This window comes from Petromyzon marinus, chromosome 10 (genome assembly GCF_048934315.1).
Source record: "Petromyzon marinus isolate PM22_M1 ecotype Great Lakes invasive population chromosome 10, UKy_Petmar_22M1.pri1.0, whole genome shotgun sequence".
In the NCBI taxonomy this organism is placed as follows: Eukaryota; Metazoa; Chordata; class Hyperoartia; order Petromyzontiformes; family Petromyzontidae; genus Petromyzon; species Petromyzon marinus.
This window is the reverse complement of record NC_133676.1, coordinates 1,769,732-2,058,089: the sequence shown is the minus strand read 5'-3', so window position 1 is coordinate 2,058,089 and position 288,358 is coordinate 1,769,732. Positions and strand designations below refer to the sequence as shown.

Here is a 288,358-nt window from a genome sequence, read left to right as displayed (position 1 = left end):
CGCATTTTGATGTGACGTCACATTTCTCACCCCCCCCCCCTCGTCACACATCGTCACAAATGTCTTACCCCCCCCCCCTAGGTGCGTGACGTCATTTATGGACGGCCCCATACAGAAGCACAGCGATTAACATATATTATACTCATGATAAATAACACTTGCACATTCACAGTTCGCAAATCACAGTCGCAAATGTGACCGCAGTTGACATCGATAGTGAGTTGCATGTCTCGAGGGTGAGTTCACCAAGCGGGAGGGAGGCACGGCGCGAGCTTCGAGACAGATTCTGGTTAGCAGGACACTCAACAGACAAGCTGATGGCCGTCTTAGACACCTCCTCGAGTTTGCCAGCAGTGTTCAAGTGTGATTCATGATTCAGCACTCGCTAATTCACTCCGAATTAAACTATTTATCTTGTGATGCTGCATTGGCAGTGGCGCACAAGCACTATTAATCCACACTATTTTTTTTTATTTTACCAGGTTAGGCCCACTGAACAATCTGGCCAAATATAATAGCTCAACGAAGTGGCTTATCACGTGGAGATTGTATAGCAGCCAAATACTCTGAAAGCGTGTTTCGAAATGTGGAGGGGAAACCCCCGCAGGAAACTCCACCACGGGGAGAAAATGCAGACTTCAACTATACAGGCGTCAGGGTAGGGATCGAACCCACGACCTCCTGCATATCGGGAGAGATAGTTAACATCTCGCCATCGTGACGCCCTGACAATTAAATTAAAAGCATAATTAAAATAAAATATATAAAATAGGTGACGTTTTGGGAGATGACCCTTCTTCATAGCACATAAACAGAGATGGTAAAGAGGTGAAGTTAATAAGATTTGGACATTTTTACACCATGGAGATTGATTAGAATGACATGTTTTAAATGTTTTCTGATACCCAGTTTAAAATGGAATATGAATCGTGACTTAATAGCTATTGAGTAATAGACAACCCCTTGAATAACCACAAAGTAATACTCCTAAAGAGACTCAACATACAGGACTGGGCTCCAGTTGTCCTGAAAATATCACCCTTCAAAACATGGCTATAAAAAGATAGTCCTTAATGCCCATGTCTTAAGGAGCAACACAAGCAATGGCAAATGTTTTGTAAAAAAAATGTGCCTTCGGTGTGCGTTCCAATAAAACACAAAACGTCAGGGAGCTCGAGTACACCTGTGAGTTCACAGCTCGGTCGACCAGACACGGACTGTATCGTCTCACCCACACTATTCTCACTCACCACACTGCAGGCCCCCACAACACACTCATCCATCCATCCACCCACCCACTCATCCACCCACTCATCCACCCACCCACTCATCCACTCACCCACCACTCAACCACCACACTGCAGGCCCCCACAACACACCGACCCACCCACCCACTCATCCACCTACTCATGCACTCACCCACTCATCAACTCACCCACCACTCAACCACCACACTGCAGGCCCCCACAACAACCGCCATTCGCCACTAAGTGCCGGTGACGTCACCATGACGCTTGTGCCAGGCCATGTGCACCTTGAGGCCACGTGAAGTGTCGAACGCCCGCTGGCAGGAGGTCACGGGGCAAACCCAGGTGCCACAGGTTGACTGACTGAGATGACCGAGATGACTGGCTAATGCACCACCTGTGCCCGCTACTGTGCCAACCTGCTATGCTTTAGCCACCCGGCGCTCCGCTCATTGTTGTGAGCGTCGCTCCTCCGCCCTCCGTTGTTGTTGGAGAGCGACTGCCTGCAACTGCCCAGTGGCGTCCTTCACGAGCCTCCTCCACAGAGGCTGATCTTGACACCGCTGGTACCAGTCATCGGCAAGTCCACTCAGCTCCACGTCCTCCTGTACCACATCACTCCATCTCTTCTCTAGCCCGTGCCGCGCCCGTTTAGCCCCCTCGATCCGGCCGAACAAAAGCTGTTTGGGCATGCGGTGGCTGGGCATGCGGGCTACATGACCCAGCCAACGCAACCTTGCCTGCCGGAGGAGCTCACCGATGGGACCTTGCCCAGATCTTTCAAGGATTTGTGAGATCCTCACACAATCCAGCCTGGTTAAACCCAGGATGGATCGTAGGCAGGCTAGCCTAAATGTTTCTAACCGGCGAAGATGTTCCATTAAGGGGGTCTACGTTTCGCAAGCGTAGAGAAGGGAGGGAATGACCGTGGCCGAGAAGACCTGAAGCTTAGTGCGGAGCGACAGACCAGGTAGCTTCCACACAGCGTTACACAACCGATGAAAAGATATTGCCGCTCGACTGATTCGGAGGGAGACCTCTGCTGTTAAACTGGAGCCGGTCATAAGCACACTGCCCAGGTATGGGAAACTCTCCACTCTCCACAACTGCCCCATCACCGATTGGGAGTTGTGGGGGTGGAGTGTCCGATGGTACAAAATATCCAGACAGGTGCTTAGTTTTGGTGGGGCTGATGGTAAGGCCCCATCTCTTAGTGGCACGCTCCAGTCTCAGCAGCAGCGTCTCCAACTCCTCCTCTGAATGAGCAGCTATTACCAAATCATCGGCATACATAACGTGGTTGAGCAATAGGGAGCCATCTTTTGACCGCACCCGGGCATCGATCAGCCTCCCATTATATCTGTACCAAATGGAGATTCCTCCAGTACAGCTATTGAAGGCTTCACGAACTACGTGGTCAAAATAGATGTTAAATAATGTGGGTCCCAGAGGACATCCCTGTTGCACCCCAAGGTGTACAGGGAATGACTCTGACTCCCGGCCACGTAGTTTTACCCGGGCCCGCTCACCATCATGAAGGTCCTTAATGAGCGTGAGCAGGGGGTCAGGGACTCCAAAAGCACGAAGAACAACCCAGGTCTACTGATGGTATCATAGGCCTTGACCAGGTCAATAAAGCAGAGATGTAGGTCTTGTTGGAATTCCCTACACCTCTGCTGTAGCAGACGGACAGAAAATATGGCATCTGTGTAGGACCGCCCTTTCCTGAAACCGCATTGGGGCTCCGCAAGCCTCTCCTCTGCGTGCCTGGCAAGGCGATGTTGAATAATCCTTGCCAGGACCTGTCCCGGCACACTGAGGAGTGAGATGCCCCTGTAGTTGTTACAGTGTGTGCGGTCCCCCTTCTTAAAGAGGGGGACCACCAGGGCATCCTTCCAATCCTGCGGAACCCGTCCAGTGGTCGAGACTGTTGTTATGATGTCATATAGGGCAGTCTGTGCACAAACGCCACCCTCCCTCAGCATTTCGCTTGGGAGATCATCTCTGCCCGGTGCCTTTCCTGGTCTCAGACTCTGGATCGCCTTCAGTACTTCCTCAACAGATGGCACCTTAGCCAGCCACTCACAGGGGGTGAATTCTCCAATATTTGAGGCACCGCAGCCTCAGCAGGGTCATCCCCACTTTGTGCCACGATGTTTTCCTGGTTGAGGGGTTTCCCCTCCCAGAGGACCTCACAGAAATGCTCAGCAAATCTGCAAACCTGTTCCTGGGGGTCGGAGATTGGAACACCGTTTTTCCCCTAATGATGGTAATAGGTGTGTCGCTGCAGATTACTTTTTTGTTGGAGTTAAATAGAGATTTGTGATCGCGGGCCACTGAGGCAGACTCCATCTCCTCAGCAACCTGCGACCACCACCCACCCTTCCAGCGCCTCACGGCTCTCCGAACCTCTGAGCGAAGGCTGCGGTAAGCCTCCTCATTCTCTGACGTGGGATTCTGTAGCCGATGACAGTGGGCCTGTTGCTTTTTCTCAACTATCCTGAAGACCTCCTCTGTCAGCCAGGGTCTCTGGGGAGGTCTGGACCGCGTACCCAAAGCAGCCATTGCAGCTGCATGGGTCACAGTCCTAAACCTCGCCCATTTACCCTCGACATTAGGAGGAGTGGGGGACGATGCCAACCCCAGCCGCAAGCGATGATGTAATTCTCGCTTGCAACTTTAATCAGCTAATTGAGACCAGGCCACTTTAGGTTGGAATGGGGTCCTGGGTGTGCAGGCGCATCTTACAGATGACTAGTCGATGGTCAGAGGGCAGATCAGCTCCACGGTAGGTCCTGGTGTCAAGGACATGGGCTCGCATCCGCTGGTCCGTCACTATGTAGTCCAGCAGGTGTTCTTGCTTGAACCCAGCATGCATCCATGATGTTGTGTGGATGCGTCGATGCCGGAACAGCATGTTGGTAATTACAAGCCCATGGGCTGCACAAAAATCTAGCAGCCTCCTACTGTTGTTATTGAGCTGATCTGGCCCATGCCCTCCAATCACTCCAGATCAGGTGCCAGCATCATGACCAATTCGGGCATTGAAGTCACCCAACAAGATGACTCTATCCCGAGGGGCCACTTTAGCCATCACCTGTGACAGGAGTTCATAGAAGGCATCTGACTCATTGGCTTTGCCTGCATCCCTTCACGGATGTTCGTCTTCGGTGGGGGCATAAGTAACCACGACCACCACTCCTCGCCTCCGGTTGATGGGGAGGCGAGCCCAAAGTAGCCTGGGGCTCACAGCTTCCCACACCTCACCACCACGCTCCCACGCACCCTTCATTCTTTTGTTCAAAAGAAGAGCCACACCCTGTTGTTTGGCAGTCTGCTGCCCCGAGTAGAAGACTGTCCACCCCTCATGGTGGCAGGAGCAAGAACCGGTCCACCGGACCTCCTGAATGCCACAGAGATCCAGGCGGTACCGGTCCAGCTCCCGACAGAGGAGTGGCAGCCTCTCCTCCGCAGTGAGCGTTCGAACATTCCACATGGCCATCCGTAGTGGCTTTTCGTTGTTTCTGGAGGAGCCCAAGGGTAGCCAGGAGATTCAATCTCCTGGCTCCGCCAATTGGGGTTTGGCCAGGAGACGTTATAGACGCCTGTCCTCTCGGGGCCTCCGGCACAAGCTTATTAGTTATATATTTAAGTCGTGGTTTCGTGGTCACACACTTATCCACCCACCCACTCACCCACCCACCCACTCATCTACTCACCCACCACACTCCAGGCCCCAACAACACACTCATTCTCCCACTCATCCACTCACCCACTCATCCACTAACCCACCACTCAACCACGACACTGCAGGCCCCCACAACACACTCATCCACCCACCCACTCACCCACTCATCCACTCACCCTCTCATCCACTCACCTACCCACCACTCAACCACGACACTGCAGATCGCTAATAATGAGTTTGCTTCATTCAAAAAACAAGTTAACTAGGTGTATTACAACTTTGATGGTGTTGTTTATTGCTGGCCGCTCGACGTTGTTTGGCCGTTAGACCCTGTGCTCAGCAGCTACGTTTAAATCAAAGTACCTTTCTCTAAATAAATAATCAATGCCTCGAGTTTCCTGGCTGACTGCTTGCTGGGCTCCTCTCCACGCGAACAGTAACTATTGTTAGAGGCTGCGGGCCGTTGCTGGATAACTGACACGGGACAATCCGTGTAACAAATAGACGCTGATTTGCATTTAAACGACGAAAGAAGTTCGGAAGACATAACAGATAGCGACACCGAAGAGGTGGGATTCACAAGTCATTTAAAATTGCCCTACGATTTCAGATTGTGCTCCTATTCATGTCATTCTTTCTCCAGATAATATTTTCAATTTATTTTAGGGAACATTAAACAAACTTCACAATATTGTACATATTATCTTAGTAGATTATTATGACATTAAAAGGCAGACTATTTTTTGTGCTCCGAGTACAGGAGGAGTGTTTTCGCTGCAGTCACGGGGTTGCCCCTTGGCCCCGAGGCGCTCGCTCGCTCTCGTTGCTCGGGTTGCTCACCTGCACGTGGTAGCCGCCAGGGGGCGCCTGGACATCGGCTCTGGAGGATCGAGCAGGCGACAGCCAAGACGGTCCACGGCACGTACACACCCAGGAAAGCCTCACCGAGTCTCAAGACTCTTTTTTAGGAGGGTCATGCTGCATTCGGATCTTGGGACAATTCTAATAATAGGTGATGGCTTTCGTGTGAGTTTATGGTTCTGTGTGAGTCTAGGGGTCTCAACGTGAATTTGTGCGAGCCAATGTGAGTCTATGGGTCTCTGTGTGAGTATATGGGTCTCTATGTGAGTCTGTGGGTAACTTTGTGAGTCTCTGAGTCTCTATATGAGTCTGTGTTTCTCTGTGTGAGTATATATGTATATGTGAGTCTTGGGTCTCGATGTAAGTCTGTAGGTTTCTATGTAAGTATTTGGGGTCTCTACATGAGAGAGATATCTATAGACTGTGTGAGTCTATAGATGTCTCTGTAAGCCTATGGGTTTCTGTGTGAGTCTAGGGTCTTTGAGATTACTGTATATGGGTCTCGATGGGAGTCAATGGGTCTCTATCTGAGTCTGTGTGTCTTTATACGAGTCCATGGATCTCTATGTGAGTCCATGTGTCTCTTGTGAGTCCATCGGTCTGTGAGTCCATGGGTCTCTGAGTATGTGGGTCTTTACGTGTTATCAATCATATCGGGTTTGAACCCCTTCAATGACTGAAGCGCAACGTTCAAAATATTTGCTCAAAATATTTTGGAGGCCACAACATGTAATTAGTTTAAATAGGTGTAGAGTTAAAAGAACGGACTTCACTTTATGTATCAAATGTCAACTCCTCTACCCTTTCTGGGACATAATTATAATTACTTCAGATGATAATTTGCATCGTTGTGGAGCATGTAACAAGACGCAGAGGTTTCGCCTCCTTCCCAAATCTGCACCTCCACAATAACAGCTCCATACCCGCACTGCACCAGCTGGTTACGAACAACCAGCGGCTGTCATGAATATAAATGAATCTCTCGTGCATCCGGGGTAAAGTGATCACTTTATTAATAGTAACGACACCTATAATATTATAAAGTATGTTATCACAAATGGCTCTCAGGGTTTAAGCACGCGCCGCGTCACTACTGCGCCCCATCTGCCTCTGTTCCACTGACCATGAGCAGCCCCATTGCCACTCCTCTACACGCTACAGGCACCAGGCATTAGCCAACTTGTGAGCGTACAGGCCGGAGGCAGCTGGCTTCGAGCCCAGATGCCAGTCCGCTTTGCAATCAGAATAGCCAGCCAAGTGTACCTCCTGTATGAGGTCACACACAGTGCCCGACTGGCTCTGTTGGTCACACTTGGATACAAATATTAAAAGCAGTTGATTCTAAGTGGTCGACTATCTCGACTCGTCTAAGCTCTTCCCGTGCTGCCGTCATACAATTATCATGATCTATACCACCGATCATTAGCGTCCTTGTTGAGAATATAACTGAACATAAAATTCGCCTCCACACACAGTACATGTCTCTCCAGTCACACGGTCTTCAAGCAAGCCTCACTGCCGATGAGACAGGCTTGCCTCCACGTATACTTCTGTGTTGAACGAGGACTCCTATCCAACGCAGTCGGATGACCTCTATAAACATCTGGCAGGTCACCCATATTGATCCAAGTAAGCCTAAATGCTTATTAAACACTGAATGTCAAAACTCGTCCGGAGTGTTGCTTGTGTCGAATCAAATTCGCAGGAATTATGCATTACCGAAATCTTGAATACATGTGTGAAACATACCTTTAGCTATAGGAATAGGTTTTACCCTTTTAACTGGCACAAAAAACTGACACCTTTATTCAAGGCATCATGTTTGCAATAACCACAACACAAGCAGTCAAAATGCTTGTGTTGTGGTTATTGCAAACATGATGCCTTGAATAAAGGTGTCAGTTTTTGTGCCAGTTAAAAGGGTAAAACCTATTCCTATATCTTGTTTCTGGCAAAAGAGGTATCATAATATAAAATAAAATACCTTTAGCTCTCTGGCCCTTCTAATGTGGAGGAGGGACAGATGTATGGAGGCATATTTTTGATTTTTTTTTATATATATAAGATCGTTCGGTTTCTTTACACATCATATCTCTACATATCATATCACGTGTGCATCACCATGTACACAATTCACGAGGTCACAGCAATTGCAGACAGATGTCAAGCAATTAAGCATCGTAACAACGGTTCTGCAGAAATGGCAACACGTGATTTGTTTCCTCTCATGAACGTTATGTTCAACCACCACGCTGTAAGTCACAATCCTTCTCTTCCTGCATCTTCCCTCGCACCACTCCACGTTGGAATTCCCTCCCATTGTCTGTTGTCCCACGCTCCTATGATAACCTTGCCCTAATCAAGACACGTGTTAACTCTTATCTATTACAATTCTGACGGTGATGTTTGTTGCATGGCCGCTTGGTGTATTGGGCCTTTTGCGCCTTGTGCTCGGCAACTGGTCTCAGAGTGGCTGGGTACTGGAGCAGCCACCAGGTATGTAGTGACTAGAGCCCTCATATCGGATAGCATCACCTGTCTGGCTTCATCATCGTCAGCCATAATCAATCCACTGCTAGATCAAGGCCTCCCCAAGCTGCAAGTCTGGCCTAACAGGTTGAACTAACATATGAGCATGCTTTAAGGAAATATTACAATACCAGAACCAAAAAGCACAACATTTGCACAACCTCCACCACCAAACATAGCCAAAGAAATCCAATTGTCACGTGTATAAGCGCTTAACACACACCAAATATTCCGTGAGCTCGCCAGTCAGTTAAAGAAGAAGTCTTGCAACCACGGTGAAATTGCGCCAATCATCTATAGAACACTCCATAAAGCAGAAATGTTGCCTTGATTTTATTCCTGGATTTTCTTGATTATGTTGGTTGCGAGAATTCTTAAACTCACCAGTGAGCTGAAACGCTTCTAATTGGAGCGTTGTTAAACGCTTGTACACGCAACAGTTTCATTTGTTTGGCCGTGTCGGATGATGGGAGGGTCTTAACTACACAAATTTGGTCAGATATTTACGTGGCCACACCCAAACAATCATTTACGAATCATCATAATATTGGCTGTAAAAAACCTGGTACGTGTTAAATTTGCACAGACATTACTAAAATAACGCGTGAGAACTGTTGCGCATGACAATGGTGTGGATGGAGGTTTAATAGTGGCTACGAGGTGTGGGGATGGGAGAATGCTCGCTGGCTGGAATTTCACTTCTTTAGATGTGCTCCTTCTTGGTGGATTCGGTGATCACCTGCACAGTCGATCACACACACGCACATTTTTGTAAAAAAAAATACATAGCAACACGAGTAATCTGCTTGGCACAGCATTCTCATCTGTGCTGTTATGGAACAGCTGTGTTACTCATCTGGCTAAAGAAGCTTGGTTTTCTTTTTAGTGACAAAGCCTCTTTAACTCCAGTTATTACTGCTGCTAAACAAAGCAAATATTGGGCCGAATCTGGAGCTCAGCTGCTGTCACGCCATGGGTGGAGCACCCAGTTCCTGCCCCGCTACACTCGGACAGAGTTCAGAGTGAAGCAGCAGTCAGGTTGATTGACGATCCAGCACTCGCCGATTCATTCCAGTCACTCGGTCACCAGCGATCAGTCACCTCCTTATCACTCTTCTATTACCACCGCCATGGTTACTGTTCCCGTGAACTTCACCGGTGTGGGTTTCTACCACCACACTGGAGGTCTGTCCACTTATCTCTCTGCTTCTTCCCCGCACTGCTGCACTAAGGAATTCCCTCCCATCATCGTCTCTTTTCCCAAAGCTATTCTAATAACCGTGCTCAATTCAAGATGCGTGTTAACTCTGTATCTATTATGCTGTTTGTTGCTGGTCACTTGACGTTTAGGGCATTTGGGCCTGTGCTCAGAAATAATGTTTTAAAAAACACATGGCTTATATGCATCGGCGAAACGTCCATAATTAAGTCCAGGGGTGTAACGGCGGGGTATGCGGCAGCGTTATGCGACGCATAGGGGCCCAGTCCACCACAAGGGGGCCCCGAATCAACAGATCAACAAGTAAAACATGTTAAGGCAAATAATTAAAAAAAATCATGAAAAATTACCAGCGGTCTACCGTGGACCAAGCCAGATTAACGCATCTGGCTTTCGTATCAATAGAGCAGCATCAAGTTGCACGATCCACCCCTTTGACGAAATCCTAGTCCAGCATGAAATCAAGACGCACAATAACTTAATTGTGAGTATTGCACCTTTACATATTTTATTATTAATAATACTGTCATTGTGAGACTGTCTTCCTCCACACCCAATACACGGTGCAACTTAAATAATATATAGTTATAGCCTGACATGTAACTATATATAGTATACGGGTTAAAAACATCCGTAGCTATTTCAGTAAAAGTGAGTCGGGAGAAAGTAGGGGGGCCCACAGTCGTAGCTTGCATAGCCCCCCTAATGAAATTGGTAGCTGCATACATAAGTCCCACACCACGTATATCTATACACACGGCCTGCACAGGACAGCGCTTTGTTATCAGCGTCTGTGGCCAACATTACGTTATTAAAACAAAAAAAAAACCTCAAACACGTTCGGTAATAACGCTGCAGGTTTCAAAGGAAACAAAACATAGGCTAATTTTGGGCAATGGCCCGAACATGTATACCTCTGTGATCCTAATCAAAGAATGTAACAAATAAACATCTGACAGTTCATCAGCATTGGTTCAAATCAGCCCAACTCTAATGATGAGACACTGAATGTCAAAATCGGTCCAGAGTTTGCTTGAATTGAACCAATGTTGCCTCCATTATGCACTCTCATAAGGCGATTTGGTTGATCGGATGTATAAAAATATCTTATTTTTCATGCTGAGGGACCAATATGTGTGCTTTGTCTGCTTTAGTACAGAGCTACTCACCTCGCCATCGCGCGTCTCAATCGTCTTGATGAGCACAGTCTTCTTGCTGTACACGTCATGGGATGGGTTGGACTCTGAGAAAGTAGATCGCAAGTCAGTCTCGTCAACAACACCACAGGCAGCCGATTCCACCCTCCAGCAGCTCGCAATCAGAAGGTTGCGAGTTCAAATCCTGGATGGGGGTCGACTCAGTCCATCGTTATCCCCCCTCTGGGGTCCATAACATGAGTACCACGTGGCGGGGAAGTCAGTAGTGAGCCTACCGATGGGTAGGCTAACTACTGTCACAGGAATGTGGAATTTCCAGCACTGGCTCATTAGTGCTGTAAACGGGACATGTGCAGGCGATCACTCTCGCTGCCACATGTAAGTAGCCTGGTGTGACTCTTCACCAGTGCAGAAGCCTGGCTCACCAGACCTCCCCTATCCACACATCGTCACACATCGTCAGACGTGGTATCCTGCTCGGATGAGTTCATATTGAGGTGGTGCTTATCTCCTATTTATAGACATGATGAGCTGTTGGTGGAAATTCCACATTCCTATAATAGGGTATATACTTATAGGTCAACCACTGTTGACTTTCCCACAGAGTGGAAATAATTTGATCACCCCCAGAGGGAAGAAGGGCCGAGCCAACCCACAATAAAGGTAAACATTTACCCCCCACCCCCTCCTCAACTCAACATCTCTCATATTCTTGGTTCTTTCGGTAAAGTCACGTAGAAGGGAAACAATAAAATAATAAAAATATAAAACAATTACATTCTCACGACGTTTCGACTGCAACATAAGCAATCATCATCAGGTGTGAAAACAACAGCAAGAAAAGTTGAAAAAAAGTGGCGGTTATTTTTAACGTTAGCACCACGGAGAGCGATTTGACAGTTTGTTCAGATGAACGAGTCCATCTATGTTCAGAAAAGAGGAGGGGGGAGACGAAAATAATGGATGCGGTCTGAAAGCCACCGTAAGCGTGAACAATCAATTAAGACCCGAAATGGTTTATCAAATCCTTCCAATGATTGCTAAGCCAGAATCCATATTCTCGGTTGAAATTGTCTCTGTGTTTGTATATGTGGATATAGCCTCATGAACGAATCTCTCATGGTAGCCAAATGGCTTGCAAAGAACCTCTGTCTTGGAGAAGTCAATGTCATGTGAGCCTACTGAATTATAACAGTGATCTGCCATGGCCGAGGTGTTGGTCCTACCGTGTTTTAGGTTTGTTTTGTGTTCACGAATGCGGTCCGAGACATGTCGTTTGGTTTCTCAAATGTAACTACTACCACAGAGGCAACTTAGTTTGTAGACGCCAAGGTACTGTATGTCCGGAATCACATCTTTTACAGACGGAACCAGATCACGGATTTTATGTAATGTGTTGAATCGGACCTGGATCTTGTGTTTATTCAAGATTTTGGAGATCTTTTTTGTGATCCCCGCAATGTAGGGTAAATTGATGGTTTTGAAAGGCTACTCAAGAGGGTCCTTCTTCATGGTTGGAGTGATAGCTTTGCGGATTGTGTAGTCGGAGTAACCATTAGCCTTAAAAGCTTGGTGTACATGCTTGAGTTCACTGGCTATGTGTTCCTGGTCTGATATGCATTACCCTCTTGAGGAGCCTTTCAAAACCATCACTTTACCCTACATTGCGGGGATCACAAAAAAAATCTCCAAATCTTGAATAAACACAAGATCCAGGTCCGATTCAACACATTACACAAAATCCGTGATCTGGTTCTGTCTGTAAAAGATGTGATTCCGGACATACAGTACCATGGCGTCTACAAACTAAGTTGCCTCTGTGGTAGTAGTTACATTGGAGAAACCAAACGACATGTCTCGGACCGCATTTGTGAACACAAAGCAGAGCAGACCTAAAACACGGTAGGATCAACACCTCGGCCGTGGCAGATCACTGTTATAATTCAGTAGGCTCACATGACATTGACTTCTCCAAGACAGAGGTTCTTTGCAAGCCATCTGGCTACCATGAGAGATTCGTTCATGAGGCTATATCCACATATACAAACACAGAGACAATTTCAACTGAGAAGATAGATTCTGGCTTGGCAATCATTGGAAGGATTTGATAAACCATTTCGGGTCTTAATTTAGTGTTCACGCTTACGGTGGCTTTCAGACTGCATCCATTATTTTCGTCTCCCCCCTCCTCTTTTCCGAACATAGATGGACTCGTCCATCTGAACAAACTGTCAAATCGCTCTCCGTGGTGCTAACGTAAAAAATAACCGCCACTTTTTTTCAAATGTTCTTGCTGTGGTTTTCACACCTGATGATGGTTGCTTGTGTTGCAGTCGAAACGTCGTGAGAATTTTGTTTTATATTATTTTATTGTTTCCCTTCTATGTGACTTTACCGAAAGAACCAAGAATATGAATCCCTGCAGTCACGAAAGCTTTAATTCAAAATTCAACATCTCTTGTTTCACTCCAACAATAATCCTGCTCCACGGTGCGACAGGCACAACATTTTAACCGTCCCTAGAGATCAACCCCGCACAGGCACACTCAGACACAGAGCTGTTTCAGCATGGAACCATCTCCCAGACCCACTAACTCGTGCCGACAGTCCCAGCTGATTTAAATCGGTTATTAAAACTCACTCACCCAACGTCTGAACTGCGAGTAAATTCTAGATGAACCGGCCGTGTGCGCCATTTACTTATTTCTGTAGTTAACGTGTGTGTGTTTGACTAGGTGAGATATACGTTGCATTAAAGCACACTGTGTAAGTTATAGATGTAGAATGTTAGTTTGCGTATCGTTACGTAGTTGTTATGCGCGTGTGCATTGACACCCAGGACACCCTTCCTTACACGTGAGATGTTCCATCTCAAGGGATTTTCCACGTGCACTAGTTACCAAAAGTAGTTGAATCAAGACAACCCCTGGAAAACTATTTAAAGAAAAAATATTTAATACACAAACTCTATTTTTGTTGTAGTCAGAACATAAAAACTAAAATTAAGGAGACCCCACCTCTTATGTTGAAAGATCCGAGCTGCTGAATTGGTAGAGCAATCCTATGAACAGAAGAAAATACTTATACAATTAAAATACTTATGGAAAATATACTTTTATTCTTCATTTCAAGGGGCAGATAAGCGAGTGAGGCGCATTTCTTATTTATTCTGTTACTTACATTCTCCACGACGACCCTCGTGGTTATTTTGTATTGTGTATTAAATAGTTTTGCATCAAGGATGCATATCTAATTGAGGAAGGCCTTGCCTATAAACAGTTGTCAGCTCACCAGTATTGGTTCAAGCGAGCCTGACTGCTCATGAGACACTTAAGTGTTGAAACCTGTCGAGAGTTTGCTTGCGTTGAACCAATGTTGCTGAAATTATGCACTCCTATATAGAAGGCCGTGTGGCTGATGGGATTCGTATTTTATTTTATGTAGAGGAACAGATCTGGAAAAGAGGTGAATTATCTCCTTTCTAGTTACTAATTCTCCTTAATGACGTGAATAGTTATTTTGCGATACCTCCCCCGTTAGCTCCGTGTCCCTCAAGAACCCGTTGGGCCTCTCACGTGATTTCTCATTTCCATTAATGACTCTGTATGGATGAGTGCAAAAAGTCTCTCAAACGGAAAATCGGCACGGACACCACTCCCGTGTCACATGGCATAACTCAAAACGTGGCCACTCACCTGGTTTCCTCTCCCTCCAACAGCTTGCGGTAGGTGGCGATCTCGATGTCCAGAGCCATCTTGACGTGCAGCAGCTCCTGGTAGTCGCGCAGATGGCGCGCCATCTCGTCCTTGAGGTTCCCGATGTCGTCCTCTAGGCGCGTGATCGTGTCCTGGTAATTGGCCGACTCCACGCTGAAACGCTCCTCCATCTCTCGGATCTGGCGCTCCAGCGACTCATTCTGCATCGACGTGAGATCGAGATCATGAGGTCATCCTGGCCAAAGCCGCTGAAGCCACTGCACCTCCTCCAACGCTTTCTCTCCTCTGCCAGATTCCACATACGACATCTAATATCCGCCCTGCCAGTGTCCCACCATTTGGCCTCAGGCCTTCTCTGGTCGCCTGTCTTGGCAATCGGCCCTCCCCCCGTCTTGCCTGATCATATCCCACCATGTTCTCTTCCCAACCCCAAAGTTGCTTGGCTAGCCTTTCCCATACTGCACACATTCCCCACCCAGCGTAGCCGTTCATGCCGAATAACATCTACAACATTCCCCTGCCACCTTCTCTTCCGGACTTCTCCCTGGGCACCTGTGCTCAAATGCGAGTTACCATTCACTCAACAACAACAACAACAACCGCCATTCGCCACTAAGTGGCGGTGACGTCACCACGACGCTTGTGCCAGGCTATGTGCACCTTGAGGCCACGTGAAGTGTCGAACGCCCGCTGGCAGGAGGTCACGGGGCAGACCCAGGTGCCACGGGTCGACTGACTGAGATGACCGAGATGAGTGGCTGATGCACCACCTGTGCCCCCTACTGTGCCAACTTTCTGTGCTTTAGCCAAATGCGCTCCGCTCGTTGTTGTGAGTTTCGCTCCTCTGCCCTCTGTTGTTGTTGGAGGGCGACTGCCTCCAACTGCCCAGTAGCGTCCTTCACGAGCCTCCTCCACAGAGGCCGATCTTGACACCGCTGGTACCAGTCATTGGCAAGTCCATTCAGCTCCACATCCTCCTGTACCACATCACTTCATCTCTTCTCTAGCCCGTGCCGCGCCCATTTAGCTCCCTCGATCCGGCCGAACAAAAGCTGTTTGGGCATGCGGTGATTGGGCATGCGGGCTACTTTGCCGAGCCAACGCAGCCTTGCCTGCCGTAGGAGCTCACCGATGGAACTTTGTCCAGATCTTTCGAGGATTTGTGAGCTCCTCACACAATCCAGCCTGGTTAAACCCAGAATTGATCGGAGGCAGGCCAGCCTAAATGTTTATAACCGGTGGAGATGTTCCATTAGGGGGGTCCATTCACTCAACCAACCAGTCACCTCCTCACTCAGTCACTCACCCACGCACCCACCTACCCATTCACTCACTCATCCACCATGTTGCAGGTTAAAACGTTTATTTTTCTGCTTTTACCTCGCAGTGATCCACCTCGAAACTCCCAACGCTTAGAATAACCCTGCTCAATTCAAGAAAAGTTTTAACTCTTATTATCTTTAACAACTCTGATGGTGATGTTTGTTTCCGGTTGCTTGACATTTTGGGGCCTTGGGCCTGTGCTCAATGACTGTGTAAAAAAACCCAAGGTATGCGTACGGCGCCCTTGAGGGAGTCGATGTCGCACTGCTGCGCCTGGACTTGGCGGCGGTAGTCCATCAGCTCCTGCTTGGCGGCGCGCAGAGCCTCGTTGTTGCGCACGGCTGCCTCGCTCAGATCCAGAAACTGTCGCAGAAATGAGTTCAGATTATTACGTGGTCGAACCTGAAGCTGGATGAAGAATCCTCGTGTTTACGCGATTTCAAGGTGAATACACGGGGACTGATCGGCCAAAGCAGTGTGCAACACCGAAGCCAATGCCAGAGAGAGACTACAGCTGCGTCTTACATCGTGAGACACACTCATGGCTGAGGGTTTTGCAGTGAAACGTCACCAGTGAAATTATCCCTTCAACACTCCAACAACACAACATAATCATTGGCGTCATTGTAGAGAATTTAAGCAACAAAATACACGAACAAATATGCCTGTATGTATCTGTTCCTCCACATACAACACACAAGTATCTTTTAAACATCCCTCAGCCACACGGCCTTCGGGGAGTACATGAGTCAACTTTTAAAAAAATGTTTATTTACATGGCTTTCCACACGAATGTTAATCAACAGCTTTGATTTAAGCATGCAAAATCTGATTGGGCTTCAACATTAGAACTACTGCTTCTGATTTAACAGCCAGGTGGCTCAGAAGTAGAGTAAGTGGCTCATAATCAGAAGGTTGCGAGTTCAAATCCCAGTTGGAGGAGGGTTGACTAAACTCATCAACCCTCCCTTTGGGGTCGATCAAATAAAGTACCGTTTTGTGGGGAGGCAAACAGTGATTGCCTTATGGTTAGACTCGTCCCTGCCATAAGAATGTAACATTTCCACCACTGGCTCCGCAGGGTTGCAAAGAGGAGCCGAGCACTGGCTGACTCAATGCTCATAGGAGCAGCAGGACGCCTTTTGGGCCCAGTCGGTGAAGACAGCGAGGGCACCTTGGACTTGTACCACTCCTCTGCCTCCGCCACGTTCTTGGCCGCGATGCCCTCGTACTCGGCGCGGATGTCGCGCAGGGCGGCGGTGAGGTCGGGTTTGGTTCCCACGTCGTACTCCACGTGCACCGTCTGCTCCTGCACCTGCACCTGCACCTCCCGCAGCTCCTGGATGCGGGACGCCGCAGGCAAATCGGGGGTTTTGTATACAAGAAACGGTAACAAATATCAACGGGGACAAAATTAAGATAGGTCGGTAGTTATTTGGATCATCTTTAGGGCCCCCTTTGTGAAGTGGACGGACATAGGAATGTTTCCATTCTAGAGGAACTGATGCTTCTTTGATTGACAGGTTGAAAATATGGGCTATAGGTTTGTATATTAGGTGACCAACAGTTAGTAGAGCAAAGACGGGAATACTATCTGCTCCGGTAGAGGAGGACCCTTTGAGGTAGGACAGTTGTTTTAGAACATTACTTTCGTGGACTGGCTGGAAACTAAATTCGTTTAATGTTTGGACAGGGGTGTAGGAATTTGCATGAGCGGGGGTGACTTCCAATACATTATCAAAAAGATTACCAGCTTCAGAAAAATTAAGGATAAAATTGTCAACTATTTTTTTGGGATCTGAAAAATATTCCCCATTTTGGTTAAGCTCAGCGGGCAGATTGTCTGTTTTGGATGCCTTTTCGATACATTTGATTGTTTTCCAGAAAATTCTGGCATTTCCATGTGATTCCAGGAGAGTGGAGGAAAAGTATGCATTTTTTGCATGCCGTATTTTTTTGACGCATCTATTCCTTAAAATCCTGTATTCTAGCCAGTCATTGACCAAATTACTTTTCTGAGCACGTGCCCAAGCCTTGTCCCTAGTTTTCATGAACTTTGAACTCAAAGGATCAAACCATAGTGGGCGGTTGCCTTCAGTTTTAAATCTAACCAACGGAGCATGTTTGTTAAGAATTTGGAGAAACGTGTACCTGAAGGTCTTCCAAGCCATACTCAGGTTTGTGATATCACAGACCTTGTCAATATTCGAGTGAAGCACATCATTAGTAAATGCCTGAGTAATGAAGTGTCTCATAGAGTCCTTGTCAATCAAATTAGGGGGTGCTTTGGGTCTGGCTGATGATCTCACCCCAAAAATGAAGGAGTGATCACTAAGGCTATTACCCAGAACACCAGTCAGTGTGAAATTGTGAGGGGCATTTGTCAATAGGACGTCAAGCAGAGATGACTGTCCCGGGTTTTTTAGGTTGGGTCTTGTGGGGACATTTATTAATTGAAACAGATTAAATTCATCTGCAAAATTTGTGGTCACGGCCGACGGATTTAGCCAATTCCAATTTAGATCACCCATTAAAACTATTTCACCTTTAGGGAGGCCCCCAAAAAGCTCTCTCAGTGCAGATGCAGCTTCAATATCCTTCCCACTAGGTGGTCGATAGCAGCACACTACCAATATCTGTTGATTATTTGGGAGAGTTATTTTGAGAGCCAGACCTTCAAAGCAACATTTTTTAAACAAGGAGTGAGCTAGTGAACATGCAATAGTATTACGAACATAGATGGCAATTCTACCTCCTTTAGATCCTTGGTCAAGCCGAAAACGGTTGTAGTTGTCAATCGCAATCTGCAAGTCATTGACGGCAGGAGTGAGAAATGTTTCTTTTAGGCAAAAAATGTCCGGGTCAAGATTTGCCACTTCTAGTTTTAGTTGACTTAATTTAATCACAAGCCCTCTGATGTTGACATGTAGAACACCAACACCTTTCCTGCCAGAAAAAATCTACAGAATTATACGAGTTCTTTTCATTTGGGCCAGGATGAAGCTCAATACCACCCAGAAATAAGAAAAATAGAATTAATAGTTTGCACAAGTATTTTCTGTGAAAGGATGAAGAGCGGCAAACCTTGGACGAATAACAGTAGCTCGTAGATGGTGTTATTTTTAAGAGCAGAATGAAGTTTGGAAGGAGTGCTGGTGAAGTAATGGGACAAAGATAGGGTTTAAAAGAATACAATGATGGAGTATAGAAGTGTCTATGAGCTGTTTCATTAGCAGGTGTAGTGGCAAATCGAGCAACAAGTATGGACGCAAAGTAACGAGGGTAGCTGTTTGTAGAGTTGAGCGTGGCACTAGATATGGCCGGGAGGGACAGCAGTAGGATACACAGCAGGAGAATTGCCATCTCTAAAATATCCGGGGTAAACACAGATTAACACACAAGTGGAAAAGAAAAAATATATATACTTGTAGGCCGAGGGCAAGAAAATGTCTTGCCGCATTCACCTTCAGCGAGCGCGATGCCAATCACACATGGTTCGAATTCGACTCTCGATCGATGGCTGCGCCATCGCCACACACGCGTCAAATAAAAAGCAAGGGACAAGTCCTTACTTGCTAACAACTCCGTTCATTTTTCATTACTGGATCGGTTGCCCCCCCCTACCTGAAAATCCTGGCTCCGCCATTGACGGTATTGCTTTTGCCCTTTTATTGACCGAGGTCGTTCTCTACCGCGGCGTCTTGAGCTCACACCTGGCCAAACAAGACCAACGTGACAACTCAAATGAGGCGCATTGTGCTCCGAGAGTGAGCCGCCAGGTGAATGCACATCACCTCATCGTGAATCTTTTTCAGGAACGCGATCTCCTCCTGCAGAGACTCGACCTTCCGCTCCAGGTCCACGCGTGCCAGCGTGGCATCGTCCACGTCCTGCGGTACGCGGGAACGTGGACATCATCGGCGGCAAATGCGCAAGGGTGCGCACGAGTGAATAACGACCTTCCCTCCTGTGAGTGCATTTTCTCAGCAGCGCTGGCTCAACGACGTCAACACTCTGGACCAGTCTCACATTCAGTGTCTCATTAGCAGATTCAGGCTTGCTTGAACCAATACTGGTGAACTTCCAGATGTCTATTGGCAAGAACTCTCTTATGTTAGATACGGGGCCGTGACTGCGTTGAATCAATGCTGCTGAAGTTATGCACACCCAACAGGCCGTGCGGCTGATGGGATGTGAAAAATACACTGTGCTGGAATTTATCGCGTGGAGGAACAGATATGTGCAGGAGGCAGATAGTCTGTTCAGCTGTTGTGTTGTAGATACTTGAGTTTGTTACACAAGACACCATACGTCTTTACTGCCCATTGCACAACGACATATTCGTCGTTATAGAGCAGGTTAATACTTTTATGGATTTTGAGTAATACTTCATAGCACTTTTACAGCACATGAAAATCTATCATCTGGTGCACGGCGGTCCACTGATTATTGCGAGCGTTGGTGGTGCCGTTATTTTGCAGGTTCAGAAATTCTGGGAACACTAATGTAAGCCGTGCACGTTACTCACTTGGCGGAAGGCCTGCAGGTTCTTCTCAGCTTCTTCGCGAGCAGCGGTCTCCTCCTGAAGCCTGACAGATGATGAATATGAGGTTGGTGATGCATTCAATAACCAACAATTATGATATTTCGAATCCCCGACATTCAGCGTCAGGCAACACAGCAATGCTATTTTGGTGCAGACTACCACCGCGTTCATACGTGTAGTAGTTATACTGAATGGTTAGTGTTTGTTAATCATTGGTTGAGGTACATTATGCATTCGTATTAATTTTCAAGGTTAATGTATATCTTAATTGTGATTGGTAGTTACTGTGAGGTTATGACCCTATTTAACGAGTCTGGTCAGCTGACACAGTTATTTTGGATTTCTGGCTTTTCCTGAAGTTGCCTGACGCAGAACGAAGCGGAACGTCGCGCATCCAACTACTGGATTTGGTTGTGAGATTTACTCTGCAGCTTCCCGATGAGCTCGGCGCATTGTTAAACATTGGCACACGTGACCCTTTCATCATTACTGTGGCTGTGTCAGGCGCGGGAGGCTCCTGGGACAGAAATATGGTCCCATCATTTCGCGGCCAAACCAGAAACTCAATGAAGAGTCCTCGTGTTTACGCGATTTCGAGGTGAATGCACGGACTGCTCGGCAAGAGCAGCGTACACACCGTAGTCAATGCCAGAGAGAGACTACAGCTGCGTCTAGCATCTTGAGACACGCTCATGGCTGAGGGTTCTGTACTGAAACGTCGGCACTGAAATGATCCCCCCAACACTCCAACATTGTGGAGAAAATAAGCAACAAAATAGACAAACAAACAATATGCCTGTATGTTCCTCCACATCCAACACACACGTATTTCTTACACATCCATTCAGCCACACAGCCTTCCTTATGGCAGTACGTACATTTTAGCAGCATTGGTTCAACACAAACACATTCTGGATCGGTTTTGACAGTCTCATCAGCAGAGTCAGGCTTGCTTGCACACACTGGGAAAATACCAGATGTTTATGAGCTAGGGCCCTCTCTGTGGGTTCTACGTTGAACCAATGCTGCTGAAATAATGCACTCCCCCAAGGCCGTGTGGCCGAGGAGATGTGTCCATAAATCCTTGTGTTTGTTACGTGGACGGATGGTCTGCTTGGTCATCGTGTGACTCGTAGTATTCTCCAGCAGCTCTGGTGTCACTCACCTCTGCTGCAGTCGCTGCAACTCGTCCAGAAGGTTGGCCCTCTCCACGTCTCCGCGAGCCTTCTCGCCCGTGAGCCGCTCCACCTGCGCTCGCAGCTCCCGCAGCTCTTGTTCGTAGAGGGGCCCGACCCGGGTTGGCTCTCGGCCCTTGAGCAGCGCCAGCTCGGCCAGCAGCGCCTTGTTCTGCTGCTCCAGGTAGCGCACCTTATCGATGTAGTTGGCAAAGCGGTCGTTGAGCTCCTGCAGCTCCACCTTCTCGTTGGTGCGCGTCGTGCGGTAGTCGGCGTTGAGCGCCTCGGCCAGCGAGAAGTCCACGCTCTGGCCGGGCATGGCCTTAACGTAGGAGCGGCCGTACAGGGAGGAGGCCACGCTGCCACTGCTGCCCAGGGCCATGGATCGCGAGGAGCGCACGACGCTGCTGCTGCTGCCCGCGTAGGAGCGCGACGACAGCGAGCGGGGGCTGTAGGCGCTGCCTGTGCCGAACGTGCGGCGGTACGACGATACGCGCTGCGAGCCCATGGCTGCGGAGGAGATGGACGAGGTGGACGAGGCGGATGAGACGAGCGAGGTGGAGCCGAGCGTCCAGAGAGCCCCCTCGGTTTGTCTGAGCTCCTCTTATAGGCACCCACAGCCCCTCCCACACCACCTCTTCGATCCGTGCAGCTCCGCCTCCTCCTCCCACCACCTCCTCCACCTCTCACCACCAGCAGCAGCTCCATGCGCCTCACAAACAGCATCGGCATTCGAGCTCCCCTCCTTGGGATGGACGCATTCCAATCCTTGGCTGCTACTACCTTATTATCATTGACCATCGTTCATCATCCCTCCTGGCCGAGGCGGGTTCCTGGCCAAGCCTCACTCCCTTCCCGTCATACCAGCTCATCCCATCATCACCAGTGACGTCGTGGACAATATAAGTGATGCACGTGTGTCCCTCCGCTTACGTTTCTTTTTTTCCACGTCATTTTCTAGTGTTGAACAGAGGCTGCTGAAATTATTTACTCCCGGGCCGTGTGGCTAATGGGATGTGTGGAAAAAATATATATTTACGTGGAGGATTGGATCTGTGAAGCAGGCATTGTCTGCTTACTTATTGTGTTTGTTACTCATGTGGAAGGCTACTTTGTTGCTGCTAAACATCTGAAGAGGCGTCTGCTACAGCAGTATCTGGACAACTTGTAACTGAGGTTGGGCCACGCAATGCAAGCTTTGAATTCAGGAGCCAACGCACAAATCAACGCATTGACGCCCTTCCCATCTCTTATGTAAACGCTTGGTGCCTCTGCCAAGCGTGCACTTCCAACACTTAAGCAACTGATGAAACGTTGTGTATAGCGTGGATTTAAGAGGAAAATGCGCATCCCTGCATCATATTGTTCACACTTCTGCTGATGAAATTGCCTCCAGTAGGCGCAGCTCCAGAGAGCCTCCCAGGGGGATATTTGGTCTTCTCGTCCATGCTCGCCAGACATCTGGGAAGAGGCGTGCGGGCATACCCACACTTGACCCCACCGTACGCGACCTGCCGATCATCGACTCTGCTGTACCCACTTACACTGCAGGGTGGACAGAGGTGGGAGGTGAGAAATTGAAGAAACGTTGCACCGTTGTTTCAACTGGCGTGCTGGAAGATGGAATTAAACCTGCGACCTCTGGATTGCAAGTTCAGTGTGTTCATCGTGACAACATTGTGGCAGCTCCCGCCGTGTCTCTTCCAAGAGCTAAACGCGTTGTGTTTGCTGCCAGACATTTCTATATGTGCGGCAAACTGGTTTTTACCGAATTTTATGTTTATGCTGATAGCAGTGACGCAAACAATCTGGATGTAAACTGCCCAACTGAAACAAATCCTGAAAGGTCCGACTCGCGGTGGCGAGATGTTAACTGCAGGAAGTCGTGGGTTTGATCCCAACCCTGATGCCTGCTATATATATGGAGTGTGCATGTTCTCCCCGTGGGCGTGCGGATTTTCTCCGGGTCTTCCGGTTTTTCCCACCATATTTAGAATCAACATCACGCGTTTAGAGCATTTGGCTGCTATACATTTCCACGTGATAAGCCACTTCGTTGCGCTATCATTTGTGGCCAGGTCACTTCTCAAAAAAAGAGATACATAGCTCAGTGGGCCTTACCTGGTAAAATAGAAAATCGTTTTTTTTTATAAACTCAGGCTTGGGTAACAGTAACGTGGACAGTGGTGGCCACCACGGTGCAAAATAAAATGCCAAACTCGGATTAAACAACGTGAAAATGGACACAAGTGGCTCGGTGTGACAGGAATGCGCGCAAAGCTGAAAGAGCAAAACAAAATACAAGCGTGGCTTTCATCCAGCGTGGAGGCATCTGAGGAAGAGGGAGGATGGGATTGTGAATGGCTGGTGATTGTAGGCAGGTCGTGGGAACCTTCCCTGATCGTGATGAAACGTTTTCTCCATTGATAGGAAAGCCACAATGAAGCGAGGTGCTGATTTATATTACTGTCTGCAGTAAAACAAATCTCCACCTTTCTCCTCCCGTCTCGCCCTGTCCCGGCACCACGCGAGTTAGCGCCGGGATGCTGGCGCTCTTCTGCAGCGATGCGCCAGTGACTCGCAATAAACACCTCACCCGGTATCCCGGGCCCAATAGCGGCGCTGACGCGATGCAGTCATGCAGCAAGGCATGAAGACAATCAAGCCTTGTTTAGCGGTAGAATGGAAGTGGAGGGCATCATGGGGCCGGTGTGGGGGTGAGGAGCCGATTAATTTATTAGAGGCGGCTTCAAGCACCATACAAGAAAAGCTGCCCAGAGATGTGAGCCTCACCCACAATAAATAAGTAGACAATTCACCTCCTGTCCCTCCACGTAATTTATTTTTTACACATCCTATCAGCCACACGGCCTTAATTTCAGTAACAATAGTAAGAACACAATCTTGATTTGAAGCTTTCGTGACTGCAGGAATCCACACTCTTTGGTTCTTCCGGTAAAGTCACGTAGGTATAAAATAAAATAAATCTACCTACGTGACTTTACCGCAAGAACCCAATAGTATGAACATCGTCTGGATGAGGCGAAGCAGGCAGTCTGCTAGACCGAGTCCTCAAAATGGGTGAAGGAATCAGCGAGTCACAGGAACCGTAACGATAGAAGAGTGATAAGGAGGCAAATTATGCCCAGTGAGTGAGTGAGTAGAGTGAATAAGTGAGTCCTGGTTCATCAGTTACTCCGACTGCTCGATGTTGAATTCTATCGAGTGCAGTGGAGTTGGAACTGGGTGCTCCACCCCGGAAACGGCAACATTATAGCTGCTGCCGATGTTGCTGATGACATGCATACGATGTGTCTGCTGCCAGAGTTCCTTCTGCAGTGGTCACAATAACACGCTTATTAAGTGAGGCTATTTGAGGGAAACGTGAGTTCGCTTCACTGACCCCAACAGCACAGTGGTAGTCATGGCAATGAGCATTCCACCAAACCCCGCTGCCCAGGCATGAGGGCAAGAGTGCCGATGCAGAGATGTAGCAATGCCCATGCAGATGGTCAATTTCGATTAGCTCACACGGTGCGTTGGCATGGAGCACGATTGCTAACAAAGTAAACGTGGTGTACAAACTGAAAATAATTGCTAAACTGGCCAGATAGCCCAGCGGTAGAGTGAGCGGCTCGCAGTTGGATGGTTGATAGTTCAAATCTTATTGCCTATGCAATTGGAATGTGGAATTTCCACCACTAGCTTATGGCTGTAAACAGGAGATGAGTACCACGTCAATACTTATTTTAGCAACAAATTGCCTTTTAATTTAACAAGTCACATAAGAAAATATCGGGCGAGAAATCCCATTGGCTGATAAGACCAGAAATAAAAAAAAATCAAATTTGGGAAGACAAAGAGGTCTGTTAATTTTATAACTCATAACTATATTCTAAACACGCAAGACTTTTTTTATATACTATTTTTATTTTACCAGGTAAGCCCGAAGTGAGCTATATAGCTCTTTTCCGGAAGCCACCTGGCCACAAATAATAGCTCAACGAAGTGACTTATCACATGTATTGAAGCCAAAAACTCAAAACGCATCTTTATAAATGTGGAGGGCAAAACCGTAGGACCCAGAGAAAAATCCATGCGACCATGGGGAGAACATGTAAACTTCAAATAAACAAGCCTCAGGGTCGGGATCGAACCCACAACCTCCTGTATATTAAGTGAGGTATTTAACATCTCGCAATCGTGGCAAGATGACATTCCACACATGCTTGTAGCGTCCGCGAACCAGCGGCTCCCTCTCCACACGTGGCTCTCACACGTGTCACTCCACCTCCCCTCTCTGCCCTTGTTTTCACGTTTCAAGGTTGTTTTGTTTAAACAGATGAGGATTTGCATATCTGTTTGGTATAATGTGGATACACCCACCTCTTCCAATACGTCTTGTCAATGTGGAATTGTAGACCAAATACCTTCTTAGAGTTTTCTTTAGCGGGGTCCTTCCCTGAGCAGTGGCGGCGCTGCACCTTTACCTTTTATCACAGAAAGAAATGTGCTCAAATATGGCGGATGAGACCTTACACCTGCACCTGATGGGAAGTTGACCACTGGTGAAACTCAGTCTGATGCAGGGAGTGATCCCAGTGTAAAAGCAAAGTCAAAGTTACGTCTTGCTGATCACATTTTAATTGAAGCAGTCGGTGCTCATCTCCCGTTTACAGCCCTGAGCCTTGAGTGACCATTCCACATTCCTATAGTGGGGGCACGTCTATCCATCGGATAACTACTGTTAACTCCCCGTCGCACAAAGTGGTGCTTATTTAATTAACCCCAGAGGGATCATGGACCGAGTCAACACCCCAACTAGGATGTGAACTCAGAACCGTCCAATTGCGAGCCACCTGGTTGGTTACAAAATAACACCAATACTTTTACCAACTGCAATTTACAAACGAGAACAGACATCAAAGCCGATATACTAACCCCAAACTCATCTGGCTCATGATGTTATCGACATGGGTTTTATACAAATGACCTGCCATATCCGTGCGCATCACCACCCCCCATATCCCATGCCATCAGCACGCATGCAGTCGCACACAATTTCACCGGCCCTCTGCGGCCTGCCTCCGATCCATCTAGGCCACCCACGCGCCATCGCGATCGCCCCCGCAGGCCTATCCGCCAGACTAACTAGGTCAGACATAAAATATGGATTGAAATCAACCAACATTTGAGCCGTGACATTGCAAGTCGTGCCCAGCCAATGGCGTACAAGGTCCTTTGCAACTACACTCGTGCACGCCACATTTAAAAATATCTGTTTATGTGTTAGTACATATTTGCCATGTATGTTTGTCTGGGTGAGTGCACACATGTGCAATCGGTTCACTTGAGAGGCACACTAATTCAGGAGGCAACACGTTTATTCTACGATCACAACGGGGTAACTACACAACCAGTAACCACCACGGGGTAACTATATAAACGGGTCAGATCAGTCGGCACACTGCCTGACTCACGATGCCGAGCTCGAAGACTGGAGACTGAGGAGAAGACGTAGCACAGCAGGTTCCATTCCAGGAGACAGCCCCGATGCGGCCCCGGGACCTCCGCCCTCGGCCACGCCCCCTTCTGGAACTCACCAGAAGGTTCTGGGCCCTGCACCCAGGGCTGGATTAAAATTTTGTAGGCCTCTGGGCTACAGGTGTAGTGAAATTGAATGAGTCACTGTAGTGCGTGGCGCTGGGAGATTGGTAGACAATGGAATTAGGAGTAGCAGCCCATTCTACCAGTTGGACCCATTGACCAAGCCCGGACCCTTCCGAGGGCAGAGCCTGGCCATGCTGGGGAGAATAAAAGGCGAGCTCCGACTCCCAGTCGAGGCCGGCTGCTATTGGGAATGGAACTCGTCATGCTGCTGTCGCCGTGGTCTTCAACTCTTCAAGCTGTGGGTCTGGAAGAATGTTGGCTGTCCCAACCCAGTATGGAGTTATCCCCTATGGTTGTGAGAGCCGGAATAAATAAGAGAGATAATACGTCCTACTAGTGTCTCTGAATTAGTACACTACATTTGGTGTCAGAAGTGTTAACGAAAAAAAATTCCATTCGAAATCCTTGTGGGGGGAATAGGCTATGTCGAAATCCGCGAAGAGGAGGGCCCGCATCAGCATATCCTCGAGCAATGAGGGTACCCGGGCAGCCCCACCAGCTGGGACCCCGGTGGGGCGTTGCGAAGAGGCGGTCCCGGTGGGGCAGCGGGTAAAGGACGACGATGCCGCGCCGTCGCCGACTGGAGAAGGGCTGCGGGCACTCAGCGCACGCGTCGTGGAGCTGCTCCCTGTGGTGACGGTGCTGGTGGGGCAGCTGGGTAAGGAAGAGCCAGTGGAGGGGGCTATGACTCGGGGGCAGCAAATGGGCGACTCTGCCGTCACTGCCGACCAAGGGCGGGAATCGAGTCCCGCCGAATTTAACTTGCCGCCGACAGCTCATCCGGGGGTGCCTTCCTTCGCGCAGCGGCTGCAGTTTATTAAGGAATTTTCGGCTGCGGGGGATGATTGGGTGGCCTTCCGGCGGCGTTTTACCACCACTTGCAAGCTCACAGGGTGGTCCGACACGGAGGCGCTACGTGTTCTTCCCATCGCGCTAATGATGATGCCTTGGCAGCGTTTTTTGCTATTCCCCAGGTGGATAGGTCGACGCTGCGGCAAGCATACGTACAGTTGGTAACGATTTTTGACCTGCCGTCCAACCCGCGGCGGAAATTCGTGATGCGGAGTCGGGGGGAGACCGAGACACCCTCGCCTTCCGCAGCGCACTATTATCACTGGCCAAGGTTGCGTACCCAAAGATGGAACAGGCGGGACTAGATTCTCTGGTGCTGGAGAAATTGTTGGTGCTGGCTCAAGAAATTAGCATTTTTGTTGCCTGCCACGGAGGAAGACGACTTGTCCTCGATTCAGGTAGCCCGATGCATCCAGGCCCATTGTAACCTGCAACAGCGTGCCAGGGTGGCGGCCTGGGCTGGATTCCCGAGAAAAGAGGGTGACCAGGAGCACCGAGAGTCTTCTCGGGTCTGCGCATCGGGGAATTGGAGCCTGCGTGGGAGAGTCGGCGCGGGACGACGACGGGACCAGCGGAGGGTGACCTTCCCTCCGCCATGGCGGGGCCCCGTTACCTGTTTCAGATGTGGCCTACCGGGGCACATCTCCAGGGGCTGCCGTGCTGCTTTGGGGCAGTTTTTCCCGGCTTTGCCGTCCTCCACCCTGCCTCTGGACCCAAAGGTAGGTCGCGATACATCACTCACTCGACGACACAGCCATCTCATGCATCTCTATTGCAGTCGGTGTCGGGTGCACACGCCATCGCCCCCATAGGGATACGGGGTGCGAAGATGGTACTTCGGTGCGTGATTGTTGGCCACGGGAGTCCGAGCAATGGACCACATTGGCACACCATGTTATGGCCGCGGGAGCAGAATCATCCACAGTCAGTGGATTTGTGCAGGGTGCTGAGGTGCGGGTATTCATAGATACGAGAGCATCCGCCACCATTGTTTTGGAGTTTGTTTACAGGACGTTGCCATCAACAGTGGGTTGCCTTGGTCCTGTTGGTAGTCGCTGTGTTGCCACTAATTGCGAGAGCTTAGGTATTGTGGGCTAAATTGTGGCGTCGATACGGATTGGAGATATTGAATGCACAGGCCCGGTGTTAGTTCAAGTTCATTGGCGGTGCCATGTTTATTGGGGACCGATTTTTTTTAAGAAAATGCCCCTCCGGATTTTTATTGACCAGAGTAGTGTTGAGTAACCATCGGGACTTCGGTTGAGATATTTGGAGTCCCCTATTTGGTTGTGTATGGCTAATGTTGTGGTTCGGGCCCTGGTGCGTGAAACTGTTAGGGTTCCTGCAGGTGCACAGATGCTCATACCCTTGGGGTTGCGGAAGCGGCTCAGCCAGGAAATCACTGGGGGTGGGGTTCTTTTAACCCCTTCGAATAGAGCAGTTCATGATCCCTTCCTGCAAGTATTAAATGCTGGGCTGGGTACCGCGGTCATACAGGTGGGTACGGTGTTGGCCCACGCGACGGCGGCATGTTGTGGAGAAACGGATGATGTAACCACTTGGGTCGTGGCCACGGTTGAACGGGAAGCGGTGTCGGATGACTCATGGATGGATCCGTTGTGTGAGGGTAATCCAGATTTGTCATGGGAGCAGAGGGGCGAGTTATGAGCATTACTTCTGGAATTTTATGATGTATTTAGTAAGGGTAAATTCGATGTGGGCCGCACGTCCCTGATGCGTCACCATTGTCCTGGTTAAAAATAAGGACGGGAGTTTGTGTTTTTGTGTGGATTTTTGGAAATTAAATAGTCTCCGTGGCGGACGCGTATCCACTCCCACGGATGGACCAATCGTTGGATGCCCTGTCGGGGGCGCCGTTTTTCTCCACCCTGGATCTATTGTCAGGGTTTTGGCAGTTGCCCCTGGATGAAAGTTCAAAACCTAAAACCGCGTTCCGGACACCGTAAGGGCTGTTTCAACTTAACGTGTTTCCGATGGGGCTTCACTCAGCTCCGGCCAGCTTCCAGCGACTTATAGAGTTGGTACTGTCGAGGCTCCAATGGGAGTCATGTCTGATCTATTTGGATGACGTGATTGTTTTCGGTCACACATTCTGGGAACATCTGTAGCGGTTGCGTGCGGTACTTGTTAAAATGCGGGTGGCTAATTTTTTATTCAAGCTGCAGGAATGTTACCTCTTGCAAAAGTCGGTTGGGTACCTGGGTCACGTTGTTAGCGAGTCCGGGATTGCCATGGACCGTGCAAAGACTGCGTACATGCGTGAGTGGCCAACCCAACGTCGGTGGGTGAGGTCCGCAATTTTGTGGGGTTCATGTTGTATTACCGCCACTTCATGCCCGGGTTTGCAACGATCGCAAAGCCGCTCTACCCTCTCACAGCAAAAAGGCCAGAGGTTTCAGTGGTGGAAGGAGGAGGCCACATTTGTTACGCTGCGCAATGGCCTCGTGAACGCACCCCCACTTCATTACCCCGATTTCACCTTACAGTTTGTGTTGGATACGGACGCCAACTATACCGGGATCGGCGCCGTATTGTCGCAAGTGGAGAACGGGGTGGAGAGTGTGGTCGCTTATGGTAGCCGAGTGCTATCCACCGCAAAGCAGCGCTATTGTGTCATGCGCCACGAGTTGTTGGCAATCGTGCACTTTGTACAGCAGTACCACCCGTATCTCTACAGCAGGCAGTTCGTGGTACGCACATGTAGTGTGTCCAATCACGGCGCACACTCAGACTTGGAGGCAACACGGTTTATTACCCAACATCACATAACCTTTAACGGAGCAACAACATAAGGTGGTAACCCACCATTCCAACACTTAGCTATGTACACTTGGAGTAGATGGCTATGTACATTCTGGATGGGCAACTACAAATCGGACCAGGTTAGCCAACACGCTGCCTGGTCCATGTGTGCGACGCCCGGAGACCTCAAGACCCGCTGACCCCCGATGGTTTCAACTTCGCCATGACCAACCCCGGTCCCCCACCCCGGGGCTCGGCTTTTATCCTTATGGCGTGGCCAGGCCCCGCCCTTGGCAACGCCTCTGTTTCTAATCCTTCGCGAGGGTTCAGGACCCACATCACGTGTTCCTCAACCCTAGTCCCCCACCGTCCGCCCCACATCCGGTCACGTGCCCCTTCCTGTTTATCCAGCCTCCCTGGTATGCGCATCCAGTGTCAAAGGCTCCACCCCTACAGTACCACCCACACGGTACTGTCTCTACACAACGGTACTCATACCAACGACACTACACACGGACCACACGGCTTTGCAATCCACGTTACGCATTGACCAGCCGTCCGCGCAACTCTCGCGATGGTTAGAAATTTTGCAAAATTATTTGTTCAAAGTTATCTATTGGAAAGGGTTGTGCCACTGCAATGCGGACGCTCTGTCACGGTTATCGCCGAAGAGCCAGTGCGCGTATTTTATGGGCACCGGCCATTCTAAGCAGGTGGATGCGGAGGAGCCGGGTGCCGTTGTAGCGTCGGTGGATGCTCCGCCACCCGTAGCGGAGGTGGCACGTGATAACACCATTGGTCTTGCACACGAAGAATGGGGGCACCTCCAGGTGGAGGACGTCTCCTTACTGAAAATACGGTGCCGCGTTGGTACGCCAAGCGTAAGAAGGGTCCAGGGGGTATGTCCCCCATGGTCCTCCGAGATGGGCTACTAATGCACTGGGATATGGAGGTACAGCGGAACTGTATCCTGCCAACTGTTCTGCGGGGTAGGGTAACAAGAGCTGCCCATGTGCGGCTGATGCACCTAGGGGCGTAGAAAACATTATCGACGTTGAAACGTGACTTCTTTTGGCCCGGGATGTCGGAAGACGTCCACAACGTGCTTAAATGTTGCGTGCAATATGCTCGCCGGAAGCCCCTGCCGAGGCTGGCCCGACCACCGTTGCAGTCTATCAGGGTGTCCAGTGAAAATGAGCTCATTGCCCTCGACACCCTCGGGCCATTTCCCACCACTTCGAGGGGAAATACATTTTTGCTGGTATGGGTCGAGTGCCTGTCACGGTGGCCGGTGGCATGGCCCCTGCTGGATCAGTCAGCGGCATCCATTACGGCCGGATTCCTGTATGGTTAAATGTTGGATAAAGGGGCCACGGAATGTCTCCTTATGGACCAAGGTCGAAATTTTCTTCGAAGAGGTACAAAGAAAATTCGAACTTCGTCCTACCATCCCCAGACTAATGGAATGGTAGAGTGTTTACATATAACTGTTATGTCCATGTTGTGCCAAGGCAATGAGACACAGTCCGATTGGGACCTACACATTCCGGGAGTTCTTGCGGCCTATAGGATGGCCCCTCATGGCTCTACCGGGTTTTCACCATATATTTTTTTTATGTACGGGAGAGAATGTGACCCCCCCCCCCCGCCCATGGAAGCCCAGTTAAATATTGAGCCAAGCAAGAAGAGAGCCACTGTGCTGGGACTTATGAGCCTCACCCTTAAGCGGTTGACGGAAGTGCGGGAGGCGTCCCGTGTCAATTCGGCCAAGCGGCAGGCTGCGAATGAAAAACTGGCTGGGCTTAAGGAGTCCGGAAACCTGTGGAAGCCTGGGGAGAGGGCATGGCTGCATTGCCCCCAGGTGCCTCTAGGCACGTCTCCTAAATGACATAGGCCAAGGCAAGGCTCGGTGGAGGTAATTGAGGTGAGGTGGCCGCAGTGTGTGCAGATCCATGTTGGTCGTATGCATTGGTATGTGCACCCATCACGACTGAAGCCCTATTTTCCACCTTATGAGGGTGTTTCATCTCTACCATCTGATGGCCGGGTGTTTGATGTGTCTGACGGAGCCAGACGCACGGTTATGGATGACGCGCCTCAGCGAGGCTCTGTTCCTCCATCTGCAGGATCCCAGGGCCTGATGCCCGTGGAACCGCCGGCGGCGCCACCCACAGGCGGATCGGGGTGGACGGAACGATCACCACCCGCTTCTTCTTTTCCTCCATCTTCATCCCAGAAGAGACCGCGCCCGTTGGGCCATCCTCGGATTAACCCCGGGGTCCCTGGAGGACCCGTGCCAGGCCCATACGAGGGGCTGGCGACAAGTACCCGTTCCAAGACGGTTCGATTCAGATGACCGCCCTACTCATCGTTTGGTTGCTGTTATTTTGGGGGCTGGATTGTTGCCATGCATTGCAAATGTTGCATGGATATTGTTGTGTTCGCCCTGCTACGCAACCTATAAAGGTCAGCCGGGACGGCTGTTTTTTTCATGGGGGGGGGGGGGGGAGGGTGATGTAGTGACATTGAGTCACTGTAGCGCGTGGTGCTGGGAGATTGATAGACAGTGGAATTAGGGGTAGCAGCCTGTTCTACCAGTTGGACCCATGGACCAAGCCCGGACCCTTCTGGGGGATCCAGAAGGGTGTGTGGCCGAGGGCGGAGCCTGGCCTTACTGGCAAGAATAAAAGGTGAGCTCCGACTCTCAGTCGTCATGCTGCTGTCGTCGTGGACTTCACCTTCAAGCTGTGGGTCGGGAAGCATGTTGGCTGTCCCGAACCAGAATGGAGTTATCCCCGATGGCTGTGAGAGCCGGAATAAACAAGAGGGATAATGCCTCCTAATAGTGTCTCTGAATTATTACACTATACAGGTACTGTGAGGCCCCCAGTAATATTTAAAAAAAGAAAACAAATTAAAGAAAAATAAAATATTTCTACAAGGCTAACAACAAATAAAATTCAGCATTCACTTTTCACTTAATCTCTGGAGGCCCTCCAGCTGGCGGAGGCCCCTGGGCTGCGGCCCCTAAAGCCCATGCCTTAATCCAGCCCTGCCTGCACAACGTGTCCTTTCTGTCACCTTTGACCCACATCCTTACCCTGTCCTGTTACTTGCCCTTGCCAGCCAACTGGGCTGCTACGTCCTTAGATGCCCCCTCTCTGCCAGCCACCAGAACCATGCTCCCCTAGGGACCCTTTCCATGACATAGCGTACCCTGCTGGCAGAGAGGGCTACTACACTCCCAGTTCCCCTCTATAAGTAACTGGCGCTAGGCGCCGTAGTGACCCATTATACGTCACTACACATGTATTGTAGTGTTAGTGCACTGAGCTACAAGCCCAACAACTAGAATTGAATTCCCACAAGGAAGACAAAGGGGGCAGGCACGGTGCTGGCCATCCACCTGCTCGTGCACCGTGTTGGTTTTCATAGGTGCCCGATAACAGCACTTGCCCCAGTGGTCTGTTAAAAGCTTATTGGGGGATCTTTGTCTTCGTAAGTGAGTCGTACCTGAGAGTCAGTGTGGTTTTCGTGCAGGAATATCAACAAATGACATGATTTTCACCCTTAGACTAATATAAAAAAGCGGCTGAGCAGCACCAAGATATGTTTGTGGTATTTTTCTATTTCTCAAAGGCCTTCGATACGGTGGACAGAAACACACTAAGAGCCTATAGGATGTCCAGAGCACTTTGTAAACATCATCAGACAATTTTATGACAACATGAAAGGTTGAATGCAGAAAATGTGATGGACCCTTTTCACATTTGCCATGGGGTGAAACAGGGATGTGTGCTCACAACCATGAGTGTAAATCTTAGCGCTGGTATATATATATACAAACCCGCAACCACGGCAAGCTGTGTAATCTGGCAAGGTTACTCTGTAGAACCAATGACGCTACATGGACGACACCTGAAGGCACAATGGACGAGTCTACAACTAAGATATTCGAGACAAATCATGAGGATCAAGTACGCAAGACAGAATTCCAAGTACTGAGGTGCTGGCGAGAGCTGTAATTTCCAGTGCAGAGGCAATAGTTACCTCCTTCCAGTTGAGATGGTTAAGGCATGTAACTTGCATGCCAGAACATCGGTTTCCTAATATTCTTCTTTATGGTGAACTCAAAGAGGGCTAAGCGTGTTCCCAGTAGCCAAAAACTGCGCTACGAAGACATCCTTAAAAGATACCTCAAGGCAGCCAATATCAATGTGGACACATAGTTAAGAAATGTCAGCCAACCGTAAGCAGTTGAGAAGTGGCTGTAGGCGATTCGGTCAGGAAAGTTGAAAACGGGGGGGGGGGGGGGGGTAATCTATCAGCATCATCAGCTCAAGGGCTGGGCTGTCATCCCACCAGCGCGCGGGAAAATGCTACTCGCTGTTTTCCACAATCATCATCGTTCGCAATGGACAGCCAAAACAAATGTATATGTGTATATATGTGTGTGAGTGAATATCGATATCCTCATGAGTGTATGTACAGTTTATCATTGATTATCCGGCTGCTTCCAACATTATGTGGCGGTCCGTTCCAAAGGAAACCGTTCCGAAGGCTGTTACCAGTCTGGCGATCGTTACCACGTGCGTGACAAAAAAAGAAGCTATGTTTGATTTCAGTGTCAAATATTACATACAGAACATTATACACTGCATACAGCAACTAAAATAATACAAATATTGCATGTATATACATTTTTCATAACTACAGGAATAAAAACAGAAAACATACAGTACGATCCGGCAAAAAGTGCATGTAATTCGGCGTTCACCCGAGCACCGACTAAAGGATGCATAAGTCCGGCAATCGTCAAACACAATTTTTTTTAAACATGAGCGTAGTAGTAGTGTAGTGGCATAGAGTAGTAGAATAGCGCTGGCTGCTGGCAGGAAAGGGGATCTGCAGCGTATGGCAGTCCTGACATCAGGAGGCCAGGATATACGGCATGCGAGCAACGGGCTTCGGTGTCGAATGGGTGACCTCGGGGTGCGGGGTAGTGGAACGTGTTGGCACATTGTGTCATCCGCAGTAGTTGGGTTTGTTCAGGGGATAGAGGTGAGGGTTCTGATCGACACAGGAGCGTCGGCTACCATGATTTCGAAGCTTATTTTTCAGTTATTGCCGCCGAGGTCCTGTTGTCTTAGCCCGGTCGCTAGTGCTTGTGTCGCCGCGAATAGTGGGAGTTTGGGCATTATTGGCCAAATATTGGCAAAAGTCCACGTTTGGGACATTTGAGTTGACAGGGCCGGTGTTGGTTTCTAGGACATTGGCTGTGCCCTGTCTTTTGGGCACCGATTTTCCCGGGATGATGCCCCTTAAGATCCTTGTTGATCAAGGTTGTATTGAATTGCTGTCGGGATGGCGGTTGGCTTTCCTGAGGTCTCCGATCCGTTTAGAAATAACCAACGCCACGGTTCAGGCCTTGGCAAAGGAAACTGTTGTGGTTCCTCCAGGCGCTCAGATGTTGGTGCCCTTGCGGTTGCGGAAGCAACTTAATTTGCCGCTGTTACAATCCATCATGGTGCCTCGTATTAACAAGCTGGTTGCTCTGGGAAATCCTCGGGCCGTTTCCCGCCACTCAAAGGGGAAACAAATTCCTCCTCGTCGGTGTGGAATACCTGTCTCAGTGGCTGATGGCATGGCCTCTGCCAGATCAGTCAGCCACATCCATTGTGGATGCATTTTTACACGGGTGCGTTTTGGACAAAGGGGCCCTGGAACAACTTCTTATGGACCAGGGGCGAAATTTTTCTTCGAAATTGTTAAAGGTGTGTGATTCCCTGGGAATGAAAAAAATCCGGACATCGCCCTACCATCCCCAGATGGACGGGATAGTGGAGCGCTTGCACAGGACACTTACACCCATGTTGTGCCAACAGGTTAATGAGACTCAGTCAGACTGGGACTTACACATTCCCGGTGTCCTGACCGTGTATAGGATGCCCCCTCACGCCTCAACAAGATTCTTCCTGTTTTACCTCATGTATGGGAGGGAAAGTGACCCTCCCATGGAGGCTCAGTTAGGCATGGACCTGGGCAAAAATAAGGCCGTTATACCCATGTCCATGCAGGTCATGATTAGGCGGCTGACGGAGGCACAGGAGGCGTCTCGAGGGAATTCAGCTAAACGACAGGCCGCGAATGAAAAACTCGTAGGGCAACGGCAGTCCGGGACCCCATGGACCGCTCGGGACAAGGCATGGTTGCTTTGTCCCCAGGTGCCCCTGGGTACGTCCCCTAAATTGCACCGGCCATGGCAGGGCCCTGTTGAGGTGGTAGAAGTCAAGCGGCTGCAGTGCATGCGTATACAGGTCAGTCGCTGGTTTATGCACCTGTCACAGTTGAAACCCTATATTCCACCCTATGTTGACTGTTCATCTCCACCTCCTGAGTGCTGGGTGTCTGACGTGTCCGACGAGCCGGGGCGGGCGAGCCCGGAGGTTACGCCTCAGAAAGATTCCATTGTATCGCCCACAGGATTCTAGCGCCTGACACCCGCAGACCCACCGGCAGCACCTCCAAAAGACGTGAGGAACCGGGTGTGAGGAACCGGTTGCCATCTTCTTCCCGGGAGTGCCGTGCCCATTAGGCCATTTTCGTAGTGTCGCAGGGGTCCCCAGCATGCCAATTCCCGTCCCAGCTGTGGGTCCAGCGGCGAGGACCCATTCAAAGAGTGCTTCATTTCGATGACCCGCTCCCTTTTCCGTTGTCAAATTGAGTTCCGATGCTGTCTGGCGGGTGGCCACAGACGCGAGATGGGCTGTGACTACCGGTTGACCTGGGGTCCTCCTGATGCTCGCACGCAGCGGCACGCCGGCGGCCATTGAACATTGTTCACTTCCTTGTGGTTCGGGTTCATTGTTAAGAATTCTCGCCTAAAACTCGTTATCCCTCCATGTTAGCTTAATTGCGTCAGCGCATTTTTGTGAGTTCCCCCGCTACATATGTGATTGGTGTCAGCCGGGACGGCTGGTTTTTTTTCACGGGGTGGGGGGGGTGATATAGTGGCATAAAGTAGTAGCATAGTGCTGGCTCCTGGCAGGAAAGGGGATCTGTGGCGTACAGCAGCCTTGACATCAGCAGGCCAGGATATACACCAGAGGGGGATCTAGGGGAAAGGTCACAGGAGGGGCACACCAAAGAACCTGCTAGTAGCTTCCATAAAGGGGGCGTGGCCGGGGGCGGAGCAAGGCAATGCTGACAGCATAAGAGGGGCCCCCTGTAGGGGACCTCTGGGCTGTTGTTGGAGTAGTTTCCCCGTCGTGCTGCTGAAGTCTTCGTCACCATTCTTCTCGTTGTCTTCACCATTCTTCTCGCCGTCTTCACCATCCTTCTTGTCGTCGTCTGCGTCTCCACCATCTCGGGGCGCCACCAGTCAGGCAGCCTACCAACTGTCCTGACTGAGTAGCGTCGCCGGCAATAGATGGACTAATTATTAAGCGTGTTAACCCCGATGGTGCTTGCTAATAGTTAGTCACTACAGTTGTGCTAGGGACATTACCCCATGGTGCAGATTCTTCGAAATTGGAGTGGTAAGTACGAAACAGTAAATATAATAACTTTTTGGAGTAGGATATTTATTGTTGTCTATTTGAATGCTTATTTATTCCAATTTCATTTAGTAAACAAATTAAAAACGCTTAAAAAACATGTTAGATAAGAATGTGCAAAAATAAGCAATTTTAAATAATTACTTAGTGATTATCCGTCGTTTTTGTAAATCCGATGCACCCTTCACCCCCAAGCCGCTGGATAATTATCGATGATCGACTGTATGTCTATGTGAGTGTAATGTGTATCTGAGTGTATACTGGATGTGCGTATGTTAGCATAGAGGTTAACGTGCTGCGCTACGAACTCGGCGACCCGAGTTCGATTCCCGCTCACGGCCAACACCGGTGACGATTATCTGAACCGATCTTGGGTCTCCCCTGGTCGACTCAGCCTCAAATGAGTACCTGGTGCGGTGTGTAAACCGCCACTATGGAGACAAAGGTGGCCGGGCGTGGTACTGGAAACCCATCCTCTCGTGTGCCGTGCCGGACTTCATTGGATGCTTGCTAATAGCAGTTGCTGTTAAGGCTATACGGGGGATTTTGTGTATACAGTATAAGGCTGATGATAATCAGCTGTTTATCCTCATGGTGTGCTCACAGCCATCACGGTGGCTAACGGGGTTGGGCACACTGGACAGAAACGAGGAACTCGTAATCTCTCCAAGCTGTAGACCAATTTCCGAACACCAAATTAAACTTGTGCCAGAAGCCCTTGGGGGGACAGGTGTTTATGCCATCTCCCAGAAAACCACTGCTGTTGGCCATGTGGAATGTCTGATCATTCGCCGGGGAAGAGGATTGCCATTCCTCTTTTCAGGAGGTGGAACATAACCACCTGGACTTTTGTGGAATTCAGGAGGTGCGGTGGACTGGTTCTGTCTCCATTTACCACAATGGGTGTAAAGTCCTCTAATCAGGACGACAACCTGTCTAGCAACAAAGTGTCCCTTTTCATAAATAAAATTAAGGGTGTGTGGGAGCATTGCAATGTGTGGCAGGACGCGAGTCCCAGGCTATTGTGGGATCGCCTCCCCATCACCAACTGTTCCTTCCAGTATCCGGCGCATCTACATATCATGAATGCACGACGACAGGTCAAGCAAGACTGTCTGCTGGACTATAGAGTGATTGAAGAGCAAATGCAGGTTCACGTCCTTGAAACCTATACTTACCGTGTAGATGATCTGCCAACTGATCATCGGCTTGTCATTGGTTATATGAATCATTTGCAAAAATCAGGTCAATAATGATGATTATTTTTCAGTCCGCCCACTCGTGATCCCGACAGCAATGCGCCGCCCGCCCAGACTCGCGCCAACAAGCGCCAGCAGCAGCAGGCGGCGATCAACACGACGGGCGCCACCCCACCGGCCAAACGCAAGCCCAGGGGGTGTCCGCCGCAGTCGCGCGCGACGACGATGCCCTCCGGTCAGCCGTCGATCCTCAGCTTCTTTGCCAAGGCGAGCCCGCCCCCGCAGTGAATTTAACGTGTTTATGTAATTTTTAAACTTTTTACGATACTTAGTGCCCCCGAGTAGCTCTCGACGAGGCTAATCGATTGACACTAGTTTTGTTGTCGGTAAGGCAAGACTCGTGTCGCTATGCGGGTTTTCCCACCCCGGGGCAGTGACGGGACCCCGGGGTCCCGCCAATTGCTTTATATGTGCCTGACATTCATCCACCTAGGACCCCATTCAAACCCAAAGTAGCCAGGTCTCATCCAGCTGATGAAAGTTGCAAGTGTGAAATTAAAATCGAATCTGTAAATAACGAGAAAAACCGTCACAACAGAAACATTTGCGGTGATGCCTTACCATCAGTCCCACTACATCCTTGTGGTGGGGATGAGTCTTTCCATTGGATAACCATAGTTGGCTGCCCCACAATGTGGTACTAATTTTAATGATCCCGGATGGATGAAAGGGCTGTCAATTCACCAACAAGGATTTGAATTTGCAACCTTCCGAATGCGAGCCGCTGACTCTACCACTAAGCCACCTGTCCAGACTGTTTACGCATATACTATATGAACATAAACATAACGCAATTGTAAGACAGCTGAAGTTGCTCAATGACGCCTAGCAGCAATGCTGAACATAAAATATACAAAAGCGTTTGGTAGCACTAGCGAAGAACACTTATATCTCTACGTACGGATCATAATAATGTACCAAACCGTAATGACTTTACAAAGCAGTTGATAGAACATGTACAAGATCTGCGTTCTAACGTGCGTAAGTTCGGCACGGCGTGGATGAATAGGGCGATGCTTGTGTGCGCTTTTTGTGGCACCAAACAGCACAATCGCTTTGTAAATCAAAGCGGTTGTCTTTACAGCGCACACACTTGGCTCTCAGTGTCCTGCACACTACACAGACGCATGCCCCTTTGCTCGGGCCTCCTAATGCTTGCCGCCTGATTACACGATGCTATGGAAACAGAAATGTTAATGTGCCGACTTCAGTGGCACACTCGTAAAATGGGCAACGAGATGGCTGAAACACTCACTCTCACTCACCCACTCATTCACTCGTCCACTCACTCACACTCTTTTATAGTGACTACTATGGTCACTGTTCCCTTGAACTTCACTCATTGATTCCTCCACCCATGTTGAGGACTCACCCATCCACGCTGTGTTCAACCACCACACTCGCACTTCTCCGCTTTCGAATTCCCCCCCATCGTCTCTTTTCCCAAGCACTTATATACTAACCTTGCTCAATTCAAGAAATGCATTAACTCTGTATCGATTCTAGCTTTCACAGTGCTGCTTTTTGCTGACCGCTTGCCATTTTGGGCTTGTGCTCAGTAACCGTATTTGAAAAATAATCATATAATTTAATTTCATATTTAGGTTTCCAAAAGCAATATTTGGGCTGTAGCACTCATGCAGTAAGCATAGGGAACACTAATTTGCGACCATGTAAGTGAATCACACGAGACCACAATGCTGTTGAAAATTGATCAGACGTAATTATGCTTTGTGATGCATACATGCTTGTATTTTTTACACGGAGTGACAGATATTTAATGGAGGCGTATTGTCTGTTACTCTATGCAATGGTTTTGCTTTGTGCAAGTTCTCAGCCACACTCAAATAGGTGGTACCGCACCAGTGTGCACACCATCAGACTATCAAAGTGTTAATGCTGCGTGAGATTCCGAGCGACACGGCAAAATTCACACCTGCTGACTCGTGGAGTTGGTGGGATTGTGGCATATGGATAGGTAGCCTGTGTCCACCATGGAAAACACGATCACTGTGCTACCTTAGTTGCACTTGCCAAGAACATAATGACATCATGGTCTTGTTTTGTATGGAGCTAGCACTAGGTAGCAGGGAACACTGGTGGAAAATTCCTGGCAGAGAGAGAGAGTTGGGTGTCGCCGTGTACACGCACGGCAGAGTAACGGTCTTGCATCAAGAAGGGAAAAGTAACAATGCGGGCCTTGTGATGGTGGGTGAATGGGGGAGGTCTGTGACATCATTCACGAGTTTTTAATGTTTGGGTATCAGGGGGTCCCACTAAGTCATTTACTCATACTGTTTTAACTTGTATGTGGGGAGATAGATATTGGAAGGAGGCGCATTGTCAGCTGATAGTTATGGAAATCACTATTAAAAAGATACAAGTTTGAGTTTAAAGGTGTGGGAATCTGAGGCAAGGCAGGTTTTTGAGTGGTCTCCACGAATCCACCATGGGAAGCCCTAAGAGCAGATATGGTGGTGGGATGCTGTGAGCGCAGACTTTGGAGGTCGCGTGTCTACTCTGCAGTAGCTGTGGGATCTGGCGGAGGGGAGAAAGTGTTGGTCGTGAGGTGTGGTGGCATCAACGGCATTGTCCATGCTGACTTCTTGATCTTAATTATCAACTAAATCGGATCTTAAGAGATTATTTTGAATTTCATAAAATATTTAATAATTCATTTGCATTTTGTTAAATCCTTCATAATCACTTTGAGGAAAATACATTCAATCGTCACAGTCATATATGCAACTCAACATTTTAAAATATAATCACATTAAAGAATGCTACATAGAGAACTAGTGCTCTTTCTAGAGAATATCGAAGGCTGACACAAGGTCACTGGGTACAGAAAATGGTAATAAAATGTGGCAGACTGTGATTTCCATCAGTTCCAAAATGGAGGAAGAGATAACGTGTGAAATTACACTAACATGCACGCACAACCGTAGAAACCGCACGACAGCCCGAGTACATTTGCCCACGTTTCTTATTTGAAAGGTAAAGGTGCAATCCTGCAATTGCCGGCTCACGTTACTGCTGGCAGAAGAGCCTCCACCAGAGGGAGCTTCAAGCTGTATTGTCTTCTCCTCCACACTGAGCAGGCATCTTGGAAGAGGTGGCAGTACCCACACCTGATCCCACTGCACGTGACCTGCTGAGTGACTGTAGCATACCCATTTATGCTGCTGGGTGGACAGAACTGGGGGGCATTGAAAAAAAGTTCGCCGTTGTTTAAACTGCCACACTGGGAGACGGGATCGACCTGTGACCTCTGGAACGCGAGTCCAGTGTGCTGCTGACCATTACCCCACGACAGCTCCCTCCAATTTCTCAATGAAAAAAGATGAATGTTATCCATATTGATAAACATTTCTAAGTGTGGGGCAAACTGGCAACAGGTCTTAATATTTCTTTTCATTCGGTTTCCGGGAATACAAAAAAAAGGTTTTAGCAGCCTTTGTCTGTACCCAGGCCTCCAATCAAACGGAGTCACTGCTCAGGCCAGGCGAGCCATGTTTGCGGGTTTGTACGCAGGATGCAGTCGAGTACGTGCTGAGACATCCCACGCCGCAGCATCTTTGGTGCGATTTTCGTGAGGATGTGCTCAAACCCATGTCCACCAAACGTGGTGAGGCGGTGTTTGGTGTGAATGTCGTGTGACACAAGTAGGCGTTTCTCCAGCCCCTCCGCCAACAGGAACTCAATCCTACAGACACGACGCACATCACAGAGTAGGCACGTCGTTATTATCTTGCGTGATGTATTACTGTATTCTACAGTTTTGCGAAGAGCTAGGACCAATAGTAACACGATTTTTGTTCCTGGGTAGTGTTATTTTCGAATTGTTTATGCCTCAAAAGTATAGAAAATGGATATTATTCCCCACAAACTTTGCTTTTGTGACCAGGACGTTATGTGAAGGAATGACACAAATGCACACGTTTTCTCATTGAAAATAGGTACACTTCAAAATATCACTGTCCTGGTCACAAAAGCAAAGTTTGTGGAGAATAATAGCCATTTTGCCATTTTCTGTACTTTTGAGGCATAAGCAATTAGGAAATAACATTTACGACCCAGGAACAAAAAAATAATCAATCTGTTACACAGTGTTATTAATTGTGTTCTGGTCACAATAGCAAAGTTTTTGGGGAATAATAGCCATTTTCTGTACTCTTGAGGCATAAGCAATAAGAAAATAACACTACCCAGGAACATTTTTTTTTTTACAGTGACGATACGCCTTCTTCCCCTATCGGTCCCTTTAGATAAATCAAAGGAATATTTTTTCTCACATCTCATTAGCCATACGGCCTTCCTTCTGGGAGTGCATACTTTCAGCAGCATTCCTTAACACAAGCAAACTCATATCTCACACAGAAGGTCATATCCTATAAACTTCTGGCAGTTAACTGGTATTGAATAAAGAAAGCCTGACTGCTGCTAAGACAAGGAATTCCGAAACCAGTCCAGAGTTTGCTTGTGCTGAGGCAGTGCTTCTTCATGTATACGCTATCACAGAGGGCACGTCGCTTGGCCAATGAGATGTGTAACAAAAATACAGTAGACTCTCGATTATCCATGCTAATAAAGTGGAGGACGGCCGCGGATGATTTAAAATCGCGGATAATCCAAAAATATCTATTTTCCGTAGATCTCTATGTATAAATACATAAATCACTCGAAAAAAAGCACAACTGACGATTTCAATGGTTACTCTTTCTATTTAGAACGCATACTAACTTTTCTGCTCCCGCGCAGAAGACTCGGCCCACGAAGTGGATAGCAGAGACACGCCAATCAACATCAATCAAACTCCACCCACTGTTCAGTGTTGTAAAGATATGCAACTACTGTACTGCAGAGGCGATCATGTGCATTTCTAATTAACCAGAGCACATATTTGTTCGGTTTAAGCATGTGACTTGTAATAAACACTTCCAAGAATAACAATGTATAACTGTTTTTAGATTATTAATTTTGGCTTAAGGGGAAATCCACGAGTTACTAATTTATGTCAAAATGTAGGTGTGGGATTAATACGCAAATCGAATAAACCACATGCAGATAATCGAGAGCCTACTGTACTTAAATGTTTTCACATTGAGGGAAAGAAGAGGTGTATCGTCTGCTTACTTTGTTATTTATAAAGACATTAAATGCAAGCATCTGAGTGCAATATTATTTCATACAGTGGTGTTGTGTGCGTGCATGTGCATTACTGGTTGTGCATTCTCTAACCAGTGTATTCGTTCATTGTCGCTCGGCATGTCGATATCGAGGTTGAGCTGGTAATCGAGGATCTCTGTACCAAACAGGTCGAACTCCAGGTAGGTTCCGAGTGTTGCAAACTCGAGCAGAGCCTCTCGCTCCAACAAGGTCCTGTGTATTTGTGCGTAAAACATAATAACAATACAAGATTGATCAGAATCTTTATTTATCCAGGAGAAATATGATAAGCTATGAAGCTCATTAACACAGATGTCCAGTAGGGGAGCATCAGAAAGTTACAATAACAAACAATACAAAAAACGCTAGGAGTGCAAACTATAGGAAAGGTAAGCAAAAACAAAAATATACAAAATAGAAAAAGTATATCAAGTTTCCCCTCGTTATTTGCGAGGAATACGTTGCAGAGATGCTCGTGAAAACCAAATTTCGTGGATAATGATATTGGCCTTAAATAAAAACATAAATAAGCTATTAAATACATTAAAATTATCAGAACACAATAACATACAAATCGGTAATAATGTAAATAAAAACAAATATTAAAGTATTAAATAATAGTTTATAAATGAACTTACTTTAAATTATGATGCTGCACAGTCGTAGACCCATCACTTTATTTCATCAATTTATTTCATCACTTAACCTCATCACTTTCTCACATCACATTCTTTCTCCCTCGATGCAGTCACGTAGAGTTCCAGATGCAATTCGTGAATCGCCGAAATCACAGATAGCAAGTTCGTGAATAACGAGGGAATACTGTAAGTTCAAAGTGCATATGATGATTCAACACCGACTCACTCCAGTCACTCGTAAGTGGCCAGTCACCACCTTATCACTCATCTATCACTATGACCATGGTTACTGTCTACGTAAACTTTACTTCTTGAATTCTCTGCCCGTGTTGAGGACTCGGTCTACTAGGCTGACTGCTTAGTCTCATTGGACGGTTTCGTCTCATCGCAATTTGGAAGGTTGTGAGTTCATCCAGCCCATCGCTCCTCCAGAGGTGTTAAAACGAGTACCGTTTTGTGGGAAAGTCATCAGTGGTCGTCCTATGAATAGACTCGCCCCTGGTACAGGAATAGGGAATTAACGAGGTGCGGCATTGTAATTGCTTTCTCATACCACTGCTGGCAGAAAGGGGTCTCCACTACAACTCGTGGGTATATTTTATTTACTCTTCCACATTGACCAGGCATGTTGGAAGAGATGGTCGTACCCACACTTTACTCCACCACGTACGACTGGCCGTTTGACTGTGGCGTACCCATTTATACCGCTGGGTGGTGGACAGAGAGAGTGGGGAAGACTTTTTAAAACTTGCACCATTGATTCTACTGTGCCGGATGATGGAATAGACTGAATTGAATGTCGGGCGTGCTGCTAGCTATTTCACCATGGCAGCGTCCCTATATTGAACTAGGACGTGAATATCCGTGAATTATATTTGCCATCGTACCTGTCGAGGTGAGACATAACGATCTTCGGTGCTTTCCCGCCGGCTTCAAGTAAGACGCGGGTGATGTCTGCTGGGGAGGAGATGTGACGCCCAGGGTGCACAATGACTGGGCACCCGACATCGGCCTGCAGGGTGCCAGCTGCTTGCAATACACGTCGCTCCGTCTCATCCAGAGGCCACGAGCAGCCCAGCTCTCCAATAACACCACAGCGCACCGCGGTGCCATCTACTCCGTCCAGCAGGTCGCCACGCATCACACCAGCCAACTGTACCCACAGGGGATTTCGCAAGAGTTAGTTGGCTAGACATTCACTGTTACTGTGCATCACACAATATGGTTGAGTATAGATTCATAATTGATTACTGGGTTAGGACATACAGTAAAACCTTGGATTGCGAGCATAATTCGTTCCGGAAACGTGTTTGTAATCCAAAGCACTCGTATATCAAGACACTCGTATATCACTTGTGATCACGTGACGTTCGGCAGACAAAGCGTATACGTACTACTCGTATTGCAAGACCTCGCTCGTTTATCAAATTCATATTTATTTAAAAAATTTGCTCATCTTGCAAAACACTCACAGACCAAGTTACTCGCAATCCAAGGTTTTACTGTATAATGATTTTTCACAATTTGTGTCAAAAGATCCTCCACTACCCCAGAGAGCCAAGCATCAAATTGTAATGTGTACAAGCATTTAACATGCCAATTCTTTCAGCTCGCCAGTGAGATGAAGAACAAACTCACACACAAATGTATCATTTAGACACAACCTGATTGAGTATTGACTGAATTTAAGTCAAGCATGTATGACTCTGCTGATAAGGCACTGAATGTCTAAACTGGTCCAGAGTTAGCTTGTATTGAACTAATGCTGCTGAAGAAATGCACTCCCAGAAGGCCGTGTGACCGATCGGCACAGAATGGCCTACTCTTCTTTGAATTACGTCACTATAAGTGAAGCAGATGGTGCCTATAATTGTACAAACACCACGGCAACATCAGGTCAGGTGGCTCAGTGGTGAAGTAAGCAACCTGCAATCAGAAGGTTTTGGGTTCAAATCCCAGTAAGCAACCTGCAATCAGAAGGTTTTGGGTTCAAATCCCAGTTGTGGTTTTACTTAATCCATCATCCCTCCTTGGGGTCAATAAAATAAGTACCCCTTTTTATATTCTTGGTTCTTTCGGTAAAGTCACGTAGAAGGGAAATAATAAAATAACAAAAAGTCACGTAGAAGGGAAACAATAATAAAAAATATTTTTATTATTTTATTGTTTCCCTTCTACGTGACTTTACCGAAAGAACCAATAATATGAATCCCTGCAGTCACGAAAGCTTTAAATCAAAAGTACCCCTTTGCCGGGAAGTCAAGTGGTCTTCCTCTGAACAGACTCACCCCCACCATAGTGAGGTGTCAAGTCCACCACTCCCTCAGGGCTGTGAATAAGTGAGCACTGCCTCAATGCTCAAATGAGCAGGAAATCACTTTAGCTTCCTGGAGTGTTAATTTAAACAAAAACTAAACTACGCTTTATTTTACCATGTAAGGCCCACTGAGCTATATAGCTGTTTTTCAGAAGCAACCTGGCCACAAATGATATCTCAACGAAGTGGCTTATCACTTGGAAATGTATAGCAGCCAATTACTCTGAACGCATCTTGATTCCAAACGTGGAGGTAAAAACCGAAGAAACTGAAGAAAAATCCACGCGACCACGGGAAGAACACGCAAACTCCAAATATCCAGGCGTCAGTGTCAGGATCGAACCCACGCCCTCCTGTATACCAGGCGAGGTAGTTAACATCTCGTCACCGTAATCAGGGTGGCCTGCCAGATTCGAACCGTGATCGTCTGCAACAAGAGGCGCACGCGATGCCACTCGCCCACGTCTGGTGCCTACCTGCTCAATGGTCATGGCTTGGGTTTCTGGGGTGTGGGTGCTGGCCACGTAGAAGCCTGTCCCGGCCACAACGTGCACCCCTGTCTGGCGCGACAGGCGCTGCAGAGCCCCCATGTCTCGGCACAACCCCGTGGTGCTGTTCTCCACCAGCGCACCTCCTCCAGCCTCGCGGAACGCAAGCAGGTCCTGAAACATGTGAAACAGCGAATAGGGTTGTTAAAATCGGTTTTAATTTTACATTACCATTAAGGTTAGATCAAAACCTTACCATCCTTGCTTTAAATCTCTTTTGTACCTCATCTTTCCTTTCACGTGTGCGTGCAATTGATCGCTCTGCTTTGCAGACTTTTGAGTGATTTTTTTTTTACAATCTTACTGATCTCGGGGCTGTTTTGCACCAAATACTTTGTGTATGAGATGCCTCGACCTCGCCACGTTGTATTCTGTGTGCTGCTTGTACCATGATGCCGATGCGCGTGTTTTTTTTGTGCTGTAGTAACGAGGATGCCATGGTGTAACGAGATCCCCATCGAAAATGAGCGTTTATTGCCCAAAGGGTTTTAGCTCTGCCAACATAACACCAAAGCAAATGATTGACAACCGGTGACCATTTTCCGACTCGATTACCGGTCCCACAAGTCTGAAGATGGGAACCGAATGTTAGGTCTAACCCGACAACACGCACGCAAATCCACGTGCATCTGGCCTTGATTTTCAGTGTAAAGGCGCAGCACTGCAATCGGTCGCTCAAGACACTGCTGACACAAGCCAGCAGTGTCTTGAGCGAGCGCTAAGAGGTGTTTGATCTGCTCCTCCACGATGACCAGGCGTCTTGGAGGAAGAGATGGACGTACTCACACTTTACCACACCGCATCAGCAGAGATTTGAGAAACGTTGCGCCGTTGTTTTAATTGCAATCGAACCGGCGACCTCTGGGCTGTGCGGTGTTGCTGGCCACGACCCCCCGACTGTGACCACATTCATTTCTCAGCCAAAACGCTGCATGTTTTTTTGTTTTATTGCTATTGTGTCTTACTACACGTGCGGATAACAGGTAACCGTTTTTGTTTTGCCATTTGGTTACCGGTAAAGCAAAACAGCACGCGACGTTAGCCCCATCAGTGGCGGCGTGATTTATCATTTATTTAGACCGTTTACCGATGTTCCGCAAACACGGAAATGTAATAAACAAACCGTGTGTACGACAGACTTGAGAGTGCAGCAAGTAGGTTGCTGGCCTATCGCTACAGAGACGTTCCGTGCCGCCCTCTCGTGGAGTTGTGGCCCCACTCTCTGGGTGCTCTGGTTTTCACCCAAATGTAAAAGTTCACTGCTCTGTGGAGAACTCCACGCCCCGCTGTACATTCTGACAAACGAGTCATTGGCCCGTTATTGAGACTCGGTGGAGATGGTGGTGATGGTGCTCGACTGTGCCGATAGTGGTGGCGGTCGCGGTGATGCTGGAGACGATGTGAAGAGCGCAGCTCTCTACCCGTCTCACGGCCTCCTCCTCCTCGCCAAGGCGCAGGTTGCCCCTGTGGCTGTACGGGTGCTGCTGGATCCAGTGCAGGCCGCTCAGGCTGAACTCCATGGTGGCCCGGTGGCCATGGCCAGCGGGAGGCTCCACGAAGCAGCAGTCGAAAGCCATGCTCAGGTGCTCGTGGGGCAGTGTGACACCCAGGGCCTTCACGGCCACGGGCCCCAGCACGGTCTGAACAAGCCCCGTGGGATCGGCCATGACCTCAGACTAATCGCCGGACCTTCCCTGGGCCTCAGGGCGAAGTCCGCACGGGGTGAGGGGGACTGCGAGGGGGGGAGGTTACTCCTCTCGTGATTTGTTTTTCAGGGGCCACAGCGCCCTCTCGTGGAGGGCCATCCCCATGCAGACATCCACGCGACAAGATAACTCAGTGGACAATGCTCCTCCCTCATCAACATATTTGTCCTGTCACATGCAAAATAAAAGTATTCTATACGCGTCCCATGGGCCACAAGGCCAACTGTGAATGCATACCAGCGGCTCTGGACCTGCTTCGACATTCGCCGCTTGCAGGCAGACTTCCTGGAATCAATGCTGGCTGAATTGCCAATGTCTCAGTGAGGAATTGTTCTGTGACAGAATTATATAAGACGGCACAAAATTATTCGCGTTGCTGTGGAGAATATGAGTAACAATACAAAGACGGCGACGAAATTATTAAATTATAGAGGTTCGCGTCGAACTAGGACCCATGTCTGACAGAGAGGGCCCTTGCCCATGGTATATGGCAGTTCACCCGAATGTGTGCCAGCAAGCCCGACTCCGCTCATGAGACCCTGAATGTTGAAACCAGTCCAGAGTTTGTATTGAACCAAATATCGCATCTCTGTGTTCGGAGCTTTGAGTGTGATCACCTCCAATGCGAGGTGGGGTTTCTCCAAACACTCATGATTGGAATCCATGGCGAACCATCCCAACAATATAGCAGGACACTCCTGAAAGAGTCTTGAGAATCAGCGAGGATTCGCAAAGTAAAATACATTTTTTCGAAGTGCATATCACACATTATGGGAATCTTGCCTATTATGTGTCCAATTATTATTTTAATTCATCTGTCAATCCAATACTCTTCATGCAAGTGCCAGTCGTGGGGACTATTTGACCATACTTCACCACGCTGGTCAGTGCGGGTTGGTGAAAACTTTTCTATGTTTTCTCCCCACTTGTAACTTGACAAATTAGTCCCTGGTAAGTGGTAAACAATCACCTATGCATTATAGCGCACGTCTGCATTACGCATACACATACACAGTGCTTTAGTGCATGCACACATTATTTAGGAGCGCTTCGGTGCTAAGATGTTAACTACCTCGCCTGGTATGCAGGAGGACGTGTGTTCGATCCCAATCCCGACCCTGACGCCTGCTGTATATTTGGAGTTTGCATATTCTTCCAGTGGTCGCGTGGATTTTTTTTCCAGGTCCTCCGGGTTTTCCACTCCACATTTAAATGTACACGGGTTTAGAGTATGTGGCTGCTTTACATTTCCACGTGATAAGCCACTTCATTGAGCTATCGTTTGCGGCCAGGTCGCTTCTGAAAAAGAGCTACATAACTCGGTGGGTCTAATCTGGTCAATTAAAATAAGGTATATATGTACATCATTACACTTAAAATACATATCACTTGGTGCGAGGGTTGCCACCTGTCTAGGAATTGGCATGTGTGTTTAGCTGGCAGGAATTGATTTACACCAAGATCTGGGACCGAAATATTATATTGAACTGTATCGCAGTAGGCTGCTCACTTTTGATAGACCTGGGCTGGCTGACAAAATGGCTGGGTTTGTCTGTGGAAAAGACCAACTTCACAAAGTGATTGGCAGTTCGGAAGTGAGTAGCACTAATGATAGGAAAATAAAGTGCTTGTGCACTAGTTGAAACAACTGTGTGCTATGTGGCTTACACATTAGTGGATTGGAATCCCTTGAGATTCAAGCGTGCATCGTTGGCTGCACTCGTTTGCACGTGGAACAGAGGTGCTCGTGTGACAACGCTGAAATTGAACCTAGCGTCTGTCCTCTTGCACATGTATAATTGAGAAGCCTGCCTCAGATACATGTAGGGTATCACATTTAAATTTGCATATCTGGTTTAGTACAGTTGGTATGAGGCCTAACAAAACCACAACCTTGTCAAGTAAAACAATAATTCATAATAATTTTGTTGAGCTAAGCCACGTAATGATCTGGCCAACTTTATGGTTTAAGACCCTCCACCACCCAACATTGCCAAACAAATGAAATAATCATGTGTACAAAAAGCAATTATAAATAATGTTGGCTGCAAATACTTACATGTTAAGTTATACAATGTATTTTTTACATTTACCAATGAGAATATGTAGATTTAAAGCTTTCGTGACTGCAAGGATTCATCTTCTTTGGTTCTTTCGGTAAAGTCACGTAGAATGAGAATAAAATGATAAATTAATAAAATAAAATAACACCTGAAGAAGGCCACTTGTGTTGTGGCCGAAACGTCAAGATAATTTTATTGTGTTATTTTATTTTATTACTTTATCATTTTACTCTCATTCTACGTGACTTTACCGAAAGAACCAAAGAAGAACATGTAGAACAGAGTGATTTTAACATGTTTATGTAATTACAGGGATATAGCTTAATGTGGAACACAACCTACATCCATTAATAACAGTGTTGCCTTAAAAGGAGAATATATATAATAAAACAGCTGACGTTTTGGGCAATGACCCTTCCTCATAGCATATAGATCAGCTCCGGATACATTTATACATCAATACTATATATGTTTTCCTTTTAAGGCTACGGTGTTGTTGACGAATGTGATCAATTGTTATTGTTTGTGCTCGACCACCACTGCCAACGCAGTATCACAAAACAATGGGTGCAATAGTGAAATCAGCAACACAGTATGCTCTGAAAGTTTAAAGTGCGTAAATAATTAGTGAATGCAATTGGCTTCGTGGTGAGCTGGTGTCAGATGTCCTCAAGCAACGTGGCTTCAGAATGCTCGGTGAGGGCCCATGTAGGTTCTTATACATTTCTTCATCACAGGCTCAAAGGTCAAAAACGTCCAGCGGCCAGCAGAAAACAGCACGATTAAAGTCGTAATAGATAAGAGTTAACACTTTTTTTTTAATTGAGCAAGGTTAGATTGGGAAATCAGACGATGAGAGGGAATTTCAAAGTGGAGCAGTCCGAGGGAAGAAGCAGAAGTCTCAAGACCTGCAGTGTCGTGGTTGAATTCAGGGTGGATGCGAAGAAGCAGTCAGTGTGGTAGACCGAGTCCTCAGCATGGGTGGATGAATCAGTGAGTGAAGTTCACGAGAACAGTCACCGTGGTAGTAGCGGTAGAAGAGTGACAAGGAGGTTATGGCCACCGGTGAGTGAGTATTTGGAGTGAACTAGTGAGTTTCTGGGTCATCACTCATCCTGACTTATTTATTCTGAATTATATCTGGTGCAGTGAGGTCAGAACTCGGCGCTCCACCCAATATAATAACAGTGTTTTGTATGTGAAGCGCCTCCGATTAGCACAGTTACGTATGGTGCGACAGAAATTTTACATACATACGAAGCACTCTTTGATACGCGCTGGTGTGGATGAAACACAAATGATTGTTATTTTATCGTTGTTTCTCTTTCTTTTTAAGGCAATTCTGAGAGTAAGTAGAATGGACTCCGTCAGCATAATCCAGGACTGGGAGTAAATGCTGGACAAGCGCTGCATGGTAGCAGCGTGAAAAAACGGTAAAAAAAATACCGGTTAGCGGTTTTCTGTACCTGTGGAGGTGTCAAGCAATAAACATATTCTAACTGAGGAGCAAGGGAGCTGCTACAGCGGTGCAATGGTTCGCACACTGAACTTGCAATCCAGATATCGCCGGTTCGATTCCATCTCGAAAACACTCCACCGTTCATGCAGCGAGGAAAATATCGCGACAGATTGGGAATGGGTCATCTAACTCATGGTGGTGGGGGGGTGATCGTGATTGGTGGTGATGTCAGACTTGTATTTAGGCGCTCACACTCGCACACTCCTCCCAGACACGGGTTGTGTTTAACGCACACAAGCAAGCAAACACACACATACACACACATGTGTCATTCAAGCCTGTAAGAATTATACGCGGAACCAGACGCAGAAGCAACGGACATAGAAGAGCGCCAACTTGGGAGCGTTGGAATTGCAATTGAATCCTCTAGGCATTGCCGGAGTTTTGCATGTCCTCACCCAGGAATATGCCTCCCAACGTGACAGCACCACAGCCACAGGTGAGCCTGCAAGACACAGGATGTGTTGCAGTACAGCATGATACATGTTTTTTTCACATGAACATTTCCTGGAGATGGATTAACATCTGGTTTGCGAGGATGTTCAGGGTTCCAATTGAAATATACATAGTAAACACGTAATTACATCACATATGTACGCACACGCGTATTCAATCTATAACCTATTTGTGAAGTTCGTGGTAAGGCTATATATATATTTTAAAGAAGCGTATTAAGACATTGGGAGTCAAGAAACTGTTCTCATTGGTGGAATCGAACCAGCGACCTCGAAAATGGAAAGTCAAGTCTGTTAACCATGACACCAGGGCAGGTCAAAATGCCCGTTACAAGAGATTTCTGTATGTGTGGCAAACCAGTAACCGGTATATTCCTGGGGTTAATCTCATTCAGTTTACGGTAATGGTTTGTTTCTGTGGATGTCAGACGAATGCCTTGCGATTTTGTGCTTGCTCCTCAGTACTTTTGCTATCGGTCGGAACCTGCCTTAATGCCAGAACATTACTGCATTGCATCAACGTGGCCCAGAGAAGATGCCGTGTGTGGAGAGACATACACTAGCAGATTTGACTCTCACATACACAGCTATTAAGGCACGCATGAGGACAGATTCGCAAGTTATGAGACACTGAATGTCGAAATCGGTCGAAAGTTTGCTTATGTTTAACCAATGCTGCTGAAATTATGCAGTCCCAGAAGGCCGCGTGACCGATCTGGTGTGTAAAAAAATTATGGTATTTGTTACGTGGAGGATCACAGATTTGGGAATGGGGTGGATTTTTTGCTTATTTTATCGCTGGATTGAACTTTATTGTCAGAGAAAGTGATTTTAGTGAGCATCTATGCAGGTGGATATTGCATTTGAGGGCTGGTGAAGTCATGACCTCTTCAATGGAGATGTTGACAGGACTGCGACACCAGACTTTCATCTTTGCAGAAACGTATTCCCTTCCAAGCGGCCCACACGTCTCCAAGGAGTGGGCGTTACCCACACTTTACCCCACCAAATGCGACCTGCCGATCATAGGCTGTGGTGAACCCATTGTGAGGGGGTGGGTGGAGATTTGGGAAACTCGCCCCATTGTTTACAACGGCCGTGGCGGGAGCTGGAATTTAACTGCAAACCTTTGCTATTGCTATTCGAGTACGCTGTCCATTACCCTGCTGAGGCAGCTCCCTTGGTTTCCCAGTTAAATATCTGGACGTGTTACGTTGTTTTGTCTATACGTGCGGCAAACCCGTAAGTGGTTTTTACTGTTTATTTTTTCATGTGGTTACCGATCGTGCAAAAAGAACCTGATTTTTAACAAAACACTCTGTAGCAGTTGTGGCAGTCGGCACGCAGTCTCTCCATCTCACTGGACACAGACAGCCTACGTCCGGCGTTTGGCAGATGGCACAGGAAGAGTGGCATGGGTTTAAGCCGATTACACTGCTTTTCCGGCTTTGGCAGAGCAAAAATGCTTTCTCTAAACCATCACCACCCCCATCGCTCCTCATTCCCGAGCAAGCACGTTGTATTCTCATGTCCAATAAATTGATTATTGATTTATACATTGAATGCATTAATTCCTACGGTGCTCATGTTGTAAAGTAGCATACCAACGTGAGAGGAGCGTTCGCCGTCGATGGGTATTGGCTGCAGTGATACGGTTCAGAGAGGTGGACGGACAATGTTGAACAAAGAAAGGAAAAAAATCCACAAAGGATCATGGCGAGAGAACCGAGCTTGGCTGAAGATAAAAATCCGGGTTTGCTTTTCCAGGATGAAAAACCGCGTCCTTTGTCGCGTCGGTGTGGTGAGCAATTATTGTCTTCAAGTTAGAGATAGCAGTGATTGTGCTCATATATGTTCACCTTTCATAAAGCTGCGTCACCTATTGTACTATGTTCATCGCTATTGGTTAAATAATTCCTAAGGTATGACAAAACGAGTTTGGGAGTTTTTGTTCATGGAGAGTTTGTGCACACCGACAGAGAGAACACTACACAGGGCCTTCTTACTGCGAGGCGAAAGTGTCACCAAACCATTAAGCCACGCACTGCAATGCTTATGATGATTTTGTGTGTCAGAGGAGCGTGAATTCCCGTGCCAGGGCGTGCCGGGATGGCTCACAGCCCGGCAAGGAAGCCAGGCGACCAGGGGCTCGGGGAGAGAAGCAGGCACGACTGCAGCTGCACGGCGCCGGGGTAAGCGCGATGCCAGCTGCACATGGGATCCCTCTCATTTGTAGCACATCATATCCATGACTGTATTCAACATATATCCGTGTCTGTTTAGATACTAGTACAAACATCACGATAACTCTATTTTTTTATAATACAGTAGGTTTTACTCCGTTTTTTGTTTTGTTTTAGTAGCCCTAAAAAAGTAACGAGTAAAATTTGGTGTAGGTATTGTTCATTACCAAATTCAGGATTGCAAAAGTTTTCCAACCTGCTCTAATATGCCTATTATAAATATACACACCAGTGTCTGCCCCGAGCAGCTGTTGATTGCAGACAGACATTTATTTTTATAGAAACATGTTCATTATTTAATTTGTATCAACAACAGGGACATGAGCTCAACATTGAGGTGAATTATTGCTTTTCTTGCGTGCGTGTGTCTGCGTGTGTGATGTGCAGGCCAAGCCAGTGGCATTTTCCGTGCGTACCAACGTGGCCTTCCATTGTGCCAACCAGAAGGACGTCCCAGTGCCAGGAGCAGCCCTGTCCTTTGAGGCCCACGACTTCTTGCACATCACAGAGGCCAGTGCATTCTCCATAGCACCACCAACATCAACAATCGCCATTCTCCACTAAGTGTCGGTGACGTCACCACGACGCTTGTGCCAGGCTAGGTGCACTTTGACCCCACGTGAAGTGTTGAAGGCTCGCTGTCCAAGGGTCATGGAACAAATCCACGTGCCATGGATTGACTGAGATGACTGGTTCGATGCACCACCTGTGCTCCCCACCCTGCCGACTTGCTGCGTTTTAGCCACCCGACACTGCACTCATCGTTGTGAGCGTCGCTCCTCTGCCCAACAGTGTTGTTGGAGGGCGACTGCCTCCAACTGCCCTGTAGCATCCTTCAGGAGGTTCCTCCATAGAGACCGATATTCACATTGCTGGTGACAGTCATCAGCAATTCCAATCAGATCCACATCCTAAATCACATCAGTCTATCTCTTCTCTGGCCCATGCTGCGCCCGTTTAGCCCCCTCTATCCGGTCAAATAGAGCTGCTTGGGCATGCAGTAGCTGAGCTGCAAAACGCAGCCTCGCCAGCTGGACGAGCTCACTGATCGGAATGTGTCCAGATCTTTCATGGATTTGTGAGTTCCTCACACAACCACCCTGGTTAACTCCAAGATGGATCGTAGGCTGGCCAGCCTGAATGTTTTAAACCGGTTCCATCGGATGGCTCCACAATTCGTAAGCATAGAGATGGGAGGGTATAACTGTGGCCGAGAGGACCCAAAGATGTGTGTTTAGCGACAGACCAGGTAGCTTCCACACAGCGTTACACAGCTGATGAAAATAATGGCACTCGACTAATTCAGCGAGACCTCTGCTGCCAAACCGGAGCTGGCCATAAGCACACTACCCAGGTATGGAAACATCTTCACTCTCTCCACAACTGTCCCATCACTCATGATGATTTGAGGGGGTGGAGTGTTTGATGACATAAAATACCTAGGCAGGTGCTTAATTTTGGTGAGGCTATTGGTAAAGGCCCCACCTCATGGAGGCACGCTACAGGTTCAGCAGCAGAGCCTTCAATTCCATTTTAAAGTGAGCAGCCGTTACCAGACCATCAGCATATATTACATGGTTGACCAATAGGGAGCCATCCCTTGACTGTAGCGGACATTCATCAGCCTCCCATTGTATCTGTACCAGATAAAAATTCCTCTGGTAAGACCATGGAGAGTTTCTCGAACAACGTGGATTAAAAAGATGTTGAATAAATAGAGAACCAGATGACATCCCTGTCGCACCCCAAGGTGAAGAGGAAATAGCTCTGACTCTCTCCCACGTCCATTTACCTGGGCCTGCCCACCATCATAAAGATCCATAATGATTGTGAGCAGAGTCAGGGACCATGAAAGAAAAAATAACCCAGAGCCCTGGCCTTTTAATGATATCATAGGCCTTGACCAGGTCAATAAAGCGGTGGTGTAGGTCCCATTGAGATTACCCTACACCTCTGCTCTTGTTGGTTTCAGAGAAAGAATTCCTTCTTCGTCCTGTCCCCCATTTAGTGAGCGGCAGATTGAGTGGACTCTTCAAACGGTTGCGATCTCTCTGCCAGTGGTTCCTAACTAGTGCTCCGCAGGGCCGTGGGCAGTGCTCGACGGAAAGGCTGTAGACGCCATGATGTCGAGTCTCTCCTTTTAACTTGAAAAATGTTTTCCTGGTGTACAGTTGTCCGAAAAAACATCTGTGAAGGTTGGCAGTGGCATGAGGGGCCAGAACAACACTTCCCTTTCTGCTTCTTCACTCACACCACTCCACTGTGGAATTCCCACCATATTTTCACCAAGCTCCTCTAATAACCTTGCTCAAGTCCATTAAAGTGATAATTTCTACCTTTTACAGATACAAAAGTTGCGTTTGTTGTTGCCTGCTTGACGTCTTAGGCCTTGGGCTCGACAACTGTGATTAAAAATCAAATGTGGGAACCGCTGCTGCTGTATCGGATGCCAATCCAATCCCACCAGCGTCCTTCACATAAATGACAGCGAGAGAAAGAGAGTTGCCACCAGACCAAGAATTGGCGTCTGTTAGCGTGGCAGGAATTCATTAGCACTGAGATCTGGTGGCATTGCATTGAACCGTATCACAGTAATGTACTGCACACTGTGCACAGTGTTGACAGACCGAGGCCGGCTAAATCTCTCAACTCGGGTTTGGTCTGTGTAGAAACTGGCCACCCTGCGGTGATAGCGGTCGTGCCGGTGTCGTTATAGAAGTACAGCAGCGAATGGTGGATTGGCCGAGCTGTGATGGAAGGAGCGCCACTGGGGTTCATCCCCAGCCCTGGCCGTCTGGAGCAACACGCTCGCCATGCACTCCTCCACCCAAGGTGCCACAAACAGCAACGAGCCGCCATTCGCCGCTAAGCGGTGGTGATGCCATCACAGTGCTCGTGCGAGGCTAGGTACACGCACCCAGGTGGTATGGGTTAACTGAGATGACTCAGGTACAGAGACAAACACAAAGATCCTCCGTATAGCCTTAACAGACTGTTGGGGCAAGTGCTGTTAGCGAGCACCTGTGAAGTACGGCACGGCGCACGAGGGGGGGTGGGTGGCCGGCACCACGCCCAGCAACCTTCGTCTCCCTGGTTGCGATGTTTACACACATCACACCAGATACTTATTTGAGGCCGAGTTGACCTAGGGGAGGCCCAGGACCGTTTCAGATATGTCACCGATATTGACTGTGAGCGGGAATCAAACTCGGGTCGCCGGGTTCGTAGCGCAGCGTGATAACCGTTGCACTACCGCACCCCAAATTGCGTTACCTCCGTATTTATTACACCTTTGATGGTGCTGTTTGTTGCTGGCCGCTTGATATTTTGGGCCTTTAGGCTCTGTGCTCAACAACTTTGTTGAAACATATTCAATATGGGTAAATTATACTTTTAAAATGACACAAGGCATTCGCTTGCGGCGTAGTTGTGCAAGAAAATAAGTCGGCACATAACCATCCCTCGAAATTACTAATATAATGAGCCAAGAATGTCTGTGTGTAACGCGCGTGACGTCACTCCACGTCGACATGCCCCCCGTCATTAATAATCATGAATGGGTGACGTCACTCCGCATCAAGAAGGTGGAGCGGAAACGGAAATTTGTTTCCGCAAATTACCTTTTATTTTGATCTTTATTTATGGAAAGTAAAGCTAATAAAGAAATCAACGCAGCAACTAATATAAGGAGCCAAAAAAGGCTGTGTGTGTCCCGCGCGTGATGTCACTCCATATGAGCCCACCCCTCATTATTCATAAGAAGGTCGAGCGGCTGATAAATAAATACACAAATTCGCTTTCGATTTAACGAATCTTTATAGACAGTGAAGGCAATAAATAATTATTCGCTGCATCACAGTGCATTTGGTGCCTTTATTTATTTCTTCGGCACGTCCAACAAAAGGTAAAACTACTTTACGCTTCCAAATTATGCTACAATAAACATTTCTCTGCTACTTTGCAGACATTGTATGAAATTCCAATTGTTTTCAACCCCAGCGAGCGTAAGCGGAAGATAAGTATCAGAGCAGTGAATTGCAAGTAACTGAACGTCCGTTAAATACAGTGTCACTGTGACATTACGTCAGAATGCAACCGAGGCGAAATCGTCTTCATTCCGAAAATCAACCTTGCTCCAAATGACGTCACTCTTCCTTTCGTACTGAAACGACGACAAATTCCGATAATTCCTGCGTATGCGATGACGATCAACAAGTCGCAGGGTCAGACTTTTGAAAATTTGGGTATTTATCTCAATGAACCCGTCTTTCCCATGGCCAGTTGTACGTGGCTCTGTCTTGATCTAATATCCTCAGTGGATCAAAGTGTTCATCAAGGATAGCCAACTGCAGGGAAACCTCTTGAACAGTGATAAGAGATTCACACAGAATATCGTATATCGAGAAATCTTCCAAAGTCCTTAATTCCATTTAATAAGTTAAGACATTTTTATTTATGTGCTACATTTACGAATAAAATTAACAATCACACAATAAAAGTGCATTTACATCTTTAATATTACAGCTTCCGTCCTAGGACGGGCTAACAAGCTAGTAACAAATAAGTATTTACAGGCAAGATTTACACAATTATATTTTGTGTATAATATAATTAGAATTACCTATTAAATAACAATCAGATATTCACATCCCAGGATAAAACAACCTTACACCTTAATATCCCATTGCCAAATCTTATGCTGAAAAAAAATGGCAATTTCCTATTAACTTTTAACGAGCTTTATAACAATCCCTCCCGAATGCTGGAGATGGAAGTTGTACACCACTGCTGTCTGTCGTCCCTCTGCCTCCACACGGACCGCGCAGCAAGGCTGCAGGCGGTGCGGAGGAGAGCGGCGGCGGAGCCAAGCACACGGCGGCAGCCCCGGCCCATGGTCGGTGACAGCAGCTGTAGCCCTCTCCTCTCTCTCTCTCTGTGTGTGTGTCTGTGTGTGTCTGTCTAATAAATAAGCTTGTGCCGGAGGCTCCGGGGGGACAGGCGTCTATGACGTCTCCTGGCCAAACCCCATCTGGCAGAGCCAGGAGATTGAATCTTTACCCTCGGGGCTCCTCCGGAAACAACAAAAAGCCACTACGTGTGGCCACGTGGAATGTTCAAACGCTCACTGCGGAGGAGAGGCTGCCACTCGCTGTCGGGAGCTGGACCGGTACCGCCTGGATCTCTGTGGCATACAGGAGGTCCGGTGGACCGGCTCTGGCTCCTGCCACCATGAGGGGTGGACAGTCCTCTACTCGGGGCAGGAGACTGCCAAACAACAGGGTGTGGCTCTTCTTCTGAACAAAAGAATGAAGGGGACATGGGAGCGTGGTGGTGAGGTGTGGGAAGCTGTAAGCCTCAGGCTACTATGGGCTTGCCTTCCCATCAACCGGAGGCGCGGAGTGGTGGTCGTGGTTACTTATGCCCCCACCGAAGACGAACATCTGTGGAGGGATGCAGGCAAGGCCGATGAGTCAGGTGCCTTCTATGACCTCCTGTCACAGGTGCTAGCTAAAGTGGCCCCTCGGGATAGAGTCATCTTGTTGGGTGACTTCAATGCCCGAGTTGGTCATGATGCTGGCACCTGGTCTGGAGTGATTGGAAGGCATGGGCCAGATCAGCTCAATAACAACGGTAGGAGGCTGCTAGATTTTTGTGCAGCCCATGTGCCTCTGACCATCGACTTGTCATTTGTAAGATGCACCTGCCATTCTTCCACTCCTGTGGTGGGTGTACACCCAGGACCCCAATCCAACCTAAGGTGGCCTGGTCTCAACTAGCTGATGGAAGTTGCAAGTGAGAATTTCATCATCGCTTGCGGCTTGGGTTGGCATCGTCCCCCACTCCTGATGTCGAGGGTAAACGGGCGAGGTTTAGGACTGTGACTCATGCAGCTGCAATGGCTGCTTTGGGTACGCGGTCCAGACCTCCCCAGAGACCCTGGCTGACAGAGGAGGTGTTCAGGATAGTTGAGAAAAAGCGACAGGCCCACTCTAATCGTCTACAGCATCCCACGTCAGAGAATGAGGCTTACCGCAGCCTTTGCTCGGAGGTTCGGAGAGCCGTGAGGCGCTGCAAGGATGGGTGGTGGTTGCGGGTTGCTGAGTCAATGGAGTCTGCCTCAATGGCCTGCGATCACAAATCCCTATTTAACTCCATCAAAAAAGTAACCTGCAGCGCAACACCTATTACCATCAATAGGGGAAAGAACGGTGATCCAATCTCCGACCCCCAGGAACAGGTTTGCAGATTTGCTGAGCATTTGTGAGGTCCTGGGGGAGGGAGAATCCCTCAGCCTGGAAAACATCATGGGATAAAGTGGGGATGACCCTGCTGAGGCTGCGGTGCCTCAAATATTGGAGGAGGAAGTCACCCCCTGTGAGTGGCTGGCTGAGGTGCCATCCGTTGAGGAAGTACTGAAGACGATCCAGAGTCTGAGACCAGGAAAGGCACCGGGCAGAGATGATCTCCCAAGCAAAATGCTGAGGGAGGGTGGCATTTGTGCGCAGACTGCCCTACATGACATCATAACAACAGTTTGGGCCACTGGATGGGTTCCGCAGGATTGGAAGGATGCCCTGGTGGTCCCCCTTTTTAAAAAGGGGGACCACCAGGGCATCCTTCCCTACACTTCTGCTGTAGCAGACGGACAGAAAACATGGCATCTGTGCAGGACCGCCCTTTCCTGAAACCACATTGGGGCTCCGCAAGCCTCTCCTCAGCGTGCCTAGCAAGGCGATGTTGAATAATCCTTGCCAGGACCTTTCCCGGCACACTGAGGAGTGAGATGCCCCTGTAGTTGTTACAGTCTGTGCGGTCCCCCTTCTTAAAAAGGGGGACCGCACAGACTGTAACAAAAAAGGGGGACCGCACAGACTGTAACAACTACAGGGGCATCTCACTCCTCAGTGTGCCGAGAGCCCCAATGCGGTTTCAGGAAAGGGCGGTCCTGCACAGATGCCATATTTTCTGTCCGTCTGCTAGAGCAGAGGTGTAGGGAATTCCAACAAGACCTACATCTCTGCTTTATTGACCTGGTCAAGGCCTATGATACCACCAGTAGGCCTGGGCTCTGGGTTGTTCTTCGTGCTTTCGGAGTCCCTGACCCTCTGCTCACGCTCATTAAGAACCTTCATGATGGTGAGCAGACCCGGGTAAAACTACGTGGCCGGTCAAAAGCCATTCCCTGTACACCTTGGGGTGCGACAGGGATGTCCTCTGGCTCCAACATTATTTAACATCTATTTCGACCATATAGTTCGTGAAGCCTTCAGTAGCTGTACCGGAGGAATTTCCATCTGGTACAGATACAGTGGGAGGCTGATCGATGCCCGGGTGCGGTCAAGGGATGGCTCCCTATTGGTTAACCACGTTATGTATGCCGACGACCTGGTAATTGCGGCTCACTCAGAGGAGGAGTTGGAGGCGCTGCTGCTGAAACTGGAGTTTGCCACCAAGAGGTGGGGCCTTACCATCAGCCCCACCAAAACTAAGCACCTGCCTGAGTATTTTGTACCATCGGGCACTCCACCCCCACAACTCCCAATCGGTGATGGGGCAGTTGTGGAGAGAGTGGAGAGTTTCCTATACCTGGGCAGTGTGCTCATGACCGGCTCCGGTTTAACAGCAGAGGTCTCACTCCGAATCATCCGAGCGGCATTATCTTTTCATCTATTGCGTAACGCTGTGTGGAAGCTACCTGGTCTGTCGCTCCGCACGAAGCTTCGGGTATTCTCGGCCACAGTCATTCCCTCTCTTCTCTACGGTTGCGAAACGTGGACCCCCCTAATGGAACATCTCCGCCGGTTAGAAACATTTAGGCTGGCCTGCCTACGATCAATCCTGGGTTTAGTCAGGCTGGATTGTGTGAGAAGCTCACAATTCCTCGAAAGATCTGGACAAAGTCCCATCGGTGAGCTCCTCTGGCAGCCAAGGCTGTGTTTGCTGGGCCATGTAGTCCGCATGCCCAATCACTGCATGCCCAAACAGCTTTTGTTCGGCCGGATCAAGGGGGCTAAACGGGCACGGCACGGGCTAGAGAAGAGACGGAGTGATGTGGTACAGGTAGATGTGGAGCTGAGTGGACTTGCCGATGACTGGTACTAGCGGTGTCAAGATCAGCCTCTGTGGAGGAGGCTCGTGAAGGACGCTACTGGGCAGTTGGAGGCAGTCGCCCTCCAACAACAACAGAGGGCGGAGGAGCAACCCTCACAACAACGAGCGGAGTGCCGGGTGGCTAAAGTACAGCAAGTTGGCACAGTAGGGGGCACAGGTGGTGCATCAGCCAGTCATCTCAGTCAGCCGACCTGTGGCATCTGGGTCTGCCCCATGACCTCCTGCCGGTAGGCGTTCGACACTTCACGTGGCCTCAAGGTGCACATAGCCTGGCACAAGCGTCGTGGTGACGTCACCGCCACTTAGTGGCGAATGGCGGTTGTTGTTGTGTCTGTCTGTGTGCGTGTGACGCGGGTCCCCCCGTCTGTTCCACGGGGCGACACAATCACCCGAATCCCACCTTGGGGATTCTTTAACTAAATTGCACGACGTTTTTTTATTTGTTACAGCAATTTGTCCGAGCCAATGTTCGTTACAGGAAATGTATTTGGTTTGATACTCTTTATGTTTTAATACTTCTGTCACGCGGTTTAAAAAGTATTGCTCTGATATCTATTTGGTTGTTTGTGCTTTGATTGTTGTTTGCTTCATGGTTGCACTTCGTCTTTAAGTTATGTTTTTGTCCCTTTGGTGGCCCAGATCCCTCTTGCAAATGCGAATCTGCTTGTGTCTTGTATTCTTACGCGGTTACTCAAAACTAAATTGAAACACACCACCAGCTACCACAATTCCAACTACCACCATCACTACTCCTACCAGCAACCACACTTCCTACATCCACCGTAACCACGCCGCGTATCGACATTCCGCGAAAGCTGTGCGTAAGCTCCAGTTAGTTTTCATTAATCACGGTCGGTGCACGCTCTCGTTGTGTCCTTCTCACTGCTCACGCAAGCAGCCAAGCATAAACAAAAGCTGGTGAGTTCCGGGCTTGACATGCGCAAAGTATATCATTGTTTGCTTAACATAGCTATCCTTACACATTAAAAAAAATGTAACGTAAGTATCTTTTACACATCCCATCAGCGGCACGTCCTTCTATATAAGTGCATACTTGCAGCAGTGCAGCAGCATCGGTTCAACACGAGCAAACTCTGGACCCATTTGGACTCTCAGCGTCTCATCATCAGAGCCAGGCTTAGGGGCCATCCATTGAGTAGGTACGCAAAAATCTGTCAAAACATGACCTCTCCCTGTACGCACGCGGACTTTTTACGCTCCCCCCTACCTGCGTACGTGCGCCTGACGCCCCCCCCCCCCCGAATCCTATAGAACGGCCGATATTTAATCCATGCAGAAACGATAAAGGATTAAAATAATATTAAACGTGTTTAAGCAAACAGATAGTCAACCGCCGGACTATCTAACTCATTTGAGGGCCAATGTAGACAAATTATTATCGAGGCTTCAATTCCCCACCCCGTTTCCTATACGTACATTGTCAGTAGACCCCCCCCCCCATACACAAGCTACGTATTTGGGTTAACCCCCCTCCCTCCTCCATGCGTACGGACTCAATGGATGGCCCATTACTTGAACCAAAGCTGGTGAACTACCAGATGTTTTTCGGCAAGAACGCCGCTGTTAGATATTGATCCCTGCTCGGTGGAAAACGACGTAATGCATAAAACAGTCATTTGGGTCGTGGGGAATGTACGTTACAAAAGAAATAACATTTTACGTTATTACTCATATTCTCCATAATGACGCGAATGATTATTTTGTGTTGTGTATTTTGCAGTTCTTACACTCATTCACATTCGCCCACACACGCCATGGCACGTACACATTGTAAACATGTAACAGTTTGCGTTTACACAGTGTATATCTCACCCAGTCAAACACACACGTAAATCCATAATTAAGTGCTACACACGGCCGGTTCACGGAGAATAAACTTGCCCTGTGGCGGTTGCAGAAGTTGAGTGAGCGAGTTTTAATCACACAATTAAAACAGCTGGGATTGGCGACACGTTTGTTTCTCTGCTGTCGATGTTTCTGCTGTGGACACAAAACCTCACAGGCGGAGGGCATTCCTCCATACGACGTGGTGCCATCGATGCGCCCCGTGGTGCTGGTCGGGCCTTCACTCAAGGGCTACGAGGTTAGGGTTGTGGCGATGCGGTTCCACTAAACAGGAGCATTCACCCCGCACGTCCTGTGTAGAACCACACAACCACTTGAAATACTCATGCGAATTCAATAAAAATAATCTGCCATCCACTGAGAAGAACACAACGGAGACATTAGTGGCGTCTCATTCACACGTATCATGAGTGGCTATGCATCGTTAATATGATGCGTGCATGTGTAGCGCGCACACAGTGCAACATTGTCATGCAGCTGTTAAATATATGAAACCTAATATTACAAAATATTTTAAATACCGTTGCTGAATACAGGTCCGAAGGCCCAAAATGTAAAGCAGCCAGCAACAAACAGCACCATCAGAGATATAACTGACAAGAGCAAATTTATTGAATTGAGCAAGAGCTTGGGGGGGAAGGAGATGATGGGAGGGAAGTCCAATGTGCCAGGGCGGATGCAGAACGAGAAGCGTTGTGACCCGCAGTGCGGTGGTTAAACACAGCGTGGATGACATGAGGAGGAATCAATGAGTAAAGTTCAAAGGAACAGTGGCCATGGTAGTAGCGATAGAAGATTGAAAGTTTCTGCATTGTTGATTAAATGCTTCCGAAGACAAACATTGTGACACGTTATGCATGATTTTGCCGATTTGTCCTGAATTGCCTTGCCACTTGTGTGTTGTGAACAGATCACAGATATGATGCAGAAGGCACTGTTTGATTTTCTCAAGCACAGATTCGAAGGAAGGTGAGTTGCCTTTCTTGGAAATATTTTACAACGGAGAAGCTCAACCCAGCGACAGTGGAAGTAATTGTCCGATGGATAAACTTGTCCTCACCATAGGAATGAGTAATTTCCACTACTGGCTGAGGGCTGTCAACAGCGGTGGTGAGATGTTAACTCCCTCGCCTGCTATGCAGCAGATTGTGAGTTTGATCCCGACCCTGATGCCTGTATATTTGCAGTTTGCATATTCTCCCTATTACACACTTTAGAGTATTTGGATGCTATAAATGTTCACGTGATAAGCCACGTCGTTGAGCTATCATTTGTTGCCAGGTTACTTCTGAAAAACAACTGTATAGCTCAGTGGCCCTTACCTGGTATAAAAAAAAAAGATTTCAAGTACAGGATGTTTAAAACGGATGGACCCAATTTTAAAGCAGTATATTTCACAATGGCATCATGTTACAATTACACAAAAAGTTACAAACGGTTTAATGAGTTATCAAGTTTTACTAACCATTTTATAAATGCTCTATGTGCCCTCCATCTGCTGTACGGACAACATCGAGACGATAGTTGAATTCGTCCCCAACGCCTCTCAAAGTGTCTTCTTCCACTGAAATCACCGCTGCCGTGATTCTGTTTTTGAGGTCATCCAGATTAGTTGATAATGGTGGCACAAAAACACCACGGTCTTTGACGTATCCCCACAAGAAAAAGTCGCAGGGTGTGATGTCTGGGGATCTTGGGGGCCAAGAGTGTAGCACCAAGTCTTGGGGTGCCGTGCGACTTATCCAACGTTGAGGCAGTGTGTCTTACGAATGACTGAGGCTAGGGGCTGTTTGTGCGCTGGGAGAGGCATATAGTGGTAATCATTTGAAACTCTATGCCCCGCCCTTTCAAGTGGTAAGAGTTTCATTCGTGGGCGGTTCGTGGTTGCAGAGATATAGCGATTTCAGATCGGGTCCATCTTTTTGAAACACCCTGTATTACAGGAGATGAGCACCACCTCAATGCTCACTTGAGCAGGAACTCACTTGTGGCGTGACAAGAGGAAAGTGTAATGGGTTGAGAGCACAGTGGAAATTGCTGAATCACTGCCGTGCTATCAAACAATAAGGCACAAAAATTAGTTTAAAAAGCACACAGCCTGTGTATTAGGCAAAAATCTACCAGCATTTCCTGAAGAAGTACATTGTGGTCCTAGCGTGCTTGCGGTTTTCACTCTGGAAGCTGCCTAATGATTTTGAATGGAATTTTTTTATGGAATTACCCAAGTAACGTTAACATTACATTTGATTTGAGATCATATTAAGGGTCTACCTTTGTGTGCTCGTATCATGGCCCGAAGTGTGAAACTTGCTGTAAATTATAAACAGAAACCATTGCCCGCTGTGTAACTAAAATGACCCAAATCTCATTTGGAAAAGATAATTATTTGCTTAAAATAGAAGAATTTGAGAACATCAGTAAGCCGTATAATCCGCTATCGTAGTGTAGCTCGGTGTGAGGGACTCTACTCACGTGACATCCTCAGTTGTAAAACCCTTCTGTGATCGTACAACAACGTTCACTCGTTTCCTGTCCTCGAGGTGATGTGTTACATGAATTGAGGAAGTCACATTTATTTTTAGTGAACTACAGTTCAAGAACTATGAAGTAATCTTGATTTGTACGGACAGAAAACTATTAAGTCGCATAGTGGAGAATATAAGTAACAACATGTACCTCGACAGATTTTTTTTACACATTCCATAGCCATACGACCTTTTGGGGGTACACAATTTTTCCAGCATTAGTTCAATAAAAGAAAACTATGGACCAATGTCAACATTCAGTCTCATCAGCAGTCAGGCTTGCTTGAACCAATGCTGGTGAAATTTCAGTTGTTTATAAGCAAGGGACCTCTCTAAGATATGGGTCCTCATTGGACACAGAACTATATAACACACTTGCTGTACTACCCGGCTTCGTCCGGGACTTGGATCCACCACGCCCGGCCGCCTTTGTCTCCCCAGTGGCGATGTTCACACACCACAGCAGTTACTCGTTTGAGGCTGAGTCGACCTAGGGGAGGCCCAGAACCGGTTAAAATAATCGTCACCGGTGGTGGCCGTGAGCAGGAATCGAACTCGGGTAGCCGGGTTCGTAGCGCAGCGCGCGAATAGCCACACAGTCACTGCCCCCCCCCCCCCCACCAGACAGGATAAAGACAAAGATCCCCGTGTAGCTTGTGAGACTGTAGGGGGCAAGTGCTGTTTGCGAGCACCTATGAAGGCCGGCACGGCACACGAGGGGGTGGGTGACAGCAGCACGCCCGGCCGCCTTTGTCTCCCTAGTGGCAATGTTCACACACCACAGCAGTTACTCGTTTGAGGCTGAGTCGACCCCGGGGAGGGCCAGAAGCGGTTGAAATAATCGTCACCGGTGTTGGCCGTGAGCGGGAATCGAACTCGGGTAGCCGGGTTCGTAGCGCAGCGTGCTAACCACTACACTACAATGCGTTACACTCTCATATGCGCGGGTCACGTGACAGATTTGACGTCACAGCTCACTTGCATTATTGAGCTCCCCTCCCTCCCAAAAAAAGTATATTTTTATAATTTTTGCATGGTGTACAGTCTGGAAAGTACCCACATGGCAAATTTCAAGTTTGTTGCATGTCGGGAAGTACGCTAAACATTTTGAACAGACACATTCACAACTTTGCCTTTTTTATATGTAACACATAAGACAAATTATATAATGTGGTATAATGTACACATATAATTACGTACTCCTTATATATGTATGTTAAACTTCTCTAGCATTGTACGTCGCCAACCTTGAACATCGGAGGTACTTTGGCCGTTAAACGATATCCGGTAGTTAACCGGTAGCAAACCTATAATAGTATTTCACCATGATGATCCATGCAGTTACCGATAATGCAAAAAATAGTTACCAACCCCCGTTTGTACACCAGTAGCATGTGCCGCCACGATGTATACGGTGAATATAATCATCCTGTCTGGAATAAGAAAGCACTACACGTTGGCAAATAACCCTGTGGCCTTAAGAAGTATAAAATAGGTGAAAATGTAGGCATCGGCGCTTCTTCAAAACACACAGAGAGGCCAGTGAGAATCTCTACCATTGCCCAAAACGTCACCTATGATACACTTGTTCTCATTAAGACAGTGTCATCGACGAATGTGGTGACTTTATTCGTATTATTGGCACCACTGCAAATACGGTGTCACCAATTCGTCTGAACTGTGGTGTGCCCCATTCATACTGCTTGGTAGACAGAGGTAAGTGGGGTGGGTTTGAGAAACTTTCCTTTCAGCTGCCATGCTGGAATCGAACAGGTGAATTCTGGATTACAAGTCCAGCGTGGTGGCCGATGCAGCACCAAAGTGGCATTGACAGATTGAGCTGTTCTCTTGTGCAGGATCTCTATCACTCGTGTCACTGCTGATGTCTCGCTGGCTCGCCGCTCTCTGGCGATCAATCCCAGCAGGCATGCACCCCTGGAGCGCACCACAGCCCGTGCCACCTCTGGTAAGCCTCCTGTAAAAAAACATGCGCACAAAGACTCCCCGTAGAGCCTGTAACAGACTTCATCATTAGACCTCCTTTGCCAGTACCAAAATAAAATAATAGGGTTTTTCCCCTTTTTTTCTGGCAACAAAACTGAAACCTTTTTACAAGGATTCATGTCTGCATTAACCACAATACCTGCAGTCAAAATGCAAACAAAAAACACACAATGATAATATATGCATTGTCCTGGAAACTGATTGGTCCACACCAAGGGACGGCTTTCTTTTGAGCCTCGACCCAATTGGTGGTGCTCGACCAGATGACGCCAAAAGGCATACTGGCAAAGGAGGTCTAATGATGTAGATGCTCACCCCGAGCCCTCATTACTTTGATAGTGCATTGTCTTTGAGCTGTACGCCTTTTGGCGTTATCTGGTCGAGCACCAATTGGGTCGAGGCTCAAAAGAAAGCCGTCCCTTGGTGTGGACCAATCAGTTTCAAGGACAATGCATATATTATCATAGTATGTTTTTGTTTGCATTTTGACTGCAGGTATTGTGGTTAATGCAGACAGGAATCCTTGTAAAAAGGTTTCAGTTTTGTTGCCAGAAAAAAGGGGAAAACCCTGTTATTACATTCCTGTAACAGACTGTTGTAGCAAGTGCTGTTAGTGAGCACCTATGAAGGCTGGCACGGCATACGAGGGGGTGGATGGCCATCACCATGCCTTTGCCTCTCCAGTGGTGATGTTTACATACCGCACCAGGTACTAATTTGAGGCTGTCGACCTAGGGGAGGCCCAGGACCAGTTCAGATTATCGTGACTGGTGTTGGCCATGAGCGGGAATTGAATTCGGTTCACCGGGTTTGTAGTGCAGCGTGCTAACCACGTGTCTGTGCACCAAATCGCCGAGCACAGGCAAGGGCCTCCATCTTTTCCAAAGAACAAACCTGGACATATTTCTCATTTAGCTCAGGTATATAAAAACTGTACGGTCTACTGTGATAAAAGTTCAACACAGTACCTCCAAATATCGGTATAATTCAATTCCTGCCACCCAAACACAGATGTAATTTGTAGGACAGGTGGCAATCCTAGCATAGGTCCAAAGGCCCAAAACATCAATTGGCCAGCAACAAAGATCACTTTCAAAGTTGTTAAAGGGAAGATTAAACAAGTTTCTTGAATTCAGCAAGGCTATTATTAAGACTTGGGAAAATCGACGATGGGAGGGAATTCCAAAGTGGAGCAGTACGAGGAAAGAAGCTGAAAGAGAAGCGTTGTGACCTGCAGTGTGTGTGGATGTTGAGTGGGGAGTGCGTGAGTTGGTGGGTGAGCGTTGTTTGGAACTGCAGTGCGGTGGTTGAACACAGTATGAATGAGACAAAACAGTATGGCAGTCAAATTTTGATTTAAAGCTTTCGTGACTGCAGGGATTCATATTCTTGGTTCTTTCGGTGAAGTCACGTAGAAGGGAAACAATAATGAATGAAGTTCACAGGAACAGTAACCATGGAAATAGTGATAGAAGAATGATAAGGCGGCGACTGACCACTGATTATTGAGTGACTGGAGTGAAGCAACATGTGCTGGCTCATCAAACCCCCCCGACTGCCTCACTCTGAACTCTATCCGATGCAGTAAGGTAGGAATTGTGTGCTCCACCGCAGGTTGTAATGATAGAAAATATGGCTGCGTACGTACGAATCACACACGTGCACATCACACACGTGCACATATACTCGTACACACAAAACAGTGACCTAAGGAATTGCAGTCAAGGAAAGAAAATGTAGCAATCCAAGGCAATAATTAAATTTCTTTGCTCATATTCTAGTTTATATTCTAGTTTATATTGTTTAACCAGGTGAGAACTCAAGATACCACAGTTAAATTAAAAAAAGACTCGTACCGCAAAGAAGCAAATAGAAATCAAAGCTAAAACAACCACGTTACAGAAGTAACTGCCACATAAACGTAAACAATATTAAAATAATAAATTGAATTATGGCTCTAACAAATTCATATTAAAAATAAATAACGGAAACATGACAGCGGATTTAGGGTGATTATTGCACGAGTCTGTAACTAAACTAATGCCAGATTTCGTTTTTATTTCCCACCGTATGTGTGTGTGGCCTGCTAACCCTCAACACAGATGTGCAAGGTATGTAAAGGTGGCAGACTGTTTATTACACTGAAAAACATTCTTCACATTTTTTGTATATGAAATTGCAATCTAGCTGCTTAATTGTTGGTAGGCTATTTTAATAAACACAATAGACAGGAAGGACAAGATCAAAGGGCTCGCATAATGCACATGCATAAAGTACGTTGACTCGGTAATCCTCCTCCCCACTTTGTGCAAGAGCGCACAAGTGTGGTCACCACATCTACGCCTCTATATAAAGAACGAAACAGTAAGACTTCTCCACAAATCTGGCTGTCGCCTGATGAAGCTAGTTGTAATTACTGGCGAAACGTCAATCAGATTGTAACTGTTGTGGCTTGGCTCTCCAACACACTGCTGTGCTGTACGAGTGACGAATTGGCACGTTTTGTTTACGTGCCAACCCTTACTAGTTGGCTGTGTCGGGTGGTGGCGGGTTTTAACGACACATTTATATATCTACACGAATGAACCTAAAAAACCTCTATTATGGATATTGGTCGCGAAAGCTTACGTGTTAAACTGCTTAATTGTGTGTATATTAAAGATACTGCTGGCAGGTCACCAACATTGGTTCAAGCAAGCCTGACAATTCTAATGAGACACTGAATGTAAAATCCAGTCCAGAATTTGCATGTATTCAACCAATGCTGTAGAAAGCACGCATTCCCAGAGGGTCGTTTGGCTGATGAGATGTGTAAACATTTTTTACGGGGAAGAATATAAATTGGAGAGGCAGATGGTCCGCTTATTTATTTTGTTTTAATAAATATTTCTCCACAACAACGCTCAAGATAATTTTAAGTAATAAATTACTGTAGTGTAAAAACAAGGTGTGTAGTTTTGCCGCGTGTCAGTGACCGTCCGCTCTCTGCTTTCATCAGCTGAAGTTCAGGGGGAGGTTGAACGAATCTTTGAGCTAGCTCGCACCCTCCAGCTCGTGGTGCTGGATGCTGACACCATCAATCATCCGGCTCAGCTCGCACACTCCAGCCTCGCACCCATGCTGGTCTACGTCAAAATATCATCTCCCAAGGTAATGTGCTGTCTCCAATACCTCTCTCTCCCTGTGCTGCCAAGTACCACAACAGTACCACCAGATATCGGTAGAAATAAATTCCTGCCACCCGAACGTGGTCGCCCATTGCTCGCCGGAGTAGCTTCGTTGTGTTCATGTCAGGTGCTGCACAGGCTCATAAAGTCACGGGGAAAGACCCAGAGCAAGTACCTCAACATGCAGATGGTTGCTGCAGAGAAACTCGCACAGTGTCCTTCGGTGTGTACGACACGTCACGTCACAGACACACACAATACTGCACACATGACCCACTCAGCACAGCTGTATTCTATCACATCTACAACACTCACCTGTCACGTTCTATTCTGGACAACTGTTCTGCTTATCCTGACTTTCCACGAAACTCCCAGCATCTGCCTCTGGCACCTGTACTCAAATGGCAGCAATTTTGAACACCAATACAATTCAACAGCAAAAAATGCATACATTTGTTGATGCACAGTGACAGTTTAAACAAATTATTTGGGCCTTTCGGTAAAGTCACGTAGATAGGTTCAAAGAAAATAACAAAAAACTACGTTTCGATCGCAACACAAGCGGTCGTCATCGTCCTGATGACGACCGCTTGTGTTGCGATCGAAACGTCGTAGTTTTTTGTTATTTTCTTTGAACCTATCTACGTGACTTTACCGAAAGACCCAAAGAATATGAATTCCTGCAGTCACGAATGCTTTAAGTCAAAAGTTTAAACAACTTTATTTTTAACCTTCAGTAAGGATATAATTTTAAAATCAGATACGTTAGTGTAACACAATCTTAAAATAGAGTGATGATGAAATAGGTTTGGGGACCTATATTGATGTGACAAGATCTCCTTTCTCCGTTTGATGGCTAGGACCTCTTTGACTTAATTCTGGATGAGAACCAGTTGGATGAGGCTTGCGAGCACTTGGCTGATTTTTTGGAGATGTACTGGCGGGCTGCACACCCCACTTGCGGTAGCGGCACCCCTGCTGCTGTTGCGGCTATACCAGTCTCAATGCCACCTCCGTCTAACCCCGAGCACTCTGTGGTAAGTATGCATGCGAGTCACTCTCTGCATTAACAGAATTATAATCTCGTGGCTTTCCATGCATATTCAAATTTATTTTTCCAGCTCAATGAGCATTGTTTTCAGCCCTGAGCCAGTGGTGGCAATTGTCCATGGAGGGGTAACGAGTTGCCGTGGGGTAATGGCTAGAGGCACAACGGACGGTTCGACGCTATCTCCCGGCGCAGTAGTTGACTGTGGTGCAAGTTTTTTAATCCCCACTCCACCGCCCCTGTTCACCCAGCAGTACAAATTGGTACTCCCCAGTTAGCCCATTGTCGGCAATTTGCGTGTGGTGAGGTTAAGTGTGGGTACACCCACCTATTCCCAAGATGTCTGGCCAGCATTGACGAGTAGACCAAATACCCTCTAGAACTCACGCCAGTGGAGACCTTTCTGCCAGCAATGGCGTGAGCCGGCGATTGCAGGGCTGCACCTTTAACTGGGAAACAAGGACAAATGCACCACGTGGTGACTTCGACGCCATGCGGTTTGTACGCTCCCACGTGCCACTCGGTGAATCTGATTCACTTTTAACTTAAATAAATTAGTGGCTCCTAACATTTCAAACTGGTAATGGACTCTGATAACGGTGACTGATTGACAACCCTAAGTTTCCAACGTCACTGAAACGAATGTTAAATGTCACAGGCTCCATATCCTCCGAACCAGCATGAACAGCAAACAAGCAGGGAGCACACATCGACACCGCCGAGCCCCCGGCGACACGCCAACCACTACCACAAGATGACGGAGCGAGGGGGTCACGGCGAGGAGACCTGCGAGCCAGTGCATGCCTCGAAAATTGTAAAGGGCCAGGCGGCACATAAGAAGAGTTCACAGAACTCGTGTGAAGAACGGCCAAAGCACGGCCACGCCAAGGTGGGCAGCGGCAGAGAAGAGAGAACGGGAGACAAGGGGAGTCAACAAAGGGACGATCACCGCCGACAAAGAAAACACCAATCGCACGGGCACCATGACCATTGAAACGTACACAGCCACGTGCAACAGCCAGGCCACTTACCGACTGCCTCTCACCTCTCATAGGGACCAAAGGACCGAAACCCTCAAAAGCTGAGTCACTCCAAAACATTAAAGTGCACTGTAGCCAGGACAAAACATTGACACGGTTCTCGCTCGGTCTCTGTTCGTGTCTAAAACAATTGGAATCCATCGCTTAAAAAGTATCCTGGAATAGTCTGCCGTCTGAGTCACAGTTTGATGCTGAGCTGTCGATTCTGTGCGATAACTTCACTTGCACTTGTATTTGACACACGTCCCTCTATGTTTACACACTGGTGCAAGTTACTATAATCCCATTTTCATGTTTCTGTAACTGAACTTTGCTATGGTTTTTAAAATCAAATTGTCCGAGCCGAGTTTCGTTACAGGAAATATAGTATTTAATATTTGTGTGTACTATTTTCAACTTCATCTGTAATGTAGTTGTCTTTGATCCGATTCTAATTGCTTCATTGCAGTACTGTACTTTGTTTTTATGTTATTGCTTGTCATTTTGGTGACCCAGGTACCTCTTGCAAATACGACTCATTGTATCTTGAGCTCTTACCTGGTTAATCAAAATAAAACTTGAAACTGGACAGTTATGAGCAAGAACATTTATCTAAAGCAAATGAACAGGGCTAGTCTCTCATGAACTGTCCTTGCCGCAAGTTTACAGATCTGCAGAAGTTTCTCAATGGATGCAGATTTGTAAGACTGTTAAGTGTTATGCTATTTATCTAACAGAGTTTCCTTGCGGTTCAAGCAAGCCTCACTCTGCTGATGAGACCGGCCCAGTTTGCTTGTCTTAAATCAATGCTGCTGAATTATGCTCTCCCAGAGGGAAGGTCGTGTCACCAATTGGATTAGTAAAAAGTACTTTTTACGTGGAAGGACAGATATGTTACTTGTGCTCCAACTGCTGGTCCATGGACCATACCCCCCTTTTGTGTGATGTGGGTATAACATGTCCCCACTTCCAGGATCAGTGTCTGTAGGGAAATGCATGACAGTGGTGGACCAACACCAACCTGTTTAGATAGAGATACGTTTGATTCATTTCAGCAAAAAGAGCCCAATGAGCTGGCAGGCTCTATTTCATGGGCATCCTGCTCATGAAACATTATGAGAAAAAAGTTTTGCTGGCTGGCAGGACATCATGTCCAATGGGACGGACAGTCAGGTCCATAGAATCTGCAGGTTGTAAGTGTACGTATAAAAATAAACATGTTTAGTATTAATCTCACACCTCTTATTATGGCATTGCATTTAAATGTTCTTTATTGAAAAAAAAAATGTACAGACCAGTGTTTCTGCAAGTTAAAAAGTCAAAGTGATTTTTCATTCAAAGCGACAGTTCTGATCTCCTGTTTACAGCCCTGAGCCAGTGGTGGGAATTATACATTCCTAAAGCAAGGGTGAGTCTATCAATAGGATTGCCACTGTTGACTTCCCTACAAAATGGTAACTATTTTACCGACCTCAGTTGGATGATGGGCTGAATCAACCCCCAACCAGGAATTGAATTCGCAACGTCCTGATTGCGAGCCACCCGCTATATACTGCTGATTTACCGGGTCAGTCCAGTATCCTGCGTTTGGCAAAATAACAGTTACATATTTTTGTGAATGTCAGGGAAGAAGACTAAAAAAGCCTCCTAAGTTATATTAACGACTGTGGGGAAATGGGCAGTTTGGTAAACTTTGCCATGAAGAAGCCAATTGTGTCGGTGATGGCACGGTCAAGATTATGGGGGGCCCGGGGAGTGGTTGAGACCCCACAGACTCCATCCTCTGTTTCACTGCCAGGGTCAAAACGTTGCAGCAGACGCAGATGCTGAGGGTCCAGACCAGCTCCTGGCAGACCCTGACCACCCAGGTGAGGCTCCTGGAAGGAACCAAATGTAAACAGAGCTCAGAATACTCCTATACACATCAATATGGCCATCGTACACTTCACAGCCCCTTGACATCCAAGTTTAGCTGTTCACGCAGAATCCAGCTGTACGTCAGAAGAAGACAAAGGATTACATGCAAACTACCTGAGCGACGAGGTGCAGCTGAGGAAAGGTCCTCAATGCCCAGGCAACCTGACGTTCATTTTCAGCAGATGCCACGGAGCATGTGGTGTAGAGAAGGACCCCTCCTGGCCGCAATAACGCCACTGCCTGAGAGACAGACACAATAACAGTCGACAATGTGGCTGACATTTTTTAAAATACAATTTCTCTGCACAGAAAGGGCCAAAATGTGAAACGGTCAGCAACAAACAGTATTATCAAAATTGTAATAAATAAAAGTTAACGGGTTTTTTGGGAAAAGAGACAATGGGAGGGAATTCTGAAGTGGGCCAGTGCGTAGTGTCATAACCTGCAGTGTCGTAATTCAGTGGGTGAGTGAATTGGTGAGTGGTTGATTGAATGGGCGTGTTGATGTGTAGTGTGGTAGCTGAACAGAGTGTGGATGAGACAAAACATTCAGTCTCGGAGACCGAGTTCTCAACATGGGTGGTTTGCACATCTCGAGCAGCGGCAACAATTACCGCAGCCAGAAGTTTGCGCTGGAGGGGAGCATACGACTGCAGCTGACGCAGGGAGGCAGGGAAGCCTAGGCAGGGCCGCTTCCCCAGCGCACTGCATGGAGCATCCAGCAGCACCCTGTCAAAATACTCCTCGGGGAACGGTGGGTGACCTACCCACCACAGCAAGCACATTATGTTTGTATGTAGCGTCACTCATGCAAATCGCATCTCAAAATGCTGCTGCAGGATTTGAAACGTGCAGATTTCGCACAGAAGTGTGGGAAACCAGACAAGAGGAAGGTAACCAGGACCAGCATCGGCAATTGCCCAAGCTCTGTGGCCCTATATTGGGATGTTTGGCCAACTCCATTTATGAGTTTTATACAAGTGGGAGGAAGCAGGAACAACCGGAGAAAACCCATGCATGCAATGGGCGGTGAAAATCCCCGTACGGATGGAAATTAATCCACTTGCTATACTTGCATGGCAAACCAGATGGCAACTTAGAAGCCCACAGGGCAGGACACGTTGTCGGAGGGGACGATGGTCAATAATAATAACGGAGTGGCAGCCAAGGAATGGAACGCATCCGAATGGATGTCCGCTGAGGAGCTAGAGCATTGGGCTCATTTCACGTGCAGGTGCTGGAAGGATTATTGCATGACAAGACCATGAGGTGCTGGTGGATTAATCATGGTAAGATGACACTGCAAAATTGTATGTCACAGTCAGATTACAGTTCATTTGCACGTTTTGCCAAGCTGTGTACCTTTGCCGGTGTGTGGTCCAGAGGCGATGGCCTGTGTGCTATCACAACAAAATGTCTGGATAGATTTAAGATTCAGCCGCGATGCATTGTTCTGAATTTTCTGTACTTTGGCAGCTGTCTTGTCCAATGCAATTATCTCTCCCTGTGTTACACACGCACACACACGTTTACATTAACATTTTCCTTCCTCGTTCCATGTGTGGCATAGTGAGTCACTTACACAGTTGCGGTGCAAAGGCCCAAAATGCCAAGTGGCCAGCAACAAACAACATTATTGTGTCTGTCTTTGTGTCTCCGTGTCTGTGTCTTGTCTCTCTCTCAAATTTCACACAACTTCTAATTTAGCAATCTTTGGAAGAACGTAATCAACCAGGCTATGCGTTAATTGTGTGTTGACCGACTCTCTGTGTTGCATTGCATTACATTTCCAAATTTTACTAAGTTTGTTTGATTAAGTGTTTTCTCTCTCTCTGTGTCCTCCTGTTGTTGCTCTAGTATTTCCTGCAGTCATGAAAGCTCCAAATCTCTCATTGACATGCTAATTTCTCCACCCCCACCTCTCTCTTTGCCACCCTCTCTCTATTTAAGGCCTCGACACAGAGACGTTGTTTCTCTGTGTGCCTATGTGTGTGTCTCTCTCTGTGTGCTTCTGTGTTATCTTTCTCTGCTTATGTGTCTGTCTGTGTGTCTGTATGTCTGTGTTTTGTCACTCTCTCAAATTTAGCAATCTTTGGAAGAACGTAATCAACCAGGTAGGGTGTTGACTGTTATGTTAGCCGACTCTCTGTGTTGTATTGCATTATATTTCTAAGTTTACTAGGTTGATTCTCTCATTCATTCGTACCTGATGATTGCTTGTGTTGCAATCGAAACGTTGCATGCCATTATTTAATTTACTTTTCTTTCTACGTGACTTTAAAGAGAGAACCAAGGAACATTATTTATTTATACACTTCCAATTATATTATTCAACTCCCGTACCTCCGATAAGCACAGTTGGCTACGTACGGTGCAAAATAAGTTGTATAGTGCTTTAAGATCATCGATGAAAGGCGCGATATAAATGTAATTGATGTGAAGAGAACTCCAAAGCTGAGCTGTGCGAGGGAAGAATCAGAAAGAGAAGTGTTGAGCTCTGCAGTGTGGTGGTGGTTGAACAGTAGTGGATGAGACAAAAGTCAGACTGGTTGACCTAATCAAGATGAGTGAAATAATTCATGAAGTTCCCAGGAATGGTAACCATGGTAGAAGCAATAGATGAGCGATAAGGTGGCAATTGGTCACCAGTGGGCGAGCAACTTGAATGAATCAGGGAGTGCTGGATCATCAACCAACCTGTGACTGCTTTATGTTGAATTCCATCAAGTGTATAGGGGTAGAAACACAAGCTCAGAGAGGGAGGAACCAAATGAAAAGGATAATAATGATCTCCATAATAAACAGGAGACAAGACATTACCGTGTCTCCCATGAGTGTGGCGATATGCGTGGTTTTCCCTCCTGGTGCGGCACACATGTCTAGAACCCTGAGCCCAGGGCGAACGTCCAACACGTGACCAGCCAGCACGCACGGCAGGTTCTAGCAGAGGGAAAACATTCACAGCACATACCGACCAGCAGGATTGTTAACAACTAAACCGGTCACCATTTCAGAATCGAATTACCAGCTCCGCGAGTCAGGAAACCGGCAATTGATTCCAGTGTCATTCTAGTAATCACTGTACCAATTGGCAAACATGGCCGTATAAACGCCCCCCGTGGTATATTTGCCCTCATTTCTCAGTTCAACGGTAAAGATGCAGCCTCACAATTGCTCACTCACGATACAGTGGGCAGAAGGGCCCCTGCTATGGAGCAAACTCTAGAGGTATGTTTTGTCTACTCTTCTACATTGACCAGATGTGTTCGAAGAGGTGGGCGTACCCACACTTTACCCCACCACACGCGACCTACCAATTGACTGCAGTGATCCCATATCTACTGCTAGGTGGACAGAGGCTGTGAAGAGGGATTTAAGGAACCTGCAACGTTGTGTCAACTGCCGTGCCGAGAGATGGAATTAAACCTCTGGTTTCTAAGTTCCCTGTGCTATCCATTACACTTCTCAAGTTAAATAGGTACCCAATATTATGGTTATTCTTGGTTCTTTCGGTAAAGTCACGTAAATAGAAAAAAATACAAAAATACTTCAATTTTAATAAAAAATAAAATTCAAAATAATAAAAGCAAAAAACCCACAATAAAAATATGAAAATAAAATATTGAAAATAATACAAGCAAAAAACCCACGACGTTTCGATCGCAATACACAAGCGGTCTTCTCTCCGCCTGATGAAGACCGCTTGTGTTGCGATCAAAACGTCGTGGGTTTTTTGCTTTCATTATTTTACATTTTTTATTTTATTTATTGCAATGTTTAATTTAAATGTTATTATTTTGTATCTTCTTTTTTCATTTTTTTATGTTTTTTTTCTATTTACGTGACTTACCGAAAGAACCAAGAATATTAATTCCTGCAGTCACGAAAGTTTTAAGTCAAAATTTAATATTATGGTTTGTTACTAGACATTTTTGCGGTTACCAAAAATGTAAACAAAAAATAATGATTTGAACGATTTTAATTCTATTCCACAGAATGGCAATACCCTCATCAAGTAACGAGTGTATGTGTGTGTGAACATATTTACCTGTGGGAAGAAGATGCTGGGTGGGAGGTTTTCGAAGGATGGGCTAAAGTACAGCGGCTCCGTCATGCTCACCCCGATCCCACTGCACACACGGATTCACACTCATTGCTGCATCCATGGGGCGGTGACATGGCCCAGCGGTAGCGCGTTCCAAGCTTGATGCAGAGGTCCACGGTTTGAGTGCGGAAGGCAGCCCTGGTTAACACAGCGGTGTGTACTAACCACAAATACCACATGCTGATTGCTTAACAGTGGACATAAAAAAAAATCCTGTGACGTCACAAGTAGGCCATTGTGTGCCGGCGTCATGGTTGAAATTTGCCAAATTTAATTAATTATTCACAAATTACTCAATTGGCATTACACAACAGGTATACTAATGCCTACTTACAGACCGGTGCTGCACAGGGAGAGCTGGTCTGGCCAAAATGAATGACTTATTAATAACAGCACGTTGCACCAACTAGATTGGAGATATCCATTCAAGAGAACGATGCAGACAGAATCAACACTGGAGGTATACAAAGCAATTCCCAGTATAGGTTTGAAGCGGTCTCAGTAGCCAGAAACAAACAGCACTATCATGGCAGTGGTTAGCCCAAAGAACCCTACTTCTCCCGTAAATTTCACAGCCACAGCTACCAGACTGTCTCGTCTCATCCACTATGTTCAACAACTGCAATGCAGGTCACAACACTTCCCTGCTTCTTCCCTCGCACGGCTCCACTTTAGAAATCCCTCCCATCGTCTCTTCTTCATAATAACGTTGCTCAACTCAAAACACGTGTGTTAACTCTTTATCTACAAGCAATGGCAATCGTGACGTTTGCTGCTGGTTGCTTGATATTTTTGGGGCGCGTGCTCAGCAACCATCTCTCACCTGGTGACTCCATCTTTGAGGAATATCTGAGCCCGGCTTAACCGGGCTACGCCATTCCCCACGAACAGCACGGGTCCGCACAACGGCTTCACGGTTCCACGTCGGCACTGTCCACCGATGTCAACAAACACGGCGACGCGGTCACCTGCTCGCATGGCTACAGCAGCCAGGAATGACAAACGCATGCGCACGATGGGACTACATGTTATTTTTGGGTTAAACCACTAAAGGACTGGCCAAATGTGTGTCCAAAGACCCTACATCACCCAACATAGCCAAACTATTTAAATTTCCACGTTTACAAGTGTTTAATAAAATCAAAAAAATTAATGACTTCTCGATTTTTTCTGACTTACTGGATTTTCCTGATGATGCAAGACAGTCTCAAGCAAAACTAATCTAATTTTCTAATTTTCTTCGTGAGAATTGTTCTATAACTCACTGGTGAGCTGAGATGATTATGGCGCATTAATTTTTTACTATGTCAGGTGGTGGAGGGTTTCCAAACAAAAATTTGGCCAGATAAGTATGTGGCCTAACTCAAATATCAATTCAGAATCATAACATAGGCTGCAAATACCTACGCATTAAGTAAACGTAATTGTTACTGGCCAAGATTAAGCGTGGCTCTCAAGGGTAAATAGGTAATTGTTGTTGTTGTGATTGTTAGGTGGTTAGTGTCCATTGCAGCTATTCTGGTGTAATTTGAACATTTTACAAAATTTACTTAAAACTGTAAACAAGACCAATGCGAGTGTTGTACCAGTACCAGTAAGACACCACTAGTAAGATATAGTAGACAGATCAAAACATTTTAACAAACCATTTACTTAAAACTTTTTTCTCAAAATTTTACATTATAACTATGGTTGTCAAGTGATAACCGGTAACCGTTTCCACAATGGATTACCGGTTCTGAAAGTTAGGAACTGTAAAATCGATTCCAGTGTGGACTTTTTAATGCAGTGCAGTGCCTGGCCCACATATGAATCTTATGGCGGTACCCCGGGGTACCATAGTACCCCGGCCCTCGCATAATGTCCGTGATGCAGTCATTTTTAGTCTGTTGATGGTCGGCGATGCGGCAATCCACTCATCTCGACGAGCCGTGCACGATGCACCACTACAGTCCGTACGAGCGTCCAGGGTTTCAGCGCAATCGTCCTCGCTGCGTTTCGACATGGCGGAGTGTGGCACTGATTTCGGATTGATTGGTTACCCCAGTCACGGAGTGAAGTACACCCCTGGAAAAAAATAGTGTCCCAGAAATAAAATATTTTAATTGCCTCGGCCATTTTGTATTATTTGGTACCCTGGGGTACCGCCATAAGGATCATATGAGCGTCCGAATTGCTCGGTGACACAGGCCTCAGGGTAAAGATTATATGGGTAAATAAAATGTACAGTGAGGGAAAAAAGTATTTGATCCCCTGCTGATTTTGTACGTTTGCCCACTGACAAAGAAATTATCAGTCTACAATTTTAATGGTAGGTTTATTTGAACAGTGAGAGACAGAATAACAAAAAAAATTCAGAAAAACGCATGTCGAAAATGTTATAGATTTGCATGTTAATGAGGGGAAATAAGTATTTGACCCATCTGCAAAATATGACTTAGTACTTGGTGGCAAAACCCTTGTTGGCAATCACAGAGGTCAGACGTTTCTTGTAGTTGGCCACCAGGTTTGCACACATCTCAGGAGGGATTTTGTCCCACTCCTCTTTGCAGATCTTCACCAAGTCATTAAGATTTCGAGGCTGACGTTTGGCAACTCGAACCTTCAGCTCCCTCCACAGATTTTCTATGGGATTAAGGTCTGGAGACTGGCTAGGCCACTCCAGGACCCTGTGCTTCTTCTTGAGCCACTCCTTTGTTGCCTTGGCCATGTGTTTTGGGTCATTGTCATGCTGGAATACCCATCCACGACCCATTTTCAATGCCCTGGCTGAGGGAAGGAGGTTCTCACCCAAGATTTGACGGTACATGGCCCCATCCATCGTCCCTTTGATGCGGTGAAGTTGTCCTGTCCCCTTAGCAGAAAAACACCCCCAAAGCATAATGTTTCCACCTCCATGTTTGACGGTGGGGATGGTGTTCTTGGGGTCATAGGCAACATTCCTCCTCCTCCAAACACGGCGAGTTCAGTTGATGCCAAAGAGCTCCATTTTGGTCTCATCTGACCACAACACTTTCACCCAGTTGTCCTCTGAATCATTCAGATGTTCATTGGCAAACTTCAGACGGGCATGTATATGTGCTTTCTTGAGCAGGGGGACCTTGCGGGTGCTGCAGGATTTCAGTCCTTCACGGCGTAGTGTGTTACCAATTGTTTTCTTGGTGACTATGGTCCCAGCTGCCTTGAGATCATTGACAAGATCCTCCCGTGTAGTTCTGGGCTGATTTCTCACCATTCTCATGATCATTGCAACTCCACGAGGTGAGATCTTGCATGGAGCCCCAGGCCAAGGGAGATTGACAGTTCTTTTTAGTGTTTCTCCCATTTGCGAATAATCGCACCAACTGTTGTCACCTTCTCACCAAGCTGCTTGGCCCATTCCAGCCTTGTGTAGGTTTAGAATCTTGTCCCTGACATCCGTGGAGAGCTCTTTGGTCTTGGTCATGGTGGAGAGTTTGGAATCTGATTGATTGATTGTGTCTTTTATACAGGTAACAAGCTGAGATTAGGAGCACTCCCTTTAAGAGTGTGCTCCTAATCTCAGCTCGTTACCTATATAAAAGACACTTGGGAGCCAGAAATCTTTCTGATTGAGAGGGGGTCAAATACTTATTTCCCTCATTAAAATGCAAATCAATTTATAACATTTTTGACATACGTTTTTCTGGATTTTTTGTTGTTATTCTGTCTCTCACTGTTCAAATAAACCTACCATTAAAATTATAGACTGATCATTTCTTTGTCAGTGGGCAAACGTACACAATCAGCAGGGGATCAAACACTTTTTTCCCTCAGTGTAAAGGTGCAACCATGAGGTATACCCACACTCGATCAGCAGGTCACATGTGGTTTGGTCCAACCACATGCGACCTGCCCAATCGACTGTTGTTTCTGAGCCTTCCCTAGGTCAACTCAGCCTTAAATGGGTACTTGGTGCGGTGTGTAAACATCACCATGGGCAAGACAAAAGTGGCCGTTTGTGGTGCCAGCCACCCATTGTGTGCTGTTAGCATTCAAATGTGCTAATAGCACTTGCCTCAAATCTATAAAGGGGATCTTTGTTTTATACGTGTGTTTAGTGTATAGGCATATGTGTACGTAGCATTACGTGTGTTGTGTGTGTCAACTGATAGCCTGGACACCTTTGCAAACGAGATGTTCTATCTTAAGGGGTTTTCCAGGTGTAATAGTTTCATAATAATAAAACAAACACGTGATATCATTCAGTACTTTTAGGAGCTGCCAAAATTCCAGGGACATAGACATGGGCCCCTCGCAGCACCGCGTTCCCACACTCCACCGCAACCACCACCTGAGGCAGTCCATGCTCTTGCTGCACTCTAAACAACCACACATGAGAGTATGAGTGACTTGCTGTATTATTCATTACAACTTTGATGGTGCTGTTTATTCCTGGTTGCTTGACATTCTGGGCCTTTGTACCTGTGCTCAGCAACGGCATTAAAAAATATACCCTAGTGAATACAGAGGGGGTGTGAATATTGGCTTAAAATCATGGTACACTTTCCACAGTGACTGTACGATGTTTGCTTGTGTTTTGCAAAATCCAGTTTCTGAGCACAGACCATAAGGTGCAAAAATGTCCAGCGGCCAGCAAAAAAAGCAGCACCATAAAAGCTGTCCGAGATACAGAGTTTACACGTGTTTTACATTGAGCTAGGTTAGTATAGGAGCTTGGGAAAAAAGGTGCGCGGGAAATACAAAGTGACAAGTGTTACAACATCGGCAAAAATGTGTGCATTGTATCATAGTAATAATTGATCAAATAATGTATGAGACAAGTAACCATCGCCCTTCACACCATGATTCTGATTAATTCTGCAGCTAAACATCAAAGGAGGTAACAGCGATGAAAAAACAAACTTTAGATCTCACCGTTACAATAGAGATAGGTATTAGAGTAGAAGTCCCAGGAAGTGATTTGTACAAAGCATAATGTGAACAAACAGGTGACAGACAATAGCAAAATATAAAAGTTGGGCGACAACATGGCCAAGCGGCAGTGCGTTCGCTGCTTGTTGTAGAGGTATGCGGTTTTAATGTGGCAGGCTGCTCTGGTTAATACTGCAGTTGTATTGACCATACCATATGCACCGTCTGCTTAACAGTGAGTATTAAAGATCCTGTGTCGTCATTTGAAACATGTAGAGCACTGTATGCCAGGATAATGGTCCAAATTTGTCAAAATAAAAAAAATGCCCACAAATCACTTCATGGGATTACACACAGCCATCATCGCCTTCTACAAGCAGACTCATGACCATTTGCAGGCCAGTTCTGAGTCACCTGTACCACACAGGGACAGCTGCTTGAGAGATGTGATGGAAGGCGCTTTAAGTTGCTGACGCATTTAAGTAAGCACCATAATATGCAAGATGTATTGTTTAGATTTAAATTCTAAAATGACTGCAGTGCAATGTTTCACAATACCCCACCTTGTTTCTAAGACAGGCACAAGCAGAATGTCTGGCACTTGTGGATGATGCAGCACTGGGATTTCACCTCCACATACCTGTCCATGCTTAAATAGACAAACAACCCAGAAAACAAACACTTCTTATTCCATAGACACGTAACAAGGATGTGGTCCACACTCTCACATTGACCGATGCTTCAGGACTTCCTAATTTACTCATCACTCGCCCGGCAACAGTTGGTCGCCTCCTTACCACTCTTTTATCACTGCTACTACGGTTCTTGCTCCCGTGAACGCCACTCAGTGTACCACACTGTTACATATCATCCACTGTGTTCAACCACTGCACTGCAGGTCACAGTAGTGTGCCTTGCTGCTTCTTCCCTCGCTCTACTTTGGAATTCCCTCCTATGGTGTATTTTCCCAAGCTGCTATAACGTTGCTCAATTGAAGAAATGTGTGACGTTTATTACAACTTTAATGGTGCTGTTTATTGCTGAACACTTGACTTTTGGGACCTTTGGGCCCTGTGCTCAGCAACTATATATATAAAAAACTATATTATGGATGTAAAAGAGAAGTTAATTTCCAAGGGGTTTTCATTGCATGGTCATCAGAGGTGATGGCAGCTTAGGGGGCGTTTATCCAGCAGTGGATCGAAAGTAGCTGATGACGTACAATTTAGCATGCAAGTCCCTTCATTTTGCATAATAAAGTATCTCTCCATACTACATGACATTATAATTATTGTCATTGTGGAGAATATAAGAAACAATAAATAAGCGGACAATAGCCCTCCCCCCCAGACGTCTCTCCAAATAAAATTAGAAATATTTTCTAGACAACCCATGAGCCCCCCCTTCTGGCAGTGTATTTTTTCAGCGGCATTGATTAAAAACTAGCAAACTCGAGACCGGTTTCAACATTCAGTGTCTCATCAGCAGAGTCAGGCTTGCTTGAACCACAGCTGATGAAATTCCAGATGTGTATTGGCACGGATTCTTCTCTGTTATATATAATACCGTACACAACAGGAAATAATGATCAGGGTTGTGGATAATATATAGTGCAATCAATAAGCAGACGTTACGTTCATATCTGTCCCCCAATTAAACATTATAAGTATTTTTTACACATGCCATCAGCCATACGGCCTTCTGGGAGTCAACATATTTTGGCAGCATTGGTTCAACGCAAGCAAACTCTAGACCGGTTTTTAACATGCGGTGGGCCCTTTGTTCTGCGGTGGGCCCTTTGTTCTGCGGTGGGCCCTTTGTTCTGGGGTGGGCCCTTTGTTCTGCGGTGGGCCCTTTGTTCTGCGGCAGTCTGGAGACTTGTGTCCCCGTAGTAACCTGCTGGACGTGGCTGCCGAGGAGCGAGGCTGCCTCTGCCGGCGACACGTGGAGCGAGTTGTAGCGCACGCACGTGAACGACGGAGGCAGCTGTAGGCGCCTCAGCACGGCGCGGAAACGCCGCTCGGCAACATCGGCGCCCTGCGCCTGCACAGCCTGTCAAGGGGGGCGAGCGACGTGGTGGGTGGCTTCGAGACCTCACCCGGACAGACACGCGCGCAACCCTACCACGCCTGACATTCTCAAGCACAGTTCAGACAAAGTTGGAGCACCCTGCCTCGCGGCACTTGACATAAATCAATGTAAAGCAACCAGGGTGATGACTCATCCAGCACACTAATTCACTCCAGTCACTCGCTCACTCACCGGTGATCAGTCACCTCCTTATCACTCTTCCATCGCTACGACCATGGCTACTGTTTCTGTGAACATTACTCGTTGATTGCTCCACCCATGTTGAGAACTCGATCTACCAGACTTCTTAATGCGATTAATAGTATTCAACTACCATATTGCAGGTTACAAAACTCACTCATCCGATCACTCACGCATCAATTCAGACGGTTTCGTCTCATCACTTCGCTGCTTCGTCCCTCGCACTGCTCCACTTTCGAATTCCCTCCAATCGTCTCTAATCAATGTTCAAGAAACATGTTAACTCTTACAACTTTCACGGTTGAAGTTTGTTGCTGGAAGCTTAACGTTTCTGTGCCTTTGCTCAGCAACTTTGTAAAAACTAAAAAATATCCCCCACCACCCCCCCGCACAAATCACACCCTGCAAGTTTGTCGGCAAGATTCGAGACAACTCTGCGGACATTTCTCATTGAGTCTGGGTCTCGTCTAAAATCTGTGCAGGTCACTGCGATAAGAATGTTGATGGAAAAAAACCCAAATCAGATCTCGGTACAAATAAATTGCTGCCACCCGCACCTAGTTACCGAAGCCAAGCAGGTACCTCTGGGTGCAGGTAGTCTGCACGCAGGTAATCCTCGACATGTCTGGGCAGGTGTTGCTCCAGGTCCGTGATGTCCTCCATCGTCTGCAAGGTGTGCAGCTCCTGGACCACACACACACACACGATCTACACCAACACCGTTTTGGTGGGACACGGGGCCTTGATTGGCGAGGCCCTTTCGCCGGGGCAGACTTCGCGTACCCAGCCGGGACCGACTTCGCGTACCCAGCCGGGACCAGGCCCGTAAGAAAGCGCGGCCGCCGTCCCTGGCGCTCTACAGAAACGCGGAGAGACCTGGGGGACACACGAGCAGGCCTTGTGCAACGGAGACCGCTTTGTCCATCGTACAAACACTACCGCCAGCGTGGCTGTGGAGGAGGGTGGCAGGAGGCGGTGTCGCCGAGTTGGCGGACACTCTCACGAGTCGAGGGCGTCCAGCAAATTGACTTCTTGGGATTCTAGATTTGAAGCTTTCGTGACTGCAAGGATCCATACTCTTTGGTTCTATCCTTGGGAGGCGGGCACACGGACGCAGGAGGTTTGAGTGGCGACACGGGGATCACCGTCGCCGTGTGACTGTAGGGGATCTACGACTCAAGGGGGGTTATTACTGGAGTGATGTGTGACTGTGGGGAGCGTGGCAATTCGCGAGCTGGCGCTGCGAACCCGGCGGTCCGAGTTTCAATTCCCGCTCAGGGCCAACATCATCGGTGACGACTGCTTTGAAGCGGCCCTGGGCCTCCGCTAGCCTCAAATGAGTACTGCACCTGGGGCGCTGTGTAAACATCGCCACTGGGGAGACAAAGGCGGCCGCGGCCCCGTGTAGCCTTTTAACACGGGGGTTGATGTTTGTTGTTGTTGTATCTCTGTGACTGTAAGGAAGAAAGACCAAGCGACACCTTCACAGACGACGAGAGGGAGTGTGCCCAGCAGACGTCCCGGCCATGACGATCCGAGCCACGCGATTTCGCGATTCGCGATCCACGCGGATCGGATCGATGCGACCCCGTGGTGGCGACGTCGTTCTTGGCGCGCGTTGAAGCTCGCGTAAAATTTGCGCGCCCGCGTTTGGAGTTTGTGAGCCACGTAGCCATGACGGCTCACAAGAGACAACAAACGATGCCCAGTCCGCCGGGCAGCGGGTGTAGAATGATGCAGTTGTTCACGATGTGGTCCATCGCTTTGTTCGTGTCGCCGCAGTTCCCTTGAGTTTTGCTCGCTGCAGGTCACAAAGCACCCCCACCCAGTGCCGGATTAAGCTCGTGCAGGGCCTGTAGCATATGTTATAAAGAGCCGTTAATTAAAAAAAAACACACAAATATTAAAACACACATTTTTTTACTTGCATAGTAAAGTTATTGTATTTTTTCATTTGCTATAAAGCCAGATAATACGATAAATCGCTAACCTCAAACACCCAGTCGTTCATAACAATTGAAGGCAGTATAGTACTATAGTAAGAGCAAGTGCAGAATCACTGAACCAGAATTTATAGCTAGAAAATATTTAGCGCAGAGCCCTTGAAAGTGCGGGGCCCGTGGCATATGCTACTTTTGCTCCTCGGATGATCCGGCACTGCCCCCACCCACCTTTAAAAACAACTCGCCATGCTGTCTCACCTGTACTGCAGGTCATAGTGACACACCGATGGAAACGCCCAACACGCGGAATTCGTCGCTAAGTGACGGTGAACTTTGAGGTCACATCACGTATGGAAGGCTTGCTGCTGGCAGGTCATGGGTCAGATTCAGGTGTTATGGGCTGAGATGACTGGCAGATGCACCAACTCTGCACCTCACTGTTGCCACCTTACGTTTTCACCGTTCCGTGCTCTGCCCCCTGTGAGTGTCGCTCCTCTGCCCTCCACTGTTGTTGAAGGGCGATTGCCTCCAATTTCCCAGGAGCGTCCTTCACGAGCCTCCTCCATAGAGGCCACCGGTACCAGTCATCGGCAAGTATACTCAGCTCTGGTACCACGGTATGATGAGTTCGATAGTTGATATTTGCAACCACATCGACTACACTTGTCAAACCAAATGTTATATGAAGCTGGCCATTGGGAGTTCTTGCACCTTAGAAAATCCCATAAATGCTTGTGTAGTGTATGACTCACGAGAGACACACTCAGGTCTGGAGGCACCACGGTTTATTAATAACTAAACAGGGCTACAGGTTAACAACACTGGGGGGTTATTCTAGACCCCAATGGGTCTCTATCCCTTAACTTCCCCGACGACCCATGCGTCCCGGACCCCCAAGTCAACCTGCTCCCTGAGTTCCCCGTCCCCGACAACCACGATCGCTCCGGCCCCGTCCCTCTTATCCTCCCGAGCGTGGCCTCGCTCCGCCTCCGACCACACTCTCTCCTCGGTCTCTCTCGACGGAACCGGGGCCAGCGTCACGTGTCCTTCGGGCCCCCTTTTCCATGCCCCCTTCCCTACTCCATCTCGGTACGTCCCCTCTATCCCTCTGTGACGGAACCCCGCTCTCTCGGGCCTGCTTCTCCGCCATGTCTCCGCCAGCACCAGATAGAGGTGTGTATGTGTAGTGATTCCAACTGAGTCGCAGACGTTCTTTAGAGGCAACACTTTTATTGTAACATCAACACGTAACACAAAGGGGTAACTGCCATACAACTATGTACACATTTGCAGAATCTTACAAAGTCCTATTTATGCATCTGAGTGAAAGTTCACTGGGGAGATGCAGCGATGATATCTGCTCGTATGCTGATGCTAGGTGGATTGTTGCATCAAAGGATCATGAAATAATGCAACGGGTTGGCCTTCATCATGGCTGCTGCTGATGATACTGATGATGAGGTATGTGGAGTAATGCATCTCCTGCACCTCCTGACAGAGGGCATCTCAGTCCACTTGATCCGCTCGTGGCTCCACGTGCACGAGGCAACCCCAAGAAATTGAAGTGAAACACACGGCGCTGCGACATAAACCCAAGCAATGAAAGACTAGAACCCAAGAAACGGATATGCAAGCCGATGAAACCCCCAAGAACTTGGAATTGCGTGAAGAGGCCTCGTGAGGTGGCGTCACCCCACAAAAAAACTGTGGTGCCACGACCGCGGAGCAACTCTGCAAACGCCGCGATCCCCTGCCGGCCCCCACCCTGAGCACACGCACACACGCCGCACTTGCACCCACGTAGTGTCCTAGCGGGGGATTGCCTGGCACATTGGGTTTTAATCTGAAGGGCCCCTAGAGGGAGAGTCCCACGGTTTCCTGGTGCCAGGAGATTGGCTGACCCTCACAGGACAGGTTACATTGCGGTGCCCCTAAATTGGCTTAAATGTGATGGGCGCAGAAGGGAAAGGTTCCCTGGGCCAACTGCAATGAGGTACAACTGGAAGGGGAGAATGGAGGATGGAACATTTAGCAAGAAGGACACAAAAATACAAGGGGACGGAGGGCGGCATATTGAGTAGGCAAAAGCGCAAGAGCCCTTCCGCGGCACTCGAGGAAGGACGAGGAAACGAGCGCGAGGGCGCAAGTAAGCGTACGATTGGCTGCGCGGTATGACATCACCCTGGGCCTTTGAAGTTTAGAGAATAAAGGGGGGGGGGGGTCCGGACGATTTCAGTTCAGTTTTCTACAATCTCGTGACCCACTCCCTCCCGTCCTGCCTCTTCAAGCCGTTCACAGCATCCATGTGATGCCAGCGAGTGCTGCTGCGAGACACAATGATTGGGCAAGTCTTCTCTTGTTCTCCTCCCTCCGACTCTCTCAGCGTCCATGGGACGCCGCGAGTCCCGCTTCAAGGTACCTGGTAGGGCGTTTGTGTAGCTGAGTTCATAGGCAGATTTAGGCTAGGCTCTCCTCGCGAAATATTCCTCCTCCAGGTAGTGTGTATCAGCCGGATGTGAGCTGCGTGCGCCTCCCATTTAACGCCCTTGTTGAGCACGCACTTGCACGCGAGAGACTCGCTAAAGAGCGCACGCAGTTCCGAGGGCTGGGACGGGAGCGCGCCATCGCTAGCTTTCTTCCAGAGGAGGAGGAACTCGCCAGGACGGTAAGGGGGGGGGGGGGACGAGGGAGCCTCCGGGGCCCCGTGAAACAACCTCGAGATGGGTAGCAGAGATACAAACGGACATAAGGGATATATGCGAGGAGGGAAACCAAAATATGGAGAAACTGCGGTCTATAGTGGAGACATTCCATGTCGAGGTAGGGGGGATAAATGGATGGGTGTCCCGATTAGAGTGAGAGTTTGGGCAGATGCGTATCGGGAGGGGGAGTGGGTAGGGGGCCCCCTACGGAGCCGCCACCCTTCCCCGGGCGTGTTATCTATGCGGCCATCGGGGGCATCTCGTGAGAGACTGTCCCCAGATCGCCCACGCGCCAGGGTTATACGCCAACGCCGCCTAGAGAGCGGACCAACTAGGGGTGCAAGCGACACGGTCCCAACACAAATAGACAATAATAATGGTGAGCGAGTGACCTCCACGCAGATACGGACAACGACACCCAAGGACGCGGCGACTGCGGGTGACTGGCTGCGGGAGCTGGTGGCGGGAATCATGGGGGCCACATCGCTGGTGGAAGGGCAGGTAAATGGGCGGCGTACCCAGATTCTGTTGGGCACGGGGGCGGTAGCATCGCTCGTGAGCGCAGCACACTGCAACATGGTCGGGGTTGACGTGGGCCGCCTACAGGCCCCGGACTGCGCACTGCACACTGTGAGTGGAGCTGGGATGGGACTGCTGGGGAGGGTCACCCTGGAGGTCCGTCTCGGACACCAGGTGTGTGACCAAAAATTAGACGTGTCGAGCATGTTGTGCCATGAGTATATTAAAGGTACCGACCACCTGGAAAAGTTGTGGCTAAATGTACAGCCCTGCCAGCGATGTGCCACCATGGAAGGCAGCAGGGAGCGCATTCCGTTCCTGGGACAAGAGCCGGATCGCCCCCGCTTCACATCCGTGGCCGCTACTCTGGTGTCGGCCGTCACCATCGGGCCTCTCGCGGAGATGCTGGTGCCGGTGGAAACACCCGACCATCGGGTGAAGTAATGCTGACTCCTCACCCGGAGTTGGCGGCACGGTCCGGGGTTGTGGGGTCAGCCACGATAGTAAATGCAGACGGGGACCGACTGTTTATGAACCTCCACAGTACCCCAGCAACGCTGCGACGGTGCACCACAGTAGCCACAGTGTACCCCCTGCACGCACGCCACTCTAGCAGCTCGGTGTTTGCCCTCTGGGCTGAGGACTCCTGCTGCCCCGAGGACAACCAGGACCTGGCATGGCGAGTTGGTCCGACTCCCAGTTCAGAGGTCATCCCCCTGCTTGACGCGCTACATGTACCCTGGGAAGATTTACCTAAGCGGGAGGCTGATCAGCTGCGAGGGTTACTGCCGGAGTACACCGACGTGTTTAGTGAGCACGATTCGGATGTGGGCCGGACAGACCTCGTTAAGCACCAAATTGACACAGGTGCCGCCCGACCCATTAAACTCCCCGCATACCGAGTGGGTGCACCCGAACAGGCCCAGATTAAAGAGGCAGTCGCGGATATGCTCCGCGATAACAATAATCCAGCCCTCAGCGAGCCCCTGGTCTGCGCCGGTTGTACTGGTGACGAAAAAGGATGGGTCGATCCGTTTTTGTGTTGATTATCGAAAGCTGAACACGGTTACCCTCGCCAACACCTTCCCCATCCCCCGCATCGACGACACCTTTGACAGCCTCGCGGGGGCGCGGTATTTTTCCACCCTCGATCTAGCATCCGGGTACTGGCAGGTGGGGATCGCGGAGGAGGATCGGCCCATGACCGCATTTACCACCCCGATGGGACTGTTCGAGTTCCGAGTGCTTTTGCTCGGACTCACTAACGCGCCTGCGACGTTCCAGCGGTTGATGGAGTTGGTGATGCGAGGCTTGCAATTGGAATAGTGCCTAATTTACGTGGATGACGTGATAGTGTTCAGTAGGTCCCTGTCTGAGCACTGGCCCAGGTTACGGGAGGTGTTCCAGCGACTGCGAGCAGCCCATCTCAAGCTCAAGCCACGTAAGTGCCATATTGCGCAGCGCGAGGTAGGGTACCTCGGACACCGCATCAGCGAGGCAGGGGTGTGCACCGACCCGGAAAAGGTACGCGCTGTAGTGGAATGGTCACGGCCGAGGAACCTGGCGGAGATCAGGTCATTTTTGGGGCTAGCCACCTATTATCGTCGATTTGTTAAGGGATTCAGCGAGATTGCACGCCCCCTCACCCAACTCACTTCCCCTAAGAAGCCCTATCAGTGGACAGAGGCCTGCCAGATGGCCTTCACCACCCTTAAGGACCACCTCATCCATACCCACACCCTGGAATGGAAAGGGCTGGCAATGCATCCTTCAGTTTTAATTGCCACAATAAATTAGTCTCAAGTGCAAACAAAAAAACTTTTATTTTACCAGGTAAAGCCCACTGAGCTATATAGCTAGTGTTTACACACTTTTATTGAACTTGCTGTGTTGTCTTTATATTCTTTCAAATATTTGATGTTTAATATCTTTGGATCTATGAAGCCTAAGGAGCTGAAATTTTCTACACAGACTCGTCTCGCATGACAATTCAAGTTTACCTTGAAAAAAAACGTTCGATGTCCTGCCGATCCTGGGCCTATTCGTGTTTTTGACTTAATTTTTATAATTAATACTCATACATTCTGCCCCCAATTTCAAATCACGAATGGTCATTCCCAGCTACGAGGTCAAACGTCTTGTCCAATCAGAGCGGCTGTTGGTGAGCCGCTGAAAATGAAAGGCGCGCTTATATTGCCGCTTGTCATGGCACCGGAGCAGCCACTGCTTCCCTCTTCCTTAGCGCAAGACCAACAAGTACAAACATGCCTACTTTTGCTATTATTTAAATAATTATAATCGTAGGAAATAGTATTGTTGCATGCTTTGTCACGCCCGTTACGACGCGCTGAGCGCAACATGGTTATGTTCACATTATGCGAGCAGGTGAGAACCTTGATCATTATTTAGAATTAAATGCTGTAATGATTATCCCTATTTTCATTGCCAAAATGTTACAATTATGATTGTTGATAATGATTTAAATTAAAGTGCTAAATCTGCACACGTTGAATACGGTGTCCCGCTTTGCAATGCTGTGGATATAACATTTCAGTCTATATATATCTTACCTTTTTCATACAAGTACAGTCCTTGAAAAAATAAGAATAGGTTTTACCCTTTCTGGCAATAAAACCGGTGTTAAGATGTTCAAACACCAAATAGAAACCTTTTTGCTAGGAATCCTGTGAGCATTAACCATACGCACGTGTGTTGAACATGCAAAAAAAATCCGTGCTCTGATCATTCACTGGTCTACAATTTTTGAGACGTCTGCTTCAGAGATGAAATGTGCTGTTTGTGATAGATTTTGATGTGCTGAATTCAAATATGACAATTAAAGCAAATGATTGGCTACTGTTCCCAAGATATTTAAGTTTATACATTTATCGTCTATGTATATTGTGGAGATAGAGTGTTACTCATAAATTGTAAACCTATGTCTTTTCATGTGTTTATGGTTGCTTTACGTGATAACATGTCACCTGTCCTGTTCGTGTAACACTTAAAAAAAAATCAGCAAAAGGGGTTATATAAATAAAATGTATTATGAAACAAAAGGCAAAAAACTATTATCTATATAAACATAGTTTAGTCGTTATGCAGTGTCTACTCGGCGCCTCTTGGCTTGTCTCTTATTCATTAAATGGAGCATCTCTTTACTCTATGGTTCTTTCGGTAAAGTCACGTAGGTGGAAATAAAATAAATCACGTTTCGCACGCAACACAAGCGCCCGTCTCCAGGTGAAAATCGCGACAGCTGTGACGTCTGCTGCGAGCAGCTGTCGCGATTTTCACCCGCCCCTACTGGGCATGTGAAAAAGAGCTTCATAGCTTATTGGATTCCTCCGGGATGAATGATTCCGATTCTGAACTGTTGTTTTGGTAACTGTAGTTGAATCAGTGTACAGTATATGTAGCAATCAGAAGGTGATTAAAACGTTATGATGGGAAACATAGAAGGCATTTTTGGATTAGTTTTAAAGCCAATGTTAACTTTGTCTGTACTTTTGGTTAAAATTTACAGAATGGCCACTCAGCAGCATTGAACTCCGGGTGTTTGGGTGTGAGCAGAGTTCTCTGTCGTGTTTTAGCAGAGATTGCTTTGTTGATTCGGATAGGAGAAACATTGTTTCACTGTTATGTAGTGCAGAATGACTCGAAGACGCAACTCTTGGTAAGTGCTTGCGCCAGTTTATTAACAACGGGATAACAATTTACACCAGAGATGGGTGTCCCTACACTCGGTCCTTCCCTCGGACCTCAGGCTCTATCTGTTCCTAGCCTCGGCTATCTCTTGGGCTCTCTCACTCGGGCCGGGATGGGGGTTCAGCCAACACCGCCCGACCGAGGAGAGCAGCACCCCACGTAACCTTAGCCGGCTCTTACAGACTTCTGAGAGCCCTACCCCTGGCTATATCTTTGGCTCTCTACTCGTAGAACCCGGACGGGAGATCTGCCAAAACCGTCCGGTCACGAGCAGGAGAGAGACCTCCTTTCAGACGCTCCCCATCCCGGGTTCCCACAATGACCCCCCCCCTTTCGTCACGGGGTCCCCCTTAAGTATATCCCGTGACATGACATCATCGCGTTTTACAGCGCTCATGACGTCACGTCATCATACTCTTCTACACAATTATTCATAAAATATTATTTGCTTCGTTTATCTATTACAGTCTTATTATGAATATCATTAGAAGCTAAATTGCATTTATATAAATATTTTAAGGACACTAAATGAGTATTGAGGCATTGGTTCTCATCTTCTGTTTACAGCTGCAAGTGATACTCATTTTATGAATAGCCCCATGAAGTTGCAAGACCTTTTGTAGGAGGATCTTGCACTGGCATATTAGCAAAATCTTCAGTATGTGGGAATAAAGCAGGGTACCAGTAATAAACAGCCATCAACTGGCTGCGATGTAGCCCTGTGGACTGGGAGTCTCAGCAAATGATTGTGTGAACCACCAACCGCAACTTCAAAAGCATTATGGTGAATGTAGCAACATCTATTGGGTGAAGGGGTCACATGAAACCATTAGAAAATAAACATATAGAAGACATTAATTAGATATAAATCGATGTATCGTTACACCCAAGGCAACCAAAGTGAATCATTCCTTATGCAAAGGTTCACAATTCAAATGTGACGTAATATGAGGGTGCTTAAACAAGATGACATTGGAAGAAACATCCAGTATTGTTGGATGTTACAAATCACTTTTTAACCAACATTTTTTAGACCAAATCAGCTAGGTTATAAAATAGACATCATGACAGCAAATCAACCGTGATTTTCCAGAAAGCAAGGTTTGATTTTATTTCGAACGGTGCTCTGACAACACATTTGGGAAACTGTTAGGGGGTGGAACATGTGTGCGGGATGGGGGAGGGCCAATTGCCGACATAGATATTGGAGTGGTCTCGACAAGTCTGGCAACCAAGGGGAGGACCGAAGGCCACATGGTGGGTGAGATACCATTAGGGCAGGCTGTGGGTCTACTGTACAGCAACTGCAGGAACTGGTGGAGGGTATAAAGCATTGGTGGCAAGGAGCTGTAGTGGTTATCAAAGACTTGGCCATGATGACATCTTGATCTGGACAGCACAGCATCCAGGGCAGAGCAGGAGCCAGTCGTGTGGTCAGGCACCCGACTGCAGCAAGTAAGCAATGGCCCCAGCAATGAGGACGCTTGTGGCGCAGAGTGCCGTCTGCACAGATGGGAGCAGACAGCTGAGGCAGGGGGAGTGGCCGGGCGTGTACGAGGGCAGGGGAGGCTCGTTCTCCCAAACCGCGGCCTCAGGGATGTGACCAAGAGCATGCAATACCTGCGCAGAAACAGACATGTAGAGAACATTAACGGGATTTGATAATACATTTAACGGGTGAAGGGGCCGTTACCCCTTTTGTGTTACAAATAAATGTGTTGCCTCCAAAAGGAACAACGTCTGCGACTCAGTTGGACCCACTACACAACACTAACACAACTGATGTGGTTTGCGTGGAGTGCAATGTGCGTTGACCTGGCGAGCTGCCCTCTCCCCAGCACGGATCGCCCCATCCATGTAGCCTGCCCACTCCCAGGCCGTCTCTGTCCCAGCGAAAAACACCCTGCCAAATGGTTCACTCAGCACCCTGGGACCATGCGTGTTTGTGAGCACAGTGCAGGGCAGGGGAACACAGAAAGTAGTGCAGATGAACTTTGAAATGATCCACCCATTCATAAACAATGTAAGTACGTGTTTAAATTTAGAACGAGGCACCACTTTGCTGTGATTTTTTTAAAAACGAGATGTCATGCCATACTTTCCATAGCTGGTGAGAACCCCCGGTGGGAAACAGCTGACGTAGCAACCTCCTGAGAACTCCTCCTCCATCCAGTTCTTCTCGAGGTAGCCCACAGGCTAAGCATAGACACACAAAGACAAATATCCCCCATATAGACTTAACAGTCTGTTGGGGCGAGTGTTGTTAGCGAGCACCTATGAAGGGTGGCACGGTACACGAGGTGGGTTGCCAGCACTGCACCCGACCGCCTTTGTCTCCCCAGTGGTGATGTTTTTACACACCACACCAAGTACTCATTTGAGGCTGAGTATACCTAGGGGAGGCCCAGGACTGGTTCAGATAATCGTCACTGGTGTTGGCCTTAAGCAGGAATCAAACCTGGGTCGCCAGGTTCGTAATTACAGCGAACACACACAACAACACCCGTTGTTCGCCACTAAGTGGCAGTGACATCATCACGGCACCTGTTCCAGGCCAGATGCGCATTGAGACCACCTGATGCTCCTCCACTAATTGTTTAAATAATTCCAGACTGGTGGCATTTTTTGCATCTGGGAGATCATTCTATGTTGAAGCAGATCTGTGTCTGAATGAGAGTGTGATTGTGCTACATTATAGAAATATGCAGTGTTGAGATTTGAAAACTAAAAGTTAATAAGTCATAGATGTAATATGTGTGCATATGCGTCATTATGTATTTGCTACGTATGAGACACCGGATGGCCTGGATACCGTTCCAATAAGCTGTTCCATATGAAAGGATTTCCCAGGTGAAATATTTAATAAAAAAAGTAACTATCAGTGATGATAAAGCACAACACATCATCAAGTGAATTCGCCTCATATAAATACAAAGTTTACATTTGTAATACATTCCACTATCAATTGTTAACATTAAAATCATAACGTGCACAAAGAAATCAAGCTAACCGGAAACGAGTGAACTTAAAACAGTAAACAAGTAACAAAAGTAAATATCCAATAAATAAGTAACACATGACTGGTAGATAAGTAAGCGTACTGTTACGCTTACCAGCATTCGACCTCATCATATTACAGCTGCTGGACCGGTAGTTACCCCTGTACAGTTTTAGCACTGGTAGATTGCGCACTGCGCAGACAATAGCGGCACTACGGTAACGCCATTGCCTCGTGGCAACAAAGCCATTGGAAGTTTGAAACAAAGCTCATGGTCGCGACTGTATAGTGCTCAGCCAATAGCAGCGGCCTAAGGGACTCGGCAATTATGATTCCGCGTCTGGTAGACGCTTGTTAAAGCCCTTCCCATTGTCCAATCCATAGCCTCAGCTGAAACTTTCGCACCCCCCTACAGCCACTGAAAGTATTACGGTAAACAAAGTGCGCCCACTTCAAACAATTCGAATAATTTAAAACGTGATAACATGTGCAATTTTAGTGTGAGTGGTTTATTCAGCAGTGCTTTAGTCAAAGGTAAGTGTTGCATAGTGGATAGTCCTACCATGAAAACATCAAACGAGTTATGAAATGTCACACGTGTAAAATATTTTTGGGATAGCCCGCACCTCCATATACCCCGCAGGGTCTTGTTTTGTTTGTAAAAAGTGGTATACCCCGCGGGTTATATGCGGGAAAATACAGTAAGTTGCTTATCGCATGTAAAAGACACTTGACATAAATCATTACCCATCCAATAACAGACAAAAAGGCCACAAAACAAATATGGCATTGCACATTATGTTCTAGTTTATAAACAGTTGACCAGGTACCTTCAAAAACTCTGGAATCCCAAACATGTTGGCATAATGCTCAATCACCGCTTTCCTCCTGGGAAGGAAAAAACACGAATGTTTATTGTCACTTAAAGCATCAAGAGAGTCAAAAATAAAATCCACCTACCATTTACTCTGCCCCATAACTGTAACAAGACAGCTAATGAAAGAGTACAACACGTGTATACATACTACGGGTAGAACGATTAATCACCTCCCCCCCCCCCCCCCCCCGATAATTGAGGACTGAGATAATTTCAGGATTTATCATTTTTGGCTCTTCTTTTGCCTATCTTTTTGTTCTATCTCGTTCCTACGACGTAATAGCGCCGGCTGGTGGACAGCAGCGGCAACTGTGGTGGACAGACAGCACACACGCCGGTGAACGTGTCCACGGGTGTGTTGGCAGAGTGGAGGAGCTAGGGCAAGGGTCACGGAGGACCCCATTTGGAGGCTCCTGGAACCTGCTCGTGGGTTCGAGAAGGGAGGCGCAGTCAGAGCGGAGCCAGGCCGCGCTGGTAGGATAAAAGGAGCTGAGAGCAGGAGCTCGAAGCTGCCGGTTCTGGGAGTGGACACGTCTCGTCGTTGCTGTCGTCACGTCGCCGTCGTCGTAGCTGCCGTCTTCGCTAGATATTGCGTTGCAGGATAGTTGTTGGCTATCTCAGTAAGCGCCGTCAGTGTTAGACGGCTAGTGTTGTGTACAGGCTAAGCTAAGCGACTGTGGAGAGTGTGTGGACGAGACTGTGAATGTTGATAATAAAGGTGCTGCCTACAAACCTTGTCTCCGAATCACTGACACTACACACGCACGATGCAAAGCGTATTTGTCAGTCCTATGAATCGATACCGATCGCCGAGATGAGGCGTCGCTCCACCCCTAATTCACATGCACACAAGGACACAAGGGAGCACAGGTGCATGCACACAGCGAGCCCACCCATGGGCACTCGGCACTGCACCTCTGCTCAGGGCTGAAGAGGCACATGGCTCGCGCCTTGTCTGCCTGGATGAAGCCCATGATGGCTGCGTGTTTCCCGTCCGGTTTCGTGTCGTCGATGCAGTACGATATTGGGCCCGAGTCGGACATGCATGATCCATTGAAGCCTTAAACAAATCACATTCATACAAGTCAGCATCACTTACTGGGGAGCATTCCATCAACACCATCTTGGGGCAAATTACCTACACAATATTATAAGGTCGTCTGTTTTACTGTAGACGTGAAAATATTGTGACATGCTTTGAAGAAGCTTAGGCCATTGTGTCCTGACATCACAGTCAAAATTTGCCGATTTTTTTCATTACTGGAAAACTACTTAGGTGGGAAACTCATAGCAATCGTGCTCCCAACTGCAAAAATTTAGTGAGACCCTTCTTGTTTACCTTTTCTCTACCTTGCACTCCTATTGTTGTTTGTATTGTTTGTTCTTGTAACTTGCTGACCCGCCCATACTGGACATAAGTGAAAATGAGCTTCATAACTCATCGGATTTCTCCACGATAAAGATTCTAATTCTGAAAAGGTCTTAAGACTTTCCTGGGTAAACAAGTATAGTAAATCATATTCTTAGCTCTTTCGGTAAAGTCACGTTGAAGGGAAACAATAAAATAATAAAATATATATAAAACAATAAAAATTCTCACGACGTTTCGACCATAACACAAACGGTCGTCATCAGGTGTGTCGGTTTGCATTAATTTCTTTTTTTAAACGGTGTATTTATTTATTTTAAAAAACGTCAGCGCCACGAGCAGCGATTTGGCAGTTTATTTAGAAGGACTAGTCCATCTATGTTCTGAAAAGAGGAGGGGGGAGACGAAAAATGAATGTCTGCTGTCTGAAAGCCACCGTAAGCGTGAACAATCAATTAAGACCTGAAATGGTTAATCAAATCTTTCCAATGATTGCTAAGCGAGAATCCATCTTCTCGGTTGAAATTGTCTCTGTGCTTGTATATGTGGATAGCCTCATGAACTGAATCTCTCATTGTAGCCAGATGGCTTACAAAGAACCTCTGTCTTGGAAAAGTCATTATCATGTGAGCCTACTGAATTATAACAATGATCTGCCACGGCCGAGGTGTTGGTCCTACCGTGTTTAAGGTCTGCTTTGTGTTCACGAATGCGGTCCGAGACATGGCGTTTGGTTTCTCCAATGTAACTACTACCACAGAGGTAACTTAGTTTGTAGACACCAGGGTACTGTATGTCCGGAATCACATCTTTTACAGACGGAACCAGATTACGGATTCTATGTAATGTGTTGAAACGGACCTGGATCTTGTGTTTATTCAAGGTCTTAATTGATTGTTCACGCGTACGGTGGCTTTCAGACAGCAGACATTAATTTTTCGTCTCCCCCCTCCTCTTTTCAGAACATAGATGGACTAGTCCTTCTAAATAAACTGCCAAATCGCTGCGCGTGGTGCTGACGTTTTTTTTAAAATAAATACACCGTTTAAAAAGAAATAAATTAATGCAAACCGACACACCTGATGACGACCGTTTGTGTTATGGTCGAAACGTCGTGAGAATTTTTATTGTTTTATATATATTTTATTGTTTCCCTTCAACGTGACTTTACCGAAAGAGCTAAGAATATGAATTACTGCAGTCACGAAAGCTTTAAATCAAAAGTATAGTAAAAATAAATAATGGTCATACCCCCTTGATTTTAACTTGAACTTGAGGCTGCGTTCATAACAATTGCTGTAACATGGTGTCAGCCCAAACCGAAATACACGGCAAAAACACAATAAACAGTGTCTACTGACGTGGCCTCACTCACCATGCTGCTTCCAGAAGCTCGTGCTGTAGAAGGTGATGGTCTTAATGATGGATCCCATCGGCATGCGCTGCACCAGCTGGCTCCTCAGGGGCGGCAGGGCCGGCTCAAAGTGCATCTTGTTTATGAGAGCGGTGGGGATTGCGCTGATTGCAAAATGTGCCTGCGTGACATGGTCAAACAAATTGAATTGTGTTTTCAAGGCCAGCACAACAATAATATTACTGTAACACTTGTTTAGCCAGAAAAGCCCCACTAAGTGCCTAGACTTTTTTTCCTAGGATGCTCCTGCAAAGCATTTTGTTTCACAGTAGGGGGCAATGATTCTGCTGTGTGTAATCTCAATTGAGAAATTTGCAGGGAATCTTTCAGCATTGGGATGTTCTGGTAATACCAGTTACATTGTACGTTTTTTTTCAATGGGAAGAAACCAGAGGACATCCATACATAACGGGGGGGAGAAAATGCAAATTCTACACAGAAGACGCCCAATTGGAGAATTGAATCCAGGCCTTTCTTTCTCTGAGACACAAGTTTTACCAGTGCGCCACCCTGCTGTCCTATACAGATAAGATGCGTAATAGTCTTTTATGTATATGTTTATGAATTAAGTATTTCACCTGGAAAATATTTGAGATGTAAAATCTCATTTTCCTGGTTGTTAATTGACACATAGCAAACACGTAATGACGCCTATACACATTTTTAATTTTTGTAACTTATATGGTTTTCATTTTTACTATGGCTATCGCACCAATCACACACATCAATGAATATATGTAACTAGCGGGAAGTACCCGGCGCTGCCCGGGCGAAAAAGACAGACACACACATGGACTTACACACAGACATCGACCCACACACATAGAAACACATCGACTTACACGCACACACACACATATGGACTCACACAGACAGACATTGACTTTAGACACACACATGGAGTTACACACACACATATGGACTCACACACACATACACATCGCCGTACACACACACATCGCCGTACACACACACATCGACTGGCACAAATCGACACACACAGTGACTTACACACCCACATGGAGCCATGCACACACATTGACTAACACACACAGCGACTGACACACACACATGGACCCACGCCCACACATTGACTTACACACACATGGACTCACACACACACATCGACTTACACAGCAATCCCCGATGATGCCACAGCTAGAGCAATTCTCTCTCTCTGGTGAGTCTTAGCAAGGAGCAGTTTGAGAACAAAAGTCTTCCCAGTACTGGCAGGTGCGTCAAGGAAAAAAAGACTCGATATGTAGTCTCAATGTCTTCCAAGATTTTCGTGGTTTCTATTTGTGCATCCATGAGATTTGGCTAGTTTTCCTAAATAAATATAAGAAGCTGTAAAGCATCATAGCATATTTAACGTAGGATCTCTTGAGCAAGGGACATGCAGGTTGTCCCTGTAGGGTGTTGGTAGTCCCATAGATGTGAGGTATTTTCCACCAATGGAGTGCAGTTTGTCCTCAAGGAGGATGAGTGCCTGTTTGAAGATGACATCAGAAAAGTTGACATCGAGGTTTGTATTTTCTAATTGAGCTCTGTGGCGGATGTCCTTACTCATATACCAAGTTTGCAGTCGATACCACATTGGGAAGTGGGTAAAAATTGAGTTACAAGATTTGAGGATACAACAATGACAACAACGACAAGAACAACAACAACAACAACAGACAGAGTGAGTTAAATAAAAGCGTGTAAAAAGGGCAGGGTCTTGATGGGGGTGAGGTAGCTCAGCACTGATAAATGTATCAATGTGACTTTCATGAATTGTTTCCCTCATCCATAGCGAAATGTGAGCATGAGGAAGACGACGTTTTTGCCACCCAATAGTGTGCAAGGTACTGCTTGTCTATGCAAAGACGCCACCTTCGTTGGTCGCAATAAGCATCATGAGGTCATAAACTTTGAGTTTTAAGATCCTCGCTAAGATGTCATGTCTGTCTGGTGGTTTTTGGTTTGGATAAAGGTAAACCTGGATCTCCTTTCATTTGGGATTGCAAGTGAAGGTGATGAAAAGATGGGGCGTGGCATATTGGCTGATGTACGTCATGGCATCCTGAGTCTTCTCATGCATGTATCTTGGTGAAGCTGTGAAGGATGAAGGCAAAATAACTAATCTGCTCACATTGTGAGCGTTTGCATCTCCTTTGGCATTGATGGCATCCCAGAGATGAGCATACTGTTCACACGCAGGCGGCTTTGATTCAGTTGAATGTAAAGAAGTCGCTCACTCTCCATGTTGGCATACTCATCGACAACATACTGGTGAAAGAGGTTGACGCACCATAATATGCGGTTTCCTCCTCTGTCCATGATTACGAAGGAATAGAAGTTTATTTAGAGGAGAGAGTTTTGTAAGGATGTCTTTGTCCTGCAGCTTTGTAACTGGAGGAATGTTGACGTGGTACCCATCTTGGCCTTGCGACAGGAAAATGTGTTATTGTAGGGAATCGTATGCTCTGTTAGTGTCAGGAAATCGTGTGTTGGTGTTTTATTGGTATGGAAGAACAATGTCCCTCACCCACCGTAAGAAAGCAAGATCAACAATATTTGGGGCATTGAACCTCCCTGCGTGCTCCCCGCTTTGGTGGAAAGTAAAGGTGCAGTATGGCAAAATATAAATGGATGATGTTCCCACGAATGTAACAAAACGATAGACGAAATGCAATGGGATGTAGCTAAGAAAGTCCAACGTATTTAGCAGTATAACATATTAATCAGCATCGCAGTACTACGTATCAGTAAAAAGCGTGACGTGAGCAATCGAAATAATAGAAATGCATTGAAGAAATAAGCTTAAATAAATCAAGCTTAAATAAGTCTACATTAAAGAGCAGCAGTACGCACAGGTAACATCATATTAATCTCCCAGTTACATGCTAATTTCTCACCTTAACATCTTGCTAATCTCTTAGTACCTTTCAGTGTAATGTTTAATATAATTTATTTGGTAATGTATAGTATCGTAATTGTACAGTGAATATACAGCAGTGTGGTATACAGTAGGGTTGGTAGAATAATACATAGTGTAATATTGCAAGTCTAATATTATTATAGTCTAAAGTATAGGGTAGTGTATAGTAACGCAGTGTATAATTCAATGTTGGGGTCTGTCTATGGCAGTTTATAATAAAAATATTAGTTGGAGGCATATTATAATAATTTTAGCGACATAGAAGTGTAATGTATAATGACTTATTGTTAGTAGCTCAGCTTAGTGTAGAATATATTGAGTACATTGATGATATTGATGTAGTTTATATTTAATTCTTTCACATCGGTTTATTGTATGATAGTTGGGTAGTTGCAGTTCTTTAGCGTCAATATACTAAATGCCTCTGTTGATATATAAACTCTGACTTTAACATAGCTACTTCCGTGACCAGTTGCATGCTAATTCGTCACATTAACATCATGCTAATCTCCCAGTTACATGCTAATTTCTGACTTTAACATCCTGCTAATCTCTCACATTAACATAGCTACTTCAATGCTAAATTCTTCTGTTGATATGTAAACTCTTTTGGCAAGGCGCTCTGCTCCTCCCACCCAGCTTAAAATACGCTGCCAAACTTAGCAGTGTTCATTGGAGCGCTGTCTTTCCGACAGTTCTGTTTCTTCACCTGTGGATGGCTGATGGTGTTGTGGCCGAAACGTCGTGATAATTTAATTTTATAATGTTTTATTTTTATTATTTTATTATTTCCCTTCTACGTGACTTTACCGAAAGAACCAAGAAGATGACATAGAAATGGTTACTCAGGAAACAAACCTGAAGTCCACTAGTGACAGACTGACAGAAGACTTGTCTGGATTAGAAGACTACTTCCAAAGGTGGAGATTACGGCTGAATCCATCCAAAACGACTGTCTCAATCCACAATCTCAATAATTGTGATATAAATGCCAAGTCAGAAGTGACTTTCTGTGGTAACCCTGTCAAAAGCGAGCCATATCCCAAGTACTTGGGCATAACATTAGACAAAAGCCTCACATTCAAAAAGCACTTTGAAAAGGTGTGCGAAAAAACTAAAAGCAGAGGGGCTCTGATATGCAAATTGGCCGGTACAGCATGGGGAGCCACCACCAAAACTCTCCACATGGCAGCCCTCGCACTCATGCACTCCAATGCTGGGCACTGCACACCAGTCTGGGCTTCAAGCACCCACACAAATAAATTGAACGTCCAGATCAATGGCGTCCTTAGAACAATAACGGGCACACTGAAATTCGCTCCCACTGAGTGGCTACCGGTTCTGGCCAACATTGTGCCAGCAAACCTCTGCCGGGATCCCGCGACATCAAACCAACTGGGAAATATCTGAGGAAGTCTACATCTACCATTACACCAAGACCTACTCAACCCTCCATGAACCCATGTGAGATCCCAGAAACCAATCTGGGATTGCGCAAGACAATTGTTTGAAGCGGGGGTCAACTGAAGACCACTGGTGAACACTATGGAGTTCTGCGGAGGTTCCAAATAAAAGCCTCATCGACGACCCCACCATTGCTCTCCACGGCTTTGAAATGCTAAGAAAACTATGGTGCGCCATTAACCACTTCAAAACAGCAACTGGTCGATCCGCACACCTCCTCCACAAGTGGAGGATTAAAAATAACCCGCAGTGTGACTGTGGTCACTCGAATCAGACAATGGACCACCATATCGCAAACAAATGAATCCTACGCCCGCTCTCCGGTGGAGTGAGCAGTCGCGCTACTCCCGAAGCTATCGCATCGCTCACAGACTTAAACTTGGACATGTGATTTAAACATACTTCCCATATGCCAGAAGAAGATCCAAAAATCAAGTATGGTACATATTTGTGTTTGATTGGAGACTGATGCATTAGAGAGCAATCGCAAACCATTTAACAATTGGGAACGTTGTTTTGCTGGTAGTTACACAATTGCCACAATTATGGCAACTGCTGATGATGCTGAAGAAGGATCTGACCTGAACATCAATTATGAAGCACATTTAGTCACGAAAACCTACGAGTTAAATTCACAATGAAGGCTTCCTTAATGGGCTACCTTGTTGGCTTATTTTAGTTACATGGCCTCATAGATTGGTCATTATTCTGCCTTGCCACGGATTTGATGGATTTTTACGCGATTCTATTTAGTACGTCCTCCAAAGGGTGCTGGGTGAAATAATGCATTGCAAAATTGAGTGAGGTGGTGGCAGATTTGGCAGGCCTTCATTGAATTGGCCATGGCTGCTGATAAACGATTTAAACTAAACTGTTTTTAATTATTTTATTTGACCAGGTCAGGCCCACTGAGCTGTATAGCTCTTTTTCAGAAGCAACCTGGCCACAAATGATAGCACAACCAAGTTGCTTATCATGTGACAATTGATAGCAGCCAAATACTTTAAATGCATGTTTCTAAATGTGTAGGAAAAAACCGGAGGACCCGGAGCAAAATCCACATGACCACAGGGAGAACATACAACTTCCAAATATACAGCCATCAGAGTAGGGAGTAAACCAACGACCTCCTGCATACCAGGCGAGGTAGTTAACATCTTGCCACCGTGACAGGTCCTCCAGTGTGGTGTTGTATATGAGCCTCTTCCAAAATTGATATTAACAATAATATTTGCCGTTATATATATTTTTTAACAAACGAAAAAAATAATTAATAAAACCCGTAAGCCAGGCACACGAAAAACCAGGTGTCGGTCATAAACATGCCATTAATAAATAAAGAAATAATAAAACTCTCGAGGCGAGGATGTTAGCAGCTATCTGCGAAGATCTCCAGATGAACAAGAGTTTGATGTGCCCTAAGGGAGGTCACGCAGAGGGAAGCCCTCCGCAAGCCAGAAACGAGGATGCCCACGGGTTAAACCATATATATTTGTTTCCCTTGTCATTAAAACAACAGTTCAAATTTAAAATGCAATAACAAGAATAAGCTAAAGTTAGCGGTCCTCGCGCTCACTCCAATCAAGACCAGACCACCAGATACATCAGTGAATTATTATCCAATAATTAATTCGCTATCAAATGATTTTCACCTTTAATACTTTTACTGTTAAAACAAAGCTTGGAAACAAAATACCGAGTCACATCAAAGGTTATCAAGAAGGAATGAGGCAAACGGGCAAACTTACGAAAGAGTTTAAACAATATCCCAAGCAACCCCGACCACCTTTGTCTCTCTCACAGCGCGGAGAAGCAGGAATTACACCTTATCACAAGGGACCATCTGGAAAAGCCAGCCGGGTTTGATGAGGAGACACACCCCACCCCACACACGGCAACCAGACAAACAAGTTTTAAAGAAATTGCAATATAACATTAATAATAACGTGTTAACCTTAAACGATATTCCATTATAGAACCTTACAGAACCAAGGGATATGGATTCCAACAATCTGGAAACGGACCTCTTAAACTCAGGATGAAAATTATTTTTCTTTTTAATAATTCCATCATAACAATTCGAAGCTCGGTAAACCGAGAGGTGTCGGGAGGACGTAGTTACAAACACGAGTCGTGGCGAACATGGGACCAAATGGTATTTGAGAAATATAAGTCGAAAGTATAAAGAGATAGGTGCTCCCGACCACCTTTGTCTCTCCCGAAGAGCGCGAGAGAGGAATTTCACGCCAGGGCAAACAGATCGTTATCGCAGGAGCCATCTGTACACACACACACACACGAACTCACACACACAGACCCCGCCCCCCCCCTTTTCCACTGCGCAGAGAGAATTGTCTTTGAATATAACGGTCAGCCGCATTTTCAAAAGTCAGTGAAGTTAAGTCAAGAGTCAAGACAGATCAGCGAGTCAAGATGTCCACAGGACGAGCAGTCGCATGGAGCGGCTGGCTCCGAGCCTCGCTGAGTAGCGAGGATCGCTGAGTCGCGATGTATCAACGAAAGTGAGTCATACAGCAGTGGAGAGAAACTGCTATCAGCGAATCAGCGCTGAGAGCGCTCGAGCATCTCCACAAAGAAAGCACGTGCAACGTGGCTCAACCAGCAGCGGAAAAGCTTGGGCAGCCGCCAACAACTTCAGCAAACCAGTGGCCAAGCGCGTGCGACTTGAGTCATACAGCAGTGGAGGAAACCTGCTGTCAGAGAGCCGCCAACAACCTCAACAAAGAGAGCGCGTGCCACTCGGCTCACTCAGCAGAAGAAAAACTTGACCTGTCGCCGGCGAGCGCAGCGTCAGATACTACAGCAGCGGAAAGAGCGCGCGCCGGCGTAGCTCATCCAGCAGTGGAGGAAACTGCTGTCAGCGAATCAGCACGGGCGCGTTCGCGCATCTTCAAGGAGAAAGAGCGCGGCCAGCAACGCCAAGCAAGAGCGTGCAGCAGCTCAGCCAGCAGTGGAGAGAAACTGCTATCAGCGAATCAGCACGGGCGCGTTCGCGCATCTTCAAGGAGAGGGAGCGCGCGCCACCAGCGTGCCATCAGCACCAGCGCGTGCCAACAGCGCGCCACCAGCGTGCCACCAGCATCAGCACCAGCGCGTGCCAACAGCGTGCCACCAGCGTGCTACAGTGCGCAACTTCGCGTCACCAGGGCTGAGAGGGCAGCGGTCCTGCACTCAACACCCATCGGCGCGATGACGGCGAGCGTCGTGCTGACTCATCCAGCCAGCGGTGGACAGAAACTGGCAGTCGTTCGTATGCCCCCCCACACTCTCCCCCCTCCTCACTCCCCCACCGCTACACAACGAACAAACAATTTTTTTTGACAAGGAAATCAACCTAGGCGTTTGCTCAACGCAAGAAATCAACAACCCTCCCATTAAACATACAAGACTCATGATAACTGCGTCAACTATTAGCTGATAACGAAAAACATCGCCACCCATTGAGTTACGTTGATGAGGCAATCAGAATTATTTCAGTCGAACGCTTTAATTGCATAATCGTTGATGAATCAATGAACGAACATCGCCGTGGTACTGTGCTGACGATTTCAAGCATAATAATTTCGCATATCAGAATGTGTTAAGGATTGGATACGAATCAAAGACCGAGTGCCGTGTTGTGTAATAATTCAAGTATACGAGTTTGCATATTATAAGGTTAAGGTTTTGATAGAATAGTTCGCATGTTTTTAATCTCTCTCTCAACAACCGAGCGATTGCGTTACGCATCGGGAATTAACCACAGGTGCCGCTATCGAGGTGAAACAACGTAATCGTGATGGTATCATGTTCACGCTGTGTTGAAATTCCAAAATCCCGAGATTGAGTTTTCATATTATCCAAAAATTAAAGTTAGCTAGAAATAAAATTGATTAAAGCAGAAGGTTTGTGTGTGATTCTTCCTGAAATTCTGCATAATATTGTTCTGCGTATGAGATCTGAATCCTGGGGACCTATCATAAGCACACTATCACCACACATAATCCATAACACACATAATCCGTAATGTTCAATCGAGAGTAATCGTATTCTTATCGATAATAGGAATTAAAGAGCAGAGTCGAATCGACTCTCTCTCATTCACGCTCACAACGCCTGCGTCGCTGCATACGATTAATTGCGTTATTCCAATTCATAACACAATCCTCGTCACCGAGGCTCGACCTGATAATCCATAACGACCTGCATTATCATAACCACGCCCACTCGCATAAATTAATACAATTATCTCTCGAATCAGCATAAATTATGCGCACAATTACACTGATTAACATAATTTCGGATAAATTATGCAAATCTCAAATTTCATTTAATTTTCATTATTTTCATCAATTTTCATAACACCTATATATACAACAGTGGTACTGTATAAAGTGTGAAGCATCTTACTTTGTACCGGTCCCCCTGCACCGTGGTGACCTGCACGCCCTCGTCCGTCTGGACGATACTGGCCACTACGTGCTTCAGCTTCAGGATGTCCCTGCCCACGCGATCTGCCAAGCGCTCGCTCACGGTCTGCGCACCCAGCACAAACTTCCTCTCCTGCGTGCAGACAGTCATAACATCCGCGTGTCATTCGTCATCGCATATGTCATAGGGTGGCAGGGTAGTTCAGTCGGAATCTCATGCCAGCAAGGAGAACATGGGCTCGATTTTTTACTGTGTGGAGTTTGAATATTCAACCCCTGTTCTGCATGCATTTCCTCTGTGTTGCCCGATTGGTATTGGCCAAACATAACAATGTAGAAACATATTCTTGGTTATTTCGGTAAAGCCACGTAGAAGGGAAACAATAAAATAATAAAAATATAAAACAATAAAATTCTCACGACGTTTCGACTGCAACACAAGCAATCATCATCAGGTGTGAAAACCACAGCAAGAAAATTTTAAACAGTGGAGTTTTTTTTCTTGCTGTGGTTTTCACACCTGATGATGATTGCTTGTGTTGCAGTTGAAACGTCGTGAGAATTTTATTGTTTTATATTTTTATTATTTTATTGTTTCCCTTCTATGTGACTTTACCGAAAGAACCAAGAATATGAATCCCTGCAGTCACGAAAGCTTTAAATCAAAATGTAGAAACATTTTCTACAAAATACTCGTTTGGGATTACACATAGCAATATCACCCCCAATTGTGAAAACTTGGCAGGACCACCCTCAAAAAGAGCCTTGAGACTCGGTGATGATTTCCTGGGTAAGCTAGCGTAATGTGTGGAAGATGAAAATTTCTGCAGAGAACAAGAGACAGTGATTCCATTAAAGCGCTGGCGATGAGGTCTGATGGTATAAACGGCTTTGACAATAATAACGTCTTGATCTTTGATTGATTGATCTTGATAGCTGCAGGTAATATGCACCGATTGACAAAAAAGGCATAATCATACATTTCTTTTCATTGTCCAATTCAGCTTTCCAAAAACATCCTACTGTTGTTACCCTTTTTCCATAAATTTGATTCCAAACTGCTTTCAGGAATTGCTCTCAACTCACTTATTTAGTTATATTGTCCAGTTGTGTCCATGAAACAATAATTTTATTTTGTTGAGTGACATTGTTGTACGTGAATTTTTTTTTGGGTCCGATTTACCCTGAATTTTCTGCCTTCTTTATTAAATGTGTAGTGGGTCAATAACTAGAGGAGAGTCGCTCTGAGGCAACACGTATTTTTATTAACAAATAATTCCTAACACAAAGGGGTAACGGCCCCTTACACCCAATACGCCTCTCACTGGCTATTCTAACCCTTCTTGAGTGAAGCTTGGTCTTCACTGGTATAGCTTAGAGCCGACCCTTGCCAGGGGTACGGCTCTGCCCATTGGGCTCTTCTCTTCAGGAGGCTCTTGATCTTCAGGTGGACGACGACTCCTCGACCGTTCAGAGGTCCGGCTTTTATACAAGTCCGTGGATTGCTCCACCCCAGCCACGCCTTCCTTCCAGAATCTTCCACCAGGTCCTGGGAGGGTGACGTCATCCCCCAGCCCCCCTCCCGGGGTCTGGGGTCTGCGTCCCAGGTTCCGTTATCCCATAGGGGTTACCGTTGGCCCCGTGGGCCATAGTCCCTTGACACTGGGCTCAGTCACACTACCGCCCCCGATTCACACGTGTGGGATACTACCGGCTGACAGCATGCGGAGTGCATAATAATACCTCTACAAATGTATTCCTAGATGTTGTATGTGTAGTAATTCCAAACTGAGTCGCAGACGTTATTCTTTAGAGGCAACACATTTATGATATCAACACGTAATACACAAAGGGGTAAATGCCCCTTTACCAGATACAGCCTAGGGTGGTGACCACCCAGCTAACTACATTATACGGAGGAGTTACAGCTACGAAGGGTTGGACGCTCACTCGGTTCCTGGCCACATAGAGCTTCCAGCTTGTAGGACGTGGAGCTTCCAGCTTGTAGAACGAAGCGACCCCGGTCCCTCTCAGGGACCCACCTTATATCCTCCCAGGTCGGGGCTGGCTCCGCCCAGGCCCCCCCCCCGCCTTCTCGAGCGTTCTCGCTCCCTCTCGATCTCTCTTGAGAGCTCTCCCCGGACACGTGATAACCCCCTAGCCCCCCCCCCACCTGGGGCCCTCTATGTGGACACTCCGGATCACGTGTCTACGGGGTGAACTAGAGTGCGATGGCCCAGGGCAATCCTGCCCCTGGGCTGACACTCTCCCACTCCCCCTTGTGGGAGCCCGCACTACATGCTATGCACGATGCCCTTCACTATCCCAGCGCCCACCAAGCCCCGCTAGGGCTGGTACTACACCCATCTCCGGGGTGTAACGCGATGACGGTGCATCGCACGCCGTGCTATAGTAAAGCCGGCATCACACAGCAACCCACCCAGTGCTTTCCGCAACGTAGGAACATCGCACGCCACGACCATCCCGGGCCGGCACCATACAGTGACATCCCCGATGTCACTACATATGTAATGGGTGCATGTGAGTCCTGCAGCCAAACGGCATTACATTCACCATAAAGTTAATGAATCGACTCAAATTGAACCTCCATCGTGACAATTCATGCTGGACATCGGACTCTTCCAGTCTAAATAAACATTCTGATTCTGAAATAATTGAAAGACATTGGAGTTAAACACTTTTCAGCTCTAAATGTGGGAGGAGGGCGGTGGCTGGGAGGACCTGGGCTCCATTTGAGATGTTGGCGACTCGCTCCACGCCACCGCCGGAGTGGATGTACCACATCACACCAAGCGCCGACAGCTCGTGTGGTTCCGCAGCAAACACGTTCCGCACCAAAATCTCCATCAAGCTCACCGTGGTGCTGGGGAGCATGGCAAGCATTGAGCAAACACCACGAAGTTAGTGATTTCCTACTCAAACGAGCATCGAGGTGGTCCTCATCCCCTGATTGTAGCCCTGAGCCAGAGGTGGAAATTCACATCACTATGGTGGGGATGAGTCTCTCCATAGGACAACCACTGTTGACTTGCCCAGTTAACAAAGCAAACAGGGTTTTAACTCGCAACCTTCGGAATCATATCTTTATTTAGACTGTAGAAATCCCATGAGCTATTAAGCTCTTTTTAACAGATGCGCATGAGGGGCAAGTCAGCATATTACAACAAGAAACAATGAAAACGATAGGAGTGCAAAGTAGAGAAAAGGTAAGCAAGTCACAAAAAAGGTATACAAGTACAAATTGCAATTCGCGTGTTCTAGCACTGAGGTGCTACCTGGTCAATTATAATTGATAATGAAGTAACATACTCTTTGGGTGTCCCACCTGATGACGATTGCTTGTGTTGCGATCGAAACGTCGTGATCTATTATTTTCTACCTACGTGACTTTACCGAAAGAACCAAAGAGTATGGATTTCTGCAGTTACGAAAGCTTCAAATCAAGAATGAAGTAACAGTTTTACAAACTACCAAAGTGGGGTCACGAAGTGACAAAGTGGCTTAGGGGGCCATGGAGCGCTGAGATGGCAATGCCGGGAATCTGGGTTTTAATCCGGGCAACCACCCATGATTAGATTCTGGTCAAGCCAAGCAAGAGATCCTCTGATAGTGCAGTCCCATTACCAATGACTGCTCAACAAAACCACATTCAATTAATGTTTCCACTTAACGTTGGTAAACTCCAGCTCTGAATTTGAAAAATATCGGTTGGACAGTCATGTATTGAAAATGCAATGTATCCAGATGCCATGTCGAAGCAACTTTTGATATCTTTAATTTTAATACAATTCCTTTATGCATAACACATTATATATACATTTTAAGAGTCATATGCCAATTTAAGACTATTCATCTGACAAAATTGTTCAAATGTTTTTTTATCTGGGCCTTAAGGTGTACGATGGTGTATCCAACTTAACACGTACGCTTTCGCGACCAATATCATCCATAATATAGGTTTTTTTGGTTATATCTAACCCAAAAAACCTCGATTATGCGTGTATCCAACTCTTATCCAGTCCGTCTCTCTGGCCTGTTCTTTATACTATCAGGAAGGACCATTGACAAACACGTTGCCTGTTATATATTATTTTCCTTTTCAAAGGATTTCCTCTGGGTTCTCCTGAGAGGGACCGGGGTTGCTTCGTTCTACAAGCTGGAAGCTCCACGTCCTACAAGCTGGAAGCTTTACGTCCTACAAGCTGGAAGTTTACGTCCTACAAGGCATCAACACGTGGCCAGGACCCGAATGAGGGTCCGACCGTTCGTAGCTGTAAGGGTGACACAGCGGTAATACTTGTGGCTCACAGCAATAAGGCCCTGGGTTACATTCCTGACTCGTGCGCCTTTCTGTGTGGAGTTTATATGTTCTCCTCCTGTTCTGCAAAGGATTTCCTCTGGGTTCTCCAGTTTCTTCCCATTGCTAAAATGCCATACAATGTAAGGAATTTGCCAAATAATCCAATGATAAAAAACTACCTGCAAATAATTTAGGAAGACACATAACACATCGCCCTGACTGTGAACATCTGGCAGAACCCTTATGAAGAAGAGTCTTGAGACTCAGCGAGTCTTTCATGGGTTATCAAGCATCAGGATATAAAAGCAGACAATTGGGTGTATTGCCACAGTGCGAGGTGGAGATTATGTATGTTGTATGGCCATGCCGCGTGTGGTTATGGTGCGCGTGCTGTGGGCACGTGTACCGGGTCCAGGCGAGGCTGCGCAGAAACTCTCGTGCCGTCATCCTGTCGAGGTCGTGGGCACGCGGGTGGGTCCATGGTGCCCTGAGTGGAACCTCGCGAGCCAGGCGGTCGACGGCGCGCATCACGCGGTGCAGGTCCAACAGCGCCACAGGATTGTATGTCGGGGGGATGGTGCCGGTGAACCTTCGGATTTTACCCTAGTGACAAAGAAGACATGGCCGCACCAATAGCACTCTGAAGAAAGCCTCATCGAGTCTCAAGACTTTTTTAGGGGGTCCTGCTCAGTATTTGCAGTCGGAGGTGATGACCGCTATGTGTTTTCCAATTAAGTAATTTATGGTGTAATTTTACAAGGTTGGAAAATATGGACCATGATGTTGGCACAGAATATCTTACTGTTCCTCGAATTATGCCACAGGATCTATAATGTCCAATATTACACTTGGAGTCACTAGTATGAAATACTCTCGACTAAGTTTGTGTATGTTGAACTTATTTTGCACTAAGTAGCCAACCGTGCTAATTGGAGGTGCACAAAGCATGGTAACACACGTTGCAGCTACATTCACTGACTAGCTGGCAGGTGGAAATGCTGTTTCCACAAGTTACAAGTTTATTTAACCAGGTGGGAACTCAAAGAGACCAGGATACTCTAATAATAAAAAATGACTTGCAATAACATCAAATAAAGTACATAAATTCTGGGTAAAAACCATATTATAGAAGAAATCTAAAATATTGCATAAATAAAATCAATATTAAATAAAATAAGATGCATTTCCTTTCACGCAAGTTAGCTCGAGAAAAAATATTTTCAAAACTGTTCATTGGAAAAACTAAAAATATATAGCAGAAACATTAAAATGGATTTAGGATGATTATTGCACGAATATTTAAACAGACATGGACATTTGTCAAATACTAAGTCAATGCAGAATCTGAAAACATCAGGCCAGAGATCAGATACCCACATGCAGATGTGCCAGGCTGTTGTTGGAGTCATCAACATGGTAGGTAGCAACACCAAGTTCTTCGGCCAGGCCCAGTATGCGGTCTTGCGTAGGTCCCACATAGGCGCCCCCCAGGTCTGTCACACCAAGATTCTCATCCTGAATTGTCCAGGGCAGTGAGGCAGGGAGGTCGCCATCACGCAATATACACACAATACCAGACATCATGTTCAGTTTGACAGACTGGAGTGTAATGTACTATTAGCAAGCACCAACAAAGGCCAACAGCGCACGAGGGGTTGTGGAGTCAGCGCACAGCCCATTATTCTTCCAGGGTCCACAAAGCAAGTGCGACCTTGTGGAACATACATTTTGGTTTTCCAATGACTAAACTGATCCCTGCCATGGCAATGTTAAATTTACACGGTGCTCAGCTGCCAACAAATGTTTCACTACACCATAGTTATCTTAGAAGAAGGACAATACATTATTTTAATTTTCACATTTAGACATTTAGGCTTTTTCGCTTTGACATTAGCATTCAAGGCAGATCTGAATTGTAAAATTGTTAGAAAGTGGGAGATAATGTGCTTTAGCATTGCCATATTTACAATGTAAAAGCCATGGCGAGTTTTCTTTTGCTAATTGCACACACTTTATTATGCCTTCTGCGTTGAGCTTTTGGAATATCAGAATACCAGGACACAAGGTGTCTGTGTCTGTGGCCAAAAGTGTGCTTTCCTGCAACATCGCAGGTTGCAGTGACTGCCTCGTGTGAGTCCTCAATCCTCATTACCTACACAGGATTCAACACAGAGATGTACACCACATTTTACTTCGCATAACTTAATTAGCACGTGAACAGTGCTATTTTTAAATAGTTATTTATTTTCTTATCTTGTAAGCCTTTATAGCTCACCCTGAATTCTGGCTTAATCAAGTCTTGCTATGTGAGGTTTACTGTAATTTTAATCATCTTCTGGACAATGGAAATAAATATCATATGCCATTATCCCTAGCTGTACTGAACTATAACAAAGCATGTGACTTAAAAATGGATGCAGTCATTTAAGTGCTCACAAACCTAGACCTAAAAAAAAATCGAAGAAATCATAATTTTTTTCAAAAATGGAACAGCTACTATGAGATTACATGTGTAGAGGAGTACTGCGGGGACCCAAAGAGGGGCAACCGTGGGAAAGGGGTCCAAGCTAAAAGGGGAGTGCCAGAAGGGCTAGAGAGGAGGGTAAGTAGACAGAGTGAGACGTCTGCTAGTGGGGGAGAGCCAGGTAGAAGGAGGAGAGCCAGGTAAAAGGGAGGAGCCCCGGCTAAGGGGATGAAAGGGAAACCTGGATGGAAGGGGAGGGGTCAGATAAATGAAGCTCTCTTTCACAGATGTCCAGAAGAGGTGGGTCAGCAAGTTACAACAATATATATAAAAAAAACAATAAGTGTAGTGTGTTATACACTGAGTCTCACCCACTGTAGTTGGAGGCAATACTTTTTATAAACACAACCCTAACAACTCGGGTTCTATAGCTGGGTGTCTTTCTGTTTGCTATGTGCGTGCGCGTTAGTGTAGCGAATGGGCCAGTCAGCACACACACTGTCTGACCCACGATATCAGGCTACACTCAACCGACGAACGAAGAATGACGAGCAAAGATGAAGAGACGCGGGACTCCAGGCTGATCCCCACAACGGTCCCCGATCCTTGGCGGGGCTTCCCCTTTATTTCCCTGGGCGCGGGCTCGCCCCGCCCTCTGCCACGGTCCCTGCTATATCAAGTAAGGAGCTCCCTGCTCCCAGTCACGTGTCCCTCCATTACCCGGTGCTCAGCAGCACATGTGAAATAGTGGCTGGCGCTAACCATAAAGTGACAACATTTCATATCACTACAAGAGTACAAAAAATATAAGCAAGTCACAATAAATAAATAAAGTAAATAAGTGCAAATTGCATAAGTACATAAATTCCTGCCAATTTGTCAACACCAAATTCAAGCTTGGCAAGGCAGCAAAACATGAACAAAAACAGGCCCAGATCACACCAAGACAATGCACAGTCCCTTAATAAAATTGTACATTATAATTTAACTATTGATACTATATAGGTAAGGATCAAAGTTACAAATCGAGATTGAGCACAATCTGGGTGATTTGTTCATTGGTAAAAGTTTGTTAAGAGCGCCAATACCTCCACGGTGTAAGTGCGTCCTCCAACACGGTCCCTTGCTTCCAGGAGAAGCACCGAAAAGCCACGCGCCACGAGAAGGCGAGCTGCACTCAAGCCTGGTTCAGACACGCACAACAACTTCCGTTCGCCACTAAGTTGGGGTGATGTCACCAGGGCGCTTGTGTCATACGAGGTGCACTTTGAGGTGCACCTAATATGGCGGTATGGGAGGATGTGGACCTGAGTGGACTTGCTGACGACTGGTACCAGCGGTGCCAAGATCGGCCCTTATTGAGGAGGCTCGTGAAGGACGCTACTGGGCAGTTGGAGGCAGTCGCCCTCCTGCAACAACGGAAAGCAGAGGGGCGATGCTCACAACAACGAGCAGAGTGCCGGGCAGCTAAAATGCAGCAAGTTGGCACAGTGGGGGGTACAGCTGGTGCATCTACCTGTCATCTTAGTCAGCCAACCCATGGCACCTGGGTCTGTCCCGAGACCTCCTGTCAGCGAGGCTTCCAACACTTCACGTGGCCTCAAAGTGCACCTGGCCTGGCACAGGCGCCGTGGTGACGTCACCGTCATTGTCACTTCGTGGCAAATGGCGGGTATTAGTATTAGTACTTTGAGGTGACATAAAGTGTCGAAGGCTCGCTGACAGATCATGGAACAGACTCAGGTCCCATGGGTTGACTGACTGAGATGACTGGCAGATGCACCATGCTCCGCACTGTGCCAACTCTGTGTTTTAACCGACCGGCGCTCTGCTCGTTATTGTGAGCGTTGCTCCTGTCCTAGGCTTTTGTTGAAGGGCGATGATCTTCAACTACCCAGTAGCATCCTTCGTGAACCTTCTCCATAGAGGCTGATCTTGACATTGTTGGTACCAGTCTTTGGCAAGTACAATCAATTCCACATCCTCCTATACCGCATTAGTCAATCTTTTCTCCAGCCTGTGCTGTGCCCGTTTAGCCCCCTCTATCCGGCCAAACATAAGCTGCTTGGGCATTCGGTTGCTGGGCATGCAGGCTACATGACCCAGCCAAGGATGTGTGAGCTCCTCACACAATCTAGCCTGGATAAACCCAGGATGGATTGTAAGCAGGCAGGCCAGGCTAAAAGTGTTAAACCAGCACAGACGTTCCATTAGAGGGCTTCACATGCACACACAGAGAAAGATACATCCTTTATCTTCAACACTTCTCAAGTTCAACAAAGTTATTTTCTGTTCAAATTAGCGTTAAGATGGTGCTCATCTCGTTTTTACAGCACTCAGTCACTGGTGGAAATTCCATATTTCTATGACAAGTCTTCCACAGGACAACTGTTGTTGTCAACTTCTCCAAAAAGTTGTACGTTTTTATTGACCCCAGAGAAATGATGGGCTGAGTCAAACCCCAGCCAGGATTTTAACTTGCAACCTTTTGATTGCGAGCGGCTCAATCTACCGCTGAGCCACTTGGTTCGATTGGTTTACACCAAACTCATAGGTAAATGGTCAAGCTCGGGTTTGGATTGTCATACGATACCACCTCTTTTTGTTTCATGTTATTCTACTTTTTAAAGTAAAATATGATTAATGTTTACAGTGTTAAATATAACTTGTACAGTACATGTGTAGAGTAGGAGTTAGTGACGTCATGTCACGCTCGCCCTCTGGTGTGATGACGTCATGTATGGTGACGTCATGGACAGGGGGCGAGACGGTGACGTCATGTCCCCCTGGGGGATTTAAGCTGGAAGCCGTCACGGGTTCAGGGTCGTCTGGAGAGTCCGGGAACGTGAAGGGTGAAAGTCGGGACCCAGGGTAGGGGGAAATTGGCACCAGGCTAGGGTAGCCTGTGGGTGTGCTAGGGATCTCCCCAGTACCCTTCCCCCGGGGGAGCGATGGGACCCCGGGGTAGCCTGTGGGTGTGCTAGGGACCTCCCCACTAACCTTCCCCTGGGGGAGCGATGGGACCCAGGGTAGGGGGAAATTAGCACCAGGCTAGGGTAGCCTGTGGGTGTGCTAGGGATCTCCCCAGTACCCTTCCCCTGGGGGAGCGATGGAACCCAGGGTAGGGGGAAATTGGCACCAGGCTAGGGTAGCCTGTGGGTGTGCTAGGGACCTCCCCAGTAACCTTCCCCTGGGGGAGCGATGGGACCCCGGGGTAGGGGGAAATTGGCACCAGGCTAGGGTAGCCTGTGGGTGTGCTAGGGACCTCCCCAGTACCCTTCCCCTGGGGGAGCGATAGGACCCAGGGTAGGGGGAAATTGGCACCAGGCTAGCATAGCCTACAGGTGCTAGGGAATCCCAGGTACCTATCCGCTGGAGTGTGCAGTACACGGAGTCGTGCAAAGAGAAGTCTTTAATAAAACAACTGGCGTGAGCCCTTAATAAACGTGGCGCAAGCCCTTACACGAAGATCTGCCTCCGAATCATGATTTACGCCTCAACAACTGGTGTCAGAAGTGGACTTTTTCAAGTCGATGCTCTTGAAAAAGCGGAACCCACCTGTTGCGTCTTCCAACGACGCAGAGGCGGTGACCCAGGACCGGACGACCCCAGGCTCCGTGGTCCCGGTTATTGCGGCCACGGCTGGTGTGTCTACAGCACCAGTGAAGGACATCGGGCGCACTGGGGAGACGCCATTACAGGTCCTCCAGTGACCACGTGGCAGGCCGCCGCCATCGTGACCATCGCGGCGGAGCAGTGGTCGGGAGCGGCCATTTTGGAGGTGCCACGTGGTGCGCAGCCTACTGCTGAAGCAGCTGTGGCACGGGAAGGAGCCACGAGGAGAGGACGCCGTCGTCGCTTCGGAAGGCTGGCGGAGGAGGCCCGGAGGGCATGCTGGGGCCGCGGTGGGGCCGCCATTTCGGCAGCTGGCCGGGACGCCGTTCCCGCCAAACGCTGTTCCCGCCAATTTGGCGGGGGCGCTGTTCCCGCCAAAATGCCGTTCCCGCCGACGTCAACACCTGTGGAGGCTGAGCTCCACACTTCAAGTGGCGCCCCGACTTCTGCTCGAGCGCGGGTGGCAGCTGCAGTCGCAGGAGGAGTCCGTGTTGGCGGGCAAGATTCTTCGGGGCATCCCAGCGCTCCACCCTGCCGTCCTCCGCTCGTCACAGCTTGTCAGGCGAGGCGTGACGCGGCACACACCGGCCCCTGTTGACACCTCATCCATCTTGCGTGCACCGGGTTGTGAGTTAATGTTATTTTTTTTGTTTTCCCGCCGGTATGCGGGGCGTCCAATTGCTTTTGATAACTTGCGTCTGTCCGTGGCGTTCGTGTCGGGTGTCCGCGTGTTACATTATTGGTTCATTACAGCGTCGGGAGAGTTATCTTAAGGAGCCAGTTAATGATTAATTCGGCTAGGTGGGGGGTCTCGGGCTCCGTTAAGATCCACTGCCGAGTTAATGATTTGTTGACACTGTTGGTTGCCGTTGCGGAGTGGCGATTGTTTTAGGTATAGAGTATGGAGCTTTGCTTGTGAGTTGTCAACGTGACTGTGGAAAACTGTTCATCATTGTTAATGTATAGCTGTGCTGTGAATGTTAACTCGTGTATGGACTGTACGGAGCATTGCTCGAGATGGTTGGCTGTATGCAGACTGCATAGACTGCATATACTGTATTACCACATTCGACGATTATTGGGCGTTTTGTGTATACATTTTTTCTGCTCCTCAAATTGGAATGCCTGAGTCCCATGGTAAATGTTGAGGGGGATTTGGAAATGCAAATGTCAAATTGTATGTGTTGTGAGGGTGTGAGATTGCAATTGTGCGGGGGATGATTGTCTTGGTTTGTGACTCTGCCGTCATTGGTACAGAGCATTTAAATCGAAATGGTGACATGCTGCCAGTGTTGGAATTGTGGTGCTGGCTGTCAAATTTCTTGGGGCGCAGATCCTGACCAGGATGGTCCAGGGGGTGTTGCGTGCCTAACATGGCAGTTGTGCTCCCGTCATGCTATGGCTGACGGCTTGACCTGGCCGCCCAGAGATTGAAACACTCCGTGGTGTGGATAGCCTAGTGGGCTGGGCGCTCACATGGCTTGGAGAGTGTGGTCCCGTCATGCTACGGCTGACGGCTTGACCTGGCGGCCCAGAGGTTGAGACCCTCCGTGGTGCGTCTGGAGCTGGAGGCTCGCCCTGCCAGCCTGGAGATCGAGACACTCCGAGGCGCGTTGCAACAGAGGGCTGGTGATTTGTGTTGTTCCGGCGTTGTTGTCCAGTTGCGTTTAGATTGTATCCCTCCGTTGTTAGGGTGCATGTTGTGCAGTAAGTGAGCGCTAGGTGGTTCTTCCGTCTTCGCTCCATCACCGTCTAGTGGATGGAACGGTGGCTGGGGGTCTGGGAACCCTGCCACCCGTGTTGTGTGGGTGAAGGTGAACATACAGGGGTACCCCGGAGATCAAACTTAATTCGTTCCAGACGGCCATTCCAACACCAATTTGTTCGGGTTCTGGTGCATTCCATCTCCGAGGTTCTACTGTATTTGGGTTCATCGTGGCGTTGGTTGTGCATCCAACGCGTCTGAATTTGGATTTATTTTTTTCTTCTCTTCTCTCGCGCCGGCCGGAATCCCCTCATCTCCACTACTCAGGGGCCGGGTGTCTGTTGTGTCTGCCGAGCCGGGCCGCACGAGTAGTGATGGCGCGAGTGATGCTGTGCCTTTGTGTGCGCCTGCAGAAGCCCCGCCAGTAATTCCACCAGCGGCGCCTCACCTGGCGGATTGGCCGGTGGACTGGACACCTGCCAGCACACCGCCGATTCTGACGCCGACGCGGCACGGAAGAGCGGGCCGGCGTCACGCACACGCTCGCGGGGCGTGCGGATACGGTGACGGCCAGTGAGGCCGTTTCTTCGTCCCCTACCTTCGTCGGACACGTTCCGGTGTCCCGTGTGGGGCCCGTCTCCAAGTTGCCCTGTTCTCTTCACACACATGTCACTTACACTCTTCTTTGATGTAGTTGTCTTCCCATTCGGGTTGCCGGGCTCTGCTCTCATAATGGTTGCAGCCGGGTCGGCTGATTTTTTTTCACGGGGGGGGGGGGTGATGTAGAGTAGGAGTTAGTGACGTCATGTCACGCTCGCCCTCTGGTACGATGACGTCACGGATGGTGATGTCATGGACAGGGGGCAAGACGGTGACATGTCCCCCTGGGGGATTTAATCGGGACCCCGTCACGGGTTCAGGGTCGTCTGGAGAGTCCGAGAACGTGAAGGGTGAAAGTCGGGACCCAGGGTAGGGGGAAAATGGCACCAGGCTAGGGTAGCCTGCGGGTGCTAGGGACTTCCCCAGTACCCTTCCCCTGGGGGATCGATGGGACCCCGGGGTAGGGGGAAATTGGCACCAGGCTAGCGTAGCCTGCGGGTGCTAGGGAATCCCCAGTACCCTTCCCCTGAGGTGTGGAGTGTAGGCAGTGAGTGTGCAGTACACGGAGTCGTGCAAAGAGAGGTCTTTAATAAAACTGGCATGAGCCCTTAATAAACGTGGCGCAAGCCCTTACACGAAGATCTGCCTCCGAGTCATCATTTACGCCTCAACACATAGAATGGAAAAATAATATAGGAATTAAGAAATACCACGGGTGGCTGAATCTGTCTCATTGGACGATGGAATCATGTGACCTGAGACCCACGATGGGCTGCGTGGGAGACGAGATGGAGACAAGATGCCGCGTGTGTTCTTCCGCGGCAGCATCACTGCGAGCAGTGCAGTTAAGAATACTTGTACAGTACTTCATTATGATGCATATTGTACAGGAATCTTGTGGTCAACCGTATAAGTGGCCAAGCCACAGGGGTGCAATCCGCGAACTGTACCTCAATAAATTTGGCACGAGTGGTAAAATCAGCGATGGGCAAGGTTTCGGTGTATTATAACTGTGGTGCCCTTGCTCACCCCTCTCCTTGGCTGAGGAAGGGGAGAGTGCTGGGGGGTGGGTTGGAAGAAGGGTTAAGGCCCCACTTTAGACGCGCAATCACACGTATTTCCCTTCCTGGAGAGTGGCATGGAGCTTGGTCAACATGGGTGCAGGCGTAGAACGTGGTGGAGGTCGGGTGGCGGTGGAGACCTGGCACGTGGCAGGCACCCCATGGCCTGGCCTAAACTCTTGCAGGCCCCGCATTCAGCAATGAGTGAATTGTAAGGTTGATAGTGATATGTTGTTAGCCGGGGACAGCTCTCCTTCAAATATGGGGGGGGGGATGATGTAAGGGATGTCCAGAGGTAAACCCGACAAATAAATACTCACCGGGTCGAAGGAATGAAGCAGAAGGTTGTAGCTGGACACAACCACACTTGCAAATGTGATTTGTAACTTTGACCTTTACCCGTGTATCGATGGTTACATTTGAATTTGCAATTTAATTGAGGGACTGTTGACTTTGTGGTCTGGGACTGTTTTTGTTGATGTTTTGCTGCCTTGCCTATGCTTGCATTTAGTGTTCACAAATCAGCAGGAATTTATGTACTTGTGCAATTTGTACTTTAATTTATATGTATTTATTTTGGTGACTTGGTTACCTTTTCTCGATCTTGTTTTTATATAGTTTTTGTATTTGTTGATGTATCACAATCAGAATATGTATATTGGAGGAATCCGATGAGCTATCAAGCTCTTTTTCACAGATGTCCAGGAGGCGGGTAAGAACGTTAAAAACAACAATACAAAAACACGATAGTAGTGCAAAGTTTAAGAAAGGTAAAATCACCCAAAAACATGCAAATAAAACTAAACAATCCCCATCCTCCGAGGCAAAGTCCACTGAGGTATTAACTTATTTTTCAGAAGCGACCTGGCCACAAATGATGGCTCAAGAAAATGGCTTATCATTTGGATTTATAGCAGACAAATATTCAAAATCTAAATTCATGTTTCTAAATCTGGAGGTAAAAACCAGAGGAGCTGGAGAAAAAAAATCAATGCAACCACGGGGAGAACATGTAAACTCCAAATATACAGGCATCAGGGTGAGGATCGAATCCCCAACATCCTAAATACCAGGCATGGAAGACATCATCACTCCACTGTGGCGCCCCGTAAATAAAAAACCATATGCACGTTCAAATTGCATCATTAATTCCCAAGCCTGGTAAAGGCATTAAAACAGAAGCAACAGTCCCAGACCACACCAAGACAAACACACAGTCAATCAATAAAATTGTACATAACCAAAAATAATTCTCAATGCATTGGTAAGGATCACATTTACAAATCACAATTACAAATCACATTTGCGAATGTGACTGTATCCAGCACTAATCTTCTGCTTGCTGTCACATACCTACTGAACCTCTGTGAAAAAGAGCTTCATTAGCTCATCAGATTCCTGCAGGATAAATAAAAATTCTAATTCTGAAGTATGGCTATGTAGAGGATTTTGTTAACTTCAATCGCAGGTATTTATATTTTTGCCTTACATTAAAACACAAAGGATTACCCTCGCAAACGTAACTTGGGGTCTGGAAACATCTCCCCATCCAGCCAGAAAGGACAAGTCATTTTATACAAATTGCTGGAGGCCTATAATGTTAAACTTTAAACCTCACACAATGGCGTGAACTTTAAACTGGCGCAGTGGCGAGTGTTCCCTACTTGGCCACACGGAAAGTTGCAGTAAAGCTTGTGAGCCAGTGAACGTGTAACTGATTTTTTTGTTACATTCAGTGTGCAGTTGAATGCGCTTGAACTCACGTAATTAATCAGAAGTCACTTTTTTCAAAGGATCGATACTAATGTGTCACAACATCCAGACCACACAGGAATCATCCAACGCAATTCTATTTTTTTTTAAATGAGTATTAAGATTGGTAACCCATAAAAGCCTCATCGAGTCAAGAATACAGTATTTTTCAAGAGGGTCAAGCCAATTTTTAGTTTGGGGGAACTGTTGATACCATGACCGCTGTGTAGCTTTTAAGGCACTTAGGAGGTCCATGGGTGGGCATAGGGTGCTGGACTATGTCACCCTGCCTGTACGTCTCTTCACGTAACAATGTTTTAGTCCATCAGTTCAATATAATCCGGAAGCTTTTGTTCATATAAGTAACTGGAGAGGATGTGATATGAATGCTGAGCACGGTACATAAGGAGATAAACAAATGGTATGGGGCACAAGAGGCTATGTGTAACAGGTGTGAGTTAGCTTTGATAAAAAGATCGCTGCAGGAGAAAGCGAACATCGTGAGTGAGACACTGTGGGGAGGGGAAGTGGAGATGTGCCGAGATGTGCCCATACCGCTTAGCCCGGCTCCCACCACGAGCACATCACACGACTTCGCCTCCACGGACATGACCATTGCAGCTCTGGAACCGGGATGGGCACGAAGACACACGGGGAGACACGGGCAGTCGGAAGGATACACGGGGAGGAGTCAGCGTCACGTCACAATCCCAGGTCCACCCACCCGAGGCAAAGGTTGCTGATGGTGGGATTGAGTCAACCTACAAGGAATTATAAACTTTGTTTTTTTACCAGATAAGGCCCACTAAGCTATACAGCCACTTTTTCAGAAGCGACTTGGACACAAATGATAGCTCAATTTATAGCAGCTGCAGCCGGTGTGAGCTTCCCGGTGATTACCGTAATCACACTTATAATTGTGCACTCTGCTGTGTGTTGCTGTAAATGCTACGGAGAGCCAGGTGTGTTTTTTTTATTATAAGTGAAGGCAATTATGGTCCCAGGACCCCGAGCTTCCCATGCACAGCAGGCCATGCCCAGCAGTGTGTAGACTATGCAGAGTACGGGGCACAACCCGAATTCAGATTTGGGTGTACTCCGTGCTGGCTCGATACACTATATTAGCTCCAATAAAATATCACTTTAATTAAAATTATTTTAATGTTTATCGACTGACAGGGACTCGGTAATGTTAATTTACTCTTGAGTTATTGGTGTGTGATGAAGATATTCACAATTAAGACTGATATTAAAATTGATTTCAATATATAAAATACACACCTGTCAACCCCTTATCAGTGCCTACCTTATTACAGACCAATTCAGACCTTATTGGTCACCCAGTGCCCTTATAAATCTCAACGTTCATCCTACACTTTCCCATCATAAGGGATAAACACAAATAAGACAATTTTTTTACCCATATTGAAATGGCTGTATGCCATATGGACATAAAAATAAATAAAAATTCCCTGTACAAGAATACGGGTGAACCATATGGGTTTACAGGTGTAATAAGCGACTTCCACGACACGTCGTATAGAGGGTACTTCTTTATTACTCACACGGGGCACAACACAGGCCAACACTTGTTCTCCTCACACTGAGTATAACTCTAGGTAATAACACCTCCACTGGCTACACACACAGCCGGCCACTCGGCATGGTCCCCTCGCCTTACTCGGCCACGCCGCTGGTTGGCGGCGTGACGATGACGGCGATGGAAACCACGCAGGAGATCTTCCACGTGACCGGACGATGCAGAGAGATGTCGGTGAACAGCGACACAGCCAGGACCCCACACACGAGCCCCGAGCCCCGAGCTCTGGGTCCGCTCCCCCTTATATCCCCCCAGGCGTGGCTAGGCCCCGCCTCCGGCCACGCCCTCTCGTGGAACGAGCAGGTTCCCGGTGTATCTTGGCCAACCCCACCTTTGCCCCAGATACACCTCCTTCCCCGATTGGTTGTTACTTATGTCCCCGTACCCATGAATCCCTTCCCAGGCCATCAGGTGTCACCCTGTCATTCCATCACCCCCCCCCCCTCATTAAAAAAAGATAGCTGTCCTGGCTAATACCAACAAAATTTCAGGTGAGGAATACCCTTGAAAATATAAAAGTACAGCAATAAAAGAGTGAACCAAGCAACTGCTCCTGTTTTTCTTAAGTAAAGCGGAACAATCCGCCGGAACAATCAAGAAACACATAACAAGGCAAGGGATGACGAGAAAATGGCAAGAGGGAACGAGATGGGGGGGGAAGAGAAAAAAGCACAACTCAAGCAACCAAGCACAATCCCCCCTCCCTTATACAACACACAGGGACATTCACATTAACGGAATCTTAAACATTTAGACCGAGTTCGCGAACGCCGGTCCGTCAACGGGGACGGTCTTCATCTTCTGCACAGGGGGTGTGCACACAACCGGAACCCCCGGAGAAGTAGGTGGCAGCACTGGCTTCACAGGTGCTGCAGGCTCGGCGGCAGCAGGCAACTTCTTCTGTTCGGTGAGGCTTTGAAGTCCATCCACTGTCATGGGCTTGGACACTGTGGACGGCATGATACAATCCTTCTAACGTATGCCCTCTGCTCGCACTACCCCCGGCTTGTCGGACGCAACAGACACCGGCCATCTACGTTTTGGAGATGAAGAGTCAGCCCGAGGAGGAACAAACGATTTCAACCAAGACGGATCGACAAACCAACGGCGACAGCCCGTACACGCACACACTGCGGCCGTTTGACCTTGATAACTTCCACGGGACCCTGCCAAGGCCTATGAAGCTTAGGGGACGTACCCACCAGCACCTGCGGGCAATGCAACCATGCCCTGTCGCCTATGTACCACAACAGTATGTGATCCTGTTTCCCCGCATTTCGCTCATTAGCTGCCTGTGCTCTGGCGGCGTTCAGTTTGGCTGCTTCTTGAGCCGCCGAAATGCGTTCCAGCGTAATTCGCACGTGCACAGGCAATTTGGATTTCCCCTTTTCCTGCGACGAACCCAATTAAGCATCCATAGGAGGTACATTTTCCCTCCCATACATGAGAAAAAACGGCGAGAATCCCGTGGAAGCGTGGGGGGCCATCCTATACGCAGATAATACACTTGGAACATGCAAATCCGTTTGCGTCGCGTCAACCGCTGGACAGAGCATGGATGTCAGAGTCCTATTCAGCCGCTCCACCATCCCATCTGTCTGGGGATGGTATGGCGACGTTCTAATTTTCTTAGTGCCCAAAGCGTCGCAGACCTCGCGCAGCAGCTTCGCCCCTGGTCAGTGAGCAACTGCTCAGGGGCCCCCTTGTCCATTACGCATCCATACAAAAACGCCTCAGCAATCGAAGCCACCGACTGGTCAGGCAGTGGCCAAGCCATAGGCCATCGTGAGAAATAATCAACCCCCACCAAGAGAAATCTATGCCCTCTTTGAGTGGCCGGGAAGGGCCGAAGGATATGGAGCGCTACCAACTTGTTAATCCGTGAAACCGAAATGGATTGCAGCGGAGGCTGGGACTTCCTCAGCGGCGGTTTCCTACACGCACACTCCGTACACCCTTGGACCAAGTGTTACACATCACTTGACATACCCGGCCAATAATAATCAGGCTACAGCATTAGCAAGGTCTTCCAGACCCCGAGATGCAACAATTTATCCTCGTGCACCACTTGAAACAATTTACCTCGAAGGGCAGTGAGGACAACAACACGACAACGGTATAACATATCTTCCCTCAACATCAGCAGGTCATCCTGAAGGACCATTCACGGCCTGTCAGCAGGAGCCTTTTGTTCCAACTCCGCACCACGCCGCAAGGCCGTCAGGGAATTATCATCCAATTGCTCTCAAACCCATTCAGAACGAGTAAGGTGCAAAACGCTATCCGCAGATGCAAACAACTTGGCGGGCTCAGTGTCCTCGAATGCTGCCATAACAGTAGCTGAACTCGCCGTCGGAGGTTTACAACGGTCCGCACCAGACGAACATGCACAGCGAGTGACACCCGATTGAGGCAACCGGGACAACGCGTCAGCGTTGCAATGCCGAGCCCCTTTTCGATATATCACACGGAACGAGTATTCCTGCAAAATTTCAAGCCAACGCGAAAGTTGGCCAGAAGGTTGATCAACCTTCAAGCAGTACTGAAGGGCCGTGTGATCCGTGCAGACAATGAATTATCTGATATAGAGGTAAGGCCTGTACTGTTGTATGAAATAAACCATGGCCAACAGCTCCCTGCGAGTAACACAATAACGCCATTCTGCGGGGGACAGGACATAGCTACAATACACGACTACTTTTTCCACCCTGTTCTTAACTTGGGAAAGGACGGCGCCTATGTCCGTATCGCTAACGTTTGTGTCAAAAATAAATGGCAGAAAGACATCAGGGTACTCGAGTGTGGGTGCATCGGACAACTGCTCACAAAGGGCTAAAAATGCAGACTCTTCTTCCACTCCCCACTGGAACCTCTGGTTTTTAGCCGTCAAGGCGTGCAAGGGCTTAGCTACCGTGGCAAATTGCGGCACGAACCTGCGATAGTACGACGGAAACCCGACGAAGCTGCGCACATCTCCCACGAACTTGGGGGTCTGCCAATCGCGCACACAAGCCGTTTTCTCGGGATCCGTGGCTATGCCATTTGCGCTAACAATGTGACCCAAATAGCGCACAGAATTCTGCAGCAAATGAAATTTCGCTGGTTTCAGTTTCAAATTGTCTGAGCGCATTCGGACAAAAACAGATCGCAGCCGCTGGAGATGTTCGACCCGACAGCATTTCCACATAACCCTGATCAACCAGTATCTTAACAGGCATTTTTCGTAGAAAATCGGTACCCAAAAGGCAGGGCACCGCCAGCGTCCTCGAGATTAGTACAGGCCCGACCACAGCAACTTCGCCAATTTCGATGCGGGCCTCCACTTGCCCAATGATACCCATGCTTCCACCGCTCGCCGCGACACAAGCATTTGCAACAGGTCACACTCATCGTTCAGACATCGGAAACAATTGAAAAATTTCATCGGAAATAATGGTGGCCGAGACTCCCGTGTCCACCAAGACACGAACCTCAATTCCCTGAATAGAGCCAGATATCGCCGAGGAACCCACAGCCGCCGCGATCACTCGACGCGCCAATTTCTTCCACTGCGTCCACAAATTAGGCCACCCATACGTAAAAAAATACCGCTGCCCGGTGTCAATGTGTGTGTTATGCCGGGTGGAGATGACTCTCAAACCCAATGATGTCTGAGATTGAAATATGGGCCGGGTGTCTGATATATCTTGACTCCCTGTTGGGGTTGAGATGTAGCTGTCGGTGGAGCTGTGGGCGCCGGAGTTGTGGTCGCAGTCTAAGGACGGTTCTGACATCCTCGTGCGAAGTACCCCGGCTGGCCAGCGGAAGCAGGTAAGCGAAGGCCTCCGCAGCGTCCAATCTTCTTGCTCGTGCAGTCTCCAGCTCCTCTGACGCCGCGCGTCTTCTCCGACTCCACACCGGGAGCGCAGCAGCGATGTCCTCCTCCGAAGACGCCTTCTCAGCCGGCTGCACGACGACGTTCCGTGGCGACCACCCCTTCGGCTCCCCGTCTCAGCTGGGGTCCCCTGTCCACGCAGCCATTTGAGCCCATCGGTGCAAGTTCTTGTGGGACTGAAGACACCTGGCGGCCCATCGGGACATCTGTTCGTCTTCGTCACACACAGGGAAAACGACTCCCATCTCTCGTGCCAGTCCCAACATCCTTTCCATGACGAGCGAGTTGAACGCTTTCGGATCCACCCCGGGGTAAGCTGCTCCCGTTAACTTCCTGTACGTGTCGGAAGGCGGCTCGTACACGTCCGCCATCTCAGCATAAGCACCTTGAAGTGTAGCCTTCCTAGCAGCGGGAATAGCCCTGAAAACAGCAAGAGCGTCGTCGTCCAAAACAGTCGGCCGAGCCATCAGCGCCTCATCTTCTGTCCAATGGACTGATCGGAAAGCCGCTTCAAATCGCCAAGTGAAGGTGCTCCAATCACCTCCTGCCGCGACGAACTCTTCAACCTGAGGTAATTTGTGAGCACGTTCGGTTCCTCTCTCCCCGTTTCTAATGCGCGTCTTGCGTATCACGCCCGTAATGGTGGCCTCCGGCTGCGCGTCCTCCCCGCCACATGTGATGGCGGCCGTCGCGCTTGCGGACGTTCCCGCCAGAACATTAACTCCCGGCCTCTGGTCGATCCTTCACGGCGATGTCAGTGCAGCGCGACCCGCTATCGTAGTCTCTGTCACGAGCATCACCAACCGCACGACAACCACCCGCAACAGGCCCAGCTGCACTGACACCATTCGCCAGCCGTCTTCGGGCTCCTGGGGCAGAGTGGCTGCTCCAAGTTCCACCGTCTCTGGTGAAGCCAACTCACTCGTCGCGGCTTCAATAACCGGGACCGCGGTTCCCGGGGCTGGTAGGAGGTCTTGGGTCACGTTTTCATCATCGTCAGAAGACGTCACAGGTGGGTTCCGTTTCTTCTGATGCTTATACATACTTCCTTCTTCGCTGTCTAGCACTAAACTATGTTTTCAACTACTTCTGATTACAATGCAATGAGCGACTTCCACGACACGTCGTATAGAGGGTACTTCTTCTTTATTACCCACACTGGGCACAACACAAGCCAAACACTTGTTCTTCCTCACACTGAGTATAACACCTCCACTGGCTACACGCACAGCCGATCACTCGGCATGGTCCCCTCGCCTTACTCGACCACGCCGCTAGCTGGCGGCGTGACGATGATGGCGATGGAAACCACGCAGGAGATCTTCCACGTGGCCGGACGACGCAGAGAGATGTCGGTGAACAGCGACACAGCCAGGACCCCATACACGAGCCCCGAGCTCCGGGTCCGCTCCCCCTTATATCCCCCCAGGCGTGGCTCAGCCCCGCCTCCGGCCACGCCCTCTCGTGGAACCTTCGAGCAGGTTCCCGGAGTATCTCGGCTCACCGCACCTGTTACCTTTGCCCCAGACACACCTCCCTCTCTGATTGGTTGTTACTTCAATGCCCGTACCCGTGAATCCCTTCCCAGGCCAGCAGGTGTCACCCTGTCATGCCAGCAGGTGTCACCCTGTCATTACACAGGTATGAAAATATTTATAATAAGGTCTAGAAAATAAACACTGGTGTCGATCCCATCAACAGAAGTACTGAGGTGAGGTGTTGTGTGACATGGAGGGTGATGAGGGTGTGTCTGGTCATGATTGCAGGTGTATGATGTTCACTTATTTTGAGTGGTAGTGTGTTTGCTATTTTTCCGCGGGTAATTTAACAATCAGATGGCGTGACCCTTGTGGCAATAATTATTTAATCATATTCACGGGTGTTAATAAATTGTTTATTTTGATCAATCCAACTTGAATCAATAAATAAAATGGAGTTGGAAGACGATCAGCATGTTATAGTTTTGATTTTTTTTTTTTTACAGTTGATAACATTTTCTGTTATTGTGGTATGTTGTGTTGTTCATTGGGAATGCACAAATTGGTCGATTTGCAGCTTTAATCTAACATTGAGTTAATGGGGTGAGCAGAATAGGTGTTTTGCCAGAGGTTCCATTCCTCATTCGGATATACAAAATAATAATTTTTTATATGTTCATTGTCAGCAAAACATGATTTCCCCAATTTACATAATATTTTTTGAAAGGAAAAATACTCTAAACGAATGATTTTGACTCTAAATGTGGAGGAAAAAACAAGACCCGGAGAAAAATCCACGCGACCATGGGAAGCGAAACATGCAAACTCAATATATAGAAAGTTACAACAATACAAAGAAGAGTAAATATAAGCAAGTCACTAAAATAAAGTACATAGGTACAAATTGCTGCCGATTTTTCAATACGGTACTAGCCTAGGATTTACAACATCCGTTCTATTTTTTTATTTAAAGCTTTCGTGACTGCAGAGATTCATATTCTTGGTTCTTTCGGTAAAGTCACGTAGAAGGGAAACAACAAAATAATAAGGGAAACAATAAAATAAAAAATATATATTTTTATTATTTTATTGTTTATTGTTTCCCTTCAACGTGACTTTACCGAAAGAACCACGAATATGAATCCGTTGTTCTGTAGCGAACGACAGATATAGAGCTTAAAAGCTCATCAGATTTTTCTAATCTAAATATGCTTATTCTGCAGTGTCATACATTGAGAAAGAAGTTTCTAGCGTGGCCAGCATCACAGGTACGATGCGGACTGCCGCCAGTAGGAGCAGTATCGGCACTGAGGGTGTGGGCGAGATCCTGACATGACCCCGAAGAGCGCCTCGAGATCGGCACCAGCAAATCCAGAAGTTGGTCCCGGTCCACCAAGCAGAGCCCATTTTGTTAGATTTTTTTAACTTATTCTGCTTTAATGATGGTTAGTTATTGCAAAGTTGTGATCAACTCAGATTGGTTGAGAGGGCACGCCCTTGGACCCTTGCCAAATAAGTCAGAATTATGATATTTTTCCTGGAGAAATCCGATGAGCTATAAAGATCTTTTTCACAGATGTTCAGTAGCGGCGGGTCAGAAAGTAACGACACTACAAAAACATGATAGTGCAAAGTACGTATAAGGAAAGGAAATCACGAAACAAATAAAAACATATACTCTTTGATTCTTTCGGTAAAGTCACGTAGAAAGGAAATAAATTAAATAATAATTATTTAAATAAATGAAATTATAATTATTTTAATTTCGATTGAAAGCTTTCGCGACTGCAGGGATTCATTTTCTTGGTTCTTTCGGTAAAGTCACATAAAAGGGAAATAATAAAATAATACAAATAAAACAATAAAATTCTCACGACGTTTAGATTGCAACACAAACAATCATCATCAGGTGTGAAAACCACAGCAAAATTTGAAAAAAGTGGCGGTTTTTTTTCTTAACGTTAGCACCACGGACAGCGACTGGCGGTTGGTCAGACGGACGAGTCCATCTATGCTCGGAACGGAGGAGGGGGGAGCTGGAAATAATGGAATGCGGTCTGAAAGTCACTGTAAGCGTGAACACAATCAATTAAGACCCGAAATGGTTGATCAAATCCTTCCAATGATTGCTAAGCCAGAATCCATCTTCTCAGTTGAAATTGTCTCAGTGTTTGTATATGTGGATAGCCTCATGAGAGATTCGTTCATGAGGCTATCCACATATACAAACACAGAGACAATTTCAACCGAGAATATAAAAAAAATATTTAATTAATTTGACATTTTTTTTTTTTTTTTACGTGACTTTACCGAAAGAACCAAAGAGTAATTCCTACAGTCATGAAAGCTTCAAATCAAGCTTACAAACATATACGTTCAAAAAGTGACACCAGTCTGGCTGAAATGGGATAAAGAGCGTGTGTGGTTGACGTGGCAACGCCAGTTGTAGGTTAAAGAGAGCAGATCTTGGCTGGAAGGAAACGTCATGGCTACAAGACCTGGGATCAATCAATCAATCAAACTTTATATCTATAGCACTATTCGTGAACAAAAATAAAATACATAGTGCTTTATAGGCATTAACAATAAAAGTGAAATTGTATACGAAATAAAATCACGTAGAAAAATTATAGCAAAGACATAATAAAAATAACACATTAAGAAAATCCCAATTAAAGGCAAGTAAAAAAAAAGTAAGTTAATTTATTTATTTTAAAAGTGCTGAATGATCCTGAAGCCCTCAGATCCCCTGGCAGGCTGTTCCACAGGTGAGGACCGTATACACTACAAGCTGCTTCTACCCCTATCAGGCTTTAGTTCTGGACTTTGGGACGACTAAAAGACCAGTATCAGAGCACCTGAGGGATCTTGTTCGTTCATATCTTAAAAGCATGGAAGACATGTATACAGGTGCCAGACCATTCCACGACTTAAAAACCAATAGAAGATTTAAAAAATCAATTCTTTGACTGACTGGCAGCAAGAATTGTAAAATGGGTGTATGTGAGTGCTGATTTTTTTTTAAAGAACACGTGCCGCTGCATTCTGAATTAGTCGCATTTACTTATGAATTTCTTCGGAAGACCAGAAAGAAGAGCATTACAGTAAAGTCAAGTCCGTGCTTGTATTCTTTGTTCTAACTTGCTGACCCGCCCCTACTCGACATCTGTAAAAAAGAGCTTCATCGCTCATCGGATTCCAACCTAAATAAATAAAAACAGTCCACTTCGCTGTACTGCCTTTGGGGCGCCAGGACGCACGGCACCTCAACGCCCACGGAAGGGAGTGTAACATTGCGTGAGTGGTCCACCAACCCTCGCTTCCACGTGCATAGCCACACCACCGTCTGGCTGGTGGGACAAGCCACGAAACGATGCTAATTGATCAATCGATTAAACAAATTGGTCACGAAATTGGACCCAGTATCAAAGTGTGAAAACAAACAAGTTTTAGCCTTTCTGGAAACAAAACAGGTGAGAGTAGGCCCTAAAGAAGTCTCCATATGTGGTGTAGACCAATCAGTTTCCAAGACAATGCGTAAATTATCAGAGCATATTCTTAGTTCTTTCGGTAAAGTCATGTTGTTTCCCTTCAACGTGACTTTACCGAAAGAACTAAGAATATGAATTACTGCAGTCACGAAAGCTTTAAATCTAAATTTATCAGAGCATGTTTGCATGTTCACCACAAGTGCCGTGTGTGGTTAATGCAGCACTTGATGCCTTGCAACAGGTTTCAATGTTGGTGTTTGAACATCTTAACACCTGTTTTATTGTCAGAAAGGGTAAAACCCTATTCTTACCTTGACTTAAAGCTTTCGTGACTGCAGGAATAATTCTTTGGGTGGGTCTTTCGGTAAAGTCACGTGGGTATAAAATACAATACCTACGTGACTTTACCGAAAGAACCAGAGTATGGATCCCTGCAGTCACGAAAACTTCAAATCAAGATTAATAACGATTGGGAGTGTCGTGCTGCCAGCTATGGCTGCAGTTTTTTTGTCGTATGTTATGTATATCGTTTATTGTTAAATTTAAATTCACAGTTCCTATGATTATTGTTGTTACATTGTTTTTACAGCTTTATTTTGGTGATTCGAAAACATATGGTTAATATAAATTGTCTTGTGATTGTTGTTGTTGGCTTGCACCACATTGATTTTAACACACAGCGTTTTAACATGTTTTTTTGTGTGGAATATTTGCTGGTTTATTCCAGAATGTTTCTGTTACGCGTTGTCGCTTTAAGATGTTCTGTGTTCAAATTTTGTTTGTTGCGGTTGCACCCGACTTAAGAGCCGCATGGCTCACAGGGCTACACCTAGTAAATTAAACTTGAAACTTGGTTACGATGCATGTTACATGCACCGATTCTAATTAATCGATGCACGTTACATGTAACGATTATAATTAATCGATGCACGTTACATATGACGATTCAAATTAATCGATACACGTTACATGTAACGATTCTAATTAATCGATGCACGTTACATGTAACGATTCTAATTAATCCATGCACGTTACATGTAACGATTCTAATTAATCGATGCACGTTACATGTTTCGCTGTGTATTAACCCCCCCCGCCCCCGCTTCTCCGTACCACAATAACGCAGTGTCTCTACGATTCGATCCCCGTGAATCGATGAACCGCATCTGGCGCGATCTTTCAGGATTCGATGTGCCTACATATATTCGACTCGCGGAATCGATCCACAGCGCATTACTGTTACCGCACTTTTCGCGTGGCAGCGCCCCTTGCGCGTGGGTGCCCCGTGAGTCAGTGATAAAACCAGGAACGTCGCTGCCGCGAGTGTCTGACGCGCCTCCCTCTCCGCCCAGAACCTTCAGGCGGCGGAGCTCACACTGGGGTCCCGCGCTTCGCCGCGTCCTCTGTGGCTTCATTCACTCGCGCTCCGAGGTACGTTGCGTCGTCGGCGGCGGCCATGTTGCTACTTCCCTCGCAGACGATTGGTTAGGACGCCACACGTGTTCTGAATAACGTGCTGTGATTGGTTACCCGTGGCGCGTGATGCTGTCTTGTTTAGACTTTGACTTGAAGCTTTCGTGAGTACAGGAATCGCGTAGAAAGAAAATTAGTTAAGTAATAGAGTACGACGTTTCGATTGCAGCAGAAGCAACCGTCATCAGGTAGAATGAAAACATCATTTAGTTCTACCTGATGACGGTTGCTTGTGTTGCAATCGAAACGTCGTACTCTATTTAATTTATCTTCATCATTAGACCTTTGCCAGTACCAAAATGTAACAATAGGGGTTTCCCCCCCTTTTTTCTGGCAACAACTGCAACCTTCTTACAAGGATTCATGTCTGCATTAACCACAATACCTGCAGTCAAAATGCAAACAAAAAACACACTATGATAATATATGCATTGTCCTTGAAACAATTGGTGCTCGACAGATGACGCCACAAGGCGTACAGAAAAAGGGGAAAAACCCTATTATTACATTTTGGTACTGGCAAAGGAGGTCTAATGATGTAGATGCTCACCCCGAGCCCTCATTACTTTGATAGTGCATTGTCTTTGAGCTGTGTGACTTTTGGCGTCATCTGGTCGAGCACCAATTGGGTCGAGGCTCAAAAGAAAGCCGTCCCTTGGTGTGGACCAATCAGTTTCAAGGACAATGCATCATATATTATCATTGTGTTTTTTGTTTGCATTTTGACTGCAGGTATTGTGGTTAATGTAGACATGAATCCTCGTAAAAAGGTTTCAGTTTTGTTGCCAGAAAAAAAGGTAAAAACCCTATTATTATTTAATTTATCTTGTTTAGGTCAAGTTAAGGACGCGGCGCTTCTGCACGGGCCTTGAAAGGAACATAAATAGGCGACATTTCGGGCAATGACGCTTCACAGTACATACAATTACGTGCTTCTGTTTTGTTTAATACCGGGCGGTGGTGGTGGTGGCAATGCAGGTGATCTGCAATCCAGGAGTAATGTTGAGGCAGCAAGGTTTGGTGGATCACAATTCAAGTTTAATAGGGGTTTTTGGGTTAGATCGCGTAAATATATAAATGTTTTGTTAAAACCCGCCACCACCCGACACAGCCAACTAGTAAGGGTTGTCACGTAAACAGAACGTGGCCAATTCGTCACTAGTACAGCACACCGGTGTGTTGGAGAGCCAAGCCACAACATTTACAATCTGAATACGACGTTTCATTTGTAAATTTACGCGATCTAACCCAAAAAACTCTAATTTGGATGATATTGGTCGTGAAAGCCTACATGTTCAAATGACAATTCAAGTTGTGAAACTCCCTCATTAATGACACTGCGCATCAGGAGGGATGTCACACGCGGTGTCATTAATGAGCTGCTAACTGCTACTGTGCTGTTCTTTTTTTATAACATTTCACCTAACCTATTTATACAGGAGAGCCGTAGGACTCTTCAGGAGGGTCTTACATTGGGTTTGTTTTTAAAGGTGTTTTCAGCCAATTAAAGACGAGTGTTTATACAAGTGCGAGAAACCCGGAGCACCCGGGGTAAAAACACGCACGCGAGGAGGCAACACCTTGTCCCCGATTAGTCCACTTGCTCTACTGCCTTCCAGTGAGACAAGTTTATGGCACCTCAACGCCAACTGGAAGGGAGTTCACAACATTTGTGCAATCCGCCAACCCTCATCTCTACAGTGATGGACTACACGTTACGTCCATACTCATCAATGCACATCTGAAAATGGCCTAGATAATTCCTTCAGATTGAGTTTGAATTGATTTGATTTGTTACACGGATGCTCCCTTTAGGCAGTTTCCTGTCTATGTTACAATAGTGATCCCGTGGTACGTGAGGACAGCAACAACAAAATACAAAAACTTCAATATTGCAGAGGCCGAGTACAGGGTACAGATGGACATCTCCAGGGTGCCGATATGATACACGTAATGACATGCTGTGCTCACAAGATGCCTCATCTATAGCTGTCTTCGCATAACATAAGTGTCTTTTCTATGCTCATCCCATCGGTCAAACCGTCTTAATGAGAGTTAATTTTCTACACAGATGGCTGCTGACCCCACACCCATGAAGTGGTGGGGGCTCGACCCGCTGCACCGCACGCACGTCAAGCTCTATGTGGCCGATATCCTTGGCATGGCGCCGGCGGCCTCTACGCCAGGAGTGTATTTCTACCGAAATCACGCCATCACCCACGTGGATGTGATGGGCACCGTCGTGGAGGTGCGAGAACGGGAGAGCTTCACGGCGTACGCGCTGGACGACGGAACGGGCGTCATCACCTGCCTGTGCTGGAAGGAGCCAGAGCGGTGCAGGAGAGGAGGAGGTGGCACACTACCCCACTCATGTGCATCGCTGGTCGTAATCCAGGATCTCCTTGAGTCGGTCCTGCACAGGGAAGCGGAGAGCTCGCGCGCTCAACTCGGAGACTGGCTGCACGTACTCGGCAGCATCAACTGCCAGTGGGAAACCAGAGAGATACACGCCTCGTACTACAGCAGAGTGGATGACCCAGGGTGCGTGCAGCTAATAGAACGCCTGCGAGAGCAAGTGCGGCTGTATACGCAATACTACGATAAGGAGTATGCATGGGCTGAGAACACCAGTCAGCTTAGAGGACAGAGCGACATTCTACTGGGCACGCTCAGCGATGGGATTTTGAAATTCCTGGAGGATAATGGCATGCGAAGTGTTTATTTCCAAGAGCTGCAGTGTGTGGAGAGTTTGGCAGCGCTCGCTGCGCTCACAGAGCGCGACACAGACCGAACTCGGATGTTGGCGCATACCTCCTCACGGCATGAAAAGTGTGCCTCGCAACCTTCCTCAAAAAAGGAAGGCTGTGTGGCCTGCACTGCACAAGTTACCACGCACGCTCAGTTCCGTGATGCGCTGTGCCGACTCGAACAGGATGGCTTCGTTTACAAACATCCCACGAACAATGAGTTGTACTTAGTGACAGATTTGGATGTCAACTTGCGCGATAACGTGCTGCTCGTGGTGCGTGGGAAATGCACAGGGCCTGATTCCAGGCAGAGTGTTGTGTCTCTGGGTGACATAACGTACGCGGTGCGTAATCTCTGTGGAGTCACCGTGCGGGAAAGCCATGTAGAGCGGGTCCTGGCGGTGCTGCAAGATAAAAGCTTAGTATTTTGCAAAGGCAAAGATGTGTACATTGCATTTTGAAAACTGTTGCTGTCCAGCAGGAAATACTGTAATATTGTTATGCTTGTTTACGTAGGAAAGCTTCACTTAATTTCAGGGGGCGATGTTGCAATATGTAATTCCAGTTCGAGGCCGACCGAAACTGAATTTCTGGTTTTGGCCAAAACCGAAACCAGACCGAAAGTAAAAAATTGACTTTCAGCCGAAGCCGAAACCGAAAGTTTAACTTCACTTTTGGCCGAAACCGAAACACTAGCTTTACTACCCGATGTCGCCCGGGACTTGGATTCACCACGGCCGGCCGCCTTTGTCTCCCCAGTGGCGATGTTGACATACCACACCACTTACTCGTTTGAGGCTGAGTCGACCTAGGGGAGGCCCAGGACCGGTTCAAATAATCGTCACCGGCCGTGAGTGAGAATCGAACTCGGGCCGCCGGGTTCGTAGCGCAGCGCGCGAATAGCTACGCAATCGCTGCCCCGCCCCCCACCCCACACACAGGCTAAAGACAAAGATCCCCCGTGTACCCTGTGAGACTGGAGGTGGCAAGTGCTGTTAGCGAGCACCTATGAAGGCCGGAACGGCACGGCACATGAGGGGGTGGGTGGCCAGCACCATGGCCGGCCGCCTTTGTCTCCCCAGTGGCGATGTTGACATGCTTCAAATCTCTTTAAACTATTGTCATTGTAGTGTGTATTTAATGTGGCGCTGCAATCTGATGTAGGAAAAAACATTTATTAAAAAGTCTATTTAATTAAGTGGAACGTGTTGTCTATATTTATTTAAAGTTGCGCATTTTGATGTGACGTCACATTTCTCAATCCCCCCCCCCCCATCGTAACACATCGTCACATGTCAAACCCCCCCCCAGGTGCATGACGCCATTTATTGACGGCCCCAGACCATGGTTGCTGCTGTAACCTCGCTCACAAGCTGCTGCTGCTGCTGCTGACGTGTGTGTGTATGCAGCCTATCGTATAGGATTGCCTAGCGCCGACTGACCGGCTGATAGACGTAGCACTGGCGTTATATTCTAAAAATAGATCTTCGGTTGACGGCTGAAAGTCGATATCAGTTTCGGCCGAAACCGAAACCAGACCGAAAGTAAAAAATTTACTTTCGGCCGAAACTGAAAGTATGCCGAAAGTGGCCATTTGCCAACTTTCGGCGCCGAAACCGAATTTCGGTCGGCCTCTAATTCCAGTTGATGTTTTGGACAATTCCAGATGATACATTTTGATCTATGGGAAGAAACCGGGGAACCTGGAGGGAAACCTATACAGAACAGGAAAATAACATACACATTCTTGGGTTCTTTCGGTAAAGTCATGTAGAAGGGAAATAATAATAAAAATGGAAGCTGCTCACTGTTGTTTTATTTTTACTCTTTTTATTTTATTATTTCCCTTCTACGTGACTTTACCGAAAGAACCAAGAATATGAATCCCTGCAGTCACGAAAGCTTTAAATCAAAACATACACATTCCATATGGAAAAGGCTCCCAAGTCAGGCATCAAGCCCAGGACCTTTTTGCTGCAAGGTACCAGTGTTTCGACTGCACCACCCTGATCCTGCACACTTGTGTCCTTTCGCCCTGCGTGGTGTGTATTAGGATGCCATTGGAGCTATGCACTATTCGAACTATATTGAAAACTCATTTCTTTAGAACTGCTTTTTGTGTTTAGTTTGTTGTCCTTCCCCCACACCTCTGATTATAACGGTTGGCTACGTACGGTGCAATAGAAGTTCAACATACGTCTAATCATTCAGTCACCGTTACACAGAGTAATAATTGGTCATTGTGTAGATTATAAATAACAAGTAGACGATATGCATCCTACCCATATCTGTGTCCACGTAAAAAATAATAGTATTTACAAAGCTATGTAAAAACATTTTTTTATTAGAGCTGCCAGAATGTGTCCCAAGTAACACAGTAATTACAGTAAATACCGTATATGTTATATAGTTTAATAATTGCCTTGTAGTTTGTTCATTTGAATGCATCGTTGATAGTTTATAGTACCATCAAAGCTTTCGATAGTATTATTCGTTCTTGTTTTATACATACGTCTTTAAACGCATGGCTTCATAAAATAATTTGGTACGTAAGGTTGTGCTGGGTTTTAGTATTTCTTGTGTGTTGCTCCGCTGTCAATAAATGCATCTTTATTTTTTCAACTTTGCGTCAATCATCACAGTAGCAAGTTTTATGGCAGTCATGCATTGACTGTAAACTGCTGAGGATATGTCAGAAGAAAGCGATAACGCATGTGGTGCACCAACGACTAATGCCTGCTGATTTAAGTCTGAGTCTCAACGGGGGGTTGCCTCTGAGTTGTGGGCACGAGGGCATTCAAATCGACGATGTCCACTCACGTTAACTTCAGGCGCATTAAACCAACATGCTAACGAATGCACAACATAACAGACGTGACCATTACAAACTGAACAGTATATTGTTGAATGTGAACGACGATCCTCAATCTCTGCAATTCATGAAATCTAGGTAGGTTTAATTTTACCATCGGCCGTGAACAATAAACAGAAACTGCTGGATGAGCAAAGCAAGGTGAATTCATCATTTGATGTAGTTGGCAGTGGTGCACAAATATTCGTCAATAACACTGCCTTTGAAGGGAAAATAAATCGTTAACGTTTTGGGAAATATCCCTTTTCCATATCACAGGGAGATAAAGTGGATAATAATAATAAGAGCACTTTACACCATGGGGTGTGATGGAGAATATATTTTTAATGTTTTATGATCAGTTTTTAGTTGGGGATGTGAATGGTAACCCAATAGATATTGAGTATCAACAAAAGGATTAAACTGTCCCACATTTGTGAAGTGGAAGCATCCGAAAAAAAATGCCAGATACACGTATATGAAGCTACAAGAAATTAAATAAATTTTTAAAAAAAGGTTTGTCCCAGGTGTGATTCTTACCCGTGTATTCTTAGTTACGTGTTAATGTGAAGTGTAATAGAGGAACTGTGTGTTGTCGTGTCGCTTGGAACTTTTTGTTGTTTTGCCGCCTTGCCCAAGCTTTAGTGTTGAAAAATTCGTAGGAATGTATGTAATTATGCAATTTGTACGTGCATACTTTATGTTTTTTTATACATTTTTAGTGACTTGCTTACATCTTCTGTACTTTGCACTCCTATCGTTTTTTTGCGAAAAAGCTTCATAGCTTATCGGATTTCTCCAGTTTAAAGATTATGATTCTAAATCGAGCAGAAATATAAAAAAAATACGCAAATTCGCTTTAAATTTGACGTTTCTCTATTGAAAGTTAATGAAATAAATTATTCTACGCAGACGTTTCTTTACAGAAAGTGATGGTTAAAAATAAATATAGGCAGCACAGTGCAACATCCGTACGTGACGTCACTGAAAACAGGCCCCGCGCCCCCTCATTAATAATCATGAGCGCGTGGCTTTTAACACTCCCACAGGTCGAGCGGAAATAAAACATTTTATGCAAATTTGCTTTCAATTTGACGTTTCTTTATTGAAAGGTAATAAAAAAAAAATCTACGCAGCATTAAAGTGTATTTGGTGTCTTTATTTATTTCTTCAGCACTTGAAACAAAAGGCAAGTCTAATTTTTGCTTCTAAATTATAAAAATATATACATTTCTCCGTGATTTTCCAGACATTGTATCGAATTCAAATTGATTACAACCCCAGCGAGAGAAAGCAGAAGACAATAAAGTTTTAGAGCAGTGATTTCGAACTAATTGAAGGTGAGTTAAATGCAGTGCTAGTCGCATAAAGTGAGGTGTTTTGTGACATAGTTTGTGCAATCATCACTGCCATTAATACAGTACTACAGTGAAATTAAGTGAAGTGTTTTATGACATCGTTTTGTGAAACATTCACTGCCATTAAGTGCCGGCCATAAATGACGTCACGCGATTTTTGACCCCCTCCGGTCGTCAGGGCGTCACAAAAAGTCAGACCCTCACAAATATGACGTCACAAAGCTTTGCCCCCCCCCCCCATGAAACATGCTTCAAATCGAATTTTTATTTAATGCTTTCGTGACTGCAGGGATTCATATTCTTGGTTCTTTCGGTAAAGTCACCACGTAGAAGGGAAACAATAAAATAATACAAATATAAAACAAAATTCTCACGACGTTTCGACTGCAACACAAGCAATCGTCATCAGGTGTGAAAAACCACAACAAGAAAATTCGAAAAAAACCCGCCACTTTTTTCAAATTTTCTTGTGGTTTTTCACACCTGATAATGATTGCTTGTGTTGCAGTCGAAACGTCGTGATAATTTTATTGTTTTATCTTTTTATTATTTTATTCTTTCCCTTCTACGTGACTTTACCGAAAGAACCAAGAATATGCTTCAAATCGCTTTAAACTATTGTCATTGTAGTGCGTATTTAACGTGGCACTGCACTCTGATGTGGGAAAAAAAAACATTTGTTAAAAAGTCCATTTAATTAAGTAGAACGTGTTGTCTATATTTAAAGTTGCGCATTTTTATGTGACGTCACATTTCTCACCCCCCCCCCTTCGTCACACATCGTCAGAAATGTCTTACCACCCTCCCCTAGGTGCGTGACGTCATTTATGGACGGCCCCTAATACAGTACTACAGTGAAATGCAGTGTAGTGTTTAATGACATTATTTTGTGCAAGATTCACTGCCATTAAATTTACACAAGATACAATTACTGCATACTCTGCTCAATTTTCCCCTAAATATTACAGCTTTCGTCCTAGGACGGGCAAAAGGGTCGTCGTGATTATAGCAGGCGATATATATTGAGTGGGAGGAGGTTCGAGTGGGCGTGGCCACTTTGTGGGCGGGGGCACTCCCCAAGCGGGCGTTGTTTTGCGCTGATGACATCACGGGTAGGCGGTCTGTCAGACTCATTTGCATAGCCTCCCCCTCCCCGGTGGCAGTCATCCATTCAGGAATCATTTCCGGGTTAACTTTTAGCGCGAAAAGTTGTTACCGATGGCTGTGCTTTGAGGCGGACAGCTGAGTCAGCTCTGAGTCTCTTAGCGCTTCTCTCCGAGTATACCCTCAGTCCTCCTCGGAGTCCCCCTTTCTCTGAGCCACCTTTGCTCGTGTGGAGTCGTCGGAGATGCCGACGCTGCAGAACAGCGGCCGCCTGCGAGCCGACGACGGGTGAGTGAATGAGCGAGTGACATTGTGTCCATGGCTCACTTTCTGGATCAGCTGCTAAGTACAATCAGTATTGCTTTGCGGAAGGGACATTGCCTGAAACGTCTGCCTGTTGTAAGTTATAGTTTTCACGGCAGTGTTTGTGATGAATCATACATGGACGTTGTGTTGTCTTTCTAACGCCTCCATTGATAGTGACCTATGGTTGCCCAGCTCACGGTGTGGGGTGCAGGGCTGGACGTTACTGATGATCGCCAGTTGCCATGTCCAGTAACTCACAAGTGCCCGTGCTGCTTTGTGACGGTGCTAATCATAGATAAGAAATACGCTTTTGGCATGTAGGGCACCTGAGCTGCATTGCACTGACAATTGAGGTAAAACTGGCATTGACGCTCATGTTATGTAGGAAAATAATGTGTAGCACTGATGATCCCTAATAGAAATGAAGTTGTATGCCTATGGAATGTACTCGTCATAGTAGCAGGTGCTGCACAGCTGAAGCCAGCTCCGTAAGACACAGCAAGCGATGTTTTGTCTCTGGTTGTAAATGCTACACTTGTCAGCCTCTTCTAATGCTAGCTTATAAAACAGAGCGTTATCCTCTAACATTCCTGAATATTATTGAAAAAGCTGTACAGTTACAGTTTTGCACTGCAGATGATGGGACACTCAGGGCAGATATTGGAGGTCGCGTGTTTCCCGTGCAGTAGCCGAGGGATCTTGACAGAGCGCAGTCAGCATTGGCCTTGAGGTTTAGAGGCATCAACTGCTTTGGCCATGGTGACGTCTCGATTTTTTTTTTAAAAGGAAGCCTTACAATTGTACTGGCCTGCTCACCCCGGTAGCTCCATGGGGAGGATGCTTGCCGTAAGGGGCCGTCCATAAATGACGTCACGCACCTGGGGGGGGGGGTCAGACATTTGTGATGATGTGTGACGAGGGGGGGGGGGTGAGAAATGTGACGTCACATCAAAATGCGCAATGGTTTTTTTGGGGGGGGGAGGGGCAGAGCTTTGACGTCATATTTGAAGGGGGGGTCTGACTTTTTGTGACGCCGTGTGACGATGGGGGGGAGGGGGGCAAAAAATCGTCCAAAATCGCGTGACGTCATTTATGGACGGCCCCTAATGCTCACAGTTCACAGCACCGTTGCTTGGCTACCATCGTCTCTGTGGTGCACAGATCGAGGACTGACGAAGAGATGCTCCGAGTTGTCGCACCGTCCTTTCTGTATGAACGTTACCATTGCTGCACGAGTTGGGTACGGAGTCGCCTGGCTCGCGGAAAACTCTTTCTGCCCCTCCTCCCCCACTACTGTCAGTGCTGATGATGGGGGACCCCAGTCGGCCGCGCGGCGGCTGGAGCGGAGCCGCCAGGTGGACGAGATGGACCTCAAATTCGGTTTTGTGCGACTGCGGGATCCCGGAGAGCATACGGGCTGGCTCATCAACATGCACCCGGTACCTCCTGCTCGACGACACGTTTCTCCAGTCACCAATCAGAATGTCATCACTTCTGCACAAATGAGCCCCACCACAGCAATGTGGAATTTGCACTGCTGACCAGAGGAGAGGGTGGCAGAGTGACACTGTGATAACAATTGTGCCTCTCACAGCAAGATGGCCCTGGGATTGCCTTTCTGCGTGGAGTGTGGATGTTTTCCCCCCTCTCTTGCATGGGTCTCCTCCAAGTTCTCTGCTTTCCTCTCATAGCTACAAAATACACAATGTAACTGATATTGGCCAAACATCTCCAAACAGGTATAATTTGATTTATGGAAGGGATGGCTTCTTAAAAAAACACGCATAATACGAAATTTCGTAAATCATAATAGCTTTTCCCATTAATTTAGAACAACAAATTAGGGATGTGTTACGGACATCCATTCAAACTCTACTCCTCACCTAAAAATATACACCTAAAAATATACACCTATATCACTTCACAATAAAAAAAAACAAGAAATAAGAACAAATATAAAAATAATAATATTGATTTAAAGCTTTCGTGACTGCAGGGATTCATATTCTTGGTTCTTTCGGTAAAGTCACGTAGAAGGGAAACAATAAAATAATTGTTTCCCTTCTACGTAATAAAAAATTAACCTTTTCAAGGAACTCACTAAAATATATGCTGCATATTGGAATGGCTGGACAGGTGATGTGGAGGCATTACTGTTGCACTGCAAGAACACCGTGACGCCGTCACAGATGGATGACGCAGCCTCCCGGTTGCTTCTTGTTTGATGATCTCATGGCGCTTGCCGTGTGAAATTTCCTGACCGCAGAAATTCGATTCCGTTAATCGAAAAGTGTCCTTAATTTGTCAATTGTGCTAACGCGAAATTTCGTAAAACCGAACGCTTGTAAATCGAAGGATACCTGGATATAAAAAAATACCAGCAAATTACTCAATTGGGATTACACAGTAGCAACATCACCGCCTACTTGGAGAACTCGGCAGGACCCTTCTGAAATAGTTTTGAGACTCCATGAGGCTTTCCTGGGTAAACAAGTAGAGAAATAACAATCTGCATGCACCATTGCATTAGTTTGTAAGCACAAGTAGCCTAAGTGTTTGGCGTGTCATTTTGTGTCTCGTAGACGGATATCTTAGATGAAGACAAGAGGTTGACGAGTGCAGTTGACTACTACTTCATTCGAGAAGATGGGAGCAGATTTAAGGTCAGTTTTTTCATTTCAGTCACTTTCAGTTGTGATTTAGCCATTCTGTTGCTTTGTCTGAGAGTGAATTGCCGATATACTCCTCCACCCACCCACTGTCTTAATGTGTATATTCGGGTCAGTGTGAAGTGATGCCGAGTTTGTATCCGCAGTGGCACACAGCAGAGTGCGTGCGATTGAGAATATGTATGACTGCGGTAAGTGTGAGGCTAGTCTACTTCATCAGTGTTAGACCGACATTACAATTACGCATAGCAATCATCGCTCCCCTAATGGAAAATTTAGACCAGGTGCTGAGTCTTATTGTGTCCAAAGAGACAGCTGCCACTGGAGATGCCCTATCAAATGTTTCGGATGAGATATAAATTGCTTATCACATGTAAAGAGCTCTGAGATGTCTCAGTGTACAGGGCCCTCTATCAGATATGAATTTAACATTTTCCGTGACCTGTGCCGTATGGTTTGTGTGTGGAAAGTGACTGCCTGAACTTCGTGTCCCTCAGGTGGCTCTGCCGTTCAAGCCCTACTTCTATGTCGCTACTAAAAAGGTAACGTGCACTGTCACATTAAAAAAATGACCTGCAAATTACTCAATTGGGATTAAGAAATGGGATATAACACCACTGGTTAATCATAGGGATGAAGTCCCGACTCGCGATACTGAATTTTAAACATAAGCAGTACAGACGACCAAAGGAACCCGGCACCTACGACTCATGGGTGTGAGCAGTATTCGTCGCCTGCGCTGGCAGACCAATGCCCTAGGTTATGTTTACAAATAAGACTCCTCTTATTCTTAGCTCTTTCGGTAAAGTCACGTTGAAGGGAAACAATAAAATAATAAAATATATATAAAACAATAAAAATTATCACGACGTTTCGACCATAACACAAACGGTCGTCAAAAGAAGCATAGGGAAAAAAACATTATTCTAAGCATAGAAAACAAGCAATTGCAGAATTCTACAAAATGAAAATAATGACGTAACCTAGATTTGAAGCTTTAGTGACTGCAAGGATTCATACTGTTTGGTTTTATTCGGTAAAGTCACGTAGATAAAATAAAACAAAATAATTAAATCACAACGTTTCGGAGGCAACACAAGCTTCCGTCTTCAGGTGGAAAAGTCAACGCAGAATATCTGTGTTAGGAGCACAGTTCAGAGACGACCTCGGATTATATACAGATTAAGGGAGGGGGGAGGAGTCAGTAAGGGGGCGTGGGTGGGTGGGAGGGTTGGGCTAAGCAGCCTTTTGATAGAATGCTGCGGGTAACACCCACTTCTCAAAGCTCACATCAAAGGGCCCCCCGATGTGAGTCCACACCAAAGGGTGCCCCGGTGCGAGCTCACATCAAAGGGCCCCTCGATGTGAGCTCACATCAAAGGGCTCCCCGATGCGAGCTCACATCAAAGGGCTCACATCAAAGGGCCCCTCGATGCTAGCTCTCTGTGAACGCGATCAAAGGGCACTATGATATACAACCACTGAGGAATGGCTGTACAAAAAATTGAAAGGCAGCTAACGTTTGACTTGATTTAAGACATCTTTCCGGTGATTACTCAATTTGAAACCATCCTCTCGGTTGAAGTTGTGTCTATGTTTGTAAATCTGGATGACCTCGTGGACAAATCTGATAATAGCCTGTAGGTTTGCAGAGCATCTTGGTGTCGGAGAAGACAATATCATGATCACCCACAGCATTGTAACAATGATCAGCTACGGCAGAAGAATTCGTTCTGCCGTGCTTCAAATCTGATTTGTGCTTGCGGATTCGGTCAGAGATATGTCGTTTCGTCTCCCCGATATAACAGTCCCCGCAGGTACAACTCAATTTGTAAGCACCGGGGTACTGTAGGTCAGGAATCACATCCTTTACTGACGGGATCAGATCGCGGATTTTGTGCACTGTGTTGAACCGGACCTGGATCTTGTGTTTGTTTAGAATTTTGGAAATCTTTTTAGTAATGCCTGATATGTATGGTAACGTGATGATTTTGATCTGAGTGTCAAGTGGTTGTTTCTGTGTGGTGGGAGAAACAGCTTGGCGGATGGTACGGTCAGAGTAGCCGTTCATCTTGAGGGCCATATGTACATGTTGTAATTAACTAGTCAGGTGGTGTTTGTCCGAAATGCAATGAGCCCTATGGATTAATGTTTTGATGAGAGAATTCTGCAGAGTCGGGTGGTGGTGGGAATCCGGTTTCAAGTAGGAGTCTGTGTGGGTTGGCTTCCTGTAAACAGAATGTCCCAAAGAGCCATCAGGCCTTCTCTCAAACAGGACATGCAAGAATGGTAGCTTGCCATCTTTCTCCACTTCCATGGTGAATTTAATGGAAGGGTGTCTGGAATTGATGTGGTCTAGGAAAAGGTTCAAAGCTGGGAGGCCATGTGGCCAAATGACTAAAGTGTCATCCACATATCTCTTCCACAGGGAAGGGCTGAGAGTGGATGTCTGGATGGCGTCTGATTCAAATTTTTCCAATAAAACATTGGCTACCACTGGTGATAAGGGGGAACCCATGGGGGTACCCTCATTTTGTTTGGAGAAGGTACCATTCCAAGTAAAGTAGGTGTTGGTGAGGCAGTGCTTAACCAAAGCCGGTACATCGGGGTCAAGTCCATGTTGGACTAAATCTTCGATTATTGTGATGGTATCAGGTACTGGGACCTTGGTGAACAGAGAGACCACATCAAAGCTGACGAGTATATCGTCAGGAGACAGTACAATGTCCTTAACCATAGAGACCAATTGGGTTGAGTTGAGTACTGCTGAGCTGGTCTTGCCAGTGAAGGGAAGCAGAGTATCTGACAGAAAACGGGCTAGCTTGTATGTAGATGAGTTGATAGTGGACACGATGGGTTGTAGTGGGGTACCTTCTTTATGGAACTTGGGAAGACCATAGAATCTGGGAGGTCTTGCAGCGGAGGGTTTTAGAGAGGGACGTTTGGTTGGTTCAATTAGGGAAGTTGAACTAGTGATGATCTTGTTAGTTTTTATCGTTAGGCTGTTAGTAGGGTCATTTTTAATTTTTGAATAGCTCCCATCATTGAATAGGTCCTGGATTTTGTTGTATGAGTTTTTTTTATCCATAATTACAGTGGCATTGCCTTTGTCAGCCGAGAGGATGACTATATCATCTATCTTTTTTTAAATTCGCGAGTTCAGAGCGTTCATTTTTGCTAATGTTGCTAATGGGTTTCTTAGCATTCTTAAGAATAGTGGCTATTTCAGCTCTCGCAACGTCTGCTTGGATGTGTCCTATGCCTTTGAGGGCTACATCGACCTGAGAGATGATATCCTCTACTGGTATATGTTTTGGGGTGACAGCAAAATTTAGTCCTTTAGCCAGTACTGTTTTCAGATTGTCCGAATTCGGGGTGCTACTCTGATTAATAACGATTTTGTTAACGTCTAGTTTTGTGATTTGTGGTCCTGGGTTATTCCTTGATAGGTGGTTGAATTTAGAGATCAGGTTAGCTTTGCATTTGACTGACAGTGAATCAGCAGAGGCAGCAGTCATGTTGTCAACGTGGTTCCAATCAGAAGGTGACATTTTTTGTGTTAACATTAAATGAGATTGTAGGAGAGTCCTGTCTAAACTATCGAGTTCAAATCGAAGTAACCTTATCCTCTCTGAGATTAAAGCTAGGCTAGCCTTAAGCAGAATCTGTTTAGAGTTTGGTGAAGATACAGCAGCAGATGTGAGTGTGAAAGCGATGGGTATTACCTTGTTGTCGCGGCATCTTTTGAGGAAGGTCAGCGTCTCGATGAGCTGCCTCACCAACACCTACTTTACTTGGAATGGTACTTTCTACAAACAAAATGAGGGTACCCCCATGGGTTCCCCCTTATCACCAGTGATAGCCAATGTTTTCATGGAGAAATTTGAATCAGACGCCATCCAGACATCCACCCTCAGCTCTTCCCTGTGGAAGAGATATGTGGATGACACTTTCGTCATTTGGCCACATGGCCTCCCAGCTTTGAACCTTTTCCTAGACCACATCAATTCCAGACACCCTTCCATTAAATTCACCATGGAAGTGGAGAAAGATGGCAAGCTACCATTCTTGGATGTTCTGTTTGAGAGAAGGAAGGCCTGATGGCTCTTTGGGACATTCTGTTTACAGGAAGCCAACCCACACAGACTCCTACTTGAAACCGGATTCCCACCACCACCCGACTCTGCAGAATTCTCTCATCAAAACATTAATCCATAGGGCTCATTGCATTTCTGACAAACACCACCTGACTAGTTAATTACAACATGTGCATATGGCCCTCAAGATGAACGGCTACTCTGACCGTACCATCCGCCAAGCTGTTTCTCCCACCACACAGAAACAACCATCACGTTTACCATACATATCAGGCGTTCCTAAAAAGATTTCCAAAATTCTAAACAAACACAAGATCCAGGTCCGGTTCAACACAGTGCACAAAATCCGCGATCTGATCCCGTCAGTATAGTATGTGATTCCTGACCTACAGTACCCCGGTGTTTACAAATTGAGTTGTACCTGCGGGGACTGTTATATCGGGGAGACGAAACGACATATCTCTGACCGAATCCGCGAGCACAAATCAAATTTGAAACACGGCAGAACGAATTCTTCTGCCGTAGCTGATCATTGTTACAATGCTGTGGGTGATCATGATATTGTCTTCTCCGACACCAAGGTGCTCTGCAAACCTACAGGCTATTATCAGAGATTTGTCCACGAGGCCATCCAGATTTACAAACATAGACACAACTTCAACCGAGAGGATGGTTTCAAATTGAGTAATCACTGGAAATATGTTTTAAATCAAGTCAAACGTTAGCTGCCTTTAATTTTTTTGTACAGCCATTCCTCAGTGGTTGTATATCATAGTGCCCTTTGATCGCGTTCACAGAGAGCTCGCAAAGGGGAGCCCTTTGATGTGAGCTCACATCAAGGGGCCCTTTGATGTGAGCCCTTTGATATGAGCTCGCACCGGGGGACCCTTTGGTGTGGGCTCACATCGAGGGGCCCTTTGATGTGAGCCCTTTGTGAGCTCTTACCGGGGGACCCTTTGATGTGAGCCCACATCGGGGGACCCTTTGATGTGAGCCCTTTGATGTGAGCTCGCACCGGGGGACCCTTTGGTGTGGGCTCGCATCGAGGGGCCCTTTGATGTGAGCCCTTTGTGAGCTCGCACCGGGGGGACCCTTTGATGTGAGCTCACATCGGGCTGATGTGAGCTATGAGAAGTGGGTGTTACCCGCAGCATTCTATCAAAAGGCTGCTTAGCCCAGCCCTCCCACCCACCCACGCCCCTTTACTGACTCCTCCCCCCTCCCTTAACCTGTATATAATCCAAGGTCGTCTCTGAACTCTGCGTTGATTTTTCCACCTGAAGACGGAAGCTTGTGTTGCCTCCGAAACGTCGTGATTTAATTATTTTTTTATTTTGTTTTATTTTATCTACTTGACTTTACCGAATAAAACCAAAGAGAATGACGTAACCCTACAAAAAAATCCACTTACCTTAATCAATTTCCTTAAGGTCGGATTTCCGTAAGTCAGGTCTTCTGCAAACCCGGGGACTTGCTGTATGTTAGTGTTTCTTTTCATCTACATAGATGAGTAAGTAACTATGAGTGTATAGATGTGTATGTTAGTAAGTATTTGTAGATGTATGCCCATAGTGGGGAGTGTTAGTGTAGTGGTTAGTGCACTGTGCAACGAACCCATCCTTCATAAGTGTTCATTTACAGCAGCTTCCCCATCAGTCTGTTAGAAGCAATATGGGGAATATTCGATATACACGTCGCTATGAATGTGTATATTTGTTGGTGCATGTGTGTATAGGGGAGAGGTAGTGTAGCGATTAGCGCTTTTGCGCAATTAACCCAGCGACCCGAGTTCGATTCCCAGTCATAGCCAACACCAGTGACGATTATCTGAACCAGTCTGTTCAGGCTATACGAGGGAATCTTTGTCTTTATTTTGTATATCAGTACTAGCTTTACTACCCGGCTTCGTTCCCGGGACTTGGATTCTTGTCTTGGATTAATTTCATATTCCCTTTCACTGAAAAACCCTGAAAAATTGATGCTTGCAAGAAAGAAAAAAGCCGAAACAAATCAATTGAACTAAATGGGATGTTTATTCAACCTTAACCCACTTATACGTAAGGTCGATTTAGGCAACTCGGGAAGGGAATGACGTGGCGAGCTGAAAATAGTCGCGTTCCCTTAGAAATTCCAGACAGCAGAAGCTGTGCAAATTTGATGACGTCAGAGCTTAGCGTTCGAGAGTTTTTGCTGTTTGACACAAACAGATGAATTTTCTGCTTTATATTTAAGAGCGAGCTGAAAATAGTCGCATTGATTTAGAAAATCGAGACAGCTATGCAGCGCTTTTGTGCGAGATACACGGCCTACGCGGAGGGTGGGGGGGTGATGCGTGACGTCAGCAGGCACACTGCGTAACGCTGCCGCATGCGGGTGACATCACAGATGTGACGTCACCGCTCACTTGCCGTGCAAAATATATCCATTATTGCGCCCCCCCCCCCGCCCGCCAAAATACAAAAGTCTATTTTGATGCTTTTTGCATTGTGTACAGTCTGGAAGCTACCCACATGCCACATTTCAAGTTTGTTGCATGTCGGGAAGTATGCTAAACATTTCGAACAGACAAATTTCCCTTTTATATATATAGATAAGTATGTGTAAATGTGCATGTCATTATACGTTTGTGGATGTGTGTGTGTGTGAGTAAAGGTTAGTTCTACTATAACAGCACATGCCCCTACAGTCTGTGTGGGCTACATGAAGGATCTCTGTGTAGAAGTGAGCATCACCACGTAGCTGAGTTGTGTCGACGTGCGTGTCCCCAGTGCCGTACGCACGTGCGCGTGTTGCCCTGCGCACACTCACTCGACGCCGTGTTTCCCCGCAGGGATGCGAGCGCGAGGTGTCATCGTTCCTGTCTCGCCGTTTTCAAGGGAAGCTGTCAGGCATAGAGATGGTGGCCAAAGAGGACCTGGATCTGGTGAGGCTGCCCCCCCTCTCTACTGCACTCGTCTGTGTAATACCATGGCTGGACGCGCGTCTGCCTATCATGCGGTAAACCGGTTACCATTTCCAGAATCGATAACTGTTTACGAAAGTCGGGAACCGGTCGCCGTTTCCAGTGGAACATCAGTAATGAATGCCCTGTTTGGCACGAGCAAACGTACACACCACGTGGTGCATTATCTGTCGTTTCTCAGCTAAAAAGTAAAGGTGCAGCCCTGCAATTACTCGGACGCCACTGGTGGCCAAATGGCCTCTGATAGAGGGAGCTGTCATGGATAATTGGTCTCCTCTTCTACCCTGACCAGACATGTTGGAAGAGGTGGGCCTACCGCACACTGCTGGGTGGACAGAGGCGGTAGGGGATATTTCAGAAACTTGCCCCCCATGGTTCCAACTGCTGGAATTGAACCGGTGACCGCTGGCTTGCAAGTGCAGTGTGTTAACCATTACACCATGGCAGCCCCTTGCGTTTCTCAGTTAAAAACCAAAGCACGCCACGTTTATTACCAGACATTTTAAATTGGTAACCATCGTTTTTATCGTCTTTCATTTTGTTACCGATGCTGCAATAAAAACAATATTTACTCAATAAATGAGGGCGTGTATGCACGCGCTTGCCGCTCTGTCCACATGCGCAGCCCAATCACCTGGTGGGCTTGAAGCGCACCTACATCAAGCTGAGCTTCATAACCACGGAGGACCTCATCAAGGTGCGCAAAGACGTGTTCCCGGCGATCCGCAAGAATCGCGAGCGAGAGAAATCCAACGATGCCTACACGAGCATGCTGTCAAGGTGAGGGGTGGCACCTGCGGGGTAGCTGGGCCGTGCAGTGACACCTCTCCGTTATGCCACTCTCGCTCACTCGGTCCTCTCGTCTTACTCGGTCCCCTTGTTCACTCGCTCACTCAGTCCCCTCGCCTGATTCGGTCCCCTCGCCTCACTCATCTCACTCAGTTCACTCGCCTCACTCGTTCAGTTGGTCCCCTCGTCTCGCTCATTCACTCAGTTCCCCTCGCCTCACTCGTTCGCTTGGTCTCCTCACCTCACTCGGTTCCCTTGCCTCACTCGTTCACTCTGTCCTCTCGTCTCACTCGTTCACTCGGCTCGCCTCACTCGGTCCCCTTGCCTCACTCGTTCACTTGGAAATGTATAGCAGCCAAATACTGGCAATGCATGTTTTTAAATGTGGAGGGAAAAACCGGAAGACCCCTAGAAAAATCCACACTACCACAGGGAGAACATGCAAACTCCAAATATACAGGTGTCAGGGTTAGGATCAAACCCACGACCTCCTGCATACCGGGTGAGGGAGTTAACATCTCACCACCATGGTGCTCAGGCCTTTCTTGAGAAGTTCAAACAAGTTTATTCCATGAAAGGCTGCATTGCCTTGGCTGCATGACCTTGCATGAAATGAAAGCTCCCGCCAATAGCAGGTGACATTTCAATTTGGAGCCACTCAAACACAGAGTACTAACAGCCTGTTTGGGTCTCAGTTGTTATGCACGTGCTCAGAAATCAAAAATACACAATGCGTTCCTGGAAACCCCATTTTTAATTAGATAGTCGGACCCTATTTTCCCATAGACAGTAGAAACATAAACATCACTTGCCAATGTGTTTTTCTTTAACGGCCATATTTAACAGGGTTGAATAGGTCAAAATCAACAAACACACTTGAGAATAACAAAAGCACCATGGCAAATGACATCGGAAACAAGACTGACTGTTGAAATGTGTTTGGAGTCATGTCGAAAGATGAGTCACAAATAAACTTCCTGTGTCATAAATCGATCCATGGTGCATGACATAAACGTCGTGAATATGAAAGGTCATAAATCGGACCGTCGTAAACCACAGACCGCTTGTAAAAACATTGTTTATTATTTACGCTTATTTACCCAGTAAAGCCTGAATCTCAAGACTTTTTGAGAGCGGGCAATGTTGCTATGTGTTTTCCCAAATAAGGTAATCATTCATCATTGGGATATTCTGGCCAATACCACTTCCTTTTTTTAGTTAGCTAAGGGAGGAAACAGACAAACCCAAAGAAAACTAATACAGAGCAGGAGTAACATGCAAACTCCTAAAAAAAAAGACACCAGTTGCAATTCGTACCTAAGCCCTTCTTACTGTGAGGCACAAGTGTGAACGTGGCATCACCCTGCTGCGCTAATTCAAGTAGTAACTAATTAAGTTACTACTAGAATAGGAAACGTTCTCGAAACACTGTTTTACTCTTGGTCTCAGTGCGCTGTCTGGAGGCAACTTGCTGGCAGAAGATGAGGGCAATTCCAAGAAAATGTCTGACCAGATGGAGAACATCACGGACATTCGGGAGTACGACGTCCCCTATCATGTGCGCGTGGCCATAGACCTCAAGATACACGTGGTGAGTGACTTATCCGGTAGAGCAAAATATTTCAAGTTGGCTGAGCGGTGGTAGGTTGGGGTCGCTAAAATGGATACTTTGTGAGGATTACAACTGTGGTTGTCCTATAAATAGACTCGCTCCCGCCATTGGAATGTGGAATTTCCATCACTGGCTCAGGACTGAGATGGGTGGAACCCAATGCTTACACTGCCCAATTTTTGTCATTTTGTGTGTAGCCTGATTCTGGTGGTGATGGTTTATGTCATTACTCAGACAGATAGTGATCTTTGTTGTGGTGTTGTGATTCACACCCACTGGCGCAACATGTTGGTGATTTCTGTTGTGATACAGGCACACTGGTACAACGTGCGGATTCGGGGCAGTGCTTTTCCCCCTGAGATCACGCGGAGAGATGATCTGGTGGAGCGGCCGGTGAGTTTGCAGTCTTGTCGGGTCTGTGTTGGAGTGGGGGACGAGTGCAGAGCCGTGTGTCGGTGCATGTGTCTGTGTCTTTGGCTGGGTCATCTAGCCCGCATGCTCAGCCACCACATGTCCAAGCTTCTTCTGTTTGGCCGGATAGACGGGTATAAACGGGAGTGGCACGGACTTGAAAAGAGATGGACAGATGTGGTACATAAGGATGTGGTGCTGATTGGACTTGCCGATGACCGGTACCAGCAGTGTCAAGATCAGCTTCTGGAGGAAGTTTGTGAAGGACGCTGCGGGGGGTTGGGAAGCAGTTACCCTCCAGCAACAATGGAGGGCAGAGGAGCAACGCTCACAGCAACAAACGAGCATAGCGCCGGGCAGCTAAAACGCAGAGAGTTGGCACGTGGGGAGCACAGTTTGTGCATCTGCCAATCATATCAGTTAATCACCTGGGTTCGTTCCGTGACGTTCTGCCAGAGGGCCTTCAACACTTCCCGTGGCTTTAAAGCGCACCTATCCTGGCACAAGCGCCGTGGTGATGACACCGCCACTTGGTGGCGAACGGCGGTTATTGTTGTAGGCGCACAAGCGGATGGCTATGTGTGTTTGAACGATTGTGGTAGCTGGTTGGTTTTACCATTGCACTACAATCCTGACTGCCTGGGTTCAATTCCTGGCTATGTGCATCATAACGGGGTAGTGGTATCTGAACCTGTCCTGGACCTCCCATAGGTTGACCCGGCCTTCAATAATTACCTCGTGCAATGTCTAAACGTTTGCACTGGGGAGACGAATACAGCGGGGCGTGTGTCTGAACACTACCCCCCTCGAACACAGTGCCATCTTTAACTGGTTCGCACTAACTGTACTTACCCTTCAGCCTTTCAGGTTTAACGGGAGATGTTTTTATTTCTATTCTTTGGGTCTTTTGGTAAAGTCACGTAGATGGTTCAAAGAAAATAACAAAAAACTACGACGTTTTGATGACAACACAGGCGATGTCATCAGGAGGATGACGATCGCTTGTGTTGTCATCGAAACGTCGTACTTTTTTGTTATTTTCTTTGAACCATCTACGTGACTTTACCAAAAGACTCAAAGAATATGAATTCCTGCAGTCATGAAATCTTTAAGTCAAGATTTGTTTTTATTTCGTTAGTATTGAGATAAATGGGAATCGGTGGTTCAGTGCTTCATGCACTGCGCTTTGAATCTGCCAAAATGTGTTGGAGTATTAGAAATGCACATCCACCAGTGCTTATTGGTATATTAACCTGACCTGGGCTTTCTCTAGGTTAACTCGGCCTAAAAGGGTTACGGGTGTATTGAATGAACGTCCACAATGTGGCAATGATGGAGGTTCACGGCTTGCCAGTGTTTTCAGATGTGCACATGCGCAAAGGTGATTGTAAATTCCAGATTACCTTGGTTGTTTTCAGGACCCAGTGGTTCTGGCCTTTGACATCGAGACGACCAAGCTGCCCCTGAAGTTCCCCGATGCTGAGACAGACCAGATCATGATGATCTCGTACATGGTTGATGGCCAGGTAAGGTCACCTGTCTACAGGCTCCATTGCTGCGTCCGGCCAAGTCACGTCGCATGTCTGTCATGAAGAGTAGCGGTGCTTATCGCCTGTTTTCACAGATTTTGTTGTTTTAAATTTTATTCACTTTCAGGTCTCTAAAAAACTCAGAGTCTCAAGACTCTTTTTAGGAGGATCCCGCTAAGTGTTCACGGTTGGGGTGATGATTGCCATGTGCTTCCCAATTATGTACATGTATCCCTCTTTATGAAAGAGATGTGTTCTTAAAAAAAAACGCATAATACGAAATTTCGTGAATCGGAATGGCTTTTTCAATTTATTGAATACAAAAAAATTATGGATGTCTTTGGACAGTCATTCCATCGTTACTAACCTAAAAATATACACCTATATCACGTTACAATTTAAAAAATTATAATAAAGAACATACATTTTAAAATGATCGTCTAACTAATTTAAACAAAAATAATTAACCTTTCTATGGAACTCACCAAAGATCTGCATGTTGCAATGCCTGGAAAGGTGATGTGGAGGCATTACCGTTGCACTGCAGGGACACCGTGTTGCTGTCGTGGATGGATGACGCAGCCTCCACGGTGCTTCTTGTTTGATGATCTCATGGCGTGTGCCATGTGAACTTCGTTTACGTGGAAACTGCATTTTTTAAATGTAAAAAATCCATAATTTGTCAATTGCATTATCGCAAAATTTCGTAAACCGAACGTTCATTAATTGAGGGATAGCTTACTTGGCAAGTAATTTGTTTAAAAAATCAATTGGACCTTGACACCAGTGCACAATGGCCGACTGTTCTTCAAATGAAGTCGTGAGATATTTCGTGTCCACTGAAGCAGAAGTTGCGTAGTATTTTGTTGAAAATACATGCACAGTATTAACCAGGGTGGCCTGCCGGAGTCGAATCATGAACATCTCTCGTTATCGGTGAACGCTGTACCGCTCACTATTGTTACGTCAGTCACACTGATGTAACAAAATTCCCAGAGCTGGAATTTAATTTGAAAGTAAGTGAAACTCCTAATTTAAGTTGGCTTTTTTTACATTAATCAAAATCAGCTGATGACCCTATTGGCAGGCATGTTCCCCAACTGGCATGTTTGCTTGGAATATCAAATAGTCACAAACACAATTGTCAGCAGTTGCGGAACATACTTGCCAACAAGGACTCTCCATTGATTTTGATAATGTTGATGTTCTATGTAAAATTAATGACGATTGGACAAGAATAACTGGAGAATATGTTGAAATTGAAAAGAAGTAAATATAATTTCAATCAAGCAGACAGCTTTTGGATGAGTACGGCTTGGAAATGTATCATTAAATAATCACATGGGAGCCTTTTTTTTTAAGTGTGTACATTTGTAATGACAGGGTGCCATCTTTCGATTTAAAGCTTTCGTGACTGCAATGATTCATCTTCTTTGGTTCTTTCGGTAAAGTCACGTAGAATGAGAATAAAATAATAAATTGATAAAATAAAATAACACAATAATATTCTCACGACGTTTCGGCCACAGCACAAGCGGCCTTCATCAGGTGAAGGGACGAGACTGTCTGGTAGGACAGCGCTGGAGTGAAAGAGCCACATTCAGATCACGGCCTTTAAGCTGTGTGAGAGGAACAAAGTGCCTTGACAAAGGAATTAGCATATAATTTAGCATTGAAATGGCTGAATTATTAGCTTGTGACTGGTCACAGAAATAGCTATGTTAAAAGTTAAAGCATACACATCCGCAGAGGCACCCCTTGATAAAGGGATTAGCATAGAATTTAGCATTGAAATAGCTAAGTTAAAGCATACACATCCGCAGAGGCACCCCTTGACAATGGAATTAGCATAGAATTTAGCATTGAAATAGCTGAGTGATTAGCTTGTAACTGCTCACAGAAATAGCTACGTTAAAGTCAGAGCATACACATTCACTGAGGCACTTAGTACAAATCAAACAGGAGAATTTAGCATTGAAATAACTAGGCGAATTTAGCATTGAAATAACTGAGTGATTAGCTAGTGACTGGTCACAGAAATGACTGTTGTAGGCCTTGACTATGCTAATTCCATTGTCAAGGGGTGCCTCTGCGGATGTGTATGCTTTAACTTAGCTATTTCAATGCTAAATTCTATGCTAATCCCTTTATCAAGGGGTGCCTCTGTGGATGTGTATGCTTTAACTTTTAACATAGCTATTTCTGTGACCAGTCACAAGCTAATCATTCAGCCATTTCAATGCTAAATTATATGCTAATTCCTTTGTCAAGGCGCTTTGTTCCTCTCACACAGCTTAAAGGCCGTGATCTGAACGTGGCTCTTTCACTCCAGCGCTGTCCTACCAGACAGTCTTGTCCCTTCACCTGATGAAGGCCGCTTGTGTTGTGGCCGAAACGTCGTGAGAATATTATTGTGTTATTTTATTTTATCAATTTATTATTTTATTCTCATTCTACGTGACTTTACCGAAAGAACCAAAGAAGAGGGTGCCATCTGTTGACCAGGAGGGATAATCACGGGTAAGGGTGCGTTATATAATAACCAACTATTAGGGAGGCGTAACTGTGCTAAAGGTTAAAGACGGGGTCAGTCTGGAAGCTCTGGGAACCTGCTTGAAGGTTCTAGAAGGGGCGTGGCTGGAGGCGGGGCCTGGCCACACCGAGGAGTATATAGGGGGGACGTGACCGAAGTTTTGGGGCTGTCGTTGGGTCCGGGTCCTGGCTGCCGTCACTGTCTTCGCCGTCATCTCTTCTGCATCGTCCGGCCGCATGGCCGATCCGCTGTACGGCTCCCATTGTCGTCGCCGCTATATTAGTCAGCCAGCTATATAGTTAGACGCCGACGATGGGGCTGTGTGGATGGGTCAGCTATGCGTAGCCCCATATATATTCTAGCCTTTTGCCTGTCCAAGGACAGGTGTATTTCAGTAAATCTGTAACTTGCAAGCGAAAAGCAGACCGCGAAGTGATATTCATTGCATCAATTCGTGTGCAATTTGTAAGGCCGCGGGGACACATACTTATTTCATTTAAAGGTTATAATCCCTTGTTCATCATGACGTCCTTTTTACTTCTATGTTTCAATAGCGTTACGGAGATTGCGTGACGTGAGGGTTCTGCCTTTGTCGTGAGGGTTATAATTTGACGCTGAGGAGGGGGGAGGAGGAGGCACCTCGCCACCCCATGTGGAGTGACGTCACCCGCTCATGAATATTAATGACGGGGGAGGGTGCGGCATGCGGAGGGATGTCACGCGCGTTTCACACAAACAGATATTCTTGGCTCATTATGGTAGTAATATATGTGTCGCTCAGTGATTGTGCCTCTAAGTGTGAGAAATAAATAAGGAACCCTCTGCACGTTGTGTCATGGAAGTCGCTCACTACACATTGATTGAAACTAATCCAGCTAAATTATAACGTGACTAACCATTTAGTATAACTGACTTACTAACCAGTATCATCATGTAAATCTGTACCTCACATTCACGTATATAACATTTTTTTTTATAATTTAACAACTATCTAGTACAACTAATTAAGTATATCTAACTTGGTTCACCAGATAAGTATACCTTTATATTAACCTATCTAAAATAATTTAGTATCAGCTTCATAACATCATTCATGTAAATTTATTAACATCTAGATTTCACTTGCTGCCACTTCCTCCTCCGTTGTGGGTGCACGTTGATGACATCGCAATACCTATTTAAGGCCCAAGACTGGATGACATTTTCACAATTACTTGCAACTGGCCGTACCTAATTGTTAAATGTTGTGAGATTGCTCTCCAACACACCGGTGTGCTGAAGGAGTAATAATTTGGCACGTTTGGCTACGTCTCCAGGGATACCTCATCACCAACAGGGAGGTCGTCTCGGAGGACATTGAGGACTTTGAGTTTACACCAAAGCCCGAATATGAAGGTCCCTTCACCATCTTCAACGAGGCCGACGAGGTACAGCTGATGTTTAATTAAACCAGCTTGAGGTCAGAGTGACTTGGTGCTCAATTTAGAATCTTTATTTTATCTAGACTGGAGGAGTCCAATGAGATATTAATCTCGTTTTCACAAATGTGCAGGTGGGGAGTATCGGCAAGTTACAACAACAAACAAAAAATAACGACAGGAAACATGAAAAAGAATGAGGATTGAGGCATTGGTGGTTATGTCCCATTTGCATCCCTGAACTAATGGTGGAAGCTCCACATTCTTATTGTGGGGGCGAGTCTATCCATAGGACAACCACTGTTGTCATTTCCACAAAGTGATTTCATTTAATCGATCCCAGAGGGATGATGGGCTGAGTCAACCCCCAACTAGGAACTCACAACCTTCCACTTTGGTAATGGCTCGCTCCACCACTGAGCTATCCGGCCAAATATAAATCTTTTGTTTTTTGTAACAGATCGTGTTTAATCAAAATCTCCCATTGCTGGCATTTACTTATGAACGTATTTTTCTGCATATCCCATATGAAAAGTGCATGTAAGTTATAGGTCCAGGTTTAAGTTGGTGAGATGTGATAGCTTGTAAACTATGCTCATTGCATGGTGCTTTGGACAGGCTGGACTTCTGCAGAGGTTTTTTGATCACCTCCACGAAACCAAACCAAACATCTTCGTGACCTACAACGGCGACTCTTTTGACTGGTGAGGTCCACAGATCACAACGCGTCTCAACCGATGCAAACGCAGCTCATCCCAATGTGCGTGCATGTCGGTCTGTGTGTGAACTTCTCATGTGAATGTCTTTATCGGAATCTGTAATATTGCACTTCTCGTGCGTGTGTGTCGCATGCGTTTTTGTGCACGTGTTTGTAATTAGCTTGCTTGTTTGTGCATGCGTGTTTGTGTGTAGTGGGGAGCGGTGGCGCAGCAGTTAGCATGCTGCGCTACAAACCTAGTGACCCTAGTTTGATTCCCGCTCACGGCCAACACCAGTGATGATTATCTGAACCGCACCTGGGCCTCCTCGAGGTCGACTCGGCATCAAGTTATGACTTGGTGCGGTGTCTAAACATTGGCACTGGGGAGACAAAAGGCGGCCGGGCACTTGCCCAAACAGTTTGTTAAGGCTATACGGGGATCTTTGTACTTGTATATAGATGTATGTACTATGTTTGAGTGTTGTTCATGTGTGCGCGTCTTGTGTTGGGGGTTCGAGGCCGTTTGTGGAGCGGCGTGCCCTCGCGCATGGCCTGGATCTGCTCATTGAGACCGGGTTCCAGAAGGATTCGCAGGGAGAGTACAAGGCCACGCAAGCGCTGCACATGGACTGTCTACGGTAACATGTTCTGCAACGTCATCGTCATGATCGTTCGCATCAACAATTGTATTTTTTTGCCAAGTCTGCACTGCACATTGTTATAGCCGGCAGGTGGCGCAGAAATAGTGCTTGTGCCTCACGGCAAGAAAGTCCTGGGTTTGATTCTCAATGCTGGGCACCTTTCAGAGTTTGTATGTTCTCCCTCTGTTCTGAATGGGCTTTCTCCGGTTTTGTCCCATAGCTAAAAATATACACAGTCTAACTGTTTTTGGCCAAAACAATCCCAAGTCTGAAAAATTCACTGTAAATTACTCAATTATTATTACACGTAGTAACATCGCCCCCAACTGTGAAAAAAAAGTCTTGAGACTCTGAAGCTTTTCTGAGTGAACAAAAATAATAAAATGAGTTACCAACGGGAAATGCAGACAGCTTGAATGACGTACTCTTAATAATATTTCTATTACGCCAATCATGTCACTAAATGTTATTAGAGCACATTTATTTTTTGCTTAGTGGACTCCATGATGGTAGCTGTGCCTGTGCAGAAAAAGGCAACTTCACACGGGCTTATAAATAATAATGTAGTACTTTGACGCAAATTTGGTATTTGCATTATTCTTATAATGCAATGCGACAATACGTGGAATTTTGCCATGTTATTGGCAGGTAATTATGGACCTTGATGCCAGCACATAATTACCTCTGCTTCTCGAGGACCACCGTGAAGCAGATGGCGCATATTGTAGCACAGTTACCTTATCCGCAGCAGTGGGCATTGGGCCGCCAGTAGGGGGCAATGTTGCTGTGTGTAATGCTTATCGGGAAGTGGCGTGGTACACCCAGCCTGCGTAGGTGCACGCGGTTAGCCATCGCGAGTTTGTGCCGCGTGTGTCTGTGGGGATCGAGCAGCTGGGTGAAGAGGGACAGCTACCTGCCGGTTGGCTCACACAACCTCAAGGCGGCCGCCAAGGCGAAGCTGGGGTACGACCCCGTTGAGCTGGACCCCGAGGAGATGTGTCGCATGGCAGCTGAAGAGGCACAGGTGTGGGCACAATGTCGAGTAATGTTCACGTTTCAAGTTTTATATAGAGGCGATGGTTGGCGATCAGCAAACATTTTTTGAAATTCCCTTTTCCATGGGCTCTGAGTTGCCATACCCTGGCTCATAGAGCAAGTTGACTAATCACACCATCTGTTTCCATCTGTATGGGGATCGAGTGCATCCCCCCTCACATGCGTGGATTTTCTCCGGGTGCTCTGGTTTCCTCGCACTTGAATAAGTCGTGAATTGTCTGAAAACCTCTTAAAATAAAATCCATTGCAGGACCGTCCTGAAAAAGTCTTATTCCTGAATAAATAAGTAAATTACCAGTATATATTTGTTATTAAAGGCTATATGGGGGATCTTCGTCTCTGTGATCCACCGTTGTTGCTGCCCACTGTCTGCATGTAGACGCTGGCCACGTACTCGGTGTCGGACGCGGTGGCCACCTACTACATGTACATGAAATACGTGCACCCGTTCATTTTCGCGCTCTGCACCATCATCCCCATGGAGCCGGACGAGGTGAGTACTCCTCCACATGTGCCGTCGCGTGGCCCAGTGGCAGTGTGCGTGCCATTTTGTCGCAGAGGTTGGTGTTTCAAATCCGGCAGGATGCTTTGGTTTAATATTAATAATTTTGTATTGCTTACTCGAAAGCCTTGATAAGTTTCAATAATTTTTTGTTTAGGTGGGTCCTGCCAAGTTTAATGGTAGGGGGCGATGTTGCAACGTATAATCCCAATCGAGTAGTTTGTAAATATTTTTTCAGCATTGGGACGTTTTGGCCATTACTGGTTACATTGTTTGTTTTTACATACTCTTTGGGTTTTTTGGTAAAGTTGTGACTTTACTGAAAGACCCAAAGAGTGAATTCCTGCAGTCATGAAAGCTTTAAGTAAAGATTGTATGTTTTGTTATGCTATGGAAGGAGACTGAAGAACCCAGAGGAAATCCATGTAGAACAGGGGGAGAACATACAAACTCGACACAGAAAGGCACCGCAGTTGGGAATAGATCCCAGGACATTCACAGTTGGTTTTAAAGATCTCGTGATGGCATTTGAAGAAGAGTAGGCCATCCTGTGCTCGTGTCAGGGGCCAAGTTTATTATATTACTTGCTAATTAATTGTAAAACATACCAATTGTCGCCGCCCACTGTAAAAACATGGCAGGACCCTCTTGAAAAAGAGTCTTGAAACTCGGTGGTGCTTTCATATTTGAACAAGCGTGATAGTAAGCATCATTGTCGAGAGTCTAACACGGTTGAGAGTTCATCATTGGGATGTTAAACAGCTGCTTGCCAACAGCACCCTCTCTGGCAGCGAGTACGCTTGCACACGGGTTTGGGGGTGGTGGCGCAGGATTAGTGCGCTGCACTCGAACTCGGCGACCCGAGTTCGATTCTTACTCGTGGCCAACATCGATGACCAATATCTGAAGGGGTCCTGGGCCTCCACTAGGTCAACTCGGCCTCAAATGAGTACCATGCAGTGTGCAAACATCACCACTCTGGGACAAAGGCGGCCGGGCGTGGTGCTGGCCACCCACCCCCTCGTGTACTGTGCCGGCCTTCATAGGCACTGCTCGCTAACAGCACTTGCCCCACAACAGTCTTTTATAAGCTATACGGGGAATGTTTGTCTTTGGCTTTGTCACAGGTGCTTCGGAAGGGCTCTGGCACTCTGTGCGAGGCACTACTCATGGTGCAGGCATTCCATGCCAACATCGTGTTCCCCAACAAGCAGCAGGAGGAGTTCAACCGGCTAACGGGCGATGGCCACGTGCTGGACTCGGAGACCTACGTAGGGGGCCATGTGGAGGCCCTGGAGTGCGGCGTCTTCCGCAGTGACATCCCCTGTCGCTTCAAGATGGTTGGTGTCAACGTTCTCTCCCTGTAGTGGCGGTGTCGCGACGTGCCTGAATAATAATGATGATGAATCAATGATTTGTTTTGATTGAGCATCGTTTACGCTGGGACATCTCAAACCCTCCCTACACGTGGCAGAATGTTGCCTCTTCTTTGCATCTAAACGCTATGCCGTCTCAAAGCACTGAGTTACATCTGACTGCTGACGATTAGTGGCGAGGGTGATGCCGGGACACTTCCACTGTGTGCTGATGAGCACTGATCAGTGGTAGTGAGGGTGACGCTGCGAACATGCGACTCTGTCTGATAGAACCCAGGTGTGTTTGAGGAGCTCATGGAGAAGGTTGAGACCACCCTGAAGCATGCGCTGGAGGAGGAGGAAAAGATTCCTCTGGACAAGGTCAACAACTTCTCTGAGGTTGGTGGATGTGAAAATTACACACCTTTGGTTGGGACCAGAAAAATCACTAGCGGCCAGCAGCCAGCCTTGATGTGTGATAACAGGTGAGTGTCGTAGGTGGCGAGCGGTCGCGCAGTGGATAGTGTTATGCACTACGAACTCAACGAACCGAGTTCGATCCCACTCATGGCCAACACCGGTGATGATTTTCTGAATCGGTCTTTGGCCTCCCCTAGGTCGACTCAGCTTGAAATGAGTACCTGCTCCGATATGTAAACATCACCACTGGGGAGACAAAGGCGGCCGTAGTACTTGCCACCCACCCCCTTGTGTGCCATGCCGGCCTTCATAGGTGCTCGCTAAAAGCACTTGCCCCACCAGTATGTTTAGGCGATACGGGGATCTTTGTGGTAGGTGTGCAGGACCGGAGCTGTCCTGCATAGATGCCATATTATCTGTCCTTGATGTAGGGCATTTTGATGTGACTGGCATCTCTGCTTTATTGACCTGGTCAAGGCCTTCAATATCATCATAGGCCAGGGCTTTGGGTTGTACTTCTTGCTTTTGGGTCCCTCACTCTCTTCTCACAATCATTAAGAATCTTTATGATGGTCGGTAGGTCCGGATAAAGCTGCATGGCTGGGAGTCGGAGCCATGTCCTGTTAACCTTAAGGTTCTACAGGGATTTCCTGTGGTTCTTACTTTATTTAACATCTTTTTCGACCACATAGTTCGGGAAGTTTTTCATTGCTGTACCAGAGGAATTTTTTCTGGTACAGATACAATGAAAGGCTGATCGATGCCCTGGTGTGATCAAGGGTTTGCTCCCTATCGTCAACCATGTTGTTTTTTATGATTATTTCGTGATTGCTCCTCATTATGAGAAAGAGTTGGATGCTCTAATGCTGAACCTCGAGTGTTCACTTAGAGGTGAGGCCTTACCATCAGCCCCACCAAAAACTAAGCACCTGCCTGGATATGTTGTGCCATCAAACACTCCACGCCCTCAAAACCCCATGAGTGATTGGGACGTTGTGGAGAGAGTGGAGAACATTTCATACCTGGGCAGTGTGCTTCTGACCAGCTCCGGTTTGACAGCAGAGGCCTCACTCTGAATCAGTCGGGGGGTATTATGTTTCCATTGGCTGATTAACACTGTGTGGAAGCTACCAGGTTCGTTGCTCCGCAGGAACCTTTCAGGTTTTTTCGAATCCAAAAGTTTGTTATGCCCTCCCTTCTCTATGCATGTGAAAAGTGGACCCCTCGAATGGAACATCTGCGCCGATTATAAACATTCAGTTTGGCCTGCCTACGTTTCATCCTGGGTTTAACCAGGCTGGATTGTGTGAGGAGCTCACAAATCCTTGAAAGATCTGGACCCAGTCCCATTAGAGCTCCTCCATCAAGCAAGGCTGCTTTGGCTGGGTCATGTAGCCCACATTCCCAAGCAGCTTCTATTTGGTCGGATAGAGGGGGCTAAATGTGCCCGGTACTGGATAGAGAAGAGATGGGCTGATGTGGTACAGGAATATGTGGAGTTGAGTGGACTTGCCGATGACCGATACCAGTAGTGTCAAGATTTGTTTTGATGGAGGAGGCTCGTTAAAGACGCTACTTGGCAGTTGGAAGCAGTCGCCCACCAACAACAGTGAAGGGCAGAGGGGCAGCAAATTGGCACATAGGGGACACATCTGCCAGTCATCTCAGTCGACCCATGACATCTGGGTCTGTTTCATGACCTCACAGCATTGAGCCTTCAGACACTTCACGTGGCCTCAGGGTTCACCTAACTTGGCACAAGTACCGTGGTGATGTCATCGCCACTTCGGGTTGAACAGCGGTTGTCGTTGCTGTTGTGTGCGTGGACCCACTCCACACAGGTGTGCGAGGAGGTGCGGTCCAAGCTTCGTGCTTTGCAGGAAGTGCCAAGCCGGATCGAGTGTCCACTCATTTATCACCTGGACGTAGGGGCCATGTACCCCAACATCATCCTGACCAACCGCCTGCAGGTGCAGCCTTGCACGCTCGCCCAACGCTCCATTCAGCGTCACGTTATCTTTGCACATGGGCTCAGTGGATTATTACGACGTGATAGGAATATGAGCAGCAGGGTCACGTAGCGGTAACAATCATGTCCCACGGCAAGACAGGCCTAGTTTTGATTCCCGACTTTTGAGTTTATTCTTTCCCTGCTCTGGATGGGTTTTATCTTGGTTCTGAGATTTCCTAACTTAGCAGGACCATCCTGAAGCAGAGTAAAGATTCGGTGAGGTTTTTCCTGAGCAAGCAAGCATATTAATAAAATGTATTGATTTGAAGCTTTCGTGACTGCAGGAATTACTCTTTGGTTCTTTCGGTAAAGTCACATAGAAAGAAAATAAATTAAATAATAGAATACGACGTTTCGATTGCAACACAAGCAATCGTCATCAGGTAAGAATGAATGAGAAACAAACCCAGTAAACTTAGAAAAATAATGCAATACATAACAGAGTCGGCTAACACAACAGTCAACACTCTACCTGGTTGATTACGTTCTTCCAAAGATTGCTAAATTTGAGAGAGAGACAAAACACAGACACGGAGACACATAGAGAGACACATAAGCAGAGAGAGATAACAGAGACACAGAGAGAGAGAGAGAGAAAACAAACTTAAGTCCTACCCGTAGAGGTGGTTCAAATTTGATTTGAAGCTTTCGTGACTGCAGGAATTACACTTTGGTTTTGTCGGTAAAGTCACGTAGAAGGTGAGACCTTCCACCACCATGCGTGTCAGTAAGGCTTTCCACCACCACAAGTGTGTTATGCTGCAATAATTATTGTTTGAGCTCTGCAGTGGCCTGAAGAACAATTCTCACAAGCAAATTTATCAAATTAGTTACAACGTTTCATTTGAAACTACGTCCTGGAGTTTTATTCTGACTTCCTGGATCTTGTCTTGATGAAGTTTGACGCAGTTTTAATTGGAGCGTCATATGAAATTGCTAAATTTGGTAGTGAGAATTCTTCTTCAACTTACCAGTGAGCTGAAACAATTCTAATTGGCGCATTGTTCGACACTTGTACACGCGACAGTTTCATTTGTGTGGCCGTGTCGGGTGGTGGAGGGTCTGAACCACACACATTTGACCCCAGATTATTACGTGGTCTCACCCAGATATTAATGATGGATCAACATTGTGGCTGAAGTCGAGTAGTCATCATTTGCAAGGGGTCAGCAGTAGTGTAGCAGTTAGCGTGCTGCACAACGAACCCAGTGACCTATGCTCGATTCCTGCTCACGGTCAACACCAGTGATGATTATCTGAACTGGTGTTGCGCCTTCCCTAGGTCGACTCGGTTTGAAATTAATATCTGGTGCGATGTGTAAACATCACCACTGGGGAGACAAATGCAGCTGGGCATGGTGCTGGCCCACCCTCTTGTGGGCCGTGCCGGCCTTCATAGGTGATCGCTAACATCACTTGCCCCAACAGTCTATATGGGGGATCTTTGTCTTTACCTTTGTTTGAATTGCAGCCGTCCGCCATGGTGGACGAGGCGACGTGTGCAGCCTGTGACTTCAACAAGCCAGGTGCCAGCTGCCAGCGTCGCATGGCTTGGCAGTGGCGCGGGGAGTTCAGTGAGTGAGCTGTTTGTTTTGTGCCATGACATTACTTGCAATATGGGGCGGCAGGGTAGTGGAGAAATGGGGGTAGCACTTGTGTCTCGCGGCAAGAAGGGCCTGGGTTTGATACCCATTCGGGTGCCTTTCTGTGTGGAGTTTGTTCTCCCCCAGTTCTGCATGGGTTTTTTGTTTTTTTCAATACATCCCATAGCAAAAATATAAAATGTAAATGGTATTGGCCAAAAAACATCTCAGTGCTTAAATACTTACTGCAAATTACTGAATTTGGATTACACATGGTAAAATTGCCTTCGACTGCAGAAGCTGGCAGGACCATGATGAAAACGAGTCTTGAGACTCAGCAAGGCTATGCCTGGATTCTGGCTCTTATCTACTTCTCTGGTCCACCACCCTTTTGCAATATCAGGCAGCTCCAACGTGTGTGATTATATCGTTGCTCGTTCACAGTGCCAGCCACTCGGAGCGAGTTTCACCGCATCCAGCAGCAGCTGGAGAGTGAAAAATTCCCATCCATGTTCCCTGGTGGACCTCCGCGAGCCTTCCACACTCTGTCCCGGGAGGACCAAGCCAAGTACGAGAAGAAGCGCCTTGCAGGTAAACTGCGGCGCCATCCAGAGCCCCAATCCCTTAACACAACACATCTGACTCTCGCACTTAACATCCAGCACCTTGACCCTGAACAGCTAACACCTTGACCCTGAACAGCTAACACCTGACCTTGAACATCTAAAATCTGACCCTGAACATCTAACACCTGACTCTGAACATCTAACACCTGACCCTTAACATCCAGCACCTTGACCCTGAACATTCAACACCTGAACATCTAACACCTGACCCTGAACATCTAACACCTTGATCTTGAACATCTAACACCTGACCCTGAACATCCAGAACCTTGACCCTGAACATCGAACACCTGACTCTGAACATCTAATACCTGACCTTGAACATCTAGGACCTGACCCTGAACATCTAATACCTGACCTTGAACATCTAATACCTGACCTAGAACATCTAACACCTTAACAGTAACATCTAACACCTGACCTTGAACATCTAACACCTGACCCTGAACATCCAGCACCTTGACCCTGAACATCTAACACCTGACCCTGAACATCTAATACCGGACCCTGAACATCCAGCACCTTTACCCTGAACATCTAACACCCGACCCTGAACATTTCACACCTGACCTTGAACATTTAACACCTGACCCTTAACATTTAACACCTGACCTTGAACATTTAACACCTGACCCTTAACATCTAATACCTGACCTTGAACATTTAACACCTGACCCTTAACATCTAACATGCATAAAGAGAAAAAACAAAGTGGAGGTCTAAAATTCAGGTGTGTTTGCGTGCACTTTAGATTACTGCCACAAGGCCTACAAGAAGGTGCGGGTGACGCGCATGGAAGAGCGCATGACCACCGTGTGCCAGCGTGAGAACTCCTTCTATGTGGACACGGTGCGTGCGTTCCGAGATCGCCGCTACGATTTCAAGGGCCTTCACAAGGTGCGTGCGTATGTACCTATGTGTGGGCTGTAGAAGGATGGGCTGAGGGAGGTTTTGGAGCCGATTGGACTTACCGTTGACCGGCACCAGCGGTGTCAAAATCGGCCTCTGTGGAAGAGGCTCATGAAGGGCGGTACTCGGCAGTCGCCCTCAAATAGAGGGCAGAGGAGCGACACTCACTGTAATGGTGACAGTGCTGCTGCCGTGCCATTCCGCTGCTCTAGTAGCTCTTGCACCGACGGTGTGTAAGGCTGGGGTGTGATGTTTTGCTCGCTGTGGTATTGCAATGCGTGGCATTGCATGTTGCGTGTGCGTGTTTTGGTGCAGGTCTGGAAGCGCAAGCTGGGCAGTGCCGCGGACAGCGGTGACGCCGCGGAGGTTAAACGCTGCCGCAACATGGAGATCCTGTACGACTCTCTGCAGCTGGCACACAAGTGCATCCTCAACTCCTTCTACGGATACGTCATGCGCAAAGGGTGGGTGTCGATGCCTCTTTATGCACACAGTATTCCCTCGTTATTCGCGAGGGGTACGATGCATGTGAATATAAAATGTTGTGGATAATGGTATTGGGTTGCGGAAGCCTATCTTTTTAATGAATTACCGTAAAATAAATACATAAATAAGCATTAAATACGTGAAAATGATCATTATGCAATTTTTTAATTGGTTTTAATAAACAAATTAATAATGAAACATTTGAAGTATTAAATAATAGTTTATAAATGAACTTACCGCATCAGCACTTTATCTCATCACTTTTTTTCTCTCTCTCTCGATGCAGTCCTGTTTAGTTCCAAATGCGATTCGCAGATAGCTAAAATTGCGAATAGCAAGTTCGCGAATAACGAGGGAATACTGTTCTCGGTTGTGTGCATGTGAGTGTAAATTATTCCAAATTATTTATTTTGGCAGCGCCAACACAGCCGTTAGCGCATTGTGCTAAAACACGGCAAGCTGAATTTGTTTTCTGCTCATGGCCAACATGATAAGCCACTTCGTTGAGCTATCATTTGTGGCCAGGTCATTTCTGAAAAAGAAGGTAATGACGCAGTGGGCTTTACCTGGTAATATAAACATAGATATATATACTAAAGTGTTTTGCTTACTTTTCCTCTACTTTGCACTCCTATCGTGTTTTGTATTGTTTGTTGTTGTAACTTTCTGACCCGCCCCGACTGGAAATTTGTGAAAAAGAGCTTTATAGGTCATTGGACTCCTCTGGCATGAATAAAGATTCTGATCGATGAAGAGTGTCTTGAGCTTCCCCGAGGTTAATTCAGCCTTAACAGAGTACTTAGTCTGGTGTATAAAACATTAGCACTGGGGATACAAAGGTGGCCAGGGGTTGTTCTAGATTGCTGCCACAATATTTGTGCACTACGCAGGCTGTCTTAGGTGCTTGCTAGCAGTATGAGCCCCAGCAGTCTTGTACAAGGGATATTGTGTTTGTGTAAATTATGCAACTCGTGCTTTTGCCATTTGGTACAGACTGACGTGTGATTTGTGCAGCCTGCTTAGGCTTAGGCCATGTGTCAGCCTGCCACGTATTGCTGCAATAGTAATGCTAAACTAAAGGTGCGGCCCTGCTATGTCTCTCTCGCGCCCCTGCTTAAGGAGAGGATGAGCGTGTTGCTGTGTTGCCCCGTTCCTCTGCGTGTGGCAGGGCACGTTGGTATTCGATGGAGATGGCCGGGATTGTGTGCCACACTGGAGCCAACATTATCATGCAGGCCCGTGAGCTTGTGGAACAGATCGGGTGAGTTCTAACGATTGACAATGCTTTATTCACTTGCAAAACGCTTGTGAAAAATATTAAGTTAAAGATATATCAATTTGACGCGTCAGATTAAACGGTGCTGATTAATTTTCTTTGCCGCTGATGACTTTCCGCAGCCGCCCGCTGGAGCTGGACACGGATGGGATCTGGTGCGCACTGCCTAGCTCCTTCCCCGAGAATTTTATCTTCCACACGAGCAGTGCCGAGAAGCCCAAGGTCACAGTCTCGTACCCGGGCGCCATGCTCAACATCCTGGTCAAGGTATGTTGTGGCCCTGTGCCCTCGGGCACCCTGTAGGACAACGTCAGGTTCTAACACACATCTCCACCACAGTCATTGAAACATCCGGCCCTTGGCTGAGCGGTCGAGCGAGCGGCTCGCAATGCCTCCGGGGTCGATAAAATCAGTACTGCTTTGTGGGGAACTCGATATTGCTTTTTGTAATGCTACATCGTGTGTCACGTAAAACATGAGTTTGTCTGGGAACTTTAGAGACTCTAATTTGGAACTCAGTACACAGCTGAGCTCACGCACAATAAATTTGAGGTGATTCCATTTCTCTCAGTCGGTGCAAGAAGGATGCGCCGCCATGCCCAAGTTCTTCTGCTAATGTGCTGTGTATTTGAATATGCATGAACACACCTCATGTAAGTATTATGCCAAATGACATATATATGAACATGCAGGAGCATGCTCCATTTCAATTGTCTCATGGATAAGCTTACTCCTGCCATCGGAATGTGGAATTCCACCTCTGGCTCATGGCTGTAAGCAGGAAATAAGTACAGCCTCAATGCTCTTATTCTTTGGTTGTTTCGGTAATTTCACATAGAAATAAATAACATAAAATAATAATAGAATACGACGTTTAAATTGCAACAAGCAACCATCATCAGATACAAATGAATGAGAAAACAAACATAGTGAACTTGGAAATATAATGCAATACAACACAGAGTCGGCCAACACAACAGTCAACACCCCACCTGGTTGATTCCGTTCCTCCAAAGATTGCTAAATTTGAGAGAGACAAAACATAGACACACAGACAGACACACAAGCATAAAGAGACTCACACAGAGACAAACAGAGAGACACACAGATAGGCACACAGAAAGACAACGTCTCTGTCGAGGCCTTAAATAGAGAGGGGGGGGGGACAGAGGGGGAGTTTTGTGGAATTCCTGCCCATAGCGGACGGACGAGCTGGACACACTGGACTTCTAAACAAACAAACACGGAGCGTTGTGTGGAATTCCTGCCGATAGCGGCCGGAGAAGAGAATGGACCCATAAATAAGCACGGAACAACCGCGAAATCAAATTTAGTAAAATTAGGAAGTGTAATGCAATGCAACACAGAGAGTCCATTAGCACACAGTTAACGCATAGCCTGGTTGATTACTTTCTTCCAAAGTTTGCTAAATTAGAAGTTAAGTGTGAAGCAAACAATCATGACAAACCCTCCCCAAAGAGGTGGTTCAAACTGACTAATAATCATGAACAGGTGGGGTCCTCCACATGCCCCCCCCCCCGTCATTAATAATCATGAACGGGTGACGTCACTCCGTATGAAGAAGCTGAAGTGGAAACGAACATTTGTTTACGCAAATTACCTTTCATTTTGACCTTTATTTATGGAAAGTAAAGCTAATAAAGAAATCAACGCAGCAACTAATATAAGGAGCCAAAAAAGGCTGTGTGTGTCCCGCGCGTGATGTCACTCCATATGCGCCCACCCCTCATTATTCATAAGAAGGTCGAGCGGCTATGATTAAAAAAAACAAACGCAAATTCGCTTTCGATTTAACGAATCTTTATAGACAGTGAATACAATAAATAATTATTCGCTGCATCACAGTGCATTTGGTGCCTTTATTTATTTCTTTGTCACGTCCAACAAAAGGTAAGTCTACTTTACGCTTCCAAATTATGCTACAATAAACATTTCTTGCAGACATTGTATCGAATTCCAATTGTTTTCAACCCCAGCGAGCATAAGCGGAAGATAAGTATCAGAGCAGTGAATTGCAAGTAATTGAACGTCCGTTAAATACAGTGCTACTGTGACATAACGTCAGGTTTCGATTTAAAGCTTTCGTGACTGCAAGGATTCATCTTCTTTGGTTCTTTCGGTAAAGTCACGTAGAATGAGAATAAAATAATAAAATAATGTTATTTATTCTTAAAAAAATAATAATGTATATACAGACACCCAAGTAGGGGGAACTAACACAGATACAACAGGGGGCACAGAGAGAGAAGCATACCAGACAAACAGGGTTTAGCAAAATTTGGAAACCATATAAAGCAACACAGACGGTCGGTCAAAACACAACGCATAATCCGGTTGATCACGCTATTTCAAAGATTGCTAAATTGCAAGTTAAGTATGAAACTCAATATACAGACTGCACACACACACACAGACATCCAAGTAGAGCGAACCAGCACAGAGACAAGCACACAGTGAAGTCGCCTTAAATAGGCAGAGAAGGTAAGGCTGAGAGACAATGGGACAAAATTAGCATGAGGTATGCATGGAGCAAAGTGGGGCGCGGCAGCCGATTGTGTGCTAATTTGTCCCATTGTCTCTCAGCCTTACCTTCTCTGCCTGTTTAAGGCGACTTCACTGTGTGCTTGTCTCTGTGCTGGTTCGCTCTACTTGGATGTGTGTGTGGTCTGTATTTTGAGTTTCATACTTAACTTGCAATTTAGCAATCTTTGAAATAGCGTGATCAACCGGACTATGCGTTAATTGTGTTTTGACCGACCGTCTGTGTTGCTTTATTTGGTTTCCAAAATTTTGCTAAACCCGTTGTATCTGTGTTAGTTCCCCTACTTGGGTGTCTGTATATACATCTGAGGTTATGTGTTTCCCCTCTCGTAAGTTTAGCTCTTCTGTACCTGATGATGGCTGCTTGTGTTGCAACCGAAACGTCATACGCTATTGTTATTTTATTATTTCTTATTTATACGTGACTTTACCGAAAAAAACAAAGAGTAATTCCTGCAGTCACGAAAGCTTCAAATCAAGTCTGAATTTAAAAAGTTAAGAAAAAAATATTTTTGTGCTACATTTCCAAATAAAATTAATAATCACAATAAAACGTTAATTTACATCTTTAATATTACAGCTTCTGTCCTAGGACGGGCTAACAAGCTAGTTACAAATAAAAACGCACGGTTGTTTTTGTGTTGTGCGTTTTGCAGGAGAGCTTTACAAACCACCAGTACCAGGAGCTCACCGAGCCCAGGTCTCTTCGCTACGAGACTCGCTCGGAAAATTCCATATTCTTCGAGGTGGATGGGCCGTACTTAGCCATGATCCTGCCAGCGTCCAAAGAGGAGGGCAAGAAACTGAAGAAGAGGTGGGTTGGGGGAAAAAGGTCATGATTTTAGTTCTGATTTAACATTAATTAGAGCTGTCACAGTGGTGTCACGGTTCGCACCACACTCACTGATCTTGCAATCCAGCGGCTGCCGGCTCGATTCCACCCGGCTGTTGAAACTATGGTAAAAATTTCTCAAATCCCTCCCCACCACTTCCATCCACCTACCAAACATGGATACAGTGCAGTCAATCAGCAGGCCGGTCGCATCTGGTGGGGTAGAGTGTGGGTAGGTACACCTCTTCCAACACGTCTTGTCAACGTGTAAAAATAAACCAAATACCCTCGAGAATTCACTCCAGTGGAAGCCCTTCCGGCGGCAGTGCCAAGAGTAAGCAATTGCAGGGCCACAACTTTACCTTTATTTTTTATAAGAAAAATGTAAATGGCCGTTTGGGATTCATCTTCTTTGGTTCTTTCGGTAAAGTCACGTAGAATGAGAATAAAATAATAAATTGATAAAATAAAATAACAATAAAATTCTCACGACGTTTTGGCCACAACACAAGCGGCCTCCAGACAGTCTCGTCCCTTCACCTGATGAAGGCCGGTGGCCGAAACGTCGTGAGAATTTTATTGTGTTATTTTATTTTATCAATTTATTATTTTATTCTCATTCTACGTGACTTTACCGAAAGAACCAAAGAAGATGATTCCTTGCAGTCACGAAAGCTTTAAATCGAAATTTGGCGTTTGGGATAAATATATTCTTGAATATGTTTACTTTTTGGAAATTATGTCAACCAAAGCAAATCTACAGACTTCTCTGGGGCCATCAACTACATTTCCAAATAAGACATTGATTTTCAGTGGTTACCCAATTTCCATTGCAATTCTTCTTACATCATAGTTGCTACTTATGCCTCAGCAAGAAGCGTCGAGGTTTGATTCCTGACTTGGGCAGCTTTCTGTGTGGAGTATGTATAATGCCCACTTCTTCAGCATGGTTTTCCTTTGGGTTCTCCATAGCTTACAAAAATCTCCACAATATAACTGGTATTGGTGAATCATCCTAACCACTTGTTAACCACTCCCACCTGTTCTCTTAACTGGCACCATAACAATCCCACTGTTTATCTCAACCACTGTTATCTTTTGTACCATTTTATAATTGTTGTAAAGCTCCTTGGAATAAGTCGCTATATAAATCTATATAAGATCAAATCCTAAAGCTGAAAAATTACCTGCAAATTACTCAATTTGGATTATACACAGCAACACTCTGAAAACTAGGCTGGACCCTCCTGAAAAAGAGTCTTGAGATTCAGTGAGGCTTTCCTGTGTAAACAAGCATGATAATAATATCCAGTAGAAAGAGAGTAAGTCATTTGCAAGTGTTTTTCAAATGGTTAGTGTGTGAGTCTGCCTGTGCTTGAGTTGTCGCCGTGTACAAGTGTCCCTGTGCTGCCTTTCGACGCAGGTATGCGGTGTTCAACGAGGACGGTTCTCTGGCCGAACTCAAGGGGTTTGAGGTGAAGCGGCGCGGAGAGCTGCAGCTCATCAAAATCTTTCAGTCGTCGGTGTTCGAGGCCTTCCTCAAGGGCTCCAACTTGCAGGAGGTCTATGCCGCCGTGGCCAAGGTGGCCGATTACTGGCTTGATGTGCTCTACAGTAAGGTAAGCGGCGGTGCTGAAGGGACCCGTGCTTTTTTGAAGTCTGCTTCTGTAAGAATGTTACTGCGACATAGCCCAGTGGTCATGAGTTTTCCGCTTGTTGCAGAGGTTCATGATTTAAATCCGGCAGCCCACCCTCGTTATTACTGCAGGTGTATTAAGGATAAGATACAACGCACCGTATGCTTAATAGTGGACATTAAAGATCCTTTGAAATAATTCTAAATGAGGAAGCCATTGTGTGCTGGCGTTACACTTCAAATTTTCCAAGTTAGTGAAACAATTACATAAAGTTACTCAATTGGGATTACACAGAGGAACACCGTAGTCTACAGGATGGACCCGATTTGAAATCGCTATATCTCTGCAACCACAAACCGCCCATGAATGAAACTCTTACCACTTGAAAGGGTGGGGCATATAGTTTCAAATGATTACCGCTAGATGCCTCTCCCAGCGTACAAACAGCCCCTAGCCTCAGTCATTCGCAAGATGGTGACCCCGCAACAAAAGGCGTTTTGCATTCTGCAGTTCAGCAAGACTGAATCCGTAATTGCGGTGCAGCGTGCGTTTCAACAGTGTTTTTGCATTGATCAGCCAATGTTAAAGAGCATTCGTCGTTGGTACCGACATTTTGAGGAAACAAGCTGTTAATCTAAGGGGAAGAGCACAGGACGACCACGCACTTCAGAGTAAAAAGTGACGAATTCAACTATAGTCTCGATGTTGTCCGTACAGCAGGTGGAGGGCACATAGAGCGTTTATAAAATGGTTAGTAAAACTTGATAACTGATTAAACCGTTTGTAACTTTTTGTGTAATTGTAACATGTTGCCATCGTGAAATATACTGCTTTGAAATTGGGTCCATCTTTTTAAAACACCCTGTATATCTAAAACAGTGCACAAACATAAATTGCTGTTAAATAAAATATACTTAATACAGCAAATGTCAGGACTGGCAGATTACATCTTAAAATTGTTCCTGGTACAATTAAGTCATGGTGGCAAGATGTTAACTACCTCGTCTGGTATACAGGTGGTCGTGGTTTTATCCTGACCCTGATGATGCCTTTATATTTGGTGTTTGCATGTTCTCCCTGTGGTCGCGTGGATTTTTCCCCGGGTCCTCCGGTTTTCCCTGCACATTTAGAATCAACATGCATTTAGAGTGTTTGGCTGCTGTAAATGTCCACACGATAAACCACTTTGTTGAGCTGTCATTTGTGGCCAGGAATTCTGGGATGTTGAGTATGGAAAAGCTGCGTAAATCCTACCAGGTGCTGATTAGCATAGGCACCGAAAGAGCATCATGCAAAACTCGGAAGTATCTGGACTTGTTGCAGTCACTTTGCGAAGAAGGTTACGTGTCAGTGGTTGCTAGGGATTGTCATCACTGTGCTACACCAACGAAATCAGCTGCCAGGACAAAAATCCTGGTGCAATATGGCTGCCGTTGCATCAGGTCACTTTGCAACATGGCCACTGAGACATCATTCTGTGCACCTTAGCTGGGCTGTAACTGAGCTAAGTTGTATAATTATTTTAGGAATGTTTTTTTAAAGTAATGTGTGATTTTGCTTGCATTTATTTGTACAAATGTGTGAGAGTGGATGTATGTAATTCTCTTGAGTGTTTTCCTATGTGTGGGAATGTTTTAAGTACATGTAAGAGTGTTTTGTCTGTGTGTATCTATCGGTTACCGTGTCAGCCTTCTTCAGTGGTTGCTTACAGCACTTGCCCCAACAGTTTGTTAAAGGCTTCAGGGGAATATTTGTTTTTGTGTGTTTGAATGCAGGCAGCCAACATGCCAGACCAGGAGCTGTTTGAGCTCATAGCAGAGAACCGCTCCATGTCACGCAAGCTGGAGGATTACGGTGCCCAGAAGTCGACGTCCATCAGCACGGCGCGCCGCCTTGCCGAGTTCCTGGGGGACCAGATGGTGAAGGACGCCGGACTGAGTTGCCGATTCGTGATTTCGCGTCGGCCAGAGGGAGCCCCGGTCACCGAGAGGTGAGGCCATGGAGGGGGAGGGTGTGCACCCACACCGTTAGGCTGCAGTTCAATATCTGACAGGCCACCCTGATTAATATTGCAGATTTATCAACCATAAAATGCTATTCGTTGTCGACTTCACAGCTGATGCTCACGATCCTGTGACGTCATGCGAAGAACAGTAGAATGTTGTGTGCTGGCGTCAGTTTAAATTTGTTAAATTTAGAAAATGACTTGCACGTGACTTTACTGGGAATGATCAGTTTAAGTTGGGTGTTATGTTCCTGATTCAAACTGATACGACGTTAACTGATCAGCTGTCTTCCATTAGAATTAACTAGAATACAGGGGATTCCTTCCAATACTCCATATTTAAAGTCTTAATAATGCAAGAATTATAAAAAAAATGAGGAAGAATACCAAATAATAGAGAAAAATAGTTAGAAGATATATTTACACAAATAAGCAAATTATATTCCATGAAACAATAAAATAAGATACGTAATAGGTATTTAGTGTCATAGGTACATACATATTTACATATGGTATACTGTATTTTCCCGCATATAGCCCGCATACGCATATAGCCCGCAGACACATACCCCGCAAAAATAGCTTTTGTGTAAAACAAATTTCAGATAGCCCGCACCTCCATATACCCCGCATGCATTCATATCTTTAACGTTGTTACCGCAGCTTAATTCCATCATATGAATACAAAGTTTACATTTGTAATACATTCCACTATCAATTGTGAACATTAAAATCATAACGTGCACAAAGAAAACAAACTAACCGGAAACGAGCTTAAAACAGTACATAAGTAACAAAAGTAAATATCCAATAAATAAGTAACACATAACTGGTAGATAAGTAAGTAAGCGTATTGTTAGGCTTGCCAGCATTCGACCTCACCATATTACAGCTACTGGACCGGTAGTTACCCCTGTACAGTTTTAGCACTGGTAGATTACGCACTGCGCAGACAATAGCGGCACTACGGTAACGCCATTGCCTCCTGGCAACAAAGCCATTGGAAGTTTGAAACAAAGCTCATGGTCGCGACTGTATAGTGCTCAGCCAATAGCAGCGGCCGAAGGGACTCAGCAATTATGATTCCGCGTCTGGTAGATGCTTGTTCAGGCCCTACCCATTGTGCAATCCATAGCCTCAGCTGAAACTTTCGCACCCCTACAGCCACTGAAAGTATTACGGTAAACAAAGTGCGCCCACTTCAAACGTTGTCGTTTCATTGTATAAACAATTCGAATATTTTAAAACGTGATAACATTCATTAAAAAAGGTTTTTGGGTTGGATTGCGTTATTTATAAATGTGTCGTAACCCTCCACCACCCGACACGGCCAATCAGCAAAAAAGTGTCACGTTGACAAAAGACAATTAGTTCACTACTTTAGCCCACTGGTGGTAATTACATCCAGCATCATCGGGCAATTCGCCAGAATGGTAAAGCCCTCGCTTGCTCCCGGTCTTAAATATAGCAGCAGGGTGACGTCATCACCTAGAGTGTATGGGCTACCAAAGAATCATAAAATTGGCATCTCATTACAACCCATAGTCAGTACAATTGGCTCTGCCACTTATAAATTAGCAAAATATATAACTAAACAAATACAGCCCTACATCGGTAGAACATCTTCATTCATAAGGAATTCAGAACATCTTGTGAATGTGATTAAAGATATTAAACTTATTCCTAATGATATTCTGGTAAGTTTTGATGTGATTTCTCTTTTCACTAAGGTTCCAGTGAACAAATCACTTAAATTACTTGATACACTAGTAAAGAATACAGGTTTACCAAAAGATATTCCGAAACTTGCTGACCATTGTTTAAATAACACTTACTTCTTATGGAGAAGGGGCTTCTTTAAACAAAAGGAAGGAGCAGCAATGGGCTCTCCTTTATGTCCTTTTATAGCAAATCTGTACATGGAAAACTTTGAAATAAGACCACTTGCCTCGAGCACATTAAAATCATCTTTTTGGTTTAGATATGTGGATGACACTTTGGTTGTCTGGCCATATGGTAAAGATACACTTAATGATTTTCTAAATCATCTCAATGCACAAAACCCGGCCATCCAGTTCGCCATGGAAATGGAGGTGAATAACACACTCCCGTTTATAGATATTTTGCTTGGACATGGCCTAAGCGGTAAAATAACACACAGCATTTACAGAAAGGCATCAGTGTGCGTTTGCTATCTGAATGCAGATTCGCATCATCATCCAGCTCAGAAATCCTCTCTTATCAAGATGCTCATACATCGGGCTAAAACAGTGTCAGATGGTGAAAGTCTAGTGAGAGAGATAAAACGCGTTAAGAAAGCATTACGACAGAATGGCTACAATAATACTCAAATTAACAGAGCACTGAATGCCAAATCACGATTGCAATGCAACACTGCTGAAAGCGATCAGATTGTTAAATCAATTAAAATTCCATATAGCTCAGGAGTAACTGACAAATAAGCCCATATTTTGCAAAAGCAAAACATTGCAGTAAGATTTGGTACAGTGCACAAAATGCAAAAACTAGTATCTTGCACTAAAGACGAATTACCTAAATTATCAACAAAAGTTGTATATCGGATTAATTGTTATGTGGCAGATGCTATATTGGACAGACGGGACGTAACATCAGCGTAAGACTAAAAGAACACCAAAGAAATATTAAATTATCTCAAACACAGCTGTCGGCAGTGGCAGAACATGCTTGTCAACAAGGACACTCAATTGATTTTGATAACGTTGAAGTGTTGTGTAAAACTAATTATTACTGGCAAAGACTAATTAGAGAATCCAATGAAATTGAGAGAAACAGAAATAACTTTAATCGCTCTGATAGGCCTAGTGCGGCTTGGAAGCGTATTATTAAATAATACATATTACAATTCCTTATAGGGGAAACACATAATAATTAACGATTACTAACAGCATATAATCACAATAACACACATTACAACGTATTACTTATCTACAACTCATTACTAATCATAACCATTGACTGTAATAATAGAGTTTTCCCCCTTTTTTCTGGCAACAAAACTGTAACCTTTTTACGAGGATTCATGTCTGCATTAACCACAATACCTGCAGTCAAAATGCAAACAAAAAAACATACTATGATAATATATGCATTGTCCTTGAAACTGATTGGTCCACACCAAGGGACTGCTTTCTTTTGAGCCTCGACTCAATTGGTGCTCGACAGATGACGCCAGAAGGCGTACAGCTCAAAGACAATGCACTATCAAGGACAATGCATATATTATCATAGTATTTTTTTTGTTTGCATTTTGACTGCAGGTATTGTGGTTAATGCAGACATGAATCCTCGTAAAAAGGTTTCAGTTTCGCTGCCAGAAAAAAGGGGAAAAACCCTATTATTACATTTTAGTACTGGCAAAGGAGGTCTAATGATGTAGATGCTCACCCCGAGCCCTCATTACTTTGATAGTGCATTGTCTTTGAGCTGTACGCCTTCTGGCGTCATCTGGTCGAGCACCAATTGGATCGAGGCTCAAAAGAAAGCCGTCCCTTGGTGTGGACCAATCAGTTTCAAGGACATTGCATATATTATAGTATGTTTTTTTGTTTGCATTTTGACTGCAGGTATTGTGGTTAATGCAGACATAAATCGTCGTAAAAAGGTTTCAGTTTTGTTGCCAGAAAAAAGGGAAAAAACCCTATTACATTTTGGTACTGGCAAAGGAGATCTAATGATGTAGAACCATTGACTGATTACCAATCGATTATATAATTACTGCACCTGAATGAGTTAAATGATGACGTCACCCTGTTGCTCGATTTAAGACCGGGAGCAAGTGAGGGCTTTACCATTCTGGCGAATTGCTTGATGATGCTGGATGTAATTACCAGCGAAACGTCGTATTCAAACTGTAAATGTTGTGGATTCACTCTTCAACACACCGGTGGGCTAAAGTAGTGAACTAATTGTCTTTTGTCAACGTGACACTTTTTTGCTGATTGGCCGTGTCGGGTGGTGGAGGGTTACGACACATTTATAAATAATGCGATCCAACCAAAAACCTTTATTATGAATAATATTGGTCGCGAAAGCCTATGTGTTAAACTGACGTGATAACATGTGCACTTTTAGTGTGAGTGGTTTATTCAGTAGTGCTTTAGTCAAAGGTAAGTGTTGCATAGTGGATAGTCCTACCATGAAAACATTAAACGAGTTATGACATGGCACACGTGTAAAATATTTTTGATAGCCTGCACCTCCATATACCCTGCAGGGTCTTATTTTGTTTGTAAAAAGTGGTATACCCAGCGGGTTATATACGGGAAATTACAGTATTTGCTCACATGTACATGTCCATGGGCGAATGACAACAACAAATGATGCAACTTATTACCACTACACTGCTCAAAGTAGTCCCTCCACCACCCCAGAGGAAGCACGCGCAGCACAAAAACACAACTTTGTGAGTGATCGAGCAACTTCAAAGTGATAATAAACAATTTTGTCAACGACATAAAACTGTTCGACGACTTCGACTGATAATAATGTCCCTTAGTTTCCAACGATGTTAAAACGATACGACTTAAACTGATACGACTGAAACTGATCATTGCCGGTATTGGGAAACAAAGCAATCCTCGTCTCCTGAAAACGACTCGTTAAGGCTCTGGTTTAATTTCAGTAGTTGCTAATGCCATGACAGTGTAATCAACAAGATTTTTATGATTTTGTAATTTGCTCTAATCATACAAAGCCATCTTCCATTGAAATTTTAGTCATGCAAATCCATGTCTAGTTTTAGGTCCGGCTTCAAAAATGACACAAAGACTTGCATATGTTCTCACAGGCTGACATACATCATTTTAACTTATAAAAATATCCATGTCTGGTTTTAGGTTGGGTCTTACAACGTGGATCTTTCATGAAGAGTTTTCAATCTTAACAGGGTTCATCAGAGTGGCCGCAGAATGCAGTGTGAAGGATGTGCGAAGGATGTGGAGCAATTGTGATTATTGCTGCTTGATTGTGTGAATGTGTGAGACAGGGCTATCCCACTGGCGATATTCCAGGCTGAGCCGAGTGTCAGCAAGCACTATCTACGCAAGTGGCTCAAGAGTCCCTCTCAACAAGACTTTGACATCCGATCGGTGAAGAGCACAACAGTGGACCTACCCATTCCATTTCCCAGCTAGTCAACATTAGCTATTATATTCTTGGTTTTTTCGGTAAAGTCACGTAGAAGGGAAACAATAAAAATTAATATATAAATGTATTAATTATTTTAATATATTTTTTTGAATATAAATTCCTGCAGTCACGAAAGCTTTAAATCAAAATTTAACATTAGCTATTGTTGTTTAGCATGTGTACATCTATGAACCTTGTTATTACAGAGCCTATCATATACAGATTGTATTGTTATTGCATTTGTTTATCAAGGAAAGCTTCACCGAGTCTGAAAACTTTTTCAGGAGGGTTCTGCCAAGTTTTTGTATAAGCTGGCAATTATTGATATTTGTGGTGTAATCTTTCAAATTTGGAATATCACGACGATGATTGTGGTGATGAGCATGAAGGTGCTGATATTGGTAGTGGAGGTGGTGGTGGTTAGAGGCAGTCACCCTCCAACAACAATTGAGGACAGAGGAGTGACGCTCAAAAATGAGCGGAGCGCCGGGCGGCTAACACCCAGAGAGTTGACACAATAGGGAACAGAGTTGGTGCATCTTACTGTCATCTCAATTGGTCAACCCATAGCCCCTGAGTTTGTTCCATGACCTGACAGTGAGCCTTCGACACTTTACATGGTCTCAAAGTGCATTTAGCCTGGCACAGGTGCTGTGGTGACATTACCGCCATTTAGTGGCAAATGGCAGCTGTTGTTGGTGATGACCTGGGTGGAGCTGGTGGTGGTGGGGATAAATGGGGGTGGTGTGGGGAGCGGAAGTCTCGCGGTTAGTGCGCTGCGCTACGAACCCAGCGACCCGATTATCTGAACCGGTCCTGGGCCTCCCCTAGGTCGACTCAGCCTCAAATTAGTACAGGAGACCCCCGCACCTACGACCTAATTGGTTCCTGGATGATGGTCGCAAGCCGAGCTGTCATAAGTCAAACCCTTATTTTCCATAGCTGCTATGTTATACATTGGGGTTACGTTACTGGAAACTCATTAAATACCGTAAAAATACCAAAATCAACCACGAAAATAAATGAAAATGACCCTAACAAACATTGTAACCTAACGTAACTTTTACAAACATTTATTAAGTAAAAACAAACACATTTGCAAATTCTTAGGTGCTTTGGTGCGTATACATCGCATTTCCTCTTCTCAGACAGTGAAAGGCAAAACAAATAAAACATTTGACGAAAATGTAAAAAAAGTTGAAGATCGTTGCAAAAGAGATGGGTTCGCTCTAGGCGCAGCTGCAGACTGACGGGCTATGTTGTACATATGGCATACGGCGGAAGAGCAGAGCAGCGCCTAACGAATGCTACCGACTCGGCGTCAGTAGCATTCGTTAGGCGGTCATAGAGGTTTTACTTGCTATAAGAAAGGCCGTAAAAGCAGGGGGTCGCAAGTCGAGCCGTCTAAAGTTGCGGGTCACCTGTACCTGGTGCAGTGTGTAAACATTGCTATTTGGGAGACAAAGGCGGCCGGGCATGGTGTTGGACACCCCCCCTCCCCTCGTGTGCCGTGCCGGCCTTCTAAGGTGCTCGCTAACAGCACTTGATCTTTGTATTTTTGGTGGGGGTGGTTTTGGTGATGGTGATGATGAATGGGGGTGGTGATGATGCAGATGGTGGAGGTGGTGGGGTTGCTGTTTAGTTTAACATGGAACACGTTCGTTGCAGATATTGGACTGGGATTACTACATAGAGCGACTGGGCAGCGCTATACAGAAGATCATCACCATTCCAGCTGCCCTGCAACAGGTACATGCAGCTTACAGGGCCCGCTTTGACCGAATGCCAGGGGGCCCTCGGATACATGGGCACACGGATACACTGCGTGCATTGTGCATGCGGCTGCAGGGGTCCGGCTAAGCTCAGTGCGTCCGTGCCAAGCCTGTGGATGGGAGGCCTGTATCACGTGCTAACTATTTGTTCTGGAGCACTAGTAAGTTGAACAATTCTCATAAATAAATGTAGCAGTCAAATATGACATTTTCATATTCTTCGGGTCTTTCGGTAAAGCCAAGTAGATAGAAAAAAGAATGAAAATAAAAATAACAATATCACGACGTTTCTATCGCAACACAAGCAATCATCATCATGTGAGAAAAGAGGGGGAAAGCTGCTGAGGCAGGCTGTTTATAAATATGACATTGTTTGAAATTACATCAAACATCATCAGGACAAGATCTAGGAAGTCAGAATAACAATGCAGGAAGTGTGACTTTGGCTGTGAGGATTTTTCTTCAACTTTGCGGTGAGCTGAAACAATAATGCTTGCCACGTTGTTAAACGCTCGTATGCATGACGATTCATTCCTGTCGGGTGGTGGATGATCTTAACGACGCAGATTTGTTCATATCATTACATGGTCTCGCTCAAAAATCAATTATGAATCAACACTGACCATATTTAGCCAGGTGGTGGTGGTGACGCTTGCCTGTAGTCCAGCACCGTGGAGGCAGCGAGGGTTGGTGGATCTTACGAATGCTGTGAAACTCCCTTCCCATGGGCATCGAGGAGGTGCCATATCCTGGCTCACCAAGAGAAGTTGGTACAGTAAAATGTGGACTCCACCTGTACCATCTGTATGGGATAGAGTGTCTCTCCCTCGCATGTGTGGGTTTCTCTCACATGTAAACACTCATTAATTTTCCGATAACAGCTTAATATATATAGGACCGCAGAGCTTGGGTAATTATTGGTGCCTGCTCATTGCGTGGCTGCCTTCCTGCTCGACTGTGATCCCTCCCGCCTCTGATTCTTTCTTTCTCTTCGAGAGCGAGTTAACACCGTGTGCGTTACAAATTCAAATGATTCATTATTACTGCGCACTTCTCGCGGAGCTGCAATGTCCTTGTGCATCCAGGCCACCCCCCCGGCGGCAGCTGCTGCTGCCGCCACCCCAACCTTTCATTGCCACTGTTCACATCACCGCATCTGTGCAGGTGAAGAACCCAGTCCCGCGAGTCAGACACCCGGACTGGCTCCACAAGAAGCTGCTGGAGAAGAGTGACGCCTACAAACAGAAGAAGATCAACGAGCTCTTCACAGCGTCGGAGAAGCGACAGGTAGTAAGATCACCCTCAGCGTGGTCTGTTTGTTTACGTGTGTGTGTGTAAAGATATGGACATACCATAGTATAGGGATCGAATCAGCTGCCCTTCTCCAAATAAAACTCCAATAACAAGTCCCATAGTTTGGAGTGACTCCTTTGGTTACCTGTGGCTTACAGTAAAGAAAGTCATAGTGATTTCCTGCTCGATTGAGTATTGAGATGGTGCTCATCTCCTGTTTATAACCCTGAGCCAGTGGTGGAATTTAAGCATTCCTCTTACATACGGGGGCAAGTCTCTAAATAGGCAAACCACTGTTGACTTCCCTACAAAGTGCGAACCATTTGGGGGATGTTGGGCTGAGTAAATCCCGCAACCTGAATTTGAGCTCGCAACCCTTTGATTGCAAGCTGCTCGTTCTGCTTCTGAGCCACCAGACCGGTTGTGACTCGATGCAATCAGAGGTCGCGTTCTGAAATCTGACCAAAAAATGCCTTGGTCGGCAAATACACAGTGGATAGCCACTCGTGCCTTGAGGGCTCAGCGCTGGCTCGCCTCGGATGTACAATTGGAAAAGGGGTATTTGTTGGCCATCAGAGAGGAATGTTGCGAGTCACCAGCGCCATGCTTGCGTGGACGCTTGTGACAGGTGTCGGGTCAGCAGGCGGGTGCCGCCAGTGTGGAGGACATGGAGGACTTCGGAGCGTCCCAACTGACTCCACTGGGCCCTGTGCCCATGGCCACCAAGCGCAAGCGGGCGGAGGTGGAGAGCCAGGACCGTGAGTCCCAGGACCTAGAGCTCACGCAGACGTGGAGAGAGATCCTGGGGCCACCCCCTTCCATCGGAACCACCGCGGTAGGTGGACATGCGCGGCGCGGGTCTTGCTGAGCACGTGTGTGGTTGTGTGCGGTCATGTGGGAGCGATTCATTTTTTAAAACAATGTGCATCGTGTAAATGTGCATTGTGAAAAATTCTTACGAATTATGATTGCTCTACTTGTTTACCCATGAAAGTCTCACTGAGCCTCGAGACTCTTTCTCAGGAGGGTCCTGGCAAGTTCTCCCAGTAGAGGGTGATGCTGCTGTTTTAACCCAATTGAGTAATTATAATTTTTTGGCCAATACCAGTAACATGTATGCTTTTTTTAGCTATGAGAGGAAATCAGAGAAAAAATTGCAATTAGATCAGGGGTTCCCGACCTTTCTGAACCCACGGATTGTCCCTGTCAACCTTCACAAGACATTCATGGACCACCCTGCACCAATAACACCGTTTTCTACATTAAAACAATTCTAATAATAGAATCTACAAAAGTTCCATGGACCACTTCCCATGGTCTTGCGTAACACAGGTTGGGTACCGCTCATCTAGAGAATTAGTGTTTTTACTATTGAGATACAATTTACACTATTGCCCAAATTAGCATGGCCACGGGACAGGACTGGCAGACTGGCGGACACGATCCAGCTCCACTGTGTGAGTGTGTGCTTCGCGTGCATTCAACAGGAGGAGATGGCCACCTGGATCCGCTTTCACAAGAAGAAGTGGGAGATCCAAACACGGCAGCGCAAGGATCGCTCCAAGCGCAGGCGGTGCGGCTCGGGTGAGGGGGGCCCAACAACTCATGGAGCGAGGGGCCCCCTGAGGGGGGGGGGCGCCCTCAACACCGGCCTGGGGGGCTTCCTGATGCGGGCGGCACGCTCCCTCCTGAGTACTCCCTGGCAGATCGTGCAGGTGCGTCCGGCCAGGGCTTTGTTATTATTTTGCTTGTTTACCCAGGAAAGTCTCATTGAGTCTTAACACTCCTTTTCAGGAGGCTCAGTGCTTACCAACAATGGCCGACTCTTCTTTGAATGATTTGCACTCTCCATGCTATCAGCCGGTAGCATCCCACATGTGGCAATAGGGGGCGGTAGTGTGACTGTGCTCAGTGTCAACAAACTATGGGCCAGGGGGCCAACAGTAACCCCTATGGGAAAACGGGTCCTGGGATGCAGACCCCAGACCCTGGGAGGAGGGGCTGGGGGATGACATCACCCTTCCAGGACCTGGTAGAAGGTCCTGGAAGGAAGGCGTGGCTGGGGTGGAGCAAGCCACGGACTTGTATAAAAGTCGAACCTCTTGAACGGTCCAGGCAGTCGTCGTCCACCCGAAGACCAAGAGCCTCCAGAAGAGAAGAGCCCACGGGCAGAGCCGTACCCCTGGCAAGGGTCGACTCCAGCTTATAGACCAGTGAAGACCAAGCTTCACTCAAGCAGGGGTAGAATAGCCAGTGAGAGGCATATTGGGTGTGAGGGGCCGTTGCCCCTTTGTGTTAAGGTTTAATTGTTAAATAAAATGTGTTGCCTCAGAGCGACTCTCCTCTAGTTATTGACCCACTACAATAGTATGTTGTGGTTACAGTAAGTCCTCTGTTTCGTTGGGAATGTATGTCCCTGGAAATTGTGACGTTAGGCTCAACGATGTAAATCGAAACCTATTTTACCTTTCGATTTAAAGCTTTTGTGACTGCAAGAATTAATCTTCTTTGGTTCTTTCGGTAAAGTCACGTAGAATGAGAATAAAATAATAAAATAAGACAATAAAATTCTCACGACGTTTCGGCCACAACACAAGTAGCCTTCTTCAGGTGAAAGAACAGAACTGTCCGGACGACAGCTTCAATTAACGCTGCTAAGATTCGCAGCGTCTTTTAAGCTCGGTGAGAAGCGTGAAGAGCCTTGATAAAGGAGTTTACATATCAGAGCAGGAGAATTTAGCATTGAAATAGCCGAGGGATTAGCTTGTGACAGAAATAGCTGTGTTAAAGTCAAAGTTTACATATCAACAGAGGCATTTAGTATATGGACGCTAAAAGCCTACAACTAACCAACTATCATAAAGTAAACCGATGTGAAAAAAAACTAAGTCTATATCACATCAATATAATAAATGTACTTAATATATTCTTCATTAAGCTGAGCTATTAATCATATAGCAACTGGGTATACATTACACTATAATGAATACCATATAGTAAACCAATAAAAAAACTAAAATATAAGCTCCTCAATGTTATCAATAAACCCTATATAGAAATGGAACTGTTACTGCGATTAATTACGACTTTGTTAACGTCTATCTTTTCGGTGTGTGGATCCTATTTTTTGTTGGAGAGGCGATTAAATTTGGAAATCAAATTGTCCCTACATTTGGTCGACATAGTGGCAGCCGAAGAGGTAGTCATATTGTCTACATGTTCCCAATCCGATGTAGACATCATAGACATCGTTGCTGCAACGATGTCTATACCATAGAGCCCAATGTAATTCCGACCAGGAACACATTGCCAGTGAACTCAAACACGTACACCAGGCTCTCAGGGCTAATGGTTACTCCAACTACACAATCTGCAAAGTCATCACTCCAGTCATGAAGAAGGATCCTCTTGAGGAGCCACTCAAAACCATCACCTTACCCTACATTGCAGGGGTTCCTAAAAATATCTCCAAAATCCTGAATAAACACAAGATCCAGGTCCGATTCAACACAGTACATAAAATCCGTGATCTGGTTCCATCTGTAAAATATGCTGTTCCAGACATACAGTACCCGGGCGTTTACAAACTAAAGTGCCTCTGTGATAGCAACTACATTGGGGAAACCAAACGACATATCTCGGACCGCATCCGCGAACATAAAGCAGACTTGAAACACGGTAGGACGAACTCTTCTGCCGTGGCAGATCACTGTTATAATTCAGTGGGCTCACATGACATTGACTTCTCCAAGACAGAGGTTCTTTGCAGGCCAACCGGCTACCATGAGAGATTCGTTCATGAGGCCATCCACATATACAAACACAGACAATTTCAACCGAGAAGATGGATTCTGGCTTAGTAACCATTGGAAAGATGTTTTAAACCATTTCGGTTCTTAATTAATTGTATTTTACGGTGACCGTCAGACCGCAGCTCTTTCGCTGGCATTGTGACTGTTTCTCCCTCCCCCCTCCTCCCTTCCGAGCATGGATTGACTTGTCCGCCTGAATGTCACTGTTCTTGGTACTGGTGTTGAGGGGATGGGAAAAACCGCCATTTTTCACCATATGACATTGTGATATATAACGACTTATTGTTAGTTGCTCAGCTGATTGGAGAGTATATAGGGTTTATTGATAACATTGAGGAGCTTTTATTTTAATTTTTTATTGGTTTACTATATGGTATTCATTATATAGTGTAATGTATACCCAGTTGCTGTATGATTAATAGCTCAGCTTAATGAAGAATATATTAAGTACATTTATTATATTGATGTGATATAGACTTATTTTTTTTTCACATCGGTTTACTTTATGGTAGTTGGTTAGTTGTAGGCCTTTAGCGTCCATATACTAAATGCCTCTGTTGATATGTAAACTTTGACTTTAACACAGCTATTTCCGTCACAAGCTAATCCCTCGGCTATTTCAATGCTAAATTCTCCTGCTCTGATATGTAAACTCCTTTGTCAAGGCTCTTCACGCTTCTCACCGAGCTTTCAAGATGCTATGGTTTACTTTATAATAGTTGGTAATTGGAGGCCTTTAGCGTCCATATACTAAATGCCTCTGTTGATATGTAAACTTTGACTTTAACACAGCTATTTCCGTCACAAGCTAATCCCTCGGCTATTTCAATGCTAAATTCTCCTGCTCTGATATGTAAACTCCTTTGTCAAGGCTCTTCACGCTTCTCACCGAGCTTTCAAGACGCTATGGTTTACTTTATAATAGTTGGTAATTGGAGGCCTTTAGCGTCCATATACTAAATGCCTCTGTTGATATTTAAACTTTGACTTTAACACAGCCATTTCTGTCACAAGCTAATCCCTCGGCTATTTCAATGCTAAATTCTCCTGCTCTGATATGTGAACTCCTTTGTCCAGGCTCTTCACGCTTCTCACCGAGCTTAAAAGATGCTGCGAATCTTAGCAGCGTTAATTGAAGCTCTGTCGTCCCGACAGTTCTGTTCTTTCACCTGAAGAAGGCTACTTGTGTTGTGGCCGAAACGTCGTGAGAATTTAATTGTCTTATTTTATTTTATTATTTTATTCTCATTCTATGTGACTTTACCGAAAGAACCAAAGAAGACCTATTTTACCATTGACTTAATGATATAAAATTATGATACGTTCCTGGGGGTAATTTCTTGGTAAACATTTTCTGAAAAATACGAAGTACCGTACCAAAAAAATAAATAAAAGATACCCCGAAATAAGTTAATATCGAGTACTCACCAGAGATGGCAGCAGAGATTGCATTTATATAGGGTAGTACAGTGTACATGAGGACGATGTTGTAAATACTGAGGCGGGAGTGCCCTCTTCAGGGCGCTGTGGCTTACGTTACCCAAACCAATGAATTAATTTATTTACATTTTTCAAAACAAGATAGTGAATCGGTGCATTTTAAATCGAAATTACGTTCCCTCATTCGTCGGTGACGTTTTCGTGAATCAACCTAAAGAGAAGCAACGTAAATAGAGGAATTTCTGTAATACACAGTGTGAACCAGGGAGAGGTCTACCAGATTGAACTGTGAACCAATGCAATAAGCAGCGAATGTCGGGCCATGTGACATAATCTTATGTCACTGTGATGCTAGAAGTGGTTGTTGTGGGGTAGTGTTGTGAGGTGGGGTAGTGTTGTGAGGTAGTGCTGTGGGGTAGTATTGTGAGGTAGGGCTGCGGGGTAGTGCTGCGGAGTTTCGGGGTGTAGTTGCGCGGGGTAGAGCTGTGCATTGTTCAATGGAGTTTCTTTAACAAGTAGTATTTCGCGACAAATATTATTAAAAATAAAGGTTTTATGGGTTGGATCATATAATTATAAATGTGTCGTTTACCCACCACCACCCGACACAGCCAATTAGTAAGGTTTGTCACGGAAATAATACATGATAATTAGTTACTCCTTAAGCACACCGGTGTATTGGATAGTAAACCCACAAGATTTACAATTTGAGTATGACATTTTGGTGGTGATTACAACCAGCTTCATCAGACGTTTCACTGGTGATTACAACCTGCTTCATCAGGCGATTTGCCAGAATTGTGGCAAATTGCTTGATGAAGCTGGTTGTAATCACCAGCGAAACGTCGTAGTCAAATCGTAAATCTTGTGGGTTTATTCTCAAACACACCGGTGTGCTGAAGTAGTAACTAATTGGCACGTTTTGTTTACATGACAAACCTTACTAATTGGCTGTGTCAGGTGGTGGTGGGTTAACGACACATTTATATTTTACGCGATCTAACCCAGAAAACCTGTATTACTAATTACGATCAATGGAGTTGTTTCTCCGGCCAGCAATGTGGTGCAGTCCACACCATGCTGGCCTTACTATATGCTAACTAATATCACTATCTCCAGCAGTCCCGAAAGGGCCACACTGGTGATGCTGTTTGCCTCTATGTGTGGGTGTGTGAGACAGATCGCAGAGGGCACGCAGGCGGGCATGTTTCGCGTGTGGTGTGTGGTTGGTACCGAGCTGCACGTTGTGAAGTTGCACATACCGCGCATCTTCTACGTGAACCAGCGCGTTGCCAAGCCCGATGAGGGGCCCAACTACCGCAAGGTGCGCCTGGTCATGTCCACGGTACCACCCATGCACTTTCAGGTTGCGACCTTTCAACATGTTGGATGGAGGTTTTGTGCCATAAAGTGGAAATTAAAGACGCATTGGCTAGAACCATTTTTTATAATTGAGATATGGGAATCGACATTAACATGCACGAAGATTCTTTGGCTGTTTATTTATTGTCCATAGAATCCTAATTAATATTAGCTGTGATCGCTGGGTTTCGATTCAAATAAACAGTAAGCCAGTGTCGATTACGTCGTCACCACGAGATGGCAACACTTTAGAAATGCCACGAAGGAAAACACAAAACAATGGAAATTCTACAATTCCACAATTGTATTCGATTGCTATACTGACAATGTGATTTTAATCGTGAGATTGTGATATTTTGGCCAGTGCGAGTGTGGATACTGTACGCTAAAGTCGCTTTATTTCTGTTTTTGTGTGATGTGGTGTGGTGTGGCGCTGTGAGCGATGTGGTGTGATGTGTGCGGTGCGATGGGTGTGTTGCAGGTGAACCGCGTGCTGCCACGTTCAAACCCGGTGCTCAACCTGTACGAGTACACAGTGGCCGAGGAGCTGTACCAGCAGCACTTGAACCAAATCAACGCTGACCTCGCCGCACCGCACATCGAGGGTGTTTACGAGACGCAGGTGAGCGCGCCTCCATCCTCTAGGTCAGCTTGGCCTTAAATGAGGACTCTGATACAGCCTGCTTTACTATTATTGTTATTATGCTTGTCTCCAGATTATTTTTGACGGGACTTCTGCCAATGTTCCGTAGCAGCGTGCGATGTTGCAACATGTAATCCCAATTGGTAATTTGTAGGTAATTTTTCAGCATTGGGATATTTTGGCCAACACCAATTACGTTGAATGGGTTTTTTAGCTATGGGCAGGAACCAGAGAAGCCGGAGGAAACCCATGCAGATCAGGGGGAGAACATACAAGCTACACACAGAGAGGCGCCCGAGTTGGTAATTGGGGACAGGCCCTTCTTGCCATAAGGCATGAGCGTCACCACTGTGCCGCCCATCTCAAAACCCTGTATAAAAACAAAACATTCGTATTATTAATGATCATTGCTGCTTGTGTGTGTGTGTCCGTCTGCCACCAGGTCCCCCTGATGTTCCGCGCGTTAGTGCAGCTGGGTTGCGTGTGCACGGTGAGCCGCGAGTCAGCGCGGCAGCAGGGAGCCCTCGACGTTGACACCTTCCAGCTGGAGCAGCTGGAGATGAGGTCCCTGGCACAGTACTCCTACCTGGAGCCCGGTAGGTGCCCCTGAATAAATCATTCCTATATCTTGGGGGAGTTAAAATATATACAGGGTGTTTTAAAAAGATAGACCCAATTTCAAAGCAGTATATTTCACGATGGCAACATGTTACAATTACACAAAAAGTGACAAACGGTTTAATGAGTTACCAAGTTTTACTAACCATTTTATAAATGCTCTATGTGCCCTCCACCTGCTGTACGGACAACATCGAGCAGATAGTTGAATTCGTCCCCAACGCCTCTCAAAGTGTCTTCTTCCACTGAAGTCACTGCTGCCGTGATTCTGTTTTTGAGGTCATCCAGATTAGTCACTAATGGTGGCACAAAAACACGGTCTTTGATGTATCCCCACAAGAAAAAATCACAGGGTGTGATGTCTGGGGATCTTGGGGGCCAAGAGTGTAGCGCCAAGTCTTGGGGTCCCGTGCGACCTATCCAATTTTGAGGCAGTGTGTCTTGCGAATGATTGAGGCTAGGGGCTGTTTGTGCGCTGGGAGAGACATCTAGTGGTAATCATTTGAAACTCTATGCCCCGCCCTTTCAAGTGATAAGAGTTTCATTCATGGGCGGTTCGTGGTTGCAGAGACATAGCGATTTCAAATCGGGTCCATATTTTTAAACACCCTGTATTTTGCATTACTACTAACCAAATGGGAATAACCGGTTAAAATCGGTCACCGGTTTAACGCACATTTAGAAATGTATCGCTATTTTCCGGGTGGCGGTGGTGGCTACGCAGCACGTGGCTGGCTGTAGTCCAGCACCGTGCAGGCGTCGAGGGTTGGTGGATCGTAAAGATGTTGGAAAACCCCCCTTCCCCGTGGGTGTCGAGGAGGTGCTATGACCTGGCTCGCCAGGAGAAGGCGGTACAGAAAAGTGCGGACTAATATCATCTGTCCCTTCTGTATGGGATAGTGTTTCTCCCTCACACACATGGCTTTTCCGTGGGTACTCCAGTTTCCTCCCAAATTTATAAACACTCATTAAACGGCGAATAGCATCTTGATATATAGAGGGCCGCAAAGCTTGAGCAATTGTTGGCACCGGCTCACCGCCGGTTCCTCACAGCAACTGTGAAATGCAATTTGTGTAAACAACAATGATATATATATGAAACTTAAACATTATCAAAACATTATAAACGTAACTATTTTGTCTTTTTAACTGAGAGATTAAGGGAGCTGCTATCTCGTAATGGTTAACACACTGGACTAGCAATCCAGAGGTTACTATAAATAGGTGCATCACAGTTATTTGATTGGCAGGTTGCATATGGTTGGGTAAAGTCTAAGTACACCCACCTCTGGTCAGTGTGGAAGCGTATACCAAATATCCTCTGGCTCCTGCTCAAAGGCCATTTGGCTAGCAGTGGCGAACGAGTAATTGCAGGCCTGCACTTTTACTTTTTAGCTGACAAACAATGGATAATGCACCACGTGGTTTGTACGTTTGCTTGTGCCAATCAAGGAATTTGTTACAGATGGTCCACTGGAAACGGTGACCGGTTCCAGACTTTCGGAACCAGTTATCAATACTGGAAACGACTACCAGTTTACCGATGGCCTTTTAACAGTCCGAGTACATGTGGTATTCATGCCATACTTATAGTGCAAGGCTGTAATAAAAGAAGGCACTGCTGTGTTTTACAGATATGCAGTATTCATTTATGTAAATAACAACAAAATGCTTGCATTTGTATTGTGCCCATAATGAAATTAAACCTCGGAGCACAAATTTCTTTAGCCAAGGGTACCCGTTGATAACAGATGTCCCTGTTCTGCACAAGGCGACTCAGTACCTGGCCTGCAAGCGGGCATGAGTTTGCTAGCAGTGGGGGCTGATGATTGCTGTCTGAAATCCCAATTGAGTATTTTACAGAAAATCTTCCAATCTGGATAAAGTAGACCGTGACACAGGAACACGAATTGTCACAAACATCAATATAACCTTTTGGAGAGTAAGTGGCTGTGGTCTTGTAGAAGTGTGGACTTTTATGCTTTTTTTCACGAGACTCCACATTTTATTTGTTACGTGTTTTCTTATCATGTGGTTAAATATGAAACACATTAAATTCGATGGCAACATGACATACACACCCCTCTCATAACCTTCGTCTTCATGGGAAACCACTCGGTTATTACATATTTAATAACCGCAGCTTTCAAGTGCCTTATACATGATATTTCCTATCCATGCCTCTGAATGAGAAATTTGTGTGTGTGTAGAAGAGTGGTTATTTAGCGGTTAGCGTGGTACACTACAAACCCGGTGACTCGAGTTCAATTCCCGCTAATGGTCAACACTAGTGACGATTATTTGAACCTGGTCTGGGCCTCCGCTAGGTCTACTCAGCCTCAAATGAGCACCTGGTGTGACGTAAACATCACCACAAAGGCGGCCGGTGTGCCCTGCTGGCCTTCATAGGTGCTCGCTAAAAGCACTTGCCCCACAAGTATATTAAAGCGGTAGTGTCATGGTTAGTGTACTGTACTACGAACCTGGTGATCAGAGTTCGATTCCTGCTCACAGCCAACATCGGTGATGATAATCTGAACTAGTCCTGAACCTCCCCTAGATTGGCTCAGTATTAAGTGAACACCTGGAGCAATCAATGTGTTAACATCAGCACTGGGAAAAAGTGGTCAGGCATGGTCGTGGCCATCCACCCCCTCATCTGCCATGTCGGCCTTAATTAATGTTCGCTAATATCACTTTTCCTAACAGTCTGTGAAAGGCTATATGGGTAATCTTTTTTTTCTGTGTGTGCAGGTACGATTCGCCACATGTACCTTTATCACTGCAGCCAAGGCAGCAAGGCCCTACTAGGCCTCTTCATCCCCACACAGAGGAAGGCCTCCGTGTTTGTGGTAGACACGGTAAAACGAACAGCACTACACTCATATTCTTAGTTTTTTCGGTAAAGTCACGTTGAAGAGAAACAACAAAATAACAAAATATATATATATAAAACAATAAAAAAAAAAAATTTCTCACGACGTTTCGACCATAACTCAAACGGTCATCATCAGGTGTGTCGGTTTGCATAAATTTATTTTGAAAACGGCATAGTTATTTATTTATATATATATAAAAATAACGTTTGCGTCACGCGCAACGATTGGCTGTTTGCCAGGACTAGTCCATCACTCCTTTGCCTTAGTGCCATGATTGTAATTTTATTCTTACCAGAGCCATGAGCCTTGCTTTATCCCATCCATAGTCGTGTTGCCACCAGTACAGGAATTTACATGTGTTTGGGTGGCAGCAGCAACTGATTTGCACAGAGATTTGGTACCATATTCTGTGGAATTTTTGTCCAGTTTACTGCTCAGTTTTAATGGCAGACCTCGGCTGCTTGAAATAAGTGCTGGTATGGTTTGTGGAAAATTTGGTAACCCGAACTCCAACTGCAACCCTGCCATTGTTCCACAAGAGGGAGTCTGCTTGACATTTTCAGGGCATGACAGATGTTGAACAATTAAAAACTCGTTACAATCTGTTGTATTCGTGTGCAACTGTTGCCATTCGAGCCTGAAAAGCTTCCAGAAAAAATGAAGGCCTCATTTATCTTGATGGATCCATTTTTATTCCCTCCATTAATTGGTTATTTGGGTGCCTCTTATGTACATATATGTACATTGAAATTATTTCGCACTGTGCGTAGCCAACCATGTTAATCAAAGGACATTAAACTGGACAAAAAGAGCAGTTCTAAATAAATGAGTTTTCAATCTAGATTTAAAAGTGCATAGTTCCTATGGCTTCCTAATATTGGAAGGAAGAGCGTTCCAGATGGCCACATGTGTTTCCTATCTCTATGTTTAATTATCATTATTATGGTTTGTTTACCCAGGAAAGCCTCAATCCTTTTTTTTTCAAGAGGGTCTTCACATGTTTTTGCACCAAAAGGTGATCAAGCTTCGTGTAATTCCAATTGAGTAACCTGCTGACCCGCCCATACTGGACACCTGTGAAAAAGAGCTTCGTAGCTCATCGGATTCCTCCAGTGTAAATAAAGATTGAGTAATTTGCAGGTAATTTTTCAGCATTGGAATGTTCGGCCAATGCCAGTTACATTGGCATATAGATATGGGAGGAAGGCAGAGAACCCGGAGGAAACCCATACAGAAAAAGGGGAGATAATACAAACTTCACACACAAAGCTTCCCAAGTTAGGAATCGAGCCTAGACCCCTCTTGCCGAGGCATAAGTAGCAACTATGAAATGAGCAAAATTGAGTTATGAATTGAGCAACCACTGAAAGTCAATGTCTAATTTGTAAATGCAGCTGATGGCTCCAGAGCGCACAGTCTGTAGGTTTGCTGATATAATTTTCCAACAGTAAGTATATTCCATAATACAGGCAGTCTGTGGTTTATGACGATACACATTTATAACGTTTATATAATGCCACCATTCACGACGTAAAAAGTTGATTTACGATACAACTTCTAACATTTTGAACAGTCACTCTGGCTTCCGGTGTGACTTGACGTGGATATTTTTTTTATTCTCAAGTGTTTTTGTGGATTTTTACCTATTAAACCCCGTTAAATGTGGCTGATAAAAGGATAAAACACATTGCATTGTGATGTTTCTACTTTTTGATTTACGACGAGGCGGTTGCCAGGAACGCATTGTGTTGTAAAAGTGGGGACTGCCTATACTTTTATCCCAAAGATTATGTTCTTATAATAGGAGGATACCATACGAATTCTGCAAAGAGAGGCGCCCTAGTTGGGATTCGGACCCAGGAACTTGTTGCAGTGAGGCACGAGTGTTACCACTGTGCTATCCTTTCGTAAGTGTGTGAGAGTTGGAGAATGGTAGTGTGGTGGTTAGCGTGCTGCATTACGAACCCAGTGACCTGAGTTTGATTCCCGCTCACAGCCAACCCCAGGGATAATTATCTGAACTGGTCCTGGGCCTCCCCTAGGTCGACTTAGCCTCCAATGAGTACCTGGTGAGGTGTGTAAACATTAGTAATAGGTTTTTACCCTTTATCTGGCACCAAAACTGACACCTTTATACTAGGGATCATGTTTGCAATAACCACAACACAAGCAGTCAAAATGCAAACAAAAAAAGACAACTCTGATAATGATATGCACTGTCCTTGAAATTGATTGGTCCACACCTGAGACGGCTTTTCTTAGAGCCTAGTCTCCACTGGTGTTGGACCAAAAGACGCCTTTTGGCGTGTTGGACCAGATAACGCCAAAAGGCGCCAAAAGGGGTCTTCTGGTCCAACATGCCAAAAGGCGTCTTTTGGTCCAACACCAGTGGAGACTAGGCTCTAAGAAAAGCTGTTCTCGGGTGTGGACCAATCAATTTCAAAGAGAGTGCATACCATTATCAGAGTTGTCTCTTTTTGTTTGCATTTTGACTGCTTGTGTTGTGGTTATTGCAAACATGATCCCTTGTATAAAGGTGTCAGTTTTGGTGCCAGATAAAAGGGTAAAAACCTATTACTATATCTTGCTACTGGCAAAGGAGGTCTCATAGTGTGTGTAAACATTGTCACTGGGAAGGCAAAGGCAGCCAGGTGTGGAGCTGGCAACCTACCCCATCGTGTGCCGTGCCGGCATTCGTAGGTGCTTGCGAACAGCACTTGCCCCAACAGTCTGGTAAGGTTATATTGGCGATTGTTGTCTTTGATGTGGCAGGTCCGCAGTAACCAAATGCCAAACCTGGGCGTGGTGTTCACGGCGGAGCGTGCGGCGTTGCTCGCGAGCCTGGGTGAGGAGCTGCTCCCGCCTCCGGAGCACGGCTTCGAGGTGCGCGTGGAGACTGACCTCAAGCAGGCCTACCGCGGCCTACAACGCCTGCTGCTCTCTTACAAGGCGAGTGCCTCTGCCCCTGCCATCACGGGCCAAGGTGCCCACCTATCCTGGTTCACCCACGCCTGGCCTGGTGGCTCGGCCTGGGGGTTAATGCTTGAGTTATGAATTATGCTTCAGAGGCTTCGGGACCATATCGGATTGTTGGATTTTAAAGCCAATGAAGCACAGTATCAACAGACAACCTTGTATGGGTGAATTTTTGTACTGCTGTGTACTAAATTTTGATTTAAAGCTTTCGTGACTGCAGTGATTCATATTCTTGGTTCTTTCGGTAAAGTCACCTTGAAGGGAAACAATAAAATAATAATATATATATGAAACAATAAAATTCTCACGACGTTTCGACTGTAACACAAACAGTCATCATCAGGTGTGAAAACCAACGGCAAGAAACATTTGAAAGAAGTGGCGGTTTGTATTTATTGATTTATTTTTAAACGTTAGCGCCACGGATAGCGATTTGACAGTTTGTTTAGAAGGACGAGTCCATCTATGTTCGGAAAAGAGGAGGGGGAGACGAAAAATTAATGTATGCTGTCTGAAAGGCACCGTAAGCGTGAACAATCAATTAAGACCCGAAATGGTTTATCAAATCCTTCCAATGATTGCTAAGCCAGAATCCATCTTCTCGGTTGAAATTGTCTCTGTGTTTTTATATGTGGATAGCCTCATGAACGAATCTCTCATGGTAGCCCAATGGCTTGCAGATTTACTATGGAAGTCGAAAAAGATGGCAAGCTACCTTTTTTGGATGTCCTAATAAAAAAGAGACCTGATGGTTCAATGAGCCACTCTGTCTACAGGAAAGCTACCCATATGGATGCTTATCTGAAACCGGATACCCACCACCATCAATCACAGAAGAATTCTCTCATCAAGACTCTGCACCATAGAGCCCAATGCATATCCGACCAGGAACACATAGGCAGTGAACTCAAGCACGTACACCAAGCTCTTAAGGCTAATGGTGACTCCGACTATACAATCCGCAAAGCTATCACTCAAACCATGAAGAAGGACCCTCTTGAGGAGCCTTTCAAAACCATCACTTTACCCTACATTGCGGGGATCACAAAAAAGATCTCCAAAATCTTGAATAAACACAAGATCCAGGTCCGTTTCAACACATTACATAAAATCCGTGATCTGGTTCCATCTGTAAAAGATGTGATTCCGGACATACAGTACCCTGGTGTCTACAAACGAAGTTGCCTCTGTGGTAGTAGTTACATTGGAGAAACCAAACGACATGTCTCGGATCGCATTCGTGAACACAAAGCAGACCTTAAACACGGTAGGACCAACACCTCGGCCGTGGCAGAACACTGTTATAATTCAGTAGGCTCACATGACATTGACTTCTCCAAGACAGAGGTGATTTGCAAGCCATCGGGCTACCATGAGAGATTCGTTCATGAGGCTGTCCACATATACACACACAGACAATCTCAACCGAGAAGATGGATTCTGGCTTAGCAATCATTGGAAGGATTTGATAAACCATTTCGGGTCTTAATTGATTGTTCACGCTTATGGTGGCTTTCAGACAGCATACATTAATTTTTCGTCTCCCCCCTCCTCTTTTCCGAACATAGATGGACTCGTCCTTCTAAACAAACTGTCAAATCGCTATCCGTGGCGCTAACGTTTATAAATCAATAAATACAAAACCGCCACTTCTTTCAAATGTTTCTTGCCGTTGGTTTTCACACCTGATGATGACTGTTTGTGTTACAGTCGAAACGTCGTGAGAATTTTATTGTTTCATATATATATTTTATTATTTTACTGTTTCCCTTCAACGTGACTTTACCGAAAGATCATCAGCACGGCATAGTTTGTCTTCAAACTGCCATGGATCTACATTCGGGCTGTTTTTATTAAAGTCGGCTCGATCTGTTTGTTTTTGGGACCAATTTTTATTTTACGATCATTCGTATTTTACCACCTCTACCTAGCTGAACAACAACAAACGCCGTTCACCACTAAGTGTCGGTGACATCACCACGGCAGTTGTGCCATGCCAGATACACTTTGAGGCCATGTAAAGTGTCGAAGGCCTGCTGGCAGGAGGCCACGGAACACAGACCCAGGTGCCATGGATTGACTAACTGTCAATAACTCACCACATAAATATACAGGTATCCCTCGATTTACAAAAGGGATGTGTTCTTCAAAAACACGTAAAACGAAATTTGGTCAATTGGAATGGCTTTCCCATTAATTTAAAACAAAAAATGATTGGACAGTCACTCCAAATATACACCTATATCACTTTCACAATGGAAAAATAATAATAAACATAAACATTAAAACGATTGAATAATAATTAATTTAAAATAATGAACCTTTTCAGGGACCTCACCAAAATATTTGCATGTAGGAATGGCTAGAAAGGTGGTGTGGAGGCATTACTCTTGCACTGTAGGGACAGCGTGACACTGTTGTGGATGAATGACGCAGCCTCCCGGATGCTTCTCGTTTGATCTCATGGCGTGTGCCGTGTGACATCTTGTCGACACAGAAATTAGATTTCGTTAATCGAAAAGTGTCCATAATTTGTCAACTGCATTAAAACGCGAAATTCTGTAAGCGAACGTTCATAAATTGAGGGATACCTGTGCACGTTTCACAAGCTTGTACTCGCAAATTTGTACCACATAACTCCTGCGCCCACCGCGTGTGAGCAGGACTCGCGTAAGGGCCCCACTCTGGTTGCGGTGGAGTCGGCGTGGCCATCCCAGCGCGTGCGCTCCGCTATGCCGGTGCTCGACGATTTCCCAGTGGTGTGGGTCGGCGGCGCCGGCGCGACGAGCCCGGCCGGCCCAGCGGATGACCCGCCCAGCCTCAGCGTCCTCGACTGGCAGAGGCAGGGGGGGCGGCACATGGTGCGCGCCTACCTGCGCGTCGACTCAACCCTTGCACGGATGTTCGACGTGGCACGGTGAGAGAGGGCTGGCTCTGAATAATAAAAAATAGCTATTACTGTGGTTTACTTATTTATCTATCCATCCAGGACAGCATTGGTCTTTACTTTTAGATTTTTTCGTAAAATTAACGACAATTGTTTGTTATACAAGTGGGGAGGAAACCGGAGCACCCGGAGAAAACCCACGTGTGTGAGGAGGAAACACTCTATTTACATCAGTATGGGAATTATTCCACTTGCTGTACTTTGATATATCCTGGAGGAATATGACGAGCTATGAAGCTCTTTTTATAGATGTCCAGTAGGGGCGAGTCAGCATGTTACAACAACAAACAATACAAAAAACAATAGGAGTGCAAAGTAGATAAAAGGGAAGCATGTCACTAAAATTAAATATAAATAGAGTATATAAGTACAAATTGCATAAGTATATATTCCTGCTGATTTTTCAATACGAAGTTCAACAAAATAACAATAACAGTCCCAGACTACACCAAGACAACACAGTTTCTCAACAAAATTGGACGTAAAAACGAAACTATCGATACACGGGTGATGATCAAAGTTACAAATCACATTTGCAAATGTGGTTGTATGCAGCACATCCTCTGCTTTAGAATATATTTATAAGTTAAATTTACGATATTAAGGGAGGTAACAAGGTTCTTCCAAAACGTTGGTGCTGCAACATCAAAGGCTTTATCACCTATTCTAATGATTGTTCTAGGGAAAGTTAAAAGGCAATTAGGTGGACGTCTTAGGTTTCTTAGTTTTGACAATGGGGTTAATGAATTAGCTAAGTATAGTTCAGATATGCCAATAAGGATTTTATGTATGAACAGGGCCTAATGTGGATTTTTTCTTGCATTAAGTGATGTAAGATTGGATTTTAAGTAGAGGTCACAATGGTGGGTCCTGTATGGTACATCCAGTGCAAATCGAAGAGCAAAATGATAGAGGATTTTAGACACATGTTGTTATACTCGTTTCGTCACAGGGAGAACGGCTGCATCCTGAACCATAGTACCTGGCAACCAACCAAATTTCGGTTCCAATCAGCTCCTTGATAAGAAAAGCATGCAGAATTGACCAATGGTAAGTAAGCAATGAATCACTGCTGGGCAGCCGAGGCATTCCCCCAGCACACGTGCAGGTCACCAGCAAGGTGGTCTGGCTCCGTGAGTGACCGTTCACTTGGCCACAATGTGCAAGTTAAGCCTACCACAGCTCAACCACATCCAAGTGACTTCCTGACATGCATCTGCAACCAACGGGTGTTTCGACCTTGTGACAAAGATCAATTATTGCAGTCATCCCAGTGTCAGCACGGTAAAAACCCTGCCTACATTCTTGAGTAGTTACTGCACCAATTGATCGCCTTGCCCACATCGTATGAATGTGGAATTTCCACCACTGGGCCAGGGCTGTAAAGAGATGAGCACCGCCTCAATGCACATCGGAGCAGGAAATCACTTTTACTCCAAAGTCATGGCCTGCCTGGAACGTGTGTGCCCACGTTGCGTTAAATCGCTGGGTGGCGAGCAGTAATGCTGACGCTGCTGCTGCAGGTACCTGCACGTGCCGGTGGGGAACCTTCCTGACGACGTGGAGGCGTTTGGCTGTGACCTGTTCTTCGCGCGTCACCTACGGCGTAACAATCACCTGCTGTGGCTCTCGGCCACGGGGCGGCCTGACCTGGGTGGCAAGGAGGCGGATGACGGGCGGCTGGCGTGTGACACCCGCGACGCCAAATCCTTCCACATCAGCTGCCCCTCGGCCTACCACGCAGGTGCTGATGCGGTACTCAGACACGGGTTGTGTCAAACCCAAATTGATATTGAGCTTTGGGACAGGGAATATAAGTAACAATATAACTCAGTGGACATTAATATGCCTCCTTCACATGTTTGTTCTGCAGGATGAAAAATATGAAAGTATTTTTTTACACATACCATCAGTCGTGCACAGCCGGTCTGAAAGTGGGTAATTTCAGCGCGCACTGGTTCAACACAAGAAGTCACTGGACCAGTTTCAAAATTAAGTGGCTCATCAGCAGAGTCAGGCTGCGGGATTATTTGGTGTATGATTGAGTTTAATGTCAAACTAGGACATATCTCATTGAGTAGATACTCGCCTATAAGCATCTGCCAGTTTCCTAGCATTTGTGCAAGCAAATCTGCCTCAGCCAATGAAACGCTGAATGAGGAAAACCAGTCCAGAGTTTGCTTTTATTTCACCAAAATTGCTGTATTATGCACTCCTGGAAGGGTGTTTGGCTGATTGTATCTGTAAAAATACTTTTGTTTCATGCATAAGAACAGATAGCGGAAGGGGAGTGTAGTGTCTACTTTGTTAATTTGTGGTGGTTAAGCATGGCAGTGACTCTAAGGATTAGTTACAGCTCGGCTTGGCTCAGGCTTGGCTCTGGCTCAGCTCTGGTTCAAGTGAGCCAACTCAAAGCCATACATAACGTGTGCTGTGGACTTCCATGAGCTGTGCCCTAAGCAAGCCACAGCTGAGTCGCTCATGCATCTTTGGAAATAACTGAGCGGCTCAAGCCAGTACCGAACTGTTTCTAAAGACGCAGCCCTGACACCGCAGACCACCCAACGGGTGATGAAGCCGCGAACCAGATCTTTTCCTCTGGCACCTGCTCCCCTCTCCACGTCTCCGTGCGCAGTCTGCGCGGAGTTGGACATCCAGTCGCTGGCGGTGAACGCCGTGCTGCAGTCGCACCACATCAACGACCTCGAGGGTGGCGCGAGCGGCGGCGTGAGCTTCGACTCGGCGCCGCAGGCCTCGCTGGCCGACATGATGACATCCGGCACGTCCTCCAACACGGCGTTGGCGAGCTACGATGAGGCCGCGCTGTGCTCCAACACCTTTCGGTGGGGCCTCCCCACCCCATCCAACATTGGCTGTAGCCCACTCGAGCGGCGACCCATTAATGCTATTATTGTTGCGATGCTCGTTTATCCAGGAAAGCCTCACTGAGCCTTAAACTGTTTTTTTCGTGAGGGTCCTGCTATGTTATCGCAGCACAGGGCAATGATTGCTATTACATTACATTTTGATTTAAGGAATTACTAATCTACAACTCATTACTAATCATAACCAATGACTGATTACTAATCGATTATATAATTACAATACCCCCCCTCCGCCTCTAATCACTGCACCTGATATGAGTTAAGTGATGACGTCACCCTGCTGCTCTATATAAAACCGGGAGCAAGCGAGGGCTTTACCATTCTGGCGAATTGCCCGATGATGCTGGATGTATTTACCAGCGAAACGTCGTACTCAAACTGTAAATGTGGATTCACTCTTCAACACACCGGTGGGCTAAAGGAGTGAATTATTTGTCTTTTGTCAACGTGACACTTTTTTTTGCTGCTTGGCCGTGTCGGGTGGTGGAGGGTTACAACACATTTATAAATAAACGCGATCTAACCTAAAAACCTTTATTATGAATACTCTTTTCCCAATTTATCAGAATCAGAATTTTTATTTATCCTGGAAGTATCCGATGAGCTATGAAGCTCTTTTTCACAGATGTCCAGTAGGGGTGCACCACCAAGTTACAACAACAAACAATAAAACATTTTTTAAATAATTTGCGATGTCATTATTCAAATGTTGCCAAATTTAGCATGCAAAGGCCTACTCTTCTTTGAAACACAGGAGTCTGTCGGTTAACAGTGAATTCGTTTAACAGTTTTTCGGTTAATGTTTCGTCTTCCATAGGACCCCATGGTTTCTACTAACGTTAACATTTTTATTAACGGTATGTTTACGTTATACATGCGGGCGCCAATCCGAGCACTCATAAGTGGGCTGAGCATGCATCGGCCAATCAGCGACGCCCATTTATGAGCGTTTATGTTTTCTGTTTTGGCAGTGGTAACAGCTCTCTTGCAGACTCATGTAATTCCTATGTTCGATTAACAGTTATTTTGGTGAACTAGTTTTCGTGGAATGGATTAAAAACGTTAACTAAGAGATTACTGTACATCACAGCACACCGGCAGAATTTACGAGGGTAGCCTCCAACAAGCAGTGACCACTTCTCTGGGTAAATAAGTGCGTAATAAAAAATAAGAATAAATTTACTGTGTTTTATTCACTGCTGGGCTGAGCCTATGAAGTAACAACTTAGATTTCACAGTCAATTGTGAACCAGGCTGAGGCCGTCAACTCCCCACACCTGACATCTGCTTTGCCCGTGGGCGACGGCCTGATACAAACCTAGGTTCTCAGAGGTGCTGGCTCATACTTTTAGAGGCAGTGACCCTCTGAACCGCCAGGTGATTGGCTGAATTTGATTGACTTTTTGGATGCTTGTGATGTGCAAGCTTTTTCTGCGCTGTGGTGCGGTGTAGTGCAACGGTTAGTGGTGCGGTCGTGTAGCGGTTATCTCACTGCGCTACGAACCTGACGACTCGAGTTAAATTCTTGCTCAAGGCCAACACTAGTAACGATTATCTGAACCAGTCCTGGGCCTCTCCTAGGTTCACTTAGTCTCTAATGAGTATCTAGCACGGTGTGTAAGCATCGATACTGGGGAGACAAAGGCGATCGGGCGTGGTGGTGGCCACCCACCCCCTCGTGTACCTTGCCGGTCTTCATAGGTGTTCGCTAACAGCACTTGCCCCTACAGTTTGTTAAAGGCTATATGGAAAAATCTTTGTCTTTTTGGTGCAGCGTACTCAAGGGCATGGTGGTCGGGTGGGTGCGGGAGATCAGCCGCTTTCAGAACGCGTACGCCGACAACCAGGTACCACCCGCATCGGCGCTCAGTGCGGCAAGATGCCGCCTGCTTCACGATGGACCCTAAAGATCCCATGATGTTATCCGAAAGAGAGTAGGCTGTTATGTGCCCATGTCACAGTCTAAATTGGAAAATTGGTAAACACAATCCAATCTTAGTCCACTATTACAAAAACCTAGCCAGGATCCTCCCAAAAGAAAGTCAGTGAGGCTTTCATTGGTAAACAAAATAATTAATAAAAACATTTTAAAATAGTGAAAATATATAAAAAAATTGCTTTTTAATCTGCCTATACCCCACGAATCTTAAAATTTAAGGAATATTTTAGCACGAGTAAAATAAATATACATATATATGTAGTTATGGCGATATTCTTCATCACGGCTCAGCTCTGGCTTGGTCTCTGACACAGCTCAGCTCTGGTTTGAGCTGCTCTGTTGCTGTCAAAGATGCATGAGCGGCTCAGATGGCTGAGCCTTAACCAAGCTATGGAGCCTTAACCAAGCTATGGAGCTTAGTTCAGGCTCAGCTCATGGAAATCTGCAGCATCACCAGGTTCATTCTCAGAGCCAGCTCAAGTTAGCCGCATGGCTTTGAGCCAGGTCACTTGATCCAGAGCCAAGCCTGAGTTGAGCCGTGGCTAAGAACACGGCACCTAGTTCGTATCTTGTGAACGCGAACGGCCTGTCAGAATTAGAATCTTTATTTAGACTGTGGGAATCCGATGAGCAATGAAGCTCTTTTTCACATATATTCAGGAGGGGGGCGGGCCAGCAAGTTACAACAACAAACAATACAAAAAACGATAGTGCAAAGTAGAGAAAAGGTAAGCAAGTCACGAAAAATAACTATCAATAAGTTATATCAGTACAAATTGCATAAGTACATAATACCTGCCGATTTTTTTACACTAAATGCAAGCTTGGGCAAAAGGCAGAAAAAAACTGTCCCAGACCACACTTAGACAACACACCTCAATAAAATTGCACATGAAAGTTTAACTATCGAATCTGTATGGGTAAGGATCAAAGGATCAAAGTTACAAATCACATTTGAGAATGTGGTCGCATCTGGTGAAACACAAAATAAACGTAAGCGTTGTCACGTCGCTGTGCAGGTGACGCATTTCCACCGCTGGGTAAGCTCCCCGGCATCGCTGCTCTACGACCCCGCGCTCCACCGCACGCTGCACACCGCCATGAAGAAGCTCTTTCTGCAGTGAGTGCCTCTTACATGCCACCAAGCACAAAGGTCTCCCGTGTAGCCTTAACAGACTGTAGGAGCAAGTGCTGTTAGCTAACACCTAATGAAGGCCGGCACAGCGCACAAAACGGCGGTGTGGTCAGTAACCACGCCCGGGCCGCCTTTGTCTCCCCAAGCGCTGATGTTTACACACACACTGCAACACGTACTCTTTTAATGTTAATAGTTTAATACAGCTGATATTCGTGCCATAACTTATAGAACAGTGCTGTCATTGATGACGCTGTGTATCACAGGCGAATATAGTCCACCACTTGGGGAGTGATGTTGCTACATAGTTTCCCAATTGAGTAATGTGCAGGGATCGTATCAGCATTGGGATGTTTGGCCAATACAAGACACGATGTTTGTTTTACACCAAAACCTTACCCATCGCTGTTCTTGAAAATAGCTACCATGAGCAAATTCGCGGTCCTCAAACTGAAAGGCAAATGGGGAAAAACTAGGGGCTTGATTCACGGTACGTGATACGATACCCCCTCCTTTTGTTTTTATATTACCCTACATTAACTCAAATATGAAACTGTTAATATTTAAATGTAAAATATTATGAATATTTTCTACAATCTTAAATATAACTCGTATAGTAAAGGTATAGACTTTTGTTTTAAATCTAGTGTATTGTGCACATACGTAAACCTGAAAATAAAGACAATGTCAATGATACGGCACTCGAACATTTCGTAAATCTACCTTGTGGTTCAACTTTCTCGCGTAGAGACATCACCTTCCTCTGCTTCTCTTCATTACATTCACTACCAATTAATTTTATTTTAGGGGTCATAGCAAAATGTATAAATAAGGGCACTGATAAAGTACAAAAAATCACACGGTGGAACCTTGCTGCCTCACTGGATGCCGGGAGCATGTGAACTGGGACCCGCTATGGGCTGCATGGTAGACTAGATGGCACGTATATTCTTCAGTCCAGTAACGATGCTTACAGGAATCTAACAGTTACCTGCGAATGGTCAAAAGCCACAGGGCACGCGATCAATAAACTGTACCTCAATAAATTCGATGTGAATGGTCAAATCCGCGACGGGAAAGGTTTTGGTGTATTAACTCTGGGAGAAAACTGGAGAATCCAGTAGAAACCAATACAGAACAGGGGGAGAACGTACAAACCCAACGCACAGAAACACGCCAGTGTCGGGAATGGAACACAGGCCTTTGTTGCTGTGCGGCGCGTGTCACCACTGCGCCACCCTTCCCACGACATGCAGGCTCATCTCGGAGTTCAAACGGCTTGGCTCGCAGATTGTCTACGCTGACTTCAACCGCATCATCGTGTGCACACGGAAACACCACATCGAGGATGCCATCGCCTACATGGAGTATGTGACCCGCAGGTGAGGCCTCACGTCGGACGCACACACACATGCACTGCTGTACACACGCACGCACACTGCTATACACACACTGATGTACACGCACACACACACTGCTGTATGCACACATACACTGATATACACTCGCACACACTACTGTACACACGCGTACACTGCTGTACACACGCGTACACTGCTGTACACACGCACACACTGCTGTACACACACTGCTGTTTACACGCACACACACTGCTGTACGCACACACACACTGCTTTACACGCACACACACACTGCTATACACCCGCACACACTACTGTACACACACACACACACTACTGTACGCACATACACTGCTGTACACGCACACACACACTGCTTTACACGCACACACACACTACTATATACCCGCACACACTACTGTACACACACACACACTACTGTACGCACACATACACTGCTGTACGCACACACACACTGCTATACACTCGCACACACCAGACTATTAGGGCAAGTGCTGTTAGCGAGCACCTATGAAGGCCGGAATGGCACGTGACAGAGTGGGTGGCCAACACCACGCCTGCGCGCCTTTGTCTCCCTAGTGGCGATGTTTACACATTGCATTAGGTACTCATTTAAGGCTGAGTCGAGCTAGGGGAGGCCCAGGACTGGTTCAGATCATCGTCACTGGTTTTGGCCATGAGCGGGAATTTAACCCAGGTCGCCAGGTTCGTAGCACAGCGCGCCAGCTGCTACACTACCGCTCCCCTTTCCTCACACACTGCTGCACACACAAAACCCGCGTATAAGCGTGCACACGTACATGCGGCCCTGGGCAGTTAATGCTCGCTAGAAGTGGTGCCGGCACACACCAGCCTCTCGTGCGCACTCCCGGCCTTAATAGGTACTCGTTGCAGCACTTGTTGCCGCATCAGTCCAGACGGCTATACGGATCTCTCTTTCTGAATGTGTGCATGCCTGTGTGTCTGTCTGCGTGTATGTCTATGGGGAACCGTGGTTCTGTGGTTCACGCAATGTGCGATGAACCCGGCAACCGGAGTTCAATTGACGCTCATGACCAACTGCTGTGACGATTATCTACACCGGTCCTGGGCCTCCCCTAGGTCGACTCGGCCTAAAATGAGTACCTCGTGCAGTGTGTAAACATCCCCTCTGGCTAGACAAAGGCGTCCGGGCGTGGTGGTGGCCACCCACTCCCTCGTGTGCCATGCAGGCCTTTATAGGTGCTCGCTAAGCACTTGCCCCAACAGTCAAGTTAAGGCTATACGGAGGATCTTTGTCTTTGTGTGCGTTACCTCGCTTTTGCGGTAGCATCAACTCACGGGAGATCTTCCACTCCATATCCATCTCCTACTCGCGCTGCTGGGAGACGCTGCTCTGGCTCGACTCATGCAACTACGCGGGCATCGTGGGGCAGCTACCGCCTGCCCTGCTGGGGGAGGAGGTAATGTGTTTATCATTATTATCATTGTTGACCGATTTACGAATTATTATTATGCTCCCTTTTCATGAAGGTACTGCCACATTTTCACACGAGATGACAATTGCTATGTATCTCCCAAAGGACTAATTTGCGGGTAATTTTGTTTTATTTGGACCACAACCATGGGACACAATGGCCTACGCTTCATCGAATGCCATCTGAGTGTTTTTAACGTCTTCTGGGAACAGATGGCGCGTAGCATTTTACGGTAAATGCACCCGCAGTATTGACAAGAGTGGTCTGTCAGAATCAAAAGAAGCAGCGAACGCACTTATGCTGGGCTTGTCACTGCCCCTGTTTGCTCCTGCCACATCACACAATTATCATCACTGAAGTCTTCACCCAGTGAAGCCTCATTGAACCCACTCATTTGCATTACAGTTTGTACTGGTGCTGGCCACCCACCCCTCGTATGCATGCCAGCCTTCATAGGTGCTTGTTAACAGCACTTGCCCCAACAGTCTCTTAAGGCTATAAAGGGGATCACTGTCTATGTATTATATATCCGCAGGCTGGCATAAAGACTCCTGCAAAAAAAATACGGAAGAGGAAACCTTCAGATGGATCAAATGTAGAAATCGATTATGAATGTTCCGAGGAGGAGGATGATGGAAATGAAGATGGTGGCGATGATGAAGAGGATGCCTTGGATGAGTCTCGTCTTGACAACCACTGGAACTTGGCGCTGTTTTTGCCGCAGGCCGCCTCCTGCCAGACGTACTTCCTTACCATCGTGAGCGGTCAGTGGCCATTCTTATCGCGCAAGGCTATCAAAAAGGGGCTGTGTTTCACAGACACAATCTGCCGTAGATTCACAGTAAGGTGTGATGTTGCTATTTATAATCCCTATTGAGTCATTTTGCAATTTGGACCATGATACCAGCACACAGTGGCATCACAGGATCTTGAATGTCCACTGTGAAGCAGACGGAGTGTAGTTATGGTTAATCCACCTGAAGTATTAACCATTTCCCGTTCCGATGACGTAAGTGTATGTCATCAGTTTGCCTTCCACTTTCATCCCATCATTGGAATGGAACCGGAAGAAAACATAATTACTTTATCGGTAACGAGGCTCCCACAAGACCATGTGGGAAGGTGTGGTACAGCTTGGCACCAGCTACCATAGAATGCGGTTGAGTCACTACAGAATGCAATATCTTTAAAAAAACAGCGCTATGCCTAAACATTGCGGCCTGCTACATTAAAACCGGGAACTTCAACAACAAGAGGTGAACATCCTACCGTTAGGCCATGTCACCACCAAATCAATGGTACCTATGTATCTGAATATGCAGTATGGGCCTATTTGAAACGTATATGTATGCAGGCAAAAATGGTTGCACTGGGTGGGGCATGTATACAGGAAGGGGGAGGGAGAATTACCGAGACAGGCATTGGAGTGGTCTCCACGAGTCTGGCAACCAAGGGGAAGACCTAAAAGTGCTGGGATGATACTGTCAGGGCATAACTTGGGAGGTCGCGTTTCTGCTGGACAGCAGCTGTAGAATCTTATGGAGGGTGGAAATTGCTGGCGATGAGGTACAATGGCATCCACAGCTTTGGGCACAATGACGTCTCGATCTTGATACACTTGTGCACGTCTCTGTATGTCTGTGGAGCGGTAGTGTATCGGTTAGCGAGCTGCGCTTCGAACCTGGCGACCCGAGTTTGATTCCCGCTCACGTCCAACACCAGTGATGATTATCTGAACCGGTCCTGGGCCTCCCCTAGGTCGACGCAGCCTCAAATGAGTACCTGGTGCGGTGCGTAAACATCACCACTAGGGAGACAAAAGTGGCCGGGCATGGTTGCTGGCCACCCACCCTCTCGTCTGCCGTTCCTGCCTTCATAGGTGCTCGCTAACAGCATTTGACCAAGGTTATACGGGGGATTTTTGTATTGTAGCATATATAGTTGGGAGGGATAGTGTTGTAGCGGTTAGCGCTCTGCGCTACGAACCCCGCGACCCGAGTTAGATTCCCACTCGTGGCCAACGCCAGTGATCTGAACTGATCCTCGGCCTCTCCTGGGTCGACTTAGCCTCAAATGAGTACCTGGTGCGGTGTATAAACATCACCACTTGGGAGACAAAGGTGGCCGGGCATGGTGCTGGCCACCCACATCGTAGTGTGCCGTGCCAGCTTTCATAGGTGCTGGCTTACAGCACTTTTTTCAACAGTTTGTTAAAGGCTATACTGGGATCTTTGTCTTTTGCAGCATATATCATGGCAGTGTACCACAGCCTGCAGGAGGAAATGAAGCGAAACGAGCCCGGAGACACCCCGGTGAAGCGGAGGGGACACGGGAGCCAGTCCACACAGGCTGCAAACAAGGACGGCTTGCCTGGTAGACACGCTCTCACATGCGCACGAAATCACTCGCATGCACACGTGAGTCCGTGCCTGTCGGCCATCTCCGGCAGTGGCAGATTCAAGGGCAAGTAAACATTTAAATTGTTGCCCATTTTTAATACATCATTTTTAAGTTACTTTTCACAATTAGGGTCTTCATGACAAGCCAAACTGCAGCCGTGGCACTGTACAAACAGTGTCGCGTGTTGCTGATGACTGTCAGTGGAGCTACGAGAGCTACACGCGGCCAACGAGGAGGCAATTGCATGACTCTCCAATTACGCAAGCGCTTGAACGTCCATGACTCAGACACTGTCAGCTGATGGACACAGCCACATCACAGGGAGCCTTGTACAGAAATAGAGAAAATAAAACACCTCATTGAATAATCTCAACTTCGAATTGATCAAGTACTACATATCTGTGATTGACTAAAATATATGTATTCATCATGAGCCAAGGTTGATCTGCTGGTTGAAGGCCTCCGCAATCTGCTCGCCACCTCCCAAAGTCCTGTGATGCAACCGGTCCCCCTTTTCCTAAAGAAACATTTTGACAATCAAGAACATGGTTGTCAGCACATGAAACGTTGACAGATGCCCCTTGTTGTGTGTCCATTAAAGCCCAAGGAATGTCAATCTAATGCCTATTGTAAATTGTAATACATTTATACCTCCCTCTTGCGTTTTTTCCTACCCCACACCTGCTGCTTTAAACCAATTGGAAGCATGCTTCAATGTCACGTGACCTTAAAGTGATTAACTAATTGTAGAATAACTTTACGGAACAACATGTCACGTTCTGTGATATTGCTCAATTTCAATCTTGTATGCCAAACCAGAACCAATCCATGATAAGCCGGCCTCATAAGTCATGTCAATCTGGCTCGGTCCATACACAACTCAAACACGGCAACACCACATCATCTGCATGCTTCTCGAATTGTTTGCTGCATGTGACAACGGTGGCATAGCTCGATTTCTGCAGGGGAAAAACAACCTTGGTACCACGTGAGCGGCACCGAGCTGGCTGCGCCGACGGCCTCGCCACACTGCCCCGGCCTGGCTCAGTTTTGCAGTGGAAAGAGAGGTGTTTCTGTGCTTGTGTAGGCACGACGTCGTTCTGTCAAGAGTACGTTGCCGGGGAACTTACCCACAACCTCTTCACCATCACCCAGAAGATCCAGCGGCGTGTGACAGGCCGACGGAACGCAGATGGCCTGTCGCCCCTCTTCCCTGAGCTTCCGGGGTCTCACCTACCCCTGGCCAACCCAGCTCTCGAGTTCGCCAAGGCCGTGTGTAAGGTACGTGGGGGGCATGTGTGCGTGTGGGTGCGTGTAAGTAGTGTACCGGTTAGTGCGCTGCGCTACGAACCTGGCGGTCCGAGTTTTATTTCCGCTCACGGTCAACATCAGTGACGAATATCTGGACCAGTCCTGGGCCTCCCCTAGGTTGACTTGGTCTCAAATCAGTACCTGGTGTGCTGTGTAAACATCGCCACTAAGAGACGAAGGCGGTCAGGTGTGGTTGCTGGCCACACCACCCCCTCGTGTGCCGTGCTGGCCTGCATAGGTGCTAACAGCACTTGCTCCTACAGTCTTTGTGTGTGTATTAAGGCGATATTGGAGATTTTTTGTTTGTATGTGTATGTAAGGCTATGCTGGTTTATCGTTATGCTGGTTTACCTAGGAAAGCCTGTAGACTGTTGAATCTTGAGGATTTTATAGGTCTCAAGCTCTTGAGTCTCAAGACTCTCTTTCAGGAGGGTCCTACGAAATTTTTGCAGTAGGGGTGATTATTACTGTTTCCCAGTAAAATAATTTGCGAGTATTTTTTTTCAGATTTGATCATGACACCAGCACACAATGGCCAACTGTTTTTCAAATGAAGTCCCGGTATCTCTAAGGACCATGGTGAAGCAGACGGCGCATTATTTGTATGATTAATACACCCTCAAATTAACCAGGGTGTGAAAAATAAGAATAGGTTTTATATTTTAATACTGGAAAAAAGGTCCAATGATTTAACCAAGGTGGTCTGCTATATTCTAATCGCAAACCTCTGCAATAAGCTGCAGACAGGCTGCCCGCTTGGCCATGTCGCCATCTCAATACTGTCATCTGCCTACACATTTTATTTGGGCTGCGATTACTTCCGTAAATACCTCTAAATCCACCTTGGTTCTGTTGCCTCGATGTTACTGCGTGGGAGGTGTGATATCAACAACAAACGAGGGAGATGATGCTGATGATGGTTTACGGTGGCAGGGTGACGCAGTGGAAACACTCGCGCCTCACAGCTTTGGCGGCTTTGTGTGTGGAGCTTGTACAGTGAGGGAAAAAAGTATTTGATCCCCTGCTGATTTTATACGTTTGCCCACTGACAAAGAAATGATCAGTCTATAATTTTAATGGTAGGTTTATTTAAACAGTGAGAGACAGAATAATAACAAGAAAATTCAGAAAAACGCATGTCAAAAATGTTATAAATTGATTTGCATTTTAATGAGGGAAATAAGTATTTGACCCCCTCTCAATCAAAAAGATTTCTGGCTCCCAGGTGTCTTTTATACAGGTAACGAGCTGAGATTAGGAGTACACTCTTAAAGGGAGTGCTCCTAATCTCAGCTTGTTACCTGTATAAAAGACACCTGTCGACGTGGAGAAGCAATCAATCAATCAGATTCCAAACTCTCCACCATGGCCAAGACCAAAAAGCTCTCCAAGGATGTCATGGACAAGATTGTAGACCTATACAAGGCTGGAATAGGCTATAAGACCATTGCCAAGCAGCTTGGTGAGAAGGGGACAACAGTTGGTGCGATTATTCGCAAATGGAAGAAACACAAAAGAACTGTTAATCTCCCTCGGCCTGGGGCTCCATGCAAGATCTCACCTCGTGGAGTTGCAATGATCATGAGAACGGTGAAGAATCAGCCCAGAACTACATGGGAGGATCTTGTCAATGATCTCAAGGCAGCTGGGACCATAGTCACCAAGAAAAGAATTGGTAACACACTACGCCGTGAAGGACTGAAATCCTGCAGCGCCCGCAAGGTCCCCCTGCTCAAGAAAGCACATATACATGCCCGTCTGAAGTTTGCCAATGAACATCTGAATGATTCAGAGGACAACTGGGTGAAAGTGTTGTGGTCAGATGAGACCAAAATAGAGCTCTTTGGCATCAACTCAACTCGCCGTGTTTGGAGGAGGAGGAATGCTGCCTATGACCCCAAGAACACCATCCCCACCGTCAAACATGGAGGTGGAAACATTATGCTTTGGGGGTGTTTTTCTGCTAAGGGGACAGGACAACTTCACCGCATCAAAGGGACGATGGACGGGGCCATATACCATCAAATCTTGGGTGAGAACCTCCTTCCCTCAGCCAGGGCATTGAAAATGGGTCGTGGATGGGTATTCCAGCATGACAATGACCCAAAACACACGGCCAAGGCAACAAAGGAGTGGCTCAAGAAGAAGCACATTAAGGTCCTGGAGTGGCCTAGCCAGTCTCCAGACCTTAATCCCATAGAAAATCTGTGGAGGGAGCTGAAGGTTCGAGTTGCCAAACGTCAGCCTCGAAACCTTAATGACTTGGTGAAGATCTGCAAAGAGGAGTGGGACAAAATCCCTCCTGAGATGTGTGCAAACCTGGTGGCCAACTACAAGAAACGTCTGACCTCTGTGATTGCCAACAAGGGTTTTGCCACCAAGTACTAAGTCATGTTTTGCAGATGGGTCAAATACTTATTTCCCCTCATTAAAATGCAAATCTATAACATTTTCGACATGCGTTTTTCTTAATTTTTTTGTTATTCTGTCTCTCACTGTTCAAATAAACCTACCATTAAAATTGTAGACTGATCATTTCTTTGTCAGTGGGCAAACGTACAAAATCAGCAGGGGATCAAATACTTTTTCCCTCACTGTATGTTCTCCCTCTGTACGCATTTTATCCAGGTTCTCCGGTTTCTTCTCATAGCTAAAAGAAAATCCATACCATTTAACCGGCATTGGCCAAACATCCCATTGTTGAGAATTTACCCGCAAATTACTCAATGGGATTCCACTTATCAACATTGCCCCCTACCGTAAGAACTTTGGCAAGACCATACGGGGAAAAAAGAGTCTTGTGACTCAGGGAGGCTTTCCTGGGTGCAACAATGATGGTGATTGTGGGTGTGCAGGTTCTGTCGCTGGATGGTGCAGTGGCGCTGCAGGTCAGCAAACTGCGCAGGGATCTGCTGCGCTTGCTGGACGTGGGGGAGTTTTCGAGTGACGCAGAGTTCCGGGATCCTTGTCTCTCGCTAGTGCTGCCTGAACTCATCTGCCACCACTGCAACTACTGCCGTGACATCGACCTGTGCAGGGAACCAGCACTGGCCCAGGTGGGTAGCCGAGACTCGCAGAAAAGACAGATATCCTCTGTATCGCGTTTAACAAATCGTTGGGCTAAGTCCTGTCAGTGAACACCTGTTGAGACCAACATGGCACGCGAGGAGGTGGGTGGCCAGCACCAAGCACGACTGTCTGTCTTTGTCTCCCCAATGGTGGTGATTACACACTGCTTGAGGTACTCATTTATGGCTGAGTTGACCTTAGGGAGACCCTGGACTGTTCAAATATTTGTCACCAGTTGGCCGTGAGTGAGAATCCAACGCGGGTTTCTGGGTTCATTGCGCAGTGCGCTTCTGCGCCACCACACTCTCTACACACAACCACACACGCTTGTCTCATTTTCCACGTCCCTTTTGTATTTTGATCAATGTCAATTGGCGTATCATTTTAATGCAATTTGAATGCAATTAGCATCAGTTGTAAATTTCATTCGATTACCACAATTTGATGTGTACATGCTGAATACAAGAATTGATTTTGATCATGCATCATTACTTGCCTATAATGACATGATAACATACAGAGCAGTGCCAAGCCTCAACTTATTTTTGACTGATTCATCTAAATATTTCACCCAAATAATCCCTTAATGGAACATCTTGTTATCAAACAAAACTACACCTTTTCATTCAGGCGAGTACTTGATTTCAGCGGTTCCCAACCTTTTTGAGTGTGCGGATGCCTTTTTAACCTCCAAACATTTTGCAGACCCCCACTACCACTCGCTGTTTTTTACACTCCGTTATATATGGAAATTTAACGTAATAACAAACATATAATATGCACACTCAGTAATAATTTTTAATTGTCACACCTTAAATTGAGAAAATTATTGTTCATTACCTCAACAAATACATTTGCAGAGCATAGCAGGCTGTGTGCGAAAACGAGTTTATATTGAGTAACTTAATGAGATGGCTGTTCACTGTCTTCAAATGCAGGATGTCAGTTTGGAGTGATGACAGTTTTGGCCTTAAATCTGATTCTACATCCGACCTGCTTCAGGACTTTGAAAATCCACTTTCACAAAAGGCATCAGCTACTTCGCTGCCTTGTTAGACAGTTCTGGGTACTCAGAACCAACGTGTAGCCTGAAGCCAGTCAGGTACTGTTGTGTGAAGACAGCTTTACAGAGTTGTCACACGAAAGTTCTGTTAGGCTGTCTTGCTCTCGTGCGACGTGTTCACACACTGGCACCAGACACCAAAATTAAAACAATAAAAAAATAATGCTATATAAGCATACTTGCTAAATAAATTACAATAGTAGATTTTATAAACTATATGAACATTTCTTTTTATTCATACATTTTCATTGTGAGGATGTTATTATGTTTATTTTTCCGCGAACCCCCTGCAGTAGCCTGATGGTCCACGAAGCGACTGCAGGGGTCCGCAGATCACAGGTTGGGAACCGCTGTTCTCGCTTATTATACGACTTGGGTCTTGAAAACAGTGCGAAAATGTGACCACTGTTTTCATGTATGCATTGACGCATACGAACAACTCTATTTTGCATTATCTTCCTTGAGGTTTCAAGTGGAATAAGGGAACTATTTCCTGTTCAATTTGCCTACATAAGTCCTGAATGGCCCTTGGTCTTGTCTGGTACACAGTTGATTTTAAGGTATCCCGACAAGGAGATGTTGGGCTCTGTTAAGTCCGGACTTGTGGCTGAAGTCTCTGAGCTTGAATGGTTGAGCCTGGCTTCTAGTAAAGCTCCAGGATCCTTGCTCTCTCGATATTTTTACACTGCCATTTAAGTAACTCTTGGAAGAGCCCTTTAAAATCTGAAATAAAAGGAATATCAACGTAAAAAATTAAATTTTACATGACTTTAAAATGTGTCAGGTATTTCTTGCCCGCCCTATATTTATGCAATGAATATCACGGCCAGTCCAACACGCTGGTACATAACGAATTAAATGGTGCACATCACGAGTTCACATAGAATGTGCTGAAGCTGGAGTCACAAACGTTGCAGCATGTGAGTGCGCAAGCGGCCACAGCGCTAAAACGCTCGTGCACGTAACATTTCGTTTGTGTGACTGTCGGGTGGGTGGTGGAGGGTGTCAATGATGCCGATTTGGTCAGATCGTTATGTTTTCTAACCCAGAAATCAATTGTGACCGGAAAATCAGTTGTGCTCAAGAGCTTGCGAAAGTTGCTTTGGAACGTGCTCTCCCGCGAAGCTGTGACAGAGCGAATGAGTAGCGGTGGTTGTTATGGGGGCTTGGCTTGCTGGCACTCGCAGGATGGATCCGTGCTTCCCAAGTGGCAGTGCACCAACTGCTCGGCAGACTACGACGTGGAGCAAGTGCAAGCTGCTCTGGTGGAGACCGTGCAGAAGAAGATCATGTCCCACGTGCTGCAGGACCTGGTAAGGCCGGCCGCAGAGCTGCGTGTATCAGAATGATTCTGCCAAGTTTCGCTTTCGGGGGCGACGATTGATATGCGTTTCCTCAAAGTATTTTTTTTTAGATTCGGCCAATTGGATTGTGACACTGTCCACACCATGGCCTAATCTTATTAGAATGACGCCACAGTACCTTTAATACACCAGCAGTATTAAATTAACCAGAGTGGTCTGTCGGATTTGAACTGTGAACCTCTGTGGCAATCGTGCTGCCACTGGGCCACATCAGAGCCCCAATAGTCAAGCTCCAAACGTTATTCTCTTAACCCTCTGTCTTGATTGTAGCCCTCAGCAACTTTTGCCTTGCACTTAACATGTCACATACTGCGTGCACCCAGGAGCTATGCAGGGGATCGTTGTCTTTGCACCCAGGTGCTCCATCTGGCCGTGGTGCACAGGGTATTCAAAAAGTCCCATGGAATCTTCACACTGGTGTATTGGATGATTTGATCAACACCTCCCATGAAATTGAACATCTCATTTGCAAGGATTGTCCAGGGTATCAACTCACATATAATGACATGTATATACATATGTAATGACTGACTTCCATGACACGTCGTGTAGAGGCTACTCTTCTTTATTTCGCGTACGGGCACATCACAGGCCAACGTTATCTTCTTCCTCTCCAAGTACACACCTAGATATTAACGTTCTACAGACTACACACGCGGTTGATCACACGGCGGGTTCCGCCCGTCCGCTCCCGGTCTCACCGCTGGCTGACGGCGTGCCAGGGAGGGCGGTGGAACTCCGCAGGAGATCCGCCACGTGGCTAAACGATGGAGAGCGATGACGGCGAGCAGCGACGCAGTCCGGACCCAAGACTCCACACACCGACCTCGAGTCCTCCGCTTATATTGCCCCAGGCGCGGCTAGGCTCCGCCTCCAGCCACGCCCTGTCGTGGAACTTTCTAGCTGGTTCTCGGAGTTTCTCGGCCAGCCCCGCCCTTCACCTTTGGCCCAGATACCTCTCCCTTTTGGGGATTGGATCATGTTTATAGTGTGCCTGTACCCGTGCTTCCCTTTTCCAACCAGTAGATGTCACTATATAATTACACGTATACAAAGATCCCCCCCCTTTCGCGTTTGTTGACTGTTGGGGCAAGTGCTGTCGCGAGCACCAATGAAGGCCGGCACGGTGCACGAGCGGGTGGGTGGCCACCACCATGCCCGGCTGCCTTAGTCTCCCGAGTGTCGATGTTTAGACACCACACCAGGTACTCATTGGAGGGTGAGTTGACCTCGGGGAGGCCTTGGACCGGTTCAGATAATCGTCACTGGATATTGGCCGTGAGCGAGAATCGAATTCGGATCACTCGGTTTGTAGCACAGTGCGTTAACCACTGTACAACTGCCACAAGCATGCACATATACACTCGCACACATATATCACAAACACGTCATGACACTTATAGAAACATATCTATAATTTCGCAGTTTGCATGTATACCATGAATATCTCACCCACATAAATAGAGTTAAACGGTGCACACTGCCGGTGCATACAAAATGTACCCAGCTCTTTCAGACGTTGACTGTGCGTTTTTATGAGGTGTTTCTTATAGTTGAGACTGGCGGCATGTATTAGTGCGTCTGGGAGACCGTTCGAAAGGGAAGCAGCGGTGTCTGAGCGAGAGAGCCTGTGTGGGTTTTTACTCTCGGGGTGATTAAATCTTATCTTGCTGAAATCTGCTGTGTCTATACAATAGTGCTTGTATGCTGAATTTGTTTAAACAGAAGAACCACGAATTTCAAGCTCAAAAATCGTCTCTTTCACCACAGGTGTGTGAGAAGTGCAAGGGGGTGAAGGAGGCCAATATGCCTGCGTTCTGCGACTGTGCCGGTGATTTCCAGCTCGCCCACCCTGCCCAGGTCCTATGCCTTTCCACACACAAGACCCATGATGTTCCCCCATGTACACTCCGCCCTCATCATCCATCTTGCACTCCCTTACATTCATCACAAGAGCAGTCTGCAGTTATCTAGAGACGTGGTGTGAACAGACTCTTATGGGAGCCCCGATGTGGTCAGCGTGAAATGTCTGTGTTATAAATGGCAATCCGTTTCCCCAAATGCGTGGGGACATGAGGTCGTCCAGCCAGGCAGAGGTCGCACGCCGGGCAGCGTATACTCTCTGCTGCTACTGCTCCATTATTAGCTTCTCAATGCAACATTGATGTTTTTTTTATGAAATACCTTATATGTGTATATGCTGGTGTAGAGGGCAACAAAATGATTAGGTGGACAAACCTGGCAGGAGCGGGTGGGGCAATGGGCAGACTGGGCGGGGCAGTGCAAATCGAAATCGTGATGTCATAGCGGCCAAATATTCCACCATGCGTCGCTACCAGCGTTCTATCCTCCACCAGACTCCACAGTTTCTGCACAGGAGAGATACGACCTCCGCAATCTGCCCCAACATTCTCCCACCATCTGGCTTTAGGTCTTCCCTTTGGTCACTAGATTCTGACATCCATCATACCTCCATAGAGGCTAGTCATTGGCTTAATAACCTCGATATGTGCAGAAATGTAAATATCACCTTGCCAAACGAAAGAAGATCGGCATCATGGGGACCACTCCAATGTCTATCTCTGCAATCGGCCTTTCCCTCCAAGAGGGGTGGAGAGTGATTGTCACGTCACATTCGTAAAGGCAGTTTTTGACAGAAAATCAACGTGCTCTAGGTTACACATGACTGCAGGAGAGACGTGAAGAAGTACCAGCAGGGGATCGGGTCATGCTTTGTGTTTGTGGTTATTTGGAGAGCGATGCTGTCTTCAAAGCTTGTCTCCAGAAATCATGTCTCAAGCCACTGTTCCTTAAAAATATGAGTTAAATAATTAACCTGCACAATCATTTGCAAATCCATTGTCTTGTGTGCATCCTATCACTTTTGTTTTGACATTGCACATTGCATTGGCTTGTGTTGTGTCTCTAGGAGTTTGTGGAGCAGTTGAAAGTGTTCAGAAACATTGCGAGACACTATGCGATGCCGTTCCTGCTGGAGACGGTGAACTGGATATTGCAGGGCAGCTCGGGCGAATAGAACATAACCACAACCCTGGTGGTGGCGCTGCATGGCAGAGAACACGAGCTGGATTCGGAACTGCGACGAGGTGTAATAGGCAATCAAGACGGACATCAGGATGTCGTCGTGGCTAAAGCTGTTTGATGCCACCACTCCTCGCCAGCGTGCTCTACTCTCAGTAGACATGCGACCGGTCACAACGGTATCACACCAGTCTCCCACGATCTGCTCTTAAGTCTTCCCCTTGGTTACTAGACTCTGGCAGACCATTCCAAAGCCGTCTTGGTAATCGGCCCTCCCCCCATCCTGCACACACATGTCCCACCCAGCTGCAGTGCAGCTGTTTTTGCCGATCCTATTTTATAACGGGCATGAGGAAGCCGGGAGGTTGTATTAGATGCTCCACGAAAACATTTTCCTCCACAGTCATCTGCTGACATGACTGAGATCTCAGATTTTGCTGTTGGGGAACAGTATTCCATACACACACTTCGTTTGCTTCACAGTGGACGTTCAAGATCCAATGCCATTCGAAAAATAATAGTTGGTCATGTGTCGACTTCACACCCGCAATTTTATTGATAACTAAGCAATTATTAAATTGGGGAAAATATACCCAACAACATCGCCTACTGGCAGACGAATGCCCATTTGTAGGCCAGTGCTGTGTACACCTTATGCTGTGTCGGGAGATAGTGCCACTGCTGGTCTTCTTGGCTAGGCTGCAGCAGAGCATTAAAATGGTTGAGATGAGATGCGGTAAGGATCTTTGAGTTGCTGAGAAAAGTAAACAAGCACCCTACACATGCCATGTTTTGTCCACAGGCACCTGCTGGCTGGTGTTAAGTGAGAAGCATTGATTGAAATCCAACAGTCATTCTGTGGTGTCTTTCAAGGCTTTTGCCTATGTGGTGTTCTGCTCACAGTGCAGCTACACAGTGCTTTACGTGTCCCAGTTGTCTTTACATTAGAATTGGGATCGGCTGTGGTTTCATTAGCAATGTTATAAAATATATATTTTATATTTCACCAAATAGTAAGTTGTGGAAAAGAATACACGTGACCAAGAAATAAAGTGTTTACCTCTTAGAATTGAATTACAACAGTGCAAAAGGTAGAAGTACAGCCCTGTAATTGCATGGTACTCGTGGCGAAAGGGCATCCACTGGAGTGAATTATAGAGGTTATTTAGTCGCCTCTTCCACGTTGACAAGCCGTTGGAAGAGGTGTGCCTACCCACTCTACCCCACCACATGTGCTCTACTGATTGACTGCGCTGTACCCATTTGTCTGCTGGGTGGACGGAGGTGGTGGAGAGGGATTTGAGAAACTTGCCACCATCGTTTCAACTGTAGGATGGAACTGAACCGGCAACCGCTGGGAATGATGTTGAGTGCTAACCATCGATTACAAAAGGGCGAGTGTGTCTAGGCCTTTAGATACTGAGCTGGTTGGTCGGTTGACTCGGCTTATAATCCCTCCAGGTTCGATAAAATAAGGATCAATTTGTGGAGAAGTCATCGGTGGATGTCCTATCGACTTGCTTCCACCATACGGATATGGAGGAGGTTCCGTTACTGTGTCAAAGTTGTAAACAGATGGGCACCGTCTCGATGCTAATTTGAGCATGAAATTACCTTGAGATACCAAGCTGCTAATAAAGTTGCCTGCGAAAAGTATCTGGAAACATGGAAATGTTTTATTTTCATTGTTAATAAAATAAAATACATGCAACAAACTTTGAGAACGGGCTTTTTTTTCTTGGAATTAATTTTGTGCAGCTAGAAAGACCCTGGCCAGGTGGCTCAGTGGCACAGCGAGTGGCTCATAGTCGGAAGTTTGTGAGTTCAGTATCCTGGTTTGTGGTTGATAAAATGAGTACTAATTTTTGTATATGCCAACAGTGGTTGTCTGGCAGACTGTCTCCACCATAGGAATGTGGACTTATCCACCACTGACTCAGGGCTGTAAACAGATGGGTACCAATGCCTCAATGCTCATTTGAGCAGAGAGTCGCTCTGGCTTTGAGAGGGCCACGCAGCCAAGGCATCGTTAAGACTTCAGGTAGACATGGTGATCCCGTGGCCTCGTGCCCTTGCGACATCGCAGACAGTGTCTAGGAATCCCTTCGGCCCTCCTGAGCGCATGAAATCTCCAAGCTGCGGCAACCATCTCCACCTGTTCAGCACACGCCGCGGGGCACCCAAACGACTCGGTTAATGCTTTGTATGAGAGACAAAAAAATATCCCCCGTATAGCCTTAACAGACTGTTGGGGAAAGTGCTGTTCGCGAGCACTTTGTAAAAGCTGGAACGGTACACAAGGGGGTGGGTGGCTCGGATCCATACCTCCGATTAGCACGATTAGCTATGTATGGTGCGAAAGAAGTTCTACAACATACATACGCCCGACCAGCTTTGTCTCACCAGTGGCGATGTTGACACACCGTACCAGGTACGCATTTGAGGCTGAGTCGACCTAGGAGAGGCCCTGGACCGGTTCAGATAATTGTCAATGGTTGTGGCTGTGAGCGGGAATCGAACTCTGGTCACCGGGTTCGTAGTACAGCACGCTAACCATAACCGCTCCCCACTGATATGACACAGGCGTATGCGACCATACTCACTGGTATGACTTGCTCTCGCATGCTCTGTTGCTCCAGTGATGCCAGCTCCTCTGGAGACAGAAGGAGAAGCCTCAATCCTCCCAGGACTCCTTGCGCAACCTTGCTCACCGGCTCTCCTAACACAGCCTGAAGCATGCAGCACAGACAAACCACCCACCATATCAGGTGGATAAATACACGTAAATCTCGTTTCTATGTGGAAAAAAGACCAGCTTTGATTTCTGTTCTCGTTTTTATTATGCATATTTATCTAGGATAACTTTCCTGAGTTTCAAAACTTTTAGATTATTTTTTGCAGTAGTGAGTGACAATTGCTATAATACTAATAAATTTGTGCATTTGGTATTCCCACCATTGTTATACTGCAAGGCTATCACAAAAGTTTTTTTGTTTTACAGATATAGTCTGCAGTCGTTTAAAAGGGGTGATCTATGTGTAATTCGAATTGAGTCATTTATGGATACTCTTTTGAATATGGTAGATATAGACCATGATTAAACTACTTGAGACAAAGTGAAACAGCTCCTTTGTGAAAGCCCTACACTATTAGAATGGCACAAATACCAGATTATTATTTTACTCTTGATTTGAAGCTTTCATGACTGCAGTAATTCATACTCTTTGGTTCTTTCGGTAAAGTCACGTAGATAGAAAAAATAACTCGTAGATCAGGACGTTTCGATAGCAACACAAGCCACCATCTTAAGGTGAAACAATACAGCAGGCGGACTTCTGAGGAGGAAATGTAGCGAGAGAGCTACTGCAACCAAAGGCTGTATACGTTTGTGGTGGGTACAACCCAAGGGGGTAAGTGGGTGGGACTAGGGATGGAATTTGCAAGTGAATGTAATCGCAGGGAGGGTCGGGGTGGGTGACCTCAGCTAATCCGAGGAGGGGGGAGGGGGGGCTGCCGCAACGGTCGAGAGGGTGGGGGTGAAATTTACAGAGGAAAAAAGCAATCTGTGGAAGGACGTTGATCAACCAGGTATACTGTTGACTGTTGTATTGGCCGACTCTCTGAGTTGCATTACATTTCTAAGTTTGCTATCTTTTTTCTATCACCTTTTTCCCTCTGTAAATTTCACCCCGACCCTCCCCCTCCTCGGATTCGCCGAGCTCATCCACCCCTACCCTCTCTGCGATTACATTCACTTGCAAATTCCATCCCTAGTCCCGCCCACTTACCCCCTTGGGTTGTACCCACCACAAACGTATACAGCCTTTGGTTGCAGTAGCTCTCTCGCTGCATTCCTCCTCAGCAGTCTGCCTGCTGTATTGTTTCACCTGAAGACGGTGGCTTGTGTTGCTATCAAAACGTCGTGATTTATTAGTTATTTTTTCTGTCTACGTGACTTTAGCGAAAGAACCAAAGAGTATGAGTATTATGTTAATGTGTATGCATGACTGCGCTCATAGAATAATAGATGCCTTGTAGATGTAAATGCAGGGATACTCACAGAGTTGACATTTGCCCATTGCGTAACCGCCGTGATCAGATCGGCCTCGTCGATATCCAACTCATCGCTTTGGAGCAAAACCGAGAGGGCATGGTCGGACAGCTCCCAAAACCCTGGTGTCCGAACCACATCCTGCAACCATCGGACGAGGTTGTATTATTATTTTGATTACTATGCCTATTTAACCAGGACATCCTCGCTGGTTCTCAAGCCTTTCTTTCAGAAGGGTCCTGCCAAGTTTTTTTCAGGAGGGGGTGGCGATGTTCTGTGTGTAATCCCAATTAAGTAATTTACAGGTAATGTTGGGATTGGGATATTTGGCCAATGCCAGGTGTCGTGTGGTTTATATTGGCGATGGTGATGGTAGGGAACTGGAAAAATCTGAAGGAAACCCATGCAGAACAAGGAGAATATAAACTGAACACAAGAAGGTGGCCAAGTTTAAAATCTAACCCAGGCCCATCTTGTTTGAAGCACAAGCATTGCAACTACCCAACCTGCTGCCCGAATTTATGGCTCAGTAGATGAGTTTTGAGGACTGAGAAATATTAACTATTCCTGTGGAACATTCAATGAAGCTATTAAGATTGGTGGAAGCAATGCAAACCCAGAGCTCTCATTGGTCAACCTCTTTTCCCCGAATCCAGCCGGCCCTCCGGTTCCACAGTAGAGGGTCAATATAATAAGTACAAATTTGTGGGGAAATCAAGGGGTTCTCTGATGGATAGATATTCCCTGACAAGAATGTGAAATTTCCACCACTGGCTCAACTGAAAACAGGAAAGGAGTACCACCTCAGTGCTTATTTTGGCAGGAAATCACATCTGACTTTTAACTCACTCTTATTTTCAATTTTTCCATGACTGTAGCCATGGATTGAGGAATCTGCAGTTATTTCCATTATCTATGTATTCTTGTAGAATGTATGAATTGAATGACACTTGCTATGAAGGAAGTATCTGCATAGCAAGGCAGTGTCTCATTCTGTTAACGTGTTTAGGGTCTGTGTGAAGTGCCGGACCCTGATCGTACATTCATCCTGTTTAAAACCAGGGGATATCACTTGTGTGTAACAATGTCTGTGCTTTACCTTGCGTCTAAGGGGAGATTCACAGTAATACTGATGTAATGATATAGTGACATGTTTATATAAGTGTCATGACGTGTTTGTGATGTATGTGTGAGAGTGTATATGTGCATGCTTGTGGCAGTTGTACAGTGGCTAACGCACTGTGCTACAAACCGAGTGATCCGAGTTCGATTCTCGCTCACGGCCAATATCCAGTGACGATTATCTGAACCGGTCCAAGGCCTCCCCGAGGTCAACTCACCCTCCAATGAGTACCTGGTGTGGTGTCTAAACATCGACACTCGGGAGACTAAGGCAGCCGGGCATGGTGGTGGCCACCCACCCGCTCGTGCACCGTGCCGGGCTTCATTGGTGCTCGCGACAGCACTTGCCCCAACAGTCAACAAACGTGAAAGGGGGGGGATCTTTGTATACGTGTAATTATATAGTGACATCTACTGGTTGGAAAAGGGAAGCACGGGTACAGGCACACTATAAACATGATCCAATCCCCAAAAGGGAGAGGTATCTGGGCCAAAGGTGAAGGGCAGGGCTGGCCGAGAAACTCCAAGAACCAGCTAGAAAGTTCCACGAGAGGGTGTGGCTGGAGGCGGAGCCTAGCTGCGCCTGGGGCAATATAAGCGGAGGACTCGGGGTCGGTGTGTGGAGTCTTGGGTCCGGACTGCGTCGTTTAGCCACGTGGCGGATCTCCTGCGGAGTTCCACCGCCCTCCCTGGCACGCCGTCAGCCAGCGGCGAGACCGGGAGCGGACGGGCGGAATCCGACGTGTGATCAACCGTGTGTGTAGTCTGTAGAACGTTAATATCTAAGTGTGTACTTGGAGAGGAAGAAGATAACGTTGGCCTGTGCTGTGCCCGTACGTGAAATAAAGAAGAGTACTCTCTTCATGACGTGTCGCGGAAGTCGCTCATTACACTATCTTTCTAACTAAAAAGAAAACATTCGGAGGTCGCAGGGTGGCCCATGTGTGTCACTGTTGTCTCTGCACGCCTCACCCGCACGTGTTTCTCTATGAAGTGCACGCTGCTGTCTCTCAGCTCCTTCTGTCCGTACACAACGCTCGCCTGCAACACACAACCCACATCGCCACTCAACCATATTGTATGTGTGCCTTTTAAAGATACAGTAATCCCTTGCCAACCACGAATTTACCAACCGCGAGATTTGAGTATACGTGGATGTACTTCTGTATACCTATACTCTTTGGTTCTTTCGGTAAAGTCACGTAGGTATAAAATAAATCATGGTCGTCCTCAGGCAGAAAAAATATAATCCAGCAGTGGAACTGCTGAACTAGCGAGAGAGCAGCTACAACAAGGTTATATATGTGGCGATGGGCAAGCAAGTGGGGTCTGAGCTGTGTTCCTGTTTACCAACCACGAGCATCTCGGTTTCAGTGATAGGCGAATCACAAGTCGTGCCGAGTCGTGAAATAAAAATTGGCGCTACCGTGATGTTGTCTCACAGACTCCCACGAGGAGGCACCTCTGGGTCTGTAGCTATCCAATTATTTTCTCCACGTTGCTACCTCCACAAATGGTCAGATTCACGCTTCGTCTCACAAAATAACTGTATATTTTATTCTTTGGTTCTTTCGGTGAAAGCCATGTAGAAAGAAAATAAATTAAATAATAAAAGCAATCGTCATCAGGTAGAACTAAATTTGAGAGCTAAAACACAGACACGGAGACAGACACACAAGCAGACAACACAGAGACACATAGAGACACAACATAGACACACAGAGACCCAATGCCTCTGTGTCATGGCCTTAAATAGAGAGAGAGGTGGGTGGGGCAGAGAGAGAGGTGGGTCTGCTGGAGCAGAGAAATTAGCATACCCAGCAAGACTGGGTATGCTAATTTCTACTTCAACTCTACTCCTAAACTAAAAACATGCACCTATATCACTTTTCACAATACAAAAGAATAATAAAGAATGTAAATATTGAAATGCTTGAATATTCATTAATAAATACAAAACTATTTACCTTTTTTCAGGCAATTCAACAGATCTTCATATTTGAATGACTGGAAAGGTGTAGTGGAAGCATTTGTTGCACTGTAGGGACATCGTGACACTGTTGCGGATGGATGACGCAGCCTCCCGGGTGCTTCTCGTTTGATCTCATGGCGTGTGCCGTGTGACTTTTCGTGAATACATTCTATTTCCTTAATCAAAAGTATCCATAATCTGTCAATTGCGTTTACGTGAAATTTCGTAAACCAAACATTCAGAAATCGAAGGATATCTGTATCATTCTTTCTTTGGAGTATATGTTAAATTCATCCCCATGTAACCTCATTTTCTCACTGTGGCAGTGAGAGACCGGTAGTTAGGTTTGGGCACCTGCTATTTACAACTGTTCGGCGAATCCCAATGTTTTAGCCCCTCATCCCAATCTGTGTAAGTCCTGATTGTTTATTCGTTGGAAAGAGGATGGCTTTAGGTCTGGGCACATCTGCTATTCACAACTATGTGGCGACTTCGCGTCTGGTAAGTTAAACTTCGGCTAACCTTCCGCGTTATTCATCACGGAATGGAGTAACCGTTCGGCCCGGTTTTGGAACGAGGATAGGTCAAACGTTCAGTAATTCTGGGAGGTTGAGGCCAAAATTCCTATTTAAATTCCACCTCAGAGCAACATATTTTTTCTCTTGCAAGTTCTGAGTACACTGCTTGTAAACTAAGACTCTGCGTGGTTTTTGCAAAAGGCATAGCTCCAGAGCATACATTGCTCCAGAAGCAAACTAAGTCTTTTTCCACCAAGCGGGCTCTATGCAGCATTGTTTAAAATTTTACAAAATCTTTGCACCAGGCAATCTTCAAGTGTGCTGCTCACAAAATAAGACTGTCGAGCTACTGTAGAAGGCAAAGCTCGCGAATAGGACTGCTCATAAGTAACCTTTGATTTATGTAATACGAGTTTATACAACTCATCGTGTAACATGTGCTTTTACGCACGCTTTGAGCCGAATGCTCCCTCCACTAAGCATATGTGGTTGTTAACACTTGAGCCCCTTCCCAAGGTGACTCGACACATGGCCTACAAATGGGCCTTAGTCTGCCCGTATAGGCGAAGAATGCTACGTGCAAATCCAATTGAGTCATTGATGGGTAATATTTCAAATTTGGAAAATTCGGACCATGGCACCAGGACAGAATGGTCTACTCTTGCAAATGACGTTAGGGGATCTTTACAGTGAGGGAAAAAAGTATTTGATCCCCTGCTGATTTTGTACGTTTGCCCACTGACAAAGAAATGATCAGTCTATAGTTTTAATGGTAGGTTTGTTTGAACAGTGAGAGACAATAACAAAATCCAGAAAAACGCATGTCAAAAATGTTATAAATTGATTTGCATTTTAATGAGGGAAATAAGTATTTGACCCCTCTGCAAAACATGACTTAGTACTTGGTGGCAAAACCCTTATTGGCAATCACAGAGGTCAGACGTTTCTTGTAGTTGGCCACCAGGTTTGAACACATCTCAGGAGGGATTTTGTCCCACTCCTCTTTGCAGGTTTTCTCTAAGTCATTAAGGTTTTGAGGCTGACGTTTGGCAACTCAACCCTTCAGCTCCCTCCACAGACTTTCTATGGGATTAAGGTCTGGAGACTGGCTAGGCCACTCCAGGACCTAATATGTTTCTTCTTGAGCCACTCCTTTGTTGCCTTGGCCGTGTGTTTTGGGTCATTGTCATGCTGGAAAACCCATCCACGACCCATTTTCAATGCCCTGGCTGAGGGAAGGATGTTCTCACCCAAGAATTGACGGTACATGGCCACGTCCATCGTCCCTTTGATGCGGTTTAGTTGTCCTGTCCCCTGAGCAGCAAAACACCCCCAAAGCATAATGTTTCCACCTCCATGTTTGACGGTGGTGATGGTGTTCTTGGGGTCATAGGCAGCATTCCTCCTCCTCCAAACACGGCGAGTTGAGTTGATGCCAAAGAGCTCCATTTTGGTCTCATCTGACCACAACACTTTCACCCAGTTGTCCTCTGAATCATTCAGATGTTCATTGGCAAACTTCAGACGGGCATGTATATGTGCTTTCTTGAGCAGGGGGACCTTGCGGGCGCTGCAGGATTTCAGTCCTTCACGGCGTAGTGTGTTACCAATTGTTTTCTTGGTGACTGTGGTCCCAGCTGCCTTGAGATCATTGACAAGATCCTCCCGTGTAGTTTTGGGCTGATTCCTCACCGTTCTCATGATCATTGCAACTCCACGAGGTGATATCTTGTATGGAGCCCCAGGCCGAGGGAGATTGACAGTTCTTTTGTGTTTCTTCCATTTGCGAATAATCGCACCAACTGTTGTCACCTTCTTACCAAGCTGCTTGGCAATGGTCTTGTAGCCCATTCCAGCCTTTTGTAGGTCTACAATCTTGTCCCTGACATCCTTGGAGAGCTCTTTGGTCTTGGCCATGGTGGAGAGTTTGGAATGATTGATTGATGGCTTCTGTGGACAGGTGTCTTTTATACGTGTGTAGTACCGTGAATTCACTCGGACGACAACCGTCTTCTTCCACCATCACTTGTATTCCATCGTTCCGTACACACAGTAATTCTCCTCTTCGCGCTCCGCCAACTCCGACACTCCGATTCACCTCAGCACCGTCCGCGCATCCTCTTCCACACACAGTGGTTCTTCCTCTATCTCCTCACACCCAGTGTCTCCGCTATCTCTTCACACGTAGTGACTTCCTCTATCTCCGCACACTCAGTGATCTGTCTGTCTATTCACACACAGTGACTCGATCTATCTCCGCACACACAGTGACTCTATCTGTAACTCTCCCCGTACCTATCTCCTCCGTAACTACCTCTCCGCTAACGCTAACTCTCCCTATCGCTATTTACTGTCCTTTGGGTTCGGCTCTCAATCTATTCTTCCCTAACATTGCCAGCTGTCCTCTTCGTATCTCTCCACCTCTCGCCAACAACTGCCCAACAACAACTCCAACTCCCCGTTCAAATCACCTAGCGTTTAATCCCCTTTCCAATTAGCCTTAATTAATTGCCACGTGGCTCGCTGGCATTTTCCCGCCAGCTCGCACCTGTCCAACGGTCAGAATTCGAGACGCCGCCACTTAACGCTAACAGCCTCTCGACCAATCAGAGCCCTCGTGTCACGACTCCTTTAATTACTTCGGGTTGTTTACGCCACCCGTGACTCGACTACCTGTTCGACCTCATGTGACCCACTCTCCTTGTATGTCTGTATGTACTGTATGTGGCCAATTCCTATGCATATTGTTTACTCCACTACACAGGTAACAAGCTGAGATTAGGAGCACTCCCTTTAAGAGCATGCCCCTAATCTCAGCTCGTTACCTGTGTAGTGGAGTAGGAAGGTGCATAGTGCAAACAGTGATTGCATGGTAACAAAGACAGTACGGGTCATGTTGGGTCAGCCTGTAGCGAAGGCAAATACAGTACAGGTTATGTTAGGGCAATTAAGCTGGGGGAGCCAAGGACGGCTGTGATTGGTTGGTGTTAAGGCTGGAGTGGCGTCTTGAAGTCTGTCGAGGTAACAGGTGCAGAGGGCACGCGAAGCGCCATTGGGACGCGGGTTAATTAATTGGGGGTGTGATGAGAGCATGGATAAATTGGGGAGTCGGAAATTAGAGTGGGGATTTGGAGTTGGGAGCTGGACGAGGCAAGACGTGGAGACAGAGTTTGGGGACAGAGTTTGGAGACAGAGTTGGAGACGGAGTTTGGAAACAGAGTGTGGAGCGGAACTGAAGAAGAGAAGCAGCTAGCAGTAGAGAGAGCGTAACGATAGCGCAGCTGAAGAAGAGAAGTCGCTCGCAGTGGAGAGAGCGTAACGATAGCGGAGCTGAAGAAGAGAAGCAGCTAGCAGTAGAGAGAGCATAACGATAGCGCAGCTGAAGAAGAGAAGCAGCTAGCAGTAGAGAGAGCGTAACGATAGCGCAGCTGAAGAAGAGAAGCAGCTAGCAGTAGAGAGAGCGTAACGATAGCGGAGCTGAGGAAGTGACGTAGTTAGCAGTGGAGAGAGCATAGCGTCGGTGATAGCGGAGAGCAGAGACGAAGTAGCTCGCAGTGGAGAGAGCAAAGTGACGGTGATAGCGGAGAGCAGAGACGAAGTAGTTAGCAGTGGAGAGAGCATAGCGACGGTGATAGCGGAGAGCGGAGACGAAGAAGTTAGCGGTGGAGTAAGCGCAGTGATAGTGGGGAGTGGAGAGACCAAGGTGGCGAGTGAGTCGAGTGAAGCACAGCGAGCGAGCCGTGGCGACATGGAAACTGTGGAATATTGAGGACATGCGGAGAGTTGTAAATAAAGCGGTGTTCGAAGAAAGACAAAAGTTGTCCGAGTGAAATCGAACACTACACCAGTATAAAAGACACCTGGGAGCCAGAAATCTTTCTGATTGAGAGGGGGTCAAATACTTATTTCCCTCATTAAAATGCAAATCAATTTATACAATTTTTGACATGCGTTTTTCTGGATGTTTTTTGTTGTTATTCTGTCTCTCACTGTTCAAATAAACCTACCATTAAAATTATAGACTGATCATTTCTTTGTCAGTGGGCAAACGTACAAAATCAGCAGGGGATCAAATACTTTTCTCCCTCACTAACTTCCCCTATGAAGCAGATGGCGTGGAGCATTTTATACTCAACACTGCTGCAGTAGTACTCGGGGCGGCCTTTCCTAATTGAACTGCTAACCTCTGCGACAAGTGGCGAACGCACTACAACAAACTCCGGGATAAGAAGGCTCAGCTGATCGAGTCTCTCACCTTTCTGAAGAGATGCCGCGACTCTGGGGTAATACCAATCGCATTTACACTGACCTCTGCTGCTGTAACTTCTTCTTATGTGAAACGAATTCTTTTCAAAACTAGCTTAGCTCTTATCTCAGAAAAAAATCAGACTTATACGCACCGAACTAGATCAGTTAGACAAGACACTCTAGAAATCACACTTATCATTGACGGCAACAATGTCCACATCGGATTGGGAACATGTAGACAATATGACTGCCTCTTCAGCTGCTACTATGTCGACCAAATGTAAGGACAACCTGATTTCCAAATTTAACCTCCTCTTCAACAAAAGACCGGACCCACACACCAAAAAGTTAGACGTTAACAAAGTCGTAATTAATCGCAGTAACAGTTCTATTTCCGATGGTCTGAAATCCGTTTTAGCTGAAGGTCTAAACTTTGCAGTCACACCTAAACACATACCAGTTAATGATATAATTGCCCAAGTAGACGTTGCTCTCAGGGGCCTGGGTCACATCGCTGCAGACGTAGCAAGATCTGAAATCGCTGCAACCCTCAAAAACGCTAAGATGCCAGCTAGCAACCTCAGCAAAGATGAGCGTTTTGAATTATATAAATTAAAAAATAGGGATGATATTGTAGTCCTCTCAGCTGACAAGGGCAATGCTACTGTCATCATGGATAAAATAGAATACAACAAAATTAAAGAATTACTCGACGATGGTAGTTATACAAAAATAAAAAGAGATCCCACCAACAGCCTCGTCACACAAACCAACAAAATAATTTCTGATTCAACCGCATTAATTGATCAATCTAAACAGTTTTCGTTGAAACCTTCTGCTGCCAGGCCACCAAGATTATACGGCTTACCAAAAATACATAAAGTAGATACACCCCTTCGTCCCATCGTCTCTACTATCAACTCCCCCACCTACAAACTGGCTTGTTTTTTGTCTGAAATCCTACGTCCTTTCACTGGAAAAACCACCTCTGCGGTACAAAATTCTACTCACCTGGTATCGACAATCAAGGGTATTTCCCTGTCCCCAGACGACCTGCTTGTCAGTTTTGATGTAGTTTCCTTATTCACCAAGGTTCCTGTACCTGACACCATCGCAATCATTGAAGACTTGGTTCATCAAGGACTAAACACTGAGGTACCCCCCTGGTGAGACACTGTTTAACCAATACATACTTCACTTGGAATGGAACTTTCTACAAACAAACTGAGGGCACCCCAATGGGCTCCCCCCTATCTCCGGTTATAGCTAACATTTTCATGGAGAAATTTGAGACTGACGCCATCCAGACTGCCACTCTGCGCCCAACCTTATGGAAGAGGTACGTGGATGACACTTTTGTCATCTGGCCACATGGCCGGCCTGCTCTAGACCAATTATTCGACCACATCAATTCCATACACCCAGCCATCAGATTTACCATGGAAGTCGAAAAAGATGGCAAGCTACCTTTTTTGCATGTCCTAATTAAAAAGAGACCTGATGGTTCAATGAGCCACTCTGTCTACAGGAAAGCTACCCATACGGATGCTTATCTGAAACCGGATTCCCACCACCATCCATCACAGAATTCTTCTCTCATCAAGACTCTGTATCATAGAGCCCAATGCATATCCGACCAGGAACACATAGGCAGTGAACTCAAGCACGTACACCAAGCTCTTAAGGCTAATGGTTACTCCGACTATACAATCCGCAAAGCTATCACTCAAACCATGAAGGACCCTCTTGAGGAGCCTTTCAAAACCATCACTTTACCCTACATTGCGGGGATCACAAAAAAGATCTCCAAAATCTTGAATAAACACAAGATCCAGGTCCGTTTCAACACATTACATAAAATCCGTGATCTGGTTCCGTCTGTAAAAGATGTGATTCCGGACATACAATACCCTAGTGTCTACAAACTAAGTTGCCTCTGTGATAGTAGTTACATTGGAGAAACCAAACGCCATGCCTCGGACCGCATTTGTGAACACAAAGCAGACCTTAAACACGGTAGGACCAACACCTCGGCCATGGCAGATCATTGTTATAATTCAGTAGGCTCACATGACATTGACTTTTCCAAGACAGAGGTTATTTGTAAGCCATCTGGCTTCCATGAGAGATTCGTTCATGAGGCTATCCACATATACAAGCACAGAGACAATTTCAACCGAGAAGATGGATTCTGGCTTAGCGATCATTGGAAGGATTTGATAAACCATTTCGGGTCTTAATTGATTGTTCACGCTTACGGTGGCTTTCAGACAGCATACATTAAATTTTTCGTCTCCCCCCTCCTCTTTTCAGAACATAGATGGACTAGTCCTTCTAAATAAACTGCCAAATCGCTGCGCGTGGTGCTAACGTTTTTTTATAAATAAATAAATACACCGTTTAAAAATAAATAAATTTATGCAAACCGACACACCTGATGACGACCGTTTGTGTTATGGTCGAAACGTCGTGAGAATTTTTTTTATTGTTCTATATATATATTTTATTATTTATTGTTTCCCTTCAACGTGACTTTACCGAAAGAACTAAGCATATTAACGCACTACTGTTGGGTCATGGTGTAATGATTATATTTTAACCAATTCAGACAAAATCAAGGAAGTACTAAATCAGTCACAATTTACAAGAGTCATTGCATTTGAATTTCAATGTTAGAATGTTTCTGAAAGCATAACTTGTTAGAAGAAACATTAATCAAACAATGAATAATTATGATGAAAAAATGTATAGGCTTTATCCTTACTGGAAAGAATACAAGTGGTGTTAAGATGTTCAAACACCAAAGAGACACCGATCACAAGGCATCAAGTCTGCAATAACCAAACATCATTCTTGTGGTATAACACGCAAACAAACATGCTTTGATAATGTATGCATTGTCCATGAAACGGATTAGCCTACAACAAAATGGATCCAAAAATGAATCATCAAATACAACCTGTAGGGCCTCACACGCCATGCCAGAGTTGAGTTCAGAGAGCAGGTGACGCACACACAACTGGAGAGAGGGGAAGAGAGTGGAAGAGAGTAGTGGCTGTTAATTACACTTATTACACAGTTGTTAACTATGATTAGTGAATTTAGACCCATTAGGGTTTGTACGAATGGAGAGTGATGTTCATTTTAAATTAATAACCAATTATTTAAACTTTTATTCGGGCAACAGAAGTGGAATTGACAATCAAAAAATGTTTTGAGAATTGTTATCTAAATTCATAGCTGCAATTTTATTATTGTGCTCGTTTACTTGGGAAAGCCCGAGTCTCGGGACCCTTTTCCATGGGGATTCTGCCAAGTTTCCGCAGTAGGGGGCGAAGTTGCCATGTATAATCCCAATTGAATAATTTTCAGGTGCATTTTCGCCATTAGGATGTTTTGGTCAATACCAGCTGCATTGTATGTTTAAATTTATTTACCTTCGGCAAGAAATGGCAGAACTCAGATGCAACCCATGCAGAAGAGAGGACAAACTCCACACAGAAAGGTGCCTGAATTGGGAATTCAACTGAGGCCCTTCTTGCTGTGTGGTTCAAGCATCATCAGTGTGCCACCCTGCCACTCTCAGTATACTTTCTGATTGTGAGTTGGACACAAACTCTGCCATAGCTCCTCCTGGCTGTGTCTACTCAACCGTGAAAACGTCTCCTGTCTTACTGCCACAGCAAGCAAGATGCGTACCTGCCTCAAGTCTTCCACGCCAAACTCAATGGCGTATGTGAGCAGGTCCAGCACCTGCATCTCGCACACACCCCGTGTCTGTAAACCGACCGTACTGGCGTGCAGGCCAGACAGACTGTACTTGTCCTATTAAATCACTGATTAAACTTTTCTCAGCCACCATCAATTCAAAGATAAATTTGCTTTTAATAGTTAATAGCCTCAATAAAGCTCTTCTAGTTAATGAAAACACGTTTAAGAACCAAGAGCTGTTTATCAGTTTTATTTCATTTGAAATACATTTGAATATTGTTGACATTAATTGTACAGCACAATTCACGCAGATCGCATATCAACATGCTGTAAGAGGTGCGGGAAGTTTTGTGGTCCTATATTGGGATGTTTGGTGAACTTAAAAATATATATTTTATACAGGTAGGAGAAAACTAGAGTACCTGGAGAAAGCCCACCCATGTGAGGGAAGGTAACACTCAATACATGTACAGATAGACATTAACCCAATTGCTGTCCTGCCATAATTCCCTGGCAAGCCAAGAGATGACGACCTTGACACATACGTGGAGAGAGTGAGTTTCACAAACATGTGTGATCAACCAACCCTCGCTGACTCCACAGTGCTGCATTACAGGCGACGCGAGCAACAAGCCCAGGTTCCTCTAGATGTACAGGGTGGGCCATACGTAACTACCTGATTTGAAATGTATGCAGAAATAAAGTAGAAGTCTAGGAGTTTATGATGAAATGTTATACACCTCAGCAGCGTGCAATAGTTGAAATTTTTTTCAGAAACAAATTTTCAATTATTTCGACAGTGAGACTCGCAGATATTTAAAGACCCGAACGGCTCCAACTCTGTACTGTATTCGGGCATTAATTTCCTGATTCGGGAACAATGGTGGATGCAAAGCGTGTTGGCAAATATTGAACCAGTCGATCTCTGACTTTTATTGAGCAAGGGAGAGGGTCAATGAAAAAGGGAGAGTGATTGAAAATGCCGTTGAAAGAGCACGGATTTGCCAAAGCAATGCAGGCAGTCATTTACAAGATATTATTTTTCATACATAATTATCTCAAATATCCATGAATTTAATAATTATATATCATTGAGAGTTTGTGTTTTTATTTCATTTTTCAAAAGTCATAGGCAAAACAAATCAGGTAGTTACTTATGGTCCACCCTGTATTATTTATTATATTATGCCCGTGGAGTATTAAGAGTTACATTTTAATGTGCACTTTTATTGAGGGATTGTGTGTATGTCTTGGTGTGGTCTGAGACTTTTTGTTGTTGGTTTGCTGCCTTGCCCAAGCTTGCATTTAGTGTTTAAAAATCGGCAAGAATTTATGTACTTATGCAATTTGTACTTATATACTTTATCTTTATTTTTCGTGACTTAATCACCCTATTCCTACTTTGCACTCATATCGTTTTTTGTATTGTTTGGTGTTGTAACTTACGGACCCGCCCCGAGTGGACATGTGAAAAAAAAATTCAGAGCGCATCGGATTCCTCCAGTCTAAATAATTATTACGATTCTGCGATGTCAGTTTCAGCCGGCCGGCTCTGGATGTGTGCGTGTGCATGGACGTACGTTGGCAGCGCGGAGAGCCACGCGGTTCGTGTAGACAAACTCGAGGAACGCTGGGAAGGTCGCGCTGCAAACGTCCGGCAGCGCCAGGCAAAGCGCGGTACCGTCGCTCGCGGCGGCCGAGTGGCTAAGCATCGCCGCCAGGGCGTCCGACCGTGCGGCAAGAACGCAGCGGTGCGCGCGCACTTCCTGTCGCTCGCTCCCGATCACCAGCGTGATGTCACTGAGAGAGGGCAAGGGCACGGAGAGGTACGAGTAGCCAATGTAATGATCAAGGTCGAGAGGTGATCACGGACAATGCCACGGACGATGTCGCATCAACGCATGTGTCAGATCACACAGCTGTTGCACAGTTGACTATTTGCTTGTTTTTTATATTATATTTTTAACTAGCTTTACTACCCGGCTTCGCCCGAGACCTGGATTCTTGTCTAGGATTAATTTAATATTCCCTTATATTTCACTGAAAAGTCCTGCAAAAATTGATGCTTGCAAGAAAGAAAAAAGCTGAAACAAATTAATTTAACTATATCGGATGTTTTTCACTGAAGGAAATTTAACCTTAACCCACTTATAGGTAAAGTCACGTAGAATGATAATAAAATAATAAATTGATAAAATAAAATAACACAATAATATTCTCACGACGTTTCGGCCACAACACAAGCGGCCTTCATCAGGTGAAGGGGGCGAGACTGTCTGGTAGGACAGCGCTGGAGTGGACACTCCAGCGCTGTCCTACCAGCGCTGTCCTACCAGACAGTCTCGCCCCCTTCACCTGATGAAGGCCGCTTGTGTTGTGGTCGAAACGTCGTGAGAATATTATTGTGTTATTTTATTTTATCAATTTATTATTTTATTATCATTCTACGTGACTTTACCGAAAGAACCAAAGAAGATGAATCATTGCAGTCACGAAAGCTTTAAATCGAAATTTAACCCACTTATACTTAAGGTCGATTTAGGCAACTCGAGAAGGGAATGACGTGGCGAGCTGAAAATAGTCGCGTTCCCTTAGAAATTCCAGACAGCGTAAGCGGTGCAAATTTGATGACGTCAGAGCTCAGCGTTCGAGAGTTTTTGCTGCTTCACACAAACAGATGAATTTTCTGCTTTATATTTAAGAGCGAGCTGAAAATAGTCACGTTGACTTAGAAAATCAAGACAGCTCTGCAGCACTTTTGTGCGGGATACACGGCCTACGCGGAGGGTTTTGGGGGGGGGGGGATGCGTGACGTCAGCAGGCACACCGCGTAACGCTGCCGCATGCGGGTGACATCACAGATGTGACGTCAGCGCTCACTTGCCGTGCAAAATATTGCATGAATTATTGCGCCCCCCCAAAATACAACAGTCTATTTTTATACTTTTTGCATTGTGTACAGTTTGGAAGCTACCCACGTGCCAAATTTCAAGTTTGTTGCACGTCGGGAAGTATGCTAAACATTTCGAACAAACACACATTCACAAATTTCCCTTTTATATATATAGATTGCTACAGAGTTGTACTGTACTTGTGATTATTTTATTGCTAGTCATTTTGGAGACACAGGTCACTCTTGCAAATTAGGCTACGCTAGTCTCTTGAATTATTTCCTGTTAACATTTTAAATGTATACTTGCATCGGAACTCCAACGTCAGAAATTGAAATTTCCCACCCATCCGGCGTTTTGATTCCCCAGGCTCAGTTGTAGACTGTTGCATGCCACTCCGAACGCAAATGCCTCTTCCTCGTACAATCCACAAAGCTTTCATGAGCAATTTTATTCGTACTTCCCAAGTTATTTATCTAGTGCTTTCAAACTGCTAACATCCTGTACACACGCTTGCTTTCAGGGGCTGGAACCTTATGTTCTATCTGCATTGTTAAAGTCTCGCTCTGATCAACACAGCAGCAGATATATCACTGATGCAAAGGAGATTGAAATAATGAAATATTTCCCTTTGACTTGATCATTTGTCTTACCCGCTCTGCCTTTTATAATCACCCAGTGCATAAATTGAGCACCAGTTAAACATCACACATTGTCCCAGAAGAGAAACTTCGTGTCCAAATTAATATCTTACAGTTTAACACGTAGGCTTTCGCGACCAATATTATTCATAATAAAGGTTTTTGGGATAGATCGCGTTATTTATAAATGTGTATATCGGATTAATTGTTTATGTGGCAGATGCTATATTGGACAGACGGGACGTAACATCAGGATAAGACTAAAAGAACACCAAAGAAATATTAAATTATCTCAAACACAACTGTCGGCAGTGGCAGAACATGCTTATCAACAAGGACACTCAATTGATTTTGATAACGTTGAAGTGTTGTGTAAAACTAATTATTACTGGCAAAGACTAATTAGAGAATCCATTGAAATTGAGAGAAACAGAAATAACTTTAATCGTTCTGATAGCTATAGGCTTAGTGCAGCTTGGAAGCGTATTATTAAATAATACATATTACAATTCCTTATAGGGGAAACACATTAATTAACGGATTACTAATGTAGCATATAATCACAATAACACACATTACAACTAATTACTAATCTACAACTCATTACTAATCATAACCATTGACTGATTACCAATCGATTATATAATTACAATACCCCCCCTCCGCCTCAAATCACTGCACCTGAAATGAGTTAAATGATGACGTCACACTGCTGCTCTATTTAAGACCGGGAGCAAGTGAGGGCTTTACCATTCTGGCGAATTGCCCGATGATGCTGGATGTAATTACCAGCGAAACGTCGTATTCAAACTGTAAATGCTGTGGATTCACTCTTCAACACACTGGTGGGCTAAAGTAGTGAACTAATTGTATTTTGTCAACGTGACACTTTTTTTTGCTGATTGGCCGTGTCGGGTGGTGGAGGGTTACGACACATTTAGAAATAATGCGATCTAACCCAAAAACCTTTATTATGATTAATGTCTTATAGTTGAATCTCATTTGTCTTTCCACTACGACAGTATGTGGCCACGCTGCCACCTGTTCAGATTTGATCTGGACAGTCATCAGGGCTTGGCATATCAGAATCAGATTATTTATTTTGACTGCGGGAGTCCTATGAGCGATGAAGCTCTTTTTCACAGATGTCCAGTAGGGGCGGGTCAGCAATTTACGTATATAAGTACAAATCGGATATGTACATAAATTCCTGCCGATATTTCAACACTCAATGCAAATTTGAGCAAAGCAGCAAAACAACAAAAACAGTCCCAGACCACATCAAGACAACACACAGTCCCTCAATGAAATAGCACATTAAATTTGAATTATCGATACAATAGGAAAGACGTCCTTCACGAGCCTCCTCCACATTAGCCGATCTTAACACTGCTGGTACCGTCGTACAAGTCCACTCAGCTCCACATCCTTCAGTACCACATCACTCCATCTCTTCTTTAGCCCGTGCCACGCCCGTTTAACCCCCTCGACCCGGCCAAACGCCACTGGAGATCCCATAGGACGGTCACAGGCAGACGGGTCTCATCCAAAACTAAGACGCGCCTTCAGCCCAGTTATAACGTTTCCACATTTCGATTTAAAGCTTTCGCGACTGCAGGGATTCATCTTCTTGGTTCTTTCGGTAAAGTCACGTAGAATGGAAATAAAATAATAAAAATAAAACATAATAACAATAAAATTCTCACGACGTTTCGGCCACAACACAAGTAGCCTTCCTCAGGTGAAGAAACAGGACTGTCGGGAAGACAGCGGTTGAGTGAACACTGCCAAGCTTGGCAGCGTCTTTTAAGCTGTGTGGGAGGAACAGAGCGCCTTGACAAAGGAGTTTACAGTGAGGGAAAAAAGTATTTGATCCCCTGCTGATTCTGTACTTTTGCCCACTGACAAAGAAATGATTAGTCTATAATTTTAATGGTAGGTTTATTTGAACAGTGAGAGAGAACAACAAGAAAATCCAGAAAAACGCATGCCAAAAATGTTATAAATTGATTTGTATTTTAATGAGGGAAATAAGTATTTGACCCCCTCTCAATCAGAAAGATTTCTGGCTCCCAGGTGTCTTTTAATAGGGTAATGAGCTGAGATTAGAAGCACACTCTTAAAGGGAGGGCTCCTAATCTCAGCTTGTTACCTGTATAAAAGACACTTGTCCACAGAAGCAATCAATCAGATTCCAAACTCTCCACCATGGCCAAGACCAGAGAGCTCTCCAAGGATGTCAGGGACAAGATTGTAGACCTACACAAGGCTGGAATGGCCTACGAGACCATTGGCAAGCAGCTTGGTGAGGTGACAACAGTTGGTGCGATTATTCGCAAATGGAAGAAACACAAAAGAACTGTCAATCTCCCTCGGCCTGGGGCTCCAGGCCGAGGGAGGTTTATTTGAACAGTGAGAGACAGAATAACAACAAAATCCAGAAAAACGCATGTCAAAAATGTTATAAATTGATTTGCATTTTAATGAGGGAAATAAGCATTTGACCCCTCTGCAAAACATGACTTAGTACTTGGTGGCAAAACCCTTGTTGGCAATCACAGAGGTCAGACGTTTCTTGTAGTTGGCCACCAGGTTTGCACACATCTCAGGAGGGATTGTGTCCCACTCCTCTTTGCAGATCTTCTCCAAGTCTAGATTTAAAGCTTTCGTGACTGCAAGGATCCATACTCTTTGGTTCTATTCGGTAAAGTCACGTAGGTAAAAAATAAAACAACAAAAATCACGATGTTTCGGCCACAACACAAGCGGCCTTCATCAGGTGAAGGGACCAGGCTGTCTCGAGGACAGCGCTGGAGTGAAACACAGCCATGCTCAGACCGCGACCTTTAAGCTGTGTGCGAGGAAACAAGGTGCCTTGACAAAGGAATTAGCATAGAAATTAGCATTTGATTGGCCGACTTAGCATGATGAACGGTGTAGAGGTGGTGTGCATGCGGGTGAACATGCCGGTTGGCGAGGGGGGGAGTGGGGGAGTTTACCTATTGATGGTGTGAAAAGGGATTTTTTTTTTAAGAGCTGCGAAAGTTTGGGGTAGCACTACTTGAAAAATATACTGTACCATTGAAATTAGTTTAATGTTTGGTTCGATTTAGAACATCTTTCCAATGGTTGCTTAATTTGAAACCATCTTCTTGGTTGAAATTGTCTGTGTTTGTAGATCTGAATTGCCTCGTGAACAAATCTCTGATAAAAACCCGTGGGTTTGCAAAGAACCTTGGTATCGGAGAAAATGATATCGTGATCACCCACAGCGTTGTAACAGTGATCAGCTACGGCAGAAGAATTTGTTCTGCCGTGTTTCAAATCTGATTTGTGCTCGCGAATTCGGTCAGAGACATGTCGCTTTGTCTCCCCGATATAGCAATCACCACAGGTGCAACTCAATTTGTAAACACCGGGGTACTGCAAGTGAGGAATGGCATCCTTCACGGATGGGATCAGATCACGAATTGTGTGTACTGTATTGAACCGGACCTGGATCTTGTGTTTGTTTAGAATTTTGGAAATCTTTTTAGTAACGCCTGCTATATATGGTAGTGTGATGGTTTTGACCGGAGTATCAAGTGGTTGTTTCTGTATGGAGGGAGAAACAGCTGGCAGATGGTACGGTCAGAGTATCCATTCCTTTGAGGGCCAGGTGTACATGTTTTAATTCACTGGTCAGGTGGTGTTGGTCCGAAATGAAATGAGCCCTATGGTATAGAGTTTTGATGAGAGAATTATTTTGGGCTGGGTGGTGGTGGTAATCAGGTTTCAAGTAGGAATCTGTGTGGGTGGGTTTCCTGTAGACAGAATGCCCCAATGAGCCATCAGGTCTCCTCTCAAACAGAACATCTAAGAATGATAGCTTGCCATCTTTCTCCACTTCCATGGTGAATTTGATGGCGGGATGTCTGGAATTGATGTGGTGTAGGAAAAGGTTCAGAGCTGGGAGGCCATGTGGCCAAATGACGAAAGTGTCATCCACATATCTCTTCCACAGGGAAGGTCTGAGGGTGGAAGTCTGGATGGCGTCTGATTCAAATTTCTCCATGAAAATATTGGCTATCACTGGTGACAAGGGGGATCCCATGGGGGTACCCTCATTTTGTTTGTAGAAGGAGCCATTCCAAGTAAAGTTGGTATTGTTGAGGCAGTGCCTAACCAGTGCAGGTGTATCGGGGTCTAGTCCATGTTGGACCAAATTTTCAATTATTTCAATGGTATCAGGTACTGGGACCTTGGTGAACAAAGAGACCACATCGAAGCTGACAAGGATATCGTCAGGGGACAGTACAACATCTTTGACCATAGAGACCAATTGGGCTGAGTTAAGTACTGCTGAGGCGGTCTTGCCAGTGAAAGGCAGCAAGGTATCTGACAGAAGACAGGCTAGTCTATAGGTAGGGGAGTTGATCGTGGATACGATGGGTCGTAGTGGGGTGCCTTCTTTATGAATCTTGGGAAGACCATAGAATCTAGGGGGTCTTGCAGCAGGTTTTACGGAGGGATGTTTAGTTGGGTCGATTAGGGAGGTCGAACTTGTGATGATCTTGTTGGTTTTTATTGCTAGGCTATTGGTAGGGTCATTTTTAATTTTTGAGTAACTTCCATCGTTGAGCAGATTCTGGATTTTGTTGTATGAATCTTTATCCATAATTACAGTAGCGTTGCCTTTATCGGCTGAGAGGATGACTATATCACTTCTGTTTTTTAAATTCGCAAGTTCAGAGCGTTCATTTTTGCTGATGTTACTAATGGGTTTCTTAGCATTCTTAAGAATAGTGGCTATTTCAGCTCTCGCAACGTCTGCTTGGATGTGTCCTACGCCTTTGAGGGCTACATCGACCTGAGAGATGATATCATCTACTGGTATGTGTTTTGGGGTGACAGCAAAATTCAGTCCCCTAGCCAGTACTCTTTTCAGATTGTCCGAAATCGGGGTGCTACTCTGATTAATGACGATTTTGTTGACGTTTAGTTTTGTTACATGTGGAACTGGGTTCTTCTTTGATAGGTGGTTGAATTTAGAAATCAGGTTAGCTTTACATTTGACTGACAGTGAATCAGCAGAAGAAGCAGTCATGTTGTCTACGTGATTCCAATCAGAAGGTGACATTTTTTGTGTTAACATTAAATGAGCTTGTAGGAGAGTCATGTCTCCCCCCTCCTCCGTTCCGGACAAATATGGACTCGTTCGTCTGAACAAAGCTCGTCGCTCTCCGTGGTGCTAATCCCTCACACCAACATCATGCTAATCCCCCAGTTACATGCTAATTTCTGAATTTAACATCCTGCTAATCCAACACATTAACACAGCTACTGTTGATATGTAAACTCCTCTCCCCCCTCCTCCGTTCCGAACATCGATGGACTCGTCCGTCTGAACAAAGCTCGTCGCTCTCCGTGGTGCTAATCCCTCACACCAACATCATGCTAATCCCCCAGTTACATGCTAATTTCTTACTTTAACATCCTGCTAATCCAACACATTAACACAGCTACTGTTGATATGTAAACTCCTTTGTCAAGGCGCTCTGTTCCTCCCACACAGCTTAAAAGACGCTGCCAAGCTTGGCAGTGTTCACTCAAGCGCTGTCTTCCCGACAGTCCTATTTCTTCACCTGAGGAAGGTTACTTGTGTTGTGGCCGAAACGTCGTGAGAATTTTATTGTTATTATTTTTATTTTATTTCCATTCTATGTGTCTTTACCGAAAGAACCAAGAAGACGTTTCCACATGTCAAACATACTCGTGTTTCCAGTGAATCCAAGTCTCCTACCCCACACACAAGATAGAGACAAAGATCCCCCGTGTAGCCTGTGAGACTGGAGGGGGCAAGTGCTGTTAGCGGCACCTTTGTCTCCCCACTGGCGATGTTCACACACCGCACCAGTTACTCGTTTGAGGCCGAGTCGACCTAGGAGAGGCCCAGGACCGGTTCAAATAATCGTCACCGGTGGTGGCCGTGAGCGGGAATCGAACTCGGGTCGCCGGGTTCGTAGCGCAGCGCGCTAACCGCTACACTACAATGCGTTATGCTTACACACACACACAGATATACACACAAAGATACACACACAGAGACACACAGACACACACACATACAGACACACACACATACACAGCGCGCTAACCACTACACTACAATGCGTTACGCTTCCACGTGCGAGGGGTCACGTGACAGGTTTCACGTCACAGCTCACTTGGCGTGCAAAAAAATCTCTGCATTATTGAGCTTCCCTCCACCAGAAAATACAAAAGTGTACTTTCATAATTTTTGCATGGTGTACAGTCCGGAAAGTACCCACATGGCAAATTTCAAGTTTTGTTGCATGTCGGGAAGTACGCTAAACATTTTGAACAGACACACATAATCACAACTTTGCCTTTTATATACATGGAGATATGCGTGTAGAAAGTATCTGTACAGTACTATGTGTAGACTGTCATGTATAGACTGTATGTGTACAGACTGTACTGTGTGTAAACTACGTGTGCTGTGTCGACTATCTCTGCGTACTGTACAGTACAGTGTGTAAGACTATCAATGTGTACTCTGTTTCTATTGTATTGTTTACTGTGCGAAGCCTACTCTCTATGTAAAGTGTGTGCGGACTGTTCCTCTGTATATCTTGCATCTCTGTGCACTGTGTGTGTACTATCCCTGTGTACTGTGTGTACTATCTGTGTGCACTGTGTGTGTACTATCCTTGTGTACTGTGTGTACTATCTCTGTGTACTGTGTGTGTACTATCTGTGTGTGTACTGTGTGTGTACTATCTGTGCACTGTGTGTATACTATCTGTGTGTACTGTGTGTGTACTATCTGTGTACTGTGTGTATACTATCTGTGTGCACTGTGTGTGCACTGTGTGTGTACTATCCCTGTGTACTGTGTGTACTATCTCTGTGTACTGTGTGTGTACTATCTGTGTGTGTACTGTGTGTGTACTATCTGTGCACTGCGTGTATACTATCTGTGTGTACTGTGTGTGAACTATCTCTGTGTACTGCGTGTGTACTATCTGTGTGCACTGCGTGTGTACTATCTGTGTGCACTGCGTGTGTACTATCTCTGTGTACTGCGTGTACTATCTGTGTGTACTGTGTGTGTACTATCTGTGCACTGTGTGTATACTATCTGTGTGTACTGTGTGTGTACTATCTGTGTACTGTGTGTATACTATCTGTGTGCACTGTGTGTGCACTGTGTGTGTACTATCCCTGTGTACTGTGTGTACTATCTCTGTGCACTGCGTGTATACTATCTGTGTGTGTACTGTGTGTGTACTATCTGTGCACTGCGTGTATACTATCTGTGTGTACTGTGTGTGAACTATCTCTGTGTACTGCGTGTGTACTATCTGTGTGCACTGCGTGTGTACTATCTGTGTGCACTGCGTGTGTACTATCTCTGTGTACTGCGTGTACTATCTGTGTGTACTGTGTGTGTACTATCTCTGTGTACTGCGTGTGTACTATCTCTGTGTACTGCGTGTGTACTATCTCTGTGTACTGAGTGTATACTATCTGTATGTGTACTGCGTGTGTACTATCTGTATGTGTACTGCGTGTGTACTATCTGTGTGTACTGTGTGTGTACTATCTCTGTGCACTTTGTGTACTATCTCTGTGTACTGCGTGTGTACTATCTCTGTGTACTGAGTGTATACTATCTGTATGTGTACTGCGTGTGTACTATCTGTATGTGTACTGCGTGTGTACTATCTGTGTGTACTGTGTGTACTATCTCTGTGTACTGTGTGTACTATCTCTGTGTACTGCGTGTGTACTATCTCTGTGTACTGAGTGTATACTATCTGTATGTGTACTGCGTGTGTACTATCTGTATGTGTACTGCGTGTGTACTATCTGTGTGTACTGTGTGTACTATCTCTGTGTACTGTGTGTACTATCTCTGTGTACTGCGTGTGTACTATCTCTGTGTACTGAGTGTATACTATCTGTATGTGTACTGCGTGTGTACTATCTGTATGTGTACTGCGTGTGTACTATCTGTGTGTACTGTGTGTGTACTATCTCTGTGCACTGTGTGTACTATCTCTGTGTACTGCGTGTGTACTATCTCTGTGTACTGCGTGTATACTATGTGTACTGTGTGTACTATCTGTGTACTGTGTGTGTACTATCTCTGTGTACTGTGTGTACTATCTCTGTGTACTGCGTGTATACTATCTGTGTGCACTGTGTGTGTACTATCTGTGTGTACTATCTCTGTGTACTGCGTGTGTACTATCTCTGTGTACTGAGTGTATACTATCTGTATGTGTACTGCGTGTGTACTATCTGTATGTGTACTGCGTGTGTACAATCTGTATGTGTACTGCGTGTATACTATGTGTACTGTGTGTACTATCTGTGTACTGTGTGTGTACTATCTCTGTGTACTGTGTGTGTACTATCTCTGTGTACTGTGTGTGTACTATCTCTGTGTACTGCGTGTATACTATCTGTGTGCACTGTGTGTGTACTATCTGTGTGTACTATCTCTGTGTATTGCGTGTGTACTATCTCTGTGTACTGAGTGTATACTATCTGTATGTGTACTGCGTGTGTACAATCTGTATGTGTACTGCGTGTATACTATGTGTACTGTGTGTACTATCTGTGTACTGTGTGTGTACTATCTCTGTGTACTGTGTGTGTACTATCTCTGTGTACTGTGTGTGTACTATCTCTGTGTACTGCGTGTATACTATCTGTGTGCACTGTGTGTGTACTATCTGTGTGTACTATCTCTGTGTACTGCGTGTGTACTATCTCTGTGTACTGAGTGTATACTATCTGTATGTGTACTGCGTGTGTACTATCTGTATGTGTACTGCGTGTGTACAATCTGTATGTGTACTGCGTGTATACTATGTGTACTGTGTGTACTATCTCTGTGTACTGCGTGTGTACTATCTCTGTGTACTGAGTGTATACTATCTCTGTGTACTGCGTGTGTACTATCTATATGCACTGTGTGTGTACTATCTCTGTGTACTGTGTGTGTACTATCTGTGTACTGCGTGTGTACTATCTCTGTGTGTACTGTGTGTATACTATGTGTACTGTGTGTGTACTGTGTGTGTACTATCTCTGTGTACTGCGTGTGTACTATCTCTGTGTACTGTGTGTATACGATCTGTATGTACTGTGTGTGTACTATATCCGTGTACTGCGTGTATACTGTGTACTGTGTGTGTACTATCTGTGTGTGTACTGCGTGTATACTATGTGTACGGTGTGTGTACTGTGTGTGTACTATATCTGTGTACTGTGTGTACTGTGTGTGTACTGTGTATACTATGTGTACTGTGTGTGTACACTATCTGTGTGTGTACTGTGTGTACACTATCTGTGTGTGTACTGTGTGTACACTATCTGTGTGTATACTGTGTGTGTACTGTGTGTACACTATCTGTGTGTATACTGTGTGTGTACTGTGTGTGTACACTAACTGTGTGTACTGTGTGTATACTGTGTGTGTACTGTGTGTACACTATCTGTGTGTGTACTGTGTGTGTACACTATCTGTGTGTGTACTGTGTGTGTACACTATCTGTGTGTATACTGTGTGTACTGTGTGTGTACACTATCTGTGTGTGTACTGTGTGTACACTATCTGTGTGTGTACTGTGTATACTATGTGTACTGTGTGTGTACACTATCTGTGTGTATACTGTGTGTGTACTGTGTGTACACTATCTGTGTGTATACTGTGTGTGTACTGTGTGTGTACACTATCTGTGTGTGTACTGTGTGTATAGTATCTGTGTGTGTACTGTGTGTATACTGTGTGTGTACTGTGTGTACACTATCTGTGTGTGTACTGTGTGTGTACACTATCTGTGTGTGTACTGTGTGTGTACACTATCTGTGTGTGTACTGTGTGTGTACACTATCTGTGTGTGTACTGTGTGTACACTATCTGTGTGTATACTGTGTGTACTGTGTGTGTACACTATCTGTGTGTGTACTGTGTGTACACTATCTGTGTGTGTACTGTGTATACTATGTGTACTGTGTGTGTACACTATCTGTGTGTATACTGTGTGTGTACTGTGTGTACACTATCTGTGTGTATACTGTGTGTGTACACTATCTGTGTGTGTACTGTGTGTATAGTATCTGTGTGTGTACTGTGTGTATACTGTGTGTGTACTGTGTGTACACTATCTGTGTGTGTACTGTGTGTGTACACTATCTGTGCGTGTACTGTGTGTATACACTATCTGTGTGTGTACTGTGTGTGTACACTATCTGTGTGTGTACTGTGTGTGTACACTATCTGTGTGTGTACTGTGTGTGTACACTATCTGTGTGTCTACTGTGTGTGTACACTATCTGTGTGTATACTGTGTGTACTGTGTGTGTACACTATCTGTGTGTGTACTGTGTGTGTGTACACTATCTGTGTGTGTACTGTGTGTGTACACTATCTGTGTGTGTACTGTGTGTGTACTGTGTGTACACTATCTGTGTGTGTACTGTGTATACTGTGTGTACTGTGTGTATACTGTGTGTGTACACTGTGTGCACTGTGTGTGTACTGTGTGTGGTACACTATCTGTGTGTGTACTGTGTGTATACTATGTGTACGGTGTGTGTACACTATGTGTGTGTACTGTGTGTGTACACTATCTGTGTGTACTGTGTGTACACTGTGTGTGTACTGTGTGTACACTGTGTGTGTACTGTGTGTGTACACTGTGTGTGTACTGTGTGTGTACACTATCTGTGTGTGTACTGTGTGTGTACACTATCTGTGTGTGTACTGTGTACACTGTGTGTGTACACTATCTGTGTGTGTACTGTGTGTGTACACTATCTGTGTGTGTACTGTGTACACTGTGTGTGTACTGTGTGTACACTGTGTGTGTGTACTGTGTGTGTACACTATCTGTGTGTGTACTGTGTGTGTACACTATCTGTGTGTGTACTGTGTACACTGTGTGTATACTGGATGTGGTACACACGCGTAGCTGGCCGAGTGAAGGAGTCGCGCCATGCAGACGGAGAAGGCCGCGGGATCCCCGCTCGCCATGGCGCGCGCCGCACTTCCGGGTGCTCGCGTCAGCGGCAACTCGCAACTCACTCACTGTGGTCACTGGCAACACAGCTCACTCTCACTGTGGTCACTGGCAACACAACTCACTCTCACTGTGGTCACTGGCAACACAACTCACTCTCACTGTGGTCACTGGCAACACAACTCACTCTCACTGTGGTCACTGGCAACACAACTCACTCTCACTGGGGTCACTCTGGCAACACAAATCACTCACTGTGGTCACTGGCAACACAACTCACTCTCACTGTGGTCACTGGCAACACAGCTCACTCTCACTGTGGTCACTGGCAACACAACTCTCTCTCACTGTCGTCACTGGCAACGCAACTCACTCTCACTGTGGTCACTCTGGCAACACAACTCAATCACTGTGGTCACTGGCAACACAACTTACTCTCACTGTGGTCACTGGGAACACAACTCACTCTCACTCTGGTCACTGGTAACACAACTCACTCTCAGTGTGGTAACTGTCAACACAACTCACTCTCACTGTGGTCACTGGCAACACAACTCTTACTGTGGTCACTGGAAACACAACACACTCACTGTGGTCACTGGCATCTCATCTCACACACTGTGTTAACTGGCAACACAACTCACACTCACTGTGGTCACTCTGGCAACACAACTCACTCACTGTGGTCACTGCAACACAACTCACTCTCACTGTGGTCACTGGCAACGCAACTCACTCTCACTGTGGTCATTCTGGCAACACAACTCACTCTCTCTGTCGTCACTCTGGTAACACAACTCACTCTCACTGTGGTCAATCGCAACACAACTCACTGTTGTCACTGGCAACACAACTCACTCTCAGTGTGGTCACTGTCAACACAACTCACTCTCACTGTGGTTACTGGCAACTCAACTCACACAGTGGTAACTGGCAACACAACTCACTCTCACTGTGGTCACTCTGGCAACACAACTCACTCTCACTGTGGTCACTGGCAACACAACTCTCTCTCACTGTCGTCACTGGCAACGCAACTCACTCTCACTGTGGTCACTCTGGCAACACAACTCACTCACTGTGGTCACTGGCAACACAACTCACTCTCACTGTGGTCACTGGCAACACAACTCACTCTCACTCTGGTCACTGGCAACACAACTCACTCTCAGTGTGATAACTGTCAACACAACTCACTTTCACTGTGGTCACTGGCAACACAACTCTTACTGTGGTCACTGGAAACACAACACACTCACTGTGGTCACTGGCAACACATCTCACTCACTGTGGTCACTGGCCTCTCATCTCACACACTGTGTTAACTGGCAACACAACTCACTCTCACTGTGGTCACTCTGGCAACACAACTCACTCACTGTTGTCACTGCAACACAACTCACTCTCACTGTGGTCACTGCCAACGCAACTCACTCTCACTGTGGTCACTGGCAACACAACTCTTACTGTGGTCACTGGAAACACAACACACTCACTGTGGTCACTGGCAACACATCTCACTCACTGTGGTCACTGGCAACTCTTCTCACACACTGTGTTAACTGGCAACACAACTCACTCTCAGTGTGGCCACTGTTAACACAACTCGCTCTCACTGTGGTCACTGGCAACACCACACAGTCACTGTGGTCACTGGCAACACAACTCACTCTCACTGTGGTCACTGGCAACGCAACTCACTCTCACTGTGGTCACTCTGGCAACACAACTCACTCACTGTGGTCACTGGCAACACAACTCACTTTCACTCTGGTCACTGGCAACACAACTCACTCTCAGTGTGGTCACTGGCAACACAACATAGTCACTGTGGTCACTGGCAACACAACTCACTCTCACTGTGGTCACTGGCAACGCAACTCACTCTCACTGTGGTCACTCTGGCAACACAACTCACTCACTGTGGTCACTGGCAACACAACTCACTCTCACTGTGGTCACTGGCAACACAACTCACTCTCAGTGTGGTCACTGTCAACACAACTCACTCTCACTGTGGTAACTGGCAACTCAACTCACACAGTGGTGACTGGCAACACAACTCACTCTCACTGTGGTCACTCTGGCAACACAACTCACTCTCACTGTAGTCACTGGCAACAAAACTCACTCTCACTGTGGTCTCTGGCAACGCAACTCACTCTCACTGTGGTCACTCTGGCAACACAAATCACTCACTGTGGTCACTGGCAACACAACTCACTCTCACTGTGGTCACTGGCAACACAGCTCACTCTCACTGTGGTCACTGGCAACACAACTCTCTCTCACTGTCGTCACTGGCAACGCAACTCACTCTCACTGTGGTCACTCTGGCAACACAACTCAATCACTGTGGTCACTGGCAACACAACTCACTCTCACTGTGGTCACTGGGAACACAACTCACTCTCACTCTGGTCACTGGTAACACAACTCACTCTCAGTGTGGTAACTGTCAACACAACTCACTCTCACTGTGGTCACTGGCAACACAACTCTTACTGTGGTCACTGGAAACACAACACACTCACTGTGGTCACTGGCAACACATCTCACTCACTGTGGTCACTGGCATCTCATCTCACACACTGTGTTAACTGGCAACACAACTCACTCTCACTGTGGTCACTCTGGCAACACAACTCACTCACTGTGGTCACTGCAACACAACTCACTCTCACTGTGGTCACTGGCAACGCAACTCACTCTCACTGTGGTCATTCTGGCAACACAACTCACTCACTGTGGTCACTGGCAACACAACTCACTCTCACTGTGGTCACTGGCAACACAACTCACTCTCTCTGTGGTCACTCTGGTGACACAACTCACTCTCACTGTGGTCAATCGCAACACAACTCACTCTCACTGTTGTCACTGGCAACACAACTCACTCTCAGTGTGGTCACTGTCAACACAACTCACTCTCACTGTGGTTACTGGCAACTCAACTCACACAGTGGTAACTGGCAACACAACTCACTCTCACTGTGGTCACTCTGGCAACACAACTCACTCTCACTGTGGTCACTGGCAACAAAACTCACTGTGGTCACTGGCAACGCAACTCACTCTCACTGTGGTCACTCTGGCAACACAACTCACTCACTGTGGTCACTGGCAACACAACTGACTCTCACTGTGGTCACTGGCAACACAACTCACTCTCACTCTGGTCACTGTCAACACAACTCACTCTCACTGTGGTCACTGGCAACACAACTCTTACTGTGGTCACTGGAAACACAACACACTCACTGTGGTCACTGGCAACACATCTCACTCACTGTGGTCACTGGCATCTCATCTCACACACTGTGTTAACTGGCAACACAACTCACTCTCACTGTGGTCACTCTGGCAACACAACTCACTCACTGTGGTCACTGCAACACAACTCACTCTCACTGTGGTCACTGGCAATGCAACTCACTCTCACTGTGGTCATTCTGGCAACACAACTCACTCACTGTGGTCACTGGCAACACAACTCACTCTCACTGTGGTCACTGGCAACACAACTCACTCTCTCTGTGGTCACTCTGGTAACACAACTCACTCTCACTGTGGTCAATCGCAACACAATTCACTCTCACTGTTGTCACTGGCAACACAACTCACTCTCAGTGTGGTCACTGTCAACACAACTCACTCTCACTGTGGTTACTGGCAACTCAACTCACACAGTGGTAACTGGCAACACAACTCACTCTCACTGTGGTCACTCTGGCAACACAACTCACTCTCACTGTGGTCACTGGCAACAAAACTCACTCTCACTGTGGTCACTGGCAACGCAACTCACTCTCACTGTGGTCACTCTGGCAACACAACTCACTCACTGTGGTCACTGGCAACACAACTCACTCTCACTGTGGTCACTGGCAACACAACTCACTCTCACTCTGGTCACTGTCAACACAACTCACTCTCACTGTGGTCACTGGCAACACAACTCTTACTGTGGTCACTGGAAACACAACACACTCACTGTGGTCACTGGAAACACATCTCACTCACTGTGGTCACTGGCATCTCATCTCACACACTGTGTTAACTAGCAACACAACTCACTCTCACTGTGGTCACTCTGGCAACACAACTCACTCACTGTGGTCACTGGAACGCAACTCACTCTGACTGTGGTCATTGGCTACGCAACTCACTCTCACTGTGGTCATTCTGGCAACACAACTCACTCACTGTGGTCACTGGCAACACAACTCTTACTGTGGTCACTGGAAACACAACACACTCACTGTGGTCACTGGCAACACATCTCACTCACTTTGGTCACTGGCAACTCATCTCACACACTGTGTTAACTGGCAACACAACTCACTCTCAGTGTGGCCACTGTTAACACAACTCACTCTCACTGTGGTCACTGGCAACACCACACAGTCACTGTGGTCACTGGCAACACAGCTCACTCTCACTGTGGTCACTGGCAACACAACTCTCTCTCACTGTCGTCACTGGCAACGCAACTCACTCTCACTGTGGTCACTCTGGCAACACAACTCAATCACTGTGGTCACTGGCAACACAATTCACTCTCACTGTGGTCACTGGGAACACAACTCACTCTCACTCTGGTCACTGGTAACACAACTCTTACTGTGGTCACTGGAAACACAACACACTCACTGTGGTCACTGGCAACACATCTCACTCACTGTGGTCACTGGCATCTCATCTCACACACTGTGTTAACTGGCAACACAACTCACTCTCACTGTGGTCACTCTGGCAACACAACTCACTCACTGTGGTCACTGGCAACACAACTCACTCTCACTGTGGTCACTGGCAACACAACTCACTCTCACTCTGGTCACTGTCAACACAACTCACTCTCACTGTGGTCACTGGCAACACAACTCTTACTGTGGTCACTGGAAACACAACACACTCACTGTGGTCACTGGCAACACATCTCACTCACTGTGGTCACTGGCATCTCATCTCACACACTGTGTTAACTAGCAACACAACTCACTCTCACTGTGGTCACTCTGGCAACACAACTCACTCACTGTGGTCACTGGAACGCAACTCACTCTGACTGTGGTCATTGGCTACGCAACTCACTCTCACTGTGGTCATTCTGGCAACACAACTCACTCACTGTGGTCACTGGCAACACAACTCTTACTGTGGTCACTGGAAACACAACACACTCACTGTGGTCACTGGCAACACATCTCACTCACTTTGGTCACTGGCAACTCATCTCACACACTGTGTTAACTGGCAACACAACTCACTCTCAGTGTGGCCACTGTTAACACAACTCACTCTCACTGTGGTCACTGGCAACACCACACAGTCACTGTGGTCACTGGCAACACAGCTCACTCTCACTGTGGTCACTGGCAACACAACTCTCTCTCACTGTCGTCACTGGCAACGCAACTCACTCTCACTGTGGTCACTCTGGCAACACAACTCAATCACTGTGGTCACTGGCAACACAACTCACTCTCACTGTGGTCACTGGGAACACAACTCACTCTCACTCTGGTCACTGGTAACACAACTCTTACTGTGGTCACTGGAAACACAACACACTCACTGTGGTCACTGGCAACACATCTCACTCACTGTGGTCACTGGCATCTCATCTCACACACTGTGTTAACTGGCAACACAACTCACTCTCACTGTGGTCACTCTGGCAACACAACTCACTCACTGTGGTCACTGCAACACAACTCACTCTCACTGTGGTCACTGGCAACGCAACTCACTCTCACTGTGGTCATTCTGGCAACACAACTCACTCACTGTGGTCACTGGCAACACAACTCACTCTCACTGTGGTCACTGGCAACACAACTCACTCTCTCTGTGGTCACTCTGGTTACACAACTCACTCTCACTGTGGTCAATCGCAACACAACTCACTCTCACTGTTGTCACTGGCAACACAACTCACTCTCAGTGTGGTCACTGTCAACACAACTCACTCTCACTGTGGTTACTGGCAACTCAACTCACACAGTGGTAACTGGCAACACAACTCACTCTCACTGTGGTCACTCTGGCAACACAACTCACTCTCACTGTGGTCACTGGCAACAAAACTCACTGTGGTCACTGGCAACGCAACTCACTCTCACTGTGGTCACTCTGGCAACACAACTCACTCACTGTGGTCACTGGCAACACAACTGACTCTCACTGTGGTCACTGGCAACACAACTCACTCTCACTCTGGTCACTGTCAACACAACTCACTCTCACTGTGGTCACTGGCAACACAACTCTTACTGTGGTCACTGGAAACACAACACACTCACTGTGGTCACTGGCAACACATCTCACTCACTGTGGTCACTGGCATCTCATCTCACACACTGTGTTAACTGGCAACACAATTCACTCTCACTGTGGTCACTCTGGCAACACAACTCACTCACTGTGGTCACTGCAACACAACTCACTCTCACTGTGGTCACTGGCAACGCAACTCACTCTCACTGTGGTCATTCTGGCAACACAACTCACTCACTGTGGTCACTGGCAACACAACTCACTCTCACTGTGGTCACTGGCAACACAACTCACTCTCTCTGTGGTCACTCTGGTAACACAACTCACTCTCACTGTGGTCAATCGCAACACAACTCACTCTCACTGTTGTCACTGGCAACACAACTCACTCTCAGTGTGGTCACTGTCAACACAACTCACTCTCACTGTGGTTACTGGCAACTCAACTCACACAGTGGTAACTGGCAACACAACTCACTCTCACTGTGGTCACTCTGGCAACACAACTCACTCTCACTGTGGTCACTGGCAACAAAACTCACTCTCACTGTGGTCACTGGCAACGCAACTCACTCTCACTGTGGTCACTCTGGCAACACAACTCACTCACTGTGGTCACTGGCAACACAACTCACTCTCACTGTGGTCACTGGCAACACAACTCACTCTCACTCTGGTCACTGTCAACACAACTCACTCTCACTGTGGTTACTGGCAACTCAACTCACACAGTGGTAACTGGCAACACAACTCACTCTCACTGTGGTCACTCTGGCAACACAACTCACTCTCACTGTGGTCACTGGCAACAAAACTCACTCTTACTGTGGTCACTGGAAACACAACACACTCACTGTGGTCACTGGCAACACATCTCACTCACTGTGGTCACTGGCATCTCATCTCACACACTGTGTTAACTAGCAACACAACTCACTCTCACTGTGGTCACTCTGGCAACACAACTCACTCACTGTGGTCACTGGAACGCAACTCACTCTGACTGTGGTCATTGGCTACGCAACTCACTCTCACTGTGGTCATTCTGGCAACACAACTCACTCACTGTGGTCACTGGCAACACAACTCTTACTGTGGTCACTGGAAACACAACACACTCACTGTGGTCACTGGCAACACATCTCACTCACTTTGGTCACTGGCAACTCATCTCACACACTGTGTTAACTGGCAACACAACTCACTCTCAGTGTGGCCACTGTTAACACAACTCACTCTCACTGTGGTCACTGGCAACACCACACAGTCACTGTGGTCACTGGCAACACAGCTCACTCTCACTGTGGTCACTGGCAACACAACTCTCTCTCACTGTCGTCACTGGCAACGCAACTCACTCTCACTGTGGTCACTCTGGCAACACAACTCAATCACTGTGGTCACTGGAAACACAACTCACTCTCACTGTGGTCACTGGGAACACAACTCACTCTCACTCTGGTCACTGGTAACACAACTCTTACTGTGGTCACTGGAAACACAACACACTCACTGTGGTCACTGGCAACACATCTCACTCACTGTGGTCACTGGCATCTCATCTCACACACTGTGTTAACTAGCAACACAGCTCACTCTCACTGTGGTCACTCTGGCAACACAACTCACTCACTGTGGTCACTGCAACACAACTCACTCTCACTGTGGTCACTGGCAACGCAACTCACTCTCACTGTGGTCATTCTGGCAACACAACTCACTCACTGTGGTCACTGGCAAAACAACTCACTCTCACTGTGGTCACTGGCAACACAACTCACTCTCTCTGTGGTCACTCTGGTTACACAACTCACTCTCACTGTGGTCAATCGCAACACAACTCACTCTCACTGTTGTCACTGGCAACACAACTCACTCTCAGTGTGGTCACTGTCAACACAACTCACTCTCACTGTGGTTACTGGCAACTCAACTCACACAGTGGTAACTGGCAACACAACTCACTCTCACTGTGGTCACTCTGGCAACACAACTCACTCTCACTGTGGTCACTGGCAACAAAACTCACTGTGGTCACTGGCAACGCAACTCACTCTCACTGTGGTCACTCTGGCAACACAACTCACTCACTGTGGTCACTGGCAACACAACTGACTCTCACTGTGGTCACTGGCAACACAACTCACTCTCACTCTGGTCACTGTCAACACAACTCACTCTCACTGTGGTCACTGGCAACACATCTCACTCACTGTGGTCACTGGCATCTCATCTCACACACTGTGTTAACTGGCAACACAACTCACTCTCACTGTGGTCACTCTGGCAACACAACTCACTCACTGTGGTCACTGCAACACAACTCACTCTCACTGTGGTCACTGGCAACGCAACTCACTCTCACTGTGGTCATTCTGGCAACACAACTCACTCACTGTGGTCACTGGCAACACAACTCACTCTCACTGTGGTCACTGGCAACACAACTCACTCTCTCTGTGGTCACTCTGGTAACACAACTCACTCTCACTGTGGTCAATCGCAACACAACTCACTCTCACTGTTGTCACTGGCAACACAACTCACTCTCAGTGTGGTCACTGTCAACACAACTCACTCTCACTGTGGTTACTGGCAACTCAACTCACACAGTGGTAACTGGCAACACAACTCACTCTCACTGTGGTCACTCTGGCAACACAACTCACTCTCACTGTGGTCACTGGCAACAAAACTCACTCTCACTGTGGTCACTGGCAACGCAACTCACTCTCACTGTGGTCACTCTGGCAACACAACTCACTCACTGTGGTCACTGGCAACACAACTCACTCTCACTGTGGTCACTGGCAACACAACTCACTCTCACTCTGGTCACTGTCAACACAACTCACTCTCACTGTGGTCACTGGCAACACATCTCTTACTGTGGTCACTGGAAACACAACACACTCACTGTGGTCACTGGCAACACATCTCACTCACTGTGGTCACTGGCATCTCATCTCACACACTGTGTTAACTAGCAACACAACTCACTCTCACTGTTGTCACTGGCAACACAACTCACTCTCAGTGTGGTCACTGTCAACACAACTCACTCTCACTGTGGTTACTGGCAACTCAACTCACGCAGTGGTAACTGGCAACACAACTCACTCTCACTGTGGTCACTCTGGCAACACAACTCACTCTCACTGTGGTCACTGGCAACACAACTCACTCTCTCTGTGGTCACTCTGGTAACACAACTCACTCTCACTGTGGTCAATCGCAACACAACTCACTCTCACTGTTGTCACTGGCAACACAACTCACTCTCAGTGTGGTCACTGTCAACACAACTCACTCTCACTGTGGTTACTGGCAACTCAACTCACACAGTGGTAACTGGCAACACAACTCACTCTCACTGTGGTCACTCTGGCAACACAACTCACTCTCACTGTGGTCACTGGCAACAAAACTCACTCTCACTGTGGTCACTGGCAACGCAACTCACTCTCACTGTGGTCACTCTGGCAACACAACTCACTCACTGTGGTCACTGGCAACACAACTCACTCTCACTGTGGTCACTGGCAACACAACTCACTCTCACTCTGGTCACTGTCAACACAACTCACTCTCACTGTGGTCACTGGCAACACATCTCTTACTGTGGTCACTGGAAACACAACACACTCACTGTGGTCACTGGCAACACATCTCACTCACTGTGGTCACTGGCATCTCATCTCACACACTGTGTTAACTAGCAACACAACTCACTCTCACTGTTGTCACTGGCAACACAACTCACTCTCAGTGTGGTCACTGTCAACACAACTCACTCTCACTGTGGTTACTGGCAACTCAACTCACACAGTGGTAACTGGCAACACAACTCACTCTCACTGTGGTCACTCTGGCAACACAACTCACTCTCACTGTGGTCACTGGCAACAAAACTCACTGTGGTCACTGGCAACGCAACTCACTCTCACTGTGGTCACTCTGGCAACACAACTCACTCTCACTGTGGTCACTGGCAACAAAACTCACTCTCACTGTGGTCACTGGCAACGCAACTCACTCTCACTGTGGTCACTCTGGCAACACAACTCACTCACTGTGGTCACTGGCAACACAACTCACTCTCACTGTGGTCACTGGCAACACAACTCACTCTCACTCTGGTCACTGTCAACACAACTCACTCTCACTGTGGTTACTGGCAACTCAACTCACACAGTGGTAACTGGCAACACAACTCACTCTCACTGTGGTCACTCTGGCAACACAACTCACTCTCACTGTGGTCACTGGCAACAAAACTCACTCTTACTGTGGTCACTGGAAACACAACACACTCACTGTGGTCACTGGCAACACATCTCACTCACTGTGGTCACTGGCATCTCATCTCACACACTGTGTTAACTAGCAACGCAACTCACTCTCACTGTGGTCACTCTGGCAACACAACTCACTCACTGTGGTCACTGGCAACACAACTCACTCTCACTGTGGTCACTGGCAACACAACTCACTCTCACTCTGGTCACTGTCAACACAACTCACTCTCACTGTGGTTACTGGCAACTCAACTCACACAGTGGTAACTGGCAACACAACTCACTCTCACTGTGGTCACTCTGGCAACACAACTCACTCTCACTGTGGTCACTGGCAACAAAACTCACTCTTACTGTGGTCACTGGAAACACAACACACTCACTGTGGTCACTGGCAACACATCTCACTCACTGTGGTCACTGGCATCTCATCTCACACACTGTGTTAACTAGCAACACAACTCACTCTCACTGTGGTCACTCTGGCAACACAACTCACTCACTGTGGTCACTGGAACGCAACTCACTCTGACTGTGGTCATTGGCTACGCAACTCACTCTCACTGTGGTCATTCTGGCAACACAACTCACTCACTGTGGTCACTGGCAACACAACTCTTACTGTGGTCACTGGAAACACAACACACTCACTGTGGTCACTGGCAACACATCTCACTCACTTTGGTCACTGGCAACTCATCTCACACACTGTGTTAACTGGCAACACAACTCACTCTCAGTGTGGCCACTGTTAACACAACTCACTCTCACTGTGGTCACTGGCAACACCACACAGTCACTGTGGTCACTGGCAACACAGCTCACTCTCACTGTGGTCACTGGCAACACAACTCTCTCTCACTGTCGTCACTGGCAACGCAACTCACTCTCACTGTGGTCACTCTGGCAACACAACTCAATCACTGTGGTCACTGGAAACACAACTCACTCTCACTGTGGTCACTGGGAACACAACTCACTCTCACTCTGGTCACTGGTAACACAACTCTTACTGTGGTCACTGGAAACACAACACACTCACTGTGGTCACTGGCAACACATCTCACTCACTGTGGTCACTGGCATCTCATCTCACACACTGTGTTAACTAGCAACACAGCTCACTCTCACTGTGGTCACTCTGGCAACACAACTCACTCACTGTGGTCACTGCAACACAACTCACTCTCACTGTGGTCACTGGCAACGCAACTCACTCTCACTGTGGTCATTCTGGCAACACAACTCACTCACTGTGGTCACTGGCAAAACAACTCACTCTCACTGTGGTCACTGGCAACACAACTCACTCTCTCTGTGGTCACTCTGGTTACACAACTCACTCTCACTGTGGTCAATCGCAACACAACTCACTCTCACTGTTGTCACTGGCAACACAACTCACTCTCAGTGTGGTCACTGTCAACACAACTCACTCTCACTGTGGTTACTGGCAACTCAACTCACACAGTGGTAACTGGCAACACAACTCACTCTCACTGTGGTCACTCTGGCAACACAACTCACTCTCACTGTGGTCACTGGCAACAAAACTCACTGTGGTCACTGGCAACGCAACTCACTCTCACTGTGGTCACTCTGGCAACACAACTCACTCACTGTGGTCACTGGCAACACAACTGACTCTCACTGTGGTCACTGGCAACACAACTCACTCTCACTCTGGTCACTGTCAACACAACTCACTCTCACTGTGGTCACTGGCAACACATCTCACTCACTGTGGTCACTGGCATCTCATCTCACACACTGTGTTAACTGGCAACACAACTCACTCTCACTGTGGTCACTCTGGCAACACAACTCACTCACTGTGGTCACTGCAACACAACTCACTCTCACTGTGGTCACTGGCAACGCAACTCACTCTCACTGTGGTCATTCTGGCAACACAACTCACTCACTGTGGTCACTGGCAACACAACTCACTCTCACTGTGGTCACTGGCAACACAACTCACTCTCTCTGTGGTCACTCTGGTAACACAACTCACTCTCACTGTGGTCAATCGCAACACAACTCACTCTCACTGTTGTCACTGGCAACACAACTCACTCTCAGTGTGGTCACTGTCAACACAACTCACTCTCACTGTGGTTACTGGCAACTCAACTCACACAGTGGTAACTGGCAACACAACTCACTCTCACTGTGGTCACTCTGGCAACACAACTCACTCTCACTGTGGTCACTGGCAACAAAACTCACTCTCACTGTGGTCACTGGCAACGCAACTCACTCTCACTGTGGTCACTCTGGCAACACAACTCACTCACTGTGGTCACTGGCAACACAACTCACTCTCACTGTGGTCACTGGCAACACAACTCACTCTCACTCTGGTCACTGTCAACACAACTCACTCTCACTGTGGTCACTGGCAACACATCTCTTACTGTGGTCACTGGAAACACAACACACTCACTGTGGTCACTGGCAACACATCTCACTCACTGTGGTCACTGGCATCTCATCTCACACACTGTGTTAACTAGCAACACAACTCACTCTCACTGTTGTCACTGGCAACACAACTCACTCTCAGTGTGGTCACTGTCAACACAACTCACTCTCACTGTGGTTACTGGCAACTCAACTCACGCAGTGGTAACTGGCAACACAACTCACTCTCACTGTGGTCACTCTGGCAACACAACTCACTCTCACTGTGGTCACTGGCAACACAACTCACTCTCTCTGTGGTCACTCTGGTAACACAACTCACTCTCACTGTGGTCAATCGCAACACAACTCACTCTCACTGTTGTCACTGGCAACACAACTCACTCTCAGTGTGGTCACTGTCAACACAACTCACTCTCACTGTGGTTACTGGCAACTCAACTCACACAGTGGTAACTGGCAACACAACTCACTCTCACTGTGGTCACTCTGGCAACACAACTCACTCTCACTGTGGTCACTGGCAACAAAACTCACTCTCACTGTGGTCACTGGCAACGCAACTCACTCTCACTGTGGTCACTCTGGCAACACAACTCACTCACTGTGGTCACTGGCAACACAACTCACTCTCACTGTGGTCACTGGCAACACAACTCACTCTCACTCTGGTCACTGTCAACACAACTCACTCTCACTGTGGTCACTGGCAACACATCTCTTACTGTGGTCACTGGAAACACAACACACTCACTGTGGTCACTGGCAACACATCTCACTCACTGTGGTCACTGGCATCTCATCTCACACACTGTGTTAACTAGCAACACAACTCACTCTCACTGTTGTCACTGGCAACACAACTCACTCTCAGTGTGGTCACTGTCAACACAACTCACTCTCACTGTGGTTACTGGCAACTCAACTCACACAGTGGTAACTGGCAACACAACTCACTCTCACTGTGGTCACTCTGGCAACACAACTCACTCTCACTGTGGTCACTGGCAACAAAACTCACTGTGGTCACTGGCAACGCAACTCACTCTCACTGTGGTCACTCTGGCAACACAACTCACTCTCACTGTGGTCACTGGCAACAAAACTCACTCTCACTGTGGTCACTGGCAACGCAACTCACTCTCACTGTGGTCACTCTGGCAACACAACTCACTCACTGTGGTCACTGGCAACACAACTCACTCTCACTGTGGTCACTGGCAACACAACTCACTCTCACTCTGGTCACTGTCAACACAACTCACTCTCACTGTGGTTACTGGCAACTCAACTCACACAGTGGTAACTGGCAACACAACTCACTCTCACTGTGGTCACTCTGGCAACACAACTCACTCTCACTGTGGTCACTGGCAACAAAACTCACTCTTACTGTGGTCACTGGAAACACAACACACTCACTGTGGTCACTGGCAACACATCTCACTCACTGTGGTCACTGGCATCTCATCTCACACACTGTGTTAACTAGCAACACAACTCACTCTCACTGTGGTCACTCTGGCAACACAACTCACTCACTGTGGTCACTGGCAACACAACTCTTACTGTGGTCACTGGAAACACAACACACTCACTGTGGTCACTGGCAACACATCTCACTCACTTTGGTCACTGGCAACTCATCTCACACACTGTGTTAACTGGCAACACAACTCACTCTCAGTGTGGCCACTGTTAACACAACTCACTCTCACTGTGGTCACTGGCAACACCACACAGTCACTGTGGTCACTGGCAACACAGCTCACTCTCACTGTGGTCACTGGCAACACAACTCTCTCTCACTGTCGTCACTGGCAACGCAACTCACTCTCACTGTGGTTACTCTGGCAACACAACTCAATCACTGTGGTCACTGGAAACACAACTCACTCTCACTGTGGTCACTGGGAACACAACTCACTCTCACTCTGGTCACTGGTAACACAACTCTTACTGTGGTCACTGGAAACACAACACACTCACTGTGGTCACTGGCAACACATCTCACTCACTGTGGTCACTGGCATCTCATCTCACACACTGTGTTAACTAGCAACACAGCTCACTCTCACTGTGGTCACTCTGGCAACACAACTCACTCACTGTGGTCACTGCAACACAACTCACTCTCACTGTGGTCACTGGCAACGCAACTCACTCTCACTGTGGTCATTCTGGCAACACAACTCACTCACTGTGGTCACTGGCAACACAACTCACTCTCACTGTGGTCACTGGCAACACAACTCACTCTCTCTGTGGTCACTCTGGTTACACAACTCACTCTCACTGTGGTCAATCGCAACACAACTCACTCTCACTGTTGTCACTGGCAACACAACTCACTCTCAGTGTGGTCACTGTCAACACAACTCACTCTCACTGTGGTTACTGGCAACTCAACTCACACAGTGGTAACTGGCAACACAACTCACTCTCACTGTGGTCACTCTGGCAACACAACTCACTCTCACTGTGGTCACTGGCAACAAAACTCACTGTGGTCACTGGCAACGCAACTCACTCTCACTGTGGTCACTCTGGCAACACAATTCACTCACTGTGGTCACTGGCAACACAACTGACTCTCACTGTGGTCACTGGCAACACAACTCACTCTCACTCTGGTCACTGTCAACACAACTCACTCTCACTGTGGTCACTGGCAACACATCTCACTCACTGTGGTCACTGGCATCTCATCTCACACACTGTGTTAACTGGCAACACAACTCACTCTCACTGTGGTCACTCTGGCAACACAACTCACTCACTGTGGTCACTGCAACACAACTCACTCTCACTGTGGTCACTGGCAACGCAACTCACTCTCACTGTGGTCATTCTGGCAACACAACTCACTCACTGTGGTCACTGGCAACACAACTCACTCTCACTGTGGTCACTGGCAACACAACTCACTCTCTCTGTGGTCACTCTGGTAACACAACTCACTCTCACTGTGGTCAATCGCAACACAACTCACTCTCACTGTTGTCACTGGCAACACAACTCACTCTCAGTGTGGTCACTGTCAACACAACTCACTCTCACTGTGGTTACTGGCAACTCAACTCACACAGTGGTAACTGGCAACACAACTCACTCTCACTGTGGTCACTCTGGCAACACAACTCACTCTCACTGTGGTCACTGGCAACAAAACTCACTCTCACTGTGGTCACTGGCAACGCAACTCACTCTCACTGTGGTCACTCTGGCAACACAACTCACTCACTGTGGTCACTGGCAACACAACTCACTCTCACTGTGGTCACTGGCAACACAACTCACTCTCACTCTGGTCACTGTCAACACAACTCACTCTCACTGTGGTCACAAGCAACACATCTCTTACTGTGGTCACTGGAAACACAACACACTCACTGTGGTCACTGGCAACACATCTCACTCACTGTGGTCACTGGCATCTCATCTCACACACTGTGTTAACTAGCAACACAACTCACTCTCACTGTTGTCACTGGCAACACAACTCACTCTCAGTGTGGTCACTGTCAACACAACTCACTCTCACTGTGGTTACTGGCAACTCAACTCACACAGTGGTAACTGGCAACACAACTCACTCTCACTGTGGTCACTCTGGCAACACAACTCACTCTCACTGTGGTCACTGGCAACAAAACTCACTGTGGTCACTGGCAACGCAACTCACTCTCACTGTGGTCACTCTGGCAACACAACTCACTCTCACTGTGGTCACTGGCAACAAAACTCACTCTCACTGTGGTCACTGGCAACGCAACTCACTCTCACTGTGGTCACTCTGGCAACACAACTCACTCACTGTGGTCACTGGCAACACAACTCACTCTCACTGTGGTCACTGGCAACACAACTCACTCTCACTCTGGTCACTGTCAACACAACTCACTCTCACTGTGGTTACTGGCAACTCAACTCACACAGTGGTAACTGGCAACACAACTCACTCTCACTGTGGTCACTCTGGCAACACAACTCACTCTCACTGTGGTCACTGGCAACAAAACTCACTCTTACTGTGGTCACTGGAAACACAACACACTCACTGTGGTCACTGGCAACACATCTCACTCACTGTGGTCACTGGCATCTCATCTCACACACTGTGTTAACTAGCAACACAACTCACTCTCACTGTGGTCACTCTGGCAACACAACTCACTCACTGTGGTCACTGGAACGCAACTCACTCTGACTGTGGTCATTGGCTACGCAACTCACTCTCACTGTGGTCATTCTGGCAACACAACTCTCTCACTGTGGTCACTGGCAACACAACTCTTACTGTGGTCACTGGAAACACAACACACTCACTGTGGTCACTGGCAACACATCTCACTCACTTTGGTCACTGGCAACTCATCTCACACACTGTGTTAACTGGCAACACAACTCACTCTCAGTGTGGCCACTGTTAACACAACTCACTCTCACTGTGGTCACTGGCAACACCACACAGTCACTGTGGTCACTGGCAACACAGCTCACTCTCACTGTGGTCACTGGCAACACAACTCTCTCTCACTGTCGTCACTGGCAACGCAACTCACTCTCACTGTGGTCACTCTGGCAACACAACTCAATCACTGTGGTCACTGGAAACACAACTCACTCTCACTGTGGTCACTGGGAACACAACTCACTCTCACTCTGGTCACTGGTAACACAACTCTTACTGTGGTCACTGGAAACACAACACACTCACTGTGGTCACTGGCAACACATCTCACTCACTGTGGTCACTGGCATCTCATCTCACACACTGTGTTAACTAGCAACACAGCTCACTCTCACTGTGGTCACTCTGGCAACACAACTCACTCACTGTGGTCACTGCAACACAACTCACTCTCACTGTGGTCACTGGCAACGCAACTCACTCTCACTGTGGTCATTCTGGCAACACAACTCACTCACTGTGGTCACTGGCAACACAACTCACTCTCACTGTGGTCACTGGCAACACAACTCACTCTCTCTGTGGTCACTCTGGTTACACAACTCACTCTCACTGTGGTCAATCGCAACACAACTCACTCTCACTGTTGTCACTGGCAACACAACTCACTCTCAGTGTGGTCACTGTCAACACAACTCACTCTCACTGTGGTTACTGGCAACTCAACTCACACAGTGGTAACTGGCAACACAACTCACTCTCACTGTGGTCACTCTGGCAACACAACTCACTCTCACTGTGGTCACTGGCAACAAAACTCACTGTGGTCACTGGCAACGCAACTCACTCTCACTGTGGTCACTCTGGCAACACAACTCACTCACTGTGGTCACTGGCAACACAACTGACTCTCACTGTGGTCACTGGCAACACAACTCACTCTCACTCTGGTCACTGTCAACACAACTCACTCTCACTGTGGTCACTGGCAACACATCTCACTCACTGTGGTCACTGGCATCTCATCTCACACACTGTGTTAACTGGCAACACAACTCACTCTCACTGTGGTCACTCTGGCAACACAACTCACTCACTGTGGTCACTGCAACACAACTCACTCTCACTGTGGTCACTGGCAACGCAACTCACTCTCACTGTGGTCATTCTGGCAACACAACTCACTCACTGTGGTCACTGGCAACACAACTCACTCTCACTGTGGTCACTGGCAACACAACTCACTCTCTCTGTGGTCACTCTGGTAACACAACTCACTCTCACTGTGGTCAATCGCAACACAACTCACTCTCACTGTTGTCACTGGCAACACAACTCACTCTCAGTGTGGTCACTGTCAACACAACTCACTCTCACTGTGGTTACTGGCAACTCAACTCACACAGTGGTAACTGGCAACACAACTCACTCTCACTGTGGTCACTCTGGCAACACAACTCACTCTCACTGTGGTCACTGGCAACAAAACTCACTCTCACTGTGGTCACTGGCAACGCAACTCACTCTCACTGTGGTCACTCTGGCAACACAACTCACTCACTGTGGTCACTGGCAACACAACTCACTCTCACTGTGGTCACTGGCAACACAACTCACTCTCACTCTGGTCACTGTCAACACAACTCACTCTCACTGTGGTCACTGGCAACACATCTCTTACTGTGGTCACTGGAAACACAACACACTCACTGTGGTCACTGGCAACACATCTCACTCACTGTGGTCACTGGCATCTCATCTCACACACTGTGTTAACTAGCAACACAACTCACTCTCACTGTTGTCACTGGCAACACAACTCACTCTCAGTGTGGTCACTGTCAACACAACTCACTCTCACTGTGGTTACTGGCAACTCAACTCACACAGTGGTAACTGGCAACACAACTCACTCTCACTGTGGTCACTCTGGCAACACAACTCACTCTCACTGTGGTCACTGGCAACAAAACTCACTGTGGTCACTGGCAACGCAACTCACTCTCACTGTGGTCACTCTGGCAACACAACTCACTCACTGTGGTCACTGGCAACACAACTGACTCTCACTGTGGTCACTGGCAACACAACTCACTCTCACTCTGGTCACTGTCAACACAACTCACTCTCACTGTGGTCACTGGCAACACATCTCACTCACTGTGGTCACTGGCATCTCATCTCACACACTGTGTTAACTGGCAACACAACTCACTCTCACTGTGGTCACTCTGGCAACACAACTCACTCACTGTGGTCACTGCAACACAACTCACTCTCACTGTGGTCACTGGCAACGCAACTCACTCTCACTGTGGTCATTCTGGCAACACAACTCACTCACTGTGGTCACTGGCAACACAACTCACTCTCACTGTGGTCACTGGCAACACAACTCACTCTCTCTGTGGTCACTCTGGTAACACAACTCACTCTCACTGTGGTCAATCGCAACACAACTCACTCTCACTGTTGTCACTGGCAACACAACTCACTCTCAGTGTGGTCACTGTCAACACAACTCACTCTCACTGTGGTTACTGGCAACTCAACTCACACAGTGGTAACTGGCAACACAACTCACTCTCACTGTGGTCACTCTGGCAACACAACTCACTCTCACTGTGGTCACTGGCAACAAAACTCACTCTCACTGTGGTCACTGGCAACGCAACTCACTCTCACTGTGGTCACTCTGGCAACACAACTCACTCACTGTGGTCACTGGCAACACAACTCACTCTCACTGTGGTCACTGGCAACACAACTCACTCTCACTCTGGTCACTGTCAACACAACTCACTCTCACTGTGGTCACTGGCAACACATCTCTTACTGTGGTCACTGGAAACACAACACACTCACTGTGGTCACTGGCAACACATCTCACTCACTGTGGTCACTGGCATCTCATCGCACACACTGTGTTAACTAGCAACACAACTCACTCTCACTGTTGTCACTGGCAACACAACTCACTCTCAGTGTGGTCACTGTCAACACAACTCACTCTCACTGTGGTTACTGGCAACTCAACTCACGCAGTGGTAACTGGCAACACAACTCACTCTCACTGTGGTCACTCTGGCAACACAACTCACTCTCACTGTGGTCACTGGCAACATAACTCACTCTCTCTGTGGTCACTCTGGTAACACAACTCACTCTCACTGTGGTCAATCGCAACACAACTCACTCTCACTGTTGTCACTGGCAACACAACTCACTCTCAGTGTGGTCACTGTCAACACAACTCACTCTCACTGTGGTTACTGGCAACTCAACTCACACAGTGGTAACTGGCAACACAACTCACTCTCACTGTGGTCACTCTGGCAACACAACTCACTCTCACTGTGGTCACTGGCAACAAAACTCACTCTCACTGTGGTCACTGGCAACGCAACTCACTCTCACTGTGGTCACTCTGGCAACACAACTCACTCACTGTGGTCACTGGCAACACAACTCACTCTCACTGTGGTCACTGGCAACACAACTCACTCTCACTCTGGTCACTGTCAACACAACTCACTCTCACTGTGGTCACTGGCAACACATCTCTTACTGTGGTCACTGGAAACACAACACACTCACTGTGGTCACTGGCAACACATCTCACTCACTGTGGTCACTGGCATCTCATCTCACACACTGTGTTAACTAGCAACACAACTCACTCTCACTGTTGTCACTGGCAACACAACTCACTCTCAGTGTGGTCACTGTCAACACAACTCACTCTCACTGTGGTTACTGGCAACTCAACTCACACAGTGGTAACTGGCAACACAACTCACTCTCACTGTGGTCACTCTGGCAACACAACTCACTCTCACTGTGGTCACTGGCAACAAAACTCACTGTGGTCACTGGCAACGCAACTCACTCTCACTGTGGTCACTCTGGCAACACAACTCACTCTCACTGTGGTCACTGGCAACAAAACTCACTCTCACTGTGGTCACTGGCAACGCAACTCACTCTCACTGTGGTCACTCTGGCAACACAACTCACTCACTGTGGTCACTGGCAACACAACTCACTCTCACTGTGGTCACTGGCAACACAACTCACTCTCACTCTGGTCACTGTCAACACAACTCACTCTCACTGTGGTTACTGGCAACTCAACTCACACAGTGGTAACTGGCAACACAACTCACTCTCACTGTGGTCACTCTGGCAACACAACTCACTCTCACTGTGGTCACTGGCAACAAAACTCACTCTTACTGTGGTCACTGGAAACACAACACACTCACTGTGGTCACTGGCAACACATCTCACTCACTGTGGTCACTGGCATCTCATCTCACACACTGTGTTAACTAGCAACACAACTCACTCTCACTGTGGTCACTCTGGCAACACAACTCACTCACTGTGGTCACTGGCAACACAACTCTTACTGTGGTCACTGGAAACACAACACACTCACTGTGGTCACTGGCAACACATCTCACTCACTTTGGTCACTGGCAACTCATCTCACACACTGTGTTAACTGGCAACACAACTCACTCTCAGTGTGGCCACTGTTAACACAACTCACTCTCACTGTGGTCACTGGCAACACCACACAGTCACTGTGGTCACTGGCAACACAGCTCACTCTCACTGTGGTCACTGGCAACACAACTCTCTCTCACTGTCGTCACTGGCAACGCAACTCACTCTCACTGTGGTTACTCTGGCAACACAACTCAATCACTGTGGTCACTGGAAACACAACTCACTCTCACTGTGGTCACTGGGAACACAACTCACTCTCACTCTGGTCACTGGTAACACAACTCTTACTGTGGTCACTGGAAACACAACACACTCACTGTGGTCACTGGCAACACATCTCACTCACTGTGGTCACTGGCATCTCATCTCACACACTGTGTTAACTAGCAACACAGCTCACTCTCACTGTGGTCACTCTGGCAACACAACTCACTCACTGTGGTCACTGCAACACAACTCACTCTCACTGTGGTCACTGGCAACGCAACTCACTCTCACTGTGGTCATTCTGGCAACACAACTCACTCACTGTGGTCACTGGCAACACAACTCACTCTCACTGTGGTCACTGGCAACACAACTCACTCTCTCTGTGGTCACTCTGGTTACACAACTCACTCTCACTGTGGTCAATCGCAACACAACTCACTCTCACTGTTGTCACTGGCAACACAACTCACTCTCAGTGTGGTCACTGTCAACACAACTCACTCTCACTGTGGTTACTGGCAACTCAACTCACACAGTGGTAACTGGCAACACAACTCACTCTCACTGTGGTCACTCTGGCAACACAACTCACTCTCACTGTGGTCACTGGCAACAAAACTCACTGTGGTCACTGGCAACGCAACTCACTCTCACTGTGGTCACTCTGGCAACACAATTCACTCACTGTGGTCACTGGCAACACAACTGACTCTCACTGTGGTCACTGGCAACACAACTCACTCTCACTCTGGTCACTGTCAACACAACTCACTCTCACTGTGGTCACTGGCAACACATCTCACTCACTGTGGTCACTGGCATCTCATCTCACACACTGTGTTAACTGGCAACACAACTCACTCTCACTGTGGTCACTCTGGCAACACAACTCACTCACTGTGGTCACTGCAACACAACTCACTCTCACTGTGGTCACTGGCAACGCAACTCACTCTCACTGTGGTCATTCTGGCAACACAACTCACTCACTGTGGTCACTGGCAACACAACTCACTCTCACTGTGGTCACTGGCAACACAACTCACTCTCTCTGTGGTCACTCTGGTAACACAACTCACTCTCACTGTGGTCAATCGCAACACAACTCACTCTCACTGTTGTCACTGGCAACACAACTCACTCTCAGTGTGGTCACTGTCAACACAACTCACTCTCACTGTGGTTACTGGCAACTCAACTCACACAGTGGTAACTGGCAACACAACTCACTCTCACTGTGGTCACTCTGGCAACACAACTCACTCTCACTGTGGTCACTGGCAACAAAACTCACTCTCACTGTGGTCACTGGCAACGCAACTCACTCTCACTGTGGTCACTCTGGCAACACAACTCACTCACTGTGGTCACTGGCAACACAACTCACTCTCACTGTGGTCACTGGCAACACAACTCACTCTCACTCTGGTCACTGTCAACACAACTCACTCTCACTGTGGTCACTGGCAACACATCTCTTACTGTGGTCACTGGAAACACAACACACTCACTGTGGTCACTGGCAACACATCTCACTCACTGTGGTCACTGGCATCTCATCTCACACACTGTGTTAACTAGCAACACAACTCACTCTCACTGTTGTCACTGGCAACACAACTCACTCTCAGTGTGGTCACTGTCAACACAACTCACTCTCACTGTGGTTACTGGCAACTCAACTCACACAGTGGTAACTGGCAACACAACTCACTCTCACTGTGGTCACTCTGGCAACACAACTCACTCTCACTGTGGTCACTGGCAACAAAACTCACTGTGGTCACTGGCAACGCAACTCACTCTCACTGTGGTCACTCTGGCAACACAACTCACTCTCACTGTGGTCACTGGCAACAAAACTCACTCTCACTGTGGTCACTGGCAACGCAACTCACTCTCACTGTGGTCACTCTGGCAACACAACTCACTCACTGTGGTCACTGGCAACACAACTCACTCTCACTGTGGTCACTGGCAACACAACTCACTCTCACTCTGGTCACTGTCAACACAACTCACTCTCACTGTGGTTACTGGCAACTCAACTCACACAGTGGTAACTGGCAACACAACTCACTCTCACTGTGGTCACTCTGGCAACACAACTCACTCTCACTGTGGTCACTGGCAACAAAACTCACTCTTACTGTGGTCACTGGAAACACAACACACTCACTGTGGTCACTGGCAACACATCTCACTCACTGTGGTCACTGGCATCTCATCTCACACACTGTGTTAACTAGCAACACAACTCACTCTCACTGTGGTCACTCTGGCAACACAACTCACTCACTGTGGTCACTGGAACGCAACTCACTCTGACTGTGGTCATTGGCTACGCAACTCACTCTCACTGTGGTCATTCTGGCAACACAACTCTCTCACTGTGGTCACTGGCAACACAACTCTTACTGTGGTCACTGGAAACACAACACACTCACTGTGGTCACTGGCAACACATCTCACTCACTTTGGTCACTGGCAACTCATCTCACACACTGTGTTAACTGGCAACACAACTCACTCTCAGTGTGGCCACTGTTAACACAACTCACTCTCACTGTGGTCACTGGCAACACCACACAGTCACTGTGGTCACTGGCAACACAGCTCACTCTCACTGTGGTCACTGGCAACACAACTCTCTCTCACTGTCGTCACTGGCAACGCAACTCACTCTCACTGTGGTCACTCTGGCAACACAACTCAATCACTGTGGTCACTGGAAACACAACTCACTCTCACTGTGGTCACTGGGAACACAACTCACTCTCACTCTGGTCACTGGTAACACAACTCTTACTGTGGTCACTGGAAACACAACACACTCACTGTGGTCACTGGCAACACATCTCACTCACTGTGGTCACTGGCATCTCATCTCACACACTGTGTTAACTAGCAACACAGCTCACTCTCACTGTGGTCACTCTGGCAACACAACTCACTCACTGTGGTCACTGCAACACAACTCACTCTCACTGTGGTCACTGGCAACGCAACTCACTCTCACTGTGGTCATTCTGGCAACACAACTCACTCACTGTGGTCACTGGCAACACAACTCACTCTCACTGTGGTCACTGGCAACACAACTCACTCTCTCTGTGGTCACTCTGGTTACACAACTCACTCTCACTGTGGTCAATCGCAACACAACTCACTCTCACTGTTGTCACTGGCAACACAACTCACTCTCAGTGTGGTCACTGTCAACACAACTCACTCTCACTGTGGTTACTGGCAACTCAACTCACACAGTGGTAACTGGCAACACAACTCACTCTCACTGTGGTCACTCTGGCAACACAACTCACTCTCACTGTGGTCACTGGCAACAAAACTCACTGTGGTCACTGGCAACGCAACTCACTCTCACTGTGGTCACTCTGGCAACACAACTCACTCACTGTGGTCACTGGCAACACAACTGACTCTCACTGTGGTCACTGGCAACACAACTCACTCTCACTCTGGTCACTGTCAACACAACTCACTCTCACTGTGGTCACTGGCAACACATCTCACTCACTGTGGTCACTGGCATCTCATCTCACACACTGTGTTAACTGGCAACACAACTCACTCTCACTGTGGTCACTCTGGCAACACAACTCACTCACTGTGGTCACTGCAACACAACTCACTCTCACTGTGGTCACTGGCAACGCAACTCACTCTCACTGTGGTCATTCTGGCAACACAACTCACTCACTGTGGTCACTGGCAACACAACTCACTCTCACTGTGGTCACTGGCAACACAACTCACTCTCTCTGTGGTCACTCTGGTAACACAACTCACTCTCACTGTGGTCAATCGCAACACAACTCACTCTCACTGTTGTCACTGGCAACACAACTCACTCTCAGTGTGGTCACTGTCAACACAACTCACTCTCACTGTGGTTACTGGCAACTCAACTCACACAGTGGTAACTGGCAACACAACTCACTCTCACTGTGGTCACTCTGGCAACACAACTCACTCTCACTGTGGTCACTGGCAACAAAACTCACTCTCACTGTGGTCACTGGCAACGCAACTCACTCTCACTGTGGTCACTCTGGCAACACAACTCACTCACTGTGGTCACTGGCAACACAACTCACTCTCACTGTGGTCACTGGCAACACAACTCACT

At 46.5% G+C, this 288,358-nt stretch overlaps 8 protein-coding genes across 17 annotated transcripts; 3 read left to right on the top strand and 5 right to left on the bottom strand.

Moving 5' to 3' along the window:
* Positions 1 to 6,792: 6,792 nt before the first annotated feature.
* On the bottom strand, positions 6,793 to 22,051 carry VIM (vimentin). 2 transcript variants are annotated; one of them, XM_032951847.2, is made up of 9 exons: positions 21,452 to 22,051; positions 20,269 to 20,329; positions 19,535 to 19,630; positions 16,915 to 17,079; positions 15,978 to 16,103; positions 14,397 to 14,617; positions 13,719 to 13,762; positions 10,714 to 10,787; positions 6,793 to 9,064 (listed from the first exon to the last, which is right to left on the bottom strand). In XM_032951847.2, exons 1-9 carry the CDS (start codon positions 21,967 to 21,969, stop codon positions 9,029 to 9,031), a joined length of 1,341 nt encoding a protein of 446 aa, XP_032807738.1. In that variant the 5' UTR covers positions 21,970 to 22,051; the 3' UTR covers positions 6,793 to 9,028. The 2 variants fall into 2 exon arrangements, 1 of the variants encoding a protein (XP_032807738.1); XR_004402644.2 differs by lacking the exon at positions 13,719 to 13,762.
* A 19,240-nt stretch (positions 22,052 to 41,291) lies between these two features.
* PTER (phosphotriesterase related) lies at positions 41,292 to 50,008 on the bottom strand. The gene is made up of 5 exons (XM_032951848.2): positions 49,655 to 50,008; positions 48,162 to 48,347; positions 46,256 to 46,521; positions 44,803 to 44,943; positions 41,292 to 43,267 (listed from the first exon to the last, which is right to left on the bottom strand). Exons 1-5 carry the CDS (start codon positions 49,898 to 49,900, stop codon positions 43,051 to 43,053), a joined length of 1,056 nt encoding a protein of 351 aa, XP_032807739.1. The 5' UTR covers positions 49,901 to 50,008; the 3' UTR covers positions 41,292 to 43,050.
* Positions 50,009 to 50,273: 265 nt separating this feature from the next.
* Positions 50,274 to 70,789, top strand: LOC116941130 (voltage-dependent L-type calcium channel subunit beta-3-like). Of its 3 annotated transcripts, XR_012941373.1 has the most exons (8): positions 50,274 to 53,435; positions 56,052 to 56,168; positions 56,607 to 59,051; positions 61,046 to 61,113; positions 65,230 to 65,249; positions 66,355 to 66,435; positions 67,108 to 67,166; positions 70,579 to 70,789. XR_012941373.1 is itself a non-coding variant. In XM_076066020.1 (7 exons), the coding sequence occupies exons 2-7, from the start codon at positions 58,972 to 58,974 to the stop codon at positions 70,730 to 70,732; spliced, it is 462 nt and encodes a 153-aa protein (XP_075922135.1). In that variant the 5' UTR covers positions 50,274 to 56,168; positions 56,607 to 58,971; the 3' UTR covers positions 70,733 to 70,789. The 3 variants fall into 3 exon arrangements, 2 of the variants coding, with proteins under 2 accessions (XP_075922135.1, XP_075922136.1); XM_076066020.1 differs by having other exon boundaries at positions 50,274 to 56,168; XM_076066021.1 differs by lacking the exon at positions 65,230 to 65,249 and having other exon boundaries at positions 50,274 to 56,168.
* A 2,939-nt stretch (positions 70,790 to 73,728) lies between these two features.
* On the top strand, positions 73,729 to 76,472 carry LOC142924200 (uncharacterized). The gene is made up of 4 exons (XM_076066019.1): positions 73,729 to 73,876; positions 74,021 to 74,116; positions 74,754 to 74,930; positions 75,600 to 76,472. Exons 1-4 carry the CDS (start codon positions 73,844 to 73,846, stop codon positions 75,933 to 75,935), a joined length of 642 nt encoding a protein of 213 aa, XP_075922134.1. The 5' UTR covers positions 73,729 to 73,843; the 3' UTR covers positions 75,936 to 76,472.
* Positions 76,473 to 77,213: 741 nt separating this feature from the next.
* Positions 77,214 to 90,856, bottom strand: NSUN6 (NOP2/Sun RNA methyltransferase 6). 2 transcript variants are annotated; one of them, XM_032951849.2, is made up of 12 exons: positions 90,628 to 90,856; positions 89,729 to 89,830; positions 88,772 to 88,927; positions 87,439 to 87,524; positions 86,213 to 86,322; positions 82,806 to 82,962; positions 81,926 to 82,007; positions 80,698 to 80,817; positions 79,240 to 79,381; positions 78,492 to 78,640; positions 77,992 to 78,117; positions 77,214 to 77,837 (listed from the first exon to the last, which is right to left on the bottom strand). In XM_032951849.2, exons 1-12 carry the CDS (start codon positions 90,820 to 90,822, stop codon positions 77,613 to 77,615), a joined length of 1,650 nt encoding a protein of 549 aa, XP_032807740.1. In that variant the 5' UTR covers positions 90,823 to 90,856; the 3' UTR covers positions 77,214 to 77,612. The 2 variants fall into 2 exon arrangements, with proteins under 2 accessions (XP_032807740.1, XP_032807741.1); XM_032951850.2 differs by having other exon boundaries at positions 90,496 to 90,633.
* Positions 90,857 to 97,987: 7,131 nt separating this feature from the next.
* LOC116941131 (amine oxidase [flavin-containing] B-like) lies at positions 97,988 to 140,934 on the bottom strand. 5 transcript variants are annotated; one of them, XM_032951852.2, is made up of 13 exons: positions 140,830 to 140,934; positions 129,567 to 129,634; positions 121,367 to 121,461; positions 119,192 to 119,329; positions 118,221 to 118,417; positions 116,236 to 116,377; positions 113,474 to 113,626; positions 104,638 to 104,797; positions 102,809 to 102,953; positions 101,847 to 101,904; positions 100,117 to 100,214; positions 99,834 to 99,945; positions 97,988 to 99,638 (listed from the first exon to the last, which is right to left on the bottom strand). In XM_032951852.2, exons 1-13 carry the CDS (start codon positions 140,910 to 140,912, stop codon positions 99,453 to 99,455), a joined length of 1,635 nt encoding a protein of 544 aa, XP_032807743.2. In that variant the 5' UTR covers positions 140,913 to 140,934; the 3' UTR covers positions 97,988 to 99,452. The 5 variants fall into 5 exon arrangements, with proteins under 5 accessions (XP_032807743.2, XP_032807744.2, XP_032807745.2 ...); XM_032951853.2 differs by having other exon boundaries at positions 140,568 to 140,922; XM_032951854.2 differs by having other exon boundaries at positions 140,810 to 140,922.
* Positions 140,935 to 149,034: 8,100 nt separating this feature from the next.
* On the top strand, positions 149,035 to 233,587 carry POLE (DNA polymerase epsilon, catalytic subunit). Its single transcript, XM_032951857.2, has 50 exons — positions 149,035 to 149,275; positions 150,594 to 150,732; positions 151,876 to 151,956; positions 152,460 to 152,504; positions 158,890 to 158,982; positions 159,647 to 159,801; positions 161,260 to 161,401; positions 161,735 to 161,815; positions 163,252 to 163,359; positions 167,212 to 167,322; positions 167,932 to 168,017; positions 168,532 to 168,651; positions 169,546 to 169,678; positions 170,090 to 170,203; positions 171,340 to 171,552; positions 171,859 to 171,966; positions 173,829 to 173,957; positions 175,470 to 175,572; positions 176,026 to 176,172; positions 176,959 to 177,104; positions 177,432 to 177,580; positions 178,771 to 178,863; positions 179,001 to 179,145; positions 182,097 to 182,254; positions 183,696 to 183,891; positions 185,685 to 185,899; positions 190,941 to 191,043; positions 192,752 to 192,832; positions 194,020 to 194,142; positions 194,777 to 194,983; positions 195,636 to 195,863; positions 200,581 to 200,724; positions 201,244 to 201,384; positions 201,848 to 202,001; positions 204,778 to 204,884; positions 207,675 to 207,851; positions 210,542 to 210,795; positions 212,349 to 212,569; positions 213,461 to 213,668; positions 215,485 to 215,557; positions 216,669 to 216,769; positions 218,041 to 218,166; positions 219,476 to 219,608; positions 220,159 to 220,387; positions 221,868 to 221,996; positions 223,111 to 223,304; positions 226,190 to 226,390; positions 228,654 to 228,779; positions 230,601 to 230,690; positions 231,760 to 233,587. Exons 1-50 carry the CDS (start codon positions 149,232 to 149,234, stop codon positions 231,865 to 231,867), a joined length of 6,912 nt encoding a protein of 2,303 aa, XP_032807748.1. The 5' UTR covers positions 149,035 to 149,231; the 3' UTR covers positions 231,868 to 233,587.
* On the bottom strand, positions 233,529 to 262,396 carry LOC116941134 (BTB/POZ domain-containing protein 19). Of its 2 annotated transcripts, XM_032951858.2 has the most exons (8): positions 262,012 to 262,395; positions 249,075 to 249,294; positions 247,483 to 247,536; positions 246,743 to 246,802; positions 238,018 to 238,086; positions 235,933 to 236,064; positions 234,476 to 234,601; positions 233,529 to 234,027 (listed from the first exon to the last, which is right to left on the bottom strand). In XM_032951858.2, the coding sequence occupies exons 1-8, from the start codon at positions 262,077 to 262,079 to the stop codon at positions 233,902 to 233,904; spliced, it is 855 nt and encodes a 284-aa protein (XP_032807749.1). In that variant the 5' UTR covers positions 262,080 to 262,395; the 3' UTR covers positions 233,529 to 233,901. The 2 variants fall into 2 exon arrangements, with proteins under 2 accessions (XP_032807749.1, XP_032807750.1); XM_032951859.2 differs by lacking the exons at positions 246,743 to 246,802; positions 247,483 to 247,536 and having other exon boundaries at positions 262,012 to 262,396.
* Between the last annotated feature and the right edge of the window lie 25,962 nt (positions 262,397 to 288,358).

What these genes read in the sequence shown, in the direction of transcription:
- LOC142924200 (XM_076066019.1), top strand. Translation starts at nt 73,844, where the DNA reads ATGCTGGTCTACGTCAAAATATCATCTCCCAAG. An exon ending in TCAAAATATCATCTCCCAAG is followed by an intron (nt 73,877 to 74,020) that starts GTAATGTGCTGT and finishes TGTTCATGTCAG; the next exon opens with GTGCTGCACAGGCTCATAAA. An exon ending in AACTCGCACAGTGTCCTTCG is followed by an intron (nt 74,117 to 74,753) that starts GTGTGTACGACA and finishes TTTGATGGCTAG; the next exon opens with GACCTCTTTGACTTAATTCT.
- LOC116941134 (XM_032951858.2), bottom strand. Translation starts at nt 262,079, where the DNA reads ATGGCGAGCGGGGATCCCGCGGCCTTCTCCGTCTGCATGGCGCGACTC. An exon ending in TCATAGAGAAACACGTGCGG is followed by an intron (nt 236,065 to 238,017) that starts GTGAGGCGTGCA and finishes CGATGGTTGCAG; the next exon opens with GATGTGGTTCGGACACCAGG. An exon ending in TGCGAGAGCAAGTCATACCA is followed by an intron (nt 234,028 to 234,475) that starts GTGAGTATGGTC and finishes TGTGCTGAACAG; the next exon opens with GTGGAGATGGTTGCCGCAGC.
- POLE (XM_032951857.2), top strand. Translation starts at nt 149,232, where the DNA reads ATGCCGACGCTGCAGAACAGCGGCCGCCTGCGAGCCGACGACGG. An exon ending in CTGCACATGGACTGTCTACG is followed by an intron (nt 168,652 to 169,545) that starts GTAACATGTTCT and finishes GGGATCGAGCAG; the next exon opens with CTGGGTGAAGAGGGACAGCT. An exon ending in AAGACTTTGACATCCGATCG is followed by an intron (nt 191,044 to 192,751) that starts GTGAAGAGCACA and finishes CGTTCGTTGCAG; the next exon opens with ATATTGGACTGGGATTACTA.
- PTER (XM_032951848.2), bottom strand. Translation starts at nt 49,900, where the DNA reads ATGGCCGATCCCACGGGGCTTGTTCAGACCGTGCTGGGGCCCGTGGCC. An exon ending in AGGAGGAGGCCGTGAGACGG is followed by an intron (nt 48,348 to 49,654) that starts GTAGAGAGCTGC and finishes CACATGTTTCAG; the next exon opens with GACCTGCTTGCGTTCCGCGA. An exon ending in GACAATGAACGAATACACTG is followed by an intron (nt 43,268 to 44,802) that starts GTTAGAGAATGC and finishes TCGTGTCTGTAG; the next exon opens with GATTGAGTTCCTGTTGGCGG.
- NSUN6 (XM_032951849.2), bottom strand. Translation starts at nt 90,822, where the DNA reads ATGGCTACGTGGCTCACAAACTCCAAACGCGGGCGCGCAAATTTTACG. An exon ending in AATTTTGGCAGCTCCTAAAA is followed by an intron (nt 82,963 to 86,212) that starts GTACTGAATGAT and finishes TGGCTGCTGTAG; the next exon opens with CCATGCGAGCAGGTGACCGC. An exon ending in AGCGCAAACTTCTGGCTGCG is followed by an intron (nt 78,118 to 78,491) that starts GTAATTGTTGCC and finishes TCTGTCTCTCAG; the next exon opens with GCAGTGGCGTTATTGCGGCC.
- LOC116941130 (XM_076066020.1), top strand. Translation starts at nt 58,972, where the DNA reads ATGGAAGGAGCGCCACTGGGGTTCATCCCCAGCCCTGGCCGTCTGGAG. An exon ending in CATGCACTCCTCCACCCAAG is followed by an intron (nt 59,052 to 61,045) that starts GTGCCACAAACA and finishes CGGACCGCGCAG; the next exon opens with CAAGGCTGCAGGCGGTGCGG. An exon ending in AAGCACAGATTCGAAGGAAG is followed by an intron (nt 67,167 to 70,578) that starts GTGAGTTGCCTT and finishes TCTCTTGTGCAG; the next exon opens with GATCTCTATCACTCGTGTCA.
- LOC116941131 (XM_032951852.2), bottom strand. Translation starts at nt 140,912, where the DNA reads ATGGCCGCCGCCGACGACGCAACGTACCTCGGAGCGCGAGTGAATGAA. An exon ending in ACAGCCTGGCACATCTGCAT is followed by an intron (nt 118,418 to 119,191) that starts GTGGGTATCTGA and finishes CTTTGTCACTAG; the next exon opens with GGTAAAATCCGAAGGTTCAC. An exon ending in GTTCTCACCAGCTATGGAAA is followed by an intron (nt 99,946 to 100,116) that starts GTATGGCATGAC and finishes GCATGGTCCCAG; the next exon opens with GGTGCTGAGTGAACCATTTG.
- VIM (XM_032951847.2), bottom strand. Translation starts at nt 21,969, where the DNA reads ATGGGCTCGCAGCGCGTATCGTCGTACCGCCGCACGTTCGGCACAGGC. An exon ending in ACCTGCAGGCCTTCCGCCAA is followed by an intron (nt 19,631 to 20,268) that starts GTGAGTAACGTG and finishes CGCGTACCGCAG; the next exon opens with GACGTGGACGATGCCACGCT. An exon ending in TTGGAGGGAGAGGAAACCAG is followed by an intron (nt 13,763 to 14,396) that starts GTGAGTGGCCAC and finishes TTCTGTTCATAG; the next exon opens with GATTGCTCTACCAATTCAGC.